At 41.0% G+C, this 281,967-nt stretch overlaps 4 protein-coding genes and 1 long non-coding RNA gene across 23 annotated transcripts; all 5 read right to left on the reverse strand.

The window, feature by feature from the left end:
- Positions 1-72,697: 72,697 nt before the first annotated feature.
- On the reverse strand, positions 72,698-89,623 carry LOC114017851 (uncharacterized). Its single transcript, XR_003563137.2, has 3 exons — positions 89,289-89,623; positions 77,926-78,031; positions 72,698-74,446 (listed from the first exon to the last, which is right to left on the reverse strand). It is a non-coding gene; the product is annotated as an uncharacterized LOC114017851 (long non-coding RNA).
- Positions 89,624-92,323: 2,700 nt separating this feature from the next.
- On the reverse strand, positions 92,324-97,400 carry DUSP6 (dual specificity phosphatase 6). The gene is made up of 3 exons (XM_055712378.1): positions 96,381-97,400; positions 95,306-95,743; positions 92,324-93,857 (listed from the first exon to the last, which is right to left on the reverse strand). The coding sequence occupies exons 1-3, from the start codon at positions 96,781-96,783 to the stop codon at positions 93,550-93,552; spliced, it is 1,149 nt and encodes a 382-aa protein (XP_055568353.1). The 5' UTR covers positions 96,784-97,400; the 3' UTR covers positions 92,324-93,549.
- A 20,281-nt stretch (positions 97,401-117,681) lies between these two features.
- POC1B (POC1 centriolar protein B) lies at positions 117,682-189,950 on the reverse strand. 13 transcript variants are annotated; one of them, XR_008732331.1, is made up of 14 exons: positions 189,403-189,948; positions 189,020-189,104; positions 180,011-180,182; positions 179,072-179,251; positions 177,729-177,836; positions 176,706-176,821; positions 176,187-176,320; positions 175,363-175,431; positions 173,068-173,220; positions 164,407-164,493; positions 126,841-126,998; positions 124,359-124,788; positions 124,205-124,265; positions 118,087-121,559 (listed from the first exon to the last, which is right to left on the reverse strand). XR_008732331.1 is itself a non-coding variant. In XM_055710935.1 (12 exons), exons 1-11 carry the CDS (start codon positions 189,415-189,417, stop codon positions 126,843-126,845), a joined length of 1,275 nt encoding a protein of 424 aa, XP_055566910.1. In that variant the 5' UTR covers positions 189,418-189,948; the 3' UTR covers positions 118,087-124,788; positions 126,841-126,842. The 13 variants fall into 13 exon arrangements, 8 of the variants coding, with proteins under 8 accessions (XP_055566913.1, XP_055566910.1, XP_055566912.1 ...); XR_008732328.1 differs by adding an exon at positions 117,682-118,077 and having other exon boundaries at positions 121,419-124,788; XR_008732327.1 differs by having other exon boundaries at positions 118,087-124,265.
- Positions 183,798-189,013, reverse strand: GALNT4 (polypeptide N-acetylgalactosaminyltransferase 4). The gene has a single exon (XM_005446293.4). The coding sequence runs from the start codon at positions 188,530-188,532 to the stop codon at positions 186,781-186,783; it is 1,752 nt and encodes a 583-aa protein (XP_005446350.1). The 5' UTR covers positions 188,533-189,013; the 3' UTR covers positions 183,798-186,780.
- A 20,038-nt stretch (positions 189,951-209,988) lies between the features above and the next one.
- ATP2B1 (ATPase plasma membrane Ca2+ transporting 1) lies at positions 209,989-275,902 on the reverse strand. 7 transcript variants are annotated; one of them, XM_055711076.1, is made up of 22 exons: positions 275,773-275,902; positions 248,385-248,795; positions 243,318-243,515; positions 242,207-242,461; positions 242,004-242,129; positions 241,490-241,633; positions 237,900-237,938; positions 236,631-236,792; positions 234,789-235,003; positions 233,162-233,404; positions 230,504-230,745; positions 227,643-227,880; positions 224,298-224,477; positions 224,127-224,214; positions 223,734-223,840; positions 221,638-221,829; positions 221,219-221,432; positions 220,879-221,090; positions 218,152-218,259; positions 216,038-216,220; positions 215,596-215,709; positions 209,989-211,461 (listed from the first exon to the last, which is right to left on the reverse strand). In XM_055711076.1, the coding sequence occupies exons 2-22, from the start codon at positions 248,587-248,589 to the stop codon at positions 211,150-211,152; spliced, it is 3,777 nt and encodes a 1,258-aa protein (XP_055567051.1). In that variant the 5' UTR covers positions 248,590-248,795; positions 275,773-275,902; the 3' UTR covers positions 209,989-211,149. The 7 variants fall into 7 exon arrangements, with proteins under 7 accessions (XP_055567051.1, XP_055567047.1, XP_055567046.1 ...); XM_055711072.1 differs by lacking the exon at positions 215,596-215,709; XM_055711071.1 differs by lacking the exons at positions 215,596-215,709; positions 275,773-275,902 and adding an exon at positions 275,631-275,765.
- Between the last annotated feature and the right edge of the window lie 6,065 nt (positions 275,903-281,967).

Genomic DNA, 281,967 nt, shown 5'->3' on the forward strand with positions numbered 1-281,967 from the left:
ACATGGACTGTCTTAAAAGCTTAATTCACAGGTAGCATACGGGCTTGGACTAGTCAGTAGAATAGAGGAGCTGAAAGACCTTAAAATCTTGTTAACCAAAAGCTTGGAATTATTTTTCTATCAGTGGGGATCCCTTAATAACAAAATTCTTGACCCCTCCTTACTATGTATTCATTGGAAGAGATTTACTCTAACAAGCTTGTCCAATTTCGTTTAGCAACACATTATAACAATCACTTTCACAGAATCACAGAAAAGAGGTCTGCAATGGACTTTGAGGCTGTATCTTCAATGTTAAGTAACAGAGAGCCAGGGAAGATGATTGAACACTGGAGCTCTGATTGTCTACACTGTTTTATTGTTTGCTCTCTGCAGCTAGTTTTCTTCGAGACAAATCGGCTATAGAAGGGGCAGGACATGAGCCAGTCCATGTGACTTCATCTTAGGACCAGGAATCAGCCCTGAGGCAAATTAGACACAGACTGAAAGGTTAAAGAGCCATCTTTTCTTCTCAAAATAGAAAATATGATCGTGAAGTAATTTGTTCTGTTTCTACATGAACCAAATCTAGTCAATGAACTTTGTGGGCTGAACACTCTAGGGTTGTGCTCTGCCCAACAACTTTAACTATTTCTGAATTTTTCTGTGCTCCCACTGACATCAACAATTCCTCATTGTCAGAAACCGGCACAAGTAACTTGCTGGCACCCCTCCCAAGTCACAGTATTCCAGTAAATCCACAGTAAAATATTAATTTGCACCAACTACAAGATTCTAGTGAGTATAGTAGTGTTAGCCTGTATACAGTTTTTATCTGCTGAGAATAACAGATGCACCTCTCAAGCCGCTAGGATAGAGAACCAGTACTTACCTATCAAGACAACCTTAATTGTAAGGGTCTGTAATGTCAGCTCCCTGAACAGATGGCAATCCATGTATCTCCTCCACTGAAATGATAAGGAAAATCATTCAATAAAGTAATCTCAAAATTCTTCCTGGGCTGTGATCCTTGGAAACCTCTTGGAAATACAAGAGGTAACCCCTAGCAGGAATCCTTGCAACATGTTTGTAGCCTATGAAATATAGCAGAATAAGCCTGTCTTAGATGAAGATATGTGGAATTAGTACTGCAAGGCATCAGTGACACTAATTTCTCAGTCAGACCACGGTACCACTCAGCATATTCAGTCAGGCTTTATGAAATTAAATAAGGGCAGAACGTGGCCTTGTAATTCTATCCCCTAAACGGAAGAAGGTCCAATTACAACCAGTACTATTAATATGGCAACCCTCATTCAAGACATCCAGCCACTAAGGGACAAAGCAATTACAATTCATTGCTAAGGTAATAGAGATGCCTTCATATAACAACTTGCAAAGACAAATATTTTGAACTCTGCAATGATACAGTCTTTACTTTTTCCACTTGTTGACTGCTACTTGGTCAGAAGAAGACTCTGGAAAAGTCCAAAGCCTGGCAGTCACTGTTTTTATTTTCCTGAAAGCTATGGGGGATCTTACAGTACTTTGTAGGTTCTGGGCCTGACTTTCAGGTGATTGTAGCTCCTGTTCCACTTGGTGTAAGCCCTTGCTGCTCAGCTTATGTTGAAAGGAGGTCTTCAGGCAAATTTGTGCTCTATCAGGCTCCTGAAAACGTGGGCAGCCATTTTGTTATAAAGAAAAGGACATAAGAAATTTTGAGCATGTATATACATGTTTATGGATTTTTCATTTCAGATTTGCTGGCTTTTCTTCTTTACTATTTTATTTTATTTTTCCTAATGTGAATAATTTACAGGAATATAACAAGGGGATAAAGCACATGGAACAGGATAGCTTTTGGATTAGAATAAATGTGCCCAGTGAAATGAAGGAAAGTTTCATTTCTGTCTTCACAGCAGTCAAAAGTTCCCAGAGCAAGCAATATCCCTACACAGGAATAATACCTGAAGATCCAGCCTCAAGTCCTTTCTGTTTCCCAGGCCTGTGAGGCACTGGGAGGAAGAGCAGATGTAAAACCCAGAGGCAGAGACTAGTCCCCTGTTCCCAGCACTGTCATAGCATCAGTTCCCAGACTCCAGAAAATATTTTTATTTTCACCAGGTTAATAGTCTGAGCACGAAAAGCTACCTTTGTGTTGTGTCTGTAAGCCATGAGACAGTATTCAGCAGTTGCCTGCTCCTCTATATTTATCCACAGAAGTCTCATGGACATCCCAGGACACTTCTCAGCTGGTTGTGCAATGCTCAAAGCCTCTGTTGTTACAAAAGAGACTCTTTCAGTTCCTCTCAGCAGGCTGCTGTGCTATGGGCTTTCAAATCAAGAACAGACTTGTCTTGGGTTCCTCTTACTCTTTTTAATGTGCCTTTTCCCTAGAGATGCTTCCCCTCCTCACATTTAAGTTTTCTTTCCTCTTTTGCCAGTGTTAATGTTATGCATTAGATATTTGGCACAGCTGTGATACATATTTCCTCCCTCCTAACTTCAGCCTCTCTTTTGTTCCTAAATGGAAGCAGACTTCAGAGCACCCACCCCATGTGACCTATACTTTCTGTGCTACACCTGCTTTCACCTCATCCAGAACACAAGGAACCATAAACAAAACATCTCCAAAAATGCCAGTGTGTGATTTAGAATACCATTAATAAATTAACAAAGAAGGCATGGCACTGCTATGGGGTTCCTGCTCATGTAACAGCAAAATGTGTACCTGTCATGCAAGTATATAGGAATGGAGTGCTGGTATTCATAATGCATTTTTCTGTATCATATCTTTCTGTTTTGCAAACTATTCTCTAGACTATTCTGACATTTTAACTCTTTTTTTCTTTTTAGTTTGCAGAACATGGGCAACACGATGTCCTAATCTTCTTTTTCAATCCTCCCACCTCTAACAAGAGGCAAGCATCATATACAGAACACTTTGTTTAAGAAGTTATTCGCCCTCTTCTTTCTCTACCTGTGGGAGGCTGACGAAAAAAAGAGTAGGAGTTGTTGGAGGCAGAGGCTCAGACAAGAAGAGCTTGAGGCAATAGTGGCAGCCACTCTATCATATCTCACCATGATGTCATTGCCAGTCTGACACATACTACACCTCCACCACATTTACCATAACTGAACACATTAGGATCATTACAGACAGCTGCTGAAAATACTTCGTCAATACCTAAATTTCAAAATTTCTTACCCACAGCAAGTTTTTTTTCTGCTTCATTGGCTTGCAACAAACCAGACATGTAATACTTGGATTTGGTAGACTCTGCAAATGTGTTAACGTCTCTGCTGTGGTTATTATGGTGTTTTGCTTTGGAAATGCGATCTGTGTTATTTTTGACATTTAGTCTTGTCTTTTGAGTAGATTCCTGCTGCCCTCACCCGTGTGTAGCAGGGCACCACCATGTTGTCTGCTGGTAGTATATAAAAATTAAGCATTTATAACACAAATTTACAGATCAATGTATAAGAGGAAGAAACTAGGCCCTATTTTCCAGCTGGGGAGCTGAGGTGTATGAAAATTGACTCAGCCAAAGTGGAGTTGAAGCCTGACCATGATTTCCTTAAACAGTAAGATAAATGCAGTGGTTTCATTACAGTTGTACAAGTAGGGTAGGTTAGTTTGGCATATGCCTTGTGCTTTACTGAGGAGGTAGAAGGCGTAAAGGCACCTCTGGGTCTCTACCACCAAAATCCGAACTTCTGGAGGTTAGTACTGCAGCGCACTGATTTTATGGGGCCCCAGCAAGTGCACGTGTCCACTCATGCTGCTGGAGCCAGGGCTCGGGGGGACAGCTTAGTCACAACTCAGCGGGAAACCAGGGTCAGCAGGCAATGAGTCTGCAGCACTGCACAGGGATGTGGTTAAATGATCTGCAGCAGCTGCAAACTGGAAACTGGAGAAAAATAGTGTCAATAGTAGCTTTTCAGAGAAGTACTTTAAGGTGGAATTTTTTAAGAGGAGAAAATTAAGACTTTGGTTTCCAGCTTCTCATGTACCCTGTAGCACATAAGCAGCACAGACAGCTAGATGGCTTTTCTCAATGTTTGTAAGGTAATAAAAACTCATAGGGTGTGTTTGATCTTTCTTGTTAGTGTCTTGGTGTTTGTACTGGAGATATCCAAATCTCACAAGTCTGGAGCCAAATATTATCTGTATGAAATCTTTGTCTCAGTACTACATCCTCCCTTGCAACATCATTCACATGTACTTGTTCTGTTGCCAAATTCTTCAAAACCCTAAGTAATATACCTTTCACTGACTTTCAGCCAAATCGAGTAACTGAATGTTTGCTGTGTTTCTTGGATTCAGGTTATAAACTGCCATACAATGCTACTGATTAAATTTACTTCAGTTCTTCCACTTCCTCTCACCCTCCTACATGGGCCAAACTTCCCCCTTCTCTGCTGCCTTCCCTTTCTCTTCGAGGTGAATAACAGCATATGCCTCAGTGGAAAACACAAACCCACCTGTTTTTAAGCACTTTGTCACACCTCCTCCCCCAGAGTCAATGCCCCACAGTCCACATGCTCTATGTAAGAGTTGTAAGGTAAAATCTGGTATTGATTTTGAATGGCTAATCAAGGATCTAGGCTGGCTTTTTTCCAATGGGAGGGATGGAGATTTTTTATGGGTGAGCTGATTGGCATAAAAACAAATCCTTATCCTCCAAAGAAAGTCTGAAACTGACCAGCTCCAATAGTACGGGAGTTGAAGGAAAATAGAGAACAAATCAAAGGCCACTGCATTAAATGACAAGTTTTCCATCAACTAAAAAGCATGCAATCAAGCCTTAAGAGTAGAGAACAAGTTCTATTTTTAACAAAAAAAAAAGAAAAAAAAAATTAAGGCTGGTTTAATGAGACTCAAGATGTAGAAATTCTCCAGAGCTAGAAGAGAAATCAATCAGTCTGATTTTTTCCTGGGATGGGCACTAGAGCAGTGACATTGCAGAGCAGGGTTAGTTCAGAAGACAAGCTCGTCAGTGACCAGTACCATTCACTCAAGGTGGTTGGATCTTCTGTGGTCACTGTGTTAAAACTGACTCCAAAATATCATGAATCCCCGTGACAGCAGTATGTTCTAAGAAAGGTCCATTTCTAGAACCTTCTCATAGGAAATCACCAGTGATAGGGACCTCTACAAAAATATCCAGATAAGGAGAAAACTATCCCTGCTGCTAATCATTTAAGGGACAAGCAAGTACCAAAGGTGCAGATGAAGCAGTAAAGAGAGGGAGGAACCAGTCTTGGAGCATTACAGCAAAAATCTCTGTTGTAGAAAGGTATGTGCAGGTCCAGATGGGCAGTTTGTCTCAGCAGATACACCTGAAGTAATGACCAGCACTAGCACCATCACAGCTCCCTTCAGTTTTAAGTAGTATGAAATAAAACAGGGGTTTTTTTTCCTCCAGAAATACTGCTATTATAGATTTGCAAACCAATAGGGGAATTATACCACTGACAAAGGCAAAAAACAGATGCTTGTCAAATATTGGCTCCAGAAAAAGGAAAACACATTTTTAGAAATCTCTTCAATTAGAAGATAGAATTTTGGATTAGATATGTTAAAGCACAGACTGAATCTGCTAGGATTGTAAATGCCTCTGCACTTCAAGTTCCTGAAGACCCATGCATGCTTTATATGCAGAACACATCACTGAGATTAGGCCTATGAGCCCTCATTTCTGGAGCAGAGATAATATATAGAACTGTTAGGATATGATGGGATGATATTTCAATCATACTTTGCAGTGGTGCAAATGATTGTAAGAGGACTGAAGTGATGGCAAGCATGGCTGAGGTAAGATAAGCCTGAACAGATATATGAAAAAGCCACCTGTATAGGGAATTCACACTGAGCTTACCGTTAGCGAGCTGAATGTGTTATTATCCAAGCTCTAACCTTCATAAGTATGCATATATGGAACACAGCTTACAAATATACAGATTTTAATGGTGTCTATGGCTTTCTAGATAACTTTAAACACACCTTGAAAAATTCAACTTCAAACATGCTAAATCCGAACTCTTTTAAAATTCTGTTTGATCCGACCATACCCGTAGACTGCTGTGGAGCTGTTAGACCTGTATTAGCCTGATGACTTTCATGCTTCAGAAATGTAACTATTTTATGAGGAGTGTGTGCTAGGCTGGCTCACATCTAGAAAAAAACATGCAGATTAAAAAGCAAGAGATATCATATAATGTATCATGAATCATTTCCTCAATGACTATTAGCTGTTTTTTTCCTGTTTGCCAGTCATTCGGGAACACTCCCCGTCTGTCTGCAGTTGTGGGGGTTTACCACATGATTTAGATGGACACATCCCACTCTGCAGATAGTCCGCCAGGAGAGCACTTCAGCATTGTTCACTGTGTACTATCAGTGGTAAGCAACATGTCATTTAGGCTATATGGTTTTGTTTATACCAGCTGGTTGTGCAACAGCAATGCTGCAGTAATGAACGATGAACATACTTCCCAGATGAAATTTCAGATCAATGACTATTCATGGTAACTACCATAAGACTTTCATGATTTACTTATGTTTTCCATGAACATGCTTATCATCATCCAACAATACATTTAACAACAGAAGAACAAACTTGTTCTGCAGATTCCTAGAAACAGATTCAGGTCAAGAGTTCTCTGAGCTTTAAGCCCTTTTCAATATGCTGAAGTGAATTTCACCATTTTCAAAGCCTGATAAATGTATTCCTCCCTTTTTTCATCCCTGGCAAAAAAACCAAATCAAAACAACAACAAAAAAAGTTGATTAAAACTATTGTTTGGTTTTATGCAGTCCACACAGGAAAGGAAGTTTGTGAGCAAAGGGCTGGACACAGACCGGAGCTCCCGAGTTTTAAAGCCAGCTCCAACAAGTTTCTGTGACTGTTGGTCAACTATGTGTTGTGACTCAGTTTCTCTGTCAATATACTGACAGTGGTGTCTTGCTTCAAGCAAATAATGGGCAAAAAATAACTTCTCTGATAAAGCTAGTCTTTTGCTTGTGAAATATCTGTCATCTGTTTGCCGTTTACTCACACTATTAAACTTACGCCTGACTTTTTTCTGGATTGTTTTTTTTGTAACTGCGGAAGAAATACAACACAGCCTTTGGAAGGCTTTGTGGTCAAAGGTGTTGTATAACCACTAGTTATTTATTATGAAATGAATGCGCTCTTGTTCAAGTGAATTCCAGCATGAATATCTTATGACAGGGCTGAGAGGAAGCTTGTTTATTCTATAGACCAAGTAGTATTTGTCTTAATAAAATGATAACATTGTTCATTTATCTTTAGAGAACTGATCTGATATGTCTCTTGGTTAAGTTTTAGGGCCAGATTTTTCAACCCTAATTCACTTTGCCAACTACTTATTCATATGAACAGTCCTACATAAAGTTCAGGTCACATTGTGTGTGAAAGAAAAGAAGCAACAGCTTGCGTCTTAGCCTCTATTCTGGGCAGCCCTGAGTCTAGAAACGACATTGACTGGGAATATAACTGAAATAATCTAGGCAGTAATGTTCTTACATTGGAAATACAGTAACATTAGCCAAAAATAAAAACAGTTAGATTTAATTAAACTAAGATATGAGAAAGACTAAAGACAATGGGGGTTCTTCCTGTTGAAAATAAAATGTTTCAAGGTGACCCTAGAAGAAGTTTACATAGCAATATCTTGAAGCAAAGGATGGATAAATTATTAAAATAATCTTCTAAATAGCTAGAAAACTAGAGCAAATAAGAAAGTAGTAACACTGGAGTTGGTCTGCAGTGAGTGAGCTACAGCACCATCATTGCTCAAGCATCTTTTCTCTGTGGGACAAGAAGTGATCAGAAAGAAACTCACTAGGATGTGTATAGTAAAATGTGCTTTTCTTTAATAAAAGTGTTCTCTTATCTGCCAATATTGTTTGTGCAAGAAGAACATTGTGGAGTACTGTACCCATAGTGCTTAAATAGATGAGTTTCATTCAGCCAATATTGAACATGGTATGGGTCCAAGCCCTGTGACAATCACAACAACAGTTGAGAAATTACATTTCTCATGAAGTAACGGCACACATGTCACAAACACATGGCAGGTATGATATTCAGACTGTGTGTTTCCACCTTCCTCTGACAGGCCATGTCCAAGCCAGTGCTTGGGCCAAGACATGAGACTAGCTGGACCAGCAAAGTTTAGCTCATGTAGCAGATCCACGCTGGATCTAGACCTGAAGTGTTTTTCCACATACAACCTGCAAACAAGCTCATCAGCCTTAGTGCTGTTTGTTACTCAATTCACAGTAACAACCACAGCTGCCAGGTGCTGTTACCCTCAAAGCATCAAATTCAAATAAGATAGACAAGAAATATATCAAACCAAAAGCAAGACAATCAAGAAGAAAGCTTACATGATCTTCAGTAGGGCCATGTTTATTTTTGAATTTTAAAGTTTGGGACATGAAAGTCTTGACTTTTTCTGTCTCCTATGCACACATGCAACATAAAGCTCTACTTTCACATTATGAAAACACTACTCTCATAGCCTGCAGGCCAGTCCCCACATTATTTTTTTTTCAACTGAAAAAGCCCCCAAACAAAACAATTTTTTTTATTTGAAATGATTTTGCAATTATTCACCCTCACAGGAGCTCCACCAAAGCAGCCCTATTTTATTTAGCATTACAGATGTAGCCCAAATTTCTCTACTCCCTATTTTGACATGGAGTGCTTACCAAACAGTGACTACCACAGTAATAAAAGTTAAATCTGCATGATTTATAACATTATTGCAACTCATTCTTTGAGGAATATCTGCACACTACTGCAACCTCCTGCAGGAAACTTTTAGCCCACAGAGGCAAGATTCACTCTGAGTATTTACAGCACTACAGTTCAAACTGTGGCTTATGATTTTGGTTCTAGAGGTCCCAGCTTTGGTGCTCTGTGTTTTCGCTACCAGGTGACTGCTGTGTTGTAAATCCATCTGGAAAGTTATGACCATGCAGTGACACGGTCATGATGGCAACTATAATTCTAAGCCTGAATGCTGACAGCAAGCTTCCCTTGCTTCTGCATTTTTAATGCCTGAGCTAACTAAGATTATTCGAATTGCTTCAACCATTTAAAATATTTATGCTGTTACGGAAGTCTTAAGGTCATAATCAAATTGCTACTAATAGAAGCAATGTATTACTGGAGTCAGTGTTTGTGATTCTTAACTTTTTTCTGCTATGTGACTCACACTACTCAGTTATTTAGAAGTGAGTATTTTTAAAAGGACTGACTTTCTCACTGAAAGGACTCTTTGCTTAAGTACAGTCACAGTAAAACAGATCCAAGAAGTTAAATCGAAGGAGTAAAACAAAAAGGAAAGCATAAAAACTGATTCCTGCATTATTATTTTTAGGCATTCAGTATTGCACCATATGATCTGCCAGAGAAAGCTGGAGGAAAAGCAGCAAATTCAAGAATGTACATTCAAAATACATTTAAGACCTGACCTGGAAACTCAGTTTCTAAAATAGGCAAGGCCAGAAACATATCCACACTTGTAACTGCGAGCATCTGTGCAGAAGCTGCCGTTTACTCTGCTATGCTGGTTTGGAGGGGAAAGAAGGGGAGGTCTGCCTCCTGGTGCAGACCTGCATTTCCTAGTGCAACTCCAGCTTTTGAACTGGATCAAACCTAAATCCCGGACCCTAACAGGCAAGCAGAAACCTGGAGGTGTCCAGGCTCCAGATCTGGATCTCTTATTTGCATTTTGTACATGTTTCTAACGCCAGGGAAGAACAGGAGAGTGAGAGTAGCTTTAGATCTGCGTAACACTGCAGTTTAAATCATCGTAACAAATCTTTCTGAAGCATGTCAGGGTACTTAATCTCAGTTCCCTACCTCGGCTCACTTCCCCCAGCCCCCCAGCTCAGCAAGCAGGGGAGGGCACAGTCACCCTGCTCTGCACCCCACTGACAGACACCACGGTGCCAAGCAAACAGGGTGAGGAAATACATCTTGCCATCAGAGGAGACACTGTGCAGCAGAGTCCTAAAAGCTGCGTGTGAGCAGAAACAGCTGCTGTGTGGGGATGGCCAGGCAGCAAACTGCTGGGAAGCAGGAGCTGCTGGCAGGTCAGATGGTGCTGCAACAGGAGGTGCTGGAAGGGCAGCCAACCATCAAGTCATAGCCGTGCCTGCAGGTTTGCGAGGAGGAAGGGTTCATGCGTCAGGGTACCCCTTTACAAAGCTATCTTCGTGCACCTACACGAGATACTGTGTCTGGCTAAGACGTTACTTTTTATGTTTGCATTTCCACAGACCATTTATGGTAGTTTTGTTTTCATGAACTAGAAGGGATTTGGAAATCCTGTGCAGGCCTCTAGCCTCATGTCCAGAGGCAGGTAGAGCTGAACCTTGTGGGACAATCAGCTGCAGTAGGGAGGACTGTAATAGAGTGAGATTTCTAGATCTAGAGCTAACAGAGAAACAGAGAACACCCAGAAGTAACAGGGATCTCCACAGCTTGTAAACTGCATCTAAGTCTTTAATTGTTGCACCATGGCCCCTGTGGCGGGGCTGCACTGCATGACTGCCAGTGACATTGTACGGGTGCTGATGGCACCATGATTCCTCATCTGCAGGAGAAACTAATTATGAAGAGCTACTGAACCCAACATACTGAATGCAATGCATCCACAAAGGCATGTTGGGAAGCCACTGTCACCTACCATCTGTGAGCACTTCCCTGTCCTTTGGGTCTCTGAAATAAGCAGCATGTGGCTTGCAGCCCCCATGTTCTGCAAGAGCACTCATGCCTGATTACAAGAAGGAAATGTTAGGTGTCGTGTCCTTGGAAATGCCAATCTGCATTACCAATGAGATACTCAAAATCCATGCCAGATGCTAATAGCTGTGTACCCAGAGGAGCAGTGAGGAGCCATGGCCATGGCTGTGGTCATAGCAAATCACATGGTGAGCATCAGTGGTTTTAGCTGCTGAGCTCTCTGTCCCACAAGTAACCAGGATCACACAGAAAATGGTGTCCTACTATGCAAGTATCATACCTCTGGAACACAGGTTGAGCTGGTCAACAGAAAGCAGCGCTGCTGGTGGTAGCCAGAGTCAGTTATGGCAGAACTGACACTGAAGGAGAGGGACTTCTTTGCCAGGAATGCACCTCCCTCCAGCCTGCCTGGGTCAAGTTCCCAGCAACACTGGAGATTTTCTGCAAGTATCCGCAGGGCTGTGACCAAGTTGGTGTCTATCTGAGCGTCACTGGTGCATGACAACACTGCTCATGCTCTCAGCAGTGATCCCCAGCAAGGCTTGTCCACATATATTTACACGTTCCTGGGTTTGATATGTACAGCTGCATGTGAGCTATTGCTGATCCTGCTACAAAGCTCTTCAATGGCAGTTTATTCAAGCTGGTTATGTATTTACACAATAGGGTATGAATCCTAACTGCCTGCTTTCCTTGCTATCCATACATTCTTTTCACCTCACCTTAAGCTTCTATTCATTTCATTTGGAACAGCCTACTTCCATCTTAAACACTTCTGGGAAAAACAAGCAGAAAACTCTCTTCAAATTAGCGGGATCATTTCTGTAAATGTAACTTTTGATATTAGCCTTAAAATTTTACTTTAGATTTGTTTGCCACTACCTGCATGATGATTTTTCTGCAATTTATGTTATGTGCTCTACTCTGTCCCATCATTTAGTTTCAGGATGCCTTTTGTCTGTGACATCCACAAAACAGCTCTATTGTATCGAAATCTGGCTAGGCTTAAATCCCAAAGAACCACACTGTCTTTTAGTTAAAAATCATCTGGCTTACCAAGCAGAGATGTTTTTGCAGTCTCTTTGTAAAAAATTGCTCTTTATGTTTGTTTTTTTTAAGTGGTATCTTGAAATAAAATGTCATCATTTGTCTATACATCATAGCTCATCAGTACAAATCAATATTAATCGTAAAGTTTGAAATTGAACTCAAAGACCTAAAATATTTTTGAGCACTTAAAATATTCAAAGCATTTGAGTGGATTTCCAGCATCATCTGTTATTAGTGAAGGGTTTTTTTACTGGAGAAATAGACTTACTTCTGATTATCATGGTATAGCAAACCTTGCTAATTTCAAGAAGTAGAAAAACTATTTTTCAAGGTGAGGCTAAAGAACAAAGTATGGTGGTGTTCATTGTTTTTCAAAATAAAAATAAAATTGTGAAAATTTTGATTTTACAATATGTGAATTTCACTTGTGGAGTTAAACTAGTCATAGCACAGATGCTGTCCATCAGTGCAGACAATATTTCACCATTTCAAATCTGTTCCCTATGAAAGCTTCCAAAGCTCAAAAATGTGGTACATCAGCTGAAATTGTTGATATTGGTGACATTTTAGATAGTCTTACAGGAGGCATTTGCCACACTAGAAATACCTTATAAATGTTGGCCTGTTAGGGTCTGCCTAGTTTTATTTAATAATGGAAGCCACTATGGAAATATTTAAGTTACTAGAAAATATCCCTGGATTTTAAATGTCTGTAGTAGAAGACAGAGTTCATAGTACAATTTCTGCCCAATGGCACTGTTATTCTTAATGAATGCATATGCGATGCAGCCCGTCAGGTCAGTGAACCCTAGCCTGGCTTGAAATATTTGTACTGCTGGAACCAAAAGGACTGTATGCCCACAGGTGATCTAGGAGGGGTGACCACCACAGTGATCCAATGTACCCAGTCCTGGAAATAAAACACATTAACCAGGTCTGACTGTGCTTCCTTCCTTGCCTTATAGAATACACAATATTTATGATTAAGCTTTGTAAATGAAAATCAGAGCAGTTTCTCTGCTTGGTCGAGCTGCACAGTCTTATTCTGAGTGATTCATTCATTGAGTCAGGCAGCCATGCATGCAGTCATTCATAAGTAATGCCACACTTCCCTTCAGCATGCAACAATGATTTACCTCCCTGCTGCCTTTCAGTGTTTGTTCAGCAAACAACTAAGCTAGAGAGTTCCTATTTCAAGCTTTACCCTTATTTTTAAAGAAACAGTGCTACCTAGATGCATGCATACACAAAGCTGTACAGAGACCGAGTGCAGCTGTCGGTAAGAAATCGCTGCAACTCATGTTAACCCTCCCAAAATATTCTCAGCAACCATGAGAAGAGGTTTGTACTTACAAGCAAGATTTCAGCCCCTTTTACACTCATGCCTTGACACAAGTGGGCCTATGAAAACAGATACATCTCAACATTCACCAGGGCTCCTAGAAAAAGACTGACAACTCACCCTAGCCTCATGCAATGAAACTTGGAGCACCAGGATTTGATTTTCTGTTATCAACAATTTTTTGCTAATTTCAGCAGCTAACAGAAAATAAAAACATACAGAAGATCACTGACCAAGGAAGAGCTTTTGACCTTCGCATTTTTAAGGAGTTATGAAGAATGAAGATCTGGCCAGAGCTGCAGATTGGGCAATAACATGTGCCTGATTCTTGTAAAATTATAGCATAGAGCATTGGTCTCATTCAACTTTACACCAATAAAAGTGAAACACCAGTCTAATGTAATCATTTTAGTACTCTCCCCACTTTGAGAAGGGGAGCAAGAATAAGTTTACATGGAATGAAAGCACTGTGTGACACTGCCTATATGATCCCTGAGTCTTTTGGCGCCAGCTGTTTTCTGTTTATAGTGAAATTACAAGGTCAATGGAAGTAAATATTAGCAAATACATAGCTCATGGCAACCATCACAACTAACAAAAACAAGTGTACAGGCACGCTTTGGGTGAAGCAAAAAGGTGACGCAGCATGGGTACATCCTGCCCTTTTGGGGAGGGGAAGAGATTATTTTTCCTCATTTCTAAGTAGACTTCTGAACTGAACACGCTCTGGTTGAGAAAGCTGGCCTTTAACAATGTTTTATTTCAGGTAAATCCACAGGGGAAAAGTAACTGGAAAGTAAAAAGATTTCTGCATGTGACATGTTCATACATCCCAAACATCTGGGGTATCACATTTAGAAACGCTTTGTGGATGTGTTTTCATTAGTCATAAAAAAAGTCAACTCATTTTTTCCTGTTTTCTCAAGATTTCAAAGCTCTACACTGTATCCTTAAACATTAATCATTAAATTATGTTTCAAGCTTAAGGAATTTCATGCTTTTAAATTCTTTTGAAGTTAGCAGATGATTTTATTTTCCTGTTGTGTTTTTTTAATTTTGGTTCTTAAAAAAGGAACTTCAGTTTATCTTCTATTATTGTTCTCTTTTATAGCTCTTCAAAGGACACCCTTATGAAAAGGTACATATTAGTGTTAAAGAATAATGTTTTGAAACTCTCTGCTGTATTTTTAATTCCTTGGTAACAGCAGGCCTTTAAAAATACCTGTTTAATTTACTTTTCTTCTTTTTAATCAAATTTTCAACAAAATTAGAATTGTTTTCTTTGCATTTTTGCTTCTTCACTTTTTGATGTATCTAATATATTGCACCAGAAAAGCAGTTATGTTTCTCCCCATTTTTCTGCTGTCTTTTAAATTCTGAAGCATTTTAATTTTAAGAATTTACTGTATTCTGTACAGTGTATGACTATTGTTCCAGATAGCAGTCTATTACAGATATTAACAGTTTACAAAAAAGAAAAATGTATTTGCAGAGAATATGGGCATTGCCATGTTATGTATTTACTGAACTATCTGGATGAAAATAATTATAAAAGGAAAAATGAATTTTCCACTAAGCGATAAATTCTATAAAGTGGCTAGCTAATGCAGAAAACATTAATTGCTTGTCAAAAGAAACAAACACCCAAACATCTGAAATACTTTGGTGGTTGTACTTTATCTCTCTGTACTTCTGAGTTTTGAGTCAAATTTTGTCCAAGCAATTAGATGAAATATGCACGCTGGAGCTGTGAATGATTCATTTTCACTGTAAAGGATTTCAACCTGACTTTGTGTCAGGGAAGCAGCCCTCCATTGCAATGAATATAGGCATGCAACTCTCTGAGAGAGATCCCAAACTGATACACAATGAAACAAATCAAGGGACTTAGCAATACTAAAAGGCTATGGATGGGATACGAGAAAGACGAGCGTTGTAGGGTAGCCATGGACATGGGATTCTGCAAGACTAATTTGGACTCAAGATTTATAACCCCACATACCTTCCAAAAACTTCTCTGGGCTCTGATTGCTCATATGGACAAGCATTAAAATCCATTATACATGACCATAACCACTTCTCCAGGACACAGGGCGAAACCTTGGTGCACAGCAGGTATATTTTTAATTCAGGATTACTATTACATATTTTATGTGACATATGTAACATTCAGTAATGCTATTATGTAGTTAATGTAACAATTATCACTTTATATAAAAGTGATAAATGTTACAGTAAATGCAGTAGCTCCTTTTCTGGCCAATATTTTGCACCCAGCCTGGCCACTTCTCTACTTAGCTGGGTACAGACCTATGGTTAGAGCATGGAATGTAACCTCTTCCTGATTAAACAACATTTGCAAAATAAATATTAACCTGACAGGGTTTTGGTGTACTGATTTTACATACCTACCTGATCAAAGAAGTTAATGTTCCCTCTTCTGCTTGAGGCAGAAAAGTGGAAAGAGCAGTTGAAGCACAATCAACTACCAGTGTCTTTCCTGATATGACTTCATACTAACACAGCTATTATCGTTACTATAAAGCAGCAATAATCTGCTCTGCAGGTCAGTGTGGAACCTTAAGTGAGGCTGCGTTGTCCTGGCATAGGAACAACTGGGCAAAATTTAGGTCCTCCTAAGAAACCTCAGAGCTATAAATATTAAAGTATCAGAAATGTTATAATTTTCTGCATTATTCAGAGGAGAAAATAAGGCAAATGAACCTGAAGTCTGCATCAGCATTAGGAACTGAACCCAGAACCTGTGGTATCACTAAATTGCTGTTTGGCAAGTAGTCCTGCCACACAGTCACTTATGTAGGCCAGTGCAGCAACCCCTGCCATTACCATTTGCTTCTCTGGTCCATTTTTAATTGCCTTTGTTCACCTTTCTGAAACCTCAGCGGTGCCCCACTCCTGCTGTTCTGACCTTGTGCTCTTTGTAGTGTGGATGGCTGAGAAGAAGTTGTGGTTGGATTAGCTGAATGCGAATCTGTTGCTTTTTTACACAAGAGGGAAGGAGCCTGTGATGACTGAAACATACACACAGCCATTATTTCCTTCCTCACAAAGGACCTGCCCTTGTTCTTTCCGGGGCAACTTAGACTGTCTACACTAACCTCATATCTGAAAGAAAATCTCTGCTTTCCATATACTGCGTGATGGTGAGTCCTGGAAACACTAAACTCATCTACAAGATAAGAGTCTAGTGGGATTATATGCTGGTGAGGACCACTGACTATTGAAACTACTCTGACTTGTTAGTTTGTACTGCAGCAAGTGCCCCTTTATTAATTTGCTGCATGCTATCTAAATCTCAGGTTGCATGTCTTGTGGAGGAGGTGCTGTTTTAGGATTATTACTCTGGACAGCACAGGAGGTGTCATATCCTCTTTGGAAGCCCGACCACAACACAGAGAATGAATAATCACCAACATGAGTCTACAGAATGAGCACTTTTCATGTGCCAACCTCCCTATAGAAGCACAAACAGCTCAGTCATCAACGTGCTGTTCATCAAGTCAGTTCCAAATAACAACGCCTCTAAGAACCAGGATATTATGGGTTGAATGGCATTTCTGCTCTACTTTTCTCTTTCACTTTGAATCCAGGCAGGCACCTTGAAGCCACATGTAGAAGCTGCAGTGACACTTGCTAGAAGGCTGAGCTGATTACTTTCTGCTTCATGGGCTGCTGAGACTCCAGGCACCATGTTCTTTATGGTACTGATTACCCTTGCATTTTAGCCCATCAAACATTGCATATCTGCTGAGCTATCCAACTTTTATTCAGAAGGCTAAAAACCTGTACCATCATCCAGCACTCTCCAGATATTACAGCAGCACAATCACTCTACTGTTCAGAGTACTTTGTTCCTGTCTCTGTGAATTATGGGGTGTCACATCATGGCATGTGTTGCTAAAGTAGGAGGTAACTTAACATAACATGACATAATGGGATACAGCCTGTGGGTGCAGGGAGAGGGGTGGGAAGGGAAATACAACTAGACCTGTATCTGATGAAAAATCAGTGGCCAAAATTTTAGCCACACAGTTACTTGTGTCTTACCTACCAGGTTATTCAAGGAAAGAATCAAAATTTTGTTGCACAGTGACCTAAAAGAAAAGTAATTTGATTACATAGCTGTAAAAAATTAGACTCAATATCTTTATTTGTATTTCAAATAGCTCATAACCTCTGCTGATCCAAAAGATGCCCCATTTTGTCAGCATTAGCAGCCACTGTAAATTTAAATGTTCTGCAGAAGCCCTTCAGTTCCACCAGAGTTTGGAATAGACATGGGATGGGTTTCAAAGCCCATAGGTTTCTGTCAAACACATATGTATTATTTCCTGTCAAGCTCATCACTTCTCACTCCTCCTAGCCTTGCAGCTCCTTAGCAGCAAAGGATCCACCAGTATGCCCTGGGTTCGGAGCTCCTCTCACCTGCAGAGATAATTTTGGCACTTGTGGTTCTCATTCCATGGCAGATCAGAACCAAATGGCAAAGTGACGAAATCCTTTGTGGAATGGCTTTACCTTTCTCCACACAACTCTACTGAAATCTTGTAGAGAACCAAATTAACTGCAGAACCACTGTTGCAATGACACATAAAATCAATTCCTTGGGAGACATTTAGGGTTTAGTCACACACCAGGCTTCTGTTCCTCTTTTTCTCTTGTCACCTACACCTAAGTATGCTCAGCAGCAGGCAGCAAGGAGTCTCTCAAGAGAGGCATACATTAGCCTGCAGCCTTACTGTTCTTGAGGGAGAAGTACTTTCCCTGCACTAGAATAATTGTTTTTAATTGCAAAACATCCTCTGCCTCAATAAAAATAAGATTCCCTTTGGCAGATTCAGACAGGCCAATGATTATTTATTATTTGTAATACTATTACACATAGGAACTCAGTCATGAATCAGAATCCCAAAGGCCATCATGCTACATACAGATGAATCTAAATGTACTGTTTCATATCCTTCCATTTCTGACAAAGTTTTTCGATAAGTGGGTCATTGAATTAGAGAAATGGGCACAGACAGCAAAGAGCACTGGAAAGTTGTTCCCTGCAAAGTGCTTGTCTTCTATTAACGTGGTACTTGTCCCATGGAGTGTTTTTGAGCAATGCGTACAGGGTTAGTTTCTGAGAGCAGAAAAAGGGAATGGAAGAAACATTTCAAATGGCTGAGAAACTTTCAGAGAACAGAGAACAAACAAGACTCTTTTATCTGCTAATTAAGAAAATGTATTATATCCTGTAACCCTACTAGATGCAAAAGTTTATGTTCTTATTAAGTACAACCCTTCTTTCAGCTCTATTTTTAGTATTTTCTGATAAACTTTCAGAACAAAAATCAGGATTCTCTTCTGTGATTTACCAGATCACTGGTACCCACTTTTTTTGCAGCTGTTCAGTTGTTTCTGAAAGGTAACTCAGAACAGAAGAGCTATGTAGGCTTGTGTCTCTGCACATTTAATGAAGACCTCCCCCGCTCCAAACCTGCCAGTTCCATCAGGTGCACACCAGAAGGATTCGTTCTAGTTCCCTGTCTAACTGCATCTCTACAACACAAAACCAAACAAAAACAACAAAAAAAACTTCCCAAACGCTGGTTACCTCAGAAAAGAGTTTGCTCACAATATGCTTTCCCTGCAGTCTAAATGTTTATAAAATCAGTACAATAGGCCTCGAAAGTCTGTCTGTAAGGGCACTGTCTGATGAATCACACTCATGTTACAGATGCGAGCGAAGATGAAATGGAATCAGCAACTCACTGCATCTTTGCTGAGTTGGCAGAAAACTCAGACATCGTAGCTCTGGATATAAGAAAACATAAGCAAGAAAGTAAAGTAAATCTCCCTATTCCCTGCAGATAACTAACTCCACTCAACTTTGAGAAATTATTAATGGATGTCTTTCTAGACAAAAGTTAAAAATACATTTTAAAGAATAAGGAGTAAACTCAGTAGTATTTTATGTTTTCTGGGCTAACATCACCCTCCTTAACTCTACTTTTGTGTGAATGTTTATAGTAGACTGAAACTCAGTTTTCCTATATTTTTCCATCTATTTGCCAGTTGCTATGTGAAACTTTGCTGTGTTTTGAAAAGATGATTTAGCAGGATCAACCAGATGTTCCTTGTGGGTTGATGTTTCAGCCTGGGTAAGGAGAGGATGAATTTTCATTCTGTGGCTCTAAATACATTTCCATCCTTCCTTACACAAAGTCCCTCCAATGGTGGGGAAGGATTCTCTCCTCCCAACAAGGACACAGAAAGGGGATGGGAAAGAATTGATTTTCTCAGGTGCCCAGCCCGCATGTATTGATTACAGGCCCAGGGACATACATATAGCTCCCCAGATTTGCAATCAATGAAGGAATTTCTTCTTGCTTCAGGTTCTTTCAGAATTTGAGAGCCAGAGGGGAGTAAATAAATTTGCCAGCTGCTGTGATCTGGGCATGTCTAAAATTATACTTCTTTTTTCAGCAGTAGTGACGTTTTGTTGTCTTGTATCTTCAGACAACGGCAAATCTGGTGGGTTGGTTTGATCAGCTGAGTTTTGAGAACTGAGGCATTTGATCTGACAGATGCTTTCATAGTAATGGAAAGCGCTGTGTTAGATCAGGTGAAAGTGGTACTGGATGAAACCCTGGCAGCCAGTTTCCAGCAATGGCCCATCATGTATGCGTAGGTGAAAATATAAGAACAGGATAAGCATGTGTAGAGATATTACCCCACAATACTTTCCCAGCCTGCAGAAGTCTACCTTGCAGGGACTTCTTGAACCAGAAACACTATCTTCATGTTTAGGACCAAGCATCTCACTGGCTTTTTATTTAATGAACTGGATGTATGCGATCACTTCTTGAACATCCCCAACCTATCTGCAAGTGGCATGGAAGTTTTGTCAGTATCTATGGAGGTAAAATATAAAAGATAATCTTTAGTAGATTATTCAATTTAAAAATTTGGGGGCTTTTCCATATCACTGTTAATTGTCATCTTACATCATTAGTGCCAGCAAAATTTGTTATATTCTATTTTTGCTTTAATAAATAAAGATTTCTTCTGTATCTGTGTTTTCTCCGTAAAGCAGTAGAGAGAACCAAAAACTACAAGCCTTCTAAGCTTACACATATATTGTTATTGTTGCTTTTCACATTCTCATTACAGCATAATATAATCACATAATTCCACCACTCTTTTCTTTTGGTCACATGCAGACTCTGAATGGACTTTTCTTGGATTTCTTGGAGGAAATTCTTGTTAAACAGGATGTGCTTCTTCCTTAGGCTGACAGGGTATATACAGAGATTTTTTATCAAAATTAAAACTGCTTCATTTGCTGCCAACCATATGTAAAGCAGGAAGAAAAGTCTGGCCTTAGTGACTCCTAGGAGACTGAAAATGGAGAGTAAATGGAAAACACAAACATTATAAATGTTCTTTTTAGAACATAGTTTTATAAGACTCTGAAAACATAGGGAATTGAAAAATATGTTTGAACAACTAGGTAGTCTGGGATGCATGCATGTACAGCTTTGAAGATATTTTTGTGGTAGGTTGGTGGATTTAAGTCTAGAAGGGACAGTAGTGATCACTTATCTAATATTCTGCATACTACAGATGGACAGATGGGTGGGAGGAATCCACTCCTGCTTTAACTCCAAATTTATTCAGAGTGACAACAACTGGTCCTATGCATATGATGATCTGAAGCGTCAGCTGGTTTGGGAAAAAGTCTGTGAAATTTTACAGTTATTTTTAAATAGGTCTTTCCAGTGTCCAGAGTACCTAAAATAACTATTTTTTTCCAGAAGACCAACTTGATCTCAAATGTTCATGATAATGCTGGATCTCTAAAGCCTTCATTTGATACATTTATGTCCTGTCATTTTTAGTAATGTGTCCATTAGTGGTTTCAGGCTTTAATTTCTGAGTGTAGCTTCTTTGTTCGGTGGATCAGTATTAATTTTATTATATGGTAGCACTGATGGAAAAGACCTCTAATTATCTATCTTGGGATTTTTTATCTGGCATTTAAAGGCTTTCTATAAGCTTGCTATAAAAAAGAGAGTGTGCAAGAAACACATGGCAAAAGATAAAAAACAGATCACATTAGTGGGTTTGAGAGTGTTGTGTGATCTTCCCTCTTTTTATATTTTGACTGGTTATTTTTTGTTTGGTTTGATGTGAAGTGTGGCAAACATTAAAAAAAAATATTAAAACTTGCCTTGAGATTGGGAGAATGCTAAAGAGGCTTTTAGATCAAGCCATCAATTATACAGCAAGATTTTTTGTATATTTTTATATTCTCTGGAATATTCTTGTGTATACTGATAGTAGTTTTAAAATAAAAAGTAAAAATACACATACGATTTTGCAGATTCTGATGCAAAGTCAACAAGTGTCCTGCTTTAAGACTTTCCCTTTGGGAAAGGAAGTACTCTGGGCCAGCCTCATACAAACCTGAAAGATCTAATACTGACCACTACGGAATTTGGCTTAATGCAACTTGTTTCTTCAGATTGTGTAGTATTTTTGTCCTTGTTCCATACTGTACGTGTTCTGCAGTATTATTCAAGCTGTGCTCTTTGAATCTTTCACGATACTGATGCTGCCAAAGAGCTATTGCAATAACCCTGCCTATTGCAGTGACACTACACCTCGGACAAATGTCAGCAGGACTTGGGTTACAGAGGTAGGAAGTAAGGATTTCTGTCTACCAAGTCTACTTTCATCTATGGCTTAGCCTATGTCATCCTTTTGCATGTGAGGTCCTTGTCCCATATGGCAGGACGGCTGCTTCATCATACAAGGAAGGCTGGTCCAAGAGGACACAAGTGGTGGGATCCCTTTCATGTCCCTCATGATCCCTGTGCTGCCTTGTCTTTGACTCTCCCAAGCTCCACAAATTCCCACACACATCAGACATGCAACAACTTGGCTCTGCTCATGCACTTTGCTAGACAAAAAGTGAAAACTGGTTGAGTCAGGTGGTATCGTGGATGGCAGAATGCCATCTCCCCATCACTGAAAGAGATGCTGCACAACAGCAGGGACACAGCGGGGCTGGGCCACTGGTGCTGCCCAGGATCAGGCTAGGCAAAGCAGCACTAAGCAAAAGGCACTATCACAATACCAACCTTGCAACACTGGTATTTTTAGTAACACTTGTATTGTAACTCATGGAAGGATTAGCCTAACAAATTCTTGCCACATTGCCTGCCTCTGTTCTGCTTTGCAGTTTTGGCAAGTGAAATCACCTGTACTCCCTATACAAGAAGTTACACAAGTATGTTACAAGTTACCCTGCAAAACAAATATGTTTCCTTCTTTGCTCTAGTTTGGTACTTCTGTCATTAAGTCAAAATCTGTCTCTTTTTCTCACAGGCTCCAAATAAGCCACCAGGAGAAAGGTCCTACACAGCAAAGGAGGTAGATCCTGCCCCTAACTCTCAGCTTAGGGTAAAGTACTGCTGAACACGATGAGCATGTATGCAAGGGTATTTTCACGAGCAAGTGGACAAAGATCTCACTTTTCAGAGTAGCCCAGCAAGCAAGAGTAAAATGTTTCAGAGGCAAGTCACTAACCTGTTTCACTAAATTCACTGGGACCTGGCACTTGCCTGCATCTCAGAAAAAGCAGGGGTGAATTTGAACCTGAGATAGCAAGTGGTTTAATTTACCTCTGTTTATTTCACACTTACAGTACTATCTTCCTCTGATCTCTACCTAAGATGAAATGTTCTTCTGTGACCATGTTACTTATCTTAATAGTATTGCTCAAAAGAACTAAAGGTCAAGTTAAGAGACAATAAAATATATCAATTCAAATCACATTAACAGTTCAGTAAGTCAAAGATATGGACATCTGTGGGGTTATTGTGGGGGAACACAACATTTTAGGTTAACAAACCCAACCTTTGGCAGAATTATGTTCAAAATTCCTCTGTTGGCTCGTGCACTGGATCAGCAATCACAATTTAGGGAAAATCAAATAAAAGGTCAAAATGTTGAAAGTTATAGTGGCAATAACTCATACTCAATGGGAAGCTAACTAGCTGTTTTGAAAGCACCTTTTTTTCTGGTCCCTACCAATATGCAAATGTTAGACTTACAGTGCTGGGAAGCCATAATTCTTCACAGAGAGATTTTCCCAACATGAGAAATTGCCCGAATTATATTCCAAGAGCCCTATGAATAGGAACCACGAAAATTTTGCCATTGTGATCTACAGGCAGTCAACCACATTAACTTATTTTTATTTCTTTAACATAAGGCGCAAGCCCAGAGTATTTTATATTAGGTTGGTTGGGTGTTGGTTTTTGTTTTTTGGGGTTTTTATTTGGTGGGGGGAGATCAGTGCTATTGTGTCTTTATGTGCTGAAAGCACAAAAGTACAGAGAGCCACTGACCTACTAAAAGGCATAAGAATACCTGTTATAAAGTGCTTTGCACATTTTTTTAAAGCCAATTCCCAGACCTATCCTCAGGGAGATAGCCTAGTGAGTTGTCATTCCCCACTGCAGCAGTGGGAAGAATGATTCCTGGTAGCAGTTGGCCCAAAAAGTGAGACACACAGTCTTGGAAAGCCTTTCCCTTGGAATGCCATGGTAGCATCTATAGCACAACTTTGGTGGGTATCAGAGAAGGCCCATCTGAATAAGTCAAGCCACAACAGTAGAGCCCATGCACAAAATCCAGCTCAGTTGCCTGAATGACAAGGAATCAGGCAGGGACAGGTGCAGGATTGGTGAATTTCTCCCACAGAAAAGAGGACGTGAAATCACGGGCCTGGAGATGCATCACCCTCGTGCTGTGACTTGGCTCTTTGTCTAGCCCCTCTGCAGTAAGTGTGACAAACCCCAATGGGACAGACAAACTGAGACCAAGCAGTCCATCACCCTACCTGAGGAGCTCAGTGTCAAAGGAGGCAATGATGTCAGAGGAAGAAATATTTCTCAGAGGCAGCCCTGCATTCAGCATTTGGCAAGTGGAATGGGCACCCACTGCACACATCGGGATGGGAACATCAGTTTTGGACAACATGGCACGCAGCAGAGCAATTGTGCGTTTGAGGTCCAACACACACTGTGGCAGTGGCGGCTGTTCACATCTCTCAAGACTCAAACAGCTTGACCTAGTTTCATGTCTGGATGTGAAACCTCAGTCTTTGCCTTCAGTGCTAAGAAAATCCATGCTTGTAAGTAGGTGGCTACCACATGGTAGCAAGTGTTTAGCTATCTTGCAGCATGATCTGCGTGGAAACAAAGCACTGTAGTTTTCTACCCTGAAGTAAACTAGGCCCCACCAACCACAGACCCACTGGTAACAACCCTGTGGGGAAAAAAGGTTTATGTTATCATTAGTAACAAAGTTGGAGGCTTTGCTATTTGTGAAGAGAGACCAACCAAATGCTGTTTTGGGTAGATAAAAACAGATGTGCTAGCACATTCAGGCTTTTATTTTATTTTCAAGTCGTTGGGAAGAAAATTATTAGGAAGTAGTATTTCAATGCCACAATTTTCCAGGATGCTTTCTCCTAACTCATTCCTATGCCAGAGTTACTCTGGCTGCTGCTAGTAGAAATAACATCCACAGTTTCAGGAGCAAATTAGCAGTCTGTTTTTCATGGCTAGCAGCTGATTTCGGGCTCTATTACAAATGCAACAGGAGTTTTTTTCCCAGCTGAAGCCTCAGTGTACCCTCTTCTGCCACGGATATACCTCTGCAAAGCCGCATCCTGCTGTCTGGCCTGTATCTTATGCTAAAGACATTTTTTTACAAAATCAGTGTTTTCATAAAATGTACTGTGACAAGAATGGTCAAGCCAAACAAGACAAAGACATTCTGGCCTAAAAATATGTTTTACCTTGTAATCACGGTACTTGAATATTTCCTACAGTTTTCTATGGGAAATACTGGTCCTTAAGCATGAGGGAAGATAGCAATGGGTAAAATACTCTGTTTGTGAACAGAAAGAATATTTACACTACAAGACAGTGACAAAGTTATTTCAGGGACTGCATAAATAACCCAAGGTGTTTCCAGAATAACACCTCTCCAGTCATCCAAACTTTTCTGAAACTGTATGAGCACCATGCTGACAAAAGCTCACTATGTCCCTTTGAAAATCACCCATGAGTCAATGGGCTCCAATGAGTTGCAGACCAAACTGCTGTAGTAGCAACTGTGTATATAACACTCTCCACAGGATAGAAGTTTACAGATATTTTTCTCTTCTGTCTGCAAGTACTTTTGATTAAAATTTACTTGGGGTCTTTTGGTCATTTGATTTATAAATTATATAGCACTGTCCCTGCCACACAAGCTGATGTTTGATCATTGGCCCATGCATAAACAGAGGTGTTAACCTAAAGCCCTTGTGTTCTTTTCTCTTCACACATGATTCACAGAGAATTCTCACACAGATTGTTCACAGAGCTTCACGCAGAGGAGCTGAAAAGAGGATTTCCAGTGAAAAAAAACTTCCAGAGGCAAACAAACCTAGAGTCTTTAATACCAGAGCTGTCATTATAAAAGAATAAAACAAATGAACGTAGGAATATTTTACACAGTTTACAGTCCTAATGCTTCCACTGAGGCCATACAAATAGTTTTAAGAGACATGGTCCTTGCCTTTGCTGTTTCAGTTAATGTCCTATGAATTATTAGCTCATGTTGCTTATAATAGAGATACCCAAAAGGTCTTAATTTACATTACTTAGTTGTATCCTAAATCATGGCTAAATGCACACTGAATATCAGATTAAACTCTTAAGAGGCAATGTGATCTACCAGATAAGGCACAGGATCGGGATCCAGAAGAACTGGATTCTGCTCCTGGCTGACTCTGAGGTATCTAGCTCTCCCATCTGTGCCTCAGATAATTAGTAATGCAAGAGAACAACTTTCTCTGAACAACGCTCTTTAATGCATACCAAATCTCAGTGTTGCAACTTGCAAAAGATTTGGGGTGTACCTCCCTTTGCACATCAGAGAATGGCGATGGGATGTCTTTGTTTCAGAAGTGATTAGCGTTAAGTGCAAGTGTGTCTTTACTGGCCCCCTGGGCATGAATGACTAAGGCATCGAGGTACCAAGAGGTGTATATTGCAGTATAATTAGCCTCTTCTGCTGTCTATCAGCAATGCAACCTTTTCCTTGCCTGTCTGAGACCTGCCTCCTTCTTTCAGGAAAACCCTCTCTGCAGTGACTGTAAAGACTTCCTGCAGAAGCAGTAGGTGTTTCAGTGTTCAAGGTGTGGGGACCACAGAGAGGGAGAAAATACTTGGATACAGTCACCTAGATGAAAATACAAATACTGAGCCAAATGGGCAAACATTCTCTAACACATTTTTACCCATATCTCAAAAGCTAATGGCTGGGAACAGCTTGTTGCATTATGGTCCTGCTGCCAAAAAAACACTATGAACAAGGATTACTAGAGATCACTTTGTCACAACCTAAAGGTCATGACACACTTCTGCATCTCCTTCAACTAGTGATAATAGTCACAGAGTGTGCCTCCAGCGCTCTGTCACAGGTTGCCTGCAAATTACTTTAGCCTGGCTCTCCTCTGTACTGAGAAAAAAAAAGGAGCACTTTCAGCCTTGAGGGAAGGTGGGATCCAGTGCTCTGTTTTATGCATGGTGGAAGTTTGCTTCCAAAGATGTTGTTTCAACTGTATCACTCTTCTTGGTCCATCCCTCCATTTATTCCTCTCTTTATCACCTAAACTAATTTTGTTTTGGGTTTGTTGGTTTTTTTGGCACTACTTGGCCAATATGTCTTATTCATTTTAAAGAAGACTCCTGCCTTTAGTCAAACCGTGGTACCAGGGAATATCATCAACTTCCTACATTTTTTAATCAATACTCATTATTTTCCCCTTTGTCCACTTTGTTCCACAGGGTGGAGCTCCTTTAAAGCATCCTACAACCAAATTCATTATCCACCCTTGAACTTCCCTTTTCTGCCTATAAAAAATGTTACAACATTTACTGTGCCATTCATTTCAATACCAGCTTGACCCTGCCATAGAGAGCACTGCCACTAAAAAAGGCACTTCCCTCCACCCAGTACAGATCACTCCTTTTTGCCTCTTTCTGGTCCCCTGACATTTGTGAGCAGAAACAGTTGTGTGGCAGCGCAGTGAAGAGTCAGGAAGTTGACATGGGTAAAAATAACTGTATTTTGCTCAGATAGCTGTTTTCTGCATCAACGCTTGTGCTGGGCTAGAGCAGCTGATGAAGGGAAGGGGCACAGGGGATACAGAAGCCAGAATAAATCAGCTGGAGAAAAAGACAGGGCAGGACTGCCTCTTTTGCCAGTCCTGCTACTGGCAGTTTGCTACTGGTTTCTGCTGGCTTAAACTGCTTGTAAAGCCATAGTACCAGGCCACTGGCCCCATTGCGGGTCATGCAAAGATGTATCACCTCTCTGTTTCCTCTCACCCATCTCTGTCTCTCTGTCTCTGTCCTGACCACATTTGTTCTGACCTTTGGCACAGTGGAATTTTGGAACATGTTGGATTGTATATGGTGATTAAGGAAAAGTAATAAATTACAGTAATAGCAGCAAATAAATGTAGTAAGAGAAATGTTTTGACTAACCTAAAATTATTTTTTACTCTTTTTAAAAAAATCTAGTATTTCCTCAAAAAGCAAGATTTCTGGTTCATGTAGTTCTTTTAGGCATAAATATGTCTTGCTGCAAACTGAAAAATATCCCCAGAAGTCAGATGTGCTTGCACCAAAAAAAAGTTCCTGACAGTTTGCATGTCTCTGCTCAAGGCCATTGCTCACATCTTTCGCAGAATTTTTTTCTAAAATTTTTTAAGCACTACCAGCAGTTATTCTTTTGAGACAAAATGCTATCCTTCTGAGAGAGACAGGCAAGTCTTAATGCCTTGGAAAGTCATTCCCCACAGCCACAGAATCCACCTGTCTGAAATGTTCCTGAAAGTGCTTTAGCAAAGCAACTTCTTTTCTCGCTTCCCCTCAGCTGTTGTAACTGTCAGCCGCCTGCAGCTTTGAAGACACAGAAGGTGAAACAGTATCTAGAAGCACTTCTGTGTGGCAGTGGCAGGGGTGAAGGGACCCCTTCAGGCTGAAATAGCAGCAGAGGAAGCACACAGATCTGATGGAAATCCTGGGGAACTCGAAGCATCTCCAGTGTCTTTAGTACTCTTTACTCTCTTCCTTCCTGATGACAGGAACAGAGCCTCCTCAGGTCCTGCAGTCCCCTGGGAGGATTCCTGGGGTTGGAAAGTGACCTGTAAAATCTTCACAGGCAGGCTGTCAGCAGGACTTCCTCATTCCCTGGGAACAATGCTTGGAAAGCCACCCTCTCCTTGGCTTGTCTCCTCTCTTCTCTCACCTACCTACTGCCTTGCTTGTACAATCTCATTGCCAAACAACCACAGAAATTGTGACCATGCATGAGGCCCAGAAAAGATGGCTAGGAAGCTCTTAGAGGTGTGCAGGAACTTCTTTCCTCTCTGTCTTCAGGGAAGAGGTGAGCAAAGGACATTTTCTTTGGGTTTGTGAAGAGCCCATGGCATTGCAGCACCCTGGGTTTAGCATGCTGTACCAAGGCAAGGCTGGGCTCATATTAGCACATGTTGCTGTGCCTATATTGATGCTTTGGTTTGGGGTGTTAGCACCCTGTTGAAACAATTTCCCTGAGGGTCTGCACTTACTATAAACTGATTTGGACCCAAAGTATTTCTTGTGCACCTTGTATAGATTCCTCCTGGAGAAGGCTAAATACATGCCCTTCCATGTACTGCAAGCCATAAATCGGGCAAAAAATGTCCAAGCCAAAAGAGACTTCTTTGGGCAGCTTTGAATCATGTGTTCTGGGGATGTATGATCCAGGGGACAAGAAAAAATCCAGTCCCAGTTAAATCCCCTGAGCCCTTACATAAGCCCTTACTGAGGCTCTTACATGAAGGTGTAAGGGTCTCAGTGCCACCTGTTTCTATATAATAATCCACTTTTCTCATGCCAAATCACTTGCTGATGAAGACATAGCCAGTGCTGTTTGATTTTATCCTCACTAATTTTCATCATCCAGGCATGAGTTTCTTATATTTACCTCTGTTCTCCTTTCCAAAAGCCTTGACGGCAGAAAAGCATCATAAAGAAACCTGCTGTAATACTGCCAATTTGATGTGCACTTTGAACTGAATTTTGAAATATATTTGAAAACTTTCTATTAAAATGTTTAATGTTTGCGTTTCTGTCTTCCACTGATTGCTGACAGTCAGTAGAAATAAACCGTTCTCCCTTCTAATGTATTTTGATGATTTTAATAGCATTTTCTTGCTTTGTTAACAGCCACATGAAAACTTCACAGGGCAGATTTGAGCACAGGCTATGTACATCTGGCTCTGTAACCAGGCTTGCTAGGACCCTAGTGATAACTTCCCCTGGGGGTTTCCCCTTTTTTGTTTTGTTTTGTTTGGGATGTGGGGTGGTTTGGTTTTTTGTTTTGTTTTGTTTTGGGTTTGGTTTGTTTTTGGTTTAGGTTTGGGGTTTTTTTTCACAAAACGATCAAGTGATTTCTTACTCTGCTAGGTTTTATATCCATATCTGATCTATGTTAGAAAACTCTCACATTTCTGCTGTTGCCTGAATGTCAGACCACCTTCTTTCCTCCCCCAAGAACTGATCACAAGAAACAGGCAGAGTACCAAGAGTGCTAATAATATTTGTCTAATGACTCTCTCAGTTGCACCAGAGTGATAAACCAGCAAACAGAGCGAGCACTATGGCAAAAACCTTGTCTTTGAAGGTGTATGATATCACGTCAAAACCAGCTACAGAATATTTACTGATGGCTCAGAAATATTTCTCACCTCTGTCTAAATGTAGCACATTTGAAGCAAGAAAAGAGGGACTACATCACAGGCAGGAAACATTAAATATTTAATTACTTCTTTTTGGCACAAGTTGTACAGCCCCAAGCTTCTTATAATGTATAAAATAGAGTACACCTGTCATGTCTTGAATGAACATGAAACTAGGACTTGCAAAATTAAATACATCTGCAACAAATTGTCTCAGTTTCAGATTGGAAGTTATATTTGTAGTAAGCAGTCACGTCGTAGGGTAAGTAGTTTATGCATGTGTGTTTTTTCGTAGGTGGATTTCATTTATCTTCTGTCTCAGAAGCAGCAAAAGTGTTTTGGCATAAGGGCTTATACTTGAGGTAGGGGAATCAATATTTTTTAATTTAAAACATAACAGTGGTTCTAGTAGATTGATGCATAGGTATATTCTTTATATGACAGATAGAAACTATTTTTGTCCTAAAGGTCACAGGAATGAGGACCAGTGGTGCTGGGCTGCAATTCTAGGTTGCATATGCTGTAAAATCTTGGTCAAGCCGAAGTGAATATTTTTACAGTGTCTGAGTCTGGTTTTAGTTCCCAATCTTAACAAGGTACACTTTGAGTGACCTAAGCTTAGGTACCAGAAATTTGACTGGTATAAAATGGGCCTTTGCCTAGACTCATTTGCTGAGCTGAGAAGCCATGCATGGGCATTGCTTCCAGCACTCTTGTTAGGTTAACCAGAACTCACCTTTGTATCTTGGCACTACAGTGAGCTGCACCACGCATGCAGAGCAGTTCTGTCATGCACATGCCATAGAGCTGATCTGTACATGCCTTAAGGTAATTTGTTAGGGATTTTCTGATTTCCCACAGCCTAGTCAAAGCTGTAGCTTTGTCTGGGCTAGCAGACATGTAAAGAAGCATGGGCACTGTAGCTGATAACATGGGAAAGCAGAGAAAGAGGATAGAGAGATAGTAAAGAAGGAAAATAGATTTGGTGATGAGTGCTAGAAAAACCCTGGAGATGCTGTTTAAAAGAATGCTTTGAAAACCAACACAACCTAAAAATCCTTTACTTCCATTGGTCTTGTTTCCCTGGAAATGAAGCAGCAGGGTTCTTTTCTATCTGACTCTTTTTCTAAAGTATAAAAAAGTGTTATTAAGAAAAAAGAAGAATCTAGGCTGGAAGTGACTTCTGGAAACCTTCCAATGAAATCTTTTGTTGAAAACAGGGCTTCAAACTAGGTTATCTAGGGCCCTGCTAAACCAGATCTTGAGCATTTTCACCCCTTCTTATGGCAACCTATTCCAGTGTTTGTTTTTTCTCTTGGTGAAGAATATTTTCTTAATAAAAAGTGGAATTTCCCCTGAAACAACTCACTCCCGTTGCCCCCTGTCCACGATGAGTCTATGTGGTGAGACTACCTGTCTTCTCTGTAACTACCTTTTAGATTTTGGAAGACGGTGACTATGTGCCCCCAAGCCCTCCCTTCCCTAGTCTGAGAAATCCCAATTTGTTTAGTTTTTCTTCGCATGACTATTTCTTCAGTTCCTTAATCATCTTTTGCTGGACTGTCTACATTTTTTCAGTCTGTCTCTTGATCTGTAGGGACCAAACACAGACACACTATTCCAGGTGAGGCCTAGGAAGTGCTAAGTAGAGTGAAATAATTGTATTGTTTGACCCTAAAGACATTGATGTGAAAGTAAAAGACTTTTTCAGCTCTTTTCTAACATGTTCTAGTTTTGTCTTTTGTTTTTCCATGCTGTTCTCCTGGTTTCTCTATACTTCCATTCTGTTATATATATATATATATATATATTTATTTTTTTTTTCATCCCAAAGCTAATTCAGGCTGACAACACTCATTGTGAAATATGAATCCTTCCCAGGGAACACAATGAGATTCAGAGTGAAATAGCATAGAAAGATTTCAATATGTTCTCTTGACAAAACGGAAGGCAGCTTTATAGTTTTTTAAATAACACAATGGAGAAACCATTGCTCCTCCTTCCAGTCAGTAGGGTCTTGTGAGAAGGAGTACATATGTCAACAACCACAGGAATTAAATTTAACCAATTAACCTCCCTGGACCTCCCACAAAAATCAGTGGGAAGAAACGGGCTTCTCCAGACTTCGTAAAAATAAGAAGAAAAAAATAGAAATATTGATAAGCTGTTAATCTCTCTACAACAGTCTTGACATAGAAATGAGCAGTGTGTATGATGGAAAGGGTATCACCCTTTTTGTAGGGTTTCTTAATGCCAGCAAGTCCAGGGGGTTGGTACGTTCCTATTGCTGAAAGCTCTGGAACGGCTGCTTTGGCAGAGTTGTGGCCCCCTGGCTCCATGACTGTCTTGCAATTTGGCAGCAGTGTAAATTAAATAGGGAGAAGAGTCACTGGAAACCTGAGCACCTGCGGCAAGGCAGCAAGCCAGGGTGACTCGTGCCATCATCCAGTTCTGAAAGAGAACAAATGCATCAGGAAATGGGAAGGCTGGGGACCAAGAAATATCTATAGGGTGGGTTTTTTCTTAATTGTTATTATAGCTCAAAAAGTAAAGGATCACTGGTCTCTTAATTTATCAAATATGTCGATTAGTCTGTTTTGGCAGAAATGCTTATAGTTCAGACATTGCTCAGCATTTTCCTCTATTATATTTCTCAGATATGTTTTCATTCTTTGAAGGATCACAAGAATGACCTCCTAGGAAAAGGGAAGTCATGAGTGATAAAGCCACTGAAACAGTACCTGAGGTCAGCTTGGCAGCAAGAACAGCCAGTGAGCTAATAAAGTCAAGATTTCTTATGGATTCTTTTCAATGTGATCATGTGATGAATGTCATCCATACAACCTGCAGTTCTTCACAGGGGAAATAGAAGGTGTGAGTATTTTTTGAATATACTTCTATCAGAACGTGCTCACTCTCTAAAGCATCTTAAGCGAATGCTAATTTCAAAGCCTGTAACATATGACAAAGTGTATCTTGATTCTGTGGCAAGATTTGATGATTACAGGGGGCAAAAAACTGATCCTGATCCATTAGATCAACACAGAGCTGGAACACTATGGTACAGAGTACGTGGTATTTTATTACTTAGTTTTCATTAGAAAGGGTGTTAGGTCTTCAAAACTTTTCTGTTCAGAATAATGGCAGAGTGGTGGTTCAGTTTCTGTGACGTTGCTAGCATTGATTACACAGGGGGCTTGAGTTTTAAATAAACTGAAGAGTCTTTCAGATTCTCCTAGAAGTAGATCAAATAAGAATGGCTTGAAAGAGCAGGCTGCAACATCACAGGGCTTTGCATCAGCGTGTTTCCATGGTCACAATCAGTTAGTAGTGAGGAATGCTTTTGTAAGTGCATCTCAGTGTGCTGTGTTGACATCTCCCTTCTGGTGTCCTATGGCTTTCTTAACACTATTTGTGTATCATTCTGAATTGCTTTCCATCACACAAGTTTGGTTACAGATAGGGAAAAAACCATGAATGCATCTTGCCCAGGAGTTGACAGGACTTATATTTGGATAATGCTTGGCAGCCTTGGAGAAAGCAATGACTGTCTTTGGCGAAGGCTTGGGCTGCCAAAATTTGCTGGAATAGCCATGCATGGACTGATACCATCAAGTGACTTGACACTAACAGTGAGATCCAGTGCAGCTCTCTGTGTTGTCTATCACTCATCTAATCCAGGTTCTGGGTCTTCCTGTGCTGGAAATGTGGCTCTTTCTGTACAAGAGAGGGAGCCAGAATCTGTAGCAAATGGCAGAGGCTTTCACTTGCTATTTGTGTGTACACATGCCTTGGGCCCTTCCACCACCTGCAAGGAGAGCTTCTGTAATGCACGGAGCAACCTTTTAACATTCAAGAACAGCTAGCACTCCAGCAGTGGCCCCTTAAATACACACAACACAGAGTGCCCTATGCCCAGCTTTGCCTGCCTCCTAGAGGAGAGTGAATGGAGGTTTGAACCTGCTTTGTGCTTGCAAGGAAACTGTCCTAGTTTACTTATTCTGAAGAGAGTGATCCACCATACAGCCCTACCAGAGCTGAGAGCTTTGCAGGTAATGATGCTGAGTATAGACACTTTGTTTCCACCTAAGTCCTAGTCAAGATGTCCAAACCCTCATCTGATTTATTCCCCCCACCCTAACACCCCTTATAACATGAGGAACTTAAATAACAATGAGGAACAGAAATAACAAAAGGACAAGACTTGCCAGGCAGTGTTACACAGACATCTGTATTTATTTAAGTCTCTCAACAGCTGTCAACAAAACTCATCCAAAACTGTCCCATCTGAAGCCTGATCTCTGGACCAGAAGATAACTGCTGAGATAAAACCATCTTTAGGGAAGAACCAGCCACAGAATGTCTAATGTAAAGACTTTTCCCTCACCTGGAAATATGATAGTGAAGAATAGGACACCAGCGCCCATCTGGATATTAAGGTCACAGATCTCTCCCAGTGCTGTCCTGTACAGCTGGACAAAGTCAGCACCCAAGGTTCAGAAAATTATTGGTCCTTCAGTGTCACAGCACATTACAGTCTGGAACTAACCTAAGGAAGGCTTCCATGTGAATACTGAAAACAAGTGTGTTTGCTTGTTTGTTTTTAAAGGTCAATTACAAATATGGCATATAGATAATCTTTTTATTTTTTCCTCAAGAAACAAGAGTATGTTTCACCACTGCTGTTCTTTATCACTGCAGAAGAGTGAAGCTAGCCATGTTTGGACATGCTGTGCAATGAACTTCAGTGCAGAGACATCAGAGCTAGCACAGATCCAGCTGAACACATCAGCGCAGCCCAGTGCAAGCCAGTCAAAAAAGGCACAGCACTTTTCACATACCTCTGCTCTGCTATGGGTCAGAAACTAGATCTGGTGAGTTTCTGCTCTGCCTTATTTATATGATGAAAACAAACCTCCAACTATTTCAAATAAGTGACACATGACTAGTTCAGAGGTTTTCAGCATGGTAAGAAAAATATTTTTTCTGCCTAATGACATTGGGTCAAGTCTCACTGAAGAAAGAGGCTGACAAGAAAGTGGAGCTGGGGAAAAACCCTGGAAAATCAGCCTTGCTGATTCTTTTGGAAGAATAGGATCAGTGATTGCTGCCTCTGGGTATAGCTATACCCCTAGTGATATCTGCTGTCACATACTCCCATGCCGCAGCACATTCCTGGCTTTCCAGTGTTCTGGCATCTGTAGGACATGGGCTAGTCACAAGCACTATAGCCCATTTACTGGCCCCAGGGACCTGTTGCTCTAAACTCCTCATGACTAGATGCAATCGACCAGTCTGACACTGGTCAAGTTCTTCATTATGATGGACAGAATCTTTTAAAACTTGCTACGAGGATGTTTCAGGCCCTTTGCATTCTTTGTATGTGTGAGGGATTAGCAAAATTTCACAGGCAAAATACTTCTTGAAAAATGCATTTTCAAGTTTTAAGAAATAACCTGTAAACCCATGTGATGTTCTTCAAACCACTTTAGGCAGAGAGAACCAGAGGAAATATCCAACAATTCTACCCCTTTGGTTTGGGTATTTTCAGAATGAAACGTTGGAAATTTGTCCCAAACTGTAATTAATTTTGAAATTTCCTAAGATATAATGAAATATAAAGTAAGAAGGACTGAAAACCCTGTAAACAGAACTTTTTGTTTGATTGGAGTTGAGGGATTTTGGCTTTGGGCTGTGAACCAGAGAACCAGCTTTCTGCCCACATTTAGCAGGCACAGCTTCTATTCTTCCCAGATCAGAAGTTTATAAAAAATTGTTGTGCTCAGAGTAGCTATGAAAGTTCAATTCAGGAACTGCATAACACCTGACTGGGCTCAAGTATGGCTGTGGAAAGCAGCCACAAACAGGTTTTCAAGAAATGCTGGCCATGAGGGTTGAATGCAGTTGTGATCTGGACACCAAGTAGCCTAGAGGAGACTGGCAGCACAGAGAGCAGGAATGCACTTGCGGTAGCTGGAAAGGCTTTGAGATGAAGTACTGCTTTCTTATGTCCTTTAACCTGTGAAAATTAATGCTCTTTAGATTTTCATGCAACCTTTCTTTAGGCTTCCATTAAGGTATTTCAGTGAAGTAGTTAAACTTTCAAGAATGCCCAAACTCAAGCAACTCCTCCTGTTCTCAGCATCCTCAATGGGTTGGGTAGGTTGAAAAGTAAGGGTTTTTCTACAAATGTGGAATAGCTCTTGGGAGTGTTGTAACAATTTAGGTGTGTTAAACTTCATGTTCAGACTTCAGGATTTACATGAAAGGTCTAAAAAGTTTCCACTAAATGCAACAGGCTACAGGATAGTCTGTAGACCTATTAGATTCCATAACCTTGATATACTATGAGTGCTTAAAAATAAAGCAAGTGTACAATTTTTGTCTCTCACAAAGTATTTTTTCCCAAAAATGTTTTTTATTTTCCCTAAATCTTTCAAACTTTTTGGAAAAAGATTAAAATGGATATAAGACATTCATCCTTGTTGAACTAAACTCATTAGGAGCGCAACAAACCGGTGTTTCAAGGGAGCAGAAGGAAAGGGAAAAAATAGGTGGTTTTTTTCCTAAAGTAACAAAGCATACCAAACCCAAAGTCCATTGTGAACACTCCAGGTGGACAAATTTCTTTTTGCTATCCTGGATACAAACTGTATGATGTATTGATAATGATTGCTACTTTGTTATAGCATGCTTTACATCACTAACATGATGTAATTCTCTAATAAACTAAGAAAGTAACATATGTGCTCCCTCACCTGCTAAACAGATGGTAACGAGTGAAAATTCATTTATTTTACTTTCTTTTTTTTATAGCTTTGGGCATCTTAAATTTAAATAATCAGATTCAAAGCACTAGCTTCAATCTAAAACAGGCATGCTTTGGAGAAAGGAAAGATCCTTTTTCAAAGGAAAAAAAAAAGGCTCTGGTAAACAGTAAGCAATTAGCCACAACTTGCTACCAGGGATTGTTTAATTGAGGCTGCTATACTAAATTAACCAGATACATGCCCTTGGAAGGACTAGTAAAGCAGAATTACTTACACGTGTTTTCAATTATTCTGTATGAAACCATGTGCTGCTGCTTTGATTTTTTTATTTGTTTTTCCACTCCAAGGAAAATTAAAATGCAAAACTAACTAACCCAGTCCTTCTTTCTCCCTAAATGGTAGGACTTGAGTGATTGCATATTAGCTGCCAAAATCATTCAGGGCTTCTCTGCGTAGATGGATTCACGAGACACAAGTAACTTACAGTTCTCATCTGACCTTAATGCCCATCCTATCAAGTTAATCTGCCTTAGTTTCAGGCTTTAAAGAGCAATTATGACTGCTTAGCTTTACATGTCCCATAGATCATTTTCTGTGGAAAGCATGTGGAGAACTGTAAACCAATTCATAAAGTAGCAGGAAAAATGTCCTTGCTGCCACATCCAGATTGAGTGCTTCAAGTATAAAGAAGCTCTCTCCCAGCACGGAGCTAAAGGTTTTTTGATTTCTAGTTAGAACTGTTCTTCGAACAGCCTTGCAGTCTTGTCTCTGGGTTTTCTTACTTCAGCTTTTTTGGGTCTTGTTTTTTGATCTGTAGATATAATTCTCAGGAAGTTATCATCCTATGAGTTCCCAAATATCATATGAACTAAATTTGCAGGCAACAACAGTCTATTGTCCCCGAGGACAGTTTGCAATTAGGCAGTGTAGGTCTGCACTAAAGGATAGATTAAATGCACAAAGGTGACATGGTAAACAAAGAAAAAGGTCTTTCTTGAATAAGGCATCAATGAGATGAGCTCAAATCCCATTATCATTTATTTGGAAAGGAAAAAACCCTAGTTTTTAAATTCATTAGCATTGGTTTACCTGGCATCTAGAAAGGCTCCTACAGCTTTATGTGAAGTACTAAAGTCCCCAAGCTTACATCCCAAACTCTAGGAAGCCCAGTAGATGTTCTGGGTGTTCCTCTGGGGCACCAAACTATCTCCATGTACCACCATAACCTGTATAATTTAAAGCTAGGCACTGAAATCCAGATATTCCAACAGTGACATTTTCTTTTTAGTATACATCATTCCCAGCATAGTCCTTGAACACAGGACCATGTTCAGAGGGTCACTGGCTGAGAGCACTGTGTGTAGCACAGAATCTGAGGTACAGGAGGTCAGCACATGAGAGAAGCCAGATGGGATGTAACTCAGACACTGTGATATAAGCGTTCTGCAGGTGGATCCCAGACTTTTAGTCCATTCTCAGTCCAGTTCTGTACATTGTCTAATGGCTAGTAAATATAAAACAGTCAGGCTAAGCAAAGTCTAAAACTTTATATGAAAACAAGTGAAATCTTGCACTATTGTTGCTCAAATCAAGAAGCGATCATATGAACCTGGTAACATAAACAAGATACAGACTACTTAACTACAGGCACTTAACAGGAGTGTCAGATAAGGAATTATTTGCTGTCAGCTTCTCTTCCAGCCAGTGGTGAAAGACTGGTACTTCCAGCGTAGAGCAGGAATTCACCAAGAGCAGAGATCTGTGTAAACACAGGGCAGGCATGAGACAGGTCTGGGATGGGGCACAAGCTCAATCCTATACAGTCCATATTCAGAGTGCTGTGTAGACTCACCCAATATGACTCAGAGTACCAGACTGTTACAAGCTGTTAAATTTATTATTCAAAACCATTAATGAAGTCAGATCATTACAAGGTATCTATAAGAATGTAGCACATAGGGAAAAAACCCCACACGCTTTAATTATCTATTTAATATCTTGCTTCTATGACTCAAGAAATACATAGGCCAAATCTCTAGAATGAAAATACATACAGTACCCATTTTTAATTTACCCTTGCTCCAGAATCATGTGTCTCATACAGGTAAAGGATGTCGAACAGTGATGGTCAGTGATTTTTAATGTGAAGAATGATGATCAGTATATGAACTGTACCACAACAAGCACGTAAATATGAAGAGATCAGATTACTTCCCATAGAATAAAGGTAGTATGTCCCATTATTTAGCAATATCTTAACACTGTAGCTAGGCTTTCAGATGCCTTGCCACATAAATTCCTAACTTCTGTGGATTTAAGTTTATCTCTTATGTTATTTTAAAGTAGCTTTGTGGACCTTAGTCTATTTTAAGGATTTTATAGAAGTAAAATTATTACACAAATGCATTAAAAATAGTAGTATTTGCAGACTGTGGGGTTTTTCCTGCAGTTTGGAAACAACTCCCACAAGACAGGAAGCACATGAACTGCCATGAACATATATAAACGTGGAGATATTGCATGGGATACTTATAAGACATTTACTGATGGAGATAAGGGATTTGGAAGCTGGTTCTGGTTATGGATATACAGCAGCAGTATTATTTTCCTTAACATCACAAGACCTTATAAAAAAATTATGTGGAAAGAAATCTACACTTTAAGGAGAGTTGAGAAGATTTTCAGAACTTGCAGTTATAGAGAAGTGCACAAAAAAAGGGTGGCTCATATAAGTTATAAATGTTGGCAAGCTTAATTGCTTTTCCAATTCTGAAGATTCACAGCTAAGGCACGGTCTGTCCCTGGCTCCCCTGACCTTCACTTTTAGGAAAATAGACAACTTGATGTCGGTGAATGAAACAGTGGGGATGAAACACAAGCAGCCATTGATGAGACCTGGGAGATTTATGACTTGAAGGTGTCTAGAATTTAAAGGTGGCTAGAATTTAAACTGAAGGTGAGCTAGTCATTGCAATGTAACTAGTTTAAGAGTGTTAAAGACTCTTACTAATCTGCCCTACTCAAAACATTGGCATCTGCATCCACTGCACTAATTTAACCTTCCGAGCGGCAGGAAGGTTTAGTCCCTTATTTAGCACTTTCCACTGAGCTGTAACAGAAGCTATAAGATTGCTATTCACAACCCTTATCATATCATGGAAGATTACAGTTGGAGCAGTGGTCTACAAGCTTGCATTTGTGATCTGTTCCCTCACAAGGGATCCCTGAGTAAAGCCAGAAAGAAATAGAAATGCAAAGCCAGGCCCAATTTCAAAGAGGAAGAGAATGGCAAGCTTACAGCAAAAGAGAATTTAAAAAAAATGTGTCTGAAGTCAAAGAAAATCCAGAGAGAAAAGGGAAGCCTAAAGTCAAGCCAGAGAAAAGACCATGTAGAACAATGGAAAGAAATATAAGAGATTTATAGACAGCCAGATGATCACGGGGCAGCCCAGTCCTCCTGACAGATTCTGAGGTTGAGATAGCTTGCCTTTTCATTTGTTAAATTTCCATCAAGGCACTGTCAGCATCCGGAATATTAATAAGCATTTCTAAAGTTAAGAGAGTAAACACCAGAAAACACACATAACAGTCTCATGACCACTGGAAATTTAGTGCTTGTGACCTGAGCCTGTGAGCATCCAGTGTGCCCCTGTCTTGAAGGATGTTTGTGTTACTTGTTTGCACCAGATTTCTGTTGTGTTTAATGCCATGTTTCAGGAATCCTCTGGTAGTTTGGAAGGGCCAGAAAAGGAATTCCAGTTTTGCCTATACTTGGTGCCCATCTTGGCTGGGTGAAGAAGACAGCCTTCTTCTGAGCATTCTAGGCTTGCCACAGCTGGAGGTAGGATTTAGGCAAGGAGTGCTGAGGCACATGGTGGCATTCAGTTCCTACACTACTCATAAGACTATAATGTTCAGGATCTGACCTGTGAGCCTATCTGGAGTCAGAATGTAACTTTTTCCCAGTCAGGCAGGAGCCTTGCCCATTTGTAGCATGTTTGCCCCATAAATAATCTAATAGCATTATTTAATATATTTGCCGTTATTGCAAAAATGCAGGACATCAGATTCTTCTTACTGCCAGCAGCTAGACACAGTGACCTGAGAGGAAGCATCTTTCCTGGTCATGTACAGATTTCTAATTGCCTGAAGCTGAAGCACCGACCTTTGAGGCACCAAATGCCTTTTCTTGTCTCTACTCTTTCTCCTCACCTACCACTTAACAGTGGCTCTAAGTTCCCAGTGGTTTGCAAAAGGTATTTAAAATAATGCAGGACAAACCTGTGGCAAATCAGTCCTTGTAACACTCCCTCTTCCCAAATTTGGCTGCTTTTTAAGACTGACAAAATCCATTTTACGTATTGTCATTTGACTTGTTCAGTAGTTTCAGGAAAAAAATCAGCAAAAATTCTGTCTTCCAATGAACAAACTCCAGGTTTGCATACCCAAGGTGTGTGCAATCCATACCTTACAAAGTCAATAAAGATAAAAAATAAAATGTCTCTAGTGACTGATCCCAAGAAGGAAGGAGGAGTTGAGAGTAAGTAGCTGCTGCTCCCACTGACCCTTATTTTTGACACAGCAGAAGCACACATCAGGAAGCCGTTTCAACAGGGTGTAAAAGAAACAAGAGTATTCAAAATCAGCTTTCCTGTCCTTCCAAATATTCACAGAAGCTGATGGCAAAATATGTGCCTCCTCCCACAGTCCTCACCTCGCTGGTGAGAGAAAGACAACCTTCTCCAAGAGCTCAAGTGCTGTGTAGTTTTCTAAAGCACAGGGCAGAATTCACTTTCCACAATCACCCAGAGCAAAGCCTTACAGTGTATGAGACAGGAGGTTAACTGAAAATAGGAAGGAGACTGGAAAAGGCAAGCCACAAGGTCCCTTCCACTCCTGTGCTCCCTAAAGGAAAAAATTATAGCATCTAGAGAGTATTCCCCACATGAGTTTCTGTAGATTTTGTTGGCACAACTCCAGTGAAGGAAGGCAAAACTTTAGATTTGCCCTCCTTTAGTAAAAGCAAGGTTGTCCCCACTGCAAGTATATGTATATATGCTAAAATGAGACATGGAGACAAATGCAGGGTCGCAATTAAATCCCCAGCAAGTGTATAATGCATTTTGGGTTTGATTGATATTGCTCACCAAGGAATGTATTACCACCAAAGAACCCAGCTATTAAAATGTGAAGTGTTCCAGCTTCTTGCAAGTTCCACAATTACTTAATAATCCCAAGAATTTAGGGCATTTTTTCAGGTTATGTTAAGTCAACTAAAGTGTCACATGCTGTTAATTCATTTTAGATCTGGTCTTATATAATGCTACTGTAAAGCGTACCCTGGTAGCACACATCAGAAATAAGAACTAAAAGCACATGGCTCTGCATCCATAACTCAAAGAAAATTTGCCTATAGGCCAGTAACAGTGGGCAATCTCAGTCATACCTATGCTGAGTGGTTCCAAATCCAATTGCCCAGCAGTGGTTTAGCATCTCTGGTTTTGTAGGGTTACATGTGCACTATTAAAAAGTATGAATGACTCCATAAAAGCAGGGCTCAGTATTCCTGATTCTTAATTTATTTTCATTACTGCCTGAAATGTGACCGTTTTTTATAGTATAACTGGATATTCTGATTGTAGGAATGTACACGCAGAAATACTGTTCTTGAAGAACATAGTACTGCCGCCAATGTTCGTGCTTATACGATTTCTCAATGGTCACAATTCTACAGCATGAATCTTGACACCAAATGGCCTGTGTAAGCATCCAACACTGACTCTAGACCTTCTTAACCTTCACCATCATTTCAATTTCATGTACCCTGTTATAGCTGGGAAGAGCATAGAGACAGCCTCACCATACATGGACTGTGTACTTCATGTAACACACAGATCCCTGAGGTGGGTCCGGTAAGCCAGTGAGTACACATGACACAGCATGACACAGAGCAGGCTGATGCAGCCACTTTCATATGGGGAGACAGCCTGTGGATCCAAGCTGCCTTGGCTGGATGGGCAAACTGCCATTCTGCTTCTGTACTTGGAAGTCAGTTCAGGTATCTGCTAATAGATACTGTCACAGGGATTTTTACATTACTCTACATGTAATGTATCAGTGGTGGCAACAAATCCACGTCTATTAAAAAAACCCTTCACATCAGGTCAAAGAACAGAAAACAAAACCTTTGGTCCCAGCTTCTACTTGGACATGCAGAAGTAGACGATAAAACGGTAAGACAACCAAATGATCAACCAGCAGTATCTGTTGAGCAATATGACAAAACCGTTCACATTTTTCAACGTAATTTCCCCGGGAAGTCCAACTGCAATTGATTCATACACGCCTATTTCACTAGGGACTAACACACCGGCCAGGATAACAGCGATGAAGCACAGATTTCAATGTCTTCTGCAATGACCAACATCTTCCTTATCCTGTCCTCCTCTGCCACATCTTACATTCAAGGTGAAAAAAATTATCCTTGTGGAAATCAGCATGAGAATGGGTGCCCTCCATGTGCAAGCCACGTGGTGTTACTTTTTTGGGTATTAAAGAGACTGGAAACAAATCATTCACCTGCATGTGTGTCTGTTCCAAGGTGAACGCTTCTCTATGCCGACTCCAAAGAACGTGGCCATCCAATCTGTTATGTCATATGCTGATCTGATTGCTCTTTGGGAGAAACCAGAGTTACAACTCTGTGACAGCCTGGATATTGCTGGAGATGGACCACTGCTGATCTGAAATAACATTGCTGAGAAAGGGAAGATTAGGGGGGAAAAATAAACTCTGATACTTTGGAATGAAATAAGGTTTCTCTAACACTGATTGGACTGTGATATATTTCAGTTTGATTAACAGCTATCTTTCCTTGAGAACAACATTAGTGGTCTCAGTGTTGTGTCCATAGTCACGGGCTAATTGAAGGGCAGGGAGGTCATTTTTTATGTGTGTTATTCAGATTTACCCTTGTGCTTACAGAACAACTGATTGCACAGTTAGGTTAGGCTCTGTCCAGTTTGCTATCCTTTGTTTCTGTTTCTGTTGTTCCAAAGAAAGGACCATAGATGCTGGCAAGCTTTTCCATTCGGTGGGATGAGAACTCTTTTCAAAAAGAGAAACTTAGTTATGAGACAGATTTGAGGTGGTGTGGGGAGATTAGTCACTCTGCTGTCTGGAACACTTTTGTTAACTGAGATTTTGCAAATCTTGCTTTAGAGGGGATGGAGAATTTCTTGGTCTCTCCCAAGGGGTGACATAGCAGAAGAATAATGATGTTTGAGACAGTCTTCATGCAGACACCAAGAATGGGCCCTTTCCTTTTACTCACCTGCACACTGTCCAATTTCTCCTATTTTGTTCATTCATCTACAAGTCCACCCTTATCCCCTCTTCCACACAGTCTTGCGTGTGGCAATCTATTCTTATCCATATGTCTCCAATTTTGGTTCTGTATTTCTCTTTCCAGTCCCTCCAGATTTTTCCTTCCAGAAAGGATGTTCCCTGGGTGGTCTGTCAGATTGCTAACAACCCACAGAGCTGGAGCTTTGGGTAGGGCTAAGTACATGGCGTACTAGGATCAAGCCTGAATGTCAGAGGGAGAAGAAAGAGCTGTCCCCAAGCCACCACTGCCTCCCCCTCAACAGCTGGACTTCATGGTCTTAAAAGTCTTTTCCCACCCAACCTAAATGATTCTGGTTCTGTGAATCTATGAAGGTCTGCAGTGACAGGCAGGGATGATTGCTAAACATATTTATTCAGCCAGTTCAGAAAAAGCAATGCTTTTAATATCCAGTTCCACAGAGACAGATTGAAAAGCAGAGCCTTGGTCTCCATTTCTTCTATGTCAGAGTAGGTCCTCGCCACCCCTTTGGCATCCAGCTCCTTCTTTTTCCTTGAACATGCAGTTGCATCACTGAGGTTAGTACAGTATTGCATGATTTAATATGCTATATGTGGCTGAGCTAGTTGAACACCTGGAAGCATCTAACTGCGTAATACAAGACTCTGCCCAGGGAACGTTGTACAGCATCGCACAGACACACCATTACTGCCAAATCTCTGAATTTCCCTCATGCTGGCTTGCTTTTGCCTACTGTTTGTCTCATCCTTAAGCAGACATTTATACTGTATACATTATTGTCACATCTGAGTATCATCTCTCTTCTGGAAAGAGAGCAGGTTTCTTTTTTGAAAGCAGCCGTTCTTGTCTTTTCTAGTAATGCCCTTCAGATCATTTATCTGGCCTGAGGAAGCTCACAAATACTGTAAGAAAAAGTCATGTCTGTCTATTTTGCTTCAGGCATTCTCACCTGCCACGGCACCCTTATTTTATTTGATTTTGGTAATTGCTCTCTCCCTGCCACCATTGCTCACACATGTACTCCTTTTCTTGCTTTTACTGTTGATTGACAAGCTTACTGGAAAAGGTCATCACAAAAAGAGAAATTAATATCAGGCATTGGCATTCCAGTCCCCACATTTTCCCTTTGACTTTCTTTTTCTTTTTTGTTTGTTTCATGCAGCGCTTAGGTTACAAGTGTGAGGAATGAGTGCTTTGAAAAGCAGCAATAGATTGATGACACTCCGTGTTTCTCTATGTTTTTATCCTCTTGCATCCTCTGTGGGGATTACTTTTTTGCTCTTTTGTCAGCTTTAATCCCTAGGACCTTAACATGATTTGGTCAAAACCAGGTATCACCCAGTCGCAGAAGCACTGGTAAGAATACAGCAAAGCTTATGCTCAGTTCCTGTAAGTTCTGCATAGATCTGAGGGTTTGCCACCCAGTATATTACCCACACTGCAACTTGGCAATTTCTTTTTGTGGTCACTTGTGTTTGGTTTTGGTCAAATCAAATGCATTTTGCATTCAGGGGTCAATAGTTTCAGTTGCCCACCTTAAACAACACTTCTAGTTTGCCAAGGTACTCGATTGCTGTACTTAATTATGATTTCAGTATAACTCAGCTGTTCATTACAGCCAAGTGACATGATTCAATTTTCTTGCTGATATACTGAATTCTTGTTATAGCAGGAAACAAACATTTTCTTGGTAAGCTAAACTCATTTTTCATGGTGATGAATGACTCACTGAGAAATCATTCTTGACAGTGGCTGCAGCCATTTTTAAATACTATTTTTCTAAGAGAGCAAGACTGTGTTTAGTTGTTTTATTTTATGGTACAGTCTAGCACATCTATGAGTATTATTAACATTTTACATCCTCTAGAAGAGCACTGTGGCATCCATCCTAATATCACAGGATCTCATTTTATTTTCCGTGACAGCTAGCAGGACATTTTGATCTCTCACTAGGTAGAAAAAACACATTTCTTCCAAGGTATGTTTACCAGTTCACAAAAGAAAGAGTAACATCCACAATTCATTAAGTCAGTCATAATTATCTTGTACACACAACAGCCTTTTCCCTCTAAGGGGATATAGGTAAATCCTTACTGCTAACAATTGTGGTATGAATCACGAGAGTTGTCTTGAAGCTGAAACTTCTCTATGGTGTCTGCAATATCAATATTTCTCTTGACAGGCTACAAATTTGGAGGAGTGTTTAAATTTGCATCTTTTATACAGCAGTGCTTTCCACTCTGACATTTTATGTGTGAAGTCTTGGCTCTCAGATGAGTAGTCTATGCCTTAAAATGTAAAGCTAATAGCAAAGATGCTGATGAATCTTGGTTTTTCCTACTACTGTCCTTATACTGTTTCTTATGCATGTGCCAGTGTATGCTAGGCTTGCACAGAGGAAAAAAAAAAAGATTCTGCAGCCCTAAAAAGATTACACTTTAGAGGTCCTTTTCATGCAAACACATGCATCACTGTATAATCTACACCGTGAGTATTTCCATACCTGTTTGTAGGATCAGGGCTGTAAAGTCTGGCTATGACGTTTCACGAGTACCTATCAATCTGAAATTACTGAGTTTTTGATTGTCTCTCTCCTGGCCTCTTGAATAGAGGTGAGAGGAGCACAATCAGACATGACTTCAAGTGGCTGGTCTGAAATAGCTCAGAGGTGAAACTCTGAGACTCACCAGTTGCCACTGTGCACCTAACAGAAGTGTTGCACAGGTGAAATTTGCCATGTCTCCAAATTCAAAGAATGCTGAACACTTTCCCTTTTGATTGACAGTTTTCAAACACTTCACCAAATGTAAGTCACTGAAGGAAATGGCAAGAGGAAGGTGATCATGAGGACAAGGAGGCAGAAAGGGAAATTTGGACTCTGAGCATAGGACAGGAGAAGAATGGAGTCTGAGACTGGGTGAAAAGGAGGAAGTTTTAAAAAGGAGATACGAGTAAGAAGATGGAGTTATACATGTCATAGAGACATAAAAAGCAGAAAGGGGCAGAGGAACTGGGATTTCGACTGAAAAGCAGAGAACAGGAGGGGCTTTGCCAACAGGTTCATCCTCTGCTCCAAAGCCTAAAAAGGTACCTTTCCCCTGTTGTCAACAGAAACATAATTTTAAGGCACAGGTTTCCACCTTCCCAAAGCCAATTTGCAGAGAAGACTACCTATTTCATACCCTAACTGCCTGGTACCATTTATTCTATCAGCTCCAGAGGATGTCCATAGACATCTGCCACTGGAACTAATTTGTCTACCTTCCTGTTGTAGAAGCCAGTATCATATTAGATAACAGAATTTCACCTTGTCATTTTCTCAGAAACTATGAAATAATAATAAAAAAGCTATATTCCAAGAACATTAAGAAAGCAGAACAGCATACTCAGAGAGTTAAGAAGGTCCAGATGATTCCCTTAAGCAACAATACACATTATGATAGCCAGAAATTAGATGATTATGCATTACCATTACTTGCATGAGATGCCCTCTCTATCTTGTCTAAATTACCAATACCATTTAAACAGCAGGTCTTCAATATTTTGTTTTTCCTGTCATTATTTCTCCAAGCCTTATTTAATGCTTACTACTCACCGTCTCTGAAAGCAGAATAATTAACTGCCGCACAGGTTTTTTTGTGGCTGTCATCACTGTAGAAACAAGGTTTCTACAGCCTGACTTTTTAGCCTACTTAACAACTCATGTGAAGCCCAGCTTTCCTTGACTGTATCTGAAAGTTCTCAGCAGGCTCACATGGGTGCATAGAAGATGAGGAATGTAAGTTTGGAAGCATCTTGTCAAAGCTTGGCCTATCAACATGTATAAAGTCTCTGGTAGAGGCAGGAGTAGAGTTCCACTGTGCAATGAAAAGTTCAAATATCTCAACCATGGCCGTGTTGTAGGTACCTCAATTATTAAATAATCCTTGCTGTTTCTGATGTTCTCTGCTTCATTCACTGCACACTTAAATTTCTCCACCACTGAGGCAGGGATCCGGGAGAACAGATTGCTCACTTTACAGTCATGATCTGTTCTGAAAGAAGAGCTTAGTAGTGTACACTGTTTGGGGCAAGGCTCCTGAAAAGAAGAAATCATTGTGTAATTAAAAATTACATTAATCTATATACAACCTTAATTCTGTTGTGTCTTCTCTTACAAATACTCAGCTTTGCCATCCATCTGATCCTTTATTTTGTTCTCCATAGAACCATATGCAGAAGAATGAAAAACTGTTTCTGAGTGTTTATCTAAATTATGCACAACTCCTATAACTTTTTTAATTAAGCATGATTTCATTAAATCTTCAAGATTCTAAAATGTAATATTGGACTAATATATAACTTATCAGTGTCACTACACCATACGTACCTCTCATTTACAGTACCAAAACATCTGCAGCAGCTTCTCTTACTCCAGAGCATCCTAGCTCTCACATTGGGTGATCCACCCCATTTTATCTGTCCCACATAGTTCTTATATGTTCATGCACCTTTGGTGGCAAAGTTTTCTCTTGATCACACTGCCAGAGTGCTGAGCATATATTTCTCAAGTCACATAAATAGCAGTGTTCATTTACATCAAGCACTAGGGGATAATGGCATCTGAAGGGGTGCTGAGCAGGTTTGGAATGGGCTTTACAAATGCTTTATCTCATCACAGCCCAGTAGACCTCCACATCTTTGACTCCTGCTGTAACCACTACTATGTCAATGTGACTCTAGCTTTCTTGCTCTGTGTTCTGCTCAAGCTTGTCTCTGTTTCTTCTGTCATAGTTTCCAAATCTGAGAACAAGCAAAGTTCTCATTGTCAAGCTAGAGGAAAGACACAGACAGGTTGCAGGAGAAAGCCTGTGACTGTCATAGCAATATCAGACCTCTGTCTCCAAAGTAGCCAACAAATCCATTCTAACAACAGTGTGCAAGTCTTTGCCTTATTCAGAGTTTTCTTCTGTGTGATTGTATGTCTAAACTGGCAAGGACAATCTTTGTGTGGGAGTATTGTGAGGGTTTTGAATTAAATAATTTTTATTTTTTTTTTACATTATTTTAATTTTCCAGAAGAGTAAGCGGGGAGACAGTAAGCTGGATGGAAAAGGTGCTACTGACTCATAAGGATGAGAAATAGCGAGCCTTAAGAAGGCATTCTGGATTTATGCTTGCTGATTCATAACTTCCTACATACATGTGGGGAAAAAAGTGTGGATTCTGCCCTGAGCTATAATCTGCAGGAAACCCGCCCTCCCTTCACAAAGTGAGACAGTAGTTTCAAAACTGTAGGAGGACTTAACTTCAACTCCCAGAAGATGTTCCTATGAAAAATATTCAGAATAATGACCTGAAAACACTGTCCCCAACCACCAAGTCCTACTTTCTCTGCTTTGACAGAGAAGTCCAGAACTAGTTAAAGCTCAAATTTCCCAGTTAAATCATCAGGTAAAGCAAATGTACTAATCAAATAACAGAAGACAGATGAATAGGAAAGGGACTAAGGGTTTTGAAGAGAACTGCTTTTCCTTTTCCATGCAAGTGCTACTAGACCAGTTCTTTTCCTTCTGGCCCAATTAATTAAATAAGACAATATAAGAAGGACATGAATAAAGCCAAGAAGAACAACAATAAGAAGATAAATAAGCGCAACGAGTGTTCAGTTTCAAAGGGACTTAAATTTCTACTGCTATCCAAGCAAGTTACTGATTAATTGCATCTTCATATGGCTGCACGGAGTCTGAAGAGACATTTTTATGGGGGGGGAGAAAAGGATTTTGGAGAAAATTGAAAAGACACCTATTCTCACTGTTCAAAACTAAGTGTGTATTGCAGATCATGTGAAACACAAGTAGCTGCAAATCTCATCTTCTGTTACTTCTTGTTCCCTGAATATAGCTGCACAGATCCAGCCTAAGGCACTGTCTCACTAGTGTGCAAGATATTCCCGAGTTGGAAATAAAAGCAAGGTATTCCCAATTTCTAATACCATGGACCAGAAGTCAGATACTGTGCTGAATATGTTACAGGTATGGCTGCTCAGACTGAAGGCCTTTGTTAAAGTCAGCTTGTTCCTGAAAATATGTGTTCAGGGAAAGATGATAATCATACAGTTTGGTGTTCTAAAATCAGCTTCAACTGTATAATATACGCCCATGGGAGCAGGGACAACTACAGCTAGACAGACTTAAGTCAGTACTTTAAAATTACTATATCCTTTTCCAAGGCTCTTACATTCACAGGTTTGAGCTTTCTTGTATTTCTGATTCAGGCCAGAATGAGGATCAGAAAAGGAAAATAATGACAGCAATTAAAGAAAAAATCGTGTTGAAGTTGAGATGCTGAAGAGATTTTAGCTTGTACTGGCAAATTCAAGGCAATTATTACATAATTTAACTAGAATCACCCTCGACTGGGGAAAACTCTGTGAAGTAGTGATGTGAGCAAGGGAAAACATTGTACATTGGTGGAATTATAGGAATGAATGAAGCAGAATTTGGCTTCAACTGTTTAAACACAGTTCTGCCATAGCAAGTGACTACACAGGGCACAGTAGAGTCTACAGGCAAACTTACAGTCTTCTCATATCAGTTTATATTACTTAGAAAATACTGGTTTTCCAACTGTCCTTGGCAAGCTTTGCTGGTACCTAGAGACTAAACAGAGGAGGCTGTAGTCAGTGGAGGTCCTCTCACCCTGGGAGCCTTTGGTGGGCTGAGGCATGTCCTGATGCACCAGCTGGCTGTCACCCTGAAGAGAATTCACTATCAGCTGGGTGAAAATACTACAGTTGGAATTGTTATCCACTCACTCTGTAACACCTGCCCCTCCTCCTGGGGTGATGCTTGCCCTTGCACCATCCTTGGAGGTCCTAAGGCCTAAGGAACCCAATGGGTCATAGGCAGGCACTGCCCTCTGCCATCTTACAGGGACAAGCAGAGCAAAGACCACACACCTCACCGGGACATGGGTACCAAGCACTTCAGCAGGACATGGGCACCTACCAGGAACCTCATGGGGACATGGGCACCCTTCCAGGATGTGGCCCCCTCCTCCTGGGACATGGGCACCCAGCGGGCATCTCACAACCACGGATACCTGTTCTCTGCTGCCTCACTTCCCACCACTCATGGAGAGCAGCACACACTTGCATCACTCCTTTCATGTTGCCAATCCATGGGATGCACGCTGTAGCAGGAGTTGTACAGGGAGCCAGAGGAGGCTCTCCTTTTCTTGTCTTTTTCTCACACCTTCTTCTTGGAGTGCTGGTGCTGGAGCTTTTTCAGGTGGAGGCAGTAGACATGCCTCAGGTGTGCCTGACCAGCAGGGTGGTGTTGGCCTCCAGCCAGCAGACCATGTCATGATTGATGAAGGTGTCCTTTCCCCAGAGTCTGTTTCTGTTGAAGATGAGGCCATCCATCCTCTTCCTTGGAAATGTCAGGGCAAGGGGCACAATGAAGTGGGCGGGGGGTTCAGGGACCAAGAATGGATCCTGAGGGGCTTGGCTTCCTCTGGAAGAACTCCAGCCTTGCAGGACAACTCCAGACAGCATGTCGGGCTAAGGAAACCTCTAGTGAGCCCCATGTCATGCTGGGGGCTCCTGGAGAGTGTCAGCCCTGCGGCCTGGTTGTGTCCCTGGGGAAGAGGCAGAGGACCTCTCAGGGCCTGCTGAAGGTTTCATGCCCATGCTGGGTTTTGTTTTTTCATAGCAAGCCTTCTTGACCAAGACTATCGTGGTTCCCTGCTCCCCACAATCCGGTCATTTCCTGTATGACTGATCTCAATTGCTCACTTGCTCCTGTGGTCTCTTCACATTTCTCCAGAAGCAAAGTTCAATCCAAGCCATGCAGAGTAGCCACATGGTTTCCGAGGGCCTGTAAAGCAGCCAGGTCATGTCTACCTGAGCAAGGTAGTCCCAAAGCTGGCCCAGAGGGTGGGGCAGGTTGGAGGCCATACTTTTGCACTAGCGGGCAGTTGCTCCAGGGCCTGAGAAATGACATCCCTCCTGACCCTGACCCAGCCATGGGGGCTACAAAGGCCAATGCTGCTGGTCCCTTCTGAGGCCATGCTGTCTGTGACAATGGACACTTGCTTCAGGTCTTCAGGAAGGACTTCCATTCTGACCCTGACCCAGTCAAATACCAAGGCCACTGAGAAACAGAGAAACCATACAGAAAGCCATGGTCAGGGAGAGAACTGGGCTGAGCATCATCTTGGCCCCTCCTGAGGAAACAAATCTCAACGTGTGAGCTGGTTTGGGCTGTCACACTGAGCATAGATCAGGCAGTGACCATCGGGACTGAGTGGCCACCCCACGTGTCTGTGCTTGCAAGCATTGTCAATGTGACAGGCTACAGGCCGATGCTGTGCCTGGCCCTGTGATGCCAAAGGGCCTTTCTCCAGCCACCCAGCAGGTGATGAAGGCTGAGACAGAAATAGGGAGGACCTGTGTAAGTGGATTTTGAAGACTGCTTCTCCCACTGCTGTGCCCACTGGTGGACATTGAGCCCAACAGGGGAGCGGGACTGAGCCCTGTGTTTTCTGGGCTGTGCCCTGAACTTCCCAGTGAAAAGGAGCTATGCCCAGAGCTCCATCCAAGCTGCATCCAGCACTGTGCTCCAGCTGTGCAGCCATGACACAATTCTGCTCAATATTCTCTTGGAGGCAAGTGGCAGTCCGCGTTAAGAGGCAAGTTAAAAATTCACTCTTGGTTTGAAAAAGATCTTAACTACTGAGAATTAGGAGTGTGATTAGTCTAGAATTATTCCTGGAGGGACAAGACTCATGCGGTCCTGGGCATGCACTAGTCACTGTCACCTCAGTGGGACATGAGCATCCCCCAGGGATCCTCACTAGGACATGGGCATCTCCTTGGATGTGTTGGGATATGGGCTGCTCCTCTTGGGACACAGGCACCTGCAGTGCACCTCCAGCCATAACCCAGACGTGGTGGCTGTGAAGGACAGTGTTGGAAGCCTGGCACTCTGTGCCACTGGGCAATTGCATCAGGCCCAGTGAACTGTGCCCGCTACTGCTAACTCGTCCTGTGTCATATTCTGGGGCAGGTGGCCATCAGGTGTGGGCAAGCTTGTCATGTACCCACTTTTCCTTTAAAGGGGTCCTGGGTGCCTGGGAAGTTAGGCAGGACTTAGACCACAACTGCGGCTGCTGGATGGCAGGGCTGTGATCCCCCAGTAGTTGGTGTCACTGCCACCGCAGGCTGCTTCCTCCAAGGCCTGAGTGAGTCTTGGGTGTGTACTTTGAGCTCAAGTTATGTTTAATTTGTTAAAATGACATGATGTGCAGAGGATCTCTGATACTAGTTTTGTAAAAGGACCAAATCTGCAGGGGGTCCAGGTTAAAATAAAGTTTTGATTGTAACAACTTCTTGTGTCATTGTTCCACTGAGGATCCCCAGTAAATCTGCCTGTCCCCATGGTGTTGGGTGACAGAATTAGTTGGTGTCATCAGCAGAATCCTTGGGTTAGAGTGATGACTGATTCCCCTAATAAATGGTATCTATTGCAAAAGAGTTTTATAGAAAATGGATGGCAAGATCCTAAGTGGGATAAGGAGTGACTAAAAGCAATAAGCCATGATCTGAAAGCCATATGGAATTACTTCAGTAATTGGAAGGATGTGTGTAAAATAAAGACAGAGGGAAGGAAGGGATGTGCTGGCTGTGAGCTGCAATATGGAAAATTGAGAACTAATGGGCTGAGAAGTTAGAATAAGAAATTAGAAAGTGGAGGAGTGAATTTTTAACAAAGGATTGAGAATTAAAGCTAAATTAAAGGCTGAGAGCATGTCTGGGAAAAGGGCACATCTCAAAAAAACCCAAAACAATTAGTGCCACAGGGTATAAAGAAAGCAGGAAAACACCATGAAATGTTATTACAAAGTGGAGATCTAGACCCCATACAAATCTGCACAGCTATGTGTGATAGCAACTGAAATGGAGACATTTGGAGTAGGCCAAATGGGCCTGATGAGGCAGTAAGTGACTCAAGTTGCACCAAGGGAGGTTTAGATTGCATATTAGGAAAAAATTCTTCACTGAAAGAGTGGTCAAACATTGGAACAGGTTGCCCAGGGATGTGGTGGAATCATCATCCCTTGAAGTGTTCAAAAAACATGTAGATGTGGTACTTAGAGGCATGGTTTAGTGGCAGATTTGGCAGTCCTGTGTTAATAGTTGGACTTGATATCACAGGTCTTTCCCAACCTAAATGATTCTATGTACCAGCACACCCCCTGATTAAGCAAGAAATCACTACTGAGGACTCCCTTAGATACGCGCCATAGAGACAAGATACCACTAAATTTCATTATTTTAATACAGATGATCTGCAAAAAATTCAGATAATTTGTCAAGCTGGGGAATCAATAGTTAAATGGTTGTACCAACTTTGGTGTGATAGGACAGGAAGAGTGTCCATTTGCGAGAGAGGCGGAAGACTTATACCTAGGTCCTGGAATTTGTCTCACCCTCCAAGAAGGTTCTGCTCATACCTAATGGACTCTACCTATTAGAAGGGCAAGAGAAGTCCATTATCAAGACTGGAGCGATGAATCCATATTCTTTTGGCAGGGCACAGATGAATCGCATAGAGCGTTGTAACATGTAGCTGTTGTAATATTGCATTGAGCTGAATGAACCTAGTCCTCAGGATGCTCCTGATACATTCCCTGATTTGAGATCTGTTAGGAAGAGGGTCATAGGGACAGGAATATTAGGTATTATGCAGTTATATCAGGGGATATCTGTGGAAATCCCCTTTCTGCAAGTGCTCTGACAGACTGTTTTGCAAATGTAAGAACTAAACCCTGACAATTAAGATCCTGGTTGGCATCAGGGCTTAATCGTCTTGGCCTGACGCGGAAGTTGAACAAGTGCTCCATGAGACCAATGGACTAATCCAATCAAACGAGGCTGTTGGTGGATTTACCAACCAAACCAAGAGTGAGCGAGCCATGCAAAATGACTGGTGGCATGCCTGTCTAGATCAATGGTACACTCACAGGTTACTTCAGGTTTATAAACAGTAGGATGAGAGGAAAAGACCTCAGGTTGCACCAGGGGAGGTTTAGATTGGGTATTAGGAAAAATTGCTTCACCAAAAGGGTTGTCATGCACTGGAACAGGCTGTCCAGGGAAGTGATTGAGTCACCATCCCTGGAAGTATTGAAAAGATGGGTAGATGTGGAATTTAGGGACATGGTTTAGTGGTGGACTTGGTAGTGTTAGGTTAACGGTTGGGCTCAATGATCTTAAGGGTCTTTTCCAACCTAAATGATTCCATGACATGAATACAAGTACAGAGAGTCTTCAGGTCAAATTCTGGTTTTAATTTCATCTGTGTAAAACCGTTACTCACAAGCTTTGCCTGCAAGCTAACTGAATCAGAAGGTCATGTTTGGCCTGTGGGAACGGGAATTTACAGCCATGATCATTCCCCTGGAAGATCACTGTGAAGCCTGCTACAAGTTCTGCTGGTGCTTTTGCAGTCCCCAAGGGACTGCATTTTTTCTGGAGATTGATAGAGATTTGGCCTCTATCACCACTTTAATGAGCAGTCCTTTCCCATATGTAGTGACTCTCAGAACAGCTAGAACATAAATTCTGTTTGTTAACCACACACAAAAAAATTAAATAGCTTTATGAATTAACACAGCAAAAAGAATCTGTCATACCACTTCTATTCTGCACTTTCTCAGAATAGTGTTGCCCTTTACAAAGGGGGAAGGTCGGGGCAAAATACAAGGTACAGATCAGGTTTGCAAGTTGTCACAATTATCTGGAATTGTTCAAAGATGAGGTTTTCTTTCAGGCGCCTCTAGATAAGGAATTATCTTGTTTACTTTCATCACGCCAGATGTCACCAAAGTAATTTTGATGTTCAGTGGCTAACATGAAAGATTTATGGTGTAAAGCTGTGCCAACAAAACATTTGAAGAGCACAAGGGCTGCTTCAAAAATAGACACAGATCAATAGCAGCAGAGTTCATTAAGACAACAATTTCTTTATTATGTTAGGGAAAGGCATGATCGTTTCATTAGTGATGAAAGGAAGACTCCCTAAGAGTTTAAAGCTCAGTGTATTAATGTTTATATTACTCGTAAGGAATTGATATTTAGGCCTTTTTCTTGGCTTTATCCTAGTTGCTAGGTAACAGAGATGCCTGTGACATGCTAATCTTTCAGGATCGAGATGTAAGAAAATTATATCCAACAAAGATATGTGTGAATGATTGCTCTTTTTTCAACCCCACTCTAGGGAAAAAAGGGAGATGGGAGAATACACTTTTAACAGTCCTTGGAAGAACTTTGTCGAGGTTATAGAGAACTCCACCTGCTCTCCTCCGATGAAGTTTTACCATCACATGACTGGAATTATAAAGTTCTTTTCTCACATTCCCTGAAAGCAACTGAAACCAGCACAAAGGCAAATGACCACCCTGTTTGCTCCTCTGCAGTGGGCACTGGGCTCCTGGTATCCTGCCATTCTCCCTATTGCATTTCCAACTTGGAGCACCTTTTCCTGCCTGCCCACAGTGGTTCCAGCAGGCTCAGTCCCTCCACCCCCTTGACCATGGAGCAGAAAGGAGCACCAAGGTCAGGCAGCATCGCTGCAGTTTTGCTCCCTGGTACTTGGCTGCCAGAGTTCAGCTTTGAGAATTATAGGTGAGGCAGGCTGCAGTGGGTTTTTCTTTTCCCCCCATGCTCCAGTGGGCTGTCAGTCACCCGTCAAAGCAGACAAAACAGTGGCAGAAGCAGGTTTTAATGTCATCAAGCACAAGTCATTAGCCTTAACTAGACAAGAGGAACAGCCTTCAGGGATCCATTGTTATCTCTAAAGGAAACAGAGGAAATGAAAATGTGACATGTCTCTGTGGGGTCTGTAGAGCTCTGAGTTCATTTCTTTTAGCGCCTTAGGAAAGGCAAACAAAGATGGATTTCAGCTTTTAGTGCTTTCCTACTAAGATTAATGGTTTGTAGCGCTCATAACAACTATATTATTCTTGTAACAATAAGAATTATCATCTAATGGTTTTCGCATTGTGCTCCCCTTGTGCTCACAGCTTTGGTGTATCTGTCACACACCTGCTTGGTTGGAACAAGGATAATGAATATTTACTTCACAAATTCCAACTTTCTGCTGCCAAAGAGAAAATGCCTTTCTCAGGTAAACAGATCAGCACAGTATTTTGAGGGTTAGATCCTCTTTTGTTAATTGCTGGGACCTGATTCTGCCCCTTGTTCAAGTTGTTTACAAAGATTTCCACAAAGAAAGGCTGATTTCAGTGGACACCACTTAACCGGCAAAGAGACATCAACAAAGGCACCAGACTAAGGCTGTTTCTGAACAGTTTCTTGAAAATACTGAAATGTGAACTCCGTTGTGTCCTTGTAATTGGTTACAGAAGCCATGTGTATCATTTTGTTCCACAGACATAGCAGTGTAACTCTAAGAATTACACTGCAGTTACAAAGATTCTTCTAATTCACATAAAAATAATTTGATCATTGTTTTTTAGAACATACTGCATGTGAGGATTCATGCCCATTGGCAAGTAAACAAAAGAAATGGGGCAAGGCGTACTGAAGCCAGATCTTTTATATTTGTATTTTTATAAGAGCTGCAGAGAACCTTAGCTAAATACCTAGAGGATGTAACTCATAAAGTGCCAAGGCACATTAAGTCGGGTATTGCAATGCCTGTGTCTGGTTCCTGGAGGGAAATCCCAAACCCTGAGTTAGGCATTTACCTCTCCTAAACAGCTGACATTCATTAAGATGAACCCCAGCTCTGATGCGGCAGTGACATAAATACAACCAATTAGAAATTGCACAGACATGTGTCTCAACTCCCTCCCTTTTCAGAAGTTGAGTTCCCACTTCAGAGCTAACAGCAAACACCTCCAGCCCCTTGGGATCTGGAGCCCACATCTTTTCTCCTACAGTTCTCTTTTAAAGAGCTGTGGAAAAAATTACTCTTTTTGATTGTCTCCCTGCAGGAGTGTAAGATGAAGATCCCTCATCCCACAGGCTCTTGCCTAGGAAGTGGGAAGCTGGGACACAGACTCTACTACTCTGCCATGGCCAAAACCTCACCACTCAGCTTCTTTTTCCCCTCTATACCTCCAAAAAGTTCATTTAAAACACAGAAACAGCTGTGCTACTTTTGCTTTCAGGGAGACACAGACAGGGCATTGCTGGGGCCATATGTCCAAGGCTGGATGGCCCAGGTGCCTGGAGAAGACAGTGGGTATAGGGCTAGTCCTGCCAAGGCTGCTGGAGACAGCCCTGTGGGGACCAAAGGACCTTTGAAGTCACAAAATCAGGGCTTTGCCCTGTAATGTTAAGTGTTAATCCAGGTCACTTGACCTCCTGACAGCAGGATGGCAATCTGAGCTTTTAATTAACATCTTACTACACTGTAACCTGTCAAAGGATAATCACTGGATTTGGCTCTTTGTTTTGCATCTAATAGGTACTACTAGCAGGTTTGGGAGGATTTATTTGTGTTGTCATAAAACCTAAGGAGTGCAAGAAATTAGGAATACATTTTATTGCTTCCAGATTGGGCTAAAAATACACAAAATCTTCCCAGTTTATAAAAAATTATTGCAGGTTCTTCATTTCTTCCTACCTTAACATAAAAGGAAACTCACTATAAAATCTGTTATGCACATAATTTTATACTGCATCATTAGAAAAGACAGAGCAGATTCTGCTCTGTTTGAATTATACTATATTTTTATGCACATATGCACATACTGTCCAAGCAGATCGATGAATAAATATTCACAGAGTGAATCACACATGTACAAGCTACTACTTTTTTCTAGTCATAAATATATCTCTTTTCTTGGATTCTTATTTTCTTTTATATAAAGCTAGTCCCCAAAAATACACAAATTTTCTTTAGGTAATCAGAATGGCATAGAGTAAAATCGTGAATGATTTAACTGCATAGAGCCATTCAGTCTGATTCTCCATTGTACACTGCAAACGATGGAAATGAAGGTGAATGAAATCATAGCCTGAGTTCTTCACGCTTGGCTTGCAGAAAATGCATGTTCAAAGTGAATAGTCAAAGACATTGGGCTTTCGGCAGAATAAGGAACTGGAAAGGATTTTGCCCGTTATGCCCATTATGATATTGATAAATACAATTTCCATGTCTGCAGCTGCTGATTGGACAAAAGCTGCAATGAACAATAAAGATGTCATTTTGCATTATCTGGACCTGCAAGAAATTGCCCATTTAAGGGTCTGGGGTTTTTTTAAGTATAGAGTAGGAGAAGGAATACTCCTGTAACATGTTTCAAGAAATGACGTGATGCACTATATTTCTCTTGTTTCAATGATGATTTCCCATTTAGATCTACAATATGAGCAATACAGCCACTGTAATCCTTTAAATTTATAAATATGTACACTTAGCTATGTATCTGCCTAGTTATACAAATATGTTTGTCTATCTATCTATCAGGCAGATAGCCACAGCTTTTACAGGATGGCATGCACACATGTCTCTCACCAGGCAGGCCTGAACCACACACATCTTCTCAAACATTCAGAATAAACATCAGAAACCTTGTAGCCAGGAATCTGTGGGAATACTCATTATTTCAAGCTTACTATATCACCAAATCACTTTCCATTTTAAATTATTTTTATCACATAATATTTGCCACTTTCTAACAATAGATGTAATATGGTGGCTTTACTGTTATTAATAATTGTTCATACTGTCTGGTATGTATATGCAAATACACACAGTGATGCTAACCACAAATTGGCTTGCTTACATCTTACCTTCATCTTGCAGGAGACTGGACACTTTTTACCCTGATGAAGCTGTTATATAATTCTGTATTTCTCACAGATTTGTAGGAGTCCAGTAGTACCAGCTGATGGCATCATTCTAAGTAGTTCCTTCACTTCCATTCACAGTAGTTACTATCAAAAATGCAGTGATCCACCTTCTTTTTGTAATAATTAGGAAATTTTCTGCACTCTTTTTCCTGGGTCTGGATCTTGTTTTCCAGTTTTGCATTTTCATCAGCATTTTATATTTGTCCTCATTTTTCCTCCAGGCCAAAGAAAACAGTGATGAACTGGCTTTAAGTTTTGCTCTTAAAATCTTACATGTCCTTTTCCTGGGCCTAAGAGGGTCCTAGTGTAGTTAAGGCTGTCATAGAGGAGTTACAGTGGGGACCTGAGGGAAATAGTGTCATTTTTAGAAGGCAGTGGTTTTTGAAGCAGTGCAGCAGTTGGTTGGTGAATATCATGCTGACTGACATGCAGAGTGATGTTCATCACAGAGGGGCTCCCTTAGGCAGTTAGTTCCTGCATTGTAGATTGCTATGTAGATCATAGCAGGCATGGTAGGTGCTACACTCTAATTGCTGCTAATAATTTACCATTACCTGAAAGGACTAGATTCTTTCCTGAATTAATCAGGAAAGGCTTTTGTTTTGACTCGAAATGCTTTCATGTAACCATAAGCCACCTTCTTCATGACCTTGAAACAGCCTCTATCATACAGACTTTTCAGAAGATGAGGTCATTCACAATGTACTGTCAAAGGCACCAAGCCAGTCCTGAGTGGCCAGCTGCATGTCAAACATGAGCTGCACAGTGACTTGATTGTAACCTAGATTATGTTAATCATCATGGAGGTTCTTTGTTGATTACCACTGAAGAAACCTCAGTCACCTACTGCACCACACTCAGTTAAGCTGCTCTGTCAGCTCTCAGGTTGTCAGTTCAAATGGGAAAGGAAGGAGGGCAAAGGCAGTTAAACTTCATTCATGTAGCTGCAGCCAGAAGGACCAAAACCATTTTCATTTTACAGGCATCACTTGTAAGAGCATGCCTCCTTGCCCCTTTGGTCTCAGAAGACAGGGCTGGAGTGGAGAGACATCAGGTGACTGTGTACTGTTACACCAAGGGCTCAGGGGAAATACACAATTGCTATGCAACATCCTCACGCCACCCCACCCCAAAAAAAACCTCCCCAAAAAGACCTTTGCAAGCACAGAACTTAGAGCTGCAATAGACACCATCACAAGGAAAACCACACCCACCATTCACTGCCACTGAACCAAAGCCAGGTCTATGCCTGCCAGACCTCATCTTTACAGATCTTCTTTCTCTTTGTACAACGCTTCTGTCCATTGTGTCCCTTCTCTGTACCTCCCTACTGTCTCCTTTTCCCAGTCTGGTTCTTGAAGGTTTTCCACCAATCTCTCAATTTCAACTTCATTGCAATTTTCTCTAATACTTCAGTTCCTTTCTTGGGTCACCTGATAATAGCAAACACAGAGGCTCCAGACTTGTGAATCATTGTGGAGACGCGCAGAGTGCTATATACCTGCTCTGCTAATCTAGTTCTTTCTAAAAGCAGGCCGAGATAGTGATACTAATAAGGATTCAAACATCTGAATCATTTGAAGATTAGAAGCTCTACATAATTCAGTGTTCAGCTCTGAAGAAAGACAAAGGGAATTGCAGGGTTATGTCCTGACATGCAGATTCACATCCACACATCACACATTTCATTGGTCTAATTTCAGATTGAAGAGATTAAAAGGGCAGTCTTTAGCCTGAGACGTGCAAAATTGGCCTCCATTTCTAGTATCTGCAAAAGGTATTGCAAAAATGAGTAAGTGTAACTGGGATGGAGGAGATTTTCCTCTAAGAGAATATGCTTGTGTTGTTTTTCTATGATTAATGACGAATCTGTCAACTTGACTCCTTAAGCACCCAGTAATAACAAGTCAGCATTCATATGTGATACTGGACAAAATAAAATTCAGTAAGGAATCAGAGGGTTTTTCATGCTTCTAAGAGGAAACATTATTTTAAACATTCTGGAAAGTACATTTACCTTTTCCTTTTCATTTTCTTTGACTGATTTTGAGGCTTTCATTCCCTTAATGATGACCAGAGGCAAAAGCAGATGACAGAAGATTCTTCTGTCAGGCAGAGCAGGTTCTGCTGATTACAGAAGAGAGACTCAATTAAAGCCCATCACTAGAATGGTGTGGTTATTTGTCACACAGGAGAGATTCCTTGACACAGAAATATTTGTACAGTCCATTGGTGGAAGGAAGTACAGGCACAAACACCCAGCTCTGCATCTGGAGGTGGTTTTCACAGCAAAGTGTTGATGTCAATTCAATGTGAAATTTGAATGCAGCAATCAATGAAGTAACAAATTTAAGTCGGACTATTGTTCCCAGTGCAGAGAAATTTCTGGCTTGAAGGAACATATATATTATAAACCCAAGATAATATGATCCTGGAATTATTTTTATAACATGCCTGTGGATAAGTCAGGTTATCATTTTCTGATGAAGAATGAGATAGTTCCCACCATCTGAAATGTGCATTTTTAAATTTATTCTTGAAACTAAAAAATCCTGCAACTAGTTTTAACTCTTCTTTGGATTTAAAAAATTTATTCCCAGTAATGTATTTGACACCGGTTTTGAAAAGCCAGTTCGGAACCTGGAATAGTCAAAAGTTTCTGCCTTTGGAGCAGTGGAATACTACATTTATAAGAATTCATATGAAGCCTGTGTAATACATTGTTCTAGTTACCATGACTACCTCTAATAAATGTTTGTATACTTCAGCAGCGTCTACATCCAGTTAAAAACCCTTTATCGCCGTTCACTTCCTGCTGCATTTGGCACAATAAACTGAAGCCAGGAACAATTATGATTTTAAAGGAAACAGATATCGCATGTTCACACTTTCAGACCTGTTTTTTCAAAATCCCAGGTGGTTAGAGTAGCACATACACAATTAGAGCATGCACAGTGATTTCAGTCATTTATGGAGCAGCCAGTAGGACAGCTGATGCCTGATTTGTGCATACACACACATGCTCAGGCGAGCTTTAGTACCTGGCTCAGTAGTGTTAATTGTGTTAAAGTACAGAATCCTATGCAAGCTGGAGCACAAAAGTTTTTATAAGTCCTACTTCATGTCTAATTATGTTGGCTGAAAATATCACAGGCAATCGTTACAAGTTGAGATTGGACTTTAGGAAAACCTTCTTCACAAGAAGGGCAGAGCAGCACTGGAACAAGGTTGCCCAGAGGAACATGGCTTTACAAAGTCACAGCTAACATGATCTAGTGGTGGCAACACACAACCATTTTGTATGGGAGGCAGTACACATTGACCACCAAAGTCTCTCCCAAGCAACATTTTAACGACTTCTGTCTATTTTTTTAAACTTGAGACCATATTATATGAACTGGATGCTGTGAGTTTAATATTCCCATACATTCACATAGCTGTATGCATGCACATATACTTACACATACAGAAATTGCAAGTAGATATACAACTAGTACTGTTAAGAACATGAAAAATGCGTGCATTTTCATTCATACATCTGCAGACCAGTAGGTTCCAAAACAGGACTTCTAAATATCTGCTTGACATATGTGTGTGTATCATTTTTGCTCAGATTGTGGTTGTGGCCTCCACTGGGGTTTGCAAGATGGTTCAGGAAAGGGAGGGTTGCAAAACGTAGAGTGCAGCTATCAGCAGCAGCTCAGGTCCTTCAGGGTGGAGGTATGAGCGTAACCAGCTAGCTGCTGCAGACATTTTTACTGGTTCTTAATCTCCTGCCCAGGCCGAACTGAACATCTGCTGGTTTAGGAGATGGCCCAAAGATAAGATAAAATTGTGTCACATTTGCTAGGGGTTTGAAAGGTACTGATGTTATCTGCCTCTTGCAGTGCAAAACTTCTGAGTTTTAAGGTTAGATGCATTGAATAGGTTTATTAGCACTGGACTCCAAGCCTCCATAAGGGTAGGCTGGTTTTGACAACTAGACCAGGCTGTGTGTAAGGCGTGTCCAAAGACGAGCAGCAATTTTGAGCAATCTCAATAAATCTTTGGGTATCTGGAATGCAATGAGAAGGGGAGTACACCTCTGTGGAACAAGACCAATATTCCATTAAGTGAATTTTGCTGTGCTGGACTGATGCTAATTCACAGTGCACATTTTGATGGGAAGAAGCTATTATTTTAATTGAAGAGTTGGTTTTGTTCTAAGTCTCTCAGGCACTGCAATGTCACTTGCAGAAAAATTACTTTTGGGCCACAACTCCTTGTTCTTTTGTCAAAAGCAAATACTTCTAGAAGTTTAAAGTCTACTTTAAGGAGTAAATGGAACAGGCATTTTGCCTCATTTCAGAAATATTTACTAGTCTCAAAAGACACTTAAATTGTAGATTTAATCACCTGTGTATAAAATTTACAGAAAAAGAAACAAATCCTGCAGATCTGATATGTTTAACACACTACCCACAAGACTGGTGGCCAATGTGTCTCTTTAAGGATCTGGTTTACGGCTTTGTTATGTAGAAATCTTCCAGCAGCCAAGTAAGCAGCAGTGGCAATCCAGCATAAAAATTGTTCAAACACTGTCTAGCTTTTACTCTTATGACTGAACTGCAGCACTGGTTAGAAATAGACTGTTAATATACCTGTAAAATTCAAAATTTACTTAATATTAGTGTCATTGTTCTAAATAACATTTGCTTCCATCTCTAAATTCTTCCTCACAAATCCTTCTGTTTCCTGTCCTCTATTCTCAGCCAATACACCCCTTGCAGAAGTGAGCTTGGACTCTCTGGCGCACAGCAAATCACACACCTTTTCATTCACCTCTCACTGATCCCTGATATTCTGGCTTGGTGCAGTTCTTCCTCTTTCCCAGACCTCAGTTTTCCAATGCATTCCACCTACCTCAGCTGGTTTTTGGCAGAAGGGGAACAGTGGGAACTGGCAGCTGGCAGGCAGTAGCTCCCAGCAGATGGACAGTGCAGGAAAGGAAGGAAATTCTGCAGCAAATGGTGCAGATGGAGCCTGACCCTATTGTGTTCACTTGGCCCTGCCATTCAATGAACAAATCCTTTCCTTAGCCGTGAGTAGCTCTTTCTGTGGCTGCTGCAAACCCAAGGCTAGTCAACAAACTCATTACACAACTGGACAGTAAGAATTTTCTTTCTTAAATGTCAGACTTGCCACAGGTTTAGTCTGTCATGAGGAACAATAGTTTCTGCACATATGAAGGAGTAACCCTTAGAAACAGTAAAATAATGGGAATTGTTAAGAGGTACTTTAACAATTTAGGTAGGAGGCATTCCAGATGAAAATGCCTAAACACCTTTTTTTTTTTTTTTTTTTTTATAAACACAGCTATCTTATTGCCACAGTTTCCTAGCAAGCAAGACACACAAGCATATATTACACGTAATATGCAACAAGCTGTGCTAGCAAGCAAAAAAACAAATCAAAAAGTCTAAAATCTATCTTCAAAATACATCAGAAGAGAGCTTTTGTATTAAATTGTAGTGTTACAGCCTCATAAAATTCCCTCTAAGACAATTTATTAAATGCTGTTTTCTATTTAGCCTTAACCTACAACTTCCTGTTTACTTGGAATTTGTCCTATATTAATTTTTTTCAGTCTTGTGTTTCTTTTCTTTTCTTTTCCTTTTTTTTTACCAAACTATTTCAATGATTTGTAAAAGCTGATATGGAAGTTCATTCCAAGAAAGAAGTTAATAAAGGCAGCAGATCTTGATTCCTTACAGAATTAGAAAACTGTGTCTATGGAAACAAAAAAAGAAATAAAAACCTGAGATTCCCCTTTTCTTCTCTGCTGTATGGAGTGATGAGAAATAATCAGTATGGTGATATCTGAGGACAAATATTTTGTTGTAGCAACTCCCAAGACATGAAGTGCCAGGAAAGCAGCGTCAAACAAGCTCCAAATGATGACACATACTAAAAGGTAACACCTGCCATTACCCCAACTAGTGTGTCTTGGCATGCAGCTTTATGACAAGTATCCCTAACCTATCAGTCTGTAGGTTTGTGCTGGTTTTGTAGTTGTTGGTCCTGCGTAAAAACAGCAACTAGTGTTGGTACCAGCTCATAGAAATACATAACTATAGCTCTTTTGACCATGACTTAATGCATTGCCGTAAGTTAAATGTTGCTAATGTCCCAAACATGGTTTGGGACATTATCTCCCTCACACAGCTACTTACATTTTATTTGTTATTGTAATCTAGAGAGTTACAGAACATTTTGTGGTATGTCAGCAAGCTTGATCTGGGGTGGTGCTTTTCTTCAACTGTGTGTTTTGTCTTCCCAGATTTTTTCATTTTCTGTTGAGGGCTGTGTACACATAGTAGTTCTCTTTCTCCAGAGAACGCTATATTTATAGTACATATTTTTTAAATCTTTGTTTAAAGAAACACCATCTTAACAAGATAACTCCCCTCTCTTATTTCCCTCTGACATGACTCCCAACAGTCTTCTAACATCTTCCTTACTCTTCATTTAGAAACACTGGCCTTCCATCCTCTTACTTTTCCCAGAGAATACAAACTTTCTTTCTCTACCTTTTTTTAATAGGTTATTTCTTCTGTATCGCTTTCAGAGCAGTCTAGTGAATCTACTGAATTGCCACAGATATAAGTTAACCACCTCTACTTTAATAACTTGTGGTAGCCCTTTCACTTTAAATCTATGAAGGTTTATATCCATTGGGTAAATTTGGAGGAACGATTCAGCAAATATAGTCACAGTTATGAAACATGAGTCACACTGAGGTAAAATACACACACCCCACATACATACATACACATGCATGCTGGTCACTAACAGAGCAGTTTGATTTAATTTTAGTGACCGAAAGGTAAGTCTCGTCACTTACTCCAGGTAGGGTTTTGCCCTCAAAACTTTCAGTTCTTCCAAATTGGGACTGCAGGGGCAAAAGGCCCAACCTCTATTTTGACCAGTAGCAACAGACTAAATTCTCAGACTCCACAAGACTACTGCACAGCTACAGTTCTTCTCTTTACTTTTCCAGTCAGTCAATCCAGTCCAGCCATTCCTTTCTTCAACTGTCTTGGTAACTCCCATAACAGCAACCCCGCTTGTTTAAAATGCAGAGCCCATTTATCCAGCTCTACTCCCTGACTGCCACATTGGTAGTGATCTATCAATCAGAGCCTGACTCTGTCTCAGAATAATCTGGATAACTAGATGAAGTACAAATCCAGCAAATGGTCAGCACTAGAACATCAGCAAGATCCCTGATTTAAAAATCAGCCTTTTCTTACTCATCTGCCCAGCTGACTAGAACTGAGCGGGAGATACTGAGAAATAGCAAAAGTGATGGTAATTTTCCATTAAATTATGCTGGGTAGCTTGAGCTAACTTAGTTGGAAAAATGCCCTGTTACTTCGTCCTAGTCTGAAAAATTCCCTAAAGCTGAGTCTAGAATTGGCACGGCTTCAAAACTGTCTTCTAAGTGCACCAAAAAAAACCTGTCTACCCCACGGTAGTGATTAATTTCCTTTGCAAAGACTTCAACATACATCTTCTCCTGAAAGAAACAAATGAGACAGACACATATGCTGTAGCAAGAGCATATCTGGCTAAAAATGCTCCATAATCATACCTTTTTTCAGCTTTTAGCTACTTCATTTTTTACATCTTTGGAATATTTTCTACAGGAAGGCTGATATCTATCTAATGAGATTATCCAAACACTTCTTCACACTATTTGAAAGTATTTAATGTCTAACCTCAGAGGGTCATTGACTTCATTGCAGTGTCAGAGATATACAGAGTGGGTGCTTAACAACAGATCTCCCAATCTGGAAGCAGCATTATGCTGTTATGCTACTGTGATGCTCCCTTTGGGCTAATTAGCCCTGATACAGGGGCACAACGTTGTGCTAACAGCTGTGCTGCTGTCAGGATCCCATGATAACTCACATGCAGAGCTAGCTCATGTACCTGTGTTGTCTAGACAAATCTGTGATGTAATTTTTTTACTTGCGCTCCACAGAAAACTTTTTAGAAGTCCAGGATTATGAAGTCCTTGGCTTCCCTTTAAAATTCTTTCTGGCAATCTCCAATTACTCATGCATGACTTCATATTTAATAGCTATAATTAAGTTAGAATTTATCCAGTGCTTTAACTGCAATCTACATGAACAGCTTTGCTTTACCTAGATATGATAGTTACTCAAGTCAATAGTTTCCTGGCTGTTCCATAGAAGTGACTCACATGGTAAGAGCAATGTTAATTTCTGGAGAGTACTGAAACATCCCTCTTCCCAAAGGATGGTTGAAGTATTTGAACTCGTTTCTTTGCTGTGGGACAACAAGAAGTCTTCATGGCACAGGAGTTTTATTATTTCTCCTAGTTTCTTCTCTTTTCAACTTGCTTCTGGTAACATCACAATTTCTTTGAGTAATTCCACTTTCTATAGAGGAAAAAAACTTTCCTATATCTACTCCTTTACCTTATATGGCAAAAATTACTGTAAAGTTTTAGCAATGTCTTTACAAACAAATTGTCACCTTTTGGAAGTCTGATAGCCTATTTCAGATGTTTCCTGATTTTCCTATAATAAAAATGACTGATGTGTTACTGATTTCTGTGCAGTCTTGCTTTCTGTTAGTACCACCTGTTTTTACAGCTATGCCACCATGTCACTGCTAAAGTGACACTCTGCTTAGGCTGACAGGAGAAGCTGGAAGTAAAGACTGGTCCTGCCTCAAGAAGTGCAAACAGACCACACACATGGGGTACCAAAGGCCAAACACACTACAGACTTGACTGCGACTACTCAGGAAAGTCCACTCAAAGCATACCCAATACCTTAACACATAGACCGTGCTTTTGTTGTGCTATTGCTTTTCTTCCCATCTTTCTATCTTTAAGGTAATTCCACACAAGTTCCAATGTTTCCTTTTATCCTTCGACATTTGGGCCCTGAATCGTGATTACAACAATCTGAAAACCAGCTTTCAAATCTATCATTATTAATAATTGCAAAGGTAGCATACTCATAGAACATGGCGTAAAAACAAGAAAATATGAGTATTCTTGGGCTTTATTCTTGCTTCTTTTTTTTTCTTTTTTTTTTTCCCTTTTAAAATATTTATTTAATCTTGCTAGTTTTTTAAAATTCATCTCAAATTACTCATCCATTTCTCCCCTGGCTGCTGGAAATGTATCCTCTCCTAATTTTTTTCCCTTCCTGGTCAGTTTGGCTGCTTTTAGAATTCTGTTTCATTTTTGTTTTCCCACCCTTGAACAAAATAGTTAACACTATGAAGTTGGAGATTTTCTTAGGTGTAATTATCCACTGCAATCTCGGTTTACTGGGATACTCTTGATTAGGGTCCACATTTTAACTTTCCTGCTGACATCCCTAATTTCTCTTTATTTATCTAACTAGATAATTCAGCAACAATTCATCATGACATGAGTTCAAATGGCACTTATTTCCTAGTTTGTCATAAGTTACTTCTTTATTTTGAGACTGTACCTTTCACTTTTCAATCTATCATTTTTCTACATTTTCTTTGCTAGTTATAAAACTATTATCTGGTAGAAGTTGTTTCTTTAGCATACAAGGAGAAGAACATTAAAGTATGTGAACTGATGCACTTTCATTGATCAAAAGTCTATGCAGCCCTATCTACCAATCTTGATAAAGGCCAGCAAAAGTTGGTTAAGTAATAGCAGAAGCATATGAAATTAATTCAGTGATCTTTCACCGAGGTATCCAACCTGCTTTTGACAGTCAGCTTACAGACTTCCTGAGCTAGAGGTTCCATCCAAAATAGCTGGCAAGGGCTGCTCTTGTAATAATTTGTCTGATCCATTTTTGAACACATGCAAACTTTTGGCTTCCAGAATATCCTGTGGCAATAAGTTCCACTACGTATGTATGTGTTGTGTAAAAACAATTCCTTTTCTGTGTGTGTTTCAAACCCAGTCACTTAATTGGGTATGCTCTTGTTTCCAAAATGCTACAAATAGAGAATTACGGATCCAAATTTTAATTCTTTTCACCACATATGATATTTGAACTTCTTCCATAGGCCCCAGCTCCTTTATAAACACAAATCCTCAAGTATTTAATCTTTCTGTATCTGAAAGGAGATGAATAATCATTTCCAAAAGGCATCCAGGAACACCTCAAGCAGACCCACAGATCTGGGGACCAGTGCTCAAGTTCCAAGCAAAGCCTCTCAGTTGTAAGACAGGTAGAGGTGCTCTGCATCATTTACCAGCCATTTGTGTGGCTCAGTTTTGGACTTACTACAGTGTCTTTAAAGTCTGAAAAGTGTGGGGCTGCTTTGCAGCTTACCCTGTTAGAAACAGCTTACAGCTGTAAGCTGTGCACCAGAGTCATTTAGCAAAAATTTGTAAAGGGAGAGCACAGCACAGCACGGCAAGATCCTTCAGATCTAGCCCATCTGGAACTGAACTGAGCTTTTGGGACATGCAGGTAAGCAGCCAGGCAAGCACCTACTTAGTACTCAGCCATCTCTCTGTTACCACATTGCTTAAGAAAAATGTGTAATTACTCCAGCAAGCAGTTCTACATGATATGTAGGCAGACTGTCTGTGCTACACTTTAACAGCCTCTAGCTATAAATAACATTATTAGGAAAGCACATTGCCTTAGATGGAGAGAAGAGAGATAATCACCTTTCTGACTGTCTAGAAACATATTTAGATTTCATGCTTAAAGATTAAAAATAGACTCAACAAATGCATTCAGTTTTAGACATTGGGTTAAGCTTCTTACCCAAATGATACAATTGACACAGTAATGCCAACAGTTTATTAAAAGCCTTAAAACTCATTAAAATGCTGGTCAAAAATCTGAAACCCTAAAAGGCTTTTTAATTAAAAGGTGAAAATTAAGGCCACAACAGATTCATTCCAGGAGGTAAAACACAGGTGGCTGGCACAGTTAATCCCCAGCTGTGTACACATACCACCCTCCCAATGGACACCACTGCCCTAAACCTGGGACAGCTAAACTACCACAGGTTTCAGCCTGAGTTTCCATCCAGTATTAGGACTGGTTTATATAAAATGTCAGCCTGCAAATTCTGGCTGATTTTAAGGCAGACATTCTGTATGACTCCCTGCCATGTTAGGGATATTATGGGCTAAATCTATGTCCCTGCTGTCTCTGTCCCAGGGTCAAATTGTGGGGGCTACTTGGTGTGTCCTGAACTGTTCTTTTTCTGGAGCAAAATAGAAAAGCAGTGGCTGCAGCCTACTGCTCACATCTTTTTTGCTCTTCTACCTTCATTTCTTCTTTCTTTACATGGTGGAAGGAAAGGCCCTGCTTCTGGTTTTGTGCCACTGTGCCCTTTCCCCCCTTTCAAGCACCATTGGCCCATGGAAATGCTGGCCTGCTGAAAAGGCCAAGTATCCCACCTGGCAGAGCCTAACCTGGAAAACCTGAAAGCTGTTTGCTCAATGAGCGTCTCTCCAGGAAGCATGTGACTCCCTATGGGTGGGCACTTTAACATAATTTCTGACACAAGAAAGTTGATATAGCTTTGTGGTAAACTAAAAGAGCAAGTTTTCACTGAAGCCAGATTAACCCAATCATCTTGCCCTCTTGCAGTGCGTGGACGTTTGTGCCACAGCTTTCATGAACATTGTTAGGATGCACAGAAAGATCTGCACCCGGTCTCTGGGGTGTACACCATTGGGACCATTACAGCCTTTTATGTTGTTTCTTTCTGTTTGGTCCATTGAAGATCCAAGCAGTCCCACAAACAGCAGCATTGCTTCAAAGCAGGCCAGCCTCACCCACAGCCAGTGGTAACCAGCAGCGTGTGGTCAAGTGGAATTTTGCCAAGTGGATATGCATAGCTCTGTGAAAAAAATTAGGTGGCTAGGCTTATTGAACTAGTGAACTACCTATCAAACTAGGCCAGCTAGATTGGACTTCCACTTTCTGTTTGTAGAGATGCAAAATAACTACATGCATACACTGAACCACAATGCCTTAACAAACAACAAGCAGAGGATGTCACTGGCCTGAAGCCCATACAGGATATTCATTCACACAGGATACCTGCTGTGAACACTCCTTGCTATGAATTTTCTTTTGGTTGTTTTCTTGACACAAGGGCAACCCCACACCCAGGCACTCCCCGTATGTTCTCAGCAAAGTTGTAAAACAAGCTTTCTGAGTCAGGAGTTACACATTTCGGGTAAATACACCTGATAATGACCCACAACCTCCCCAGTCGCAGGTGTGGGACTTCATTGGCATGCGTGGTCTGGTGTAAGTGCCAAATAATCCATACGAGGTCTCCCATGTGGGATAAATTATTTTTATAGTTTATGAGAGTATAAAAGGCTAAAAAAATCTGTATTTTTGTCTTCATCATTTGGTTCATCTGAAATCAAATATTTGCACCTTTTGTTTGATTATCACATACTTGCCTCTGCTCATCATCTGCTCATCTAGCCAGAATGACTAGTCCTTAACATTCATGCCTTTCCAAACTTCATAGTAGCTGGCTTATTATCATTGTTCATCTCTATTTCTTGAGAAGGAGAGAAGTACCACAAATAGAGATGCGTCTAAACATAGAAACACTGAAGACATAGAAAACACCTTTATGTTAATGATTATAACACACATATACAATATTAACTGAGTAGCTGAGAACACAAGTAACATACAACAGCTTAAAAACAAACAGCTTCATTACAAGCCAGGCAGTAAACAGACAGCTGGCTTCTAAAAGATATACTACTTCCTGCTGCTTTCCACATACATCATGTTTATTTGAAATTTCAGTGGGCTTATGCAAACTGGACAGCCCTACAGAATTCTCATTAGGTCATTTAACTTTCTGGTGAATGAGTGGTACAAATTCCTCTTTGAGACAAAACCCAGAAGTAAACATGTTGCAGACTCTTGCCGTAGAGATTTGGCTTCTTAATTTGACCCGTAGCAGCTAGAGGTCCTGGTGTGATGGTGAGGAAAGAATCATCACCCTTGCTTCCACACAACATTCAGCCAGTGGATAATAGTTGATATATGCATTTTTTGCTTGTTTGATTCTCAAAACATCCACTTTGCAATTGCTAAACAGGAAAATTAGAAACTTCATAATAAGGTGTTTCTTTAGTTAAATCAATGTCTTCCTAGACAGCTGTTACCACACACTTTGATCAAACGCAGTGCCTCTAAAGCTAGATGAATTACAGAGTCTTTTTGCATGATCATCTTTATAGAATTTTTTAAATGTTAGTTTTAGTCCCTATTCATTCCGATGAATATTCCTGATCTAATCTCCTTTCGCACTAGTGGCATGACCCAGCTCTTGGCAAAATAGATGGGAACCTTTCCATTAATTTCAGTGGGCACTAAAGTGATCCCTGAAGATCAATTAGCAGATCATTGTTTAGTTATGTGCAAAGCTCTGCTAGGGATGGATTTTACACCTATTTTGTAAAGGAGCCATCCAGAAACTGGAAGTTTGTTTCCTGTAATTCATGGCCCCATTGGGTAATGCAGTAGAATACATTATGAGTGCTAATGTGAGCACCAGTATCTAGACAAATATTTTGTTTATTCACTGCCATCAGGGTTCTTGAAAAGAACATCCCATAAATTCTTAATGTTAAGTACCTAAAATAAGCATCACTGAGACACACTGAGTCAGAGCAGAAAACGAATAAGGTATCATATTCTGAGATCTTTTTAGTAGTGTTTAATTATTACACCTGAAAAGAGTACTGTTCTTCTTTTTGAAAGAAGTGTTTTTATAAAGGTGACATTTACATAGATCATAAAATAAAGTCTCCCAATTAGAGTACATGTGGGAAAGCCAATGCAGGAAAAAGCTTGCCTCACTGTTTTGTACTGCCTCCCAGCTTAGAGACTTAAAAAGAGATTCCAATTTCCAGATAATCCACCCTTTGTCCAGAACCAAATGCCAACACTTCTTGTGTTTTTTGTTAAATCAGTAATAGTATCTAAATAGCATTTTGAAGAAATATGAGTTAGAGATGTGGAAAAAATGAAAAAAATATCACAAAAAGTGCAATATGTTGTTTACCATGCCAGATATCCAGATATCTTTCATGATAACTGTCTTTCAGGACAAATGGAAGGTTGGTAAATCATTTGAGAAGTGTCACTGGGAAATTGTTAATTCAACAAAGAGACAATGGGTAGTGTTGAAAGGGGAACTTCTGGTTAGAGGAAGACTAGCAAAGGGATTTCTAAAAGATCAGTCAGGGCCCATCTTTTTCAGTACTGTCATAAGAGAATTTGGCACAGAAATAGAAATGAGAGAAAGAAAGCTGGTGACAATTCTTACCTGAAAGTATTTATCATCACAGTGAGGGAGCAGGCTTTTTTAAAGGAAGAACCGGAGAACTTTGAGGTCTAAAGTAATAGAAATGGCATAAAATGCAACATTATAATTGCAAAGTCTTCCAATTACTAATAAAATTTTTTTGCTACAACACGCTACTTTGAAATAAATGAGAGGGAGAAATAACCGAGAGCATCAGTTACTCACAGGATGATTATATTCCATCAGTGTGATCTGACTGTGAAGCAGGCAAGTGCAATCCCCATAAATCCCTTTTCCAGGAGAGGTAAGAAACTATTAGCATCATTGTACCTGTGGAACCTCCTCTTATATATTCTGATTGCTTGTGTTCAAGAAAGATGAATGCAAGCTAAAAGAAATATGGTGAACAAAATAATGATGAGCAACTGAAAGCACTTAACTTGTCTAGCAAAACAAGAACTGTGAGGTGGTATGTTTGCTGCACCTCAGGGGTAAAACAGAGGAGAGAGGAAAAAATAGTAGTGCTAGAGGACAATGTCAGGATAAGGCCAAGTATAAATGGTCCATGGGTGAACATAGCCTAGAATATACGAAAAGTTTTCTAACCATCAAAACATCATATGACCTGGAACAGTTTTCCTCCTGCAGGTGTGGGGCCATACTTTTGCAGTGGAGCTTCATGAATTTGTAAAGAGGAGAAAGAAAAAAGAGACAAAGATTTGCACGTCCATGCTGAAGTTTTATATACATTGATTTCAGTCTTCGCTTCTCTTAAAACCTCCTGGAGTGTTTTTGATGAGTAGATAGGTGAATCTGCGTCATTCAGGGGTTCAGCTGTAGGTTTGCCACCAGCCCTTGAGGCTGATGACTGGTTGCAGCAAGTTCAACAGATTAGCAATCGGACTGTGATCCAGAGGTGGGATGGATGTAATCTTTGCCAGAATATTTTCCCTTGCTGTGGCACCACACAGTATGAAGTGCATTGAAGAGAAGGAACAAATTCTTTTATCATTCCCTTCCCCTTTGCCCCATATTTACCTTCACAGATGTAGCCCATTACATTGACTGAAGTGTAAGTATTCCCAAAGGAGAGAAGCAGGGTAATTTGTGTTCCTGACTTATTCCTGCTAACAGTTGAACCTAGGATTATTTTCTGTGGACATTAAAAAAGCTTTCCACAGGTAGAAGCTACAGTGGTAACAGCATTTCTTCGATAAATACTTCTTGGTATTGCCAAGATTTCTCTTCAGATCTATAGCTCTGCTAGGCATCTGTGTGGCTGAATTGTAACAGCAAGAACTGTCATAGGTTGTTGGAAGGATTCATATACCAGCAGAAATGTCTGTATGTTTACTTCGATTAGCAGTCTTCCCTTTTGCCAAAGGAATGTCATGTGCTAACTTTGACGGTGTTGTGTGAAGCACTGTTACTTTTGTTTTACACATGGGAACCTGAGAGGCTATATATGACTTACTGAAAAAGAATTATAGAAATACTGTGAAGAGATCACAAGCAAGTTCTCCCAAGGCCTGGAGTAGCATTCCAGCCATTTGAATAACCCTTCTCTTTCATCCTAGAAAACTTCAGCTGAGGTTACCAAGGGTTCCTGCATGTGAAAGGCCAATGGGATTCATGCCTGGAATAGAAAGTACACAGTGAAGCCACATATATTTCTAGTCTGTGCAGCTGAAATGACAAACAAAAAGCCATCAGTACTTCCTACGACATAGAAGAGATGTGGCTACAGAAGGACTTTTGGCACTCAAGCCCGTTAATTTTGGCTCTCTGAATAAAGGGTTGTGCTGTCCTGCAAAAAAAAGGCATTCTGTTTCTGTTGTAAAAGGGGCCATGTAAGAACGGAGACAGGCAAATACACAAGAGAGCTTAAAGAAGGAAACCTCTGACGCACTATGTGTTTCAGATCTTTATCATTGATTTAACTTGTCCGTGGCAAGGAGCTGTTGTTTATAGACCTCATGTTCTTCTCTGATGAGTGATTTGGGCTGTGTTGATTTATAAAGTGAATGGTCTGACTATGGTTTTGAGTTTTCTGCTTTGCCTGCTTGCCCTGCAGAAGCCACCATGAAGTTTCTCTAGTGAGATATTCTCTGTGGCTTCTCAAATGTTGTCTTATGTCCTCTGTTCAGGCTTAAGCACTTATCAGAAATATGGGATAAAGTATTTCACATTGCTTTACTTTTATAGACATAAGTCTGTCAGACACCTGAACATCCAGTACCAGCTGTTAGAGTTACATACCCAGGTAATCTAAACAGCCTATTTACTGAGGCAGTCACTTAGAGTTACTCAATAAGAAACACCAAGATTCCGGTTGTGTTTGAAATCACTTTTTCATTGAGAGTTAAGGTCTCTGAGAGGCATTTGCAAGGAAAAGTCTTGCAATATCCTTGATGTCCAAACCCCCAGACTCTCATCTCTGGACAGGGCAAATCTGTGCTTTTTCCTTACATGGTATCCCTAAAGAAGGAGCCAGCCTTTTCTACTATGGCCTAGTGGTTGCAGTGTCTTTCTTTTCCTGCAGAGGATTATAGCCATATCTCCCCTGTAAAGTGGGATTACATGGATAGGCAGGTTATTGATTGGCCTGGAATGGAGGAGACTCTCCCTCTGCTAAAGTACAAAGCAAAGAGGTAAATATTGGTGAGAAAGAGAAGGAATGACTCCATGGTCCTAGTAGTCAGCCTGTCCCTTACAAGAGAGCTCTGCAAAGTGACTGCCACTAAGGCACTGCAGTTGTGGCCTCTTGCTGAACAGTGGCATCACCGTCAAAATAGATGGGTCTTTCTGCAAGTTGGGTTTGAAATCTTTCATGCTGAGAAGGGCTCCAGATCTTCTGGAGAAGAAATATAAGCCATTACAGAAAAGCTGGACTCCTAAATCTCTAACTTCCCAAAAGAAAGTGGCCAGCACTGCTTTTCTGGGAAGCTTTATGCTACCAGACTATATTAAGGATGCTCTGTACATGAGGTCTCACAAGAAACTTAAATGGTGGAACAGCTACTGCTGGTCTCAGCTGAGACCTGCATGTCCATTTGCTCAAAACAGATCTCTGTAACAAAGCACAGATGTATAACTCTAAGCATCAGAAAAAAAATTCAGGTTAAAGAGGTAAGCATATACTGAGATTAGCACCTTTTTCTACCAACAGGGTTTTCTAACATGATTTTCAGTTTAGGTTCCTCAGAAACATTTTGATCCTACTTCAGGATTAAAACCCTCTGTGGTATAAAGCCCTTTGTCCAGTCACATGCATTAGCTGTAAAGTCCAATATTAAAAATAAGCATGAATTATCAGTTTTGTCCACACAAAAATACTCCTCAAAAGTGCAAATACAAAAGGTCTCTGGAGGCTGTTACTTTGGGTAAGCATTGGCTCAGATTTTGGACCCTGCTGACTTCAGAGGCATGTGACTAAGAACAGATCTTCACCGTGTGCATCTAAATGGCTTTGGTTTATATGCATTATCATTTGTTAACTCACCTTAAGTACTGAGGTGTAAGTGAAGTTAAAGTGGTAAATAATGTGTAACACTGCATTGTTACATACCTAAAAAGCCTCTTGGCTTGTCTGAACTGTGCCTGTTGATATTGGCGATTCTGTGGTGTCAGTGTCTCCCAGACACTGCAGTGACATTCCTTGTGAATACACCAACCTGGACAGAAGACATAAAGAAACCACATTTAGAAGAACTTCTTCTTCACCCTGGTCACGCTATGTTTTGAGAAAAACTGGCAGAAACCAGCTTTGAGGAACAGCTTTGCCTTGCTTGGCAGCTGCGTTCTCTGTGTCGGCTGCCGGCAGAGCTCCAAGGTGATCTCACCATCACCTTCTCTTTAGCCTCATTTCCTGAGGAACTTGAGCTTCTTTCTCTATTCATGCTGTCTTTCCATTTGTATTTCAGTTTGTCATTTGCCTCCTACCCTGCTAGCTTTTAAATCTGACAGCTGCTGACAATCACGTCAGACAAGAACAGAATTTCCGATGGGAGATGAGTTCCTACAAGCCTTGTGAAAATCAACAGGTGGGTAGAGGAAAGCAACTAATGCAAATTAGAGAAAAGAAAAACAGAGAAAAGTTTCAATATGAGCTCCACAAGACCTTCTGGCTGGACAATCACCATGCATGTGTCTGCTTTCTGAGCAGCATGCATATGGGCCACAGCATCTGCAGTACTCGTGCTACCTCAGCCTGTAGTTACAGGACATGGGGGTAAAATGAGGTGAAGAAAAAATAGGGAAATAGAGGAAACAGGAGTAAATTAGGATTAATGTGAGGATGTGTAGCAGACATGAGGGGACTAGGGAAGTCTTACAGACTTTTGAGAGAAACTGTGATTATCATGGGAAGGTCAGATGAAAATCCATAGGAAGTTGGGCTTCCTTGTTCTGCTTCACATGAGACAGGATATGTGACATATTTAGAACTGAACCAGCTCAAAGTATAGTGGAAAAAATGCAGACCTTCAGAGTAGAGCCAAGCTACAATTTCATTAGATACTGTCTTCATTCCAGATTAGGCCAGATTTGACAACAGATGTAGCTGTGCCTATGCAGTAACCGTATTCAGAGCGAAAAGGGACTTGCAGCTAAGCTTTCAATAAAGGCCCTTGCTAAGTAGCTCCATTGCTGAAAACTGAGTGTCTGAGTTTAAACTAAGGAAACATTGGCTGCATCAAGTACTGAATGTGGGTTATTTTGAAGCATAAACTATACCCTTGCCATGGATGAAACAGGCCCCCATCAAAGATCAACAGACGTCTCCACTGTCAAATACTTCAGCTCCCTGTTTGCTGCCAGCATCTGATCCTCTCATCATTCATGCTGCATATATGCTCGCTCACTCCCAGGCTCCCTTCTGAAGTGAAATGACTAGTTTCCTTGGAGAGGAAGCCTGGATACAGTTGACAAAATAGTTTGCTCCAGGCTCGGCTCCAGACAGACAAAATGGACTTGGACTGTAGCAAGTTTAACTCCCTCAGCCTGTGATAGTTGTCTGATGTCATTCCAATAGGTCTTGTGTCCTCAAATCACCTATGTGCTGTCATGGCATACCACAAGCAGGCAATACATACTTTGAATTAGTAAATCATAAATACTTAATAATAATTTCTCAGGGCCATATGGGGCCAAAGAAGACCTGTGTCAAAGACTATCCAAAATCCAGCCATGCTGCCTAAAAAAGAGTAGTTACTCCTGAGCAACGTGGATGGGAGTCATCTTGCACCACTTGGCCTGGGGTCAGAGACTACCCTTTGAGCAGCTGCCCTGGTAGTGCAAATACGGCTCCAGAGAAGCCAGAGCAGACACCAGAGATCCCAACAGAAGGACTTTGCTTCCAGGCTTACAGCTGGAATTTGAACTATTCACACCGATAGGTGCCACCCCTCTCCATCAGCTTTTACTTGGGAGACTTGGGCAGCCGCACCAGCCCTTCTCCTCAGAGGCTGGGTAAAATATTCCCTCAAAATAGATAAAGAGGTAATAATTTTATTTTCCTAGTTGCTTAAGGAGAGTGTTAGAAGAGTTAATCCGGGATCAAAGGTCTTTGTTAGCACAGAGTCTTTTGAATCCCATGTGTGCTAGACACAAAAATAACACAGAAAGTGTACAGATCTGAAAATGACAGCCAGGATGGAAACCAAATCAGCCACTACCTTCTAATGTCATTTAATGTCTTTTGAATGTTTGGGTCAAGTTTGATTTTGGTGGTTTATGTAATTTGTTGTAGATTTAGCCAGCTGCTGGATCCTTTCAAGTAAAACTTTCCAAAAGGGCCTTAAACTCCAGCGACAAGTATAGTTATTTGTATGTCAACTGCTGCTTCTATTTATAGGATGATGAAAATATCCCCCAATCAGTAACTCTCTAAGAGACAAGTATTTCATAAAAATAGATTACAAAAAAAAAAAAAAAAAAAAAAAAAAAACCAAAACACACACACACAAAAAAAAACAACAAAGAAGCAGGCATGTTTTAGGTTAACAGAAACATTGACATTCCAAACTCCCCTCGTAACCCTTATATTTAAGATATCAGTAAATTGAGGTAGCAAAACCACTCAGACACAAACACACCAACTTCACATAGGAAAAGGAATATTAATATATCCTATGGTGAATGAACACAAAAATAAGTGGAAGTTTTTAATGACTCACATAAAATTAAATTAACCATTTTCTGTGATACCCAGTAGAGCTCACATGAAGGCATTTACCAGAGGTGTATGTGCTTTTAAAGGGTGTTGATTTAGGGCCTGATTTGTTTGAAGATTGACTTGAAAGAATTTCAAAGGATGTAGCTTAATTAAAAATATTCCAAACTTTGCATACCTTGCAAAACCTTTTGACCTTTCATGACATTTAATGCTTGAAGGTGAGGAGCTGACTGACTGCTTCTCACTTCACCAAAGGCACTTCTGATCCTTCCCCCCATGCAACAACAGTCATTAATTGTTGATAGGTGCTCATTACACCAACCTAAAACGGGTGTCTAGAGAAGTAGCAGGTTAGTATGTTGCAGGCATCTACTGCACTGGGGGTACTTTTTCCAGCTGTGCATCAGACGTGGCTCTTCCTTTCAAAGATCCCAAGGACAGAGCATGCACGCAAAGGTCTGCCTGTTGCAGCCATTGCAAAGCCTGGCATTCCCACCGATGGAGGAATCAAATGGAGCTATCCATTAACAGGCCAGCGAGGCGTCATTAGAGGGACTCCTCCGACCCCCGCTGCCTCCCATGATGGATGGCCTGCTGTCACCCCCTCTAAGAGGGCCTCTCACCACGCAGGCTGTTTGCATTCAGTCAACACTTTGCTTTTATAGGCCTGCGGAGCCAAAGATTGCCAGACTTTTGAACCCCAGGCTAACTTCTGTCTGGCTGCAGCCTCATTTTCTGGAGCCAAAATCTTTTTTAACAACTACACAATAACAAGTAATTAGGGTAAAGTCTGCTAATCTTCTCCTTTGGGCCTGGAGGTTGTGTATCCAGAATCCGTTGGGGTGAAGGTAGAATTACTGCCATCAAAGCCTGAGGTTACTTTGTAAAAGGGGTTGAACTCTAGGTCAAGGAAATGTTAACTGGACAAAGAGAGATTGGGGCAGATAGCGTTAAAATTAAAACTGAGATAATGCAGAATTGACTGCTTTTCCTCTGGAAACTAGCTGAATGCAAGACATGAAGGGAAAGCTACAGCATTTCTTTTGAAAATAAAAACACAGCAATAAAGGATCTATTGACTTACTTTCATTTGGGAATTTATTTTTAGTCTCTTTATTCCATAAGACAAAGCAAAATATCTTTCTTTTTTTTTCTTTTTTTTCTTTTTTTTTTTATGTCACCTTATATTTGGGCCACACTGTTTCCTAAAGCTGTTCATTGTACTAAATTAAATAAGCTATTTCTTAAACTCCTTCTCCCTCTCTCTCCCCTAAAAGCCCTAGCACAAAATTCATTAGAAATGGAGAGGTTTCTGCTCTTAAGAGTCCTGAGGACAAATGGGACTTTCTGGGTGGCCAGAAGGATAAACAAGCCCAGACTCACACATACGTGGAGGAAACGCGCTCCAGAAGAGAGCAGTTTTTGTGCAGTGTCCTGCACATAGCACAAGGCTGGGTTTTGTGACTCCACTGCTTGTACATAGCATAGGTCGAGGAGAGATTCCAGTTTTTCAAGGGATTAGAGCCCAACCACTGAAAATCTTTAAACATTCAAAATAAGATGACAGATTTTGCCTAGAAATCCATCACAGAGCAGGGCAGCCCTCATTCCACAGAATGGAGTCACTCCAAAATTAAATCCGCTTGCTGCCATCAAGGATAACAAATATGCTGCTACCCCCTTGCTGGTATCAAAGCTGACAGCTCCAACAGGATCGGCGGCACTTTGTTCTCCCCCGTTGCTGTGAGCAGGCCTTTGCCTGCTGCTGCCAGTGAATTTTGAGTCCCTATACGGGAGCGGAAGAGGGGAAATGTTGAGGCCAGCTATTTCCCATGCCAGGTCCTGCTGGGCTCTGTCACGGCACCCTGGCCACCTCTCTTGCTTTTGGAAAATGGGTGGAAATGCTTCAGCTGACACAGGCAAGGGGTATCTTTGGAAATCCTCAGTATGTGATGGCAATTAGCACAGCAGTGGAACTACCTCAGAGTTCAATTCTCAGGGCAAAGATGCATTTAATGGTGCTGCAATTGCCAGCTGGATTAAGCCAAGCACAGGAAAGCAGATACAGCTTTCCGCTTCCAAGTTGAGCTACCAGAATGATCCTCTTGTGGGTCCTCTGCAAAGCTGAAGGCTCCCAGAGTAGCTGGCACAGCTACCCTGTGCCACATCTACATTGTGTGCCACAGCTACATCGTGGCAGGAAAAGTGTTTTGTACAAGACCAATGGTAGCAAAAACAACTCTCAGCTCTGTGATGGGACACATGAGTCCACAGGGAAAGATGTATCCAGCCTCACATCTTCCTCCCAAGGAGGTGGCATCCTAGAGCTCTCCCCTGGGCAGTGGACAGAAGGACACTTTCCAGTCTTTCCAGTAAAAAAGGCAATAGCCAGTCTTCTTTCTTTCCCTGTCATTTTGTTGGCTTTTCCCAAGGGTTTTAGGAACCCCAGGCTGGTATTACCTTCATGAAAATGTAAATTTTCTCCATACATGAGCTAAATGAAACAGGTTTCATCAATAACAGCTTTCTTTTGTGATGGGTACGTTTTGCATATATTTTCTTTTAATTATATGAAAGTAAAAAAAATTAGTGGTGATGACTAATCATGGACACAAAGCACTTTTTTTTTTTTTCTTTTGAAGCGTTCTTCTGACATGGAGATAGAAAATGACAAGTGCATTTTTATGTTAATTATGGCCATGTGAATTACCCCAGATAGATGGCACAGCAATGCTAAAATGCACTGAAGTGGAGAGTGCCTTTTTTTCTGAAACCTAGCACAGGAGCAGTGTCCATGTTACCACAGACATTGTGATGTTTCTTTAAGATTCAGGTAAGAAGTAACTGCTCTCTGCTGCACTAGCAGCAACACCAAAACTAGTTAACTTTTGCCTGGTTTAAATGCCTCACAAATCAAATTAAACAGTATAACCGTGAAGCAATTCTGTATTTGTGTGAATATAACAAATTGGTCTTTAGTCAGACACCTTTCAGACTGAAATGCAAACCTGTCTCCTAATTCAAATGCCTCTGTCCATACGCTTTTCTGTGTTAACTATGTAAAATGGCATTTTGCAGCTACCAGTGAAAACTGCCCATCAAAATACTACACAATACTTCTTCAATTAGGACAGCTTTTAGTTTTAGAATACGATTTATAAGCACATTGTGGCTGTTACACAAAGTTCAGTTATAAATGGGAAGAAAAAGTAGACAGAAATTGATGCTGCAGAATAAAAAACTAGCCTTCTTCTGTGAGGAACCTGTAGTTTCACACGTGGGTGTTACCCTGTTGTGCAGCTAGCAACCCAGTTTGGGGGTGTTGCAGGCTTGTTTCCTTTAGGAAAGAAATCAAGCGTATGGGTCCGGCGTGCCCTCTGGTAGCATCCCATTTTAATTCTTCATTTTTTTTTCTATGAACCCAACAGAAGCAGACATTAGAAAGCACTTCCCTTGGCCAGAAGCCCTCCAGTTTGTCTTTCTAATTAATTCCATGCCCAGACACTGGGGCCATAGTTAGATTTTATAGCTAAACCAATCTCAGCTCAAGCTAACGTCAAAAGGTTCAGTTCTATCTGTCCCTCTATTGCCACTAATTGCATCCTCCTATTCCTGACATTGCACTGTCTGTTGTTTTTCTGACCTCATGGTGTGCTACATCAGGGCTGGATCACCAGAAAAAAATATTGGTAAGTTTTGCAGTGTTTTGCAGACAGGCAAGTGCTTATAACAGGAAAGGAAGAAACAAAAGGACACAACTGAAAACTGAGAAGGAGAAAGGGAATAGACTGTCTTTTCAGAGGCATCTGATCATCTGATTGCCTGGTCTAGCATCAGACTGTACCCTGCACCCTGACTGTCTGCTCCATCTCAGTGTGATGACCATGACTCTTTCCCTTATAATCTGGTGACTTTTTTCTTTTCTGTATAAACAACATCTTGCCCATCATATTCTTGTTCTTGCAGGCACAGACCAAGTATTTTAGTACTGCTCAACTTTGTCATCCGCTCCTTGCCTTGGGCTGTAACCCGTGTCTGCTTCCTACCATCGTTGTATAAAAGAGCATTTATTAAACTCTCTGGTACTGAGTCCAAAAGAAGCAAACCCACTGTCTTTAGCCAGGACTGTGATTACCAACAGATCAGACCTGCCTGACAAAAATTCTGACCTCCAGGCAGACAACCAAAAGACAAAAACAGCTAGAAACTTCTACAGGGAATGAATCAATCCTCATCATCACCATAGGTAGAAGGCGCAAGGAACAGAATCATCTGACATTCACTTTGGAACAATACAAGTTCCTTTCTGTGTTTCTTGAGTAACAGTAACTCACATTTACAAGAATACATTAGAAAATATATTTTTTCCTTTTTTTGCCCTAAGTAATGGCACTCACACGCACAGCTCCTGGGCCTGATTCATCACTGTATTACTTCAGCTTTATTTCAGAGACTCCATTTATAGTGCTGCAACAAGATGAACCATGAGTCCTGTTTGTGATGCTCTCAAAAGCAAAAGGGCAGGATGGACTTTTAAGTGGCTTGTCACTTAGGACTGAGTTGCTTAAGTTCCCTGTTTGATGCTCTTCTGTGGAACCAGCTCCCCAGGATGTGAGGGCTCTACACTTCCCAAACAAACTGCTTCTTCCTCCCTTATGCTCAGCAGCCAAAACACAACGGCATTTAGCTCGTTAGTTAATTCAAAAAATGCTAGTAACGTGAGAAATTGCCCTGCCCAAGAATTCTCAGATTCTTCAATCATTAGTCGATATTATCAATTATTATGTAGCCCGCAGCATGCCAAAAGGATGCCATAGTGTCTGATTTTGCCAATAGTTAAGCATGTGAATAACTTTACTGGCAGGAACAAGTTCATTGAACTCTGCAATAAGACTCAGCAATCCAAGGCTGTAGATAAGAATTATCATTCTGGAACATAGCAACAGGCACGTTATTTAAATCAAGCTACACACTGTAGCTGGCTGTGCAGGACTCAGGAAAAAGGGCAGTTTTCTTTTGACCTCACATGATTATTGTATTTATTATTTATATCACAATAATGTCTGATAGCTTTAACTAGCTCTCATTAGCCAAGGTACTGTATAAACATACCAGGTGAATAAATCCATGCCAAAGGAAACTTACATATACTTTGAAGCATAAAAAGTGAGAACCCTGTTAATTTTATTCCACCATAATCAACAGGGTCATTTAAAACCTAATACTGTAATAACAAACTGAGGGCTTGAGTGTGATCTCTGCTACTCTTGTGTAAAGCCATAGGAATGCCATTCATTTAGACCTCAACAGAGAGGTTGAAATACGTATCGCTGGCAGGAAGTAAAAACACTATATTATTAAGGTGGCAATGATGTCAAGCACTTTGAAGCTTACAGAAGAACTTCTGCATCTAGCTGCCACCTGAGACACCTCAAAACATACAAAGTTTAACTTTTAACCAGAAACAGCTACATTTCCTCATCTCTCACCTTTCCAGCAACATCATCAAGGTACCCTGCTTTCTGTCAGCTGACGTGCATTTTCTCCTCTGCCTAACACCAAAGCTCTTTGTATATGACTGATCTCATCCATATTTTGCCCAGGGAAAACAGGGATGTAAAGAGCATTTATACTGCATAGTGCAGAGACACTTGAGACAAGTGCAATCAGTACTGCTCAGGTATAGAAAACAGTATAGCCATGCAATCAAACTTACCAATTTTGTGGCAGACTTACTGCATGATCTTCTACCGCACTGACACAACATCACACGTGTCCCCCCCGCCTCCCAGCACACTGTGCCATCACTGCTCACCGGGGCTGGCAGCTCAATGCCAGCAGCCGGCTCAGCTAAATTTTAACACTGCTAACTTATAAAGACCGTTCAAGATGCAGTTGCTTGGCATGTGCAAATCACCATCTTACAACTGCTCAAATCTTCGGCAAACGGAGCTTTTCAGGGAAGCAATGCCAAGCACATATCCAACACACCCTGCCAGATTCCGTGTCCCTTGCTCCAGGCACAGAGCACTGAAGATGTTTGAGGAAACAGTAACAGATTTTGTTACACAGACAAAAACCAAGGCATTTTCTTCAGAAAAAAGGGCCAAGTCTTTTAGGATGACATTTTCAGAGGGATATTCATTTCTTTTCATCTTTGTAGATCAGCCTGAGGCATTTATATTCAAGTCCAAACAAAGTCTAGCAAAGCTGTAAACATCTAAAAAATCCTCTAAGAGGAAGCATTGGTCTACCTTAATAATAGGTATTGTCTACTGTCTGCTTTGACGGTAATTTGCAAATATAAAAAAGCTTCTGTTCACATACAGTAGCCTGCAAAATTTCACTTACAACAAAAAAAACTGGGTGAGGGATTGTAAAAGTGTGTGTGAAAGACTAATTTGTTGTTCCTGTTTGTATTCCCAGAAATCAAACACATTTTGTCTTTATTTATAACAAAAACATCCTGCACAGAATCAAAGCATTACTCAGTTCCTAATGCTTAAATTCATTATCAGCTCAGTGCTGGGCTTCAGCATGGGCTGAATTTCAGCCAAGATGAGAGGTGCTGTACCACATTTCTTCACAGAGAGCAGGGTTGGCCTAGAACCCCTCAAACAAATGAATGTGGTAGAAATACGGACAGAGAAAGTGCAATTTTGATCACTGATAGCCCAGGAAATCCTAATCAGTCGAGCAATAGGTGAAGTCTCACTGATCCTGAATATTTTTTTTATATGTTAGTAGGTCCCTAGGACACTAAAATTATAATTTTTTAAGGTGAGACATTTTGACTTTCTAGCTCTTCATCTCTTTCAGAATCCTATGATGTATGCAGGGAAAAAAGGATCTACAAAAATTACTAATGTCCCTAATGGTCTCTACATAGAGGCAGATGATGTCTTCAAGGGGCTCAAGACTGTTACGACCACCAGTCTGTGGCAGAGTCTCCACTGGTAGTCTCTACCACTATGCTGATTTACATCATTTGAGTGTCCAGCCTACTAACTGAACAGCTAATGTGTTTTCACAGATACTAAAAACTAGTGCTTCCAGTCTGTTTTTGTAAGGACATAATTTCATAGCAAAGGGAAAGACCTCCATCTTTAAACTATAAAGAACTTTTGCCCCGAGTAAACCAAGTGTCAGCAACCAATGTTTTTCAGATGGCTTCACTTGCAAATGGGAATTTATTTCCTACAGAGTTGAGGTCAGCAAGAAAAAAAGATGAAGACAGAGACTTCCGCAATGCCACAAAACATGGCTTTAACAGAAAAACAGAGAAGTTCATTAAAATAAAAATCTTGGAGTTAAGCAAGAACATCACCCATTTAGGAAGGTGGAAGATCTCGGTAGCAGGACCTTCCAAAACACTTGTGCCTTTGGCAAAATGACCGCAGTGCTTCACCATAGCCTTCACTACTCCCATGTAGTATCATTTTATGTCACTGGTATCTGCAGTGCTAGAACAGCCTAGGGATGGGAGAGCACCAGCATTTCTGCACGCTTCCTGCATCCTGGGGATTGCAGCTGTGAAGCAGAGCAGGGTGCACTTTCTATTGCATCTCTCAAATATAGTCTTGAATGCAACTTCTGTCATTAAGAAATATTTCCTAAACAGACTCCATACCCCCACTTTCCATCTGATAATCATCTCCTTGTGTTTGTGGTAAGTCAACATCCTTCATCTTTGCCTTATGAGGAAAAGCTATGGCTGTGAGCACTCAAAAATTCCCTCAGCGCTTGCAGATGCCTATGATAACAAACAACAGAAAGCATCTAACACGCTTTTTTCCTTTCCTTACAGAGACAAGCACTTCACTCAAAAGAGAGCGGGTCCCATACCAGCTTTCTGCCTGTGCTATTTACCAAGTTATAGCACATGCTTAGCTCTCAAATTTGGCAATGAAGAAAGGAGACACATGATGCAGCAGTATCCATTTCTGGCTGTTGGGGGCGGGGGGCAGGGGGCGGGGGGAAGGGCAGAGTTCATATACCCCAATGTCACCACACACCATGAGAAAACACTAGTGGGTAGCCTTTATTTCCCTTCAGCTATGAGGTGTTTGGAGCAAACTCAGCCACCTTGAATGCAGCATCTTGCTGGAGTCCCAGGAGTCACTCACATGCGCTGCTGTGTGATGGAGGGGTCTGGCCCCATACTTGTGTACCTGGGGTAACTGAGCAATGCTGAGCATGCACACACGATGTCTAGGGGGCCCACTGAACTGAGCTTAGCAATTTGTTCCACGATCTTCACTCAGGCAAAGCTTCTAGTGATTTATAGCGGTGTGGAGAGGGGGCCTAAGCTGTTGCCTTGTTTGAATGCTCACATGCAATTGTTTTTCCTGGAGCTCTGAATGAAGTGTCATCATGCTTTTCAACAGGGAAAGATTTTTGGATAAGCTTTTCAGAGAAGCTGAAGAAATGTTCTCCAGACATACGACTGTTAAGCCTTGCTTCAGTTTTTCTAGCAGAGCCACCTTTGGCAGCCACGTTTTTGGTCTCTCCCTGCTTTCCACACCAATCCCCACTCCTCAGAGGGGAGTCAGTGCCCCGTGATGCTGGGTGGGCCCGAGGAAAGGCTCCTTCCTCACGCCCGCCTTCCCTGTTAGCAGCAGCAGAGTGCTGGGTGCTATATACAGAGGACCCTGGGAAGCCATGTGGAGCCAAATCTACACAGCAACAGGGAATGGAGATGGGAAATAAAGTCATCTGCTACAAGTGGCAAGAGGACAGCAGTAGTATTTACTTACTTCTTGCTCATATACACCTTTCCTACAGCTCACGTACAACTGACCAAGTCCATGAGACTCATCCTGTTTTCCACTGTGAAAACAAAGAGAAGCAGGGAGGCTTAAGGCTGGGAGAAAATGGAGCTGATTTAGGAAACATGAGACAAACAGCAAGAGGGTAACAGGGGGAAAAGAGAGGGTAAGAAAATGAAAGAGAAGTAAGGAAGGACCATGGAGCTTAAGTAAAGATCTGTGGAACTACAGAAGGCACAGTGGGAAGAGCAGCATTAAAAAGGGTCAAGAAACAGGACAGGGAAAGAGAAAACAATGGCTACAACAACCACAAAAACCAGAAGGAGCTGGAAGACATTTTGAAGGTGGCCATAGAGTGGTTTGAAAGGGTGTGAGTGGGAAAGAGGAAATGCAAGAAGGGGAACAGCACAATGAACTACACGTTATTGCGCAGAAAATGGAAAGCAAAGTGCTAATGTGCACCCAAACACTGAGGGGAACCTTGGCCTTACCAGAGCAAAGGGGACATGGGTGTCCTGGGACACAATTACACCCTTTGTGTTAAAGGCACAGATGGGTCACATGAGAAAGCTCTGATCACTCCTGAGGGTACAGTTTTCCTTGCTAGTATCTCCATAGCTTCTGAAGGAATTCAGTGCCTCACACTCCTACATTATAATATGAAGCAGGTTCTGAACTTTTTAGCTGCAAAGGGGCGATATTCCCCACCCCACCCCCCTTTCCCCTGTACACATCAGGCCTGTCCCTACAGACACAAAGGATTTATTCTTCCCTTTACAAATTACTTTACCAGCTGAGGAACCGCAATAGCTGCCAAACCCCCCAGAAGCCCGAGACCTCTGCCCCATCACAGCAAGGACTGAAATGCGGGAGGAGAAAGAGGAAGCAAGTTATTTTGAAACAAGTGCTGGGGGGTGGAGGGGTGGGAGGGACAGAGAAAGGCTGCAGGAGCAAGCAGAGCCCGCTCAGAAAAGCTGGCAGGTTCTCATGTAGCATGAGCCGCTCCCTCCGCCATGCTGGGGCAGGGTTACCCAGGAGCCTGGGGCAGGGGGTGTGTATGGTGGGTGTGAACTTTGTTGGCAAGAGCTCTCGCTGCTTTTCCCTCCAAACCACTTGTAATTAAGAGCCGGCATGTGAGTGAGCGTGAGCACCCCCAGCAAAATCAGAGGTCAAACCAGGTTTTGGGTTGGCTCCAGCTCCGGTTTGGGTTTGCCTGTGACCAAAGTTGTTCTCACCCCAGTGCTGGTTCAAGTTCAGCCAAGGTTTCTGACTAACAGCCCTGGTTTGGGCCTTGCTTTGAGGAAAAAATCTGGGACAAGTTTTTTGCCCGACTTTGCCGTATGTGTGTGTTTATGTGAGCAAAGCTTGTCTTGCTTGCTTGTCCTGAAAAATGATGAATTGCAGAAATACCCACTTGGTGTTAGTCATTCAGTGAAGCAGGAAGGAAGCAGGAAGCCCTTGTAAGCACTAACTTTTCAAAGCAGCTCACAGAGAAAGCCAAGGCCCTCCTCCCCTAGGCTACATGGCTGCATGCTGCTCTTTACCTCCTCACCTTGACGGGCACCCAGTCACAATTAACATTTGCAATTCATTCAGCTGGAAATATTTGCCTGGTGCAAACAGCTGAGGCATTTGGCTCCAGCCCTTTCTCCGGGCAGGGCGTATTAAAAAAGGGGGAGGGAGGACGAGCCCTACACTTGCTGAACAGGAGAGGCCCAATTGCGCTCAACAGGTTCAGTTCACGCTGTGACCCTGCCCGGCTTCCTGCTATTCAGATGTGTTACTTCCCCTTTGTGGTAATGGCCTGTGGCAGCCGGCCAGAAAACACTATTAATTTCAGAAGTGGCCTGACAACAAACCCACAGCGAAATGAGAGGAAGTGGCGGGGAGGCCATCTGTTGACTTCAGCAGAACAGTAGGGACACAGCTACGTAGGTTCTACAAGGAAAGCAGATTAATAATCCACAAAGAGGAAACTGGCTAAAATTATCTGCAGACCACATAAAAAAAAAAAAAAAAAAAAAAGGAAAAAAACCAAGGGAGTCACTTGAGCTGCAGCTGGACAGGAAATTGCTAGAGCTGCTTGCAAATCTCCACTTTGAACAGAGCAGCACAGGGAATGCCAAGAGCGGAAACCGTTCAAAACTGGATTAGCACAAGCCAAGTTTAACTACAACCCACTTCTACTTTCACAGTTTATGCACTCAATCTAGGCCACTACTGCATGAGACACTGACTCACTTTTTTCCCATGTTTTTGTTTGCTTTTCATTTCACACACTTGCAGTTTCTAAAATTACTTGAAACGTGCTCTGGCTGCCAGGAGTTCTGCAGAACCCCAGCCGACAGCCCCAGCTGCAACATCAGCCCATCAGCCTGGTACTGCACGCGCATTCTGGCACCACCCTACCTTGGGCCACTTCTCATCGGGAAGGATGTTAATGAAAATAAGTTGCAGCAGGAAGTTTTGCAATCCCCCTTTTTCCTTCTACAGAAACAGGGCTACTTGAAGGGTCCAAAGAGGAAATGAGGTGACTAAGGATATATAGAAACTTTTCCTCCCTGCCTTCACCTGCAGCATGGCTGAAAAGCAAGTGGAAAGGAAAAAAAAAAAATTACAGGCTACAGAATGCTGATGGATCTCTGTAAAATGAATTCCTGCCAGACAGATAAGGAGAGTGTGAACCCATCTCCTGGCACCTGTAATAGAGTGGACAAAAAATCCTTATGCCCTAGGGTCAGGTGCTTCCCTGGGGTAGCAGAGGGATGCTGGAATATTTTGCAATTAACCTAAAGGCCTTCAAAAGCATTCCCTTCACCAAAGCAAGACAAGAATCCAGCACATACACTGTTTATTCATTTAGGCACCAGTGGACCAAAGGGGAAATCAAAGCTTTATTGTCTTAGGGGCTGTACAAAAACTATTGAAAGCAATCATTACTTTTAAACATAACCATATGTGTATGTGCAATTAACCACACCCACACAGAAGGGAAAGGGGGAATAAACCAGCCAGGTTCTCAATAGCCAAAAATAGTTATTTATTTATTAATAATTTAAGGTTTTACATTCTTATAATAAATTCCATCTTAAAACTTTTACACCGTGAATTAGACTCTCCCTTATTGGCAACCATGTGCAGGTTCCCTGTGCGTACACACAGGTACAAATGCTCGCACATACTTCCAGTTTTATACAAAAAAAAAAAAAAAAGGACGCAAAATATTGCATTTGAGGTGAAGCTCCCTGAAGAATTTGTACAGAGGTAATGCACTGTTTAGCACATCTGAAAGTTTTAAAAAGTGATCAAAAAATCTTTCGCATTCAAAGACAAACCTCCTCCCAGATGATCTATTTACAAAAGATAAGGCAAAAAATTAATTTAATTTAAAAAATATATATATATATCATGTGGAAACTACATCAAGAGAGTGAGAAAAAAAAAATCACCACAAGGAAGAGAAAGATATATGAAAAAAAAGACTGTACTTGCTCACAAAACATAATTTGCAAACTTCTCACCATTGCCATTTCTCCCTCACGGAAAGCTTGCTTCAGTTGAACAATAAAATTAAGCATGCTGCAAATATACTCTTTGCAATTTAAAAAACAAAACAAAAAAACCCCAAACAAATAAAGCAGAATTTATGAAGAGAACAAAAACACAAGCGTCCCTTGGATTGATTTCTTGAATACATGTGAATTCAAAAAAAATTGCAAATCAATTTAAGATTAAGTATTTACATTGATCAAGTAGAATACTACCAAGCTCCCGGCAAACAAGTACTCCAAATACACTAAGCTGAAATCTTTCTTTGGCTCCTCTAAATTAAAACAAACAATCAAACAAAAATAACCAGTCTTCACTGAAGACAAAGATGTGTGTCACAGATCTGAAAGCAGAGAAGGAAGCAGGACAGTTCCAGTCTAGAGAACACGTGCTCAGCCTGTCCAGCCTTCCCCTACCCCCCTGCAAGTCCTCGGACCCAAGCCACTGTGCAAGCAGGGATGAGCGTGTGCTGTCCACCTGCCGCCTGGTCACTGTGGTCCTTCCCAGAGAGCTCACCATGTTCCCTCCCTTCGCAATAGCTGATTCCATACTGTGTAACCTTTCCTAGCCTGCCCTGGCAGCTGCTTTTTGGTAGCAGAGGCCAGAAAAAGAGAAAGCTGCGTTTTCTGTATCACTGCCAAAGAGAAACCATTGAGGAGTGATCCCATGAAATGGACAGGAGAAGGGAGGTGGTGGGAGCTCACGTGGACTGCAGGGAATCCACCTGGAAGACGTTCTGGTTGGAAGGGGTGGTGAAGTACAGCTGCTGGTTCGGCACTCGATTGTCACAGGGGCTACTCAGCCCCAGAGTCCGCTCGAAGTCCAGCAGCTGACCCATGAAGTTGAAGTTGGGTGAAATGTTGGACTTCTTCATCTTTACAATATCATAGGCATCGTTCATAGACAAGTTGAGCTTCTGCATGAGGTAGGCCACTGTCACCGTGACCGAGCGGCTGATCCCTGCTAAGCAATGCACCAGGACACCGCAGTTCTTCCCCCGTGCTTCATCTGTACAAAGAGGCAGAGAAGGACACGTAAGACTGGGGGTTGGTAACTGATCTCTCAACACAAGTGAGGTTAGTGTAAAGCAGGAAGAAAGGACGATTCTGATCCCAGTGGCCAGCAGTGCAATGCAAGAGTTAACTTCACCAGCTTAAAACCAGGACAAGAGAAGAATCCACCCCCCTACATATATGTACCTGAGTTCAAGACCTGAGAAAACTAAGAACGAGACAAAGGGAGTAGGATATGCTGCATGACACTGGTTTAAAAGTCAGTTTTAAAGGACACGCTTTCGCCTGGAGATTTGCCTTAAATTCTTCCAGTCCCCTTGCCCCGGCATGGAAATCCTGCAATATGTCACTGAATGCCTTTTATACAGACCAGCAGACTGCAAAGGTCTATTAAATTATTCTCCAACTGTTGTGCAGCTAACAATGGAGGTATTCAGGCATTTTAAAAGAATGAGGGAAGTCACAGGGGACAGCCCATTAGGAGGAACAGGATGTCAACATTGGTTGAAAATGGGTTCCTTTGTAATAGGAAATGCATTACAATGCCTGGAGATTAGTTTCTTTGTGGCTTCCAGCCCACATTTCTTCCTGCTGGGCTCAGATTACCTACATTCTCCACTATTACCGGTATCACTCAACTGGATTACAGCACAGCTTCCCAACAGATAATGTGATGCCGACCCCACCGCACCCCGATGGGGCGATTTCAGTCCTCCCCGAAACGAAGGAGAGTGCAGATTTTAACCAGAACTCCTTGAGCCCAAGGGGACGCGTTTCCAAAGCTGACGGATAATGTCTAAGGGCTGGCTAACCGAGGCACGGAGCCCGAGAGGTATATCATTATTACCACGAGATTTAATTAAAGCTCTGACTATACATTTGCCAGGGATACTGCCTATGAATAACTTGTATTTAAAAGCTAAAGTTAGCTTCCCAGATAGTTTCTTTTTATTATACTGCTCTTCAGTAGCCTCAAGAAGCAAAAAAAAAAAAAAACAAAACAACAAAAAAAAAAACCCAAAAGCACACCAAACACTACCACCAAGAAAAGAACGAATAAGCCATCGACACGGGGCTCATCTGCTCATTTACCCCCCCCTCCCTGCCCCGCCGGGAAAAGATTTAAACAGATCCCCCACCCCGCGCATCGCTCACTCCCCAGCTCCAGCAAACGGCTCGGGGAGGAATCCCCCAGCCAGCCAACCCAGACAGGCGTTTGCAACCTGCAAACGTCGCTTACAATTCACCGGGCTCCTCAATAACCTCCCAACCAGCCCCCCCGCCCCCCGACTTAGGCCGGCTTTAAAACCAGAGAGCGGGGCATGCCCCAGAGACCGCCAGCAAATCTGCTGCCGCTGCTCGCCCGCCCGAAATCTGAATTCTGCGGCAGAAACTGAGTTCTGCCGCTTGACATACAGCTGTTAGCAAATACCCGAATCTCACCTATAAAGGAGATGGCCTCAGGAAAGAACTGAGACAGATTTTGGCTCCAGTGGTCAGAGATTGGGATCTGTTTGTACTTGAATTCGCCGGCGTTTTCAAAGAGATTAGGCAGGTTGGGGGTAACATTCAAGATGTATTTAATGCCAAACTCTTCTAAAACGTCCAGGTTAGTGGAGTCCTTGGCACAGCCTAAGTAGAGGTAGGGTAAAATCTCCACCGGGAAGGAAGGCTGGTTGTTGGAGAGAGGGCTGCCATCGGAGTCCGTGGCACTGTTGGGGTCTCTGTCAATGTCAGATTCAATGTCTGATGAGGAATCGGAACTGATTCGGAGGCCTCCCAAGCCCAGGACCGGCAAAGGAGGAGAGCTGCTGCTACACGAACTGTCTAGGTTAGTTTCGCAGTGCAGGGCAAACTCGGCCTGGAACTTGCTGAAACCACCTGGGAAGAAAAGCAAAGGAGGGAGGCGGGGGGAAGGCAACCTGATATAAGATGGCAAGCCGGCATACTTCCCTGGTACAGCCCTGTCTGCAAAGGGGCATCCGCTTCCCACCCCTCGAGCCCCGGGAAAAAGAAAAAAAAAAAATAATGTCACATCGCACTCTCATGCAGACGGACTAACCTAAAGGAGGTAAAATCCGCCCGCTGCGGCGGAGGGCTCAGCACAGTCAAGATTAAAGCTCTGTGCCGCGTCTCCCTGCGGGGACCTCCGAAGAGATGCCTCGGCGGCAGTGCCTCCTGCCCTCCCCGCCTCACGCCGGGATCCACATTAGCCCCGTGTTCCCCGCGCCGCTACAGCGATCCCAGCCCTCGAGGTCTCTTTAAACAAAGCGAGGACAGGGATGCTGCGGACGGAGAGGGCCGTGAGAAAAGCCCCCTGCCCAGGATGCTGTCCTCCCCGAGTGTCAGCGTGCAATGCCCGGGGGACGCTGCAGACACCCCCACCACCCGCCACCCCCCCCCTTCCCCGGGCACAGAGCCGCACCGCCGAGCCGCGGGGCTCGCCGCCCCGCCAGCCACAGCTCCGGCCCCCCCGGCAGGCAGGGACCTCTCCCCCAACCCCGGCAGCCCTTCTCACCTTCCAGATAAAACGCCTTGCAGCCTTCGTCTTTGAGGCGCTTGAGGAGCAGCCCCAGCACGGACTCGCCGCCCGTGTTCTCGTTCCAGTCGCGGCTGTGCTCGTCGTACAGCACCACCGTGTCGGTGCCGCACCGGCGGGCGAAGCGCTCCCGGTCCTCCTCGCTGCTGGCGACGAGGGACCGCAGGGGCAGGTTGCCCTTCTGCAGCCGCCGCAGCATGATGCCGGGGATGGCCACGTTGATGGCCGACTCGATGTGGGACGACTCGTACAACTCCTGCGGCCGACAGTCCATCAGCAGCAGCCGGTCGTTGCCCATCTCCAGCTGCTCGTTCAGCCACGCCACGGATTTACTAATCGCCATTTCCGACGCGAAAGGGACGGGTCTGAACGTATCTAGCATGAGGAAGGACGGGGGGAGCGGAGCGTGCTCTGGAAGCGCCCCTCTCTCTCACAGAGGCATGCGGCTGGCGCGGCGGCGGGCTGCACCCCTCCAACTCCGCACAACTTATCTCCCTCCGCCCCAGGAAAATGAATCACGCAGCCCCCCCGCGCCGCCTCCCCCACGCCGGGCGGCGGTGGAGTCACGGGGAGGGAGAAGCAGCCCCGGCCCCGGCGTGCGTGTGCGAGTGTGAGTGAGTGTGTGCGCGCGCGCGCGTGTGCCTGCTCGCGCCACGCGCGCGCAGCCAGCCTGCCCGGTCTCCTCTCTCCTTTTTTTTTTTTTTTTGTCAATGAATCCCTGAATGAACCTGCCTAATCGCCGCAGCAGCCCGAGCCCTGAGGCTTTTCCTCCACCGCGAGTGAATGAAATCCAATTAACGTGCCGCCGAGCGGGGCTGCCCCGCTCAGCGCGGAAACACCGCGGCAGCGGCGCTGCCGCTCGCCGCTCCCCGCCCGCCGCCACCCGCGCCCCGCGGCCGCGGCCCCGCGCAGCCCGCCGGCTCCTCAATGGGTACAACCGCGGGACGCCTCAATGGATACATGCTCCGGCGCAGCCAATGGGGGCGCGCGGAAGGGGCTGTTGCCGCGGCGACGGGCCGGCTGGAACAGGTTGTGTTGATGAATCGTTAATGAGTTTGTCATTCACAAAAACGGAAAGGAATTTCCGCTCCGGATAAGCCGAGTGCAAACAAGCGGCAGCCGCGGCGCGGCGGGCGGGGGCGGCGGGGGCAGGTGAGGGGGCGCGGCGCCGCCCTCCCCTCCCCTCCGCGGGCGCTGGCACCGGCGCCAGCCCCGGGACGGCCGCCGCCACCGGCGGAACAAAAGGCACCTTTCCTCTCCCTCCGCATTTCCTCTCCCTACATCCGACGCCCGCGGGGGCCCGGCTGCGTCGTACCCCCGCTAATTCCCCAGCGTTGCTCGCCGCCCGGCTTTTCATTAGGGCGTTCTAGGAATCCCATTTTTAAGGAGGCGGCAGCCTCTGTCCTCAGCTGATCTCTGCGCGGGTGAAGGGTAAACCCCGAGCTAATCTCTGCCTACGCGGCCCGGCTTTATTCGCTGCAGGCAGCGCAGCCGGCACCGCCTCGGGAGCAGCCTGCGGACACAGCCAGAGCCCGGGCGGGCCGCCCCAAAACGCGACCGGGAGGAGAGGAGCCCGCCTCGGCGCGGCCGGCCCCTGCCGGCAGCAGTCCCCGAGCACGGCTCACCGGGCTGGGGCGCGAGGCTGCCGCCAGCGCGGGGCTCGCAGCCACCCCTGGGGGCGCCCCGGCCCGGCCCGGCGGGGCCCCCCGCCCCTGGCAGCCCTCCCGCAGGCGGGCCCGGCCGCCGCACCGGCTCCTCCCGCCAGGCGGCCGGCGGGGGGTCCCGCCGCCGCCGTCCAGCGCCTTTCCCGGCCGGACGGAAGGACACCGCGGTCGCTCCCGCACCGGGGGGCGGGGGCTGCGGAGCGCGGCGCCGGGGGAGCGGGCGGAGGGGCGCCGGCGGGCCGGGGGCTGAGCCGGGCAGCGGTGTTCCAAGGTGCGGGGTAGCAAGCTGGTGAGCGTACTGCGGGAGCGAAAATAAATCGGCAGAAACCTGGCTGGCCTAAACGCTAATCCCGTCGCCAACATCTGTTTGGGAGTAAAATTGTTCTGGAGAGGCTAATCTCGTTCACACCGCTGCGTGTTTCGGGGCGCGTTGGTTTTAGCCCGGTTCCTTCGGTAGCGAGCGGCTGCAGAGCGTTGGCCCTGGGAACAGTGGCGTGGACAGTCCTGGGTGTTCTGCACAGAAAACACCTCTGATGTTAATTAAAGTTGGCACATCGGTTGCTGCGGTTTCAAGCAAGACTGACGCCCAGATGGCATGAACGACATCCTCCCCAGCAGGGATTTTGAGAGGATGCCTGCTTGCTACCTTTTTCAAGGGCTTGAAAGTGGGACTGAAGTAGCCCTAAGCAGGGCGGGCTTTGGCTACGCTGATGTGCCACCGGCTGGGCAACGCACCACATGCCTTGTCCCACCGCTCAGCGGAGGCAAATTGTCCAGTCCACCGTGCCCACTGGTCCTGCCCCCTCTCATTAGGGAGTTCCCAGGCTGTTCTTACCAGCTGCTCCACTTGCTGATCAGCTCTGTGTATTCAGGGTATGGCGTGTAACTGTTCAGAGAAGTGACAGATCAGAGCAGGAGCCTTTAACTTTTATTTATTTGTTCGTGTGTTTTAATTCCCTCCCTGTCTCTGTGTTATTTAAGTCTTCTGTTTTCACCCATGTCAGGGGTCAGGCAGGACAGCAAATTCTTTGAGGCTGGCACTGTTGGTCACTCTGCGTTAGTATGACAAATAGCACAGTCCTGGTAAAATGAATAATGAGGTCATAATTTAGGTACTACTTCCCCCTACACCCCGCATCCCCCCTTAAAATTGCCACCGTGTTTATTTTTTACCCTTCTTCTCAAGTGTATCAGATCAAGTTTTTGTTCAAATTTTACAAACTAATATAACCCGAACTTCAACCTTACGAACCATGGATTTCAGGCTCAAGAAATGGAAATTCTGCAAAGCACGAGCAACAGAAATAGAAATTCTCAAACCACCTCAGTTGTAGTTATGTCTTAAGGTGCAGTATAACGCAATACTTGTCTTACAATGATCTCAAATATTCCTTATTACTCATTTATTCTAATAATAAGCTGTGTTTTCTCTGACAACCTTCATCCCAACAGGAGCCACAGCCAGAAAAATCCTCAAATGATCAATTGTCACCTAAAGGGTCAACTCAGAAAACAAGCAGGAGTCATATTAAACTGTAGAGAATGTGACCTGAAAGTGAAAGACAGGGGCAATTTCACTATATCATGACAATTCCCAGCAAGTTTGACACAATGGTAAATACAATGTTTTCCTTGTAATCCATGTTATTATTAGCTAACATGGTTCTTTTGGGTTACATTGTACTTTGATTACGTTTTTAAAAATGAAGAGGCACAGAAAACCATCAGCACGTTGCAGAGTTAGGATTCATAGAAAACAGAGCAAGCCCCAAATTACTTCCACCAAACACTTCTATATTCATATAAGGTAAACTTGCCTCCCTGATGACTAAAATATTTTAGGAAGAAAATATGTTCTGATTATCATCTTCAGGGCATTTTCAGTGACGTTTTATGGCAGTGGTTTAAAATAAAAATCTTAGTCATTCAGCATTTTAACTGAAAGCTACATATTATGCAAGCAGTTTATCAAGCTTATTGAGATACCTGCCTAGTAGTAATGCAACAATAAATAATGGTAGTATTTAAATAGGTTTTTATCATTAATACTGTCAGATCTGATTGATATGTTATGAGCATTAAAATTAAGTGTATGAAGGCAATAAAATGTTAGACGAAGCATGCTCAAGAGAGGTGTATTTCTCAAGAGGAGCTGGGGGCAGAGGCTTGTAGTGATGATGATGGATATAGCCACTTTATTGCATGGCAGCAGTCTGAGGGTGGCATTTGGCGAGCTGGGAGCCAGGCAGGAGATTTTGCACTGCAGCAGATTTAAACAAGTAAAATACAAAAACACTCTTTGAATTTGTAGTAGTACCTCCTTCGTCCCACACCAGCTGAAGAACTCTAAAGGAGAATGAAAACTACATGGCACGTTGATAATCTTTGTGTTTACATGTATGTATGCGCTCACTTTTCCTCTCTCAGTCTGAACCATGCTGTCCTGCCAGTTGCTGAGGGATGCAGGAGCAGGTTCAGTTAAGCACACTACCATTTGATGCTTTGTCAGAGACCAGATCTACAACCCAAGCCTCACCAGAAGTCACTTACCCTTCAACTTCTAGAAGTTTTTATAATATGTAGGCCGTAAGAAGAGCCTATTCCTGTAAAGCATGATCCTCTCAGTCATCCAGTCACTGACAAAGTTAGATTTTGAACCCTGAAATGTTTATTTCTCATAGGGTTTGCTTTGTTTTGGTTTGGTTTTATACTTCCCTGGCTGCAAATGAAACTTCTTCAGCCCAGTTCAAAAATTATTCATCACAAAAAGGTTATTTTGCTGGGGTTTGGAGCATAAACTTTTTGCTCATTCTTAGCATGTGTAGGGGCCCGAATAGATCTTCATGGGTGCATATAACCTGAGCTTGTCTTGGCCAGAAATGCAGAGGGCAAGATCCTCACATGAATGATGGAGATAAGAGTTCAGTGTTGCTTTACCCAATTCCTTCATGTCTGTCCCTGTAATAGAAGCCCTGGCCCTGGATTAGGCAGACAGGCTATCTACATAGTGTAATGGGAGAGAGAAGTACCAAAAAGGCAGGTATCTGTGACATCTTGAAACCAGGCCAGCTGGGCCACTGTGAGATGCTTCACAGCCTGGGATACTGAAGCAGTGATGCAGAGGCATCCTTAGGAAGCTTGATGTACTGATGAAGTTTCTTCTTGCACTAGACATCAGTGATGGGAAAGTTTTTTTCCTTACAGAAGTGCTTTCTTCCTCTAAAGATACAGGTTCACACCTCTCTTCTACTTAATTTGGAGCAGAATTCGATAGGATCCGGTCTTTGTATGAGAAGATGGGGCCTAAAATACAAAAGGTTTTTCTGTTTCTTTAGTCAGACCTTTTCTATGTTGCATCAATAAATATTTGCGAAAGCAGGGACTCCAGCCTTCGTTTTCCATCTCCCGCTGATGACCTGAATGAAAGTGGCAGACACCTTCTGTCTCTGCACTGTTTAATGTTGGGTGAGTGAAGTATGCTTTGGGATTGCCTGCTGGAAAAGGCAGCATGAGACGTGCTGGCATCAAGATTTTTGTTGAGATGCCTACTCAACTCAACTCTGGAAATGCAAGAGCTTGGAAAATGTAGTGGAGACAGATTTTGCCAATGACAGGTCACACTTAGGCATGAATTTTGAGGATCTTTCTGTCAGCTTTGACTGAACCAGTAGATGCCTGTGGTTCAGCTAGGCAGGCATTTGGCTTTAGATATCAGAAGTTAGATGTTCACATTTTAGCTAGTTATTTCTCTTAATAATCACTTTCAGGGGGGGTCTTCAGAGAGGGTAAACTGCACTCTGGAACTGCTCAGTTCCTTTCACTGCCTCTATATGGTGTGTAGCGTAACCAGCCCTTACTTTTAGGTGCTTACCTTACAGGCGGTGATTCTCACCTCTAGGGTTATCTGTAAGTCCCTCTCACAGTTGCTTTTAATTTCAGTAAAAGTGAGAATAAATGGTCTGTCTGTGTTGGTTGGTGTGAATGATCTATTTGAAAATAGAAATACACAAATCATCCTAAACCAAACTGGCCATAAAGTACAGTGCATTTGGTGCAAAACTGGTTAGTGTAGGCAGCCTCAAAGGAAAAATGAAAGTGCCTTGTAAAGCACTTTATTTGTTTTATGTAAAGCACAAACAATTTATGGAAATTACATTTAGCTGATTATTCAATGTCCAATTATTCACATCTAAAATAATTCCTGAAGTTGGAGAAATAAAACACCGAATGGCTCCATTTAGGAAATCCTTTTGACTCAAGTGCTTTCCTTGAAACAGCAAATAGCTGGATGACCTCAAGCACATATTTAATTGTGCTTTGTAATAAAGTAATGTAATTAGCAAATACTTAGGAATGATGCTTTGAAATACTTAATAGCTACTACAGACATGCATTTATTTAAGAGGTTTTGTTTTCTTTTGACTTTTTGTACTATAAACTAAGTTCCGTTCTGAATGTAGCTCATAGGCGAGTTCTCCAAATGGGTCCTCAGGATGTGCAAAGGTGAGCAGTTTTGTTTGACAGCAGATCGCTAATGGCTGTAAGGTTCTTCTTCCTTAGAGGAAAGATTAAGCTTGCAGGAGGGCAGTGCAAGGCACACATTTAGCAAGGCTCACAGTGTATTGGCCAAGCACACAGGCCAGCCCTTTAATCTTGCCTCCCACCCCAGCCTTTTTTTTTTTTTTTTTCTACCAGGTACTACCATCGGTAGTGGCAGTTTTGGTGGCACTGACCTGTGCATGCCTTCACAGTGGTTTACATTCTGCTGGCAACAAAAACATAGTACAGGTGAGCAGCTCTGTCTTAAAAATAGTAGACATGAAGAGAACAGAAGGCTATGTGTGTGCGTATGTTTCCTATAATGCATGTTAATTTGAAAGCTTTCAAATAAAAAATGGACTACATAATAGAGGCAAAAAAGAGAAGCAGACTAAATTTTAAAAGTGGTACTGAGACTGTGATTGCATAAAAATACTGATATGCCCTTAAATTTGGTGGCAGTAATTAAATTAATAAATTAGCTTACTATTTGAAATCCAGATTCATATGGTTCTGTTACCTTAGCTGAGGAAAATACCAACTCCTATTCAAAAGTCCTGATCCATGGTGCAGGAATATCAAGCTATTTGTACAGGGACAACAAGGTCCTTATATTATTTCTTTGCCAATACCAAAGAGTTGAGTAGTGTCCAAAGTGTGTTCTTATGTTTTGCGTGCTGGTGTGTTTCTCTCAGCTGTTGCAGGCTCTTCAGGGACAGCCTGTATCATGCTATACTGGGCACATACATCACACTAGATGAGGCTGCTGAGGAAATGCTATAATCTCTTTAGTGCTGCCCATTTTGATGTGCTTAGAAGGGCTTACAAGGCACTAACATGTGGGCTTACCTGGGGAGGCATTAGTGCTATCTCTAGTTCCTTCAATAGCAGTGTCTGATTTTCATCCCTATGAGGAAGCAAACCTGCCAGCAGCAAGCAAGTGTGGAAAGCAGCTCTCTCTTCCTAATGCTCAAGATTTATTTCCCTCTGTGTTTATGAGGTCCCCTGCTCCCAAATCTCTGTCTCGTTCTGGCCATGGGAATAAAGCCTGCCCCTGGGGTGATTGAAGGCTTGCTCTAGATGTGAAAAGAGTAAACAAGGACTTCGTTTGCACAGGGCAGGGTGAATCAGCTGTGCAGAGAGAAGAGCAGGGACAGCAAATTATGTAAGATAAAGATCTTTATTCTGGGACAGGCAGATTCAGGAAAAGAAATGCCATGCAGCTATCATATATTCTGGTTCCAAGGAGATGCAATTAGGAGTCCAACCCAGGCATGAACAATTCGGTTTCCGCTGTCTGTTTTTATATGGCCACTGGAATGTGTCCTGGGGACCTCATGGAGCCAAGCACACAGTTTGGCTCCAGGATATCGCAGGGGGAGAGGCGTGAACAGACATATGCCCTGGCACCTGCAACTCCCATTTAGCACATCTGCTTTACTTTTCACAGATGAAAATTCCTACATGGGGACCTCTCCTGGGCCAGGCAGGACCTGTACTGAGTAGGGTAAATGCATTGACAGGGGCAAGAGTTTCCTTGTTATGGGGTCTGGGAGGTTCCCTGGTGACCTGCTGCTGTCAAACACAGTTTGGCAAAAGCTTATCGAGGGGGAAGCACCGAACTGGGAGCCTGATCTAGGTGCTGAAGTGTCCTACGCTGGAAAAAAAGGGCTCGAATCACATGCTGAATTTGAAGCACCAGCAGCATCGCTGGCTCCCAGGGGACAGCATGTGATGTAAGCCTTCGTCTCCTGCAGTGCGAGGGCCTACCTTTCTGGTTTAATTTGCTACATTTCACACACACACCACCCCCAAAAAAAGGACGTAAAAAGAAAGCTGCCAAACTACAGCGATCTCAAGGGATTGGTCACCACAACTCGGAAGTCCCACAGATCGGCCTATTAATTTCTTCCAATATGGAAGCTTGAGAGACTTCGGTTGGTGGGAGAGGGAAACCAGTGGAAAGAATTTGGTGTAAATAGAACAAATGGGGAAAGGATAATATCCTAACCATTGAGCAGTAACAAAAATGTCTGGGGCAGTATTGAGTTGTGCACGTTGCTAGGAAAGTATGTGTTTAAGGTGTAGAGTCCTTCTGAAAGGCATACATTTCAAGGTATAGCCACAAATGGGTATGGTAATTATTTCTTCATCTTTGATTCAGTATTCAAGAGCTTTGCAGTATACAACATCCCTTGAAGACTGGGTTTGTACAAGTGTAATCTCTGCAAGTGTTGACAAGAGAATTACTGCTGTTGTTTATCCTAGCTTTAGTATGCTTAATTTACGAGGACTTAATGGTAGAACTGTCCCATCCAAACAGCAGACTACCACTTGATATACCAGAGCACCATGGCATGATGATTACAGTACCGTTCATGGTCACAGTTCGACTCATTTGGTACATTGGTGCCACCAGCATACTGCAAAGGTAAATTATATTAAATTATTGCTTTCTCTGAGCAGTTTTGTAGTGTAAAGTATGAACCATTTTCAGAACGTTTTCTATTCTGGCTAAACTGTGCACATAAATCTCTGTCCAAGTGTTCACAAGAGGTTGTTGTAGAGATGGCTACACCCCCGTGCTTTCTAGTAATACATTGGAGCCTCCCTGCTCTTAGAGACTTTCTCTGGTAGTTGTTATAACAATGTTGGTTTGTTATTTTGCTTCTAGCCCCATTTTGTACCAATCTGCTTGATTTCATGTGGCAGTCCCATCAGATCAGGGAAATTAAGCAGTTCTGGATCACAATGGAATTTGAATGGGAATAAGACATCAGTGTGCAGGAAGCAAGGACCAGGATTAAGCAGTGCACTGCTCCCTTTCCAGTCTGCACCAGGTCAGTGTCTCGGCACGAGGTTAGGATGAGCTGCATGGAGGGGAATGCTGTCCTGCAGATAAGAGGGCTCACGGCCAGCTGTATTAACTGTGAACGTTACACAGCATGGAGGTCAAAACTTAGTAGGTTGTAGGTACTATTGCTTTGATATCTTGTTTCAGCAAGGAGAATCCAGAAGACCATGGACAGCCACATCTAATCCCAGCCCTGCCCTTGTATGGGGCTCAGGCAGATTTTTGGAGAGCAGATACTCTCTGCAGCACTGCGATTTTTGGCTGTTTCCTTCGTGATGGGTAGGCAGGATCCCAAAGATACAGATTATCCTTTTTTTTTCCCTGAGTGAAGTGTAACTTTATTGAATCAGGGAAATCACATTAGAATTACGCTATGGATGATGTATCCTACATGGTTAGGTCTTGAGATACATAGAGGAACGCTCAGTGAGTCAGCCCTGCAATTTTTGGTAGAGTAGGTCTATTCCGGCGTGTGGGTGTTCACAGAACAATTACGTAAGTGTCAGGGTAGCGAGGAACTTTTGACATTTCTGGCAGCTTAACTGAATGCTTTTCAGTCAAAAATACACTAATTGTTGTTCTCTTGCATTAAACACACATCATTGCCTTAACTGGATTTGGGGGGTATTTTTTTAAGCATCAGTTGTCAGGGCAAGATATTGGAGCAGTTTTATTCTTGAGAAAAGAGGAGATTTTTCACAGTTACAGTGAGACGAACATTTGTGAGAACCATTTTAAACCATATAAGAGGGTGTGAAAGTTGCTATGCCATATGCCTGGAATTTACTATGGTAAAACTAATTACTGCCACTGAATGCAAGGGCTCGTCAGCATTTTCATCATCACACCCACCCTCAACACCTTTTCTCTTTTTTTTTTTTTTTTTTTTTGAGTTTTAGTTTGCCTGAATTTTTTGCCTATGTAGTTTTTGGGCTGCAGAATGATAATGCAGTCTCCAAACTAACACTTGAAATGCCTTATGGCTTATATTCAAGGTGAGTAGGTTCAGTATCCCACTGAAGTATGGTGGACTAAATTATGAGGCAGCTGCTTTTCTACGTGTATTATAGAGGGGAAGAAGGAAAACCGGTTTGTCTCCCAAGAGCAAGCTGCCCAAATTAGTCAGACTAGGTCAGTGTCCAAATGGCATTTTCAGAGATTTCTCTCTAAAGGTTAAATATGAAAGAAACAAAAACTGGTAACTGCTTGCTTGCTTTCTTATTTGATCCAAGTGGTGCCTTGGTACTAAAACCCAGTAAAACTGGCTAATTGATTATTGTTTTTTGTTTAATCTGGATAAATAAGCAATATTTCAAGTGATCATGACCTTGGTATACTGCCTCTTTTTCTACATGGTACAGTTAATGAGCCAGGTCACAACTCTGAATGGTGCTGGGCATCCAGCTGACCTGCCTGAGTGATTGATCATCTTGCAAAACAACATTTGTCCATGGATCTTGGAGAGTCAACAAATGGCTGTAGGATGTTTTTCACCTAAAAGAGTATATTTTCTGAAGCCAGTCAGAGAGGAGGGCTCTGTTACTTGCTCTGTGGGTTCAGAGGGAGAACGGAACCTACCAGCTGTTTGGGTGCTTGTCCATGCACAGACCATTGGCTGTGTTAGCAAGTCCTTACCAAGACTGGAAATATGTAAGATGAAGACTCTACCAGTGACAGTATGTGGTGAGGTATCACTGGGATAACCTGTGTTTTTTGTGCTCCAAAACCCATATTTTTGGCCAGGAATTTTCCTAATTAGTGAGGACAAATTCAGCCTGGATGTTCTGTCTTAATGTATGTACACTATGCCAACTCAGACTTTTAGCATAAGGGGGTACATTTTATTACTTGTCTCCAGAAATAGAAGACTCGAAGTTTGAATCTGAAGTTGCTGCAATCATCCAATTACTTCTCCAAAACTCAGAAAGATCTGCAGGATGAACCCATGGCCTTGTATCACTGACAGCCTGGTGGACTGAAGGGATTCATTGTTCTGATGTGTGCAGGAGGAATTGCTTAAATCCAATGAGCAAAAACAAAGGGACTCTCAGTGCCTCATATTTCCTCCCCAGGATTTATGCAATATGCAAATAAAGGAACCAAGTCTTCTGCACTGAGTGCTCGGGGTGAGAGCACTCTTCACTCTAGCCCAGCGCTTTCAACAGCCACCCGTGTTGATTCGTGTGGATACTCAGAGAAAACTGGAGGCAAATAAGCATGAGTTCTTGCATACCAAGAGCTCTCTGTGCTCACTGATAAAATTAATCTCTCTTAGATTCAGACACTGACTAATTATTTAAAAACAATTGCTCCCACTCCTTTGAGACTCATTAACAGCCCACGTGATGCCTCTGCTATGTCAGGTGGACAAGAACTGTTACACACACGTAGGGAGAGGTCACCTTCCCACATCATTCAGCTTCAGGGCAACTCAGAAATGTGCAATGGGGTATTTTCTTTGAAGGATTTTGTTATCTGGACTTTTTTTTTTAAAAAAAACCAACTACAAAAGTAAATGTATGAATACTGCATTATAAGTTGGTAAAGCTAAGAGATATATTGCTATGGGAAAATAGTGATTACAATCTAATTGTCAGATGCATGCCTGTCCCTCTCTAATGAGGAGGTATCACTTGGTTCAATCACGTTGATACTATTATCTCATCTGAGTAAGATGATCAGTATTCTCAACCTAGAGACTGGACTGGAAACAAATAGAGCAGTAGGTATTTCTGGGTTTAGTGCTGAGGCAACTGTAGGTAAATTGACCTAATTCTCTTCATCAATATGTTCCATGACAAATAGCAACCGTGACATTAACATATTAGCAAGAAACAATAGGAAAATTCATAGCCATTGAGATAACAGCAGTCTGTGCTGTGCAAACCATTTCAGGTGTAGTGCCTCACCTCCCTGTGAGTGGCATTGCAGCAGTTTCTCAAGCTGGGTTAGCTGACATAGTAAGGCAAAAGCAGTGCCTGGAATAGGACCCGTGATGTTGATTGCCTTTTTGCTGTTATAAGCATAGCCCATATTGATTTTGCCACCGAGTCCCTGCAAAAATATATTGCATATTACTTTAGAAGGCAGATGAGGCCAAAATTGCAGAAAAATTAACCAAGGGCTTTTTATTCTCAGGGCTTGGAATTGATCAGTCACTTTGATGATCCATTAAGCTGGGTTCAGCACATTACCTTGAGAAAGAAGGGGTAAATGAACTTCTGACCACAAAGACAGTAGAGATGAGATGGGAGAAACATGCCAGAGGGATCAGGTCCAGCTGTGGCAAGGCAAGCTCCAGACAGGGATTTCAAGTAAGGTGAAGATGACCCCAAAACTTCCCCTATGCCAACAGCTTCCCTGCGGATCTGTGCAGCTCCAGCCCTACGCCCCTTGTCTCCTTTCCTCCCAGATTCCAACCTGACCTTCATATACAGGCCTCCAAAAAAGTGTCACCTGCCTCCCGTTACTATGGGTTGAAGAGTTTACCTGCAAGCGATTCCTGGGCACCTGACATGTGTCCTACATGCTGCTGAAAGTGTTACATGGACTGGAAAGGAGGGAACCAAGCATTGGCTGAGGTTGTTTTTGCCTAAGACCACGTGTTAGAGACTCTTGCTTGGCTTGGGGTGGGGTTATGAACTGTGACTGAGGCCAGGGAGGAAACGGCAAGTTCTAGACAAAATGGGGCTACTGAACCTGAGATAACAGCCTCCCATGGAGTGTGGTCTCTCCCTCTCGAGAACAGGCTGCCCACCTGCTCTGGTCTCTGTCTTAGCTCTTTTTACTGGCATGGGCAGAAAATGCTTAGCCAACATATACTTCGGTAAAGACTGTTTTCCTTAGTTCTTCACAATGTGCCCAGCAAGGGCATTTGTTGAAACTCAAGGTGTCTGTTTTAATTTCTGCTGCTGAGAGGCTGCCTCACACTTCTTTGTCAGCGTGGTCTAGTTCACTTTTGGAGGAAGTATGAAATGCTTCTTGAGAAGTGGCAGGGAGGGCTTTGTTTTCTGACTCCTTTCCTTCCCTCAGGTCCAAAGAAGGGTTTCTAGGAAGCAATTTTGTGGGTTTTTTTAGAAGACATAGCACTTCTAGGAAGCTACAGTCACTGTATATTTGGAAGAGAGAAGATGAGTGTATCATTTCAGAGGAATCAAAATGAATTCCTAACATCTATATGTCAAAGATTTCCTCCAAGGATTTTCTTAGCACAAGGTCCATATTTTTCTGAAATTTCCCATACGTTTTCAGGACTTTCATAAGAACATGTGGGCTATATTTGCTACAGAGTGGCCCTTGGACCAGGGTGAATTTTTCCTTCCAAGCATCGAATTCAGCTGAAGCAACCCAAAGATCAAGTAAAAAATTTTGTTTTGCCCCACTGTCAGTGACATGTATGAATGATGGAAAACCATCCATGTGGCTAAACAGACTATCTCCACTCCCCCACAAGTAGTAACTTAATGGATGAAAGTAATATTCATCCTGATCATCTGTTTTGTAACAGGATATTTATCTCAAGCTTTCAAGAATGTCATTATTACTGGGGGAGGAGGGGAATGGGCAGTAAGACAGGATCTCTAATAGATTATTGATGCTGGGAAGCAGGTATATTGGAGGGAAGGAAATCTGCCTGAAACGCTTCAGCTGTGCTGTTGCCCAGAAAGAGGGACTGTGGGCCCATGGTAATACGAGGAGGAGGAGGAGTAGGAAGAGGAGGAAGCATTCTCATCATGGTCATTTAGGAGTCCAAGGAGACTAAGTAGGGTTTAAAAAATGATAGGACCCTGAAAGGGAGGGGGACGATGACACATCTAACACATGTGAAGAGAGGGCTGGTTAGGACGGGGACTAGGGACAAGGCTGTAAAACTGTTTCTGTGAGCACATCCTTAAAAGCTAATTGCATTGCGCTGCAGGGAGGCCAGCAGTGCAGGAGGCTGAATCTCACCTCTGGGACTCTGGTCCCGTTAAGCAAATGGCATGATTCTGACTGACACTGGCCCAGAGTATGGCTCAGTTGTTGTGGCCACCTAAAAATGATCTAATTTAAACTCTATTTCTGAACTAAGGAGCGTGAAAATTTCAAAGCTTTTTGCTTCTAGTCTGGACTTCCCGGGGTGGTATTAATAGCTTTGGTGAACTGTACTCCATTGATTTAAAGCACCTGTGCTTCTGAAAGTCAGGATTTTATCAATTTTTTATCACTTACACAGGAAGCAGTGCTGGGCTTAATGCTATTTATCCAGCTGGACATATTGACTTTGACTTAGGAGATCAAAGCATTTGGGTGAGGGATTGTGTAACATCTTCCTATAAGAATTGTCAGGGGTAAATTTACCGAGGTCTGAAACTTTGATTGATGATCATTTTGCATGAGTGTTCAGCATCAGGAAGCATACAATAGACCCTTTTTCTTAATGGAACTGCAGGCTGTGGCACCTTTAAACATACATATTTTTAAACATGTTTCATCACCTTCTGGAACATAGCAGTACATGAAACCCTGGAGGCGCACTTGAAAGTGAGCTTTGCCTTGGCTCCAAGGAGGTGACTCAAGACCCTTGAAGATACAGCTTGCTGTAGTGCAAGTTGGGAGCCAGTAAGGAGAGTAAGTTATAATAAGTCATTTGTCTTTTGTTGTTTGTTTATTTTTTTCTTTGGGTTTTTCATTGTAATAACAGCATTTCCCAGTAGGTAAGAGGCTGGAAGGTATCTTAGGAGCCCAGAGATTCAGGCCTGTGCTCCCACGAGTCCTCCTTGCAGGACTGCAGGCAACAGCACAGCCTGGCAGATAGATCCAGCCCTTCCTCCGAGGCTAGATAAAAGAGACCTGACTTCTTGTCCCAGATTAAGATGGGAGATATTACCTGTGAATCAACTTTCCCCACTTATTTATATGTGAAGGGTACTAGATGCTTGTTGTTAAGCACTTTGGTGTCTTATATCATCATGTACTAAGGGTTTATTCACATTCTCTAACTTTTAAAAGGCAGGACACTGCCCCCCTTCACTAGTGTAATGAGGAGAGACTGCACAGAGCAGAGCTCAGCAGGGGACTCTAGTTTAGGGGCATTATCTGCCCCCTGACAGAGAATACCTTCTACTGTTGGCTATAGAGGGTATGTACCATGGAGAATAATCTCCTGCCTCTGTCTCAAATAAAGTCATACAAAATACCTTTCCCAGCCTCAGTGGAACTAAAATGATAGTGGTCTCCTCATCACAGGAGGTGTTGTCGGCATGGATGTTGTCGGTACTCTTTGGATGGTTGCCCTCACTGCAGTAGTAAGGGGCACATACAGAATTGAAATAGATGAAATATGATAGACGATTGTCTGAGTTCTTCTCTCAACAGAAAATTAAACCCCAATAAGCTCTATAGCATTATAATGGCCCTATTACTGTCCATCTCTGTGTTTGAAAGCCATGCAGAGCTTTGATCTGCTCCAAAAATTATTGCCATGTACAAGACAGTGTTACTTTTTTTTTTTCTTTTTTTTTTTTTTTTGGCTAGGTTCTTAACGTGCAGACCATGCCCAAAAGATGGACCAACACTACTCTGGCTTGTTCCATCCTCTAGCTGTGCCTTGTGGTTCGATCCCTAGGGCTGGCTGAGGCTGCAGGGAGCCGTGCTGGCCAGCACTTATCCAGCATTCAAGCGTGTGTGGCCAGCTTGCTGCTACCCAGGGCAGCACGGGCATTTTGAGTGGTGGTAAAGGGACCTGTTGCTGCTGCTGCTGTTTTGTCTGCAAGTTGTAGCCTTGGACCTGAGTGTGCAACATCCTGTGCACAGCTGGTCTGTTACTGCAGTGTGCAGAGGTCTCCTGTCCTGCAGAAGGGTGGCAGTTTGAAAATGTTCTGTGGGCTTTTCCTTTCTTTTCCTTTTATTTTTTCCTTTTTTTTTTTTTTTTTTTTAGCTACAAACAAACAAACAAAACCTAAATATTTGGAGTGCAGATTGCATGGCTCAAGGACTCAGGATGATTAAAAGCAGGAGCCACACAGAGACATCCAGAAATGATTGTTTTTAACAAGACAGGAACTTTGTCTGAAAACAGGATGACCTGCTGCAAAAGACGCCAACAAATCCCTGTAGAGCTTTAGAAAAAACAAGCAGGCGCCTGAGTGTGCTTAAAAAAAAAATAAAAAATTCCTGCCTTGTAATAAAAAGGGATGTGAGAGTAAACAGGAAAAGAGCACTCCACACTGCGAGCAGCCTGGAGGAGGAGAGGATGGGAAGAGCGCTGATCTGAAAACCTGATATGGAAACTGAAGGGAAAGATTTCTTAATGTTCCCCAGGACAAACTCCATGTGAAAACAGAGCCTCAACGCAGCTTTGAGTGGCAGTTGCCTTCTAGTTCCCGTGTGCCTTTCTACCAGTGGTGTGGACAGTTTGGGAGGGTAGCACAGGCTCCGCAGTTTTTGTTGGCTGGCTTCTGTGGCTGTAACGAAGTGTCATTTCTGACTTGTATGAAATACAGGCTTAAGAGATATTTCTGCTGCATAACTGTATTTCCTGGTGATGCAGTTACTGCAGTTCTGCACACCTGTACTGTAGTTATAGTGCAGTATGGCTCACTCTCCCAATTTTAGTTGTGAATCCCATGACATATGTTTTTTTCCGCTAAGCCCTAGCTCCTCAGGTCTTGCAATTTCATGACTGTCTTCGTTTTCATGTATCTGAAACAAGTCTTTCTAGCCTTCATGCCTGAGAAAGAAGATCTTGAAATTGTAAATGAAATGGCAGTTTACCATAATGTGTAGACCAAAATTCTATTATTGATTTATTTATTTTTTTTTGATGGTTAATATTAACATCAAATGCTATTTTAAGCAATTAGGATATTTGGGCTTGATCACATTGGCATTGGCAGAATTTTCAGGCTCAAATACTAAGCAGGTTTCCCATTGCAACCCATGTACCATCACTGAGACACCCGTAGCGATACATGTGGTGGGATATGTATGCAGCATCAGGCCCAGGCACAGCAGAAACTTTTAAAGCAGGTTTCTCCTCAGTGCTGCTCAAAAGTCTAACACTTCCTAGGAATTCACTTACTGCAGCTTGCGTTCACATGTGGCCAGAAACAGATTCAGCAAGCTGTAAAAACCACAGAGAGTAAAAGATTCAGCCTCTCAAATGTGGGGCCTGGTCCCCAGCAAAAGACAGGCGAGTGGTTTGGTTTGATGTCATTGGTTTGGCTTCGTGTCAGGGCTTTTGGCATGGAGGTTGCTCCCCGCTGGGCACCAGACAGCTCTGCACAGCCAGCCCCACCACGGCAGCGATGCTCCTGCTCTTGCCAAATGAGCACAGCTCTTCTGGTTTGGTGGCTCCTGTGGAAAATGCTGCAGTTCAGACAAACACCTATAGCCTTACAAGCATTGATGGGAGTTACAGAGAGGCTATTGGATCTTCTCCCCTGGATGCAGCCCTAAATCTCCAGTGATGCATGTGTCCTAGAGCTCCTTTAGCTCCCTGAGGGCGTTTACCAGCCCTGGCCTGGGAGTGTCTCCATGTCCCTCGGTACCAGGGCTGCCTTCCAGAGAGGCTCCAGCCTTTCTGAGTTGTACTGGGGGAGCAGGGAAGGAAGACTTGTTTGTGAGCTCTTCAGATAATGGAAAAGACATTTGTCTCCACCCTCTTCTGGGTATTGCTTTAAGGCTGACAAAGAACAGCTTCTCCTCGCCCAGGAGGAGGACGGGAGTGCTCAGTACAGGGGCTGCCCTGAAGCTGGGCATCTCAGACTGGGGGCCCAATTCTGCAGCTGTTCACAGGGGTGACAGCTACCCCTGCACGCCTTTTTGGCCCCTGCATTCTGTGCAAAATGCTTCCCACTCAAGAGCTGTTGTGTTTTGATCTGTGCTTAGTTCACCTGCACCATTCCATTTTGCACCTGCTTTCTCGGGCAGCCCAGTACCTTAGGCATGGGTTTTTATTCATGCACTTTTTTTTATTACATAATGGACATGGGTTTTTTAGTTTGCTTTAGTATAAATGAAAAGTGATTTGCTGCTGTTAATGTATGTGACTGCCCATAGGTCAAATACTTATCCATGGCCTGCAGCACCCTTCAGCACTGCACTACTTGAGGTGAAGAATTACATAGTAGACACTATAATCAGAAAAATTTCCAATTTCCAAGAAATTAAATTGAAAATGAAGTAATTCTTTACCTCACCAAGATGGATAGAAATACCAGCTGCTTAGTCTGCCAGTTACCTTACTACCTGATCCTCACATGCAGGCTCACAGGAACACAAACAACTGCAGCGGCATGCTTTGGTTTGCCTTCATTCCTTCCAAACTCACTATGAACACAGAACACAAAAACCTACTCACAGGGTGTAGATAAGCATGTCTGTTGAAGTATCTTGAGGATTTTTTTCTTACAAGATGTTCTTGTCCTCCTCAGACAAGCAAAGACATGATATCATTTATATTGGTCTAAGAAAAATTAATTCTAAGTAGACATGTCAAGGTGGTGACAGCTTGATTTATAAAAGCTTGTAAAATAAGTGTGCGAGGTACTTAAATACATCATTGGGGGGGAAAAAGTTAATTCCTTCTCCATAAGCAAGACATGCTTTAAAGTCTGCCTTAAAATGAATACAGATTGGGTGAGATGTCCCAGGTCCCAGATTCATCTCACAAATTACCAAAGGAGCACAGCAGAAGCAGCATCACTGGAGACCTGACACAGGAAAAAATGTTTCATTTACATTAAAAAATGGTGAGTTCAGGGCAGCTGCTTAGTTTTCTGCAAATATTTTTTTTCTCCATGACTCTGTCTTAAGTAAGACATTGTGGCTTCTGTTCATCACTTTTTATTTGAACAGTGGCTCTTGTGAACCCTTGCATTTACATTTGAAGACATTTTAACTCTTGCAAATGACTTGTTGATCTCAGCTTCTTGGAAGGGAGTCATGGAGTACTGATGCCATTAGTGCAGGATAACTTTTAGGCCATTCTCTTTTTAATGGGCTATGCAGTAATTGGCTATTTTGGCACTGCCTGGCGGGGTCTCCAGCTTGGCCCAGTTTTGCTCTCTCAGTGGCTGCCATGCCTGTGCCCCATGAACGCCTGGAAGCACAGACCTTCTTCCCTGAGAAAAAAGGCCATTCAAACCAACCATTTTGCTGCAAAAAGCTCCCTGCTTTGGGCAGTGAGAACACAACCTCTTCACACCACTGCCCTCCCTCCAGGGGGACACTGCCATTTGCAAGGGCTAGCCAGGCAGCACAGAGGTCATGCTGGGCGTGGAGAGGTGCAGCCCAACGCCAGCGTCCCCAGCAGGGGACAGTCATGGCCACTGCCGTCCCTGAGCTGGCTGTGGGGAGGTGGCTCCTGGAGAAGACAGCAGGGAAGAGAGCAAAGGGGAGGCAGGCTGTGGTTAAGGTGTGAGGAAAAGGGGCTATTTAAGCAAGGGGCCAAGGCTGGCAGGGACCTCTGGAGACCGAGCCCCCTGCCCGGAGCAGGGTCAGCCAGAGCAGATTGCCCAAGGTCAGATTCTGCACCTTTAGCTGTCAGCAGTGCAGAAGCAAGCCTTGAAGCCAGAGGTTTAGCATAGCACAGCTTATGCCAAACTCATGCGGAGAGGTTCCGAGCTGTGAGGGATGATGCTCTGAAAAAAAATTTCAACAAAGCTCTTTTTCTTTATATTCCAACTAGTCACAGATTATTTTTTCTTCTTGCTCCAGATATTATTTTGCATCATTCTGGCCATATGGAAGAAAGCAATGATGCCGTTCTGATCTGCTGCCTTAAAAATATGAAATGCTGTTTGTGTGATCTTCAGAGTAGATTAGATCTGGGAATTTCCACTTTGGGGAGGATTTTCAACACGTTGAAATTTGTTTTCAATCTAGACAAGCCACAGTAGTGTCAAGTTGTCCTACAAATCAGAAATCCTATCACAAATTGATTTTTAAAATATGTAAATGTTTTATTGATGTTTATAAACAGTGCTTCAAAGCAAGATGTTCCTTTTTTAACTTTTTATAAACTTTTTTCTTTTATAAACTTCCTTTTATTATTTTACATAATTTGATTTTTAAAAGATTTTTTTGATAAAAAGGTTAAAAAATATTCTTTTGGCCAACTAGAGTCTCAAAATATTCCATGAGGAAGGACTCTCAGAGACAGTCAGCAGTGGTATCGCTGCTCCCTCTGAAGTCATCACTGACTTCTGGGAATAGAACATGACAAAACCATGAGTGCTTTTAGCAAGCCCAATGTTGAAGAATGCTGTTCAGCACAAGGAGTTAAAAAAGAAATACTGTGAAGATGGGAGCTGTGGGTAAGCATCTCTCCAGTGGTACATGTCATCTATGATCAGTTATACCTAAGTTGTGAGGCTTGATGATAGACTGTGGTGTCTGTTTTCCTAATGTTATAAAATGACATAGGATTTCCCTTACTAGAGGTTGGCTACTCCTGGTAATGGAAATAATACAGCCAACGCAGGTACAACTGCTTCTAAGTCTCACAGAGGGTTTAGGTGTTGCTGCATTACCTTCCCAGCACTCTGGTTTCTGGAGAGATGCGAGCCGCTGGAGTGGCTGCGGTGGCAGTGAGCCAGTGCTCCCAAGGCAGGTTCTCCGCTCCAGCTAATAAATCCCCTGGGAGCTGGGCTGGTAGTGCAGTGCAGTGTGCTGGCGCTTCAGTGGCTTGAAGAAGAGCTGGCCCAGGTGCAATGTTCATGCTCCAGCAGTGCCCCACTGGAGACAGCCCGGGTCTCTGCCCCACATCCCAGCCACTTTTCCATGTTGGGAGGTGGTGCACTTGCATCCCAGCCAGCTCTGTGTAGAAATGATGGGTTTGGGTTTAGCGCAGTGGGGACACAGCCGTCCTGCTTCTTGCCTCATCTGCCCCTGGAAGCAGTATAGACATGCCTGCATGGTGCTTCCCCTGAGCCAGGAATCCTGGGTGGTTTCAGCCATCATCCTGATGGCACTGTTTGTCCCCCAGACAGCTCAGCCGCCCAGACACTGAGATAGAAACATACTTGGGGAGACCATCTGGCATCATTATACTTCTGTAAGAAGTAGGCGAGTTCATTACTCCTACAAGGGCACTTACAGTACAGGGGAGATTGGACTTCACATCGCTGAGTTTACATGGTGTGGCCTGGGTTGTGCCAGCTCAGCCCCACATGGGGATGGCTCCTTACCCTTCCCATCTTCATTCCTTAATCAGACATAAGTCATGCAATGCTGAAAGGTACAAAGCAAAATGTAAGAAGATTTATTAGGGTACATTATACCAGTACTCAAAAACAACACAGCAAAACAAAAAACAGCAACATAGAACTGTATCCACATGTACTTTGGATGAGTTTGCAGCAGCACAGAACCATTTTCTGAGGCATTTGACATGCAAAGTGCACCTATGGCCTTTCCTGGTATGAAATGCAGAACATTTTCAAAGTTTCTTGGCAGTGCAGACAGTGAGTTACTGTTGACTAGATGAAGTGATGCCACAAGTGGGAAGTGATAGATGAGGAGACAACGACAGCTCTTGGGGGCGCAGACAGATGTGTCTCCACTGCAGCACAGGGACAGATGTATCTTGTTCAGTCCAAAATTGCTTGTAAGTTGTCATTGTCCAGTGTCACTGCTGAGTGAAATAAAGCCAAACTTGATTACTAACACAGAGTCTCTAGTCCTTTTCTCGTAGTCTGAGTCTATACATCATAACTCCAGGTTAAATTGCATATATTGGGGATGAACATAAAATAGCTACAGAGCCCAGAAGTGCAGATGACTGGGGAATCATGTTCATGAGATAAAAATCGTATTTTTCCTTGCAAATGCCAAGGGGCTATTTAAAGAGGAGAATTTTCCTTGGGGGAAAGCATTTCTGAGGGTTTTTTCCCATTGTTTTTCAGCATCATTCCAGCTGAGCCAAATAAGCCAAGCTACCAGAAACAGGGCAGTATCACCCGTGCGTGTTGCAAGAGCAGCTGCGGAAGGGGAGGAAGACAGAGACAAGCTGCTGGGGGAGATATGTGGGGCTTTGGCAAGTTGTTGAGCTATCTCCTGAAGAAACCAAGCAGAGTCCACCAAGAGCAGTCTAGAGCTGCTGCATGAGGAGGAAGAGGAGGCGGGGGTGGATTCTCTTTCCCCAAAATGATCCCGTGGTAAAAAAGAACCGGTAACTATAAGCAGAAAAGAAAGATAAGGGACAAGTGGAGAAAATGCTTAGTAAGGGATAGAAGATGCCAGACCTTCTCATGGTCCACTGACTCCCTTGCCAAGCAGCTGTGTCCTACAGCTGGTGGATAGTCCCAGCTGGTGGATAATCCTAGACAGGGAACAGCCAGCCAGGGAAGGCATTTCACGAGTGGGGTGTATACAAGGCTGTACTTCATCTGCAGGCCTCAGTGGAGGAAAAGGAGCAGAGATAAAGCCCTGATGGGTAGTAGCAGGCATAGATGTGATGTTCTTTCATCATGCTTGTTTATGGTGTGGCAGCTGGGCTGAACATGCTCATTTATATTGCATTGCACAATGTGTGAGTGCTCAGCAGAGGCAGGTACCTGAAAACCAGGCATCAATGAAGGCTGCAGATCTACAGTGAACTAAACCTGACCACAAACAGGCTTTAATATTGCACTGCAGGACAGTAACTCCTGCACTAAAACAAAGAAGAGGTTTGAACATGTGGGTTGTTGGCTTCATGCACTCTGGCAAGGACCGCCATGCTGATGTTTATAAACCATCCTAGAGCGTGTCTGAGAACAGCGCAGGAACTCAGCAAGGGCAGCCAGTCTTCAACAACACACCGCAGTTGAATTTAGGGGGTGAGGTAACTGGACTGGGCTTGGGCCACCCAGCAGCAGTCCAAACCCGGCCAGTAGTGCCAGGCTATACACCTGTGTAGACATAGCTTGAGCAAAGTACTCCATGGGTGCTACCACAGCCTAGGCAGCTTTTGCTGGTGGGACTTTCTGAAGAGAGTAGAAGAAACCCAAGCTGGACAAACAGGGCAAGCAAGGAGGAGAGATTGCAGAATCTTTTGTAAAGAACCCAAACTATAGCAAAGCACATGGAAACGTACCACCTGAGAGCAAACTGTTGCATGTGAAATGCTATGCTGTGATAGGGAGTTGAAGAAAAAAAGATTAGTGACTTTGTAGATGAATGACCAAAGTGCTGGCATAAGAAAATGAGCTCTTGGTTTGCTGTAAAGGCGTTTGTTATGCTTTCAAGTGCTGAGCAACAGGAGTGTACAACCTGTTTCAATTTGGTGGGAAGAGGCAGCTGAGAAGTAGGGGTACTCCTCTGAATTAAAAACTGACTTTGCTAGAGTGGTGTTCCTGGCAGGTTACACCTGTTTCCCACCCCATGCCTTGCTGCCACTCTGTCTGGAGCAACGTGCTCTTAACAATAGCTGGTGGCTGGAAGGTACAGCGTGTGCTGCACTGCTCATTTCCCCTTCCTCCCAGCCTGATTGTTATTGCAGCAGTCAGGAGCAAGAAGGGCTCTTTAACTCCATTAAGCTGTGAGAAACTGCCGCTGTGACAGCGAGGGTCTGACTTCACGCAATACAAAGTTGAGGAAAAACATTTGAAGAGAGAAGATGCCTTCCTGTAAGTACTTAGTACTGTAAAGCATATACATATACACACACACTCACATGCCCATGCATCCGGGAGGAGGTGTGTGTCCATGGGGGAAATCCTGCCTGCACAAAAGTCAATAACAAAAATTCCCACCGACCTTGGCAGGGCAGGGCTTCAGCAACTGTCTGTGCATGTGGTGGGACATTGTACAAGCATTCAGGCACACTGTAAGCACTTTTACTCACTGTAAGGCTGGGGGATGGCAGTCTGAGCTGTGCTAGCAGGGCACTGGGATACGGCTGGGGAGTGAGAGCTCATCCTCAAGCCAAGCCCCATGTGCCAGCAGCGTCGCATCACCATGTTGTCATGGCTTCCTGCGTCATGTCTGAGCTGGAGCAGCTTTGCCTGCCTGTGAGTCGCAAGAGCAATCCCAGGCAGTGACCTTGCCTACCTCCAGGGACTGGCAAGGGTCTTTGGTTTCTTGTTTGGTTTTGGCTTGGGGACTTTTCCTTTGTTTGTTTGTCCCTTGTTTGTTTGTCTCTTTAACATTTGTTTGGATTAGTCTAAAAACTGGTAAACTGCCTTCATTTACTCTGCTCCAAGAACAGGTAGGATAGTTTTCAAGGGTCAATTGGAAGAGCCAGCAGGCACTTGGATAACTCTAATCCTACGTTCAGTGGTCTCATCCATCTTATTTCACCCTTGGCTCTGCCTTTGCTGAGGCAGAAATTCAAGAAGCCTACTGCTACAACTGACTTTAGTGGTTACTGTCTTGAATACAACTATTTTAAGTTTGATTGTAATTCTATTCCAGTGGGTTTTTTTCAACTGTTTTGAATTTGTGCAGCTCTAAGCATCTTTCAGTGATAATGTAGATAGAAATTTAAGATCCTAGCATAACAAATATAAATCTTGGATTTCCTTAGGTACCTTTTGGAGATCCATTAAAAGTAATGTAGGGGCCCAAGGTTTAAAGACCTGCTCTAGTATTTTCAGCTATAGTGTGCCAAAACTTAAGTGGCTATTTTCACATCAATCCCTGCATGCAGTGGGTCAGCCACCTGATTTTATTAGCATAAAATGCATATTGTATTTATGGATTCCTCCTGTTCATAACTATCATTTTGTAATAGCTGAATTGTCATTTTTTCTCTCCTTCTTTGGCACTGCAAGCATCACAAGCCAGCATCACCACGTGTGACAGACACTTACCTGCCACCTTCATCCTGACCACCCACCTCCCAGCCAGGACTCCTCTGTGGGGCACAGAATTGGGTGACTCCCAGAATCAGAGCTGCGATTCCTACAGGAAAGCAGTATGTATCTGTGCCTGGGACCAGACTTGGGGCAGTATGCCAAGTGCTTTTGAGAACTTGACCCCAACTGTAATTACCATAGCTGATGGCTGTCCGCTTCTGAAAGTCTGCTGCAATGTTATGGGTGCTGAACATTCAGAAAAATCAGATAAAGAACAGGCAGTCAGTGGGGTGCTGCCTCAGTTTGGGCGTGACACAACGCAGAACAGGGGCCAGAGCTGCTAGTAAAGGAAAACAGAAATGTGTTCACAGTCATAGACAGTGTCTGGTCAAGATTCCAAATACCTGATGAAACCAACCAAAACAGTATTACTAGCAAACATCAAGCATACCTATTTCTGCGTAAGTATAAAATGCTAAATCACTTCCAGAACAAACAGTCAGAATCTCCTTTGTAAAATACTAGCATGTCCTCAGCTCCTGTGGAAGAGCTCTGAACTAAGAACCTGAATCCAGGGCCTTTCAGTTGCTCTGGGCGAACACATCCTCACTTCCATGCAGAGCCATGGCCCCTTGGCATGCTCTGCATTTCACTGGAACAGACGGTAAAATTGCAAGCTGCTGCAGAAGTAAAAGTGCTGAACTGTTTTGGAGCTCTGTCTGGGTGGGTGAAATTCATTACAATTTAATGATTTTTTTTTTCCCATTCATTTTAAAGATGTGTGTGAACTACTTTCAGAATGTCATTTTCATCTGTGATTTCTTTTTCAGTGAATCTTTACACTGGCTATTTACATATTCTTTACACTCTTCCTTTGGCACATCTGTATGTGGAAGCCTGTGCGGGATAACACATACAGGATTGTGGTAACCACTCTATAAAGACGTAAAGTGCGGTCATTGCCAGAGTGCAAACCAGAGTCTATCAAATTTACCTTCAAACAGGGATCTCAGCTGCCCCCAAACATATCTGGATGACCCCCACATGTGTTTGCAATATGCTGCAATGACATACATGTGTTCCCACGCGGCCTATCGCCACACTGACAGCACAGGCTTCTTTGTTCAGAATCATATTATGCATGTGTTTGTTATTCATGTTTCTGCTTCCCCAACTTTCCTTTGATGTAAATTTAATAGAACTTTTTTCATCATTATTTGAAACAGAAACTCTGGGACAAAAGGAGCATCAAATATAGGACATACTGAATAACATTAGGCAATGTTTCATGCTTTTTCTGCAAGTCTAAGCCATAATAAAACATACACATTTCTCAGAAGAAAAAAAACCTCTCAACTTTTATTCAGGAGCTACAGACTTAGAGTTAGGGTAAGGCTGGGATGCCATGGTGCTGAGCTGACCGAAGTCTACCACAGAGGGCTTGTGTCGAGAGAGGCAAAAGACTGGCTTCAGCTGTGCTAGAGACATTTTATTTTAAGTGGGCATTAGCTTCTAAGTCTCCTGCAAGTCTTATAATGTGTCATATACACATTTGGAAAATAAATGGAAAGATGCTTATGTGAAGACCGGGAAAGATGTTTAATCTTAATCTTTGCATTCCTCTATAAATGTTTCTGAGCGACACCTTCACCTGTTGTTAGCTTGCACAGTGTGTGAAGATAATGCTACTCTGTGCTTAACCTTTAAACAAAACTTCTGTGATTACTGGCCCTGGTTCCCAAAGAGACTGTGAGAAATGCACAGGGCAGATGGGAGCAGGCTTTCCCAGTGGATGCTACAGAACATTTCTGTAATGATTTAAAGCCATGTTAAACAATAGCTTGTTCACATTCAAATGCAGAGCATCCCAAGATGCTGCATGAGGCAGGGGAGAGAACTGAAATTGCTTTTTGCGGAGATGCTAGGCATAATTAAAGGCTTATGTCTGAATCTTACAGCTTACAAACTGCTGTACAACAAGGGAAACAGCTCCCTAAGTAGCTTTTTACTAAACACTAAATATGCTATCATAACTATAAAAGATAGCTATCCAGCTGCTGGTGAATCGTGTGCTTGTGGTACTGTGGACATCACGTCCCTGCTCTCCCCTTGAATCCATCCCTTCCTGCTGCTGGAAAATAGCAAAGGTCCTCCAAGGAGCAGCTGAAAAGTTTAATAAAAATAAGTCAGAGCTGTTTAATCTGCTTTTGCAATCTGGCTGCACTTTTTCTAAAAATCATGATTGTTCCTTTGACAAAGTTCAGGGTGAAGTGAGAGCTTTTAGCATGGCCCCCAAAGAGGGAGGAGGAAAAAGCTGCTTGCTGTCTCCCCTTTTGACATGACAAATAAAGGCAAATGTGTGAAGGTATTAGAGCCCCACTACAGAGCAGGAAGAGGAAAACAAATGGCACCACACCATATGCCCGTAATCCCAATTAAAATGCATTCAAATTCATTTGTCTTCTCCTCAGGTTCCCTTTTCCACACCAGTGAACAAGCATGTTTGACAACAGAGTGTGGGAATTTCTAGTTCACTGAGCAGGTTTCCTTTTTCTTTGCCCCTGCATCTACCTGAGGCTGCTGCCCCAAACCCTCACCATATACTCCGAAGCAAGACTTGTCTCCTCTTGCCATACAGCCAGGCATTGTACACCATGCCAGGGACTTCAGGAGAAAGCAAACTGGGAAGCAGCAGACATGGCTTGAGGTAAAGCACTCTCAGTGGCAGAGCTGGGCTTTGTAGGAAATCAAATCTTTTAGGCTCCCTGATGACACTATGCTTAACTTGCTGCCTTTCCCAGGCACACAGCTTCCCTCACTTGAGGAATACATGTGGGGAAACATCTAGCAGGTGAGCGGCTCCTTCTCCCTTCAACAGGCACAGAGTTGCAGGCACGGCCGCCAAGGTGATACCTACTCAGTGCCACTGGCAAGTAGGAGACGGGGAAAATGCTGCAGGGTACTTGGGAGGCTGGAAAATACCTTGGAGTCAGCGAGGTCATGAACACATGAGAGGAAGACTGTGTGGGATGTTCGTTAGAGGCTGAACAGATCGAGAGAGGGAGAGAATGTTAGTGTGGCAAATCAATCTGCAAGCATCAAATTGATTTTAAAAAATGCAAAAGGATGCACTCACCATCATAAAATCGAATAGGAAGAGCAACAAATAAACATGGTCTATGGTTCATAAAACCATGGTCAGATAGATAGCAGAACACTTTTCTCAGGCAGGATATCAGGCAACCTCATTTGCAGCTTTTCACATTTCTACTTTTCACAGTTCTAATACAGAACTAATTACATCCCTCTAAAGGGCCTCCTCTCTCCATCTTCCTACTGACATTAAACTTATTGACTGGACATCTGATCACAGCATTGCTTTGCACTGTCTCTTCCTTCAGACTCTCTTGTTTTCTCGCTTGTACCATCTTTCAGTTCTCAACCAAGAATTCAAAACACTTGCTTGTAACTTCGCAGTCTCCAGGTTTTGGGTTTTACATCCTCCTCCTTGCCAGCCTTTTCAGATCTCCATCCCACTGCTTCCCACACAGAGTACAGCTGCCAGGCTGATGATACAGATGCAGAGATAAAATTCAGTTCTCAAGAGCTGCCTTAGTAAAATGATTTTAACATACAATACCAGACAGTTTTCTCTGCATGCATTTTCTTCATGCTTTTAGGTTCACACCTTGACCTTTGCCTCTTGAGCAGGTGGGGCAACCAATGGCAGGAGCAGGGTGTTATCTGCTGTGCTCACTCGTGCCACAGGAAGGTGCGCAGCTGAGGAAGACACCAAGCAAGTGGCTCAGTAGATGTTTAGTTAAGCAAAGGTCTGCTCTGCAGACTGGTAGGAAACGGGGTCTAATGGACCAGGGCCACTTCTTCCTGTTGCCCCAAGCCTGACTTCTGCCAACACTACAAATCTCCTTAGTCCTGCTTCAAACTCCTCAGTGTCTCATACTGTCCCCATCCACCCTTGCAGTTTTCGGATCTTCTGCCTCCTTTCCCCAGTCTTAGTCTTCATGCTGAGCTAGTCTTGGTCCCACTGTATCTACATTTTGTCTGGCCTGGGTCATTCTCTGTGACAGCTTCCAGTGAGCTGCCTGCCTGTGCCCTCAGAAGGAATGTCTCCTACACCAGTTTGCTCCCATCAGCTGTCCATATGCTTTCTGATGACAGAAGGCCTCCAGGGAAGATCCAAAGACAGGATCACATATTAACTCCTTCTTCAAAAAGGCTGAAAGTTTCTAGATAATTTAATCCTGAAAAGGATACCTAGCATGGAAAATCTCATTCAAACATTGGGAAATTTGTGGGAATGGCCTCTTACGAAGAGAAATGCAGTAAATGAGGGTTATTTGTGGCACTCCTGGTCTGTGGTTGAAATAATTATAAGGGCTCTTGCCCACCACTTTCCTAACCAGGAGTCAGGGCTCCCAAATCGGCTAAGTGAGTCTGTATGTCGAGCCATATTAGTGCTGTATGAACTGTAATATTTACTTCAAATCCTCTTGCAGACACTGTACTGATTCAAACTTGATCCCATAGCTGCTACAAACAATGTAATTATTATACAGCTCGTTATCCCCCAACAGCTGGCAGAAATGAGCTTAGTAATTCATGCACAAGCTTGAAAATATGTCTGCACTTCTGTGTTACCCATCACAACTTCTTAATGGCCACTTGGACAGGCATCTACTGAACAGTATTGGAACTGATGCTTCAGACTGCTCAGAAGAAACGAGCGAACAGGAGGCAGATTCCTCCTGGTGTATGCTGAGGTTATGCGCATGGTCACTTTTTCCTGTGTGACTGTGGAGGCCATGGAGTCTCTGTTGTGTGAGGTAAGCCACGACAGAAATCTGTGAGGAGGCACAGCATTCTGAGGTTGCCTCACACTGCTCAGGGTTTGGCAGGCCCATTGTTTATATATACAACATTAATACAAAATTGATGCTTTTGGGAAACTCCACCCATGTGTGATCTAGAATACTTCCTGATATGCCCAACAAGACTTCAGCCAAGTGCACTAATTGTAGGCTGCAAAATATTTTTTCAGAGGAAAAGGATGGGAGAGAAGTAAGGGTGAAAACATAGAGAGGAAGAGATAAGGAAAGAACTGATGGGCTACAGCAGGATGGACAATATAGGCGGGACAAACAATGAATGCAGAAGGAGTCAGAGATTGTGGGTACGTTTGGGAAAGCTGTTCAACCTAATTATCAGAGGCTGGACTTAGGCAGAATGGGGTTCATATTTGTCTGCTCCCTATCTCTCTCTCTCTGCCCGCATTCAGCTTCTGCTGGCATTGCCTTTTCCACTCACTCCCCTAAAACCTGAACCCCCCTTCTTATTCTTGGAGGTTTCAGGGTCTGGCAGGGCTTACAGCACTGCCTAGGAAATTATACTGGGGCACAACCCTTTCTTTCCCCATTCTTTCTATAGCTCCTGGCCATGCTGTGACAGCAATACAGTCTAATCCTGCTGGTTGCACGAGCCTCTTGGACAATCCACTTTCAGATGTAATGGTTTTCCTGATTGAGAAAATATTAAAACTGAGAGGTATGGAAAAACCAAGATACTCTAATGCTTAAAGAGAATATTAAGATGATGCTTACAGCTATTGTTTGGTAACACCAAGACCAAATAAAATCCAGAGTTTAAATCTCCAGGTCTTCTCAGTGTTGGCCAAATGCTTCTTCTCAGTCACATGCTTTTCAAAGCCAAGTTGACCCAAGTACACAGACACAATTAACATACTGATGAAACTGATGGGCTGAAGGAAAGAATCGTATATGAGAGCCTGGAGTACAGAGGCAGATAAAGCTGCTGCCCACAACATGAGCCCTGAGGTGAAAGAAGTTATCTGCCTTCCCGACCTTGCTTCATCTATTGAGCCTCCAGGACCCTGGGCACACGCCTGTACATGGTCCTGCCCTCAGATAACCCCACATTTAAAGAGAAAAAAACGAAACAACTGGCACCCCGCAGCTGATTCAGACTGACGTGCAGAGAAATATCTCTGGCACCAAGGGAAGATGGAGCAGATAAACCAGGAAGCAGCATTCAAGGCACAAGCAGCTGGCCACTGAGGCAGATTTTTTAAAGTGTATCTCTGTGCCTAAGGTCCCAGGAAGCCACCTCACTTCCATGATTCCAGCAGCTATGAGTGCCCAGAAGATGCTAGAGAGGTTGATGCAGCCTCTGTACCAGAAACTGGCCTGGGAGGAGTGAGTGAAAGAGACAGAGCTGAAGGGCACTGCTAGTACAGAGAAACCACAGTGCAATTAGGCACTTAGAAAATAGGGAGGAGGAGACCAATATTGGCACTAGGTTTCCTGAAAATGCTCAGAAATGAAGCTCAATGTGGTATGAAAATGCTTTAGCTTCCAGGCAGTTTAACCTGAGCAGCTTGTCTGGAAGAGAGGATCTAGAAGAGACCCAGGATGCTCTGGGTCTCCCATGTAACAAACGAACGGACTGGGCTGTGCAAGCTCCTTATTATCAAAGTACTTAATTCTGAACAACCAGAAAAAGCCAGGCAGAGTCAATGTGTATTTCTCCCAAGACCTTTTCCCTCTAATTAAAAGAAAGAAAAAAATATCAAGAAAAGAAGTCAGGAAGAATCACAGGTTCAGTCCAGAGCTGTCCGGGAGCTGTGGAGCCTGGAGATCTGCCAGGCAAGCTGGCAGGAAATCAGGCGGGCTTGTGATGGAAACCTGCCTGTGTTTCATCGGAAGTTCATCCAAACAGAGATGCTGCTGCGAAACATTCTGCTTACAACAAATCAGCATTCTCTGACAAAAACCTGTGCTGTTGGAAACCTCCCAGCCAGTGTTTCTTGTGGCATAATCGTTCCTCAGATAATAAAAAAAGGGAAGAGAGGAACTGGGTGTGTCATAGCTAACATTAATGGGCTACATCATATATAGTTTTTTAAGTGACTCCTTACATGGGCCAAATCTTAAAAATGAGACCTCAGGCATTTCAGTCTGGTTTTTTTCAGCAAGTGCTGAAGGTTCAGCTTTGTTACCTTACAATGTACACAAATGTAAAAGTACTGGTAAGATGCTGGGCGAGGACAGAACGATTTTATTGTATCCATCATTTTTTCATACTGAATAGCATTTTTCAGATATTACAGACTGTTAGTTTTGTATTCCTCCCTGTTCCTCCCAAATCCATTAGACAGAAAAATACGGATAATTCCCTCCCGATACTCAGATTATGTAACAAGAGCACAACTCTCTCACTTTGAAATTACTGACTCAAACATCTTAAGAGAGAAATGTGGAAAACACATACACAACTCAGAATAGCTAAGAACATTTTTCTTTACAAAAGAAAAACAGAAAAAAATGAGGGATATTTCCTCTTTAATGGTTTTGAAGGATACTGGAAACCTTTCTCATTCTAGCTTCTCTTCCAAAGGAGTACCCAAAAGGCTATAGGGTAACGTCTGTGTACAACCTGGGAACTTGGTCCCAAATACTCTTGATTTTCCTAAGTGCCAGAGCCAGAAGTGGGAGGTTCTAGTTCAGACATCTGTGAAATAAATAGCAAAGCACCCATTTAAACTAACCAGAAGCTCAAGTTATAATGGCTATATTTGTTTTCCAGGTACCTTTGAAAGAAAACAGCCATCAGCTGCTTTTAAAATTTTGTTTCTTTGCCCCCCGGTTATGTGAATACAGTGTGCAAGATAAGACATTTTCAGCATGTAACTTCAATCATGTGAGAAGTCCCACTGAGTTCAGGCAGCAACTTCCTATTGAGTCAGCAAGTACTTGTGCCTGTGTGTGATTTTAAGATGACTAATGTCCCTGGCTGTGTCTGCAGCGGTGGGTAGGTACCTTGGGCAGGATGTCCCGCGGCCCCAGCCCCCAGCACACGCCCTGGCTGCATCCTGGCTCTGGGCTGCGACAAGACTGGCGTGCCCACGAGCTTTTTTTTTTTTGAAATGAAATCCCTGTGCCCAGAGCCAGCAAGAAGTGCAGTGTACTTTGTGAGAGTATGCAGCTGGGGTTATCGAGGGGATGACTGCAGGGGCATCTACTCTGTCGCATGGCCAAAAGCCCAGCTTCATGTGCAGTGTTACCCACATGCTGAAAACTCCTTGGTAACTTGGAGTGGTACTATATCAGCCCTGGCTCGAATGAGGCTATCGCAACTTCTCTAATGAACCTCTCACAGTCTTTCAATAATGCAGCTATTTATAGGCTAGGTCTATACTGAATAAATTGCAGAAGCTGCACAAAAGCTCGCAGTGTTTCAGCAATGAAGCTGTAGAGAGACATCAGCACAGACCGAAACCACTCAGTATGGTTACGTACAATCAAATATTATAATCTACTATGCTTTGCCTGATTACACTCACTGCTTAACTGAAAAGTTAATGGCATCTTATTACATTTATAAAATTTCCTTGAAGTGAAAGCTGGTCTTGTGAAGTACAAGAATTTTCAAGTCTCATAATTTAAGAGCTAAGCTCTGCTTTTTCGCAAGATCAATTTTTCGGTGTAGCATCATGTAATTTTAACAGAACACCCCCAGTAATCAGTGCAGAACTTGGACATAGACAGAAACCATCGCCAACCATCTCATCTTTCTCTTTCAAGTTGCTCTTTTTAGGCTCTAGCAAACATCCTGGGTCCTGTGCTCCCATCATGTATCATAGGGTGAGAATATTAATAAAAAGAATGATTAAAAAATGTACGATGTGCTCTCATGAGGAAGAACTGCTGACAGGAGCATTTTGTCCTTCTCAGCACCCAAGCCCATTCATCTTATAGGTTTCTTTTTGACATGTGGAAGTAGCATGAAGCAGCAGGATCCTTTGTGCGTGGCTCACCTGAATCTTTCTTAAAAGAAATCAGAAAGGATTTTACTGCTTTCACCCTTCCAGACTTCTGTCTCTATGACACTTGTTCATAAAGTCCCAATAAACAGCAGACTGCTGCAAACATGCTTCACTTATGAATCTTGTAAATCTTCTGAACCTTATGAAAGAATTGACATTCAATACAGGGTTTGGAGTAAGCACTGTAAGCCTTTGACTTCCACCGCTGTGGCCAGAAAAGGCTTCAGCAACACACTCTAGCACAGAGAGTGTCAGTTCCTGCTACTTTCTCCTAAGATTTTATCTTTCTAAAAGGAGCAGGGATTTCCTCTGGGGATAGGAGGAAGAAAAAAACTTGAGACAGAGGTACTTTTTCATTACAATACAAAGCACAGAAGGATGAAAAAGAGAGCTAATGGCTGTCTTCTCTTACGGCAATTGCTTCCCCTTTAGCAGCTTTGAAGACAAATTGGATCCCTCTGTTTTATCCAGGTCTGTAAGGGCAGAGGCCATAAAGGGACTCACAAGCCTGACTGCTACTCTGAGCTGCAGAATCCTGTATTTAGATGGTACTGAGACCCTCAGCATTTCTTCTCAGCCCACTCCTGCCTCTGCAAGTGCACTGAGCCCACAGATGTCCGGGTCCCTGTTGCAGGTGTGGGGAAACCTCATGAGCCCAGTTGCCAGCAGCCTCAGTAACCCTGTTAATGCCAAAGCTCCTGGGGGATTCCTGAACTAGATGTTCCTGTGCTGGTCTAGACCATCGCTGCTTGCCAGCCGCCTGACTTTTAGATTCAGCCCTCCTCAGGTGAGGGAGTGACTTGAAGGATGAGGTTACGTTAGGCACATGGATCCAAACTGAAGTTCCTGCTCCAGCAGACTCATATGAGCAGCCTAGAAGTTTCCAGAGACCCTTGGATCAAACTACTAAACTATCAAACAGCAGCTCTTCTGACCCTAACACTCCCAGATATTTTTTTCCACTTGTTTTATTCATTTTTGCTTTTAAAGACAGGGAAAACAAAGCGAGGCAAAGTGAAGACCTCAATCTGATTGTGTAGCTTCATGGCAGGAAACATGTGAGTGAAAATAAGCAATTTTCCCACTTTAAGTTGCATTTACAAATACACTGGTGGTACCTTGTCTGGAACTGCTGCCTCTCTTACAGAAGTATTTTGAAAGGGATGACACATTTTGTCTCAGGTGAAGCTCATCAGTAAAGTTCTTTAATACCAATAAATAATCAGAGACCTTATTTTCACGTTATTAAGATGTTTAACTACAATACAAAGTTATAAATATGTTCTGTAACAGGTAATAAATGCAGCTTGTCAATCACTGACTAGTTTTAGAAACTCATTTTTTTCTGCTGGATTTAAAATTGCTGGTGAAATTGATGAGGAGTGTACTCAGCACATCCCTTCAGCTGAGTCAATTCAAATTGCACCTGTTCTTGGATGCAAGTCATAACAAGTGCAACCCATATACATTATAAAGAAAAGGACTTGTATGCATTTTTTCCAATTAACATCTGCCTTTTGGCAAGTCATTAACCTATTTTCTCACAAAGAAACGGCTTCAATTGTGTTACGCATCTGAAGCATGCAAAAGTCCCTGAGGGGGCATTCTGACAAAAACAGATCCTAGACCCAATGTGAACATACATATTCATTAATTGTTTGGGGCAAAGAGTACAGAATTTGATTTTTACAAGTCTTACAAGGTAAACAGGTTACATAAAGCTGTGTCCCTGGAAATACATACACATTGCAGCTACTGTTGCTCAGTAGAAAACTCAGGAGTGGTCTTGTACTGTGATACGGCAATGAAAATAATTCAGCAACACTGTAATGGCTTTGTGCTGGTTTTGGCTGGAATAGAGTTAATTGTCTTCACAGTAGCTACCAAGGGGCGATATTTTGGATTTGTGCTGAAAACAGTGTTGATAATACAGGGGTGTTTTTGTCACTGCTAAGCAGCGCTTATGCAGCATCACGGCCTCTCCTGCTTCTCCCACCGCCCCGCCAGCGAGTGGCTGGGGGTGCACCAGAAACTGGGAGGGGGCACAGCCGGGAAAGCTGGCCCCAGCTGACCAAAGAGATATTCCATAACATATGATGTTATGACACCACACTCAGCAATGAAGAGCTGGGGACAGAAGCAGGAAGGGGGGACACACAACACGTTTGGAGTGATGGCATTTGTCTTCCCAAGTAACCATTATGTGTGCTGGAGCCCTGAGCTCCCGGAGATGGCTGAACCTGCCTGCCCATGGGAAGTAGCAAGTGAATTCCTTCTGTTGCTTTGCTTGCATGCGTGGCTTTTGCTTTACCTGTTAAACTGCCTTTATCTCAGCCCACAGGTTTTCTCATTTTTCACCCGTCTCTCTCCCTCACTCCACCGGGGGGGGGGGGGGGCGGAGGGAGAGAGCAAGCAGCTGCATGGGTCTTAGTTGCTGGCTGGTGTTAAACCATGACAGACTTATAGGAAGAAAAAAACCCTGTTTCGCCTAAAAATAGTACAGCATATTTATTTATGGAAACAAATATAAATAAAGGCAGGAAGTTACATTTCTTGAATCCCTCATGCTACAGGGATCTGTTCAGCTCATCCTAAAATGGCGAGGAGAACCTATTCTACCACAATTTCTCCAATCAGATTAGTTTAATAAAAATTTTAAACTATGGTTTATATTTCTCACCATAAAGATAACCAAATAATGAATTATTATCTTACACATGCAAAAACAAGAAACAACAATCCCCCAAAGACAAGGGAGTTGTTCAGATACATTTGCCTCCAGGAACATTTTCCAAAACCGTAAGTTTATAAAAAATGTTTCAACAGTAGTAAAAAGCAAATACTGAAAATTTTTGGAGAATGTAATGAGTGTTTAAAAAAAAAAAACCAAAAAAAAACCCCCAAAACACACACCAAAAACACCCAGCCTCCAAAAAATAAAAAAGAGAAAACCCAGAACCGAGTTTAGGTTGTCAGGCTGGTCCATAGAGCATAATGGACTATTGGCATAAACTGTCCCTAGTATTTGAAAACCTCTATGTTCAGATCAAAAGAAAAAGTAAAATGCCTTAAGATCCAACATTGCAACATTTAGCCATTCGGTGTCTACAATTGGGTGATAATTAGGAACCTCTAAACATGCTCCCAAAGGAAGTGCGTATTGCCATCCAAAATGAAAAACTGAGAAAAATACCTTTATTGCCTCAACATTGTGCTTTATGTATTACCCAAGATAAAAATTCCATTGAAATTCCACTAAACTTTGATGAGAGTTACAAATAAAATTTAAGACACAGGAGTAACTGGCAGCATTTCTTTCAATTTGTAAGAGCATTTTTGTTTCAAAATGTCTGCAGAAGCACATAAAATGAATTGCTGAGCTACCGCGTAACACTTTGACACATCAGAAATTTGAAGTTGGGTTCCTCCAGAGACAGTCCCCCAGTGATACTGGCAGGAGAGGTTATTCCTGCTGCTGCCTTCTCCCTCTCCCCAACAAACCTCAGGGATCTATTGCACGTCATTGAGACATTAGAGTTATTTTTTTATTATTATTAACAAGTAATTGAGCCATTTTTGCAGTAGCTGGCCTGGATGCTGGAAGCAGCCTTTCTCCAGCAGGGTGGCCTATTTACATTTTGCTGTCAGAGGGATAACTTAGCTTGAAGAAAGCAGGACTGTATGAGGTACACGGTTCAGCTTGTTTAAAACAAGCATGGGTGATTTTCAGTATTTCACTGCCACCTGCAATACAGATATACTTTTCATAATAATTTAATAAGACCCATGCAATTATTTTTTCACGTGGTGCAGAAGCACAACTAAGGCTAAACAGCAGTCATTTTCCTCTAACTCTATAAGGTAATTCAAATTAGTCAAGTCACCATTTATTTACCAGAACACAAACCCTAAAGGCTTCAGATAGTTTAACCAGCCTCTTCACGTGCTTTTAAAGGAAGTTTTTCTATTCTATAGCTTTATTTGAAATTATACAGATGAAGAGAATGAGATAACTATCCCACATCAATGCTCCTTTAAAAGAAAGATCACATTATCTGGATATGTTTCAGGAGAGCCATAACAGCTTGAGGAAAATACCTCCATCATGTTCTCTAGTTATACAGGCATCCCAAGAGCCATGCATGTTGAGTTTTGATATCAACAGACCACCTGAAAGAGTGACAGGAACGTATCTTAATCTTGGAAATGTTACGTCACTTCACCAGATTCACAAACAGCAGAGGAATAAACTGGATTAAGTAGTAAATGCTCCAGATAATAGGTACTGAAAAGGAAGAAGGACTAGTGATAGAAACTAAGGCAGAAAGGAAAATTTCAACAGATTTTATTAAAAAATATGGAAAAGAAATTTCCAGATCTTGTTGATAAATACTCCTGAAAAGCTTAACAAAACCCCCAAAACAATATAGTTTTAGACCATACATATATTCCACTTAAAGAAAACAAGAAATAAGCAAAGGATTTTAATAACTACATGTTTTTGTGTCTTCCAATGGAGCCAAGAAAAGGCAAAAACCACAAGAATATTTGCAAATGCAGAAAGCAAAGTCCACCTGACCTAAAAGACAGTATTTACATAACTATGCATTATATAGCATTAAAACAGTTGCATAATCAAAGGTCAGGCTGTTTACATTGGAATATGTAAGAATCCTTTCACAAAAAAATCTGTGGCTAGGGTGTTGCATAGAAGTAGTTGCATCTAAAATTTTTATGGGACCACTTCTTTGTGATAAAAAGTACTACATAAGACTGAACTGAAATTACATTGAGGTTATTGGTAAAATTCAGAGTTTACCAAGCAAGCGTGGTGACATCTGGCTATCTGAAGGTGATTACTATGACAGAAAATGGAAAATTGTAAAAGAAAAACTGACTACTCATTGCTTTGGCTTGAACTGCAATAGTATTTGCACAGTGAGCTTCTGTACTTAAGCTGAACTCTATTGATGTTAATGAGGTTCAGCCTGGGAAATGGGCTTTAGCTATATACAGTCAGTTACAGAATTGGATTAAAATGCTCCCCCCATTTCAAGTGTCCTATTTTTCAACATACTAAGTGTGAAGTTGCAGAAATGGATGACTACCTAGTTTTGACTGTGGATTTACAACAGGTCTTCTGCAATTGCAATTAAAAAATAATAGGTAGACATAAAGAAGCATAGACATTTTCTATTAAAAGACAAGACCTACAATTGCCTGTCTAAAAATTACATTTTTATTAGAACTAAACCAAAAGCATCATACATTTCAAGGTCTTTCTTGATTTATGGCTTCATTCATTAACTGATGGGGGACATTCCTAGCATGCAAAGCTTGAGCACCTGTAGTCCTTGGAGGATGCAAATCTTTTGTATTTATGATACAGATTTTGCATAATTTTGTTTGGTTCAAATATATTCTTCAGAAGTATGAAGCTGACTTTTATTTTTCTAAATTTGAAAAATGAATTTTGATGGGGATGAGATCAGAAGAAGTGCTCAACTTCAGTCTTGCAGCTGAATTCACACAGGTGCAATCTTATTTTCAAAGTTTAAGTGACTTCATTTTCGTATTTATAACTAAAAGTTTTTACATTGTATCTTCCTGCAATCATCGCTAAAATGTTTAGAAGATAAAGAGTTACTGTTGCTACTTATTGGTAAAATATTTGAGGGTATGTAAGGGACAAAGAAAACCTCTGGCATTTTTAGAGTTAGGGCTAATTAGGTCTTATTTAATTTAGATGCTTGAGAAATGTTGCCTTAGCACAAAGACCATTATTTTCACAATCCTTACCTGAGTTAAGAAACCTCACAGTGCACTTCCATAATAACTGCTATTCACCTAAAATACGTAATTTGTTGCTTAGTCATATTCAAAAATCTTACATTGAAATAAGAATCCTGTAATGTTCAATGAGAATTATCCTACAAACTTAGTTTTGACTGGGCTATACATTATTAAACATATAACCAGAATACCTGTTTTCTACCAATGTTTAAAAACGTGGGGGTTTTTTCTTGTCTTCAGTTTTTATTACATTGCCTTGTTAAGAAAGGTGGATTTTTTATTATAGCAAAATTCAATGAAGTAACATTTATTTTTCCTCGTGAATATATGAAACATATTCATCAATACATATTGTTTTCATCTTTTATTCTTCCTGTCTTCCCTGAAGTAACATTTTTTGCTGATTTTCTAAGCATTCTTTCAATTTATCTTCAGTCAAAGTCAGACGTTGTTCCAGGATTGAAATAGTCTGTGTGAAAAGGACGGTAATTTCAATTTGGTTTTATATTACTCACACAGTATCATAAAAGTGTACAACACAGTAACATAAGAAAAATCACCTTAAATCAACAGGAAAAAATATCCTAAAGATGACTTTTCCTTAGCTATTCCACTATTTATAACTGTATTTAAAAATAGTGGCTTTGCATCTATGGAGATTGTCTAAAGGTTTAAAATTGTTTTCACAAAATATTTTCTCTGAGAGAGAAATACATCCTTGCATATATAAATTACTCTGAAACACTATTTGAAAGCTGCATCCATATTTCAGTAGAAAAACAGCCATCACTGGTGACCCTAAATGATGTATTCCAAAATCCTAAAAGAAACTTCTAAGGCATAAAAAAAAAAAAAAAGGAAGTGAGAAAAAACCCCACTATTAAAAGGCATTCTCCAAGAGATTACCTTAATCAGAAAAGGTAGGTTTCTGGACACAGACTGGCAGTTTCTTTTTAATCCAATTTACAACACAAGTAATTTTCAACTGATGGCTTCACTCCATATTTCCCAAAACTTGTTTGAGTTAACATATTTATTGCAAAAGAGTGCAGAATAAAAACCTTAGCCACTCCCTTTTGATTTGGTTTAATGCAGATGTATTACAGACAGAGTAGTTTCTTAAAACATAGATCGGCTAAATCTGGATTACTAAAAAAGAAGTATTGAGCGTTTGCAAACAAGTGACTCAGCCACTGACTGAGACTACTAGTTTGCAGTTTCATTGACACTGGGAATTATTCCACTACGTAGATTCCTATCTAAGCCAGCCAACACCTTGAACACTAAGTCTGAAAAGGGATTTAATGGTACACTGCCAATTGACTTTGCTCATCCCCTCCTAATGCGTGACTATTCAAGCTGGAATCTGACAATGTCTGCTAAACAACTGGTTTCTGGCAAATCTATGCTGGATCCCACTATTGAAAAATGTTGAATTTTCCTCCAGAGTTAAAAATCCAACAATAATCTTTACGATTCTGTAGCTGGAAGCTTTCACTTTAGCAAACACAATACACGTGATCAATATTTACTGAAAGAAAAAAGTTGTAGAGTCACGTGACTATACAACTATTCAAAATAACCCATAGATTTTAACATTCCGATTTATGAACACAGTTCCTCAGTTTTTTGCCCATTGACTGCATTATCATTTTCTACTGCAAGTGTTATCTGTTATTGTACACTTACTAGAGTTAAAACATCCAGCTGCTCCACAATGTGCTCCAAAGCATTACCCAGGGAGGAGGAGATGCCTGTTTGCTTGTCTGCATTATACACAGCTGATTCGCTCGCATTCTCTGACTTCCTTTTTGAACTTGTTGCCAAGACAGAAGCAGAGGGATACCGCAGATCTCCACTGCTGACATCATCCTTGAATACAGAAACAGCGTTTGAAGACTCAGTTGCCTTTGTCTTCATTTAATTAGAACCATACAAGACGACAGGTAGAAAAGTGTGGCTTTTAATTTTTAAAAGTATCTATTTACACATATATGCACATACACAAGGGCCTTCAGATTTGCTTCTCGTAGCGGGTCTGATTCATAACACTTCTGACCTAAGAGAGAATTTCAGCTGTGATGGATAAGGCAATAAGAAAAAGTTCAACAGTCTTTAGGTACATTTTAGGTACATATGATGGAGGAACTACATGCTGTACTACTAGAGCTTGAACTAAGGCTTGAATTAATACTATGGCTGACGGGAGTCTTCTTCAAAAAGATAGCTCTGGTTCACAAAGGAATTCATTCACAGCAGTCATATGGATGAAAAACCCATATGTGACTAGATGATCACAAGGGTTCCTTTCAGCTTCATAGCATGAAACCTTTGTTTAGCATGAATTAACATCTTCTTTCATAATAATAATAGAAAAGTAGGTTTTAGTTGTTTATTCAGTGGCATTACATTTTGAGAAACTGATTCCCTCAGAAAAATAGCAGAAGGAAACAACAGAAAAGACTCACATAATGCAAAGCTAAGGGAGAAATAACTTGGATATACAGACATTGCTCCAGGGTAAGCGAGAGAGCAAGATCTTCCCAGTCACTTCTGGTTTTGTCTGTGATGTTCTTAATGGCACTTTTGAGTCATGAAAGGTTAAATAATCACTAATTCATCAGAAGGTCCTTCACAACAACTTTACTTGACTTATTAATGAGTTTTTAAGATTTCTTTGAAAACCTCTTACACCTTCAGATAGTTTTAGTTTATTTTTACAATAAACTGTAGCAGTCAAGTTTTATGAGCTCTAACTATATTTCCAATATCCACAACATTTAAAAAATAAAACTTTTAAATGGTTACAGTTTAATGGTTTCTCTGAAATTTATTGATAGCTAATGAAAATATCTATCAGCAATGCAAAGGAGAAATTTCAGTCTTACCTGATGTGTTTAAAATACACAATGTTTGTACCCACAACATATTGATGTTGTAAAGCCAAACAGATTTTTAAAAGAAATAGTCTTAAAATCCTTGTCAGCCATTAAAAAACAAATCTCCTAAGTCTATAAAATAATCTTGTAGGATGTAAATTGCTAGGCAGTATTAGTGGCAAACCTTTACAGGATTACCTAGGCATGTTGATGAGTTTCCATCAAAAATTATTTGTGTAGCTGACCCTGCCTTTGCATCTGGTAGGATCAGAGCCTGATGGATGAAATACTACTACTACTATGATAATGTCATAATTTTAAATATAAGCAATACTAAATCATATCAATATTATCAGAAACTTATACTGCTGCATTATCCACAATACTGTTTCTGTGTCTTCAGTGCCATCCTGCACAGTCCTGACCAACTAACATGCTCTGTCTGTGGACTCACTGTTGCTGATTCTCCAAAACCTTTTCTTCCCTTAGTGCTGGCGTTGTGCTGTCTACATCAATGAGAGAACTAAACAAGAGACAGGTTGTGTTCACCATCTATCTGGAAGGGCTTTTCTTTTTACTAGCAAAGCACAAGAGCAAAACAGAAATGCCACACACAAAGTCAGTAGAAGGCTGTGGGTCTAGGCATGGGAACGGCCAAAAGCAGAGACTGTGGTGGGGTAAGAAGTTTTCGTACCTTAGGAAGAGGAGGGCAAAGAAGAAAGTCTCACCACCCTCTCTGGGTTAAAAGCTCCATCATACACTTAAGTTCTGCCAGGACATGTCTCAGCCCCTAAGCAAGAACCCATGAAGTGCAGAGCATGGGGCTGATAGGGATAGAGAGACATACCCATGCATATACATCAGACCTTAACTTACAACACTACTAAACCACATGGAACTCTCCTAAAGGTTTGATAGTAGCATCGTGTTTGGTGATATGTCACTTTCATTTATTTCATCATGATGAAAGAAACAGATAAATAAATTAGAAGGTACCTCTAGTTCTCTTTCAGCCCTCTTTTCCGTGCTTGGTAACTGATTTATGCAAATGAACTAAGCATGTCAAGTAATAAAGGACAGATGCAAGTAATGCCGAAATCCAGTGATCTGTATTGATACTGGGATGTGTCAAAAAATAAAAATATGCTAGACATCAAACTACAGATTTCGAACATTAAACATCCAAGACTATTCCATGGAATGTTCTAATGGTTACATTTGCGTTGGACTATAGAGAACTGGCCTTCTCTGTTTAAGGCTTAAACAGCCTTAAACTCATGGCTCATAGTGCAATGCTTTGTCAGCCAGGCTGTTCCCTTTTAAAGGTATGAAACTGGAAGAAAGGGTACTCTTCCCAGCCATGCTGTTCAAGTTTTGTCACTGATCAGCAGAAAACAACTTTAGTTCAGTGGTTAGGATGCTCAGTCAGGAGCAGGTAGGTCCTGTTCCCATGAGAGACTTTGTATTTGACATATAAGGGGATGGAATGAAAAAAAACTCCATAGAGGAAAGAACTGGAACCCAGAACTTCCCCACTGCTAACTAGATGGTTAAATTACATCTTCCTTTCCAACACCATGAATTTCAATTTCTTCTCAATATAAAAATTCTGTGATGTCAACTTCAAATTATTCTAAAGAAGCGTACATTGTGATGGAGTCATTTGTTAGCACAAAATGAGAGAGAATACAAAAGGTTTGATCTTTGGACAAGGTAGGCAGAAAATGAATTTCCCATTTAATTTTATTTTGCTTTAGCTCCTTGCTCTTAAGTGTTAGAATTCCTCAAAAGAAAGCGTTCCAAGTATCTCGGAATATTCTGGCTCACAATGTATCCCACGTACTTTTAGGTGAGCATGAAGTATACAGCATTACTGCACCTTAAGACTGCCCATATCTTCCCTTTGCAGATTTTGTTGTATGAGATACCAGTAACTCAGTCCTAGAAGAGCTCAGATTCACTGTGTTATTTCTGACTTACCAAGTTTTATCTGAGGTCCTTGGGAAACAGGATTAATGGAGGCTTTTTGGCACACTTACTAAATTACAAGATGGGGAGAGTCTCAAATGCTGATTAACTTGGAAAAGATTAGGTTCAATTTGGCATTCAAGCGTTAAAGAAAAAATATTGCCATACATTAAAGAATTCCTGCTATACAACCAGTCATGCTATGAAGAACATCCTTGTATTTAACTACAACAGGAGTGTCAGAATAGACTTCTTAGTGGGACTTCTACAGACAGTGAGATTACAGAAACCTTGCTTCTGTCTGTAAATCTTGCCTGCTTGCCCAGAACCTTCCAAACCTCAACCACGATTACCTAAATTTGATAGAGAGGTAGAGGGCTCACTGATTAAGTTGCAACGAATTTCAGGAAAACTGGAGGCAGGGTAAGTCAGACACATTGCAGGAAGGACAGGTAGAACTCGAGCATTATATATTCTTCATGGCAGCAGTAAACCTGCCTGGTTATCACATGCCCTATGAAACCTAGGCAGCTGATGAAGGAAAAGTGTCAGTGAAAAACAGCAAGATGGTGCAGGAACAATTTGTAAAGCTTACGCAAATATTCTTTGTAGACACATGTATGTTTCCTCTGAAAATTTTGGCACCTTTTGCTGATTTTAATCAAGCCTCGTGAAGAGGTAGGGGTCTTAGAAGTAACTAAGTTCCTGAAAGCTTCAGGAAACCATTTGCCAGAGCTTCCTACCTGAGGTTAATGCAGCTCTACAAGTTCACAGTCCTTAGTTCTGAAGGAGAATAAGGATGTGAATTCCAAAAAGTGTGAGAAAGACCCAGGCTGGAACCCATGTCGTCCCAGACACCAGTATCAATAAGCTCATTGGAAATAAACCTAGTGTGATTTGTCTAATGTTAACAAAGCTACTTGTACTAATGTTTTGAGAAGTACATTCATTTTCTTGCTGTTTGAATGATACAAGTGATTAAATAACACAGCCAAAACAGATGTAACTGTAAACTTCAGCTGATATTCTTGCTTAAAGTCATGCTTTGCATGTTCAGTGTCCTAAGGATAAACTATGATTTCTCAAGTACTTAAAAATAATAAAAAATAGAATTAATATTCAATAGCACTCAAATTAAAAAAAACAAAACAAAACTGTCTATGATTTGAAGTATTAGGATTTAAAATTCATTTAAATTAATGGAGCAGGAGAGAAAAACCATCTGAGGTTATTAGACATTGACAAGTTCTTCTACACCCAGTTCTCTGAGGTTGGTGTTTCTCAGTTTCTTTTCAAACAAGCCTACTGTACTTCAGACTGAAAATACGGATTTCAGTTTAAGTTCCCACAAAGTGATTACACATTTTGCTATTAAAGCCAAACTAAATAGATTCTTCTAACCCAAGGAGGAAAACTGTCAATCCAGGTAAACAGAGCAAATGTTAAGCTACTAAAAAGTCTCACCATTTTTTCCTTACAGTAAATTGATCCAAAACCCGATGTATCAGACAAATAGGCTGTGAAAAATGTTTTGTGGCTCAGTAAATTGCCACCAACATTGCCAAGTCAGAGTACTGGAAAAGTCTTCTTGTAAGTTAGTGGGTTAAGCAGGAAATTGAGATTCTTCTGTCATACCACAGGGATAATGAGACACAAAAGTGCTTATATAAATAAAGCAGGGGCCTTGATGGTTGTCAAATCTGAAAGGATTAAATACAGATAAGCAAATCATTGAACTTTCAAAATTAGTAAGAGAGAAATGAAACGAGACAGTTTCAAATTTTCAACATAAGTTGTGCCAAAATGGTTGTTATTTTTATCATGTTCTGGAAATTTGTAGCGATTTTTAAATGTTGGACAGCAAATATGCTGCTGTATCCTTAAGGTGCCTGCTTTATATTTTAACCTTTCCTGGTATCTAAATTTACAATCTCCTCCAGCTCAGTGAAGGCTCCAGAACTGTTTAAATCTAATGCAAAATTCAAATGCCAAAACCTTGTTATAAAGGAGTGAGACTAGTCTCAGTAGATTTCCTTTACTTTTTGATACCGATCAGTTCACGTCCACCACTTCCATTCTCCATAATCTTTTTAATAAAAGTTCTTTTTGAAGAAACTTGTTTTATTCAATAGCCTATTTTACATAGTGTTTCAAGAACTAGATGTTCCCTTTCCTTCAAATCAGCCCCTTTCTAAAGTTCTTTAAATACTACCAATTCGTAAACAATCCTACATGTTGCCAGCAATGTAGTAAAAGTGCCTCATAATTTAAAAAATCCCAAACTATTCTGAGAGACTTCAGAGCTATAGCTTATTCTGAGAAAATAAATTTGAATAAGCCAATCAATTTTAAATTGTTACTTCTGAGCAAAGCTAAAAAGAAAATTAAAATGTATACAGTGTTCACAGCCTGTTAGTAATAAAATGGACTTACATTTGCGCAACTTGATAGGAGTTACAAAGAAGGAGAAGGAACAGATTTAATAAATCAATAGGAAGCTATTACCATGACATTACCAAGCGGATGTTCAGTAGAAAATTAAATTTAGCTTATAAATGATGTCACAAACAGCAAACCATAATTGCTCATCTTAGTTTTCTGTCAAGCAAAATAACCAAAACTCTGTGGGTGGTACCTAACCAATTTGTGAAAAATCCTTACACATAACCTTATCACCTCTGCCTATTCCCAAATGTTTTCCCATTAAATATTCACAGATCAGATAGAAACAAACACTGTATCCCAGCGTCCCTTCGCTTCATGATGTATAAGGATAGAATCTGAGCAAAATGCATCCATATATAAAGATGCCCCAGTAGTTTTATTTATAGAGGAAAAAAAAATCCCTCAAGGAAAAAAATATGAAAACACACAAGTCTTTTTCACTTGATCATTAGCCTTCAATCTTCTAAGAGTTTCAAATTCAGAAAATATAGACAACAGCTTCCAAATGAATATCTTAATGATCTTATAATTAAGATGGGCTTATATGAAAAAGTGACATTGTTAAGCTTTCTAATGAGTCACAAAAATTGGCATGGTCTGCTTTTTAAAAATAATCCTTTAAATTTTGAACACATGGTACGTTTGCCTACTAATACTAAAACATTTCTGATACTGTGATTAAAACAACTACACACAATTAGTCATAAGTAGGGCATTAAGCTGAAGCAGACCAAAGAGCAAATGCATAACAGAGTAGTCTCCCACCTTACCAGACCTTGATTTCCTGTGTTTTTTGGTTATTCAAAATCATCGGAGGTTTCTCAGGAGAAGTAACAGTACTGTCATTATCAGTGCTTTTCCTTCCATCTTGTGAGCCTACCCTCGAATGGAAATGGTTCACTGCGCATATGCTAAATTGAACTGTTTGGGAGATGTTTTTTTCTGGTTTTTTGTTGTTTTTTTTAAGGCCATAATTATTCACAGATTACTTCTATTGCTTTGAGATAATTTTTTTTCAGTCAATAAGTGATCCACATAAAACAGAGCTCTCTGATCTATTAGGCCGACACTGAGTATGTTAAATTACAATCTGTTTTATCAGTTTCTACTGCAGAAAACTTCCCTGTAGTTTCAGCTGATGACAGCACTCTTCATTTCCTCTCCTCTCGCACGCATATGAATCAGGACAGAAAAAACCTGCCATGTGCCAAACTGCAGCTTTCTGCCCCTTGCTATCTGATGAGGTACTTCTGGTATAATTTATTTGCAAGCTTTAATCAAAGTTTTGCACTCAAGCAGCAAAATACAGATAAACTATGCAGCACACCTAAAAATAAAAGTTCTACTAAGCTTTTCTAGCTTGAACAGACTTCTTTCATAAAAAATCATAACAGAATTTCACACTTAATTCAAAGTCTTTCACGGCTTCTTACACATCTCAGTTGTCTTTAGCTCTTAAAAGAATGCCCAAGCTAAAACCCAAAATTGAAAGCACTTAATGTAAGTGCACTTCATCCAATCTGACAAGGAAACATTCAGTCTCCTCCTCTCTGACACAGGTATCATCACTGTAAGGTAGCACATCCTTCGGTACCGCCACAAGTAGTGGTATCAAGGCGCAAACACAGCTGACACACCAAGCCAGACTATGCGACTGTATTCCTTAGCAAAACAGGCATTTTCACCTAAAATGGAATAGCACTTTAAGTCCTGAAAACAACAAATTCAACCTGAAGCCAAGTTAATAGAAGTCACGAGGCCAGGATAGTACAATGAAAACTACTTGCTAATATAGTTTATTTTGTTTGTTTGTGGTTTTTTGTTGTTGTTGTTGTTTTTTTAATATCAGTACAAAATTAGCTGAAATCCTGATGCACTTACAGCTATCATCTGTTTAATCAATCAGGATTACAGCTACGATAAATTTAGCATTGCCGTGATAGCATGAAATAATAAACCCCTTCTGTTCACAGGCACATCTCAAGATATCCTGAATAGATAGTTTTACATAAAGAAATTATATCATAATTTAAAAGTGTTCTTTCACACACATAATGAGAAACTGGTTACATGGTTTTGTAATGTCAGCTTTTCCCCAGATTGCTGCTGCTGGTCTCAGAAAACACTGTAAAACAGTGCACATTCAATGCACTGTTTTGCAATTTGATTTGTACAGAATCTAATACAGAACCAAAAAATTTTGTCTATATTCCATTCATATCAAGAGAACACAGAAAAAGAATGAAAAATAAGCTTTGTTTTCTCCAAGAAATATAAAAATTAATTATATTTCCCCAATTAAAATCTCAGAGAGGTCCACAAATATTTAAGTGCATCCAGACAGAAACAAATAATATTTCTGAAATATGTTTCTAAACTCTTAGATCAGTAATACCTATGCTTTACTTAAAACCAGATAAAAATAAAAACCTGGGGGTTTTAATTTGCTCATTGATATTAATTCCTACCATCAATAGTTCTCTACACAGAGTCTGATTCAGTAAAGGGATCCGCAAACCCCAAATACCTATGCTGTGTCTCCACTGGATTTAGATAAACCTAACCCTTAAAATGAAAAACAGTACCTAAATACAGTAGTTATACAGCTTGTAAAGGAAGAAAAAACCCACAGCACCCTCAAACATTTCTAATCAAATCACTACATTTTAAGAATTTAGAGAAAACCGAGGATTTCCCGCCACAAAACAAGCAATACTGCTGAAAAGTTAATAAATAAAAAAATTAATGTCCTGAGCATGCAACATAAACTAGATAGAAATCAGCAGAGGTTCAATTTCCAAACATGAGAAATTCCTTCCCAGGAAGTCAATTCTAAATATAACACTTCAGAAAGACCACATTCAAACACTTTCATAAATTATAGAAATACTTGCACCACAGGCACTAAAAATAAAAATATGTACCGTATGGAAAAGGTAAAGGAAGGTAATAAATGATCTTCAGTATATCTTCAGCTTCAGCAAGAAGCTTTGTAAAGCTGAGGACAGATAAAGAGGAAAGCATAGAAACATCCCCACTATTTAAAATTACAGAATAAAGTAAGCAATTTTAATTTAGGCAAATTACTTTGGATTGCATGTGTGCACATCTATGGGAACATCTTATAGCTAAAATCAATGCTAAAGTTTCAAGTGATGACTTCTTTTTACCCATATAGAGGCCTAATAAAAATTGTACTACATACTCTGCTTGAGCTTCTTATCCATACTAGGGCAGAGAAAAGCTGAAGGCGGGCAGGAGGATTACTTGTAAGAGAAACTGGAAACGTAATGAAACAGACACAAGAAACAAAATAGTAACAACAAGTAAATAACCCTACATGGACAAGGCCTCCTTTCTAATACTATAAATAGAATATTCTGCTATATTTGATACTACAAATGCTAATGAATAAAACCAGAAGTAAACAAAGCCCTAGGAATTCCCTAGCATGTGGGCAAACACCCTAAACTCCAAGTAGTAGATTGTGGAGTTTCACAGAAGGCATCAAATACCTGGAGGGAAGGAGGCAGGTTTACCTCGGAGCATGACTGAGAGCACAGCATCCTCACCAGGAACACATCTACTCAGAGAAATGACAGCCATTGCCCTGGATTGCCTGCTCATGACTTCTGTCCTCTTTCTGCTACTTAAGAAACTGACTGAAAGTCTCTGTTTTAGACCTGCTAGCTAAGTAAGTGTAACTGAATTTTACAAAGAAACAATACAGTATGATGTATTGTGCAGAATCTTAAGAAAAATATTATATATATATATATATATATATAAAAAAGGGCTAGCACTTTCTTTATCTCATTCAAATGGCTGGCAAAGTCATTTAGTATGTTCATTGGTATTGTTCAAAATGAATTTACAAAGAAAAGAGATTGGTCGACAAACTCAAAAGAATTTCTCTTTCTTGAACGCATGTTTACCCCTAGGAAAACCAAACCAAAGCCATTTTTCCTAAGTTGAACTTTTAAAATTAAGCCATATACTTTACAATATGCAATTGATTTCTCTTAGATAAGTGTCACTTATACTTAACCCATTGTGGCAAAACTAATCTTGATCAAGTTATAGCATATGTAAATGAGAAGAGCTAAAGGAACACCTATCTTAAACCCCACCTCTCAATAAGAATGAACAAAAAATTACTGAAAACAAAATCCTGAAAAGACAGACTCTGCCAGGACAAGAAGGACCGAAGAATGTGATTAACCTCTTCCTAAACACTGCAGAAAGCTGAGAAGAGCTGCAGTCCCTGTGCTGCAGACTCCACAGAGCAGGGGTCTGGTGCTTCACAAGGGTGGGAGGTGACTGCGCAGGAGAACCAGTGCAGAGCTGACTACGCTGCAGAGCCTGCCTTCACACACATATACACACACTACCTTAGCAGAGACCCCTGATGTAGAATGAGCACGTAAGATCTGTCTGTCAGCCCAGATACACGTAAGTATATACTCATATACTCACACATCCACGCACAACCTTCTTTCAAAGTTACAGGCAGAATCATCATCGTCAGAAGCTCCTTTCTGTCGGCACAGCTGCACCTGTACCAATGGTTTTTGTCAGGGTAACAGTGTCAGTGCTGTGGTATGAGTTTGGGGTTTTTTGGTGGTTGGGTTTTTTTGGGGTTTTGGTGGGGTTTTTCTGGTACTTCGTACCAGCATAACTCATGTCAACAAAAGATTCTTGAATAAACAAACGTAGCTTGCCTCCTGTTAGGGAATGCTAGGAGGTACAGGATGTCCATACAAAGATTTCACACAGAAATCTTCTCTTGTTAGCTGAGACCTGGTAGCTTTGACTTCCCTTCCAAGCAGGGTTAAAACCAGGAGAGTATACCACTTGACCACCCAGTTATCAACAACACCACTGGGTTTTTACTCCTACTAAGTTAACAATCCAGCACAGCAGAGTGCAAAGTTAAATCCAACAGGGCCAGCACAAATGCTTGAAGGCTTTGCCAAAAAGCCAGATGCTAATATTGGGGGGGGGAAGAAAAAAAAAGTGCCCAGTATTCCACAGTTTGCAACTGAAATCCCGTGACTATAGCCAGGAAAAAAATATCTTGCTATGTAATAGAGGAACAGTGCTCCTCAGCATTTGACCAAGCCTTTTGTTAATAAAATGTTATACCTATAATGGATGATAAAGAAGTTTTGACAAGGACATTAAATACTTTAACAATAGGGTCACAGAAAACTCCCATAAGGATAAAATGAAGCCTCAAAATTTTCCTTGAAAAGCCGAACTTATATGCATTTGTTAGGTGTCATTTAATACCTGGAGAAAGAAGCAAAAGTCTACACTGAGCTGTTTCAGTGTTCAACGTTAGTAATAAGCTGAAGGTTTGGACAAGCTGTCCAATTTGTCCACATGAAAACAATACTCAGTGTTGCTGAGCTAAGTTCAGAGGTGGGATTTGCAAAAATTGCTTCAGCAGCACTAGCGTAACTTTGTATTTAAGTCAGTTGAGTTTTACAGTTTACTGTGATAGGAATCAAATTAGGGTACTGCAGAAACTGAGAAATTTGAGAATTGCATACAAATATCCAAGAAACATTTACTTTGGAGCGGTCTGACATGCCTGTTACACTCTTGAAAAATCATTTATTTTAATTAGTGTTCTATTACAAACTTCTGTCAAAATACACACATTATTCAGCACCAATTAAATGCTAAATGTGTTGGTACAGAAGACTGGTAGGTAGATAGGTTCTCCTTGGCTGTATTAAAAAAGGAATTCAACAACTATAAAAATTACAGTTAAAGCATTAAGGTTGCCAATAATAGGTTTATTTTGAAATGCTGCATAATTTTCTCCCACTGTTGGGTTGTGACAGTTGGAACTTTGAGGAAACTAAAATAAACACCTTACTGATTTAAGAATATGTTCTGCAGTTCTGCCAGTTCATTAAAATCAGAATTCAATTAAAAAAACCCCAAACCTCTCTGTGGTAAGCTGAGAGAGTGGGTTTCATTGCTCAAGCAATTCATTAGGTACCAGGCTTATCTTCTCCCTGTTTGACACTTGGTATTTGTATTTTAGCCAATTTCTTCCTACCTAAAGTCACAAAAATTAACAAACCATCTGAAGTGACTAACTGTCAGCACGGGATAAGCGGCAACACAACTCTGACTGAATCGGGGTGGTCATTACAGGGGGAAGGGTAGGAATGATGGCTGACTCCGTGAGTTACAATTCCAAGAACATTTGTTATTCTTACATTTCACAGGAACATACCACTAGAAAAGATCTTGACAACTGAATTCTGTCCTCAGGTACGAGGAGATTGCATCTACACTATTCTCATTAAATAATCCCTTACTTTGGAACTGACAACATCTCCTATGGTGAATTTCTTTTATGACTATTTATTTAATTTTAAAAAGCATAAATATGGACAATGCTTAGTTTATACAGATTATTTTCTAGTGAAGTAAAAGCACAAAACTATCCCACTTCTGCCTCAACAGATGCTCTTTGTATCACAATGGTCACATCCAAAATCCTGTTGACTTTTGTTAAAATATAGATAAATAAATTAAAAGAATAGCCAGCTAAAATGTAGGGGTTTGCTCTCCACTTCTGCAAATGATGCTGGGACAAAGCCCGCCTTTTCCTTAGTTCTTTGTGTGTGAATGTCTTACAGATTAAGATGCTGATTCACATTATTAGAGATGTGAGATGCCCATCTACATTGCAGTCAGCTTTTTCCTCCCGGCCAACCAAAAAGATGATGGGGGGAAAATAAAAATGTAGTACAAACTCCTGCCTCTCTCAGCAGCAAAATGCTGAGGCAACACCTTGAGAAAGCTCTCCCTCATGATTCTTAACAGGATTCCTTCACCACAAAGCTGCAGAGAGGCAGCTGGAGAACACAGCAGAAGGGAAGGAACATGGTCTAGTGTCCACAATTTACAGCTTCATGTTGCACATCCAGTTGCTGTCACACCTTATTACCCTTTCTAGGTACAAGAAAAAACCTCCACTTACAGTGTCCCCTGTAACAGTCCTCTGTTAGTGATGCTTACATGACCAGAAAAGCTGAGGTACAAGCCAATACACAACTCACAAGAAACAAAACCAGTGCTAACTCCTTCATTCAACAAGGTATAGCATCTTTTGCACAGAAGAGGTTCTGAAGAACAGGCTCACTGTGAATTGCCACCTCTTTCCATTTAATGTATGTAAGTAGAAAATTTTAATGTAATTTACGATTTTTTTAAAAAAATAGCATAACATCACATAGGCAGTAAAAAAAAATATAAAGAAATATCTCCTTAGAATATAAGGATATATACAAAAGACTATATATATATACACACACACACACACACACACACACACACTTCTGTATCTGTATTTTATATATACAATATATAACATTTTTCATGGATATTCTCCATGTATACATGTATATACACACACATGTAAAACACCTTACAAACTCTTACTACCTTTAGAACAAAAATAAACTAAAGCTCTGTCCCCTATAACATACAAAGTTTTAAAAATGTGTGTATATATCTATATTAGGAAAATACATGGAAAACACTAAATAAAGCGTTTACCATTTGATGATAAACATTAAATTCCACTGGTTGCAGTGTATTATTTTATTCATACATCCAACCAGGTTTAATTAATTTGTTAAACACCCATGAAATTCTTCTGCATACATTCCATATCCACTTATGTTTGCTGCTATATTATTAGCACTTGTATTAGTACTTACGGTGTCTTTGGGTTTTTTTTGGTTTTTGTTTCTTTGTTTTGAACAGCCAAACTTAAAACATTGATTAACATTAATATTCTCTACATGTTCAAAATGGGGAAAAAACATAACACAATTATATATACTAAGTCATCATTTAACTGGCTCACCTTCCTATTGCTCTAGCATACAAAGAAGTGTCTTGGGATTACATTTGTATTAGTGGCATCCAGATCAGAACCTTCACAGTCTAAAACAGTATTCAATAGATTGTTTTTACACTGTCTACACAATTTAGTATATTCTTGTATGATTGCTGTATCAAAGGCCTTACAAAAGAAAAAAATCTACATTATGAATTATTTCTTTTTGGTGTAAAGAAATATCCTTTTAATGTGACTAAACACACTGGCAGCCAAAACAGGAGCATCAGTATGTCCCACAAGCAGGATGGAAAGCCATTTGTACATGTACAAATGGAGTTGAAGCGCAGGGGTAGAGCACACTCATGTCAGTATATCTCACATCTGTTCTGGAAAACTGGTTCTCTGGTTAGATCAGGACAAAGAGAAACAGGAAATTTTTTTCTCTTCCAGCTTGCCATTTCTGTGGCGCTGAGGTCTGATGCTTTACCAAGCAACAGAACAGAAATTTTGTTAAGAATCACCATGGATTCAAATTAAAGCCCTCTTGCTCTGTAATGATGACTAAATTGCAGTCTCTCTACAACTTCACTAGTTTTAGAAAAAAACCTCCCTTATCTGTACTAGTGCTATGATCTTTTAAAACTTCTGAAAGGAAGATTACTTTGCTAGTTTATTATCACCAGCAGCAGCCTGGTGATTGCAAGAATTTACAGAGCTATGTGTCCCTGCAAGGTACAAAAGGATGTATTGTTTCCCATACTCAAATGAAAACACAGCATCACTGGTACTCCCTGTCATATATGTCCTTGAGTCTTAAGGAAAATAATTTCTAACAATAATAATGGACAATATTAACACAAATCTTTTCTAGAGATCAATCAAGTTAAGCACCTAACACATATAAAATACTTTTGCTAAGAACAGCAGCTCAGACTGAAATGTACTTGCGCTCACTTGTGCTCAAGGCCATGTAGCATTTTCTTTGAAAGCAAAGCACATTTCTCTAAACAGTTTTGTTGTTAGAGTTGTTTTGGGTTAGAGTTGGATTAGGGATGTAACTGAGTTGAAATAAAGATATATAAATAATATTTAAATACTTCACTAAATTAGCATTAATGAAAATCTGCATTAACTACTATCCACTGGGGTATAAATAAGAAAGATAAATACAACTATGCTAAAATGCACGTAAAACAGTATATCATACTGTTACATCCCCTTTATTAATTTCATTTAATTAAGGTTGACACTGTGCTTGCAACTGCATAGAAGAACTAAACAACACATACTCAACTGCACAAATTCAGTTACATCAGGCAGTGGTCTAGTCAAGATGTGGAGATGCCACACGCAGTGGGATATGGAAGAAGGCATGTCCCTACCCCGTGCCGCACTCCATACTTGATGTTAATATGACAATAAAAATGAAAGCAGTTGGCACTATAATCCCAGATCAACAGCTGGCATTCCAGTCCTAAATGCCAAATTCCTGTTGGGGATTTAGAGCCTTCACAGATAAAATATACTGTTGCTTTTTACAACTGTAAAAGGCAGAATAATACAAATGACCGCAAATTAGAAGTGATAAAACACACTTGATCAGGATAATTGAAGGCCTCAGCAAAAATTCTACAGCCATTAGAATCAGGAGCAATAAAAAGGGCATTTAAGCCCTCTTTCCTAAGGAAACAATGCTGAGACTATAATTTCTGTCTGCTTGTCCCTACACCTCACTTAATTTTTGAACTTGTTGCAGAAAGGTCTGATGGAGGAAGAGATATCCTAGAGGGAGCTGATTTCATATAGTTTCCTGACAATAGATTACCAGCTAAAGGAGTGAAATCAGTAAGTACTCCCACTGGGAGAAATGCTCTGGCATAAGTTTATATATTATTGGAGACCAGAGAATGCATATGAGAGAAACAGAACTTATAATTGCCTCAAAGCAAGGGAAAAGCTTCAAATAAAACCTTACAGTCAGCTATGAAACACAGATTTGTAGGAAGCTAGGCTACACAATTTCTGTCATTCAAGGATTATTTGTACTTCACAAATACCAGGAACAGAAGTCCTAGCAATGGTATACTTATTAGCTAGAGGTGTTAAAGAGTGATGCAGAATTTTTTTTTTTTTAAGTGGTTAATGACCTATTTTTGTCTTCCATTTTGGAAGATGATAAATGCTGTAATTGTATTTCTGGCAAAATACTTTCTATTCCAACCACAGCAAAAAAGACTATTAAATTACACTGTATGTAAGTATTTTTAAATCCTGGGTTACATAGTTTGAACTCAATGGTTTTGAAAAAACTTAGTAAGTAAGGTACAAATGTTGAATTTCAATATATCCTGGAATAATGGAGAAGTACCAGGGAAGCAAGGAAGCTGACATTCCATCAGCAGTTGGAAAGAATAAACAGGATAACTGTGTGGTCACAGGTCAAAGTCAACTTGAAAACTGTGTCAGGGAAAAACACCGAAAAGTTGATTTAGGACACACATAGCAAAGATTTAAGGCATAATGTCAAGCAAATCAATAGGGTTTGAGAAAGAAAAGAAATGATCTGTCAAACTGAAGACCTCTGTAGTGAAATATTTAGTCAAACTGTTCCTGATAAAATTACTTTCTTTTTTAAACCCATAATATGCACACTACAGTTTTAATTAACACATTTTAGGTTGTAACGCAGTATCAAGTCAATTATCTAGTGCTTCTTCAAAAACAGTTAAATCAGAAGGTTACTACAGAATTATGCTGGTTTCAGTGATTCCACTTAAAGCTGTTCTTGTTTCAGTCCCATGCAAAACGTACCAGCAATCTGGAAGATCAAGCTTACAGATGACACAAAAAGGTATACTGGAAACTGCTAAAATACCGAGGGTTACTTGGCAATCTCAGATTCATTCAGCTGTCCAAATGCAACCTTATGTACACATGTAAGATTTCAGAGATGAAGACACTCTAGAGTAATAAACTATAGAAAACAGAGGTGTTGAAAATAAATACAATGACATAATATATAATTGAGGGAAATGATAAAACTTTGATAACGTTATTGAGTGAAGAATTACAGTAGCTTCTTACATGTACTTATAACTAGCTGAAAGTACTGAGCAAGAGGTAGTATTGTGCTGTTATACTACAACAGCAAAAATTGGGAGTATGGACACAGAACTCCTGTCCTAAGACATGTGGAAGAAAAGAGGAAACGCCTATAAGAATGAATCATAGCTTGGAAGACTAAACTTTTCAGTGAGGAACATTTGATACTGGTTTATCTAAGAATAGGTTAAGGATAAAGTAATTGATTTTCTTAAATGTCTATGTCAAGAAATGGGTCTTACTCTACAATAAAAATACTGCAATAGTCAACCTTGAGTTGCATTGCAATGTCTGTGCTTCAGGTATCCGATGTGTGGTGTGGAATTGACATCTTAGCATTCAGGAATCTCTGCACAATTAGAACACGCCAAAGGACAGCATATGTCTGTCCCTCCCTCCCTCGCACCAACCTAAGCTGGTACAACCAGAGAACCATAGTGTGAGGGGATTAAAAATAAAATAAAATAAAAAAATTACAGCATTTCACAAGTGATGCCATGTACCTCCACTTATGCTATTAGTCACACAGGTCCTACATTTTAGCCACACCCCCCCCCCAACTTTATTGCAAAATGCATAAGGGCAGTGGAATCTAGTGTTTCACTTTCCGAACACCCTACTAACTAACCATGGAGTGGTTCTCACTTGCTTTCACCTGATGTCATACGCTTCCAGCTTTTACTATATAGTGCTTCAAATTCAAGCATGAAGGATGGAGCTGCCTCTGCTCAGCCTCTGTGTTGGTTACCTGCTGTTTAGGCTACAGCCATGCAGACAGAAGCAAGCAAGCTGAATCCTCTCAGGCTGAAAAAATAACTAAACCCACCACACCTACTGCCTGAACAAAAGGGAACCATAACTACCACCTCCTTTACTTTTATTTTTCCATTGCATCTTAAGAAAGGCGATGTTCAGATGTGTCACACATGTAACACACCTGTATATGTTACAGCACAACCACATTGGATACATGGCTCCATGGACGCCAGTCAACCTCAGTTAAGTTACAGCCAACAGTAATCTCCTACTCAATCCCAAACAATTTTTTTTTCATTATTTCCTTTGTGCTGGTATTAGTGTTTGGATAGCTGAGGTGATCAGGGAATTGACTTGTAGAGAATTAACCAGACAAAAAGCAGTTAAATTAAAATGACTGTGAAATCACCCTTTAGTGTTGTCCTAATTTCTGACCCCAAATACATTTTGGTGGAAGATACAAGCCAAGATTCTTTCAGAGTTTTTCTGTATCAAACATCTATCTGATGAAGAAAGATTTTTGCCCTTGGTGCTAAAATTTATTTGAAAAGTCTTGGCCACTCAGTCTCGTTTTAAGCAACCTATGTAACTTTTGGATCAGACTCAGTGTTTCCATTATCTCACATGAAGCAAGTAACTATATCTCTTACAGCAAACTAGATAGTAACACAGCATGGCTTGCAAGAAGAGACGTGTTGTATTAGAACAATTGATATATTTAGAAAACACTTAAACAAGCTTTTAGGCAGAAAGCAACCTCTGAGTTTAGATATCGCTGTAATTTAAGTGAAAAATAGAATCTGCTAGCACTTGTTCAAGCACTGTCATTTAGGAAAAATATGAAAAAATTTAAACAGCAGTAAGGTGTTCGCTTTTGTAACAAACTTGCATTAACCATTTTGAATAACATATGGGTTATACATATGTATCCATATTTCATTTTATATTCAAGGTTCCACCACACAGTTGCAAGCATGCAGTGCTAAACTTGACTCCAATTGTATTTAAGAACAAAGGGTAATCCAACAGTATTTAAGAACAAAGGGTAATTCAAGGGCAGTGTTTTAGCTTTAGTATCTTGTTTTCTGACATGCTTGATCTGTAGCTCAGCTTTATTATCCAACTTCAGGATAAACAAAACAAACAAAAAACTTGCAACCTTCTCTAAGAGAGTCACGTACTATGAAGGAATATAAAAATTTCCCTTGTTTCTCACTCACAAATTGTGTGATCTCAGAATTATTAAAGTTTCATGAATACTGAGAAGTTCAAGACTTAACTTGTGCTATTGCATGAAAATCAAAACAGGTGTTTACAGGGTAACAGAGCTACTGAATGCTAACTTCATTAACTGCCATTAAGCTAAATAGCTCACAAATGGCATTTAGATCAGTAGTAAATCATCATCTAGGTCAGCAGGAAGCTCATTACAGACTGACAATCCAAGTGACAGAAACACTTTTCTACAAGTGCTATAGTAGTAATTTCCTGTGTGAAAGGCTTGCTGCTGTTCCTGCATTCCCCAGGGGATGCTTCTTCTCAGAGGATGTTACTCTTCCCCAGGAAGAGGAAGGAACCAGTTGTTACTGGATGTGTGGGCTGATAGCTGTTGGGCATTTTCTGCATGCCACAGAATCAGCTGTGAGAACTGTGAATACAGCTTAGATTCCCAGCTGAAGTGGGGAAAAACACTGCTTGGGCAGACAAGGTCAGAGCATACACACACAGTATCTCAGGAAATTGAAAGAGAAATAATACCCCAAACTTCTATCCCAGAAATGTGCTGATTTGCTAAAGGAACAATATACAGACATGGATCAACTTGAAAAGCATTCCTGAAGCGTTGTACTGTTGCCATGAGTAAGACTGTATACAAAGTAAGATACTGCCAGTTCCAAGTCATGTACAGCAAGCCAGCTATCTTACAAAACACACCAATAGTCTAGCAATAGCATCTGTTAATAGTGTCACTATGGGCAAAGGCAACACAATTAAACAAACTGCCTTGTGAGGAAACTGAATATTGATGCTTGATCTTTTATATGACAGGTGCATGTGTGTAGATTTTTTTTTTTTTCCTGTTAGGTCCTCCTCCTGAGCTTCCTGTCCTACAGTAACTCAAGCTCCCTCCATATATGCTGTGACACTTGCAGGGCAAGGCACCAGTACCTAGTCCCTGCCTAGCTGAGTATCAGTGAATTCAGTGTCACACCCCGCTGGCTTTTTCTTTAGTGCTGCACTAACATGTTTCCTTTTTCTACTAACTGTTTTCTGCCAAACTTATTTAAAAAAAAAAACAACCCAACAACAAACCCAAAACCACAAACAACAAACCACCAACTATTTGATTCAAAAGTTATTAAGGAGCCTGGACGGAGACAGACAAATAAACAGTACAATCTCATAAGGTACATTTCCTTGGGAAAGCAGGCTAAAAATAGTAAGGGAAATATTACATTCTTGCACTCTCTAGTGCCCAAATTCAGAATTCTGTCTCCAGTGAAAACTTTACTTTCCCTCAAGCTTCAGCTCACTCACAGAATATAATGAAGCCTATTAAAGAACATCAAGACATATATTATTACCTAATTATGTAGCAGCACAACACATTTCCTGTTCTCTCCCTGTAAATCAGCAGTTACATGCTGTGTTAGAACAGCATCACTGCAAAACGCAAGGGCCATTCGGATCATACTCTTTTATTACAAATGCTGAGTTGACCTTCATGTATCTGATCTTTTAAGTGTTATTTCACGCTAGTGGTACCAAAGCATTTTGCTTAGATTAAGTACACAAATCTTTCTGAACATGCCTGCACCTCTACAGAGGCTCAAAATACAAGTTTAGAAATTCACTGTTCAATACACCAGGTGCCTCATCCTTTTGGCACTTGTGACAGAAAATGAATGATTTTGTTCATATACACCATACCTTCCATGGAAGGCCCCTAGCTGGGCAACAGAAAAGGCCGTCGCTATTGCCTCATGGTTGTTGCAGACAGCTTAGGTGTAACCTTTGGGAGGGATGGGAGACTTTCCTTCCCTGAGAGCAGCTGAACATGTTTAACTGCAGAGCAGTGGGGAGAAGGCAGCCTATCCTCTTCCCCCATCCCCACACACTGTACCTGCATAGTGCGCAAAGAGTGCAAAAGGTCTGTCTGGTGAGTGCTGTAAGACAAGATGACACTAAAAATTGCTTGTGTAACAGCAAGGCTGGACAGAAAAGAATTAATTTGCAAAGACAAGACCAGAGTTTACAATTTTTCATTCTGCTGCACTGAACATTTCTGAGTTCCTCTATATACAGCATTTATTCTATGTTTTTATAAGACCTAGCATCAGATTCAGAATCTGTTTGAGTGGTTTTGGTATGCTCATCTATGGAAAAGGTGCAGACAGTTTTACCACAAAACTCTGGAGAAACATGACCTCTTTAAGTTATTCCCTAATTTCATTCTGTGTTAGTGATTTGGAGCTCAGATTATAGAGTTGGCAGTTCATTCAAATATGCATTTACCAGTAAACAGAAGAATGGCAGTATATGAAAAAAAATCCATAGCTATTCATGGAGTGGCCTTTCTTATTTCTGTGTCTGGCAGCAAGGAAGATAAGGTGATGGGAGAGGCTGGGAACTGTCAATTACTATTAAAGCCCTTCTACTGGTGGGATCACTCCTCAATGCAGAGCTGAGTCTAATGGGCATCGGAGCTTTAGACAAGGAATACAAGCAGGACATTTTTCTCTCTTAAAGGACTCAGATGATTCCAGTCTTCCTTTCAAAGGGGCACCACCAGAAGCTTCCTTTGGTAATGAAAAACATATGAATATCATGCAATGCTCAGTTTAACTGAAAAGCTAAATGTCTGAGGTCCCAAGAAAACTTGGTACGCATGAAATACAGAAAGCTGTTGTGTTTTCTGATGAGATATATACAAGAAGTAAGAGCAACCGCTATGCACAGTGAAGTGCCATATAGATTTTGCCCTACTGGCAGCTCCCTTGCAAATTGGACTTGGGCCCCAGAGGAGATGATCTATGTACATAATTCCTACTCTTTCCTTTCTTCCTTTTTGCCTCCTTTTAACCTCACTGAAGACAGTTGGTGTTTATTTCCATGTAGGGCTGGAGCCAGGAAAGGATGTAAATCAGAATAAATTTGAAGTTGCATGGTAAGGAAAATATGCAGTGTTTTTAGCTTTCAAGAAAAAAATTTCTTTTGTCATCCTCTTCTACAAGATTCTGGAGTAGTGTTAAGCCATGCAAGGAAGAGATGTTACTCCAACATCTTTTCAAAATCAGTTCTTGTGAGGAAGAATAGTTGTGGAAGCCTTCATGTACACAGAGATGGAAGAATAGATACAAATTTTGCATTCATAATTGCTTATTTATAAAATATATGGGATTTTTTTAGGTTGGTTTTTTTTTGGGTTGTACTCAAAATAAAGGCAGAAAAAATTGTGTCAAAGGTACCTAAATCCTGAAATACATACTGGGGAAGTGATGTGTATAGAATAAATTGAGAGTACATATACTACTACTTTTTGCATCGAGACTCCTACTACAAATGCAGTACAAATACGCTAACAATGTCTTAGCTTGAGGAATAAAAGTTGAACATACTTTTATTTTACAAGTTACAGGGGGAAATTTGTTTGGTCACTTTCTATTTTAAAACTTATGTTCCTTTTCCCCTAAACAAGAACAATCCTTATCTTTCTTTCTTTCCCCTTCAATCTTATCTTTCCCCTTCCCATAATTAATCCAGTCTTAACTTTGTAGAAATTGTACTGTAAATGAACAATAAACATGTCTTGTTTTCAGCGTTAATTTGCACTGGAAGAGAAAGAACAGCAAACACCACCAAGCCAGCACAGACATTCTGACTTCCAGATTACAGTACATTGCTTTGCTTCCTCCAAATCCTGTTTACATGAGCAAGGTCAGGGGATGGAACATTTAGAGAGCTTCTACAGTGATTTCCTGCTGCTGTCAGTAAAAACTACCACAACATCATCAACTTTCCCTTGTTCCCAACAGCTTATCAGGGACCAGAGGTTACCAATGTATTGCCTTACAAACTTGAAAAAAACCAACCTCCCTCAAAACAAAAAGTAAAATTGGAGGATGAAACAGGAGGAAATAGTTCCAAAGGGAAAAAAAAGACTTCCAATTTTCCTTTTCAATAGTTCAGAAAACAAAGGCAATATTAAGCTGCTTGACACAGAGAAGAAGGGATGGGAAAGAGGCAGTAATGCTTTCAGAGCCTTCAGTGAGATAGGAAAAAGAAACACCACCCCCAGCCCCCAAACCTTGACACCAGCAAACATTTTCAGAGTAAAAGGCTAAAGCACGCCTCAATTTTAACAACTGCAACATATGAAAGCTCTTACCGTTGGAAGTCAGGGCATTACACAAACACCAGTTAGTTAGGCATAGCTTGGTTTTATACTGGTACACAGACAGGAATTCTTAATGTTTTTGTAATTATAGTCCAAAAGAAAGCAGCTTCATACTGAAGATTACACTGAAGTGTTTCTACCGACATGACCACATTCCCTTCGCTAACTTTACAAAGGAAGTTGCATCAGTGTGAGTCTTACATTAAAAACAGGTTTTTCACCATGTTCAAAAAGAAGTGGCCTTACAGCTTTAGTGTTAGAACACAAGCTGAAAAGATAAGGTGGTTAAAGTTCAGAGAGTTTAATAATTTAAGTGTTTTCTAGCAAAATCTCTATGAGAACATTCAGACTTGCATATCTTGGCTTAATCCTTGCAGCAAGAAAATACAAGTACATTTAAAGAACCCACATAAGTAGGCATTTTAAGTGTGGAAGTTATTATGGATTGTTGGCTTTGATGAAGCAACAAATTAGAATTCCTTGAAAAGAAGAGGAGGAGTGGGTGGAAGAGATACCAGTATTTCCTCATACAGATAAAGCTCAAAATATAAATGCATTGCTAAGAAAAAATCCTAAGACATATATTAAATTCACAATAAAATATAAAAAGTGTTATTTTTTTAAATATTTGGTTTTCAAATCTTCTCCAGGCAGACTGTTGTCAAGAATAGATGACAGTGATACTTAGCTGCACGTTAGTTATCTGTAGTTGTGTGTCCTGTTCTGGGCTTCTCAATACAAGACAGACACTGACACCCTGGAGCAAGCCCAGCAGAGGGTGAGCAAGATAGTGAGGGGGCTGGAACACACGATATACAAGAAAAGGCTGAGAACTAGGTTTGCTCAGCCTTAGGAAGGAAGGATGTAGGGGAATCTTACTGCCATTCCATATATTCAATGGGTAGATAGAGAAAAAACAAAGCCAGACACTTACTAGAGGACCGCTGTGCTAGAATTAGAAGCCACAGACACAGGGAATTCTAGCTACATATTGTGGAAAAAAATATTTTCACCAGTCAAACGCTAGAGCAAACTGCCCAGAGACATGGTGGCATCTCCATCCTTACACATATTAACAAATGGACTGGACAAGGCCTTTAGGAATCTGATCCAAGTTGGCCTTTAGGGGGTAGGTTTACATGAAATGACTCAACATCCTTCTCAACCTATACTGCTCTAATATTTTTATTAACAAATATTTACAGAAGGGAAGAAAAGGAATACCTTTTGCTCTGCCAAAAGTTGTCTTAGGGGCAATAACAGCATATTTCCTATGACCAGTAAGACAGGACAGAGTTCCACTAGCTGAAGAGGAGATTCTCAGTTGGGAGAACACTTTCTCCTATTTCCTGGAGTAGCCTGCATCTATGGGAGTTTGCCCACTTACCATTAGGAATTCTGATAGCCATTCAATAAAACATTAAGAGGTTTTGTATAGGATTACAGTCTTCCTGAAGATATTTCAGGGAGCTTACCACAGATCCTACAAAAGCTTCAATACTGTTATTTGTCCCAGAGAAGTCAGTCTTTAAATACTTGAGACAATGGATCCAAGAAAAGCTGTATCTCCCTTCTTCAGCAGAAAAACTGAAGTAATCATGTCAATTAGCTACTTCCCACAGTCCAGGGATTTGCCAAGGTGTTTTGTAAATAACCCTTAGGGCCCCGCTGTGCTGCCTATATGATAAAGACATTGAACAAGAACCCTTAAAGGTATGTAAGTGCAGAGTGCATTTTTCTCTCTGTACATTTCAGAAGGGCAGAAGAACTGCTTAAGCTAGAGCAAAACATGTCAAAAAGAGTAAGTAGGTATAGACAGGTCATTTGTAAATTAACCTGGTGAGCTGATAAAAGATTTTTAGTAACTTGAACAAAGTTCTTCCAGTAGAAGTAGGATCAAAAAGCCATACGCAGCCTTAAGATGGGTCTTGACAAGTTTACAGGGCAGGAGGGTTAAAGTGTACACTGATGTTTTCTTTCTAACCAGTAGAAAATGAGCAACTCAGGGCGGCTGGAATCAGGGAGAGGGACAGGGGAGGAGGATGAATTATACTAGAGGTTGTAACCTCTAGGTAAAAATAAATAAAACCACACAAAACGCATAAAGACAGTATCATTTCAGTGAGGACAAACACTATCAAGAGGAAATATGGCAGTGAAGGTGGCATGGGAAGAAATCCAGCATCTGCACTTGCCCCTTTGATTTTTTTGAAGAAAACATGAAGCCTCTATAGAAAGGGCCTCTATACATTAGGGAAGTTCAGCCAGCTTCAGATAAAAAGGTCCAAGTTGCTGAGATCCAGTACCCTTTGGAAACAAGACACAAAAAGACTGGATGGCTGGCCTGATTAAAAAACAGGTGATAATTCCACAAGCAACAGAAGCTGGTAATGCAGCAAACAGACACTGGACTGGATGATGACATGAAAAGATGAGTTGACATTAGAAAATAGGGAGGACCACACAGGCTGGCAAAGTTGGGGTGTTACTTACTATGGGTGAGGAAGGATACTAGTGCCAGAGAAAACATGCAAGTGGTTTCTGGATCTGTGTCAATAGTGTGTGTTGGACAGAGCAGTTGTTAAGGTTGTTAAGATGGAAAAAAAGATGCAGATGGTAAATGCCGAGATGCAGAAAGGTGAGAATCAATGGCAAACAGGAGATCAAGATAGCAGGAAAAAAGTAGTGATTACTACCACAGTGAAATGGCATGAATCTACAATGAAAAGGCATGAATTTTGAAGCAACATTTTTGTAATGAAGAACACTGTAAAGCTAGCCAGCCAGCCAGCCAGCAAAAGGACTCTCTCTAGTAGGTCAACTTATTCCTACTATGAGTTCTGGGCATAAAGTTTTGTAAACTGCTCTCATAACAGAAGAATGAATGAAGGAGATTAAATGACTGGCATATTTGTAGGTATGTAACAAAGAAGTAGAGTGTAACCATACATTTGAATTCTGCGATCAGTATTAAGATCGGGAAGTAATGAACACAGAGTATTTTGAAGTAAGAAGTAGACAATAATTTATATCCACCACAATCCACTGTCGAGCCTACTAAAGAGATTTCTCTAAGTCTCCAAATTACTTTTGACAGAAATGATCTTAAAAGAACCATATTTCCATTGTGAAAAGAGAACACAACTGCTAAACCTTAAAATATATGAAATTACTATCTCTCAAATAAAAATTATTATATAATTGTTTTGAAGAAAAGGTTTCTCTTAGACATCAACTGCTGTATCATGATCTTCAATAAATGATCTTAAAGAATTTCATGAAGTACCTTCACAACATACCTTTTCATAAAGCATTCATGACAAAATAGAACAGCAGAAACTTCCCCTGCTGCCTATTCATATATATTAACCCTTCAGCCACACGAACTCTTGTTATGGTAACTAAAATTGCTCAAGATACAATTTATGCCTTCACAGGAACAGAGCTAAAAGAGAAATTCTCTTTTTAACCTAATTCTAGAACAGTACATCTTTTAGATTTCATATCAGGAGAGCATATTTCTCCTCCTACGAAACTAGCGTTAAAACACTGCCTTCCTTTCCTCCCACATGCCATACCAATGTCATATGAAAAGCTAACACTAGAAGGATCTAATCCTGTGATTCTGTCTTAAAATGTGGTGGCTTTTTTTTTTTTTTTTTCCTCCTAGAGAGCTACCAGATGCCTTAAAAGTAGAAAAATTAAAACATCACTTCTGGAATTTTATCAATGGGGCAACTATTCTTCACGTTTCCCATTATTTGTAGATAAAGACAGTTAGAAAAAGTGGTTGAGAATAAGCCACAAATTTTAACAGTAATATTTAGAAATAATTAGCAGGGGCTTATAATTAGAATTTCTGGTTAGTATATTGGTAAAACTATTAGCCTAATGTGAAAGCTTTGCTATTACACCATCTTCTGGTTAGCCTTTGGAACTGTGAAAGAAAGCTAAAGTTGAGAATTTAGAATATTGAGCTCTGAGCAGAAAACAATTGTTAAAAAATATATTTTGTTCATACAGACAGAAAGAGCTCATTTCTGGTAACGTGTTAGTTTAAGCTACAACCTATCTCTCTTTTTTCCCCCACCCCCTGCAAAGGCAACTTACCGGAATAGTGAAAGATGAAGAGGAATTAATCTCTATGACAGGTGGGTCAAATGTTTGTGTATTAGTCACATCAAAGGTTGGGTTGACCTGTTGAAAATTAATTATAAAATTATTTCAGCACCAGCAGAGAAAGGGAAATAAGGCTGAAATAAAAAGGACCAGTTGCTACATTAAGGCACCATTATTCATTAAGGTCTGGAAACAAGCTTTAAAATTCATAGAAATAAAGGTAGGGTGTTACCCTTCAACCATGTAAAATTCAATCCTATAATACAGAAATAAAACCCAGATACACATTAATTACAGAAGTATGACTTATACTTCATAAATATCTATCACCCAAAACTAACTCAGGTGATTCGTACCACAAGAGGTGCAAGTATTAAGAAGTTCAGTTGTATGACAAGTCAATAAAAATGACTTGTTTGAAATGGGTTTACTAAGGCAGCTAACTCAAAACCTGCCCAAGGCTGAAGCTATGCAACTAACAGTGTGGCCAATGATACTGCTGAAATACCAAACAGCAGGAAGTATTCAAACAACTTCCTAACCCCGTAACTGTCAGCTTGCCTGTGAAAATTTTTGCATGTGCACAACTACAGGGGCTCCTAAAAGTCACTGAGTTTTACTTTGCAGCTCACTTGTGGGTGCAGTTGTAGGTTGTCATTCCTATCACTCCTTCCACCAGGAGAACTGTCCTTGCAGAAGTGGTGTAATGCCCTGGATAACTATGGACTTGTCAGCTGCTTTCTAGCAATGATGCTCAATTGGCTTGTTACAGTCCAAGGACTGCAGTAGCCCTCCACTTGTGGAGGTTTCTATATACAGCTATGCAGCACCCCATTTTTTTTATGTTACACTGCTCCCTTGCCTGTTGTAATTTACTTAGGATACATCCTCACTCACAGTCTCATACCACAGCTTATAAGTCCCACTACCACTAAGCCTGAGCTAGGATCACTGTGGCTGCAACCACTCTGGCTCAGCAATGCACAGGAAGATGTGTGCCAAGCCAGTCCCTAGGCCAGACCTGCCTTATTGATGTGGGTACATCATCAGCACCAAAGCTGCAAGTGAGCACACAGCCACCCAGATCGATCAGTTCTCAACTCACACTCAAGTTCAAGTCATCCATCACAACCAGTCACTTTTGACATGCTTGCTTCTTACATGCCAACTCTGATTGCCAAAATAACTTGAAAAACTGTTGTGGAAAACAGGCAGGAGCTAACACTGAAATCTGGTAAGTTAACCAGCCAAACACAAAACATGCTGTTCCTAAAACCACAGGAAAAACTGCTTTATACTGGGAATGTCAGAGGCTGATTGATCAGATATGTCATCACAACATCTGCGATTTTGATATCTTAATATCACAGATGGACTACTAACTTATTGTTGATTATAGCAGTTAATCTATAACTTTTGCAGTATTTTGCTAGTGCCCTTGCCTGAAAGTGAAGCATTAACAAATAACAAGAGAATATAAAGTCTGAGAAAGCTGCTGCTTTTATTTATCTTATGGTTTCACCTAAGGATCAGAATATTGTCCCTACAAAAATCTGTGTGCATGTTTTCTACACCACTGTGTTACCTAGGCATATCACAGCCTAATTCCTTTGCCCTCTCAGCATGAGGTATGGAAGTACTTACTATTTTATGAACTGACAAAATTCACAAAAAGACTAGATGGCTTTCAAATCCCCAAGAAGTCTGGTGTAGTAAAGAAATTAACTTTCCTCTTCAAATTTTATCAGTAATCCAATAGCAGCCTTATCAGAGACAGCATTAATTCCAACCATCTTACTTGTAAGTGGAAAAAGTGAAATAAAGACAAACTCTGAATCTCACACTTCACTAGTGACAGGGTTATATTTTAGTTGCAAAGTTTATTAGATATAAGACTTATTCTATTTTGCCTTTTCAAGAAGAGCCTACCATTTCACCCGAAGACTGTAAAAACTCTGGCTCAGCCAGAGCTGCTCACTCAGTAACAGCTTCAGTGCTATTTCCATGAGCCCAAATACTCTGATGATACTAGGGTCCATACATTGGCACATTGACTTTTAGGTCAGTCGACCCATTTGTTAAGTAGCTAGAATGAGATCTTAAAACTGGTATTAGTAGCCAGGGAAGGCAGGCAATAGCATCCTGTATTGCCTGAAGCCTTTTCATTCTGTTCATTTGGATTTTCCTTAACTTACATGCAGCAATCTAGGATAAAACTAACAGAACTAACATCTTCTTTTGTAAATGCTGGTAAAGGCAGAAGATGAACAAAGTTTACTAGCAAGCTAGAAGGTAAAAAGACATTTAAATACAAATGTTACCTGACTATTCAAGCTGAAAGCGATCCTTACACTTCACAGCACTTACAAATCAGAGATGACAAGCCTTCCTTAAAGCCAGATCTTAATTCTGGTTTTAAGCTAGTTCACCCTTCTGACTAGAAAGGCGACTAGCTCAGAAATCTTGGATTCAGTTGCAACAAGCCATTCTTCGCCCATGAGCTTTTTTCTGTAGACATTCTGTCTTTTAATTTAGACTACAGTTGCATCAATCGAGAATGAGTTACCCACAGACTATCAGGAAAACTCATCCTGCTACAGGGCTATCAGAGCTGATAACTTAAAATTCTCCACAATTTGTAGATATTAGGATCAAGTCTTGCTTTCTTCCAATTTTGTCAAATGGACTTGGAGGAAAGAAACAGAAAAAGGAGAACCAAAGCCAGGTAACATGGTCTAAGTAGTAACTTGCCATTTATCTGAAAGTTCTACCATTTTACCTGGACTTCTTTAGTTTCTTCTCTACAGACACATCATTAATGAAAGTCTCCCCTGCATACAGTATGGCTTACGACTTTAACAGAATTAAGGTGAGGAAGAGGGGAACAGCCAGTTTTACTTTTTTCCCCTTTATACATATGCCATCTATTTGGATTAATCAGACAACGGTCCTAAAGATCTTACATTTGTTTAGTGCTCAGCATAACCAGGGTCATTTGCTTCTGACCTTCAGTCAGTCCTGTAATAAATATAACTAACACATTATCTGAGTGTCAACCATCCTATGGGCAGCTAAGCCCAAAGTCTTTTTGTGACATGCATCATTTGGGCACTGAAAAGAAGAGAGGACAGAGCACCTGTAGGACTCTACAGAAGAGGGACAGCAGGTGCTTATCACCTATCAATACTCTAATGTAGAGAAGCTGCTGTAGTAGTATTACTAATAGCTCTTGAAACATCATCTTTGAGATAGCATCTCCTTGCTGTATACATCAGAGATATTGTAGAATGAGTTAAATGCTTTTCTTGATACAGGACTGTTAATTAAATACCTGGTATGATTAAGTTAAGAAAATGTGCTCTTTATGTGGAAGAGTCACATTCTGGAGCTGGAATGAAAGTCTCCTTTGCATATAGTTCTGCTTACTGCTTTGTCAAAAATAAGGGGAGGATGAGAGGCATTGCAAACACTGACTAGGGGTGCAGGAACTGTCATAAGCTATACTAAAAGATATATCTGTACATAAAGATATATAAAATTGTTAAGCAACAAGTCAGAAATAGTGAAGTGTCTAAAGAGAAGAGCACAAAAACATGAAGGCTGTAGCTAAACCCTTCTTACAAATATTTGTGTTTAATACTGAACTAAAAATTAATGAAGTAATGGAATGAAGCTAAAAGTTCCACATGACTTGACATTTCCTGACACAGCAATGCAGTTAGCTGGCAAATAATCTCACCAAACACATTTTTAAGAAAATCTTATCTTTAAAAAAAAAAAGAAAGAAAAAACAGAACACTAAAAAGCAAGGTAGACAGAACAGACATGTATCAAAGGTTTTCAAAAAACACTCTTCCAAAGTTTTCCTTTAGTTACCTGGTAAACTGATATAGAAGTATTTTCATTGTCTTCTTCCAATATGATGGAAGTTATCACATTATCACATTTTGATCCATAGCACAGTATATTTGAAGGAAGGTTTCTACACAGCCTCTTATGTAAGGAATTACAGATTTCTAAAGACTGAAGTTGAGTGAAACTGAAATATATTATTTAAAGAAAGAGAAAGCCAGGAATTAGGATCTCTGCTTAGGACAGAGAACTAAGGGAGGAACAAAAGAAGCAGGTCCAAACTAAGTCCATGATTCTCGGCTATATGCTTCAGTTAAATGGCTATGCCCCTACAGATATCCCTCTGTTGATTTTAATAAAGTATATCCAATCTCAGAGAAAAAACCCACCCTTCATTTTTATAATGCATTCATAAGACACTGGTGTTATATCAAAACCTTAAAGGTTAATAAAATTAAAAGAGAAAGTTTTAAATGACTCACACAAAGTATTCCCTAGGAAAGTGATGGAGCTAGCTGTGAAATAGTGTCTCCAAATATACCAATAGAAATTTGGCTTTCAATTTGATTAAGCACTGCTCTTTGTGCTAGACAGGATCCCTTAAGCCAAACAAGCCGGATATTCTTACTTCTACTGCCACCTAGCGTACATTTGGATTTCCTTCATCTAAGAAGGTATTTACAATTGAAATTAAGACTGAAACTAAACCAACAGTAGTTTTTCATGCTCAAGATATAAACTCTACACATCTTAATATTTTCAAGCCTCAGCGTTATGTTTCTTAAGGAAATTCTGATTTCTACCTTCCATCCACTATAAAGAAGTCTCTATGAAAGATTAATTGTGTACAAACACAGGAAATTTAGAAATACAACTGTCACCAAGTAGAATGCATTTCATTTACTATATTGCACTAAAATTGCATTACTGATTAAACATACTAATTTCAAATATCTCCAAAACCTCCTTATATCAAAAAGAGAAAGTGACTGGGATTTATCTCAGCTAAATTTAGACATACTGCATTTGAGCTGGTCACCGCAGTTTACCTCTACAGTCAATGGAAAATGTAGGTGCCTTCAGAGGACAAGTCATTTACTTACATTTCCAAATTGTCTGAATGATTGTAATGATTATAAGCTTTAAACCTCTACTTACTTGAATATTCAAGAATCACATTGCTTAGTGCAATTGGAGGACAGCTGTAAAGACTTATAAGACAAAAACATGAAACTCAACACTTAATATTCAGGCTACCGCTGGTCTGAAGAGGAGATACAAGTGAGGAATTTCTTGTGAAAGTTAATTATGCCTCAAAAAGCAGGCAGGGAAAGCGAAAAAACTAGAGGAAGTATCTTAAAATATTACTGGCTCTGTGTATCGCTTTGAAGAGTCAATAAGGAATAGTTCTGAGAAAAGACGATAGTACACTCAAGCTTCATGTTTCAGTCACTGTCCTGGAGGCAAAATACCAGGTGATACTTGCAATCGTTATGTCCTTGGGCAAGCTGTTTTGTTCAATCTGGAACAGAAGAGACCTTACCACATTCAGGCAAGCAGGCACAGAGAAGCAACAACTATCCAAAAGCAATAAGAAACCTGGAGAGGCATGAAAAATTAGGAATTAAAAAAACATGGACAGAATTACTTCCCTCTTGAGTTCTACCTATCTGTTGAACTTCTGTTCTACCACTCTGAATTTTACCCTAAGGCAATCCATCTTCATCTGTGCTATAGAGGCAACTAAGCTTAACCCCCTCAGCATAACTCAGGATGATGTATTTAACACATCTCAAGAGTTTAGATGACATTGTAGCAGCTTGTAGCAAACCTTAAAAGGTCACCTATACTTTTAAATACCACATATCTGAAATGCCTCCTCTGCCTGCAACTCCTGCATGTTACCAAGTCTCTTAAAATATTGGTACTTCAATTTAGTTAAGATCAATCATCTTCACCTGTTCCTCATGAAAGAAAATAAACAAAGCAAATAGTTCTGTATTCTATCTGAGGCACAGATGAGATACTAGGAAAAACTGTGCCACTACAGTTGCTGAACTGTAGTGGAATAGATCACCCAGAGAGACGGGGGAATCTCCATCCCTCTTCGAGATCCCCTAACTAGACACAGCCATGGCTGACTTGATGTACCATTGGTAACAAGACCAGATGACCTCCAAAAGCTCCCTCTGACACGTCTGCAATTCAATTCCTCTTTTCCCTGATACGCTAGACACGTGATAAGCCACAGAAAGATGAGGGTGGTGGTGTAGTGGAACTGCCTACTACTAGTTTTCTCTATTGTCTCTTGCTTAGAAAGAGATGAAGAAGTTAAAAAAGAAAAGTATGTGTTTTAACTGAAGAGGGACAGAAATATTTTTATTCTTTTTTATTTCTCCAGAGCACATAGCACAGCACAGTGAGGCTAGAAATGCTGCTATTTTTCCAGTTACAGGAGGAAATATTTAAGAAGATGCAACACTGAAAAAATGCAAGCATAGTTAGTACCACTAAAGCATGTTACTGCTGGTAGTAACCTGATACTAGTTTTGTGTGGATATATTAAGTCTCTCTCCAGATGGTCAGGTCCATTCCTTCTTGCCACAACAGAAAATTTTTTGTTGAGACAGACAGGAGGGGCAGTAAAAAAAAGGAAAAGACATACGGAGCAACAAAACTTGATAACTTCACTTTAACGCTGTCTAAACTATTATATTATTACATTGATTTTAAAAATAAGCTGCAAAAGAGATCCTAATAATTATTACTATATTGTATAATTTATAAATATAAAAACATAGTACATTACAGTAGTATCAGATATATAGAAACTACCAGACACTGTTCTGTCTCCAGGGATATAATATTTCATGTTTATTTGAAAGCAAGATATTCTACAGATAATGTGATGCTAATAGAAAACTGAACACAGCAACACTTTTCTTAAAATCCTAAAATCAGGCCAGGAAATATACCACAAGAGTCTAGAACTTTGCTACAACAAATGACAAAAGCCACAGAACGCTTTCACTCTGCAGAACAGCTAACCCAGAAGCCTATGAGCTGCTACAAATGTTATAGCCATGAAGAAATGCAGACACTAAGTGAAATCTGTCAAAGCTAACTGAGGAATAAATTCTCGACATTCAACTATCAAATTTCCTCTATGTGCCCTTTCAGTATTGGTAATGAGGTGCTTCCTAGCCTTAGTTGAACTTTAGCTTGAACTCATTAATGCTTTTCCAGAGCTTCTCAATTACCTGGGACCAAGGACAAAAAAAAAAAAAATAGATCTGGAAAGTTGCTTTAAAGAATATTCATATCTTTGCCAGACACCTGATCAGCAGAGGTCTGGAAAAGCTGACCAGAAAAGAAAGCAACTGAAGCCTGCCGCTATAAGCTACTGTGGATTTTTTAGCATGTATTATAACTGGGTGCAATTGGAATGGGTCTTGAAGCAACCTGTTGATGCAGCAAGAGTGGCTAAATCTGGTGGCAAATGTTGTCACTGAGTTTGTTCCAGCACTGACCACCTGTACTGAAGGATGCTACCAGTAAACTTAACTTCATTCATTGACCTTAAAATGAATATGACAATCTGGCACAGAAGTTTGCCTATGAAGCTTGTCCTACATGCGGTTGTCCTGCTCTTGTTCTGACCAAAATGCTAAGCCTCAGAAAGCTTCACATCTAACTTGACAACAGAAGCAGACACATGAGAATACTTAGAGATGGATTCTACCAGGGTTTTCCTCCTCCACCAAAATATTTTCAATCTTTAACCTCCTCATATTACATAGATTTATATTGCATACACGCACATACAAGAAGCCCAGTATTGTCAAATTCAAATGTTTTAAAAATCTGAGCAGGAAACAAATGCCATAGCAGCAGTATCTGCACCGTACATGAACAAAAACAGGTAATGGTGAATTTCTATATTCCATTAGTATATGACAGCAGCCAAGACATTTCTAGATTTCTAGCAGATACAGCTCTTGGACACCAGAGGCACATGGAGAATATCAAAGTGATAAAAGTATAGGTAACCACCATGTGGAAGCTAGCCAGATCTACCAAGGACAGTCACAAATCCCTGGGGTTTTAGCATAAACAAGGGTCTTGTCTAAGGCATAGTATTGTTTACCTATTTATCACAGCTCTCACACAACCTGAAAAACAGAGAATTTTCCAAATACTAACAAGGAATATTTGACATTTCACTTTGGTTCCCTAATTCCCAATATGTCCGGGGGTTGCTGGTAGAAGTTCTGACAGTAAAGTAGCTGAAGAATGAAATTATCAGGAAATCAGACTACATAGTGACATAAACCACACTGCTAGTCTAGAAAGGCTTTCTAAACTTTTAGACAGATATAGAGATCTTCTCACAATACCTAAAGGTCTTGGAAAGAGGGACAACTTGTGGAAAACAAGTATTTGCCTCTCAGTAATAATGCCACCTTGTCCTGCTTATCATGATATATTTTGAGTAGTATCCTAAAGCTCACTGAAAATTCTTCTGCAACAGCTGCCATGCTACTTCAGAAACCAGACTATAACCTCTGTTTTGCTTACATCAGGCATACAGTACAGACTTACACAAGAAGCGCAAAAGGAACTCACCAGGATAAAACTGACAGCATCAGCTAGCCTAGTAAACTTAATGTGGATTCATAAGTTATGGTTGCTTCCAAAGCACTAGACATTAAAACCAAAACAGATTTAACTATAAATGCTAGACAGACAGTGTTTACAGAAGCTTCTGGTTTCCTATATCAGAGTACCTGATGCACTCACCTCAACTGACTGAAGTTTTTCATCATGGAGATGAGGTGACCTTGGGTAAATATCAAGAAGATGAGGAGGCTCATCAATATGTGTTCTTCTAATGTGGTGTTCAAGAACTTCTTTATAATCAAATGAATCAAAGTTGGTTTTCCACAGTAATACCTGTAAGAAGCCATCATATCACCGACTACTTGAAGCCTATTCAGTGCCGAAAACAACTGTTCAGTGAAGTCTGTTATTACAAATAGATCATGACATCAGAATGAGCTTGCTGTCATCACTTAGCCTGATCTCCACTACAACACAGGCACTTCCCCAGAGTATCTTGTACTTCAAGTCTAATAGATGCGGTTCAATCTATTTACAAAAAACCAAAACCAACCTCTTAAAAGATGTCTCAATAATCATAAAAGAAAGCAAACTCCATCCCACTGGACTGTACTGTTATTTTTCTGCCAAATCAAGGGGTCATATACTATCAAATTTCTGTCCCCTATGAAGGCTTGCAGGTCAAATGAGAAAGTTTGAGGGGATAAGAGAAATTACAGAGCTCCACAGAACTCTAAAGCACCTGTTCCAGTGTTTGAGCAACAGGAATCTGTTTTCTTTGTCCTTGTCCAATTACATTCATGGTAGAAACAATACACAACCATCACACAATGATCAAATGCAGAAGTAAGGTAGCAGAATGCAGAAGTAAGACAGCAGAAAGTAGTCTATCCAGCCTTATGGATAGACCAGAAAACCAAATTATAAGAGACAAGGTTTCTCTCTCGTGTCACAGAGCAATTGTACATTTAAGTAATTTAATTAAAGGCAACACATCATCTAAATTTACGCAAACTTGTTATTTTAAGCACTAAGGGAAAAAAGAAAATAAAAAAAGAAGTTCAAAACACTTAGAGGACGGCAGTTTCCGAAAGTCCTATGTTGATTTTTAGCTGCTCCTTAAATTAGATGCAACAAAGATGGAGACCATGATCTGAGTTAATATTACCTGCTTGTCCAGCCAAAATTATTTCTGACAAGTGTTAGAAGTATTTTTCAGAAATTTATATACTATACAGAAGCAGCACAAATCAGATTTGATCACAGAAATTCCAAGCAGACTGAGTAATATTTTTAATATATTCCTAAACAGCTGCATTATTACAACTTCATTTCAGGTTCAACATCTTCTGTGACTCTGTTGAATGGAAGACCCTAAATATGCACCGGGACACACAGTGCACCAATAAAGACAGACCCCAAACCAACTCAGACATTAGTAACAGTGAAAGTGGGATGCATGGATCTCAGTACAAACTATATAAACCTGCCTCAGAACCCGGCACTTGTGGGACAATTAGATGTTAGATTAATTGATTCACAGCAGCCCACTGTGTTGTAAGAGGGAGTTCCTGCTTTCTCTCCCTCCTCTTTTCAGCTGTGTAGTTCCATTACCGCCATCATCCAATCCAGCAAAAAGTTATTCACATTTTTCATGTGGCTTTTCCCCATGTGTTCAGGCTAATTTTCTGTTGGTTTAGCAATTCAGATTGGCTCAGCAGAGTGTAAACAAGGGTAGCAGGAGGCAGCAGAAGTAGGACTTGTCAACAGTGGTGAGCATTTGAGCTGCTTGAGCTCTAAATATGTTTTATTTTGCTTTAAAGTAGAAGGCCATGCCACTGCAGCTTCATCATTACAGACAACAAAGTTAATAAGAGTAAAACCAACATGGAAACATCCACACATGCCTTGAGTATCTCAACTGCAATGCAAACTGTGTAAAAGCAACTATGCGCTACCCAAGAAAAACAGTTATTTCCTAAGGAAGTATTTCCTTTTACATCAAGGCAGTCACCAGACACAACGTCTAATTTAAAATAACATTTTTGTTTTAAATGCTCAAACAACTCTTCCCTATATGAAGTCTAGTACTTTGCTGTTTCACCAATGTAAATTAGCGAAGTACAGTAGTAGTACAACTTAATTCTTACAATAATGAAGTAGTGACTTTAGAACAAGTGAAAACCTAATGGAGAGTGTAGGCATTAATACTAGTTGCGACACAACTACTTTGTTGACACCGAATTGACAATTAAAATATTTCTATTTAAAAGCATTCCTTTATTTTAATTCCTAACACAGAAGTGGCTAGTACTGTGGTCTTCATATCATGACATCCGATTGAAATTCTGTATAACACACAACTAGATAGAATGCATGTCAGCATACCGTAAGTGGTATGTAACAGTAATATGCTATATTTAACTCACATCCACTGTAACAAACATTAAGACATGTAGTTCAAAAAGACAATACCTGAGCATCTGCTCCACCTGAGGCAAATTTTTCACCACCTTTTGAAAAAGCTACAGAAAGTACAGGTCCCTGAAAGAAAAAAAATTAGCATACAGTAAAATTACACTACTACTGTAATAATGGTATTTTAATGCAAAGATAAACACACTTATGTTATCTAATATGAATAGATTTTTCAATTTTAATAAAATAAAGATCTTAACTGTATTTAAATTTTTGCAAAACAACTTGATTGAAAAGCTTGTATTGCACATCTTCGTAAAATGCTGCATTACAATTACTACAATCAATACTAGGAAAATAATGGCATTTTCCTTAGAATTTATGCTTCAACTCTGCAATGAAAAATTATCAAATATCTATTACATTACTCAAGACAATGTGTTTGAGTGATTCATTATCAAAAGTAGGGTTTGTTTTGCATTAAGAGGAAAGGCAGTAAATGTCTGCTAATCTTCATGAAAGTTACCTTCTATAAGCTTCTCCCTCCTTCGAAAGCACTATTTTTCAATAGACAAAAAACCCTAATGTGCCAAATAATCGATTTTTACAATCAAGAGAGTGGAATTATTAATTAATTCATAGCTATCTATTACATTAAGCATGCCTACAATATTGACAGGTAACTGCATGGTCATAGGTAAAACTGATGCATTTCCTTATGCACTTGCGACAAGATGTATTAACAGAACACTTTGCTGTCCACTCAAGTTTATCTGCAAGTTGCAAGACACAAGACACAGTGGCATAAATGTTACTTTCCATTTGAAAAGACACTGAATAATCTATGAAGGTTTTCATTTAAATAGGATTATTGTGTATACCTTATGTCCATGAAGAGTGTAAATAAGTCTTCCTTCTAAGAGATCCAAAATCTTAAGAGTACCATCAGTAGAAGCAGTGATGAGATAGTTACCAGAAGGATGGAATGATACGCAATTAACGCCTGCTCTGTGAACTAAATTTACAGAAGACAATATCAAAAGACTGTAGATATCTACTAACAGAAGACGTACACTTTATGTCTTCACTCTTTCCTACTTCCCAAATAACAACCTACTTCGTTTAAGGCAAAAACAACCAAGGTACTGGAGCATAGCAGACTCTCCAAAGTATTTGCTTAGTTCTATTCTAAAAATTAAGAGAAGCATTGCAAAGAAATAAGCAGGAATCAAATTAGATTTTTAGGGCTGTTAGACTACAAAAAGATTACTTCCTAATTGCCAATATGACCTATTTGTCCGCTTTCCCCAGTAAAGAATGAAATCATATAATCTAAATAAATCACATTTTGTTGCAAAGAGCTCTGTTCTAAAGAAAATACAACTACTTTTTTTTTTTACCTTTGTAATGCTGCAGTAGCTTGTTCATTCGAATATCCCACAGTTTCACTGTATGATTGGAACCTGCAGAAGCTATACACGTACCACTTGGATTGAAATCCACAAAATTTGCAAATCTAAATATAATTAATGAAAATAGATTGATTATGTGTTTCCATAGAAATATTTGGGTATACATGTGTATACATAGATATATATATATATAAAGCCCACAATACTAATACTGAGTTGCCACAAACTTGTCTGGAATCCACAATTATGTATGCACTCAAATAAGGTATTTGAAACAACTGAAATAAGCATAAGAAAAGAAGATGTGCATGACAAAACAGACTGTATAATCCGGCTGTTGTTAAAAAGATACTATAATTGTCCTGACTCAAACCTTCAGTTAGTGTTGGAGGAAAAGTTCCTAGAAAGAAGTGTTGCAAAGAGTTTGAAAGCAGCAAGTAAAATAATTTTCTCTAAGAACATAGTATCTAGCTGTAACAACCTTTTAGCTTGGAAAAAGGACAGAGAAGGCAGCCATGAAATTAGCAAAGCACATATACAAGATTAATATTCCATTGCATTTGTTAATTAAAACTCTGGTTTCAAGATGTTTAATAAAACTGCAGATAAGTAAAAGCAAGTCTTTTCTAAACCTAAACAAGGCAGGTCACTGAAGCTAACAGACCATTGTTTTCATCAACAAGTAGAGAATTCTTAAACTTCTCTTCTTGTTGAAGCATCCAATATCAGATAGCATTGTCAAAACGGAGGGGAAACATGAAAATTATCAAAAATCCAAGAACAATCTCACTTTCCTCCGGCTTATTTCTTGACTGGTGAAAAACAGTTGGATAACTGCAGCCAGTTAACCTCTTTAGAAAAACATGATATGGATTATTTTCATTTACATAGGTGGTAGAAGTTTGATCTATTTTCAGATACAACATATATAGATGTTAATACCACAAAACATGAATATAATCTCATTAAAATTACAAATTTACATTTCTCCTTTTTTCTAGTAACACTTACCCTCCATAATCTAAGAAGCTATCAATACAAGTTTTATTTCTTGTATCCCAGATCTTAACAGATTTATCCTCACTGCAAGATGCTATTAGTCTTCCATCAGGTGAAAATCTGGAACATGCAAGTGTATATATTACCAAATAACTGATACTACGTAGCTTAGCATTAAAGACAGAAGTACCAAAACAACAGAACTGAGAAAGCCTGTTTCAAATTAAAATGTTTAACATTCAAAGGACATTTGAATTTATCATATTTTTTAGTGAATAATAAAATTGAAAAGATTTTCCCCTCACTCCTCCCCCTTCCATTTCACAATCAACTACAATTAAAAACAGAGCCATAAGCAAGGTGGGAGGGGGAGTAACAGCAGCCTAAGGCTGCCACTTCAGATGTCAAAGAGATTATTATAGAAAACTATAGGCAAAAAGACAAAGAGGGCACAGTAGAACTTTGTGTTCAATTTAACCTACATATATATTCTCCTGCGAATTCTCTCTAGACTTACCAACTGTCAGCAAAACATTCATGATTATTCCTAGACTTGCAGACTATGTTTTTAAACAGGAAAATTGATTTGTCTTTAGTATCACCAATCATTACTATTTCTCACATTGACCAACTTCACAAGGACATTAAAACACTGTTCAAGAACTATCACATACAATTTTCTAAAGCTTTTATTTTCCTTTTCAGCGATCAGATACTTTGGAACTTTATAGGGCTCTACATTTCACCAGTGTTAAATTTCTTTCTCAGGAGGTTTAAACCAGGCCTCTCTTAGCTGCAGATTTTCCATTAATGTGGAGGGGAAAAAAAAAAAAAAAAGTCAGCAAAGAACAATCTTTTCTTGTCTTTGAAGAGCTGCCCTGCCTTTATAGAGTGCAAATCTTAACTTGCAGTACAAAGGCCGTTTCTTTTACCTTTTCCAATTACATAAGCCTAATTAATTTTGACTCATGACCATTATTTTCTGTCACTGTTGTTCCAAAAAAGGTTGAGAAACCCCCTACCATGTATAATAAATGTAGAAACAAGTGAATGCTGTGAAATATGTTAATACAGCACAACAACATACAAGACTGGGGAGAGACAGGATACTGACTGAAAATAAATATAAAGACCTTATTTGTCCTTCAAAGTAAAAAAATTAACTCCCAGCAACAGATTTAATATGTACACATATTGACACAGAGCAAGCTTTTCTATTAAAATTTAGTGATAGATCATCATTTATCCTTCACAGATTTTTCTTCTCTTAGTTCTGCCCTGGGAAATAAATAAAAAAACCCCAAACTTTGTTAGGCATTCTGCTTCTTTACAAAGAAAACAAAAGGAACACTTACTTGGCACAGCGAACCCAATGAGTATGCTGGAATAGGGAAAACAAAAGGCGCGGACGGTGAACACTCCATATTTTTATTGATTTATCATTGGATGCTGAAACTAGAAAGTGGCCATCATGCGAGAAGTTCACGCTACGAACAGATGCTGTATGACCTTTCAGTATCGATGATTCTCCATGACTGAGGGCAGAGAAGGAACCAAACCCAAAAACCAAGATACAAAACATATTTATATTAATCAAAGTTTAAAACCCCATAAAACTCAAAGTTACCATATTTGGAATCTTATCCAAATGAAAAACCAAGGTATACAGGCTAAATCTCAGTGCTGCCAACATTTTTTGTCTTATTTGAATTATTAGAATAATAAACTTTAAAGCAACTGTATTTAATATGACCAAATTTACAGAACAGTGCAATTAACTAGCAGCATTAGCTTCCATACAGTATTTGAAAGAGGATTTATTCTAATTTTTGATACAGTAATCTACAAAATCTTCAAAAGTTAAAGTAAAACCAGTCTTTCTAAGATCATTTGGAATAGCTCATGATCACCACTACTTAAGAACAATCTAAAAAGGCAAGTCAATTAATTTTTTTTTTAAAAAAAAAAAGCTATTTTTTTGTTTCCTTCAGCACTGGTTTCATTAAAATGAAGTGCAGCCATGCAATCCTTATTAAAAGAAATATATCCTTTAAGCCACAGAAACACTACCAAGCTATAAAGTCCTACACACATGAAATTATGACCTTGAAATAGCTATATTTTTCTTTTGAAACTACAGAATATTCAGTAAAGAACAAAGTAACACAATAAAGAACCATGTTGTTTGTGCTCCCCAATCTCTGTTTCTATCAAAGCCCAGGGATATGGGAAGAAAAGAGAAAATTTCTCTTTTCCAATATTCACATTGCCAAACATCATCCAGTTGTACTCACATGCAAGGAATCCATAGTCTGACAGTACGATCTTGAGAAGCTGAAGCGAGTAGCTGCCCATCTGGAGAGAACTGTACACTGGTCACAGCTTCCACATGGCCTATAAATTTGTAAGCTCTGCACTGTGTCTTCAGCTTCCACACCATAAGAAACCTATCCAAAGAAGAGGTAGCTGGCAAGAAATAAAAGATATTATGAGTCTGCTGGCTGTTACTAGAAAAATCAGAGCCAATGACTATGGATTTGGATTCACCAGTGAACTTACTGGGTATTAGTGGGAGGGAGCAGTTATTGGGTTTTAATGGATACTCAGCCTGAGCACAACGTCTGGCAGCCAGCAATGCCAACACCAGGCTTTTGGAAGGACATCAGAAGACTGGGAGGAGTAAAGGATAATTCTTAACAGGTAGCTCTCCTACATATTAATCAAACTGGATTGCAAGAACTTTAAAGATATAGAATAAAAAATCCAAAGCCGAACATCATGCACATATCATTAAGTATGAATTCAGAATTGGCATTACCAAATACTACGAACAAGAGACAAACTCTTCAGTGATCTCACTTTGACCTCCAAGATGGAATTTGTTTCAAGCATCAAATGCTTAGCTCTGAAAAGACAAGCCAACTTAAACTAAAGATATCAGTTGTACCATTTCAGATATATATGCTAAAGTGAATAACCAAATATGATAGTTCTACAATCCTGAGTACCAATTTTTTAATACTAACATTTGTGTAGTTCAAAACACAACGTAAAGTTGCCAGCCTGATAACAGAAAGAGCATGGTTGGGTGTGGGTTTTTTGTTTGTTGTTTTTTTGTTTTGGTTTGGTTTTTTAGTTTTTGGGTTTTTTACAGTCACTTTACAGGTGGACTATCTACATTTGAGAAGGCAAACATAGCTTTTACAAGAGCTTGATCATTTTCAGGAAGCTATAACCAGCAAAAGCAATGAGCAGTTGAATTAAACTGACAAGTGTGATATTCCTGTGCCCCTATTATCTTCATCTCTGTTAAGTGCTAGCATGCAGGACATAAATAAAAACAAGGGATTCACACTCCCACCTCTCAGTTATAAAATTCCAAGCCCTAGCACAGAAAGGGAGGAAGAGTTAAAACAGGGGCCTCCTGCAAGTTGAAGAGAGCATAAAAAGGATAGCTCTTTTCCCAACCTCTTTAAGGCACCAACATAGAACAAAGGAATGGTGTTTGTTCATTGGCATATGGGTCAAGACAAGCCTCCAACAAAACGTTAGATATTTAACTCTCCTTAGGGATTTGGCCAGAGATATCATTTTTACTCCCAGAAGTGTAGCTTCTGGTAAAAGATGTGGGACCAGACTACCCCTAAGCCTGTATCAATAGACCTAAATTTGACACAGAAGTACAGGCTGCTTTCCCCCCACCAGCTTTTCAGAACTCTATTTTACAGCAGGCTTTTTCTAATGGTACTTGAATGATTTCTTTTTCCCCTTTGATTCAGAAAAACATGACCTAGAGCAGCATAAAACAGCAAGGAAAAAGTGAAATGTAAGCTAAAGTAGAATTTGAAGGCATCAGGCTGGAAATGTGGAACAGACAAGATTGATGGCTTCTGAAACAAATAATGCAGGAACTACCGAAGTACCTGTAGTACTTTATGAACTGCACAAAGGCTGTGTAATACCAGCCCTCTTGGCTTTCAGTTTTAAAACCTGAAGGAAATATTTTAAAAGATGACAGTACAATGAATTCAAAGCCTGGTTTCTTGTAGCTTGCTCTCTCACAGACGGGTTATCCCAAGGTTAATGAGACGCAAGCAGTGACCTGAAGTTCTCTTTCCCCTGGGACACCCACAAGCACCCCCTCTGGACTCCCTGTTGCCTATGCTCACACACCATTTTCTCTCCAACCTTAGGTAGTTTTCTCCCTTGAAGTCACCTGCTCATTACCATGACACTCAAAGGCTATTATTATCTCCAACACTGGAGCTCCAGCCCAGCTGACACCATCCCAGGGGTGACAGAGAGAACTTCAGGACCTGCACAGCAAAGGGTGAGTAATGACAGACCTACTGCAGAACCGTTTTCCCAAGGCACACAGGCTGATGTGACTCTATATTTGAACAGCACAAGACAGGCCTAGACAAAGGAACTCGAAGCCAAACCTCCAAATCTATATTCAACTTTAGAGTCTATCCTGCCAAGGAAACCAGGTCCCTTTACCATTGGCAAGCCTCAGTCAAGCCAAGCTATTCCCTGCTCAAGCAGGCTCAAATAAATTTTAGTGCATATGGCTAACACACAAGCATTTTGCTGTAACACTAAATATTTTATCTCGGCTAACCACAGGCACTAAATAGAAGAGTCTATAGGGTAACAAGGTTGCCAGTAATAATTTCCATTATCAATACTAATCTTAAAAATAGTTTTATACATTAAAAACATACTATTAATATTATCAAATAAACTTCTCTATTTCTCCTTTTATTCCATTTTAAGGGATTTTGCCTACTTTATAACATTGCTTCTCGAATTTACTCAAGTACACTATCTTAAGGATTGCTTCTTAATCCTTTATGCATTTTTCTCCCCTCAAGGTCATGTTATCCACACATTTAAGTGTTCAAAAGGAGGGGAGCAAGAACCTTGCAGGACAGATTACACATGAGGTCCTACAGCAACGCAGACCAGACCCAGCTGATGCATTCTGTCAGCACTTGCTAAGTATTGCCAGCATCCTACAGTCTGACTTTCAACTACCAAACCACCAGTAAATGGCCCACAACAGATCTCCAAAGTATTGGAACTGAAACAAAAGAAACACAGAAGGTTCAGAAGAAGTCTTAAGGATGGGCTGTACCACAAATAGGTCTGTTGCATATGCTCCTCAGAGAAAACACAACATAACCAGAAGCATGTGTAGAGGTGAAGAACAAAATCTGTCCTTGCTGTAGTAATGAAATTGTTTGATCAACTGCAAAATATAACTAGAAAGAAGCTGAAAATTCACTCAGAGCTGATTCCAATATTTAATTTAGTCCAGTTTGTAAACTCAGTGCCTTTTTTTTTAAGCTTCACTGCTTTCTGTACACACCCAAGTACAACTGACCCATTACAAGGTAATTTGTTTTTCTAGTGATGAATCGTATCAGAATTAAACACTCAAGAATAAAGGCCTTACACAAAGGCCAGATTTACAAACCACACTGCTACAGTTCCCTAAACCAGTATTTGGGTTTTACATATGCCACAAAAATTTTGTTATGGTATCTGCAATGGGAAAAAGTTCAATTTATATGCTGTGAATGTTGACGGTATTAATTTTCACATATACACACATATATATGAAGACACAAGTTGCCACAACATGGAAATACCATTACACTCCCGTTTCCCACAATACCACAGGCACCACTCTAAGAAAGCTGTGCCAAGATTAGAAGAGACATGCTCAGCCAGACTTCGACAACTAGATGCACCTCGTGGTCATCCTTTTCCCCTCCCAAAATACCAAAGCATCCCTAGCATTCACCTCAGTGCAAGAATTACAGGTCAGATGGGGTACAAGGCTGTGCGCATGATGTGCGTGAATATTCAACCACCACCACCAAACACACACACTTTACAGGAACCCTGCAAATCTCACTGAGATAAGGTGAACGTCACCATACAAACACATTTAACAGTGATTTGCAGGATCTCCTGCTTGAGCGAAAACAATTATTAATTGAACCTCTGTCAAGAGAGCCAATCTGGAATTCTAAGAACAATGGATAAATTACAAGGAACTTCTAACAACTCCTGTAAGTTCAAGCTCATGGCAGTTTTTATTGTATACTGTATGTACTTAAACAACAGGAAGAGAATTGGAAAGAGTCAGCACACTAGCCCACATTTAATTAACATTCTGGATTTTATTTTTTCAAAGAAACCCCGAAGCCCTCCCACATTTATTCAGTGTTAAGTTTACATTCAATTTCTTTTAAGTCACTTAAAATCAGTAGTTTAAAATATATATAGAAGTGTTCCCCAAATTTTCAAAGTCTAACAGGATAGAAAAATCATTCCAAATTTCAGATTTTCCAAAAATCTGTACACACTGAAAAACAACCAGATTGGAGTATTTCTGTAGAATTGCTGCAACTTACATCAAAACTAGTGGAACTTTAAATGGCAAGGGTTTTTTGTTTTCGTTTCTTTCTCCTTCTCTAGTCCCTCCTCTTTCCTTCGCCTCCCCCCATTTTTTATTGCCATTGGGAAGAAATGTAAATATATTTTTTTAATGCCAGGTTACTCACATTTGCTTCCCCCCCCCCCCCCCTTTTAATTTTTAAATAATCACAAAAATAGAATGGGAGGTGGTGGGGAGGAGGAAGGGTTGAAATACATACATACAGAATAACTTTTCCAACTTTAAGAGGCAGATTCACTTCGACTTATTGCTGAAGTAGATAAGGAACACTGTGAATGTCAGTTTTAACATGAAGGTAGTTCTTTATATGAAAGGCAGTTTTTGCCAAGTGTTAAAAAAGTTAATTGTATAAAAGTTGCATAGTCTATATTCACACCATTAAATTACTTTCATCTGAGGAAACATGCATTGCACACACAACTTATGCTCCTGCTTATGTAGGAGAACACAGGCCTTTTTCCTGTCATTTCTATTGAACGCAACAGTCTACAGCAAGCTTTTCAAAAAAGCACATATTTTATGTAATTTATTGCTCCAGCACATAATGACTGGCTATCTTTTAAAATTTGATAAATGGTTCATAACTTGTAGGTCCACAAAACAATTCCTTGCTGCAGAGTGGAATGGAATTTTTCAGGAATGTCTCCCTTATATAGTAAAGAAGTTCCCTTTGTTAAAAAAGATAAAGATTAAAAAATAGCCTAGGGAACATTAAAAAAAAAAAAAAAAAGAAAAAAGAAAAAATTCAAATTGCAAGTAACCTCCTAAAAATAAGTTAGACTTAAAACAACCCACGCCACACAGTGGCAAGCACTTTTAGCATGATTCAACACTACAACCCCAGCTCCAAATTTTTTTTTTCTGTTCCCCTTCTCTCTTAGCCTGCTTCCACCCAAACCTCTCAACGCTTTAAAATCACCAGGATTCAAGAATATACCTTAATTTACTTTTGCTTTATTTTTGGCAAATCTTCAGTTATTTCAGGGTCTCACTTGCTCCCTTTTAACCCTTCTACCTACTGCAGCAAATGCACACCTACCACATTCCTCAAGTGTCCAGATTCTTATTCCTCACTCACTAGCTCCAGTTCCTACCTACCAGCCCCACGTCAAGAATTACTACACTGTGGTTAATGAAGAACATTTATCACTTCAGTGAAAGTAATCAAAAAAGCTGGAATGCCTGAAACATTAAGATAAGTGTTCAACCTAAACCATATAAAGCTAAAAAACACAGATACTAAACACAAGATTTTTTTCAAGTACGCTACACATATCACATCTATTGTCTATAATCACGCTCAAAGCAGATTAATGACACACGTCAAGAATCAATACTCTTCAAAACTCAGCATAACAGGATACAGAAAACATTCTAAATTTGTCTGTGAACCACTTAACCAACAAATCTTGTTCTCCTCCAAACTGCCTTTTCAACTCACCTCACTTCAGGAACTGCAGCTTCACAGCCTTACCCGAGGTCTCCTGTGGTACTGTTGTGACTAGACAGAGGCAGAATACACTGCATTATTTAAACTCTGCCTAGGGCTGATGCATGCCAACCATTGCCAAAATGCAGAATGCAAAACAAAACAACCCAAGTTTGCCTCTGTGTCTCCTTCCTCTACCCTGCTGACAGACCCCCTCCAAAAATAGATACATGGTATAGTCACATAAGGTATGTGTCCCTAGGATGCCAGGCTCAACATGGAAAAGCAACATAATATTAAATATATACCTAAGAAACAGCAGCAGATAATGCAGCTTTGTGCTTTCTTTCCTTCTTCATTATCTTTAAATAGAATTCTTACTTGTAGCCATCCCTATTTCTCCCCACTTGTGGCACCACCAGCATGTCCACTGCTACCATATTCTTCTCCAAACCCATGAAAGCTCCTGACTCAGCCTCATGAGGTAAGTTTTTCCAGAACAGGCACAAAAGTGCAAAGCAGTGCCAAAGCCTATCTACTAAAAAACCTTCCTTTTCTTCAATGTAAGAGAGCTGGCTGTCACCCTGAAACCTTTAAGAGCATGTAAATTCCAAAAAACCTGCAGAATATTACAAGGCTTAAGATTCAGCTTTCCCCATCAATGTTGACTCAATCACAAGTTACTGTAGCATTACTGAAAGGTGTTAGATACATATGTTATAATATAGCCGCAACATAGGTCAGTTAATTCTACTGAAAGAACCTTAACTTTCACTTCTGTAAGGAAAGACTCTTCACTTTCACGTAACATTAACCCTGGAAGATAATGTGTATAATTTTTCTTTTAAAGAAAAAACAAAAAAAATCCCTCCTCAGTCCACTCAAAAGCCTTTGCTTTACCATAATCAAGACAGACCAAAGTCAGAAAACAATGGATCAAAATGTTACAAAAGTAAAAGGCATTAGATCTGTACTGAACATTTTAGAAACTAAACCCCATTATTTACTTTTGCTTTCCATACAGTTCACCACAGCAGATACAGTTTCTCCACCACTACAGACACATCAGAAGACATCCCAAGGTATACAATCCAACATTGCTATCTGCTCACACATTTAAAAACCTTGGAGATTACAGTCCATTCAATTTGTACTACCAGCAGTGATTATTTCTCAAATTTCCAAATCTGATTTTTATCTGCAGCATTACAAGTTCTCATTTGCACATCAGCACGCCCCTCAGTTGTACGATAAGCAGTAAGGCACTTTCCTGAATGAGGATGATAAATAGTCCCATCTTCTTTGAAATGCCATATAATAATTTCAGGGGTAGGAGATCCATCTTTTGGGCATCTCCTCATACCTATGAAGTCTTCATGCTCAGGGACTTCAGCACACAGCTCAGTCACTGAGTTAAATCTAATCTCTTTATTTGATGTGTATTCAAAAAATTGATTGCCTCCCTGACCATGACATCCAAAGAGAGAAAGGTGAGCCCCAGTAGGATGATGTTCTGGTAAGACATAGTCGAGGCATTCTGAAGCTATTCCTGCACTGCGGATAGCACCATGCCAGCCAGGACGATCTTCTGGTACATGCAACTCAGCAAATACGTTTTTTAAATACCAGTTAAAACTCTTGCATTTCAAACGCTCTCTTAGTATCTTCCTTTCAGAAATATCTCCATAGTTTTCTTTCCTTGCTGAAGGATTTCTGTTGTAAAAGTGCTCCTTGTACTCATCCATCCACACCTCAGCAGCACGTGCTGTGTTCTGAAGGAAATTTGGTCTGGCATAGGGTGCACGCTTTGGAAACACATGGCCTACATGGGAGCACGGATGAATTTCCAACATGCCTCCACACTGCCAAACCCTAAATGATAATTCTAAGTTCTCCCCTCCCCAAACATCCATTCCTGTATCGTAGGTGCCCAGGTACTCAAAATACTTCTTGCTGACAGCAAACAAGCCACCAGCCATAGTTGGGGATCTGATTGGGTCAGTTTCAGATTTGCGCCTGAGACGTTCATGTTTAGGCACCGAGTGCCACTGGAATGTCAGCCGCCAGTCAAACCCCCCAATCATGGGCTCTGCTGTTTGCATGTAGTATTCAAATGTTTTCCAGTCAATGGTGTCAATGACAGGACAAACAATAACAGTCTCATTCTCAGCAATCCTCTCGAGCAGTGGTTCCAGCCAGCCAGAAACACATTCACAGTGACAGTCTAGAAACGTGAGGACATCACCAGTAGCAAAGGTAGCGCCAATTAAGCGTGCACGGACCAATCCTTCTCGTTTGTTGGTTCTTATCAAACGAACTCTTTTCAGACTGCTTATGTATTTTTCAAGTTCAGCCTTCAAATACACTTTATCACTCAAGTCATCCACCAGTATAATTTCTTTTAGAAGTACTGAGGGTGATGTTTCAAGAACGCTATGTATCGTCCGCAGCAATGTCGACCAGGCTTCATTGTAAAAAGCAATTACAACAGACGTCGTGGGCAGCCTTCTGTAGTCATAAGATTTAGTTTTACAGCCACTCAGTCGATTATCTTCAATGTGCCGATGGAGAGAGATTTTATCACTCAAATAAATATTAATTGCATACTTCTCAATCAGCTCTTCTTCCTGTTTCTTTTCCTCAGGGCCCAGCTGCAGGCGAGAAGCCTTACCCCATTCTCCTGGGGCATAGGGATCAGGCGGGGATTTGTCATAAACTGGACGAGCCAAATCCACAGCTTCTTCTGCACCGTCAGAAAAGCGCCTCTCCCATTTCCCTTTGCTGATGCTCTCCCCGGCGAGGGAGGCACCGAAGGAAGAAACCGACAGCTCGACCGCAAAGTAAGCGATCATCAAGAAGCCGAGAAACACACAGCTTTTGCGGACCCACGTCCATCTTCTCGCCAGACGGATCCTCATCGCAGCCGACTAAAAGCAGCTACTGGCAGAGAGGAGCTCCGCGAGCCGCTACCGGCCGCCCGCCGCGCCGCCGGGACGGAGCGGGCTGCGGGCGCTGCCAGCTGCGGGCTCGGGAAGCGGCGGAGTTGCAGCCAGACCCTCCGTGGCGGGCCCGGCGGCTTCCCGGGGGCCGCGGGGGCAGCGGGGCGGCGGCGGCGGCACGGAGCAGCCCCCCGCCCCTCCGGCCTCGGCGCTCCCCTCACTTACTTCCTCCTCCTCCTCCTCCCCGCTCGCCGCGGGACAAACCCCTCCTCCCGCCTTGTGGTTTGCTCAAAAAGTTGTCGCTTAAGGAAGGGGCAGAGACTCCTCGGCCCGCCCGGCCGGCGCGGGGTCCCGCCCCGCCTCCGCGCCCGGACGCGCCCGGCGGCTCCGCCGGCTGCCGGGGGAGCGGGGCGGGGAGCAGCCGCCCCGCCCGGAAAGCAAACGGCGCCCGGCCCCCCGCACTCACCCAGCCCAGCGGCGTCCGCGTTGAAGGCGACGCCCGTGACGGCCGCTCTGTGGCCTCGGAAAGGCCGGATCAGGACGGGGTCCTCCTGGGGGAGAGGGTGCGCACCGTCAGGGTCCGCCCGGGGCCCCCCACCCGCCCGCCCCCTCGGGAGCCGCTGACGTCCCGCACGCGGCGGGGTAACGGGGGCCGGAGGGCCCCGCACCCCCAGCGCTCCCACCGGCGGCTGCGGCAGCCGCACCGGCTGCAGCCGCGCAGCCCTTGGAGCCGGGCGACATCCGCCGGCCGCGGCACCCGCTCGCCGGCCGGCAGCCGCAGCTCGCCTTCCCGCCAGAGTGCCGCCCTGGCTGCCTGGGGTCGGGGCCAGGGCCGGGGCCGGCCCTTACCAGCGCGGAGGCCATGGGCGGAGCGGGGCGCCGCGGCAACGGCGGCTGCCGGAGCGGCGCGGCGGCCCGTCAAACCCCCCGCGCTCCAGGCGCGGCCGGCCGAGCCCCGAGCCCATCCGCGGCGCCAACGTTGCGTGTTTCAATCGGCCCATTCGCCGGCTGCCCCGCGGGGGCGGGGCCGCAGAGCGGCCCATTGATCGTGTAGGTGCTCGACTCCCTCTTAAAGGCGCAGCGCCGCCCACGCCACCCGGCCAGCGATCCGGCGGGCCGCGCCTTCCCCGCCCTGTGCGGGTGTTCCGTGGCGGGATCCGGGTCCGGGTTCAGCGGCCGGGGAGCGAAGCGCCCTGCCCCGTCCTGCTCGGTCGGGCCCGGCCCGGCCCGTTAAAGCTGCTGCCCGGTGTTTCCCAGTCCGCCCGTTGGCTGGGACGCGGCGGCTCGTGCTCGGAAGGGGCTGAGCTGCCGCGGGGGTCCGGCCCGGTGGGCCTGGTGCGGGCCGGGCGCTGCGGCCGGAGGCGGGAAACTCGACCTGGGGTTTATTCGTTAAAACAACCCCCAAACCATGGTCTCCCCCTGTCGGCCTGTGCGGGGCCCCCCGGTGCTGGGCTGGTGCCCCTGCCCGCTGCCAGCGCGGCGCTCTGCCCCTCAGGGCCGCCGGGGGCCGCGGGGGCGTGAGGCGCTGCCCGGCCGCGCCGCGCAGGGCGGGTGCCCGGAGCCGCCTCTAGCCGGGGCGCGTTCTTCCGGGTCGGCGGGCGCTGCCTGCTGACGGGTGTTCCAGGCCAGCCGACAGCAAAGCTGAGAAAGCAAAATCTTCAAAGCTAGCGGAAGGTCGGGCCCATGCTACCTCGAATCTGTGACCCATGAACTGGCGCAGGATAACTCTGTTTAGCGCCTCAGGCCGATTTTGTGTTAAGCTATCTTGGGCAGTTTGGCTTCTTTTTTCCCCAGTTGTTTCTTAGGCTGTTAATCTTTCTAGATTTCCAGGTCAATGGTTGTGTTTGTATGTTACAGAGTTGGCTTTAAACAGTCCCTTAATGCTCTAAAAAAGTACAGCTACTTTCTTTTTATTTTATTTTTTTATTTTTTAAGAAAAAGTTTACAAAAGCCCTACACAGAAATGTTGATGTTAGTGCTGTGAATGTTCGTGCAGCTTCATGGTGAGCTAGGCAAGGGAACCTATCTCCCTGGGAAAACACTGCTGCAATAGCCATGCTGGTAACAAGAGGATTGGCATCAATTAGAAAAAGCGAGGGCTGCGACAGCAAAACTGTCATTCAATATGCAAGTCTTCATGAAGAAGTAACTTACACTGCAATTACCCTTCTTTAAAAATCCAGTCTGCATTTTACAGAGTTTCATCTGATACTGAACTTTTACATCTACAGAATCAGGTTAATAATTAGGCCAACTTGTAAGATTTGTCAGTTTTAGAATAGTTCCTAATCAATTGTGTTTAACCATGAAATGCACATTTAAAATAATAATTCAAAAATCCTGAAAAAAGCAGGATTATCACATGCATGTGGGGTTTCCATGAAAAGCTGCGAGCCACTCCTTAACACTGATGTTATACAGGCTGATAACTTGCCTTTACAGCTTCACATAAAAGTTTTTAAAAAGAAGTGGTGGGACAGGACATGCTGACTTTAACTTCGACCTAATGAAAGCTGCAGTTTTATGTCATTATTTGTTCTTGCCTTGATTTAGGTTTTTGGGTTTGGTTTGGGTTGCGTTTGTTTTCTAAACAGCTGACTCACCCGTCCCTTTGTGTTACCTTCCATGGTTTAGTTATCACAAAGTGAAATGTAACATTAAAAGAAGTTGGTAATGGTAAAGACTTAAATGTCCCACATTCTACCACTGTGCGGGAACAGTGAGTTAATTGGTTAAATTTACTTGGCCTCTGACACTATTGAAGGCTTCCAGCTGTTTCTCAACTGCTTTTCCAGCTATCCTCTTTCTCCTAGGGTTTATCAGCTGTGAATGATGCCTCCCAGCAGGAGACAGCCAAACTACGTTTAGGTCCTATCCCTCTGGGAAGCAGGTTTAGTACCAAACTTTGAGTGATCTGAAGTTATGCCGTGCTCTCTTTCCTTTTCTTTTGAATGAGAAACTACCCTCTGTGCTGCTGTAGTTGTGTATTATGATATCTCAGTGTTTCTGGTACCTTGTGTTCTCAGGTTCAAATGTATTCTGGAGGGTCCTTAAATCCCAGTGGACCAAAGCACATGTTATTTTATTTACAGGCTGAGCTAAATGACAATACCCAGTTATACCGAATCCTTTTCCTTTTGCCTTCTTCACAGCTGCTACACATCCAGCAGCTTGCTATCCTTTAGTCATTTTGGGGTGCTAGCAACGTACTGGAATCTGTACCTGCCTGAAAAATTCCTGAATTATAAAGTTCCAGGTGAGAGGCATAAAGCGAAGGAAGGCCTACGGTTACTGAGAGAAAGAGGGTGGCATCCCTCTTTCTAGAAATCGCTAGAGAAGTGTTTCTCAGATTGTAGGGCTTACAAAGTTAGTCTATTCCTTGCTGCTTCTCCTCACCTGAGGCCGTTTTGAAGACTCCCAAATGCTTACAGGAAGCAAAGTATTCCCTTGCCACAGACATATAATTAACTGTAATGACTGTAGTTATAAAGCTGGCAGGTAACAGTTTTTGTGCTGATTATTTTTTATCGTTAGCATGCATAGATTTTATTTTTAGAATTAGATTCTTGTAACTCCTAATAATTTAGTACAATTATGAGCTGGCATTGTTTTTTTAAGGTTGAGAATAACTGTTCTGCGATATAAAAGTGCAATCTACTGTATTAAGTTGTTGTGCACTGTGATGACAATGATAAATAGTGCATCAGAAAATATCTTCAATGTCATGTCTCACCAGGCTGTTGTTTCAGCAGCTGTTAATTTTTTATCAGGCACTGAGTTAAGGTAGTATATGTCCAAACAGAAATTGTGTATATGGAGGAACACTTTGAGATTGTAACTCAAGGTTCATGGCAGGCTGCATGGTCACTGTAGGAAAGGACCTAGTAAAAGTATCTGTAGAATTCAAGGACTCATAGACATACTTGGTACCCTTTGTGCATGTGTTGCAATGTACGTCTAAATTAAACTGATCACATATGGTTTCATAATAATTGAGGTAATAAAATGCATGTGCAGAACGGGCAAATATAATATACTAGCCCACCTAAAATTCTGTCATATCTAAAATGAGAACTTTCAACTGAATGTTAATCCTACTTTAAAATAAAACGGAGAACCCTGACTTTAATTACACGGGATCATATTGGGAGCAGCTGTGTTAGAGGCAAAGCTGTTCAGACCCCCATAGAGGCCTTTGGCCCTCGGGCTCCTGGCAGAAGGGGGACATAAGCAGGCAGTGGTGTGCTGTGGGAGCTAAAGGGGGGCGTGAGGTACGCCTTGCCAACGTGGTGTCTGTTATTCGTCCACCTACATGCAGGAGAAGAATGTAGTCTCAGGGCACAGAGACTTAATTATAGACTGTCTTACAGTTGTAGAACCATTATGCCTTATGTTCCCAGCCTCTTTCGAACCTCTGATCCTACCTTTTTTTCTCCTACATCAAAACGGTTATGAAAATAAATATTAAGACTGTAAAGTAACTTGCGGAGTACTGTTGGGTTTTTTTTGGCTCTGCTGAAATTTTCTTATCAAAATCCCATTAAATTCTGTTTGTGAACAGCAATAAGAAAATGGAAAAGAAAAGGATATCAAGTAGGTACATACAGATTTGAAAAGCAAGGATGGTTTGGAATATATATGATGTTACGTTTAGTCTAAGAAACATCCTGGGATCCTGAGAGAATTGGCAGGTGTAGTTGCTAAGCCATTCTCCGTCGTATTTGAAAAGTCACAGCAGTCAGGCGATGTCCCCAGTGACTGGAGAAAAGGGAATATCACACCCAGAACTTGGGAACTACTGAGCAGTCAGCCTCACCTCTGTGCCTGGTAAGATCATGGAACAGATCCTCCTGGAAGCTGAGTTGAAGCTTATGGAAGATGAGGAGGTGATTAGAGAAAGCCAGCATGGCTTTACTGAGGGCAAATCATGCCTGACTAATCTAGTGGCCGCCTCTGATGGAGTGACAGCATCAGTAGACAAGGGAAGTATAACTGATGTCATCTACCTGGACTTCTGTAAAGTCTTTAATACAGTCCCCCACAACATTCTTGCCTCTAAATTGGAGTGATATGGATTTGAAGGACAGACTATTAGATGGATGAGGAATTGGATGGATGGCCACATCCAGAGTTATAGTCAATGGTTCAGTGTCTAAATAGAAACCAGTAATGAGAGGTATCCTGCAAGGGTCTGTTTTGGAACCAATACTATTTAACATCTTCATTAATGACATAGAAAGTGGGATTGAATGCACCTTCAGCAAGTTTGTGGGTGACACCAAACTGAGTGGTGCAGTTGATACAATGGAGGGAAGCGATGCCATCCAGGGGACCTTGACAGGCTTGAGAAATGGGCCTGTGCAAACCTCAAGGTTCAGCAAGGCCAAATGCAAGGTCTTGCACCTGGCTTTGGGCAATCCCCAGTACCAATATAGTGTGGGGGATGAATGATTTGGAAGCAGCCCTGTGGAGAACTTGGGACTACTGGTGAATGAAAAGCTGGACATAGGACAAGAGAAAACAGCTTCAAGTTGAACCAGGGGAGATTTAGGCTGGATATTAGGAAACATTTCTTCGCTGAAAGGGGTGTCAACCATTGGAACAGGCTGCCCAGGGAAGTGATTGAGTCACCAGCCCTGGAGGTATTTAAAAGATGTGTAGATGCAGTGCTTAGGGACATGGCTTAGCAGTAGAATTGTCAGTGCCAGTTTAACAACTGGATTCAATGGTCTTAAGGGTCTTTTCCAACCTAAATTATTCTACAATTTGATGATACTAGGAGACAGCAATGTGCACTTGCAGCCCAGAAAGCCAACCATACCTGGGCTGCATAAAAAGTAACATGGCCAGCAGGCAAGGGAGGTGAATCTCCTCCTCTACTTTGCTCTCATGAGACCCCACATGGAGTACTGCGTCCAGCTCTGGGGTCTCCAGTAGAAGAAAGTCATGGACCTGCTGGAGTGGATCCAGAGGAGGGCCACGAAAATGTTCAGAGGGCTGTTGTAGCTGACAGATATTTGAGATTTTTCCTTGTTCAGTGTATAGATTGCATTTGTACTGAAGGATAAATAAGAGAATTTAAAGTGCCCAAAGGGAAACATGTAAAGGAAAACTGCATAATTTAAAACCAGCACTTTAAACCAAACAACCATCTCGGTTAGAAGCTGAGTGACAATTACTCTCCCAAAAGACTTGTCTTAAAGTCATCAGAATTTGTATAAAAGTGGGTGTGTTATCCAAAGGGGTTTTTTTTCTGTTTGTTCCTTTTAATTAGATGGTTTTGTATAAAAGATACATATCTTTCTAATGACTACAGGTTATTAAATTCTTTAATGTTTCTCCCTAAGTACTCAAACAACACAGTAAAACTACTGATGCAGTAATATGCAGCTGGAGCATGCACTGAGCTGCATGCAGACCTCTCTTAGTCTTACTTTCAATGTCAGACTATAACTCGCACTCTATAATGCATGTGCATTATTTGAATCTGAGAGTGTTTGCAGCCACTGATTGTTCTGATAAAGGGACTGGTTTGACTATGACATTTTCTGGGATAATCCTATTATGGTGTTTTGTAGCAGTGGCATCACTACTGGCTGGATACCTACATGCAATTCCAAATTTAAAGAACATCTTTCTCTCTCTCTCTCTTTTTTTCTTTTTTTTTTCTTTTTTTTTTCCTTGCTAATGTTGTTATGGATGATCAATAGCGATAATGTTTGTTGTGTTACCAGCAACAAGGGTATGTTGGTAAATATACTTTCATTTCAATGTATTTGCATCTAGCTTTTCTAAAAATATTTAAAGCAGTGGTTTTCTAAATAGATATGTAGTACGATGGCTCTTTGCCGTTGTGTAAAATACCTGAGAAAATGTCATGCTGCAAAATTCAATGTGTTGAAATAAAGTTACTTGAGCAAATTGTTTGGTAATGTGTGTTTAAAATCAAGAACAATTTGTGTGTCTTACCCAAGTCATGAGGGTTAGAACAGGTTTGGAAGAATTTAGTACAATGTAGCAAAGGTTATAACAAATATATTAATACTTCAGCAGATGCCGTATAGAATGGTGTTTATAAAATATCTTCCATTTAGCACTGCTTCACAACAGCATCACCTAGTATAATGTGGATATTAACTGCAAGAGTTCATGACAGTTGATGAACAGTGAACTGTTGTATGAAGATGCCTAGCTTGCTGAAGTATCTGCTTCTGTATGTATCACAAGGTATGTATCACTTCACCTGAAGAATCTGGTAAGAAGAATGAACTAAAGAATGGAATAAACAGGACCAAGAGAAACAAAAATAAGAAATTCAGCTAGAAAAATGACCTCTTGATACCGGAGCTTACTTAATTTTAGAAAAAAGTGTATCTTTTATTGAAGTCCAAACTCCATGAAACCAAATTATGGCTTGGCTGACAAATTTATGAATAAAAGGTGGCAGTAAATTTATTTGCTGAGTGTTAATGAGGAACTTGGTATTTGCACATAGCAGAATTCATATTAGTAGGTATTTTATAAATTCATATGGTTTGTTTTAAACCAGATTACATTAAAACTATGGGTAAGGTTTTCAACCATTAAACTGAAGATATAGAGAATATAAGGCATGATAAAAAAGTAATACATCGTGCTTGACTGTTTTCAAAAGGAAAACTACTACACGCTTAACAGGCAGTCCAGTATCAGCAAGGTGTGTCAAGGTTTGTGCATTGACAGTATGTCCAAGTATGCTAGTTTAAGACTATCTTATTTCAGGTGCTTCTAATTGTGTTAATTTTGAATTTTCTTGCATTTCTGTACCATATTCATACTTAGTTGTAGTACCAAAACAGACGTAAATAAATGTGGTGGTTAGCTGCCGCCAAAAGGGGCATCATCAGTCCTTCTTTTCGTGGTGGCATTAGTGGTTGTCTAACCTAGGAGTGAAGTGGTTTAGAAAGCTAAATCAACATGAATAGTAGTGTAGTGTAGTGATTGCTTATTTATAGTTGGTTTAGTGTTCTGCCAGTTTAGTGCATTCAACTGGTTCTTCTCAGGGTCAGATCAATGGTAACTGGCACACATTAAGCTGTTGGAGCTTGCTCTTGCTGCTGAGTATGGAACTGCTTCTTTTGACAATATTTAGCCAACACATTATCTTAAAAGAAGTTGTCAAGCTATATACATACCCTTAGACAATTTTCCCAGTGTCATCAGCATACAGGTGCTACCTCATGCTCAACCAGTAACAACAATCTTCATGATTCCTGTGCTAATTTGCTTTTTCTGCTGCTGATAGGAGGGGGAAATGGAAATTACCTCACTTTCTGTCTTTCATAAACTTGCTTGTCTGCACTTATCCAAGGAGGACTAGGTGAAAAAACACCTAAAGATATCAAAAACAATGAACAGTGAAGGAACAACAGAAAAGCTAAAGCAAGCACTTGAAACAGATGACCAGAACTGCCACGTACAAAGTATGCAAAATGGTAACAAATGTTATTTCAGAAACAAGTGAGGAAAAACAATATGCCACTATTACTGGAAAACAAGGAACATAATGGTGCCTGACCCCCTGCAGCTACAAGTGGAGGAAAGGAGTATGTAGCTGTTAAAAAAATCACAGGGGGAGGTCAGTGGGCCAAATTGATCTTCTGGGTCCTCCACATGACTGCCAGTTTAACAAGCCTGTTTACAGTGGCAAAGAAGGGGGAACATGATATCCAGAGAGATGGAAAAGGAGGCAGAAGAGCACGTGCAGTGGAGCAGGGATGGTCTTCCACTCCACATCCTGGTGCACATAACCACGTTTTATCTGTGGCGTTAGTTTCTTCTGCTAAATGCTTGGTAGGGCCAGGGTCTGAGCCATCAGAGACTTCAGGGGCTTAGCACAGAGCGTGCTCTATGAATTCGCTTAGCAGTGTCACGGTGCTAGTCTTCCAGGTCCACGCACCCATGTATCTTCTAAAAGGGATCCTTGACTCTGTATCTCATGGCCGTTTCAGAGATGACTTGGGCACTGAATTAGAAATGTCATTGCTCTCTCCTCTGCTGCCCCTTTGTGGCATGTATCTAAGGTCTGAACCACCAGTTTATTTTACCAGGCCTGAACTAGATTTTTGTTAGTACAATTAAAAAACCTAAGAGAACGTGATTCCACGTTTCCCTTAGGTCGGTGTCCAGAGGCACAGGAATAAGGCAAGGTGATTCTGACCAGCAGTGGCAGCTGCTTCATTTTCGGGATTGTTGCAGAGAAGACTGGGTTACACACGAGAGAGAAAACCTTACAAACCTTACAGATCACATTTTTGCCACTTTACAGGCAACCCTAAATTCTGATTATTCTGTGTTCATCATTGCTACACCAGGGCAGGGACTTCTTTGTCTGGAGAAGGAAAGCAGACATCTGTACTTTTTTTTTTTTTTTTTTTTTTTCCCCCCTCCTCTTGCAGCACTGGCTGCTCGGGCAGGAAAAGCTTTCCAACATGACAGCTGGCAAACCCACGATATGACAAACTACCACAGATGCTTCCTGCTGCTACCATATAGATTTTCTCTTGAACATTACTTGTTTGGCAGATGCACACAGAAAGATAAAGGGGGTACTAGCAGTTTCAGACTCTCAGAAGGTTTTTCTTTTAAATTATTTTTTTAATTAATTAATTAATAATGAATAGATACACTGTTCCATCTGCATGCCTGCATCAAGTATAAAAGCTGCCACCATAAATGAGACACCTAGACACTGGCCTGATTCAAAGAGTAAGCAGTGTAACTATATCGTCTGAAATGTTGCTCATGAAATGATAAAAATCTAACCAATGAGCTCTGTTCCACTGACAAGGCACATACATACAGTGGGTCATTTTGGGGGTAGAAAGTCCAAACTGCAAATATCTTGCCCGCTCCACACCTCCTTTTTTTAAACTCCCTTTCCTCTGCTGCAGGAAGGCTGTATGCATGCCTAGCTGGACATGTGTCCACTTGCTGTAAGAATTCTTGCAGGGGCTCTAATATTATGAAACTTTATGCTCATCTCACATAATGACTGATTTTGTTTCAAAGAGAGATGACTTCTGAATGGCTGAACAATGCATGTACTGTACAGCGGAAAGAAGCAGAAGGTGGTATCTGTTTAATATCATGAAATGGAGCAAGGAAGAATGCCCCCAATTTTTTTGTTAAAACAAGTTTGCGAGAGCAGTGCTCAGGCTCCTTGTAACATTCTCCCATGTCAAAAAATACTTGTTTTTATCATTTTGCACACTTCTAATCACAAGGCTGCTGCGTATGGGCACATTATACCCAGAATCTCCACCACAATCCAGTTGGAATTCCACAGGGCATCTTACAGTTAGCATAAGGGTATCACAGAGACTGGTCCCAGCTGTGGGGACGGTCAATAGGGCCTCATAGCAAAGATCTGCAGCACAGCAGTAACACTGCAATCTGCGAGCCCTATAGAAGAGAAAACAGAAGTCAAAGCGCCTTCCCTTTTAAAGCAAGAAGGGACATCTGGGTGGCACAGCTTTTGCAGATGCAGCAGCAGGAGTCACACAGGAAGCATGCCCTGATGGCTTCTGCCTGGTCAGAACTAACCCGGCCCTGCTTCAGCACGCTGTGAGGCTGCCACCTAAGAAGTATTTTCACACCACAAATGATCACAAGGCAGCCTGTTAGAGATGATAGCACCTAACTTACTCTGTGATCTGCTTGCATCTTTTTGCACAAATTCTTACTTTTAAATTGTTTGCTGGCTTCTTTCACTGTAGTTTAAGAGAATTCATCCTTAACTAGAATTTGTTTTGAAAAACGCAGCCTGCTGTTAGATAAACCCCTTGTTCTTGCACCTAAAGAACAGACAGGGTGTGCTTTGAATTTCCCGGTTATCAGCAAAGAATGCTATGTGCTTGCTACAGCTGTCTTCAAGATCACTTCCGCTGCAAGGAAGTTTTCCTGCCATAGTATTGAATACAATCATGAAACACGTCTTCACCAAAAGCATATGAACACTTGCAGATAGGCATGTTTTACTGTGACACACCACTTAATTGTTAGGCACATTTAATTTTGGTATTTTAAATAGAAAGCACTAATTAAGTTTTATACATCAGCTTACTGTTGGTGTTCTAGTCTCGTTACACTCCCTCCAACCTATCATCAGTTATGTGCAATCATATAATGATCCATAACGGTTATTAAATTTTGGTATTCAGATTCACAGCACAGATCATAGTAGGTTCTCCCCCAAAACAAAACACGAGGTAAAGATGACCGAAATGCTCAAGCAAAAGTATGAGCTGTAGCACTCCTGACATTCGTGCCTCAGGCTGGAGGAGGCTGCTTTAAGATACGGCCTTTTCAACTTATATATTCATTTTGCTTGCTGTTGTCACTCCTATCCTGCTTTGCTTCTGAAGCTTTCAGCAACTTCCTGCTGGTTGTGCTTTTCTTTCCACTCTCCCCCTTCAACTCCACTTAACTTCCTTCATTCACAGTGTTTTAGCTATTGCTTCCTCCATCTCCAGTTCCTGGGGTACTAGGAGCTGCAGAGGGGAATGCAATTCTGCTTGAGTTTTGCTGACCAGAGGACAGCCCATGCAGCCGTAGCATCCAATAAGCACGAGCCTGCAGCAGCAGTTTATCCAGAAGCAGCTCCAGTGTGGTTCACCACGATGTCACAGAAGCTGTTGAAATGGTACAGCTGAGGGGACACTGCAGGAAAACAGGGGCAGAGCAGAGGTAACCTAAGCCAGCATCATGGACTACAGTCCTGCTGTGTGGAAGGCTCAGTTGCAACGCAATTGCAACCCCCTGCAACCAGGCAGAGCAGTTTGCTCAAAACAGGTACAGCTTTGCTGAGCAATGGACAAGGCTGACTGTAAGATATTTAACAGGATGCAACTTGTCCATACTTTCCACTGGGATAGCAAAAGACATCTCCACCACCAGATCCTCCTTGACAAGCTTCAAAGCTTGTTCAAAATCTTGGACATGGTAGACTATCAGCAGCAACAAGCATTAACAGAAAAATAAGACTTCCCCCTCAAATTCCATTCTTTGAAATGGCTAAGCCCTTTTATTTCATAACATTACTCTCCCCCTACCCCCAAAAGCAAACCCCTTGAGCTGTATAAATTTATTAGTGGTTAAATGTATTTCTCCATGAAGTTTCCTCAAAAGGCTGATTTCCAAATTACAGTACAACCATTGAGCCTTGCAAGACTGAAACAAGGCAAGAAAGCCACAGAAGCACTTGTCTTACATTTGGCAATACCCCAAATGTAGTCAGTTTGGAAATAACCATGTATGGCTTAACTGTGGAACGTGGACTGATCCTAAATGCAATGTTTCAAACTGGGTTTACGCTAGCATGCAGGTGTATGTTTCAACATTTCAGTCTCTTTGACAGTGATTGTCAGAGATCAAGTGTGACTTCGGAAAACACACACAGAGGGGTCTATTGATTGTGCTGATTGCCTTTGTGGACAATAATGATGACAGTTGGTGTAAAGTAGCATTCTCAAGTGGCATTTTAATCAGCTCACACTCCTCACCCAGTGATCAAAAAGCCTGTAGCACTTCTTCATTCAAAAATATAAAATGCTGATTGTGTTGATCCGTATCAAGCTGACACATGATCAATTTAGTTGATATTCAGACTTGGATTGTTTGTGAACCTTTTGAAAAAGAATGAAGTCAGTAAGATTTAAAGCTGTAATAGTTATATTCAAGTACCGACATACCTGCAGAATGGCTGAGGACCCCTGCTATCCCAAACTCTTTAAAAATGGCAGTTCAGAATACTTTGAACTGAACTGTACAGCAGGAGGTTAATCTTTTATTGGAACATTAATACCTTTGAAATTAAATACGCTGCAATATACTGACCCTACAGAAGAAAATTCAAATGATTTCTGCACCTTTAAGGCAGAGAGCCAACTGTAGCATATTAACATTTAGTGGCGTAGGCACTCTGCCACATCTTCTAAACATACTTATTTTAAATCTGGTTTAGTTTCGAAAGCAATGTGTTATTTATAACAAGAAAAGTCTATGACAACTGTTTTGCAGACACACAGCTATTTTTTCCAATAGTTAGAATGTCAAATTTCTATTTGAATCATCGCACATTACTTTAACATTTGGTCAGCCAGCCAGCTAGTTTTACTATAGAGCTTACATGTGGAATTTTGACAGAAGCTTTTCCTATTACATCCTTTCTAAGACCAGAATGGCAGTTTTGTAATGTCAGGCTTCCTACATTAGCATTTAAAATTTTATATGCAATTATGTGAAAACCAGTAAAAAGACTTCAAATCTGATATAACACTAAGTTCTCCAAGTGTAACAAAGTATTTCTGTAACTCAAGGCAAAAGAGGAAGCATTTGTATGTAACGGTAGAATTGATACTGCATTTAATTTAATTTCACTGATAATTTTCTCAGTTAGATAAAAGCCTGTAACACCACCACTCTATGAACTAAGGTTAAGGATAAAAGTTAGCTTCTCAATTCCATTTAAATTATAGGCTTCTATGTCTGAAAATATATTTTTCAGTGCTCTTTATTCTTGATGAGTTAGAACAATGACATAGATTTCAATAACTTTATATGCCTGCAAGTGAACTTTCTGTTTCAGAAACTGATCTTAAACACATAAAACCAGAAAGAAACCCACAACCAACCACAACAGCTTTGAGAAAAAGGAGCAGGTTCTTGCAAGAGAGCCTTTACAGAGCAGGGCAGTGAAACCACACAAATCTGCAAGTAAGTCAGCTTTTCGTTTTCCTTAGAAATAGCTACAATTTTTATTCTTTATACACCTGAAATATTTGAAAGAGCCAAATAACAAAGTGAGAAATCCTCTTCTTCCTCAAGGAGTAGCTGCTTTCCACAGGTGTGCAGCTTAACCTTCTGGAGATCACTTTAAAACCTTTGGGCTTTGCTATGAATTACAGGCTGTTACTTTGAAGCAGCTAAGCACGTCTGGCTTGTATTATGAAACACAAATATTAGAAGGCATAAGCAAAGTTTAACAGTCACCCATTGAAGACAGTTTAAAAATAGGATCACAGAATAATTCAGGTTGGAAGGGGCTTTGAGAAGTCATCTAATGCAAACTCCTGCTCAAGGCAGTAGAACTTCATGAAATTTCATTCAGATTATTTCATGAAGTATCATTCCTTCAGTGCTTGCAAAGACAAAAAGGCTGTGAATTTTCCTCACTAAAGAGTTATTTTCTGCTGAACAGTTTCCCATCTCCACACAAAAAAAACCCCAAACAACGACCAAACAAAACAAAACACCAAAACCCACTGAATAACCTGTAATTTTGAACATTTGAATACTGATTGAACCCAGGATCCCTCTTCACAGCTCAGAATATCTTCCCAGACAGCTGTCTACAGAACTGCTTTGCACTGTGATGGGATAAGCTCAGGAAGGAGGGGAAGGGGTGGGGATTAGAAGCCACACAGAATCCATGCAGTTCAGCACCAAACAATAACAGCTAAGCTCTGTATTACTTCTGCAACTTTCTCTCCTAAAACGAGGTGAGAAAAGCTCAAGTCCAGTTTAAGCTTCACCAACCTCCACTAAGATATGCTGCGAGTAAAAAAAAACAACAAACAAGCTAAGGTATCTCAAGCTTCCTACAAGGAGCTTTTAATTCATGACCAGTAACTTAATTCCTGACCATCTCTGAAATTTAAAAACATCACCATTGAAGACTTTAAGGTAGATGTTAGCTTAAGTTCAGCTCACTAGAGAACTGTAAGAGCTGTAAAAACACTTAAGTAACATTATTTGTACCAGCTTCATGTTACTGACATTAGCCATAGGAAAAACTTATAATTCTTTTTATTCCTTTTTCAGCTTTTAAGATGATGATAATAAAGAGCTGCTAGGAAGAAAGAAGAGAAAAATGCATGCTTCTGTTTACTAACAGATGCTTCTACAGAGAAATGGGAACTGCAAATTGTCTTCAGCACACATGCAATCCCTTTTCTTCTGCATCTAATGGCCCCATCTGTCCAAAAAAGATCAAAGCCACTGGAGACATTTTAGACAACCCGAGTGCCTCTCTTCTAAGAAGTCCTCTGGTAACAGGCCAGCAAGCATAGGTTATCATCTTGCACGCATAACTTAAAGCCTGAAAGTAGTAGCAATTTAGATAAAAACCAAGCAAGGTAAAGTTTTTATGCTTAACCACATCATTTTGGGAGTACTTCTTAAATGGTAGCATCTTTCAGTGCTGTCATCTAGAGCAGCTCATGGAAGAGGTCTTTTGACAAGACGTGTGGAAAGAATTAGCTTTGAAAAGTACACATTTTCAAGACAGAGGGACAGATTTTTTTTCCCATTAGAAAAACAATAATATGAGTTTCACTTCAAAATTTCAAAGCCCAAAAGAGCTTAGCACCAGAATCGCTTTGCTGGTTACTTAGATCATCAGTATTCCAGAACGCCAATCGTGTCTTTACAGAACATAGCTAAAGTTGGTGCCATTTTAAGACAATGATTTTTTACTTTCCCAGTCACTCATCATTCAGAAAGGTTCACTACAGCAGAAGTGATCCAAGCTCTGCTACCACAGTAAGCGTTACAGAAGGCAAATATCAGCAAGCCCATTGGTCAGGTCAGTTTAAGATAGACGAGTGCAAGTTCCTTTCTCACTTTGGCTCAGGTTTGATCACTCCAGTGATTGATTTCTTTGTTGAGTACCGTCTATGTGTACGAATAATATCCATGAGGCTAATGGGGAAACACTATAGAGTTACACCTCCTCCTCAAGAATTTCAAGATCACAGAATAGCTGAGGTTGGCAGGGACCTCTGCAGATCATCTAGTCCAACACCCTGCTCAAAGCAGGGTCAGTTACAGCAGGCTTCTCAGGGGTGTCTAGTTGGGGTTTGAGTGTCTCCAAGAATGGAGACTCCGTAACCTCTCTGGGCAACCTGGTCCAGCATTTGACCACCAACACACACACACAAAAGTTTTCTTATGTTCTAGTAAAATTTCACATTTAACTTATTGCCTCTTGCCTGTCAGTGGGCACCACTGAAAAGACTCCTTTGATTCCACCCACCACACCTGCATAATTGTGGCAAATTAGACCCCTATACAGCTGAAGAACTTAACACTTGTTTTGGGGGTTGGGTGGTAGGAAGAAGAGGGGCTGTTAAGCAGGTCTTTGCTACCTGCAGCCAAGGGATCCGTACAGCACAGCACAGCCTGTGCCCGCTCACATCAATTGTGTCACGGATCAATCGCTCCTCCATCTACAAGGGTCTGCAAGTCAGGATCACTACACTTTATCTTTTACCTACAGGTAAGTAGGTAGTTTATTTTATAGCTACCTTACAGTAGCTTTGCATGTATTTTCCCTGTTAAAGTCCTCATAGGTCTTTTATGCATGTCTTCAAAGCCCTGCCCTTCAGACTCACTACTAGAAGTGGATCTTCAAGATATACCTGACAGAAGTCTACTGTGAGGCATAATGCTTTTGAAGTTTCCTGCCCACGGCTTAAATTTAAAAGTGTTACCCTAATTCTCAACACCTGTGTATCTGCAAGCATAACCAAAGTCCTGCTGTGCACAGAGCTAGAACCTTGTCTATATACCAAGCTGCTTTCACAAGGCACAAATGAACATCAAGGGATCAGCTAGGTGAGGAGATTTTATGAACAACCTGGGAGAAACGTTTTGTCTTAAATATTCATTTCTCCACTGCTCGTTCTTATATCCATTCACTGTTCATTCTTAGTCTAAAACTCAATTTGTCAAGCCTTCACACTGATTAAAAGTGGAAGGAGCACATTAAGGACTATTCCCTGGCAACACCAACAGCCACACTGCACAGCAGTTTTCCAGTATGTTTACTGACACTGGGTGAGATCTTGCAGATGAAGGCAGAAGAAAAGATCACAAGGCAGGGTAGAAGGATGATGAAGGAGACAAATCCACAATTGCGCCTCTCACTCCATCTGTCCTTCGCTGATTCCCTACAGTGGTCCTTGACAGACTGGAAGGGAGAAGAGGAGAAAGGGAGAAGATACCAAGTTTTAGATCACATCCATACTACTGCTAGATTTATTAGAACAAATCCTAGTTGATTTGGTAAAATGAAAAAAGCAAGGAATGACTCATATTTTTGGCAATTAAAATACAACAGAAAGTACCTTTTCCAGAGCATTTTTTTTATTTAAAAACACTAGTTTAAGAGTGCTTTTTGGAATATGGTCCTTAATTAATTTGACTGTTACACTGATCAGAATATTAATGACTAATACATGGCAAACGACTAAAGATACACCTATCCATCTTTAAAAGCAGTGTTGTCAGAAAGCAAATCCTAGCACTTCCTACAAAAATATTAATTCCAAGAGCTCCCTATTACATGTAATTGGTGCCTGACCCATGTATCCTTTGACAGGTGCTATGACAAGGATTTGAATATTCTGAATTGATAGTTTTGCAGATTCTCTCCTAAAACACATAGCAGTAGCTGCCAGCCCAGTACTCAAAATAACCTATGTATTTCCCCACAAACATCAGCCTAACAGAGGCTTACCTTCAGGAGTTCTGGAGACTAGCTTAGGTCATAACTGAGTATGTTTTGTACCTGCAGCTATCAGAGCAACCAATTTGTGGAAGAGGGAAAACGCCAACTTAAATCCTGTATTTGTAAAACTGAAATTGTCAAAGGTAACAGGTGCATCTTCTAGGCTTTATTTGCAGTATGGGTTTGTTTTCTGTCTATTGTAGTATCTTAAATCAGAATTTTTGGGAAGTTATTCACACAAAGTTTAGAAGCATTTGAACTATACGCTCTGATTCTCTACAAGAGACTGAAAGCTTTTAAACAGGAAAATACAGTATTCACTTTGTGCCTTAGTAGTTATCATACAGCAATGCTAAGATTGTGCCTTTGCTAAGGAGGAAACCATAGAATGTTTTCTGTACGATTGTACTTACAGTCTTCCAGCACACTTCAGCTTCATGCCCTGTAAAGATAAGCAGCCTAGGAAAGCAGATGAAGACGTTCAGAATACTGTTAGATACTGCTAGCTTTGCAACGAATCAAAGGGATACAGAATGCATATCTGCATTTCAGTGAGCAACCACTGCTTCTTTGCTTCATTGACACTTCACCAGTATTTAAGATGCCATGTGATGTTCCAGTATTTCATAGCGTATATTTCATCAACCGAAAAACTGTTAATTCCCAGAAATTCCCTTGCTAGTCATTTTTTCCAAACTTGATTTCCCACTGCCTTCCAGCAGGGGCAAGCCAAGGAACCTTTTCAGCCTAGCAATTTCATAGATTTTTTTTTTTAGAAAACTAGGTGGTGTCAGGTGCATGTAACAGTAGTAAAGAGTGACAGAGAAATTCACTAGATCTTGAAGATCACATATAGCTAAAGCAAGCTACTGCCCATCTTCTGCAAAGCTAGGCACCCTTATCTATCTTTTAATGGAATACATGCAGAACACTAATGAGATCTAAAGCGGTCATAAAGTTGTATGTGAACACAGAACTAAGTCCTCTCCTGCTCCATATAGGGCAGGGGAAACCCACCTGCTTCCTTGCAGCTGTTCACATTTTGGACATCTCTTCTCCTTTTACGTATAATCTCCCATTAATGCTGCGTAGTTACTATGACAGCATAAGAGCCACGTCCAACGTGTTTCCCCTGCTGAGGGCTACTCCTTGCTTTGTCAGATTGGCAGTGTAAGCACCAACTCTAGCCTCATGCTTTGCAACTAGAATGGTGCTGCCATTGTTTAGCGGGCTCCCTTTTTCACAGTCTTCTTTCAGGTGTTTAAGCCCATCCCATGGGTTTCTAAGCAAATCCTTGTCCTAGACCTTACTTTGAGCAAAACAGGACAAGTAGTACCTGCAGGAGGCGCTTTTGGTTTAGACACCATCTAAGCCATATCTCCTTGCTGGATGCTGCAGTTTCTTGAAGAAGGTGGTATACAGTCCAGGGAAGAAGATAAGCAGAAACAGCTTAAGATTCTTGATTCTGGCCCAGAATTTCTCATGACATGGCCCTGAACAAGCAAGCCAGTTCAGTCTGGAGATATGTTGGAGCTGTACCTCCATGCTGGCCAGGCTCATCCAACAAAGTTAAGGTATTTCAGTGAGGACTTGAAACCTGTAAGATCAGAAGATATGCACTACCTGGGGAGAGGGTGGAGGTGGAAAGAAGCAGGAGCTCTTTAGAACCAAGTATTTGCACCAGAAAAGCAGTATGGACATTAAGACATTCTACTTTGATTTATGCAATGTTTAATATAATCTAGATTCTTCTAGGGCTCTGCTGAGGCTGGCACTACTACAAGTAAAAACCGAACTTATCAGGCCTTTGGAGTAACTTCCCAATACAGTCAGCCATATAGGAGTTTATCATTCCATGAATATTACATTTGCTTACTACTTTGAAACATGTTGGAAAACTTCCTGTTATTCTAAGGAAGTCCCTGAGAATGTTAGTTCACATTTTTTGACTGCTTACACTTTCTACAGACCCCTGCTGCATTTACCCATTGATTTGGCATTAAGGTATTTGTTTCCATTATTCTCTCCAGACTACTCCGTGATGCACCATTTTCCTCTTCCTGTTAAGACCAATACAGAAAAAAAAAAAAAAATTATGAGTCCTTTTATATAACAAGTTTCAACCCTCCCTCTCAAAGCCAAGATTAGATGTCCCAGCATTTCTTTTATATACAAGTATAGTAGACATCCTAGCCACAATACTGAATTTGAAGCAACTTCAAACAGTAATCAGTCTAGAACTGCATTTGTGTTAGAAGTTACTATTGCTTGATCACAATACCATGTACACTATGACCTCTGAAAGGGAATAAGCTTAAAGTCATAGCAAAAGCTATTTTATAGAATTGGCATGCATTTCAAGTTTAAATCAGTACTGTACTGACATTCAAGAATTTCAGTCCCCATACAGACTGAGATGAACAGCACTTTTATTTATTTCAGTTACAAGGAGAAAGACAAGTAAACCTTACAACCAGAAAGGCAATGAAGGCCTCATGAGCTTAGTGATAACCATTTCATAATCTAGGCAACATGTTATGACGTCTTGAGATCACAAAGAAAGCATGCCCCCCTCTTGAACAACTTTTCCTTTTTTCTGTAAGGAAATTTCCTGTCAGAACAGCACACTGATGTTAACAGAACTGAGAGGGACCACCAATGTACAAAGCCTACATTCACCCTCCCACCCCGCCTCAAAAGGCTTAAATGTAGACTTTATTTCAAAAAAGACAACACACAGTCATGATCACAACTAGCAAAGAGGGAAAAATTAGTGTTTTCAAATGAAGTCAAATTATGATGCATTAATGAAGTTAAATGAAGATACTTTCTCACATGGCAGCGTACTTAATGAGTAAAGAAACTCTCCTCATTTTAAATCAATGCTTATCTGACTATCGTAGTAGGGAGAAAGCAGCTTACATAAAAACTGATCCCCCTACCAAGCGATCTAGGCAAGAACTATGACGTAAGGGAAGTGCTAGAAACATGTGGGAGAAATTACTATACAAAGTGTCAAGTGCAAACCCCCCTTGCCTAGAATTCAGTGCATTTACTTAAGTACAATAGAAAAGACTGAATTCAGGAGTGGTTGACAGTGGGATACAGTGCTACTGGTTGAACAATAACCATTAAAGGACAAACCCAAGCATGTGTGTATCCCACCACAAGGGAAAGATACGCTTGAGGTTCCTATCCTACTAATTTCTGCAGTTTGCTCTAGTATTACCTCCTTCCTCATTACCAACTTAATTCTGCACTCCTTTGAAGGGACCCCTTTAAACCACTCCAAAATACGGGATTATTTGGCAAAAAAACATTCACTTGCTGTTTTAAAGAACACAAGAGCTAGAAAAAGAAAGGAAAAAAATAAGTTTACAACTCATCTCTTCGGTTGCTCTTCTAAGCAGTATTGGACCTAGAAAACATGAAGTACCAGATCAAGTACTGTTCCATCATCCTTCACTGTTTAAACACTACAGCTGAGGCAGACCATAACTTCTTCAGTCAATTGCTGGTAGGTCAGTTTTGGTGCATAACATATTAATCAACTGAAAAATTTATTTTCACCCATGCTATATATATCAGTTCTCAGTTTTTCCTCACTTAAATGGACAGGGATACATCTATTACGCAGTACTCACAGTAAGTCTTGGAATTTCAGGCAGACCTATTCATTCCCAAGGAGTATCCTTTTTGGCTCACTGAAGACTTTTGAGTACCTTAGCTTACATTCATTATGGATGCAGCCACCATGATTCCATTTACCCAAAGCACTATTTTTAGTGGGGCTGTTACCATCTTGAAATTGCAGTTTAAAGTTAACCAGTAATACAAAAGAGTACTTTTAAGTGTTTCCAGTGAAGGAGCTGAGAAAAAAAATCTGTAAGAAACCATCGCTGCAATTTTATTTTAACAAAAGGGCAGATTTATTCATGTTTACAAACAAGTTCCAAAAACAAAAAGGAGAACATGTATGCTACCCACTAACAACCTTTCAAAATGCCAACAGCCCTCATGCTGCATGAAGGATTCTATAGATTAGAAAAAAAAAAATCACAGTTCCACTCACAGTTCACCAAGACAGCACTAAACTAACATGTTTAGACAAAAACAAAGGACTAAGATTCTGATGTATTTTGATTTAATCCATTTTGCCCGGATAACAGAAATATTTCAAGCAAGTTCCATCACATATTGATGTCCTGCATTAAACAATCCTACTAAGTTCTGAACAAAAGTTATTCAGTAAGTTTCTCAAAATTTTTAAAAATTAAACAGTTGTTTCAAAACCATTAAGTAGTAAATGTATTTAAGAAACTAATTAGGACAGAGGCCATAACTTCATTAGAACACCACTGCTCATGTTTTTACAAAGCATTAGTGTTATCTATTTGGCTATTAGTATTAGCAATTTATCTACAATATTTAACAAGGTAAATTGCAGGCAAAATTTAGTACAGTTTCAATAGAAACACCCTTTTCCTGAAAATACAGCAGTATTTGAAGGACTAGTTTTTTTGTTGTTGGTTTTTTTTTTTTTTCTCTGCATCATTTATAAGGAAGCTTCCCATCTATGAACAGGAACAAAAAAAGTATCTACAAACCTTGTAAACAGATCGGTATCATTTATAAACATAAATAATCCAAATTATTAACAGCCAACAGCAGAAATTAAAGTATCAATTCAACGATCCAGGGCTTCCTTGCCCTTCCCAGCCTTCCCCTCAGAAAAGGATCATGATAATCTAAAGCTCTGCTAACACACTGTTCAGGACCATTCTTAAGTACAATAGATGATCCACAGGTCACTTATGCTGAGTTACTGTTTTTCTGTCAGAGTCCATTATTACTCCCACCCCCAGAAAAGCACCCTCCAGTCTGGCAGAAAGCTTTTTTTTTTAAAAAAATAAATCTACATTCGTACAAGTGTGTCTTCTGTTGAAGTCCAAGACAAGAGTATCATCTTGTCCATCATAATGTGTGAGGAGACCCAGTTTCAATTTCTTTACAATGCAGCTAGTGTGTTAACATTCAGCTTACAATCAGAGTGATGTTTCCAAACTATGTAGCGGGCTCCCTGGGGATGAAGAGGTAGCAGACTTATTCATGTCTGTTGTAAGGTGAATTCCACTGTCAACCGCATTGTTATTTTTATTGGGAGAGGGTGGGGGAGTAGAGTTGCGTTTTGTTGGAGCATCATCTTCAGCATCAGTATCATCAATAAGGGGAATATGAGGCTCAGAGTCTTCTATTCTAAACTCAGGATGCGTCATAAAATTGTGAATCGAACTTCGTGTCTCAGGTTTCTCTAGCCCCTCATACAAGGAGCTACGAAATGCATTCACCACTCGGATCTGTAAACAAAGAAAAAAGGTTGTTAAAATACTGCAGATTTGCTGGTAATGGCATGGTTCTTATGAGTTTGAATCCACAAACAGCTAGACATGAGTGAATCGAATTTGTATATGATGCAGTGGAACTTGCAATAAACTGTAAAAAAAAATGAAAAGCATTTCAGTAGAGCACTGCCAGTCTACACAGTAGGAATAAAAAAAAAAATTGTAAAAGTACTGCAAAAAGCTGAAGGGCCTAAAAATTCAGACATGGCACTAGAATTGTTCCGTTATTTAACACGGGCTAAGCATTTTTTCAGAAGTGAGGCCAACAATTACTTATTTATTCACAACTAAATAAACCTCATTGAGTATTTTATTGAATACTTGGGGCAGGGGGTGGGGTGGAAGGAGGGGAGAGGCTGAAAATAAGTTAGAGGATAAAACGGTTACTAATTCTCATGCTAGGAATTAGGATGTCAACTGACTATGAAAAAGCCAAGCAAGTGTAAGCCAATGTCACAATGACCGGACACTTACAAAGAATCATGCAGAAAAGGATACCACAGTAACAGCTGTAAATATTCGAGTATATACCCATTTACCACACTAGAGAAACTTCCTTACCGAATAGCGCTTTGGAACCTTAAGATCAGAACTAGGAAATTGAATACTGTATTGTACAATTAAGTACTCACGACAGGTGGTAAATTTGAAGAGACTATTCAAGTAGCACAAAGTATCAGAGAAGCCTTTCCTCGAGTCTTCACTTTACACTGAATTCATGGACAACATTCCAAGGCTGACTATTATTTCAAGTCTTTTCATTGTTCAACATTTTTCAAATCAGAAAGCTAGGTTTACAGAATTCATAAATATTTCAGAGGGAAGTTAGATAAAATACAGCTCAATTTTGCAAATTTTGCATGTTCTAGTTGACTTGAATTTAAGCTTTCCTAATTATAATTTGAATGATGAAACCACCTGCCCGCACACACCCCACCCGCCACATTTTCCCACCAGCTGCAGGAATTCAGGATAGATTTTTGAACTGATAAAACAAAGTTAGGCAGAAGTCTGTGACCTCTTTTTCCAACATTTCAACAAGTTAGTTTCCCCCTACTTTTAGCTCCCTATTCAATTCTCAGCAACTCTACTCTGAGCTTCAATCCTAAAGCTCCTCTGTTGCATAGCAAGCAGCAGAGCAACTCTGTAGTAAGAAGAACTTACTGTTACAAACAGTAAGTCCAATTTAAAGACTTTTTTTTTTAGCACATCCAAGATGACTTGTTTCAAGCTGAGAAACACGTCATGACTAGTGCTTCCAGAGTTCCTTAACACTAAACAAAGTGACTTCCAGGTGATGAAATGAAGCTAGACGGTCAAGCAGATCAAAAGCAGACTTCAAACCAGCTAAGATATACCAAACAACCTCACTGTAAACACAGAGAAGGCCTCCCCAAAATCAATGCATTATCATATTTGTTACCACAGAAAAACTGCAGATGATACAGTCTTTGGTTCTGACTGTGTTCTTTGACCTCTAGACACAGCATTGTTCCCCCACCCCTACCCCCTTCAGAGCACTTGCACAAAGACTTTTACTCAAAAGCTATTATGTCCCCATTTTTGTACTACAGGTACATGGCTGAGCCCCATTAAGCATGAAAACCAGGTCGGAGGTGGGGAGCCACGCACAGGAGAGGACATAACTACCTATAAAAGGAGGACAGGGAACAGCATGAGTGTGTTTGAAAGGTAAAATATTACAACAGCTAGCACTTTACTGTTCATTACATGAAAAAACTGAGCAGACTGTTAAGGGGTTGGAATGCTACATAAGCTTTAAACAAGTCCAGCAAGCTGCATAAACTGTCTTGGCACTTACCAAGAAAACCAGCGGTGACAGTGCCAGACTAAAAGTTTGCATTGCCTTCATTTGGCATGTTGCATCCCACTGTGCCACTGATTTATGTGGCAAAATGAAATATGACTGCCTCATGGGGCTGGTTTTTTATTGCTTACAGATGGTAACTTAGAACATAAGCAGTAATGGAAAACAAATTTTGGCTTAACAGGAAAGCTGTAATTATCATCGGAATATAAGCATACCCACAATAAAGGCTCGATTCCCATGCAGAACGGGTACTAAAACAAGTGGTCTAGACAGTCCTGTGAACCCAGGACCCTCAAAGAGCCCAGGCATGAAGGCAGAAACCAGACTGTCAGCATCTTAAATTTTATTTAAGTATAAATTTAGTGTTTTGAACACTTCATTTTCAACTACTCAAGACAGACGAGAGGTGTGACTATAAATAAAGTGAGGAGCAAACAAGACAATTTGTTATGTGTAATTTATACTGTCATCAGGCCTTCCTCATATTAGTACCAGAATAGCAAGGAATGCAGTAAGCACTCCACATCCTCCCAGCCAGATGGCTGCTGAAGACTTGTTCATAGAAACAGCTGAACTATTTTTCCAAAGAGCTCCAAAAGAGAAACACAATGAAATAACACATCTGCTTCCCATTAACAGGTATTAGTTATCAGAAGTTGTTCTCCTGGAGGGCATAGCAGAAGGCCGTACTAAGGGAGGATCAAAAACTAGTTCTCTGCTATTCTAGCTCCATATCTGCACTGGCCATTTGATGCAACGAGGTGCTGCAGTGCCCATTAGATTCTGCTCAAATGGCAGCATGGCATGAAGTTGCTTCTCTAGAGAATTCTGAATGTCTAATTAATGTTCTTGACTGTAGTTAGGGATACAGGTTACTAATTAGCATTTTAACTAGGAGATGCCATCCTGTGCACCCTGAATTGTTAAATCTACTTTTCATTTCATGTTCTTGAGGCACACAAATTTGTAAGCTGAGCTGCTCAATACTACTGCAAGGCAGGGAAGTACCTGTCTCACCAATAGAGAACAAGTACAGAGGCAAATACTTGCACAAGCTCACACAGGAATTCTGGCCAAGCCAAGAGAAAAAACAAAACCAGAAGAGAACATTTCATTTAAGACAGCTCCCGAAATTAAGGGTCTTCATCCATCTGGCAATCTGAAAGTTTAAAAAAGCCGGGGGTGGGGGGGGAACAGGAACAACAAGCCCTCTTGGAGTTATTTTAAAAAACAATTATTTAACCAGTCTTTAGGAAGTTAGAGATGGAAGTTAAACATGTAATATATAATTAAGATTAAAAACTCTTTTAACAATAGATATTACTGTAAGTATTCAACTGCAACTGTTACGGATCTTCAGACTCCAGAATTTAAGCCTACATACGCAATAATTAAATCTCTAGCCTCTACAAAGAGGAAGGCTGAAACTGAAATGCCACTTAGAGCACAATATAAAGAGGGCAGAATTAAGGTGAGACAAACTTTTTACTTTCACTGATGGCTTATGCACTGCTGCCAGAAGAACCTAGAGGAGAAAAAAAGCCTTCAGATTTAAATGTAAGTTTCACCATTCAGTGCTTAACACCTTTTTCCTTTTTATATTAGCTAATTAAGTGTTTCTTCTGACACATTTTAGAAGCCTTGTCTCGCCACCTGATTCCTGATGTTGAGAAAGTTGTGTTATTCAGTTAAAAAGGTCCAACAACAGCAGAGCAGAGATTCAGAAGTTCCTTACAGGCTACAAAGAAAATGCATTTAGTGTTCCATGTTCTAACTACATTCATATTTTTTAACATACCATCTGTTTTCCCCATCAGCTTGTTTACCTTAAATATGATTTGTGCTGCAGCGCAAGACATCTATTTTTGACCTGGGTCCATGATTATGCAGTTAATTCACTTATTCAATGCAAGTCACCCTAAGAGGCATATACTCGAAAATTTACAACAGTTTTCCCATTTATCTTAAACATCCCTCTGTACATGAATGGATGAAGGCACGGATGTGCAGGCTCACAGCTTTCACATTAAAGTCTTTTGTTGAAACTGTTCCACCTGTTCTCAGCCCTCTAAGAAAAAAAAGTCTTGAGGACTCCACTTTGTGGAAGAGCTCTATAAAAGCCTGAACGATTATTTTAAGTACTAAGGAGAAAATGAGAAACGTTAGGTACGTGAATTAGGAAATGTTAATTTCATGCACTTTAGGAACACACACTCACACCCCACAGTAGTAGAAGCAGTAGTAGAGGAAAACACTACATGTGTAGGGGTAGAAATATTTGTTACATCATGATGCTGGCTGGCGATGGAGGGTTGCCGCCTTAGAGCCCCCTGAATGGTACTTCCACTCTGGAAAGCATTCACTACATCCATCTGCAAGGAATCAAGAGATTGTGACAGCTTGCTCAGCAAGAGAGAGAGAGAGAAAGAACAAGAGAAAGGACCATCCCATCTATAACATACAAAAAGTAAAGAAAAAAGGCACTTTTTTTTTTTTTTTCCATAGAGCAGATACACAGGCCAAGAGTTAACACTTAGAGCTGAAGAAAACAGAGGACCCTGAGGGATTACACATCCATCCATACCCACTTTTGACAGTCTGTCACACCAGTTAGAACTGCCGCCTTAGTCAAAGGACTGCAGATGGAGAGGTGATATTTCCCTCAACACTCACTGCATCCTACCTTTTTCAAGACCATACCTGAGTTTGTATCCTGTTTAGGCCCCTAAACCACAAGATCTGACCACGACGTAGTTCTCTCTCAGCATGATCAATCTCCTCTACATCTTCTGCTAGTTCTTCTTCAGGAATCTCTTCCTTTTGTGTTCCATGACCAGCTTCCTTAAGGAATTTCAGACGGCTGGTTGGAATTGTTGAAATCAACTAACGGTGAATGAAAAATATGAATCAGGATTATCCTTTTTTTTAAAAAAAAACAAAAAACAAACAACCATATATAAGTAATACCAGACCTTAAGGCTTAACACAATATCCTACATACAATTAGCAAAGTTGAAAAACAAATTATGTAAATGGGATGAGTGGATCAGTGTAGGGCGATCACTCCAGCTGAATAGCTGCAAAGCTGTGAATAACCTTACCACCTCAACTGAGGTGTGAAATTAAACTTGGACTACAAACCTAGAAAACAAAAAGTCCTTGCCAGGGACAAAGAATTCCACTTTAACATTAATTGACTATGCCAGGAAGGAGCAGTACTGAAGCTACAAGAGCAATTAATTCTGTAGATTAGATGTGTGCTGGCATCTAGAGTTTTCAGAGCTCCAGGAGTTTGACAAGCATGATGAACACGTTACCTCATGTGAGAACTACATCATTTAATTAAAGCAGCCACAGTTAATTCAGAAATACAAAACAGACATGCATTCTCTTGTGACCTGGAAGGTATCAATCCATTTGCAAGGTGAGTGATGTTTCCAAAACCCTTATCCCAAATCGTTACTTTGCTACTTGGTGTACACTCATTTATCTATCTTAAACTAAACAAAAGCTATATACGGCTGTTCCAGCTCTCCTTTTCATCCCCACCTTCAGGGCTATTCTGATGAACTATGTAGTTAAGGGGAGTCATCTTTTGATATGTCCCATCTAGCAGATCCAGATCAGTTCCAAAACTGCTTTCCTTGATCATCACAAACCTAGAAGACCACTTCAGCAGCTGCAGAGGAAAAAGACTGCTCCAAAAGCAAGATAAACAGCCCTTCATGCTGAAATTGCTACTGTGAATGCTCCCATATCACACTTCAGTTTCTACTATTCTCAGAAAGTCAAAAGCTCTTTGACTTTAATGAGATGCTAGAGCAGCATGAACCGCAGCAGGGAAGCTTTGCCCTTCAAGACACTTTGGGTCAAAGGTATTTGAAGCCATCTTGATTCTCTTCTAGGCTACTTTTAAACCTTAGAGTGACACTATTTGATTTTTTTTTTTTTTTAAATAATTAATTTTCCAGAGAACCTTATAAACAAGGCTTATACTCGCTTTTAGAATATGCATCTATGTATTTACAACTAAAATTCACCCTACCAATTTTATACTGAAACCTGAAGTGCCCTTTACAAAATGGAAGGAAAGAAACCGTAATGGAAAACTCTTCATGTGGTATGAAAAGTTTAGACAACTATGTTATTTAATAATGGAAAACTCTGTAGCTCTAAAGTTTCATGTAAATAAGCTTGCTGCTTACAAGCACTGCTGTGCATGCAATACCAATGAAACTTTAAGGGGAAGTGGAGGAGGGGAAGAATAAAAATGCAAATGCAATAGTTTAATAGGTGAAAGAACTTTCCAATTATTTCATAATTATGCAAATGAAGAGAAAGCTGTTATGAGGTTTGCTGCATTTCTTGCTACTCCAGAAAGTTTTTAAATCAAGAAAATACTAGCAAGTTTAACAATTCTGATTTTAAGAAAACCATTCAACATTGTTAAATCTATTTCAAGATTAATACGTTCATTGCATCTGTATTCTTACAGGACTTGCAGTACTTATCTGGCAAAAGATGTAATTTCATTTAAGAGGTAACTACAGCTATTTCTAGTTAAAAGTTACTAAACACAAACCAACCATAGCATCTAGTGATGAAATGTAACTAATTGACAAAGTCAGAGTAAGGAATATCCAACTAAGGACTTCCTAGCTATTGAACTAGTCAACTTTAATCAGTATTTACTGTTAATCTCCAGATATTCATATAGTCCACTTGAAAGATCTAAATGCTAAAGACAGTGTATTTGTATTTTCCGTGTATTCTAATGCAGGTAAATATTTGGCATTTTGAAAAAGCTATTTTACCTGGCCCCACAGTAGTGTTCCCATGCCCAGGAAAATGGACCACAGCCACTGTTCAATCGAGAGTTCTGAGCAACTGAAAGGCTTCCCACCAAACTGCACAATGATTATCTGTGAAGAGCAACATCATTAAACAACATGTATGAGTGACCAGTTACTAGAAAATTCCGTAATGCTTTAAGATCACTACAGACAACTCTGCAGTAGAAAATAGGACAGCCCATCTTTTTAAACATATACTTTCACCATCTCAGCAGTTTCAGCAAGTTTCCAAACTAAGGCATCATCTACTGATTTTAAGTATTTCAAGAACTACCCATTTATTCTTCAAATACCACTCACAAAAACCTGTTAACTACTTAGTTTTGCTTGCAGTTCTTTCCCTTCATCTCACAATTACAGCATGTATTTGATGCTACAATTTTATGGTGATTATTTATCATATGAACACCCATCTCAGCACTGAGTTGATTGATAAACTTGCATTAATAGAATTTGTAGATCCACAATACACAAAACATTTCAGAAATAATTCAACAGAATATTACTATATATCCCATCAGTGTTAAGTGTCAAAGTAAGTCATCGCAGTGTGACATCTGTGTATTAAGTCCTGGGGGCAAGGGGTAGAGATCTCAAAAGCCAAATTAAATGAGCTCCTGCTGACTTACCTATTGCAACAAGCTGTACGGGCCCTAACAAGCAAGGCATCCCTCTGCACAGGAATTACATGCATTAAAGTCTGCCCTGAGGAATCAACAATTCAAGTAGCAGGGTAGGTGTGAAAAGGAGACAGTATTGACCCTTAAGTAGGACACCTGACAGCTGAAAAGCCCAAGAGTATAGTCTTTTACTAACAGAGTAAAACACTGAGATGACAACTCAGGCATTACTTATTTGGGAAGGCATTCAGTTTGCCAAGTTTATAAAGGGAACACAGTTGCAATCAGAATGAATTTCTACGTATTTGGCTTTGTTGCACAACAACAGTCTACTGCATATGCAACCCTAAAAACGGAAACGCTTCTGAAGAACTGTCATCTAAAAAATCCTAAACTTGGGTGAATAAGTGAACTAACTTATGTGAAGCAGAGGTGCATACATTTGCACTGCTTGAACCACTATGAATCTGGTCAGCTTCATGGAATCCCTAGTCTAAGGAAAAGCTCAAGACGTAGGTTATATCTTAAGTCCAAAATTACTCAAATTAAAATGAAAGATGGTTCTGAAAAAAAGTAGTATACTGATTTGCTGATTATTTCTTCTGATAAATCAAAAATTAAGGCCATTTAGAAGGTGAAACTATTTCTTGTAAACTATTTTCTTTAGATTCAATTTTGACTTGGTGTTTCTCAATGCCGGTGTGTCAACTCAATTTCAGATTCATTTGTTAGCATATAAAGAGTTAAATAACTAGCTTTTACAAATCTACCTAGATGCACCAGCAGAAGGTCCCTAGACCTTCAGTGTTTTCCACCTAAACCAGCAGCATCTACGCAGATAACTAAAATATATACCAATAAAGATAACAATTTTTATCTTCCTGATGCAGAAATTCAACACTTAAGTTTCTAAAGCTTATTCCTGTCCTAATCTCGTTAAGATGATATGAGAAGTTGTAACTTTTCTATAATTGTTTAAATGGGCTCCCATTCAGACACTGTGGAGAAAATTTATTAAATTGATTACTGCTTATGGAGAAGCCTTTGTCTTTAATTAGGGATCGCTTAACTTGTGGACAGGGAGCTCAGGGAGCTCAAGGACAACTTTAATAAGCAGGTGGTGTTTGTCTTGAGCTCCCGAACAAGCCAGATGTGGGCAGGACCATCCAGACAATAAATACCGTGTGCAGCTCTGTCATGACAGTAACTCCACCATGCTCAGGCATCTGGCCAACGTCCCTGATGTGTGTGAACCTTACGAACCATGAGATAGCGCACGACTGCAACTTAGCATAAACTTAAAAGTTTGTATACACTAGGTGTGTAAACTATTTTTGTTTTTCATCGAGTATAAAGGTGGGCAAGCTCTGGGACTGGGTCAGAAGCCTCACCTACAGGTTGATGCACCATATAGAAATTTTCCCAGTTACCAAGAGACTCCTGGTGCCAGCTGCAATGGGGTTTCCCAGCCAAAGTACGGGCCTGGATGATGTTAAGGTGATAATTGGTGATGTATCTTTTTCTTAGTCTCTGTAATGCTTTGCAGGAATGATTTGATGCTTTGCTGCTATTGCTCTTTTATCATAACTAGTACTGTTTCCTTTTATCATACTGCATGCCATTTTCCCCCTTATAGTGTAATATAATAATCTGCATTTACTCTTATATTTGATTTGGAATTAATTTTTTCTTGGTATCCAGTCAATCAGCAAAATAGATACACAGGCAGATAGTATGAGGAAGAGTTCTGATGGGGGTGGCAGCATGGGACATACAGCTTCATATTTTGTCAAGAGACTAGAACATGAAGATCAATCTAAAGGACTTGAAAATTCAAAAGGTAAATACAAATACTTCTACATTCCAATTTTACCAATTTCAAAGAGGTTGTACCTGAAAGTCCTATCAAGCAGCATTTTCAAGTGATTTATAGTGTGTTTGACACTGAAGGTTTTCATGTTGCAGAAATGAAATGCCTGGCACTACTTGATTAGCATTTCCAAGGTAAGCAACTCCAAGGTAATCAGTGTACTAAATGCATTCCCCCCCTCTCCAAGAATTTACTTACCTGCACAACAAACGTCCCCAGAACAATGGAACAGAAGATAGCATTGTTAAAGATTCCTTCAAAAACGTTTCTTTCACCATGAATTTTTCGGGCATTGATTTCATTAAAAAGCTGCATCATCACAAATGTATTAAATACAATCGTATAATGCTCTGAAGGAGGAGCGTGCAGAGGTGCATTTCTTCCACTATCGATATCAAAAATTCTCTCACCTGTGTATGAAAGGCATTTATCAGCAGCTTAACTGGTGTCTTTACATGCACAGTACAACAAAACCCCCTCATTTTAATCATGTCTGTACAATTTTTAGAATAACTTTGTAAAGCCTCAGTATTCTTACCAGCAAACAGGAGTGTGAAGACCACTACAAGTTGGTAGAATGCATGACCCAAAATGTTCTTCATCATTGTACGAGAAATCAAAGGTTTGTTTCTACCATAAGGCTTTCGTAACAGAAGAGCTTCAGTGGGTGGTTCTGTTGCCAGGGCAAGAGAAGCTAACGTGTCCATTATGAGATTTACCCACAGCATCTGCACAGCTTTAAGTGGAGAATCCTATGAAGACAGATACATAAACCCTCCAATATAAGTAAACAACTTGCAGCTATTAGAAGTATTCATTATACAACATGGGCATGCTCTGAAAAGCATTATGTTCTTTGGACTAGTATTTAACTGAAAGTTTGATTTCAAGAGTTAATCAATCAGTCATGACCTTTTCAACCTTTATTAGCTGAAACAATCCACCACCAGTACGTACTTGTGTTATGCATGCTCCTGTAAAAGCTACAATAACTGCTACTACATTGACAGTAAGCTGGAACTGAAGAAATTTGGAGATGCTGTCGTATACGTTTCGTCCCCACATAACTGCTTTAACAATACTTGTGAAGTTGTCGTCTGTAAGGATAATATCAGAAGCTTCTTTAGCTACATCTGTTCCAGCAATACCCTGGTAGAAAAAGAAAAACACTATGAAATATAATAGCATGCACTGACTTATGTAATAGGAACTACTACTGTGATATCCTTGGTCAGCATTCACTTTGATGCACTGGGTCTGAAGGACTATTTTAATGTTAGCATATAAAGTTCTATTGAATCAAGTTCTACTTGCAAGTTCTACTCAAGCATAGAAGAATGTAAACAAAAAAGGTACTGTTGTCTTTAAAATAAAAACCTTAATAAAAATCCTCAAGTCAATAATAAAGACACCAAGTAAGTTCTGAAGAAATGTTACTGAACCCTGTTCAAGTCAAAGGCCACCAGATGGTGCAGTACTACAGTTTGGTCCATCTCCTAATGAGTTTGCTATATGGATTCTAGCAGCAGAGCAATGCATATATTCCCAACACAATAGAAAGACACACATTACCGAAAGCCTTTTGCAGGAGAGCACTGGCATTAAACAGTAGAACATGCAATGTCACTGCATATGATGTTGCAATGCAATACGACATTAAGTTTTAAGCACCTGTAGTCTCCTACAGTATCCAAACAGTTGAGTAATAGGATATTTATTTTGCTGTTGGCATTTCAAAAACACTAACTCAATAGCAAATTTAATGATCGTTATTTGTGATACATTATTTTCCCAAGGAAATGAGTCACCTGCACAGCTATCTGTACATCTTACAAAGGTACCGTTAAATACCACATACTAGATGGTGTATTTTAAATGCTATTTAGATAAGCAGTTAGAGAAATTAGTTTCTTACACAGATGAACACAGACAGCAACTGCAGAAAACATTTAAATTCTGGAAGATGAAAATAAATCTGCCCCTGACAGTGCCAACTACAGTAACTATACAATAGTAGAAAAAAGATACTCGTTAAAACAAGACCATTAGTCTAGAGAACATTTCATATGTAGCTGTCAAATTTGTGAGGTACACTTTGAAAAATCTCCTTGAAAATGACAGAAAACTCTTCCTGTTTTTCCCTTAGCATCTTAGTGCATCTGCATGTGGTGTAGGAGGAGTATGGTGGGGTTTTTTCCCCTTTCGACTGCTTATTAAAAGTTTTTAAAGACTTAAAGGACCTACTAGCACCAAACTGTACCTTTCCAGCTTAAGACTATGGAAGAATCTTGAGGCAAGAGGAAGCTTGAGGAATCTGTCTTGCAGCATTTTGAAAGAGACAGAAGAAAGCTGAAGTCTACATACTTAAGGCATGATTATCTAGTACTAGCACTTAAAAGCCAAGACTTGGTTTGGCTACCATTTGAAAGGGTAGTTGAGAACTTAAACTGAGAAAACCAAGTAATTTAACAAACCATTTTAGACACATGAAGATCCTAGATTGTTACTAAATGATGTTACTTCAGTTGTACTAAGAGATGTACCTTAGTATAGCCTCCAAAGCCATTGGTAAACATCAGCTGGCACTCTCTCATTATAGTCTCTCTGTTCCTATGCATAATTTCATGGAAAACAGATTAATGAGCTCATTCCATATTGCATATAAGCTTTATTCAAAGTCACCACAGTATGCTATCTGCCACCTAAAGTAATTTTCCCTTGTGTTGAACAGATCTCATTTCAGAAATCTTCAGTATCAGCAATTCTGTTCCTACATTTTTCAACAAACCTTTGTGTAAAAAATTTTTTATTCTCAAGTGACTGGGGATCTGTGTTTTTTAAGGACATTTTCCATAAAATAAAAACATGGTTAAGTTGGAAAACTGAGGAAGGAGGAAAAAGTATTAAGTGTGAGAGATGTTGACTCCATTAACTTAGTTGTATATTAGGCTCATGAAACAAGCAAGGTTGTATAATCTTAAGTGATTTGGTAAGTTATTTTATCAAAACAGGTTCTCCAAAATACTGAAGATTTTAATAAAATAAAATCATACCATAGCAAAACCAACATCTGCCTTCTTCAGAGCTGGACCATCATTGGTACCATCACCAGTTACTGCTACAACTTGCCTCTGCTCAAAGACAGTGCTGTCAATTATACCTAAAATAAAATGACATCTCGGTGTTACAGTTCAAAATTGATAACACAGCAGATCAAATCTGAAAAGAGAAACCCAGGTTTTGTCTCTCAGAGTCATCATTAAAAAAAAATCATAACAGATAGTTCTAGCTGGTGGCTCCATTTCTCAAGCGATACAAAAAAAAAAAATCAGCTGGCAAATGAAGACACGCTTACAGACATTTCACACTGCTAGGTCCTAGATATTTTTCTAGAAGCAGAAAATAAAATCTAGCTTTACTTAAAAGCACAGATAGTTTTTATTTACCTTTTACTAGAGTGTGTTTGTCAGTGGGAGAAGACCTTGCAAGAACACGAAGCTTTGGCCAAATTTTATCTATTCGCTCTTGCTCTATCTGCAAAAACAGCATTGGTTACGTTTTACAGTTAGGCGACGGAGAATATCTGTTTATGTACTGTACTTAGTCAGCATGCTTACCTCTCCTTTTTCATTGCGTATTCTCCTGTTAAAGTCTTTGCCCTCTAAACACAGGAAGTCTTCACCAGGATTCAGAATACCACATTTTAAAGCAATAGCACGAGCTGTGTTAATGTTATCACCAGTGACCATACGTACAGTTATGCCTGCACGTTGACACTTCTTTATTGCATCAGGTACCTGTAAGCAAAAAAAACCCAAACACAAGAAACCCACAGACTCAGAGACTGTATGTTATTTGAATAAATCCAGAAATGTGAATGAAAAGATTGGTTTTGGCTCAATCCAGCGTAACTGCTACTTTAAAATCAAGACTGTTGTAATGGCACATTGTAAAAATTTATGTAGTTTACCACAATTCTTTTCCTGAAACACACACACACACACACACCAGTTCTGGCAAAGAGGCTTTGTTGTTATGTCATGCCATGTATCATTCCCCCCTCCATTTTTCACATACTGCAGTATTTAAAAATACTGTAAAAATCCTCATGACATATTAGGCTGTAATAATCAAAGGTACTGAGTACTGGCTTTGCATAGAATCACTTAGGTTGGAAAAGACCTTTGAGATCTTGAAGTCCAACCATTAACCCAGGACTGGCAAGTCCACCACTAAACTAAGTCCCTAAGCACCGCATCCACACATTTTTCAAATACCTCCAGGGATGGAGATTCCATCACCACCCTGGGTAACCTGTTCAATGCTTCACCACTCTTTCCGTGAAATTTTGTTTCCCAATAACCTAATCATCCCCTGGTGTAACTTGAGGCAACTTCCTCTTGTTACCTGGGACAGAAAACCTACCTCTGCCTGCCTACAATCTCCTTTCAGGCAACTGTAGAGAGCAGTAAGGTCCCCTCGAGCCTCCTCCTCTCAAGACTGAACAACCCCAGTTCCCAAAGCCACTCCTCATGAGACTTGCACTCTAGACCCCCCACCAGCTTCGCTGCCCTTCTCTGAACACGCTCCAGCACCTCTACATCCCTCTTGAACAGAGGGGCCCAAAACTGAACACAGTATTTGAGGTGCCACCTCACCAGTGCCCTGTACAGGGGGGACAATCACTTCCCTGGTCCTGCTGGCCACACTGTGTCTGATACAAGCCAGGATGCTGTTGGCCTTCTCGGCCACCTGGGCACACTGCTGGCTCACGTTCACCCAGCTGTCAGCCAGCACCCCCAGGTCCTTTCCCCCAGGCAGCTTTCCAGCTAGTCTGCCCCAAGCCTGTAGCATTGCGTGGGGTTGTCGTGGCCCAAGCACAGGACATAGCACTTCTTGTTGAACCTCATACAACTGGCCTTGGCCCATGAGCCCAGCCTGTGCAGAGCCTTCTTGCCCTCAAGCAGTTCCACACTCTTGCCCAATTTGGTGTCGTCCACAAACGTACTGAGGTTGGACCCAAGCCCCTCATCCAGATCACTGATAAAGATATTAAATAGAACTGGCCCCAATACTAAGCCCTGGGGAACACCACTCGTGAGAGGTCGCCAGCCAGATATAACTATTTAGTGCGACTCTTTGGGCTCAGCCATCCAGCCAGCTTTTAACCCAGCGTAGAGTACACCCCTCCAAGCCATGAGCAGCCAGTTTCTCCAGGGGAATTCTGTGGGAGATTGTGTCAAAGGCTTTACTAAGGTCCAGGTAGACAACATGCACAGCCTTTCCCTCATCTACTAGGTGGGTCATCTTGCTGCAGAAAAGAGATCAGTTTCATAAGTAGGACCTGCTTTTCACAAACCTATGCTGGCTGGGCATGATCCCCCAGTTGTCCTGCACGTGCCGTGTGATGGCACTCAGGATGATCTGCTCCATAACCTTCCCTGGCACTGAGGTCAGGCTGACAGGTCTGTAGTTTCCTGGATCTTCCTTCCTGCCCTTCTTGTAGACAGGTGTCACACTGGCTAACCTCCAGTCTTCTGCGACCTCCCCAATACTGTTGATAAATGATGGAGAGTGGCTTGGCAAGATCCTCTGCCAGGCTCCCTCAGTACCCTTGGGTAGATCCCATCCAGCCCCATAGACTTGCACACATCTAAGTGGAGCGGCAGGTCACTATTTCCTTCTGGACTGCAAGGGTTTAATTCAGCTCCTCCTCATCCCTGTCTTCCTGCTCAGGGAGCGGAGTACCCCGAGGGTAACTGGTCTTGCTAATTAAAGAGTGAGGCAAAGAAAGTATTAAGGACCTCAGCCTTTTCCTCATTCTTTGTAGCAATCCCATGCCACAGCCAATAAAGGATGAAGATTATCCTTGACCCTCCTTTTGTTTCCAAAGTATTTGTAAAAACATTTTTTTTATCTTTTATGGCAGTGGCCAGTCTAAGTTCTATTGCACTTTTGCCTCTCTAATCTTTGCCCTTCATAACCTCACAACATCTTTATAATCCTCCAGAGTTGCCTGGCCCTTCTTCCAAAGGTGGTACACTCTCCTTTTTTACCTGCTGAGTTCCAGCCAAAGCTCTCTGTTCAGCCAGGCCGGTCTTACCCAGCAGCTTGTCTTTTGGCACATGGGGATGGCCTGCTCCTGTGCCTTTAAGACTGCCTTCTTAAAGAATATCCAGCCTTGTTGGACCCCTTAGCCCTTCAGAACTATCTCCCAAGGGACTCTGTCAACCAGGCTCTGACCCAGGCTAAAGTTGGTCCTCCAGAAGCCCAAGGTAGCAGTTCAACTGACCCCTGCTTCTTACTTCTCCAAGAATTGAAAACTTTATCATCTCATGATCGCTATGTCTAAGATGTCCTCCAACCACCACGTTTTTGTTTATATTATAGTTTCATTTATGTTTACGTGAAAGAAACTACAGCTCATACTCCCCTGCTTCACCCATGACACAGTGTGAAGTTACAATAGCGCCGATTAGACTGGAGTTCCACTTACGTGTAGCATAAAAGCTTTCACTATTGAAAAATACTGCCCTCCATAGACCTCAACCACAAGCTGGACCCCTTACCTCAGTTCTCAGGTGACAAACCCTTCTGTACATCATTCCCCATGAGAAGCTGGCAACAAGCACAACGGCTAATATTATTCTAAACAATATTCCTAATATCCTAAGTTGTAAAAATCATGACAAGTTGCTCCATCTACTGAGACCCTGTACAGTAAGTGCCTTAAGTCAATAGTTTGTACATACCTCCCCTAACAGCAAAAGTGACATTAAGGAGTTTTAATCTGCATTTTTAACTCCATTAAATATTCCCTCCCTAGAAAACAGGGTTTCATTTATCAACTATGCTTAAGGCCTAAAATAGAAATTCAGTTTCTTCTTGTTCATCATGCAGAGAGTATAACAAGAATCAAGATCTGTTGTAACAGAATCACCACAGTTTATCAGTGACCCTACCTCAGGTCTCACAGGATCTTCAATCCCAACAACAGCAATGCACGTCAGACCAGTAACAATATCATTTTCATTGTCCCATTCTGGCTCAGGTTCCCCTGCTGGGAAGTCTCTGAATGCCAGGCAGATTGTTCTGAGCCCTTCAGAAGCCATCGGCTCAATTACAGTTTTCACAATATCATCACGGTCCCTAGGTCTAAATACTTTGGGTTCTCCATTAGCACTCAGTATTTTGAAGCACCTGAAAAGGAAGGTTTAAAGAGTTAACTAGAACAGAAGTTAAACTCATTCAACAGCTTATTAGTCAACTCCAGTAAGTTTCCACAAACTTTGTTTTTACTAGACTCACATATACACACAAAAGCCAGTAGCAGCACCTCTAAGGTAATCCTCTCCATATGCACTTAATCTCTTCCCAATTGCAAAACATACTAGCTGTAGAAAGTTAACCAAGTCAGTCATCCTAGGCTGAAAATAATGCCCAATGAATTTAGGATACAAACATTAGTTACCTCCCAGAAGTATCAATTTCCTCCAGCGTTTGTAAACATACTGGTGTCTGCACTGGTTGAGTCAGGCAAACCCATTTCAAGTTCAACAAAATAATCCCACCTTGTTAACAGTTATACAAGTCTCAGAAGTACAGTGTGCTTCCAGAACATGCATCTGGTGCTTAAACAGCTGTAAGCACTAAAATTACAGCACTGAAGGCAAACTCTGGCACTGCTATCCTTAAAAGTAGTAAGGTTTGCACCCTTCAATCTAGAGTGCAAAGAATTCAAAGAGCATCTGTCAAAATTCTTGTAGATGTGAAGAATTAAATTAAAAATGAATACTTAAATCTGATTTAAATGTTTGTATAGAGACTGGATTCAACACTAAGTACTCTAGCATTACAACACAAGCTCTTTTAGTTGCCAAAGATGCCACTGCTTTCATAGGCAGCATACATACTTTACCAGTATTGATGCCATAACACTAGCAAATACTTTGAACACTAAGTTTAGTCTTGTTCACCTGCATCCTTAGCAAAGTTTTGTCATAAAGCAATGCCACAAGCATTTGTTTTACAAATTAGTACTGATGTGACACTGAAAAACACACAAGAGCTTATGACTTTAAAAAAAATGTTAAATTCAGACCTGGCAGATCTGCTAAAGTGACTACTGTTAGATTTAAGTATTTAGTCCAAGGGTTTAGGGAATTCCGGGGTGCAATACACAGATAAAAATTTCTACCTCAGCCAGGAAATGAAAACAAAGCAGTCCCTTAAAGCTTCATAGTATTCATAACTGAAATGTGAAGTCTATCTGAATTTTCTAATTTTGGTTATCTGTTCAAGTGTCAGCTGTGGCTAAGGATATCTTGTGTTACTTGCAATCAAAGGGCTTTTAAAAAATTCAAAGCATTCCAAGATGACTAAATGGAAGCCAATAAGCTTTGTATAAAGATTTAATTGAAACTCACTTCAAATATTCAGCTTGACCATAAAGGAAAGATGAATACAACTGCTCTGCTTGAAAAAAAAGTTTACTAGATTTCTTCTACACTTATTAGTGACTAATTTGTGTCTTATAAATATTCACGTATGACTGTTTTTAGGCACTGAAAGCTTAAACATGTTATAATAAAGAATGAGCCGCACAATAGACAAACCAGGTTACAAGCTCCGAGATTAATTTCTGGCACTGCATAGGTAGTGGATAAAGTCATGATGATAAGACTTTTTCCCTAGTTGGTGCATATTCTGAAATAGTTCTGGAGTTGCAATTGTTCCAATAGTATCCAAATCAGTCTAGGTTTTCTTGTTGTTTGCCAAATTATTTATTTTCTTATCTCAGTTATGAAGCCAAGTGGACTGACTGCATGAGTCTGGGCTGCAGGAGTTCTAGCAACTTCTACAGTTCAATTGCTCAATAAGATAATAAGGTACAAAATATTTCTAAAGGTAGAAGTCATGCAAGTATAGGCATACTTATTCACTGATGAGACTTGGCTTTAAAATCTAGTGATGAAAAAATTCACATCTAAATCTAAGATCCATATCAAAAGGAACAAGAGCCCTTTAAAGACTGACCTTTTGTTGTCAGCATTAAGTAGAGAAGATGTGCATTTAGTACATTAGTACTTTTCTAGCTCATGATCTGGGGGGCTAGTAGCAAGCAAATGGGTAAATTGAACTGATTAACAGAATTTATACGCTACTCAGACTAGAAATAGTCTGACATTAGAACCAAAACCAGACTGGCTACAAGTGCTGTTCCTAGAAAACATAATGCTTGACTTCTTTCCTCACCTAGTCAGGAGCTACCGCAGCCTTCCTCATACCTAAAGGTTTGTCCCAGTGGTGACTTATTCTCTCACTAATAGTCTAATCCTATTCTAATAAATCCTCTATAGATGGGCAGATGGTTAAGGAAGCAATTTGCTTTGTTCATATTAAAACCCCTTAAGTTTCTCCATTGGCCAAGTTCAACCTCCTGTTAAAATGATCAACTTGCACACCAACTTACAGAGTCTTTTGAAGTTAAAAGTAATCACTTTTCAAAGGTACAAATCTTTGCTGGAATTTTAGACATTTGGGGGGGGGGGGGGGGGGGAGTAGGGGGAAGGAGGGCATGGCTGGGGTGTGAGAATCAGTGACCGAAATGCGAAGTTTTACCCATGTTAGTGTAGAAAGTCAAACAATGGAAGGAGACAAGCTAGGAAGCTGGCTGCAATCACATGGGACTGCTGCACTTGTTTGTGAACAACAGAAATATTTAACTGGCTATGCCACAGTGCTGTTTAGCACTTTAGTCTCCTCATCTATCACAACATTTAGCCAAATTTAAGTGCTGAATTACAATAGTAGTTTTTCTTACTTTTTAAGAACTATCTCAGAGGCACCTTTACTGAATATCCGGAAACTGCCATCAGAGTTTTTTAACACAGTACTCATAGACTTTCTAACAGAGTTGAAGGTGTACACTTTGTATAAATCCTCTTCTGGTATCTCATTTCTTACGTCCTGATAATCACGTTTTAAATCCAAGAGTAATCCCAGCAAGGCACATTCAGTTTTATTTCCAACATGACGTGGTAGGCCACCTTCTTTTTCAGGAGGCTGCAAGAAGAACAAGAACCTTCACTGATCAGGTTAAATTATGAACTACTGAAACAGCATTTAGAAAACAAGGAAGTGAAGACCAAGCTTAGCTCTGGGATGGGGGAAGTTTCACTTTTGCGATGATTACTCTATAAATTCCTGAGTCGTGAGCCAAAGTCATAGTGCTGGCTTTTGTGAGTAACTTCTTCTGTACCTGTTTCAGGATCTTTCCATCCCTTTGTCAGACCCCAAAATCACCTGTTAAGTTTGTATCCAACCCCAACATGACCTTTCTAAAAGGCATTTTCCATTACTTGAAATATCTATCTGATCAATTGAGCACAGTCCCTGAAGAATTATTTCACATTAAAAAATACAGACAGGTTTACTTAAAACTGATTTAAGCAAGCTAAATAACATTATTTCTCCTAAATTATCTGCTCCTGTAATAACTCTTCCTCAATGACTTACACTGTGATCACATCACCTGTTAGCCTTCTACTAACAAACTAAGTCTTTAAGCTTCTTAAGCCTCACCACAAGTTCTGTTTTCCAGGCCACGGCCTATTTATCTGGAAGGAGTTCAGAAACAAGTTTCCAACCCTTTAATACCAGAACAAATTCTTATCTCAGCGATGTGGAATATGCATGTACTAGTGCTTTAAGTCAAGGAGTATTTCTCTCAAGGTATTTCTCATCTTATATAGCTATAACATTGCAGCGTGGTTTGTAGTAAAAAGGCAGAAGCTGCACTTACTCAGCCTGACATGCCTCAAGCAGCTAGAGCTGAACTGTATTAATCACAAGTCAGTAATCCATTTTCATCATTCAGAGCTGCAAGATCTTGGGTTTAGCTGTACTGAATGCTCACACTTTCAAAATGTCCACTTTAATCTGCAGTTTAACATGTCCAGTTCTGGACTCCGCAGTACAGGAAACATGGATATCCACGAGCAAGTCCAGCCATGGGCCACACAGATGATATAGGGACTGGAGCAGCACCTAACATACGCGGAGAGGCTGAGAGCTGGGACTGTTCAGCCTGGAGAAGAGAAGCCTCTGGGGGAGAAACTTATCCATATATATTAAATACCTGAATGGGGCAGGTAGGTGGGGCAACAGTAAAGACTGCTAAGCCAGACTTCTTAGTGGTGCCCGGTGAGAGGACAACAGTCAATGGGTACAAACTGAAACCCTTGAAATTCTACTTCAACACAAGGAAACATCTTTTAATCTAAGGGTGGTCAAATAATTGACCAGGTTGCCCAGAGGTTGCAGAGTCTCCATCCTTTGACATTCTTAAAATCTGACTGGACATAGCCCTGAGCAATGTCCTCTTGCTGACCCTGCTTTGAGCAGGGGGGGATAGACCAGAGGATCTCAAGAGGTCCCTTTCAGCCCTCTGATTCTGTAGAACAGACTCACTCTGACTGCAATGGATGTGATTTGACTAAAATTGTAGGAGTGAGGGACCTGGTCAGTTTGCATGCAGCTACTTTTAAAAGAAGCATCTTTAGAAAACAGACTGTGAAACTCCTCACATGCTGTACCTCATTAGGAGCATTTCAGTCTTGTTTCAGAGAAATCGGTGTTGGTGATCTCCATGCGCTACCTCAAGTACTGCTATTGAGGAACTTCTTGCAGAGATACCATCTTTATTGGCTGAAAAGTAGCTTTTGGACTGAGGTTTTACTGCTATTCCTGTACAAAGCATTCATAATGGAGGTTTCTACTGAATCTGGAAGTGGTAGTTTATTTTCTAAAGCTAAATCCTAATGATTATTTTAACTGCTTTAAAGAATATAAGTTATGCAACACATCGGAATAACTGCAGCAAGGAAACTATGTTTGGAGTTGCAGCAAACAGCATACAAGTGCTAAATAGTTCACTATTTAAAATATCTTAAGTCCATTACTCTTTTTATTTCAAATTATTTTGGAAGTCTCAAACAAGTTATCATCAAAGGTGTCACAATTCTAAATCCTACAAACTCATAAACAGTATCTGGAATAAAAATCCATGAAAATCCTCATCTGTACTTGCATTTTCTCATTACATGCTAATGTTATGCTACTCTTACATGTTTACTTTGTAGTAGCACTCAAATCAAGCCAAGATGCTCTTCAAGGAAGGTAAACCGCTCAACTTATAAAAACAAATCTAGACAAAACTGAACTTAAAGGAAGTTATCTTCCTGAGAGTGCATCTTTGATTTATCAGTTCAAAACCTAAGTTAAGTTGTAACTGAAATAAACTATTTTTGAAGTTTAGTCTCAAATGAACGGTTGAGCAATTTACAGCAGGTACAAAATACCTTACACTACATTTTGCCATGTGTTAACACTTAACTGCCTACCATGTGGCCACCAGACGATTTGCATCTTTTGAGGAAGTTTTTTAGTTATCTTGATTTGAAAGAAGAAGTCCACTTACCAGTATTTTGGAAGTATAAGCACAATTAACAGAAATTCCTGTCACAAGGTAAGCCATAGTTTTCTCTGGAATAGCTTCTGGTTCTGGAATTTTCTTATAATGTTTTTCATTGATGTAGGCTTGGACCACTGTCATTCTGTTCATGGTCAATGTTCCCGTTTTATCTGAGCAAATAGCTGTCGCATTGCCCATCGTTTCACACGCATCCAGGTGTCTCACCAAGTTATTATCTTTCATCATTTTCTAGGAAACAAAAGCAGTCAACAGCTATCCATAACCATTACTTTACATTTCAGAAATTCTCATTTAGGGTGTCCAGTCTTACTTACACAGCAGTTTCAGAAGTTACTCAGCCTTTAAGTTATCTAACATCTTAGAGCAGGGGTCCTCAAACTATGGCCCGCAGGCCGGATACGGCCCCCCAGGGTCCTCAATCTGGCCCCCGGTATTTACAGAACCCCCCTGCACCCCCCACCCCCCCACCCCCCCCCCCCCCCCCCGGGGGTTGGGGCGGGGAAACCAAGCAGCCGCAGGTGACTGCCTGCCACTGCATCCGCGTGCCGGCCCCCTGGTTAAAAAGTTTGAGGACCCCTGTCTTAGAGGAAGAATTTGTAGATGTCACATACTGTAAGGATTCCTTTAAGTCTATTATGTCACAGTAAACTTCATTTTGAACAATGTTCATAAATACAGCCTTAAGTCTCCTGTATCTGCATGTCACACTGACTACTGATAATATTCAGGCCATTAGGAGCAAATAATTTATGATATTTAGAAATAGAGGACAGGTACAGACCGAGCTTTACCAGATACAAAATTTAAACAGTCTTCCTGCTTACAAGCTCAAATAAGCTGTGTTACAGACTTACTCTTGCATCTCATATGATGTTTGGGTAAGACTTCAAGTCAAACACAAACTAGGAGCAGACTGATGTTTCAGCTAAGACAGCAAGGACTACACAAGTCTCATAGGTTAAGTATCACTTTAAATTCTTTACTTCACAAGTTTGTGCATTTCAACTTTAGAGAGCTAGAGTAACTTCAAATGATACAATACCAAGGCCACTACTGGTTAGTGCTTTAAATTAATAAGTTTTAGAACACAGCCTAAACAGCCATTGTCTTTACAATTAGATTTTCAGATCAATAACTAGTCCCAGCATGCTGAAGTAGTAAAAAAATAAAGAGAACAAATACAGCATGTTTTTTAACTCATGCTCCAATAAATAGAAAGCTGTATCTTTACAATATTCAACACTCAAGGAAAACCAGTCTGGGAACTTTTGTAGTAGTTGCTTAACACATCTGTTAGGGTAGAAGTTCAGGTTTACAGAAGAGAGTGTTATCTACGAACTCAGCCATTTATTATAAGCAAATGCTACAATGTTATGAGCTAAATCCATTCATCCTTAGTTGGTGGTAACAGGCTGTCACTGCTCACTGTTCACGTTAGTGTGTATTCAGAGATTAAGAAAAATACTGCTGTGGATTTCTTATGCAGTTCAGGACAAGAAGAAAAGGCTCCTCCCCAGTCTGCTGCACATATGTGATGCAGTGTATCTCAACTGAGATTTTACAGCTGATGAATACACCCACCTTAAAATCTGTTCCCCATCCCTTCACTTACCTTAACAGAGTAAGCAAGAGATATAGTAACTGCAAGTGGAAGACCTTCTGGTACTGCCACCACCAAGACTGTAACTCCAATAATGAAGAACTTCACAAAATACTGAATATAAATTGGTGTACATTCAGCAAGCCACGGTCTCTTCTGAACCCAGAAGGTATCAATTACAAAATATAATACAAGGATAATGACTGTGATTGCAGACATCAACAAACCTTGTTAAAAAGAGAATAAACAGGTTTCAGAAATTATCTCAAATGTTTGGCAGTACAGATTCTGGATAAGTAGTGCAAATACTTCTGCCTTTATAGAAGTTAGTTTATAACTAAGATTTTAAGCAGGCAAGTCAGGATACATTGAGGTAGTTCTCAAAGGTGTTCCAGCTTCCAATGCAAGTCTTTCCTCATGCATTTCACATAGAAACTTCTAAAAATCTTTTTCTTTCTTTCTCTTTCACTGAAAAGTGTAGATCTACTTATGAACGGGAGAGACCAATATGTAAAGTGGATTGACTAAGCAGCATAAGAACTGAAATAATTCAGCAGGTCCTTCAGCAATTGTACTGCTGACTTAGTAGAGAAAGCTGCTGACAGCCTGTAACCTGCTTCCTGCTGCAGGTGGGATTAAATATGGCAGCTCAGCATATATGATCAATGAACTGGGATTAACTGGGAAGACAAACTAGAACTGCTGTTAGCAAGCTGAACAGCACACTTCAGACACTGCATGGAAACAATGAAGGAAAATGAACCTGGCTGAAATAAAAAAATAAAGCCACTGAAGTGCCAGCTTGTTATAGAAAGATGCTTCAATGTGAGCACCATCGCAAAGCAGCAGGCCAGAAAAATGCATGTGTGAAGTACATGAGCATTAATTAAGGGTGCATGGAGAATTACAATAGATCAAAATATGCATAAAGGAGAACAAAAACTTTAAATTTTTTTCACATCTTTCACAAGCGTTTTCTCATAACACTATTTTACACTAAACATACTATGGAAGCTTTATTCAACATTTGTTAGTACAGGTTTCTCTGAAAAATTAACATTGCTATACATAACTATGGAGTGCTAAAGCTAAAAGTTTAATTGGTTGTCCTCACAGCATAACTGTCTTATGACACAGATGCTGAAGTCAGCCCTTTTTGAGCTGTGGGCTGGTCTAGAAGACTGCTAGAAGCTCCTTCTAGCCTAAATCTTTCAGCAATTCTAAAATGGATCAAAATAAAACCTGAAATAATTGAAATAAATCTCTCTCTACATACTACATAATATAGCCCAAAATTTACACTGCACTTCATTGTTGTTTTAGTCTAAAGAAGCAAGAGTTTATGAAAGATTTTAACATGACAGCTGAATATTAGCTCACAGAAGAGTGACAGAAGCTAAAGAATAGCAGAAAGTCAATAAAAATGTTACATAGCAGCAAGGCAAGTGGAAATTCCTACTCCTCTGGAAGTAGCAGAGATAACCTGGTCAACCCTACCACATTTTCCAAGCTTCGCTCAATTTATAGTTCTCTACATACATCACTAAATGCCATATCTTATATAAGAACATCTTTCATATTGTTCAGTGTTATGAAGTTAGAATTTGCTCACCCAGAAGCTGACACACTAAAGCCTGAATCTATTTCAATCAAGGAAAAATAAAAGCCATCCACATGATACAGTGTGAGAAGCTATCAGCACACTCAGGCACGATGGCATACATTGAAATTTTGCACTTAAAGAATCAAACTACTCGAGGCTAGCTACTTAAGTTATCTACTCACAAACCATGCATGTTCTAACTTTATACAAACATGTCACATCAACATAACAAAGTTATTGATATACCATACCTGCTTTGCCAATCTGAACTGCAAGCTTTGTAAGTTTGCCTTGAAGAACTGACTTTTCTTTCTTTGGCAAATTTGCTCTCTTCTTGTCTTTCTCGTCTCCATCGCCACCATCCTCACTCTTCAGTGGTTGCATTTCCATGGCTGCACCATCCTGAGCTTTAGCTAGAAGTTCAAATCAAATAAAGTTTAAATATTGGGGAGTCCCCAGAATCAACGATACTTAAAAAGCCTAATAACACTGGGCTCCAGTAAACAGCAGGACTGCATTAGTACCTTGTATCCAGAGATGCCATACTACATGAGAATGTTGAAACAGGTGTATTGGGATGCAGGTGCCCAGGTGCTGGCAGCAGGGGAGCTGCAGCCCATGGATAGATAAGGCAGGCTGTCCCCTTGCAGCCCAGAGGACCCCAGTGGAGTAGATATCCACCTGCAGCCTGTGGAGGACCCCATTGTCACAGCAGGCAGCTGTGCTCTGAAAGAAGCTGCAGCATGTGAAGGGCCCATGCCAGAGCATGATCCTGGCAGAAGCTGTGGCCCGGGGAGACCCATGCTTCTGCAGTCTGTTCCTGAAGGACCGTACCCTGTGGGAAGAGCCCACATTGGAGAAGTTCATGAAGGACTGTATACTGCGGGAGGGACACTGTGGTGGAGCAAGGGAAGAGTATGAGGACAAAGGAGCAGAGACAAACATTATGAACTGACCAAAGAGCCCTATTCTCTATCTTCCTGAGCTCCTCAGAGGGAGGAAGCAGAGGAGTCAGGAGTGAAGCTGAGCCTGGAAGGAAGGGGGACTGGGAGGAAGGTGGTTTTAGTTGTTTTTGTTTCACCTTCCTACTCTAATTGGCAATAAATTAATTTTCCCCAAATTGAGTCTGGTTTGCCCATGGGGATAATTAGCAATACCTCCCCATCCTTTTCTCAAATCACAAGCTTTTAATTCTATTTTCAGCCCCACACCCCTGAGGAAGGGGAGTGAGAGAGCAGCTAGCTGGGCATCTGGAAGCCAGCCAGCCAAGGTTAACTCACCTCTACAGGATAGCTGAAAAAAATAATTGGTGAAGTTTAATTTTGTAGTATCTAGCTATGTTGAGACTACAGAGTTCATTTAAGCATTTGTTTTGGGCAGAGTCACTTACGCCATCTTTAGCATAAGCACTTTGGATCCAAGTATTCAATATGTACTTTCAAAGGAAAGTACGTACCCATTACATACACTCTCAGAAAATAGGTACTTGTGTGAGAAAGGATCAGAGAACATGCGTTTACCTTTGTTACGGTTTTCAACAGCTCCATCTTGCTTTTTACCTGGAGAGAGGAACAAGTTGTGTTTTAAACTGGCTGTGCAGAGTTAATTTCAGTGCAGTGCTTATGTTCATATAAAAAATGCACACATTACCATATGCTTAAGCGAGTAACTGAATTTTTAGAAAGTATAGAACAAACTGGAGACAAGGGTTCATGTAACTGAGGCTTCAAAAGTATAGGTCAACTCACAGAAGCAGCTCGTATTAGGGTTTTTGTACTTTATTTTTCCCATACAAAACTGCTACAGTGTTATCCTGCCATAGTTAAGTTTGCACAAATTACTGATACAGATATTTAATACTTGTGAGGAAAGCCTTTAAAAGGCTTGCCTAAACATTTTTCTAGGAAAGAAATTTGTGACGTGAAGTGATTCTGGTGGCCTCAGTCTTGCTCTCTGTTCTTCCAATACTTTGCAGCTATTATCTGACTACTACTGTAAATGAACTGTAGGATCTCACTTCCAGAATGCATGCTTTCATACAACACTGCAGAAACTATTGTAGTATAAAATATTTATAAATCCGCACCAAAGCTTAATGGAGGTACAGTGCTGGATTACTGGATCTATGCTAACCCTATTTATGCAAGCATGAACATAATCTGTTGGCAACATACCAATATTACATCACTAGGAGGATAGTTCAAGTTCATAATAAAATATCACTCCTATCTCTGTTCAGAAATGGAGTTCAACAAGAGATCATAAAAAACAGTGAAATAACAAAATAAATTAATGAGTGAAACATTAAAGGTAACTAGAAGGCCAAACACATCATGTGTACCTTTTGGGGGCGGGGGGGGGCATGCCACACTATCTTTTTTTGTTTGTATTTTCAGGTAGAAAGGTTTAGATACTACTTTGCCAAGTGAAAAACTTTTCTCCTAAGTAATGAAAGCAAGGGTTATAGTTACTATTTGCAATAACCTGAAATAAAAGCAAAATTGAGGAACTTAAGAACGAAACGCAAAGTCTCTCAGTATCACTATTTATTTATTCAGTACCAGTATTAAGTTTTTGGACTTAGGTTACGTAGACTGAAATGTATAAGAGTACTCAGGCAGAAGAAAAATCAAATTATCAGGCAGCCTCTCTGACATTTATACTTCCACTACATTATTACTGTAGACATAGTCTATATGTATCTTCTGTACATAGGATTTTCCTCCAAGCATCCTCAGAACAGCTGGGGTGGGGGAGGAAGAGGGAAGAAAGCATGTTCACCTTCTCCAGAAGATGTCACTTCAGACCTCTTCAGAACTCATAATTGTCTCCTAATTCAGTATTTTTTCTTTCCTAGTTCTTCTCTCATTACAAGAGGAAAGTTCTACACTTGAGGTACTTCTAACTCCTTGTATATACATTTGCTTTCACTCTGAACCAAGCCATATACAGCTGACTAAAAATAGCCACTTTAATCTCCTTAACATCCACAGAGAAGCTAAATTAGTTTAACCTGAGTTTTACCAAGGAGAATCTTATCAGGCACCTAACTTAAGAGAAAGAGGAAGTCGCCTATCTTGGGAGACAAAAGACCCCACAAGTGCTCAGGCCCTAGGACATAAACAAAACACTACTTGTCAAAACAACTTCTGCTTATAGAATAATAAACACTGGCTCAGTATTAATAAAAGCTATAGTCTTCTCCACATCTCCTGCAGCAGCTGGTACTGTTACTTCTCTCCTTCTCTTTCCTCTGCAAGGGAAAGAGCAAAGGATGGAAACTGTTCCACACCAATCCCTGGAAGTGCTGTAGGTCAACTTTTACTCTTCAGTACCACACTTGAGCTTGAAACTGATTTTGAACTTTAAAGTCGTTTTGTAACAATTCTTGTAACTTACTTCTAAAGAAATTTACTACTCTAAGTATCAAGAACAGTGAGAATTGCAAAGTATTTGTGGATCAGGACAACGACAAAAAGCACAGTTTGATCCTAATTCCTGCAAAGAGCACACATTCCAACAATCATCTCTTTAGTTTGAAGGCCACTGAAATTCCCAAGCACATTTCTGTATGAACTTTTCATTACTGTTTCATATTCCTCTGATGAAAAAGTATAGTCTTCTGCCAAGAATCTTCAGGCTTAGTCCCATCCAGTGGGCCTCACAACCATTTCTAGAAAAATTACTGCTGTGGTGAATGAAGCTCAGTCCTGAACATGCCTTGTGAAGAGCTAGGATCAAAACATTACTGGTTAACATTTCCAAGCCCTGATTCTCAGGATAAAGGCTGTGGCTTAGATAAGTGACCTTATAGTTCCAGCTGCTGAGCAAGTCTTTCAGAATAAGGAAGACCGCCCATTTCACACATCACAGAAGAGCTCCAAAATGCTCTAGGTTACAAGCCCCTCATCCCTCCACAAACAGTTTACAGGAAAGTGCTAGAAGGGATTTGCCTTATGTCTGTCTCTGAACACTCAAAGGTTCAGCTCTGCAAGAAAAGGAATAGCAGGAGCAGCTGTCTGCTCACCTGTATAAAAATCAGTCTTACATATGCTTAAGATACCCACAAACTCAGCAATATCAATGACGCAAGCTTTTTCCCTCCAAGTGTCACAGAACTCCTTGCCACAGGACATTTTCTACCTGTCAAAAGCAGAACTAGATACTTACTAAGTTGAGTTATTGGTAATAACCTGTTTGCCATAAAAGAAATATTTGCTGTTAGACATGAACATACTTTGTAATTACACAAGGGGACAGTTCAAAAATTTATACATAGTATGGCTGGTTAGAAGTTGTAAACTTCCAAACCTCTAATTGATCAATGAGATCTGAAGTTTAATTAAAAATCTATGCAAGGAGAATTAGTTGTGGTGTAGTCTTGCATGATTGGACCTGTCCCAGTTTCAGCTGGGACGGAGTTAATTCTCTTCCTGGGAGGTAGTACGGTGCTGTGTTTTGGCTTTGACGCGAGACTTCTTAGTTTCTCAAGCCTTGTTAGTGCAAAGGCTTACGGGGCACAAGGAATGGGAAGGGGACACAGCCAGGTCAGCTGACCCAAACTAGCTTGAGATATTCCACACCATGGGACACCATGGTTGGTATATACACCTGGGGTTGGCCAGGGCAGGCAGACTGTTGCCTGGGGACTGGCTGGGCATCGGTCAGCGGGTGACGAGAAGCTGCATTGTGCACCACACGTTTCTTCCTCTACCTCTGGATTTTATTCTTTCCCTCCCCATTTTCATTATAATTGTTATTGTCATCATTATTACTATTGTTCTTTCATTATTATTCTGCTTCAATTATTACATTGTTCTCATCTCAACCCTTGAGTTTTACATTCCTTTCCAACCCTCCTCCCCATTCCTCTGAGTGAGGGGGGAGTGAGCAAGTGGCTGCGTGGTACTTAATTACCAGCCAGGGTTAAACCACGACAGGACCTGATTTCGGTTTTGCCCTTGTGATACTTACTGAAAGCATGAGTTGGGTTTTCAAAAAAATAATAGAAAAAAAGATTTCTGGCTCCAGACAACAAGAACATGGTTTTATTAGTAACATTCAGGAGTCCACACCTCCCTCCCCAGGGACTTAAGACTATTGTGCCTACTTTTTTTGTCCTTCTTCTCTTTTTCCTTCTCCTTCTCTTCTTCATCTCCTCCAGCCCCAAGTAAGGTAAAGATGATTCCAGTCTGAGAGTTCACACCTACAGCAGTAACAACCATTCTTCCAGAGCCTTCCATCACATGTGTACCTGAAAGATTGAATCAGGTTTTCCACTGAGACTTGACCAGTTATACGGCAGAGCACAAAGGAAATGAATTTTCAAACTTCACACTGATGAAACCTTAGGATATGTGTATATACCACCGTGTTCCCCTAGAGTTTTAATTGCCAAAACTATCTGGAAGATAAGACCATAAGCAGCTACACAAAATGTTTATCAGTTTTAAGAGTCTGCCTGCTTTGACAAAGTTTTGTACTAGCTGCACTGGTTTTGGTTACTTTAAGAAGCTGCCCTAGGTAAAGGTCCAGTTTGCCAGATTTTAACCTCAAAATTTTAAAAAACCAGTTTACCCCCAGAAACAAACCACTTTCTTCAAGAATTGTCCGATGTTACACACCTGACAGCAGCATAGGATCTCTGTCCAGAGATTTCTTAACATGATCAGATTCTCCAGTCAGTGAACTTTCATCAATTTTGAGGTCGTTTCCTTGAATGAGTACACCATCAGCTGGTAAAAGATCACCTACAAGAGATCACTGGGTATGTGGACTGTAGTTCCTTTTTTAAAATAAAAGAAATTTCAACTTTAAAAATGTTTACCATATTTCACTTGTGCAATATCTCCAACAATTATGTCAGCTACTGGTATTTGGATGACTTGGCCACCTCTGATGACTGTGAATTTCTGTTCTTGTTCAATACGGCTCTGCAAGCCCCGAAACTGTTTCTCTTTACTCCAGTCATTGAAAGCTGTTACTAATACCACACAAACTACAGATAGGAGGATTGCTGCTCCTTCAATCCAACCTGCTTCAGATTCGTCCTCTTCTTCACCAACATTTACTGATCCACATACTGTAAAAACAGGTTTTAGATTTAAGAAAGATCAGGCAAATCGTTATTTCAACAAAAAAGTTTTGCCAAACAGAAGAAACTAATAGTTGCTACATTTTCTGTGCTAGCCTTTACAATTTTATCTTTTTTTTCAGTAAGGATAGCACACAAAGCAGCTAAAGAACCTGGAAGCTAGAACAGCTCAATGAAGTTAAACCACCTAGAATTTACATCCCTGCTTATCAGAACGTAAGAAAAGGTGATATAAGAAGTTACCTGTCCTAATTATCTTGTTAAATGAATAATAATAAGAATGCCAAACTAGACAAATTAGTTCACCACCTTCTACTTTCTCAATGTTTCCCACTTTACTTTTATCTTAACAAGCCAGATATCCTTGCAAAATTCAGTTCAATGAAGACCAGATCCCTTCATTTTCTGTTTAGAAGTATAAACATAGCTTCATTTCTTAAATTAGAAAGTTACCAGTGTCATATTGCAAATCAAGAGAAATTTAAGACTTGCTGACTCCCCAAAGAAAGCACATGACTGCAAATTATAAATTGCTTAAATATTTGAGGCAAAGCTAAAAAAACCACTTGCGCAGAAACATGACTGGATCTACGACAAGTCCTTGCTCCTGCTGCTTGCACTTTACATTTGGCATTATTTTGGTCAGAATGATACCGGATCGTGACCAGGGAAATCTCATGTTGCCCTTTTAAGGCAAACTAGAGTTTTGGGAATTTTCTGTCAATTAGCTGCTTTTCCACCGACTTACTGTTTCCCATCAGATTCACAGTAAAGGCATGTCGGACCAGGAAAGTCAGTTGGATAATATAGGTAGATACCTACTTTTTAAAAAAACTTTACTTACGTGATTCATTTCCTCCTGGAGGCTGGTAAAAAGAAAGGCCCAAGGATACTACGGCTGCAATTTCTAATATGATTAGTGTAACATCCTGTAGTGCTTCCCATACTAACTGAAGAAATGTTTTTGGCTTTTTAGGAGGTATAAAGTTCTTCCCAAAAACTGCTTCTCTCCTTTCTATATCTGCTGGATTTCCACTTAAACCTATTTAATAATAAGACAAAGTTAGTGACACTTATATGCATTTCACCCTCACATTATAAGCGATTGAGGTTTCCCATTCACAGAGTCAAGCCTCACTCCGTATTTCAGTAACAATACTGAAAAGCTGTATCTCAGATATAACTACTTAAGTATTATCCTTTAAAATTAAGAGTTGCAACAGAAAACCAGCTATATTTTATAATTCACACTTTGCCAATATAAAGTAAGCTGATAGTCTGCCTGCTCGCACTTATATGACACAGCAGCAGAGGAACAGTAACAGACATACCTTCATACAAAGTCAACAAGTTTGCAAGACAAGACCATTAGTAGAGTTACTACTATTGGAACTGAGTAGCACCATGCAGCTTCAGCAAGATCACAGCCTGTGAAGCCAGCTCTGGTTTCCCCTGTAGGGATTCTGTATTCAGTGATAATGCCCTAGGATCCTACAATTAATGTAACACCTATATAATATTTAATATGATTACTGTATTAAATATTATATTTGTATATTATTGAATTATTATATAAAATACTACAAAAGGCTAGTGAAGCTCTCCAGGCATCATGTGGAAAGAAGCAGCCACTTAATAATGTTGCTTCTGCCTGGACAGCCACTGTTTGCTTTTCTAAAGCTTCACTTTCCATCTCATCTCACAGGGAGTCCATATTTAGCACTGTGCAGGGTCTGTCACCCTCAGTTTTGTACCTATCTTCTTTTTTATAGGTCGTATTTCTTTTGAGTCCTCTTCTGTGTCTCAGCTGTGGTACTATCCTTAAGGGACACTAGAGCAGGCCAGAGCTAAAAGGCACTTCATGCTTCAAGAGCTAGCCAAGCCTTTAAAAATAAAGGAATACCAAGTATATTCAGTGCAAGGTCATGCACTCAAGGTCTTCCATAACTACACCTCCTGTTAACTCCTTCAATAGTTTCCAGCTACCTAACCCACCATTCAGAATTTAAGCCACAAGCTCATTTTTCAAAGCAAAATGGCAAAGATCCAGTGATGTTCAGACCAAAGGTCTGGACATGTCAACTATGTTGCCCCCAAGGTTATGATTAGCACCTGCTTAAAGACAACAATTTGTTTCATAGCATTTTTTTTAGTAGTTCACCCAACTGTTTAGCGATAAAGGTACTGCAAACATGCTAGGTAATCAATAAGAACAGGCAACTACCGCAACTGGATTTCGTAACTGGGGTATTTAACATACCTAATAGACATTTCCTAGCACCATCATGCTATTGCAAGACACTTTGCAAAGACTAATGAACTGCAGACCTCAGTTTTAACACTTCTATGTAATCACTTAACTGAAAAGCAAAATGCATGTGCAGATCTTTACAAAAGTGAAATGAATTAAATGTACTCTTAGTGTACATGATTTATTCCAGCACTTTTAGATTCACCTTCAATGCATGGCTTTAGAGGTTTAACACAAAGGAGCAATTTTACGGGTTAGCCCTAACACTACGCTTCTCAAAGTTCAAGCTTTCAGGTGCTTAATTTAACTCTCAACTCAGAGCACTGCAAGGCCGTTTTCATAATCAAGCTATATGCGAGAAATTAGAGAAACTCAGGACAGCTTGGCCATTCTAAAAGGCTCAGCCATACTGCTGTTTTGCAACAGATACCATTTCTGTCTTCCTTTTAGCATAGCAGAGTTTGGAAGATTATTTACATAGTGGCAGCAGCACCACTCTCCTCCTCCCTTCACAGAGCACCAGGATGCAGAGTATCAGAAGTATACAGCAATGGTCTTTGAAGAATGAAAAGCATTTTCCGAAAAGGCTACATAAAGTTAAGCTACTATCAGAACCACTTAGTGAAGATTAGTAAATACACCTAGCAAAGACACAAAGCTTTATATTTTTAGTATTTGCCATAATACACCAAGCACCATTACCAAACTTGCTACACTTACCACATGGCTGGCAATGTCATAGTTCACTATCTACCATCCTGAGGTTGAAACTACTGCCATTATATTTTTTGTTGTATTTCTTAACTAGGGTAAATTATGTTATCTGGGGTTAAGCTTGAAAAGTATTATGCAAGGGGCTAGTTAAAACTTCATATACTGATTGTATTAGAATCTAGAAGTTACTAGACAATCAAAATTATGTAGACCCGTGGAAATATTGATAGTGGTCCGTCTCTCCAGAATATAAGAAGAACTTTTGCTACTATGGATATGTCAAACATTCATTTATTCACATTTATATACATTGGTACACATGTAAAGGACATAATAAACATTAAATACTAAGCTGTAAAGTCTGCTCACTGTCTTTTTTTTGCAATACTGGTAAAGGACAGCTCCCATTTCTCATTTCAAATCAGGTAGGTCTGGCCCACATTTCACCTGAAAACAGACATTGCCTTACACTGTCAACAACTGCAAAGCAAGAAACTGTACAAATTGAACTCATCCACTGTATAGCATTTTGGAACTACCTGTGCTTTTGCTGTGAAGCCACTAGAAATTGCGCAAGTCAGCATTTCGCATTATAAAGAAAACTTCTGAATAGGAAGAAGTGTCACAGAGCCTTGCAGGTATACACATGGTATCTTAGAGAGCTAGAACTAGTGTAACACATAGCAGTTTTCTTCTTAGATCTTGCCTAGGTTTTCTCCATTAGAAATGTCTGCATTTCTATACTTACAACTTTAACAAAAGAAAAGAGACCTAGTTCTACTTTTGTAAGAGCTCCCCAGTACTACCTCCAAGAAATTTATAGCATCTTACCTGACAGACAGGATGGTTCTCTAAAGCTTCATGCAGTGATTCAGAGCCAAAATGACACCTTTGTAGAGGACACTGCTCTAACTCATCTTACTTAACCTTTTCTGAGCTAATTATCATGATTGACTGTTGAGGCCTTGCCATGTTGATGAGCTGCTCTCACACTTAGGAAAAAAAAGAGATGGTGCCCTTTTATCAAGTTAGTGATTGTATTTAACTGATTGCAGTACACCTAAATGTCAAATGCTTTTGAATGGGGAAAGGCCTTGATCACAAGTACAGCAGGATCAATCTGCAGGAAAGGGCATCTAACCCTTTCTCATTTAAGTATGCTGACACTCACCATTGCCATGTGTTAACCTGCTTGTTACATTAAGGGGCATGAAGAAAACTCTGCAGTATCCCAGGTATTTGGTGCTTAGTGCATCATGTCCATCTACAATTGTATGCCTACCTAGCTTGCAGTAATAATGGGCCTTAAACCTTGCAGACTACTGTAAAACAGTATTCAACTCTCAGTTCAGTTCCTGATTGTAGAAAACTGCAGCCCTTTTCACTGAGAAAGGAAACTGCCTTTCAGTACTGTGCAACAGGTCAACAGGGTAACGAGGCTGCTGTTCCTAAGAGCTGCGTACAAGCAATATAACACCAGTGCTTCACACACATGCACTAAACTTTACAACTCCGTTGATGCCAAGGAACAGAAGTTTGCACTCCTCGTGTTTTACAGATTCCTTCTTCAGCCTGAAACTGGTCTAATCCCTTTCACTGGCAGGTCAGGCACAAGAGCTGGCTACTTTCAGTTTGGTAAGAACAACCCAGTTCATGTACTGAAATAATTTCAGGAGTCTGGCTTCAAAAGCAGATCAAGCCAAAACATGCTAAATGCAGATGTACCCAAAGATACCTTATAGCATTAGTAGGCTGTTCTTGATCCAAGGAGACAAAACCTTCCATAGCATTTCTGAAGAACAGAAAGCAACAGCTCTCCAGGATTAAGACAGCAGGTACTTCACTGACACCAACATACCACATTGGTTAAAAGCCACGTAATTGTTTAAATGCCGAGACACCACCATTTGCCAAAGTCTTGATTTTGGTCCTTCTCAAGCACCACCAACAGCAGGACTTCACATAAGTTTGAGTTAATATTAGATAAAAATACATAAAAACATTTGTACAGGACACTACAGTTTAGACATCTTAAGCGATATGACTTCCATCTTTCTTGTAGAAATTGAAGTGTATAGCTTTCATTTCCATTGGAAGAGTAGTAAAAAAGGGTGAGATCTTAAGAAAAACTTCTGGAAAGCTCTCAGGAAGGAGACTTGATACATTTACTTTCTTCACATCTGTACAGTCTATCTTGGGAGTAATAACTCTAGTGAGCAAAAACATCAGGTACCACATTTCACAGAATGTCATCAAGTCCAACATGGCAAAATGTCCTTTAAAGATGCTTATTTCTAGAGAATAATATTGTATGATCACTTTGCAAACTTTCTACTAATAGTGACAGTACCTCTTAGGACCTAAAGCTGTATTAATAGTTACTTTGTTTAGATCAAATGAAATCTAAAGTAATATTACAGATTTAGAAACTAGATCCTGCCACTAAGAATTCAATGTAGTACAAATAGAAAACAGATTTTACCAGTTTTAAAAATAGTTGTATAGGGGAATACAAGAACTAAGTAGCAACACAGAAGCATTAATAAGCCCTGCATTAGACTATTAAAACCTTGTGTTCTACAACAGCATGATTTGAATTGCGAACTATAGGTCATATGAGCTATTCACTAAACTTAACGCTTTCAAAGTTAAACATCAGCTAAGTTGCATTGCTATTTCATATGTGGATGCCTACATCAATGAAATTCATTCCAAAGTGCAACTTCACCACCAGTCCAACATCTCACATGCAGTTAGACCAACTGAAAAAACCCCACTTGCTTATTTATAGCCATTGAGTACCTCTGCCTTATAAGAGTAAGAAGCAATACTAAGGTAACCGAAATACTTTTACATACTTTGTTACATTAAGAAAAAATGTTGTTGGCTTGACCAAGGTTTTTCCTAAATGATGTTTCCTCAATAATAGTGTTAAAATTCACTTACCTTCATTTGGTGAAGTTTTCAATTTTGCACAGATGCCATGTACATCTCCATAGCATTCCTGTATTTTATGCAGTGCATCTGTAGCTCGAAGTTCCATAAGAGAACGGAGCTCTGCAAGAGTAACTCCAAAATCTCCATGATTAGCTTCTTTTACAGCATTTTTTACGCCACTATATGCAACCGAGTTGTTTGCCATATCACCCATGATGCGTGCAGTCTTTCGTGTAGACAGTTTCCAGTAAGGAAAAAGATTTCAACTTAAAATATTTCCAAAACGAAAATAAATCCTTTGGGTATGGAGACAGTCAGGAGAGCAGACACATCACCCAAGTAAAAGACCCCGTCTGAAGAGATATCTTTGAGCTTGTCCCATGGCGTGTTCTGTTCCCCAAGCCAAATGGCATGTACAGTCTAGGGAAAGAATAAATACACATTCAGTTACATAACAGCTATATCGCAGTACATTGTAAGACAACCCTACCCTTTGTATTGAGGTTATAGAACCAATTTCTGCTTAAGGACAATTTCTTCACATTTCCTAAAATATTTCAGCTGGAAAGAATGACGAGGCACAAAATGGATGTTTTGCATACCAAAATAACCAGGCATTATTATACTTTCTTAAATCATTAACTACTTAGAACAGTTATTGCCTTTAAGTCTTGCGTTTTGCTTGGTATATCCATACGGTTCATCATCAAGAGGAAACCTTTTAAAATGCCAGGAAATAAATCTATTTCCAGGGAACTGGAGTTTGGATCATCCACCACTGACGTCACATGGGGTAAGAACGTGCTCAAGCTAAAAATCCCAACTTTTCACCTCAAAGTTTGGGATCAGCAAGCTTTTGTGTGTTCCCATGAACTCATTTGTGGAAATCTCAAGAAAAACATGTTCAACACAAAGTTAGCCCATGCATGAAGCACTTCTGTAGTGTAAGTAGGTGTGTATCTTCAGGCAGACCTTAATGCAGTTTCATGTGCAAACAGTTTTAGCCCCCTTCCAGCCCATGTCATCACAAATCAAGCCTCCCACAGTACCTGCATTTAATTTTGAACAGAGGGGAAAACTGCACAATACCACCTTCCTACAGAACGGATAGGCAGACTAAGAGTAGCTCTTCCATCTGACTATCAGAGCACTGTAGCTTAATAACATTTACTAACCAGATTCTTAACCTGCACAGGTGTTCTATATTTAATTCCCACACAGCTGACATTTTGCACGCACACATGTATCCCCACAACAGTATAGTGAACACACACAGACACTTCATGCCTACATAAAGACCTGATGTCTGATCATATAAGTCAGCTTTATTGACATAAAGGAGGCACAGCCAGCACAACTAACAATATACTCCTCATGAAACATAATGTCTGCCAGGCTCAGACAAACGGTAACTTGGACAATTCCAGGTCAAGACGACCCTCAGGTGTCATATGCCTAGCAGAAGCAAAAAGTTACCACTGACTGCATTGCTTTACAAAGGCAAAGAGTCAAATAGCAAAGAAAAGATTTCTGTCTATTGCCCTCCAGGTTAGAGGACTGTTCAGCTGAACCACCCCATCTATGTTAAGATCCAGGTATAAGCACCTAATTGCCAGACATTTAAGGTAAGGAGAGGAAAGTCTCAGTTCTCTGCTCTGGAAACAATCAGCTTCAGCTCTAGTCAATCAAACATTTCAAGCGCTGTGCCACAGTACTGCATTTACACTGAAGGCAACCACTGATGCTGAAAAACTCTAAAGTGCTGTCACCCAGCCACAAGCGACAGTCCCATTTCCAGCAGAACTACAACCGCTCTTCTCTTCCTATCACTAGGAGATTCTGAGAAAAGCACTGTCTGTGGCTGTTTCCTGGAGAGCAGCAAAAAGCACAAAGCAAACAATATTCATATGCATAAAACTTCAACATCCTATAACTAACATCAACAAGGTACCTAATTTAAAAATTCATTTTTATATCTCAATTGTCTTCTGTTACTTGCAAAAAAAAAATTACAACAGTTGAAAAGTCCACGATGATGGTGTTAACCTGCATACTATGATGCAGTTTTGATTAACGCACATTCTTCAGCTGACTGTAACATGTTCTGCTAGAGTATCCTGTAAGTGAAGAAATTCATGCAAATCATATATGAAAGAGTGCTCTTTAAAGCCACACCACACCACTTCTTTATCTCATCTATGCCCAAAAGCTGGAGGCTGTTGGCCAACTACTAGTCTAGGAAGATTTATCAATTGGCATCCGATCATAAGCTATGACAGTATAACAAGAAACAGATCAGGCAAATGAGTTTGTATAGCTATGCAGAAGGTTCTGCAGCTGCTAATTAGGCAAAAATAGACCAAGCAGAATACCCCACAACTAATGATGTCAAACTTGATTCAACTTTAATTAAGAAAAGCTCTGTTCAATCTAGCAGGAGCCCTGCACTTGAGGCCCAAATACACCCAAATCCAAGTGCAGACATGAAGTTAGGAAAAGCTGCAGCTCTAGTCACTGCTCACTTAGCATCGAAAAGCTTTAGGAGCGAATTCTGGGCCAGGGCAAGACCTTAAGAGCAGTAACAGTGCTTAATCATAGCTCACACTGTGCTTTGCACTCTGGTTCTATCACCTCTGTGCACCTAGATGCATTTTTGTTAAGCCATAATAGTCCATTGATTAGCTACTACTAACAGTTTATACTGAAAGAAAGGGGTTATCTGATGTTCTGAAGTACCTCAGTGGTGTCCTAACTTACCAAAAGACACTTAGCATTCACAGACAAGTTCAGTAAGCTTACATTAACACTACAAAAGCCGTGTGGTTCTGCTGATCAGCTCTAGTAGAGTTACAGACTATATGGCACATCCATGTTAGGAAATAGCTGTGGCAAATAGAGAGAAACAATATGAATACTCCTCCAATTTTAAATACCAAGCAAGAGCAGTTTCCCTCAAAATCATAAAAACTTTGTTAAACATTTGCAATCTTACACCAAATCAGACCAGAAAATCTGCTCTGGTAACCCATTTTTACCAGGCATTTCAATGGACAGTACAAAAGCCTCTTTACACACCGGTACAGAACCAACTTACCTTAACATAGTTTCTCTGTTGATTCCTACAGAAAAATCTCGCTAGAAATGCCTTTAAGAAACATCCTAATGCAGTTTTTATGTCAAAACTTGCAACATTCAATTGCTTCCTGTTACAGCATGTTCCAACAGTCCACTTTTGTAACAAAGTGGTAATGCATAATGCAACTATAAACAGTGAAATCCAAGTATCAAAAGAAAGCATATCTTTAAGCTACATAGATCCTCTAATAATATTTATCTCCCACTAGTGGAATATTTTGATTTGACCAGCGTTCCACTTCTTAATTCTTGCAGCAGCCATTTCAGATGTTGTTGGAGTAGCAGAAGCTCTGAAGCACTATAGTTCAAAGCAACTCCAATATGCTAACCTCAAATTTTAAATTCAAGAAACAGTTAGACTGTCTATTATTCACTTATGCACCACTGCTGAAGTTCCATCTTATTTAAAGTTTAATTCCGTTGAAGTTATGTTGGTATCCACCTTAAAGATGCTGCACAGAACATGATGAAGAGAAGTCTGTCTTTCATTAGGCACATCAACTTTTGGATAATCCTTTGTTTACACATACCACTGAGACTATGAGCAACTTTGAAGCTACTGTCTGTCACACTCAAGTGACTAGAAATGCTGTACTGTAGAAGTACCTTACAGTAGCAGCACATACTATCACAGGCAGGATTCAGATACCTGTGCAAATCTCTCTGAAAAGACCTTGCTGCTCTATGACTAACAGCTTCACTGACATGTCACATCATTGCAGCTGCCTATGAGGAGTACTGCACCCCAAATTTCTTACCTAAATCAAATTAGTATTTTTTATCACTGAGTGTGTTTTGTTACCCAAGACAATAATTCAAAACCATAACCCAAGAAACAAAGGTTAGATAATTTTACCAGTGTTAGAAGTTCAACAATCTCATAATCCTCTCTAGCTGGACTGCAAAAAAGACAAGCTCTAAACTGAAGTCCATGTTTACCAAAGAGATGTTTACCAAAGCATGATGAGACTATGTAACAACACTTTAAATATAAACCCATGTTAATACCCCATACCACCCCAAAAATGCTACTATTGAGGCATCCCTGAACATTAAATACGCCTCAGAAAGGACTCCAGGAAGTCCTTCACAGGTGGAGTCACTTAGTAACTAATAATTCCCTCTATTTGGACAAAAGCTAATCTGTGCTCCACATTCATCAAAATTAAGGCTACCTTGAAGTGATAGTTCACAGTGGCCACACACTGACAACCAAATATGAACAGCTGGATTTAAGAGTAGCATAATTACTATTACCCAGATGCACAGGACCTAGCATACCTTAGACCCCTATCCAAACCTTTCCTGTTATTGAATCTGCATTTAATACTTGCTTCACCAACCTACAAGAAATACATTTTAATATTAAGGAAATTAAATCTTAAAACATTTAAGCAAACTCAAATCTCAAGAGTCAAAGGTCCAGCAATTATATATCCTGTAGCACTCAATTTAATTTATACATCTGCTTGAACACTGTGCATTCAGATATTAAACATGAGCTGGTACTAGCATTTGACTTTCAAAAACACACTAAAGCTAGTTGCTGTAATATAGGAAAAGGCCTGCAAAGTGATTATCTCAGGAAAGCCTTTGTTTAATCTAATTAGTTCAATGAAGACTGGACAGATGTGTACACCAAGAGGTTACAGTAATAAAAACTGTCCCCATGTATTTCAGTAGTCATGCCATTTTAATCAGTTTCATAAAACAGCTTCTGAGATACTCAAAAACGTAATATGCCTTTGCATACTTTAGACTGAAAACCGCAGCACTGGGTATGTTCCACAGTTTTCAAGCCATCACATGACATTTTTCTGGGGTGGAGGGGGTGGAATTTGCCTGTAATAATATTATAATGGAAAGTAACTGTAACTGAGAAAGTGACCTGGAAATCAAACTGCAAAAGTCTGAGGTCTTCTGCTGTGGAGGGTCAGTTTTCTTTAAGAGACAGACCCTCATACCAACTTGAAAGCCTACAGAAACTCACCAGCTTTTTCACAAGAGAACAAATGAACACTAATAAACCGATACGTTCATACAGAACAGAATGCATTTACAGGTCACAATCACACATGTTAACGTGTGCCAAACTGAGCAACTAGGAGTTAAATCGTTTCAGTCGCATGCTGTTGCTTTAGTGCAAGCATCTCAGAGAGCCTGGCTTATGAAGAGACAATTACAAGTAGACTGAAGAGCTAAGAGGGAGAGGGCACAATCATGGAAGACTCTACAAATAAGTTTTTAATACATCACCTTCAACCTTAAATATGCCCAGTGACAAGTCTCCCTCATTACAACTCCTGTGTTATAAACAGTAAATTCAAAGGTCATGAGTTTTGCTGAGTTTTCAAACAGAAATCTGACTTCTTCCTGAAGCTTATTATTCTCTTGGGAGGTGTACTCGCCTGACTGAAATAAAAACTGGCTGCTGCTCCTAGACTGCAGCAGATGTAAACAGTGGCATTTATCACACTTAAAGGATTGCTGCTGCCTACCGTGATTGACACTTCTTAGTAGCAGTTTCATCCAGTGGTAGTTTCTTTGCTTTAAGACCCCAAATTATTTCTTACTGAAATGACAGCTAACAAATTAGGACTTCAGTAGTGTGAAGTCAATTTGGCAGTACAAGTTAGCAACGTTCAGGCAAAGGATTCCCACATCGATTCCCTCCTATTTTGGCAGCAGCAAGGGAAAATGTAAGTTGAGGGGGAATTATTACAGCATGAAAAGCATGACCTTCTCTTATAAAGCAGCTCACTCCACAGCCTCTGCAAGGAGCCTGGCAAGCAAGCACACATTGTCCTATACCATCAAGGCACGACGCTGGCCTGTGCTGCCCTGCCTTCTCCAAGCCGTGGCCCTTCACTCACAAGGCAAATCCACTCCAACTGAAGCGACAGCTACATTAAGAAACAAGATCGGAAAGTGCTGCATAGATGTCTAAGCAAAAAAAATATTTTTATCAAAAGCTTAAACTGATCATTAGCTTTCTGAATTTAAAGTACTTTAACTTGAATATGTGAGAACTAAATAGGTAAAAAAGACTGACCCAGCAAGTAGAGCTTCAGAAAAATCTAAGAACACTTCCAAGAAACATCAAACTGAGACATACTGCAGAGCCCCAGGGAATAAAACCAACGTGATCACCATTACAGAAAGCATCAAGTGTCCCATGTATTTAAAATACAAGGCTTTCAGTGTCTCCCATTTCATGTTACAATACTGAGTTGACCACAAGAAGCCAAACACTTCAAGTCACAAACCCATGCAGAAGAGTTGAGTTTAACTACTTAAAATACTCTCTTGGAAGCTGGAGTTAATCATTCCAGATATCCACTATCAGAGCAATATCTTGAAGGGTCTCCCACTGTCCACAGCTCTGACCAACACACAAGACAGCTTTTCCCTTCTCCACCTGCAGGCCCTGAAGCTTCCTTCTCAGTGCTTCCTTTTACTAGGCTCACACATTTTTTGCTCTGGAATGCCATCGTAAGCAAAAGCAAAAAGGCTAAATTTGACAGAACTGCTTGTAAGAACAGGTAATTCCAAGATAAGACTATAATCCTGGAGAAAAAAATTGTAACCTCTAGATATGACTGTCCGATTTGGCATTGTTTCTAGTGCATTCGAGTACCTAAGGTGAATTTATGGTGTGAGCCTGCTTCCTCAGATAACTTGAAATGAACAGAGTTGCCAAAATTTGGACTAAGGTAGCTAATGGCTGAAAACAATCATGGGATACCACAAAGCTCCACCTACTAGTGTTTAAAATGCAATAAAAAAGTGTGCCCAATGCCTATCAATATTTTCCTTTACTTCACATCCATTGAGTCATAAATAAGATGACTGAAGATTTAAAGTCTCTTAATCCTGCACAGTTCTGAATAAAAATGTTTATTTGGTGTAATAATGCTGTAAAGTAAGTACTATTAACAGGTCTGTTGCATTAATAACAACATATAACCCTAAAAGTAGATATTACTATGCAGTGAAATCATCCACTGACAAACACTCATTAAGTTTGGGGACAAGTTACCAATTTTCTCACCAGTATTCATCAAAAACATATTGGCAAAAATAATACTACGAGAAGCTGAACTTCTAAAAAAACAAAGATGGTAGCATGGTATCCTACTTATTAAAATCACGCATCATAAGACTACAACAGAGTTTACCTGCATTCCCAAATCACAAAATGCATTCCAGTCACAAAATCTAACAGGCATGTGTTAAGTGAGGCATATGACATCATTCTATGCAGCCAAGTTTCAAGTACAGGGAAAGTGAGATTGCATCAAATTTTGTCCAGAGCTGGAATTGGATTCCTGGATTTCAGTCACTTGTTGCATTTTAAGCTTAGTGCATGTCTGTAAGCAATGCATCCGCCTGGTCAGCTCTGACAGTAATTTTGACTGAGCAAAACAGCAGCTGACTTCCTCATAATAGTTATTCCTACAGGTATATTACTTGTCTTGAGAAAAAAGGTAAACCCTCTAATTTTTTGCTGCTTCCCCTTAACTGTGTTTCTGATACATTTTGAGCTAAACACATATCTCAGATGTTATCTCTTTATTTCCATCTTTCAATTCCCACAACACCATACATGCATACCATTGAAATGGCTTTAGTCAGTTTGAACAATGATCTTCTTCCCTTCCCATGTTATTAGACAGTAAGTAGCATTAGCGGAAATTTTTTTGTTCTGAAGCTCCAAGTCAACTTCAGGAGTTCTTAATACCAGAAACCTTGTTTCAGGACATCACACCCATTTAAATTAAAACATGTTCAAGTTAAATTGCATATAACGCTTCAGCCAGAATCAGACATTTACCATCTCATCCTGATTTGAACACTCCCCCTTTTTTCTTCTAGAACGTATTCCTTCATATTAATATCCATTTAGGCTGAGCGGTATGCTTTTGACTGTAACCATGCTTCCTGATATCAAAGAGGTGCCAGAGGCTCTTTAGAGCTCTGAGCCTTCAGGCAGAGGGCAAAAGTCCATCCCTACCCGATTTTATTTGTATTCAGGAAACTGGGACAAATTTAAGATTAGCCTTAAAACTGCTAGATGTATTTGCGTCTAGTGAGAGTACACTTAGTTACTTCCATGAAGTCACTCTGCATATGACTGACTCCTTTCCATTGGGGCAGTACAATTAACTTAGCAGGGTAAGTTTTAAGGGTTTTCTTGCTACCTTGGCCTAGCTTACTGCTATATAGAAACAGTATGATGAAATATTCTATATGCTTATTGAACTGTAAACACATAATATATAAATAAATATAATGGTGATTAATCCCTCCTGCCAGAAATATACCAAGTAAACAGACTAAAGAGTCATTCTGAAAAAAATCCTTTCAAAAACTGCAATTACATTTGACATCTTCTATTCGTAAGGCACCAAATTTTTTTACTTCAGATATCTTAGTCTACACTTCCGTAACTTTTTCAGAACTACTGCAAAGTTTGCTGCTCCTGCTGGTGGCGACAAGAGGAGGTTGGGGGGTGGGGTGGGGGGTGTTGTTTGTTTTTTAACCTCAACATTTGAATTTGAGAATCCACTGTATGGCTTTATAAGAAACACTGATGTGGAATCTCTTGCAAACTTCTTCATTATGATTACATTGATCATCCCTTTAGCTCTTTTTGGTAAGTTTTGAGAGCTTAGCTCACTAATTCATTCCAGTGGGCCTCCTCTTTCTGGTACAGTATAAGAAGTGTCTGCAGTAAATTGCGCTTCATGGTATTATCTGATACATTTTACCATTTCATGAGGCTACATATTGCTTCATCCTCAGCCACATCTCCAGTTTCAAAACTAGTCCTTCCTCGTGATTTTACTTTTTTTTCTTTGATCTTTCTGAAGTTGACACCCACTTAAAGGCTAAATTCCCGTGTTGCCTGCACTGTCATGCTCTTGTAGCTACTCCTATTAAAGAACTTTGTCATTTATGCAGGCTTGGTTGCTGGTCTGGAGTTTTTTGCATACATTTAAGTATTACTGCAATACAGCTACTGGTACTTGTCCATAAAATGACAAATTAAATGCTGTGTGATCAGTACGAGTTACATGACAATCCCTGGTCCACCATTCAATTTAAGGTAATAAATTATTCTCTTGGCAGTTTCTGTTTCTTTAACATAGACAGGGAGCGTGTAAGAGCTGTTAGTAGACAGGATGTACAAAGCTGAGATTCCCATCTCTTCATAAGACTAGCAACGCAAGCAGCAAGTCTGTCACATCCTTATGTGACCAAAGGCATGGCTGTGCTACAGTGTCAAGGCGTAAGACTTCCACCCACAGAGGTCCTGAAGTCGCTCTCATTATTTGACACCAACAACACTGCAGCTAACACCTGCCACCCTTATTCTTTTGCACTGGGAAAAGCCACCTACATTAATTAGCAACTGCATTAACAAAGTAATAGGCTATGCAAAAGACTGCTGTTGCAACAGTCACACAGGCAACTCCGGGCTCAGAACAGTAACTTCGTGTGTGCCTTTTCACTCTTTTTCACAGCACCTCAGCCACTGAGAGACAGCATTTCATTTTGGGTCCTGCTCTAAGTCCGTCTCTCATGGGACGCACAGCTCTCCAACCAGTTTTCAGCACCCCCTTCCTTTACTAATCCTTTTTCCACTGCTGTTGCCTCCTTCCTGCACTTCCATGACCTTTAAAAATGGACAAATTCCTTGACAGCAATGCAATCTGTCTCCTCCAGATCCAAGCAGATAGAAACCACCATGCACAGTACCAAGCCTCCACCCTCCCACTAGCTAGCTGTGATCATAGCCACGCATTTCGCTTCTCTGCGGTCCAAGAGGAAGCTACTTGCAGCAGCCAGGCACAGAAAGCAGTCACTGAGAAAGGATTTTTCCATCCTGCCAAACACAAAATAAAGCTAGAAGATTTATATATCAGGGTTTCTACTGGCTGAACAAGTTATCAAAGCAGATTCACCCGAGAAGTTTTCCCACAAAATGCAAGAACAGTTGATTTATTTGTAAAAGTCATAAACACAGTGTGGATATGCCAACTTAAGGGATACATGTTCAGCTAATGCTGGGAGCATCTTCAACATGGAACTACACCGCTGCCACCTTTAAGATAACATTAATCTCCACTCAAGGAAAGCTTCATTTTCCCTGTTATTTCAGGTAAAGTGACAGGCCACCAAAATCACGATACATCACTTTATTGCCAAGGCCAGACACAGTCTGAACCAAACAGCAAATTCACCAGACCGTCAAATCACAGCTCAAGCAGATTTAGTAAGCTTAATTAATTCTCAGTTTTGGTAGGCTATTTAATAATTGCTGTACAAACCGGCTATGCACAATTAACAATTGCAGCTTCATTTCTAAACTTGTCAGGTGTGAAGATCTGTACTGTGCATAACTTTCGTTTCTGAGAGCGCAAAGGTATCAGTTTCATGATTAATTCATTAGAATAAAGTGACTGGGGAAAAGAATGCAAATGGAGCCACATATTTAAAAGTCCTATTCCATCCAATAAAGGAAATCCCTCCCCCCCCCCCAGTTTCCCCTGAACCAAAGGTCTTAACTCTTCACCAGTATCAGTGGATGCTAAAGCAATTTGTAGACAGTTGTGCTTCCAGTCTTAACAGTAAGCATTCAAATCTGGAGGTGAACTAGCGGTGTCTGGCTTTGGCACAATGCTTATTCCTCTAGGTAGGGAAATATGCCTTGAAAACTTTGTAGCAACCAGCTAGACCTGTTCAGTACTGACAATCTGATATTTGTTTCCCTCACTCCCCTGCCCAATCAAAGCACAAAGCTATCAGAAATAATGTGGTAAACCACCAGGCACTTGGACGCCTAAAACATAACTACCATTGGCATACACAGTGAGGTATTGGTCTCCTGCTAAAGCAGCTCTGAACCCTCAGCAGTAATTTCTAGTGGCTACTTCAATAAGGGCAATATTCCTTCTTCCAAAAGACAGCATCTGAATTGGGAGCCCACTGCCATTTGTTCAGCTGTGGCTGACCCTCAGGGCCAAGAGCCTACCCAACCAGAATGACAGCTGAGTCAGAATTATTATTTAAGTCAGACCCATTTTCTTCCGTCCACATAAAGCTATTTCTCACAAGTGTTTGTTTATTTTACAGTGGCACATAGCAACGTTCCGCAACTTCTGCAATCAGGTTGTTTTTAGCAATAGCACACAGTATCTCTGAAGAAAGGGAATAGGGAAGGGCAGTGTCAGCTCCTCAAGTGACAAACTTCAAACAACCTGCCAAACTGTTGGATTTGTGCATGTTAGACTAATTCCAACCAGCCACTGCTGAAGGCACAATTTCTTCTTAAGAAAAAAGATCTGTATGTCCAGCTGAAGGTTTCAAATGAACTTCCTCAAAGGGCCATTGCAATTACACATCTGACAAGCACACCTCAGCTCGGTGTGAGTTTCTTTCCCCATGCAGCCAAGTAGGGGCTCAGATCATCCCCAATATCAGAAGCTAATCACATTTTTAATTTAAGCCCTACAGCCCACAAGTTTCCCTTACCACAGCAAACAGGTAGAGCAGGGTAGAGAAGTGGAAAACTTCATCTAGCCTGAGATTTGCAGGACTGAGGGAAATGACTGTTTCCCCATTGGGGGGAAGTGACTGAAAAAAGCATCAGAGTATCATGAAACAAGAGTGACACAGCACCATGAAACAAAAGATAACATGACTTAACCAAAACTCCCACAGTTCTGGCCTCAGTCTTTCTAGAGATAATTTTGGAAGATGCATGGAAGTTTTCCTTCTCTGCCTCCCAGTGCTCCACAGTTCTAAGCAGCCTCTTGTATCCCTGCTTTCCTCCCAGAATAGTCACCTGCTTTCTCAGCACCTTCAAAAGACTCTTTAGCTTGAAGGACACAGAGCAGCCTGCCTCCATTTCTAATGGAGAAGAAAAAGTAGACTGCTAGAAAGCAGCTGAGCTAGGAGTGGTCTCCCAAAAGCCTGCTTATTATTTCAGTCTCATTAAGAATTACTTATTTCAATTAGTTTGTCAAGTACAGGAATGAGCCATCTGAACACCTTTATAATTAAGTATGACTTCAGCAGTGTTTCCAAAAAACCTACCTGAGGTAGGTAAGACCTTGAATGAAACTGTGCAAGCATGAGGTCTGCTAGTAACAAGTAGCAGACCTGTTTTTCCACACTTTCAGACTTCAAAAGTTCTCTCTACGCAGGGTACCAAACACTGGCTAGGAAGAAGTAGGACTCCTCAGTAAAAAGTCTCACGTGTTAAAAAACTATACACCTAATTTCAAAGTTACATTATGAATTTGGCTCATTTAAGTTACGTATATATTCAAGTTTGTACACAGTGTCAGGCAGGTTGACATCCAAGTTCTACCATTGCCTTTAATCCATGTTTGAATTCTTAGTTTGAGTCTACTTCCATTATTTTTACAACATTGCTTTCTCCTTCTCTGGAGGGAAGGGATGCTTTAAAGTAAGACAAATTTATACTAACACCATGATGAATATCCTTCATATGTTTACGATTCACAGGTATAGCAGCATAGCTTATAAACACAGTTCACTTTCAAAACATGCATTTACACTAAACATTTTTGCATATTTTTGTATTCTGCACTTGTAGACTCCATATGAGAAACTAGTCACTTTCTCTAGACTATTAGTAACAAGTTAATTCTTGGTGTGCTACACTCCTGCTACAGGAGTTAGCTTTTTACACATGTATCCAGGTGTAATTGAAGTATTTCCCTCTAACCAAAACAGCAGGAAACTGGGGTGGTAGTTAGGGGTTTGGGGTTTTGTTTGTTTGGGTTTTGTTTCGGTGCTGAGTACCTTATTTTGTTGGTATTTGAACACAGTTTAGGATGGTTATCTAATTAAAGGGATTGAGCAAAGCGATCAAGTATGATACAGTCAAAATCTACAACAAAAGTAAGTGTGAAGGAACAAACAATTTCAGACAATTACACAGCTGTCTGTCAAAACCACAATCTAGTTTAAGGCATAGTGCTTTAGGCACATAATTAAGACTAAACAGCTTTTGAGACTGCTTTCTTCCTTAAAACTCAAAAAGTAGGTACTTACTAAATAAAACATTACCTTGTTGAGCAATTATTACTAAAATAAGCCATTAGCTGTCAAAAAATTTTTCACCGAGCAAGTACTTTCAAGTATTTAAACAATTGCCTCACAGCAAAATTGCTCAAAGAAAGCCTAAGCCAAGCTATTTTAAGCTACTTTATTATTTTAAGCTACTTTAAGATTAGCAATCTCTGACTCCTTAACTTGGAGGTTTCTAAAATACAGTAGGCTTTCCTAGAAAATAGAAGCATTTCCCTGTGCACTGAAAATCCTCAGCTGTTCTTGCTTGAGAAGATTAGGGTTCAAGGCAGGCATTGCTAAGCTAAATTTTATCGCCTATATTATGCAGGTCAGCAAGTTTTGGTTTACTTGTCAAGTAACATGAAAACGATTTAAATACAACACTGGACGTTAAAACAAAAGATTACTGAGCATGGCAGTAAAACTCTAAATTCTGAACATAAAAGTGGGCAATTATCCAAGTCATAGGGCTTAGCTTCAAGACCTTAATCCACAACAGCATGCCCAAAGGGAAAAACTGGAAGAACAGGATATTTGGTAGGAGGAATACACTCACTGTGAGAGAAAGACCTGTTCTAACTCTTGTGGGCAACTGCCTGTTTCTACACAGCCAAGCAGTCCCTTCACAGTCCAGCAATGCCTAAAGACACCTGCAGACAGCCACAGGTATACCCAAAGAGAAATCTAACAGGAAGAACCACAGGGTGTTTGGCTTCACTGAATTCTTAAAATTGGGTTTGCACAATAGTTTTACCATTCTGAAATATTTGACATTCATGAATTACGCAAGCGAACATCTAGACAAAAGACTGCACTTTCCAGGAAATGCAAAATGTACCTTGCATGCGTGAAAAGCCAGAAAACCTCCTCAGACTTAACAACCAGAAGCCAGGCACTCTCTCTCATCACAAGGTTCAGGGGTTCTTGTTCAGAGATACCCTGAACTAAAGCAAATTCTAAAAAGGCAGTTTGGCTTGTTATTCCACTTGCCCAGGTTCAGACCAGTTACTGACCGGTGTAGCAGGGTAGGTTATTCGCTCAGTCCTCTGAAACTGTTAAACCATCCCTAAACTACAGAAAACCAAAATAACTAGAATAGTAGTATTATAGACTAATGATATGAGAAAACAAGAGAATAAAATGAACTGCACTGGCATTTAAAGACATCTGTTGACTTCCAAGAGCAATTGTTTTGATTATAGACATAACGCCTATCTATACCAAGGCCTTGTTCAAGGCCTGAACTTCTTCCACTCTGGTTGAGAATTTTTATATCCATTATCTCTTCACCTAGGAAGAAAGCAGTAGTCTCAGAATAAGCAAATAAGTGTCCAGAGCACTGTAATTTATGGAAGGCTACAAGTTCTCTCCCCCACCCCACCACCCCCAGAGGCTTCCAAATATCAGACCTCTATGTACATATAGCACACACAACCTATAAAAATAGGGCTCAGATGTTTGACTAGATGTACTACAAGTATTCGGTATCTTTATTTGTATAGCCCCATCCAATCGTTGATACACAAAAACAGACCAGACTACAATTACAAAGGTATATACAACACCAGTGTTTACCATTACATCAGGAGATAGCATCTGAGACACCTGATTAGCTTTCAGTAACTATTTGTTGACCTATTTTTCAGGAAAATCCCTCTTCCATACATTAAACTGTTCTTAACTCAGAATTCCACACAGGCACATTTGAAAAGAGGTGACACGTGATTATTTAAGCTCATGAAAGCTGTTTTTGCAGAGCCAGCAGAGGGAGTACAGACATCATTTTACTTAGCAGCTTCGGAAAAGATACCTTGTAAGAAAGCACTAAAAGAGCTCTGCCGGCAAACCTAATGCGGTTAAAGCATGCCAAGAACTTCCCCAGGTTTTCACAGACATGGATGTCAATGGCCAGTAGAGTTGGTGTTTTGTTTCTGATCCCAACCAGCAGTAACATCTTACAGTGACATCTGACAAAAATGGCAGGATCAACTCTAACAGCACTAAGAAATACCACAAGCCTGATGTTTCATGCCAAAAAACCCCAAAACATTATATAGCTACAATTAGAGCTAGTCAACACTTTTTATTCCTATGGATTCTGCTGCTCCTCAGTTTCAGAAAAGCTAAACCCTTTTGGTTGTTCATTTTTTAAAAAGCAGCTTCACCTGGAAGAAAAGTTGAGGAAAATCTAAGTTCAAGATGACCCGCTAACAAAGAAGCCAGGAAGATAACAAAGAGCTAACCTTTCTGCTGGTGTTCAGTGGCATGCACCTGCTAGCAAATCTGGTTTTATGCACCCTCTGAGGTGAGAGGTCTGCTGCTTTATTTAGCATTTCCATTGATCAGCCTGCTTTGGAGTTGGCAATTACAACTGAGCAGTGTTGACACCATGGTGGCTGTGGAAACAGTTTGAAAGAACAGGCTTCAAGCAGACAGACTGATAGTTTTTTGCCATCTCGTAGAGGTGAATGCTAAGCTCTAGGCCAACACAACATCTTCCTGGCAAAAACTCTACACTCACTCTTTGCTCGTTTAGACTGCAAAATTCACAAGATTTTCCTTTTTTTTTTAAATAAAGTCAGTATTTCTCAACTTGTTGGCAAGAGCCTAAGCTAATACAAAATTCTTGCCAATCTTCAGCATTTATCAAATTATTTTACTGGGTGGCTATTTCTAAGTTCCACTGTTTAAAAGTGTGTATATGAAGAGCTCACGTGCAATTAGCTCCTTAGTCTCAAAAGTTTCTTCCAAAAGAGCTCCTCCTCCCAAAGAAAAGGTAAGCTTCCATCATCTTAAAACTTCACATGAATTTTAAAAAGCTTTGACAGCTTGAATCATTATATTTTGATAACTACCTACCCAAGAAAAATGTGCCTGTAGCTGTGGAACTTAGCCTTCACTTGTTTCAAGTTTTGAAACTAGAAGAACCACCTGTAAGCAAGTTAAGATGGCTGCTTCTGCTCCCCACTTCCTACAGGAAAGCGGTATTCACTTTTCAGCTTCACTTCCATGTAGCAGATTCACCAAATGAGTAAGTCAAAGTGGGCCAAACTGGTTCCCGTCTTACAGAGTTTACAGTTGCATATTGTATAGCTGACTAAAATTTCACTCCTAGCATGGAATGAGACCACCTCACAGTTTGGCTGTTGAAATTCAGTGCTCCAGCAGCATTCCCTACTTGTGTGCTGTGCCTGGTTGGTTCCCAGGACTCTGGCTAGGCTGCTAGTATGCTTTATGTGGGGTAACCACTGCAGGAAAACCCCTACCTCTTCCATCACAGACATGGTGATGGCCAAGTATCAGGATGCATACCAATCGCTCTGATCATCCTGCCCTTCCCCAAGATATTGCTGTCTCTTGTGACAACAGTGAAGTTTCTGCAGATAACATGAGAAGCTGATCCTGCTGTTTTTCAGGCAGACTGGTTATCTAACCAGATTCACCACACAGATAATCCAGTATCACTGCCTACTCAAAACGGGGCACAGAACTACAATGAATCTGCTTGAGTCAAGCAAATGTAAAACCATACTCACAGGAAAGATGCATTTTTCAAAACACATGACTGAATTTATGACTACAAAGTCATAAACAGGTGTATAAGCAAGGTGAACACCAAAAATTCACATAGCAATTTATTGGTTGGGTACAATACCACAACTCCAATTCATCTTGCAACTGGAGCCTTGTTAAGATCCTAAATAATTATGTTTACAATAGCCTTTACATTTGAGAGACTGACATTAGGCTTCTAATTAGCAAGTTAAAACATGTGATCCATTTACATGGAACAGTTAAGGTGGGGGGGAAACATTAAAAAGCCCCTTAAAACATGAGTATATTTGGAGCGCTTCTCTTTGATAAGCTTTTACAGCAAATTCTACAAAATTTTACACTTTAAAAATTATTACAGCCGCTTTTAAGGATCTATGGAGGTTTGTTATTATCTCAGCTTTTAACCGGAAAAGCTGAAGACCTTACAGTTTAGCACACAGCTGAACAACTACTGATTCCAGTATTAATCACTCCCTGAGATTTAGTACTTCAATAATTAGACAGCATGCAGCAGATACAAGAGCTTTTTTTAGAAGACAGTGCTGAAGTTGTGCTCTTCCCCATCCTTGTCTCGCCACCTGGAGGTGCCATCTGAAGTTCTGAAGTGTTTTGCATTCCACAGGTTAGAAGTTTACATTCCTCCCATCACATGCGAGATTCACCTGACCAAATGATAACACCTAAATCTAAGGTAGGCACTTCAGGCTTTTGGTTTTTTTTATAAATAGGCAACGGATAAATTAAAACTTCTCTGCTGAAAGATTAAATTTAGCCACCTAGCATGTGATCTAAAATAGTCACATGAATCTCATCTTAGACACGCTCGTGTCTCTTCAACAAAAGAGGCGCAGAGTAACCAGTTTCAGTTTAAGATGCCTATGTGAGTGGCCAGGATTGCTCTGCTGAAGTTAAGTGTAGTCAGTCAGCTGGGCTGATGAACTCACATATCCAGCAGCTGTGCTACCGTGTCAGAGCAGGTACACACCAGAGGAAGGATGTGGTTTCACAGTTCGTTTATGAATATCCCAGCCTGTGCTACTGCCAGAGGGTATAGTCCTGTACCTTGGCCCATGCCAGCACTGATGCACACCTGACCTCAAGGTCAGAGGAGAGCCCCCTTGATGAGAACTGATGACAAGGGAGACAGCAGCAATACTGGCAGATCCTCCTGAAGGTCACACAGATGACAGGGAGTGCCCCTTTCCAGTGCAGCACATGTCTCACAAGCTCAAGTCAGTCATGGAAGTTCTTCTTCTCACCCCCATGCTCATCCCAGGAAAAAGAAGAGCCCAGCTGCATCTTCTCTGTGAGGCCCCAATGAAAACTATCACCACAGTCCCTCCAGGTCAAGAAAATCCACCTTGCTCAACCTGTCACCACACACTACATGGCAGACCCCAAGTGGCTTACTGACCCTCTGCCAGCCTCTTTGTCTGAAGAGATGTAAAATAGGACACCACTTCTGATGCAGCCTCACGAGCACAACAGAGGGCAATATCCCACTTGCCACGCTCTTGCTAACGCAGCCGGCATGAAGTAGTCATCATTGGCACAGGAGACCTCTGTTGCTGACTCTGGGTCCCCTGTCAGGCAAGCAGCCTGGCGAGGAACTTTCCTACAGCCTTCCTCCTCCAGCCCCACTGCAGGGGGACAGGTGCCAGGGCAGCCCCCAGCTTTCCTGCTCACCCTCACCACCAGGGACCCAGGCCACCCAGCAGCTCTACCACTGCAATCCTGCACCGCACACATGTTGCCATCCCCAGCTACTCCCAACTGTCGCAGCAGGAAAACCTTTCAGTGGTGTTTTTACTTTGCTGGCTCAGTAATGGCCAGGAGAGGCCTCTGGCAACTTCCATCAGGAGCTTGAAACAGGCCTGGCTTATGATCACTGCCTCAAAGTAACACGTATTTATTTTGTCCAGTTCACAGCATTACCCCCATAGTTATACATATAGCTTTCTTCTCTATAATAATTTTGCCAGCGTTAGATTCGACAATAGAATGAGAACATAAAGCTTCAAGCCTATGCAAATTCAGTGTTTCAGTTTTGGAATGAGTAGTCTGCTTTGCAAAAACGTTACTACAGCATCTTCCCAGAAAACAGAGTACTCCCCTTCAAACATCCACACCCTGTATTTTCCATCTGGTAAACTGATTTACTGTGCTTTGCTTTGAGGTAGCTTACGTTTGCACTGCAGCTTGAGAGTGTCAGACCTCGTACAACCAAGACAACCTTTTCTGAGTGGTTTTGGTAATACAGTTTGAGGTGCTGCTGTCCAGTGCCCAGCAATGCCAGGATCAACAAGGAAAAAAAGAAAGCCACATGTGAATTGTTCACTTAAAACAAGATGTTAACCTTAGCACGTACCACTGCTTTATATGCTGGTATTTCATTTTTGAAAGTGCCTGTTTGTACTAAAGCTCTTTCAAAAGTTTCCTGTAACCTGGTATGCAACGTGAGCAGCCATCTCCATCTGAAGGATAGCTCCAGTATGAGTGCTTCCACTAACAAAAACCAACATGCACACACAAAAAATAAATAACCAAAACAAAGATGAAGGGCAAAAGACCATGCTTTTCTCAAAACTTAGATAATTCAGTACTTCATTACCAGATCTCTTTCAACTCACTTTAGAAATACAGCTCCAGTTTAGAAACAAACCCCTAGATCTGCACTCACTACAGCCAGATCTACCCGTTACCTAAACACACGTCTGAAATTACTTCGTGAAGACGTTAAGACATTTCACATTGCAGAATGTAAAAGAAAGTTGTTGTCACTGTCAACTACACAGATTTCAGAGCCAAAGTACCTGAACACAAACAGAATTGAGTTGTTAATAAACAGAATTTGTACTAGCAGTGGTAGAGCACCTTCCCTACCCTCCTCAGCTGTCAGTCTCAACTATGTATGTTTGAAAGTCACTTGGCACAGATCCTGCCAGCCAGTTTAAAATCATTTCAAGTTTCATACAACCTCACCAGAGCGAGACTGCTACATGTTGCTCTAATTATGTATTGATTTGCATTGTATTCCATAGGTTTCATGAAGTTGTGTACTAGCTTCATTCAAGTGAAGAAAAACTGGCAGACTCATGCAACACAAGGAAATTTAAAGTGCAGTATCAACAGTGATAGCAGTAGCACCTAGAAGGAAATGAAAAAACTCCTGCTCAATATGCACATAAGATCCTGCTTTAGTGTCTACTATATCCAAATAGGCAAAAGAGGTTAAAAAATAGCACCCTTTCTCAGCTTAACGGCTAACCATACCTGTCATTTTCTACCCATTTCTTGTTACTACCTCCTCAATCTAAGCAAAAACCTCAGAAAGCAAGTCTGGATGCACAATGTGATCACAAAATTCCTCCACTACAGTATCAGAAACAACGTAGGCATATAGCTAATGTGTTAAAATATTTTTAATATTTTACTTAGTACAAAGATCTTTATGCATAGATGCAAATACTATTTTCTGGAAAGCTATTAGTTGAAGGCTGGCACTCAAACTACTCTCTGACTTACTGTCAGAACAATAATTTCAAGTTCTTCATCATGAAAAGGTTAATACTCTCCAGGGAATGGTTTCACGTGATGACCACACATTCCCACACCACCTATCTGAAGACTTCTGCCGCCTTCCTTATGCGAGCCTTGCCTCTTGACTTGGAGAGCTTGGAGTCTGTGCACCAGGATTGTGTAATACAATCTACTGGTGCAGCGAGTAAATGCAAAGGAGCAGAGATGGCACGAAAGAGGAGGGAGTTACTGAGCAGTCCAGGACAGGGTGGAAATTAAAGTAGCTGCCAGGCCACCTCAGCCACGCCATAAAACTTCCCGCTCATGATGACAAGCCAAATACGTGAGTACAAATGAAGCTGTCTCACTGTCCTCTCAGTCTCTTGGATTATGCGTATCAACACAGCAGCTTCAGAAAGCCACGATAAAAGTGTGCGATAACTTCAGAATATTAAAAAAGCAATCAACCATCTTCTATTAACAGAAGGGACTAGCAAGTCTTTTGATCAGGACTTAAAAGACTCCCAGCTCTTGAAATACCTACCAAACGAAACCAAATGTTTTCCAAGCTTTTGGAGAGTCATGGTGCCCATCCTCAGAACTTTCTATAATATTACATAAAGTATTCCTAAAGTAAGTTTGCAGTAGCAAGAAGACTTCTTTACTGCTAGTGGCTAAGCTCCTTATTTTAACAAGGGGCACAGTACTATGGCTATTTCTTTCTGTGGTAGAAAAACTCCACCAAACACAGCTAATGTCTATTCTTCTTCCTGTCCACCTATGGAACTATCAGTTGTTCTTGATTTATTTTAAATCCAGGTATATATTCTGATCTGATTTGCAGATGAAGTTTATTCTGCCATACCGCACTTTTTTTTTTTTACTTTTTTTTGTTAAAAAATATGTTATCACATAAGACCCACGAAGTCTTGATTTCATTACAAACACAGTAGTTCAGGAAGCCAAAGTACACACAAGCAATACATCGTGGTATTGCATAGACATAGACACAGAAGCAATCCTGAAAGAGCCATGTGGACAAGCTGCCAGTCACTTGCTGAAAAACAAGTGCAGAAAGGTTGTGTGATTCCTATGTAAGGGCACATCTGTAACGCTCCAGCAAAAAGAGCACATGGATTTTCTTCCACTGGTGCGTGTGATTTAAGGTCATTTCAAATTCAAAATCTAAAAATTAATACTGAAGTTTGTGTTTCAATGATACATAAGACAAGCAGAAAAAAAGCACACCCTTGACCCTTGGGCTGCATCCCAGGAAGTCAGACAGTTGCTTAAAGCAAGAGCAGCTGAATCATCTTTTTTGCCTTGAGATGGGGTTTGTCGCCATTGACTATGCAGAGCACGGTACATCCCAGGCCTCCTCTTCATAGACCAGACACTGTACACCAAGTGGTCAGAACCCAATAGTGTTGTATTCCTTGCTGCCACCTTATCTTTCTGCGAATATAAGGGCACAAGTAAGGGTAGCAGATTACAAGTGATAGGCTCTGCAGAAGTGTGCTTTAAGAACACGGTGTTTCCTGTGCTCACTGGGAATTAAGGAAGCATCCAGCTCGTAAGCAATATTAAAAAAAACTGAGACATGCAGACCACCAAAGTTCACTGTAAGTAGGAGGCCATGCAGGAACTTACCTAACTCTCTCCTCCAAAGCAGCATCAGAAAATAGCCAGCAATAAACCAACACTGCCCAGACTGCTGAGACTGGTCACATTTTAAGTAGTTAAACCTGACAGATGTAGTGGCCAGCACCAATGCTTGTCAACTCTGTCATCCTCAAAATGCACAGCACAGTTGCAAACAGCAGTAAGGGGAGGGAGAGTATACCCTCCCCCTCAGTCCATTCCCCTTCAAAGGCAAGGCAGATATTACTTCTGTGTCTTGTAATAGCATGCTACATCTTATCTCTTACAGGACAAAAATAATTTGGACTTATTTTCAGAGCTATTTCTGGCTTTAAAAAAACAAAACAAACAATAAAACACCTCCTACATTTTCTTTACATTTCTTCTCCCATCAGACCTTTGAAATACCAACTGAGAAAGCCTCGTGCCTACTTTGCTGTTCACCAAAATTAAACTTATAACACCTCCTGCTGTCATCTGTCAGAATAAGATTTATAACTGGCAGCAGAAATCACTTTCATAATGTTTACTGGAATATGAATACCCTGAATAGGCAGATCCCTCAAATTTACTGTTCATATCAAGTGAAGCCTGTCATGAAAACTAGAAACTGATATTCAAAAGCCTGATAATTTAGAAATAAAAGAAACTGGACAATACCATATACTTGCATTGAAATTACATTTGGTGCGAGAAGGTGCAACTGTTCCAAGATGGGTTAGTCTAATATTTTGCCCGGTACATGTTACTTCCCAGAAATCCTCCTTCCATACTGCTTATCATTGGCTTTGCTTCCATGTTCTGTATGCAGCTGCCCTGTTTCAGAGATATTGAGCACATTTTCACTTTTTACATGCAGATACAAACATTTGGGTAGCTTCACGAACAAAAAAATCCTTCCTTGTTTTTTATCACTCTGCTGTGCGATTAGTGAATGTGGTCTTTTCAACTATTTGAAGCCAAAGCTAGGGGAAAACTAACATTAGTGAGTTATTTAAAAGTGAATAAATCCAAATATAAAGACAAGCCATTTTGAATTAGATTAGTAATTCTTAATGCTTGTAAGGAATACCCATCCTCTACATAAGTCATCACAGGTTCACTTTTCTTTTTCAAACAGGCAACAGTATCACCTCATGTCCACTACCCTCCTTGTTCTTCAATCAGTTAAATTTGTAAGGAGGAATAAAAATTATGCTTTCAAGTGAAAACTCAACAGGTTTAAATAAATAAACCTACTTAAGACTGTTGCACACACTATAGCAAGCCAGGCTAATCTTAGCTTTTTAGACACAACACTGTAACACCTAGATTTTATCTGATTTTTAATTAAAATACTCTACAGAGAAAGATCATTATCTCCTGAACAGCAGCTTTAAACAAGTTGTTTTATTATTATTATTCATTTTAAGACAAGTTGAGAATACTGAAGAGTACAAATTTTAAAATATTTTTGCAAAGTTATTGATCCTTTTGGAGGAAAGTAAGCATGCATTTCTGTAACAAAATCTGCCACAGATTCAAGTAGTCTTCCTTATTTCTCAAAAGATACTTACATTTAAATGCCCCGGGCTAATCATGGCTGTTCATTATTCTGCATTAGATTAAATTGCCCTGACTGAAACCCCACCTCAACTCTGGGCAAAATGTGTGTCCTTGTTGCACTAGTGTTAATTTTCCCTTTAAAAAAAGGAAGAAAACATATATTAAAATAAACAGTTCAAACACTGAAAGACATCACTGAGGTCACATTTCAGTGGTAAAGAATGCTCAGTGCCATTAATATTTAGTCTACCTTAATGGAAGAAATTTGAGTTAGAAGATACTTTAGGTTATCTTGTCCACCCTTATGTCAAGGGAGACTTGCTTGCTATGGCATGTTATTGATTGCTTTGCCAGGTCCATTTTGAACTTGTTGGTTAACACTGAGTTCCTAGCTCTAAAATCTTAAATGTCTTAAATGTTGGCAAAGTTAATTCTTCCAAAGGATCAGTTTCTGAGATGGCTTCAGCAGATTCAACTTGTTTCTTCCTTCTTAGTATCTTCACCTTATGACTGTCTCCAGTTTATCATATTCTTCTTTTCCAAATAGATCCAAACAGTAAAAAAAGCCAAAACGTAATTACTTCATGACTGAGCTGCAAGACATTTACAAGCCTCTCAGCTTCCTGTTAAGCTTCCACAACATGGTTTAGTGGTTCTCGATTTTAACAGCTGACTGTTCTCTATATTGTGGGCCATGAAAGAATCACTTTCTAAATGAGATTCTAACGTCAGACTGCAGAGCATTTTAATTGGTAGGATCACCCACCAATTACTAACTGATTATATATTACCCGAATGAGGATTTGCTTATACCATTACCTATATGTAACATAACTTTGTAAGAAACCCATACACAGTTTACCCAATGCTAATGTGACACTAGTCTCTTTTCTGCTTCAAGTTGCCAAACACAATTCCCTTTAAAATTAGGTTTTATCACTAGATTTTGGTTCCCCACATGGTGAACAGCGTTTTCCTTTGGATGAATTGAAGTAATAATGTTGCAATCAGCACCAAGATAACAACATTGATCAGGAGAACCTGCAAGTGTCTGTGCACAACACAGGATCCCTGTTTTCTTCAGATAACCCACCCAGGTTGGGTTACCATAACAAACAGGAAAAGCAGCAATACACTAGACCACCCAATGTTGTTTGATGCTATTACAGACGACAATTTCACATTGAAGTGTACGAGGTTTTTTTCCCCTCACTGAATTCAGTGACCACTTTTTCCACTGACACCGAGAGAGTTTCCATTCATTATGCCATAAGTATTAAAGTCCTAGTACATTGGAAGCTATTCCTGCCAAAAGAGCCAATAGTTTAAAGATACGCAAGTTTACTTCTGTTGGAATTCACGATTTGTGGTGTTTGGAACAAATTCTTGAAAAGCTCCAAACGGGGGTGAAAGGGGGGGGGGGGGGGGGGGGGTGGAGGCACTGGAAATAGCTACAGCTACGACCTTCTGAACACACACTGCCTGATGAACCAAGGAGTTGGCAACTTATCTAGCCACAGTCTTTCTGAGCACTTAAAAACACTATTTCAACTCAAATTCATTAGGAGCCACCAGTGTTTTAAAGATGCAACAACTCTTCAACAGGTGGTGGCTCTCCAAAGGCACACTACTCCCTTCTCCCCCCTCCACATCAGGTTTGTCAGTCGCCAATGATGCAATACATGTTTCACAGACATTCAGCTTGGGACTTCACTTCCAAAAAAGAGACACGTTAAGGGACACGATCTGAATATTCACCTGGCTTGTCACCCCCCAAACACTGTTAAGCCAGATACCATCGCAAACACGTTCTCAGAATGGCGGTTTGAGACAAGGCACAAGGAATTATCACCAGTTCCTTTCGAACAGACCTTGAGAAGAAAGCCTCAGCACCTGAAGCTGCAAATTTAAGAAAACTGTAGGTAATAGATCCTCAAGTATTTCTGTAATGGAGATTGTAAAACCCCAAGAGGCCCCGAAATTTTGTTACTGTGCATCTTTCCTCCCCTGCCCCGCCATGCAGTTTAAAAAGTGAAACGTAAAAAAAACATTTCGATATTATTAAGAATTTATGTCGAGCGTGAAACACGCACAGCGCTGCACACTCCCGTTACGTGCAAATCGGTTGCCAGACCTGAGACAGACTCGTCCACAGCTACCGATGTCCAAACACCTCTGGGGGCTCAGCCGACACCCCCAGCGCCCCGCAGCCTCCACTCGCACGGCTGCACCCCGCGCTCAAAGAAACGCTCCCGAAGGCGAGGCGGCCACCTCCACCCGGCAGCCGTCCATGAGACCTCTCCTGCCGAGAGCCCGAACCCGTCCGACCTCAGCCTTGTCCGACAGCCGACGGGGCTCGGCGGTGCGGCCACCCGCCCTCCCGCTCCGCTCCACCGTGAGCGACTAGCGCTCCCTCCCGCGCCGGGCAGCGGCCAGCCATCTCTCGGCGGAGGCTCCGGCCCGCTCCCGGACTCACGTGGTGCTACATCCAAAGGTTACACGCACCGCCGGGACGAGGATGACACCGCCGTCAGAGGCGCTCCCCGCCGCGGAGCGGCCCCGCGCTCACCCGCGGCGCGACGCCCGCCAGAGCTTCGCCCCCTCGACTCCCGAAGGGGCGCCGCATCCCCCCCCCCCCGCCCGCGCCGGTCGATGAGCAGCCGGGCCGGGCATCGACAAATCAAAGCAGCCCGCCCGCCCCGACGGAGAGCGGCGTACGACCCAGCTGCGGCCAAAAACACCGCCCCGGGGGCGCGGCGGGCGGGCGAGCGAGGGAAGGAGGAGGCGGCGGGGGCGGCTGCGGGACTGCCGGCCCCCGCGGGGCGGCGGAGAGGCGCCCAGGATGTCGGTGTCGTGCAGCCGCAGCGGGCTAATCCCGGCTACTTAACCCGGCGGGCGGGCAGGCGGCGGCTGAGCACCACCTTAATCCGCGGCGTGTGCGCGCCCGCCCGCCCGGCGGGGGCTGCGGCGTGCCGGCCCTGCCCGGCCGCGGGGTCCGCGGCGGTGTGGAGGCGCCGTGCCGGGCGGCTGCGCTCCCGCGGAGGCTCAGCCCCGCATCCGCTGCCCTCAAGGTCACGCCGCGCCCCGGCTGCACGGCGGCGGGGCCAGGTGCGCGCTTCGGTTACCTGCGGGGAAAAAGCGGCGAAAGCCTGGGAGCGCGGCACCCAGGACCACCGGCGGCCCCGCTGCCGCCGCCACCCCCGCCGTGCCGCACGCCGCCTCCCCGGGCGAGCCCACCCCGGCCCGCAGCGGGAGCGGAGCAACGCTGCACCTGCCGCCGCGCGGCTGCCCGCCCCGGCCAGCCGGGAGGACAGCCGCCCGGAGCCGCCGCACTTACCTCGGCGCCGCGGGGCCGACCCCGCCACCAGCCAGCCGCCAGCCGGGGGCCGGGACGAGGCGCCCGTGAACCTGCCGCCGCCCGCTCGCCGAGCGCACAAGGTCCCCGCGCTCCCCGCCCTGCCCACGGCCGGCCGGCCCCACCGCCCCCGCCCTGCGGCCGCGGGAGGAGGGCGGGAGAGGGGGCGGGGGGGAAGCGGCGACCGAATTGGGGAGGGAAGGCGAGAGGGAGGGGGCACCGGCGCGGGGAGAGCCGGGGGAGGAGGAGGAGGAGGAGGAGAAGGAAGGGGGGGGGCGCGGACCGACCGCCCCGCCCCCGTCGCCTCACCGGCAGGAACCAGCGATTCGCCCTCCCGGCGGCCGCTCCCGCCGCCGCCGCTCCCCAGGGCCCGCCCGCCTCCTTTCCCCCACACGCACCGGGCAGCGCCGAGCGCTCCGCCGAGCCCCAGCACCGCAGAGCAGCCGCTACGGGAGCCGGGCGCCACCGGGCAGGGCGGGGCGGGGCGCAGCGGTCCGCCCGCCTCCCTCCTCCGCCCGCCCGCCCGCCGCGGTCACTCACTTGTCCGCTCCCGCCGCCCCCTCCCCTCCCAGCGCCGCAGCCGCCGGTCCCCGCCGCCCCCCTCGCCGCCTGCGGAGCGCCGGCCACGTGACGGGGCCCCTCGCGCGGCCGGGGAAGGGGGGTCCCGACGTGCTGCGTCTTCAATGGGGGAGGCGGAGGAGGGGCGCCGATAGGCACGGCGCCTGCGGGGGCGGGGCCCCGCACCTCTCCCCGCCCCCCGCTCCCGCCACTGGCGGGCGGGAGGCTGACGCGCTTCTTTCCATGACGTCGGCGGGCGGGGCCGCGGCGTTTGATGGAGCCCGGCGGGCTTCGGGGGTCGGTGACTTTGCCACGAGCGGCTCCCGCGGGGCGGGGCGGGGGCGGGCCGCGGCGGCGTGTCCTCCCCGCCCGTGGGTCGCGGGCCGCCGCCAGCGGGGCTGGGAACTGCCTCGGGAGGGCGGGGATCCCCCGGCGGCGGGAGAGGCCGTGGTTCCGCCAGGGAGGGCGGGCCGGGCGGCAGCCGGGCCGCGGGGCCGAGGTGCGGCGGTTGCCCCGGTGGGCGGGGGCCAGGGCCGGGGCCGTCCCGGGGGCGGTGGCGCCGCCGTGAGGGGAGGCGTGACCGCGCGGGGCCGCCCTAACGGTCCGGCGGCGCGCCCGGGGCGCGGTCCTCCCCTGCCCCAGGGGGCGCGGGGCCGCCGCGCAATGCCGTGCCGTGCCGGCCGGGGCCCGAGGCGGCGTCGCTTCACGGCCTCCCCCTGCCTGAGGGCAGCTGGGCGCTGCTGAGCGCCGCGCCGGGGCCTGAGGGGGCCGCGAGGGCCTCACCGGCGGCTTCGCGGCTCCTCAGCGGCGGGCACGGGGAGCCCGGCGGAGCCCGGGTGAGGCTCAGCTGCGGCCGCAGGGGTGAGCTGGGCGCCTGGAGCGCGCCGCGCCGGGAGCTGCCCAGTCCCCGGTTGCGCGGCGCCGCTGAGGTCCGAGCGGCGGGAGCTAGCTTGTCGCTCGCTGCCGGCGACGGGGACCGGGGGACACCGGGTCCAGCTTCCCATCGGGCGTGTCCGCCGCTCCCGCAGGAGGAGGAGGAAGGGGTGGGGGCCGCAGGTGTTCAGCACCTCCCTTTCTCCAGCCGAGGGCTCCTTGATCGGTGAAGGAAAAATAAACGGGGTTAGAAACGTTTGAGCCCTGAAGCGTTGTCCGGGCTGACGCTGTGAGTGAATAACAGGGTTGGGAATTAAATTGGAAATCGGAGACCCTGATTTGAGTTCTCCTCTCCCACCCAATGCAGTAGATCTTCCGCGTCCCCGCCGCAATGAAAAATCCCCATCCATAACCCATACGTAATTCTACAACCCCTTTGTGTGTTTTTTCGAGCCTTGTTTTGACATCCTACCCGCCCTTCTGTTAGGCATCTCACTGGAATGACTGGCCAGCAGTGGCACAGGCTGTCAGGTTCATTGGGTCTGCCATTAATACCCGGCTTCTCCTTTGTTACCGTTCAAATCCCACTGTTGCCAGAGCCAACGCTGCAAGAGAAATGAAACGGAGAAGCTCACTTATCACTACTGTTGCAGACCGAGATGGTGCAGAGCCTAGAGGGTTAAAGCAACAGGATGAAGTCAGCACAAAACATCCCACAAGAACTGGCAAATAAATAAATCATCCTAACTACGTTATTATCATGGCTTGCCTGAGCTTCATTGTCTCTTTCTTTCTTACCTGAATGGCTGTTACATTTTTCTCCTTGTTCAAGAGAGGCAATCAAAAGAGACTGTGAGCAGTAAATGGCTCCTGCCCATTTTGGATGTTGCTAAAAATACTACCTTACCTCTCCATATCTAGAGGTCAATTGGAAAATCAAAATACTGAGGTAAGCAATCCTGCAGACTGTTCAGCTGAGGAGGTTTCTCACATTTATTCCCAGAAGGAGAATATAAAACTATCTGAATGCATATAAAATTCTCTTACATTCGGTTCTGCAGTTCAGCACCCTCTGCACTGATCACTGTAGCTGAGCAAGGCTTCCCCAGGCACTTGGAAATTGCATTTCTCGATACAGCTTTATAAGATTGGCAGATGTGTTCTGCACTGTTCTGTCATATCTCCTAGCTCTCAGGCAGACAAAATTAGCTTTGGAACAGCTAAGAAGGAGATGATGTGTTTAACGCATTGCAGTTTGGGTACATGTCTGTACTGGCTTACTTTTGTCTTGCAGGAAAGTAGGTAGGCTGTGCTTCAGTTCTTTGTCTATGAAATGGCAATAATATCCTATTTTCTTCACAGGAAGGAAGCAAAGGTGGGAGGGGTATGTAACGTTAATTTTTTGCTGCACTGTTATGGCAGATTTCTCTAAGTGGATACATTTTTCAAGGCACAAAATAGTTATTATTTAATGTTCCTCTTGCACTGATATATGAAGATAGCATAAAAACACGCAACACATTGACTGAGAGTAAGAGGGAATTTCTTCTAGGTCTACAGAGCCCTCTCCCTGAGGATTTAAAATTGTTTTCCAAATTAATCCTTGAGTACAACACTCTTCATAATTTTTGTGAGAAAATAGGTACTCCTCCTATTTCTAAAGGTTAGGACATGTAATTGACTAACAGAAAGCATTCCATGTAATGTAGGTCACCAATTTTATAAAGCAAGTAAAACCAAGATGCACAAAGGAATATTTCTGGAGATCTTTCATTTAAATTTTGAGGAAACATTACCATTTCTGGAAGATTCAGCGTCATTTGCAGACAATTTGGAAAGGCCAGACTTGACAAATGAGTGACAATAGCTCAACTCATCCCATGACCGACTCTAACAACAGAAGCATCACACATTTTAACAGTTGCAGAAAATGTATCACAGAGAATTTAAGTGGGTTGCCTGATTTTGATCTACTTACTATGAGACATTTACCGTAAAGAGTATGAACTGGAGTATTTTGATCATGACAATATTCGGTCAAAAATTAATAAGGTGGCCAAGGTCTGAGTGGACCACCTCACTGTCCAGTGTCAACTAGGGGTCTTTTGGCAAAATTGCATGATGGGCTTGACCTGAGAAGAGAAAATAGAAAACAGACTTTTTGTAGTTTTGTGCATATATCTTAACTTTATTTAATTTTGAAACTTATTTTTTTACTATCCTGCTAGTACTGATCCTGTTCACACTCAGACAGTGAATTAAATTTGATGAAACTGAAGAGCATGGAGAAAGCGTGAAAAGTTGGGAGAATATTTGTGTTCTGAGTGCGGACAGATGAGTGTCCAAAGCTTCCATGGGGTTTGCAGAGCCAAACATTTTCCATACCAACTACATTTCTTCCCAGTCGGCTTTCTCAGGCCAGTACTACTGCTTGACCACTCTCCGCAGACCACCTTGGAAAAGATTGCTGTTCTCTGTGCTCCAGGCTGGGTCCCTGCCCCTGTTGCCGAAGGGCCATGGAGGCTGCATCTTGTGATGGTTCCAGTACCCTGCATCCTAACAGATCAGTCTGTTGCCTAAAAGACCAGACATCCATCTAAATAAGCAAACAAATGACCTTTAGCTCATCTTGTAGGTGTCACAATGACCGAATTGCTCCATCATCCACCCCTGCAGCCAAGCAATGACCTCGTGAAACAAAACAATATAATGCAATTCATCCTGAAATCGTCTACCCCTCCCTTAGGAAAGAGGCCTATCTATAAACATTTGCATTTTTATCAGCTCCAAATTCTTCCTCTTGACTGTTCAGGAGCTCTGGATTAGTGCATAATGTGTTTCCTGTTGTGAATGGGTATGATAATTTAAAGTAGTTAAAATATTTTTTGCTCTATTTAATTTTCCTCACAACATTTTTTGTTTCATTTTTTTCTTTTAGTTTCTTGTTCTTTTACTGCAATACTGCAGGATCAAGAGGGTGAAAGTTAAAAAAGAAATAAAGGAATGTGAGAGGCAAGAGTTATTGCAAATCACTTTTTCATATGCACTGTATTTGAAATGTATCAGAAAAAATACACTGGACTTCATATGTTAACTGTTTCTTCTTTACATGTTCCTTTCAGGTGCCACCACAGCACCACAGCGTTACAGCCTCAAACCAGATGAAAGAGTAGAAAAATGTTTCGTGAACAAAGGCATGACGTCTACATGCAGAGAAAAAAAAAAAAAAGCATAAAATCCTAGAACTGATGGAGAATCTGGCCAGTTAAAGGACTTTGATCAAACATGAGAAAGGAGGAGAAAAAAAAAAAGAGAGCAGGGTAGGAGAACCGTAGTTTACACTGCTATAAAAAGCAGGAAAAAAACGTTTGGGAAGCATTTTATGATAAAACATAAAAAAAAAAAAAATAAAACCAAGTATTGATGGGATGAGACAGTATGACCGTGGCTGCCTCTTAGAAAGTGAGAAATGACTAGTGAATGGATTTGTGCTATTACTCTGCAAGTACCGTACTAGCAGAGCTCAAAAACAGCCAGCAACCAGCTACCTGCACTGCAGTGGCTTTTCCTACATAGCACTTCCCCAGTTTGGAGCCGATACTTTCTCCCCCATGGCCAGACCATTGCTGCTTCATTGTTGTGTTCCTAAAGGACAGCCAGTCTCAGGCAAGGCTGTCCTGGAAGCAATTCAGTCCAGTTCACCATTAGGATTTGTTAAAAATTACACTGCTGTTGCTGTCTCCCTGGAACTGCTATTAGCCATCGTCTCAGCGCCTGCCCTTGGTATGGATATATATTGGTCAGGCAGCTCACCTACCACCCCAAGACTCAAAATGTGGGAGTACCCATTATGCTTACCAAGCTGCAAAAGCACTTTTGGGGGTTCATGGTACATACAATTCTGGATTGAAATAAAATGTTAGTTCATTTGATGTATGCTACTGGGGGTGCTTTTAGATGTGTTGGTTTTTAAGGTTTCTCTGCTGAACTTGTCTGATGAAGTTGTGGTCTTTGAGAGCCTCTTGTCAGCTGATGTTAGTTTGTGAAGCTTCATTGATTTCACTCTTCTTGTGGATCTGTTCCAATTCATATCTGGTTCATAAATTGTAATGCTGTGATTCTTTCCTCTGCGATCAAATGGCAAGAGTTTTGTCTATTTTTCCTCCCCTCCCCAAGATAGGAAGTAACATGCATAATGAAGCTATCTCTTTCTGAGGCTAACATCAACATCACTGACCAGGCTGAGTCACGCTCCTGATTCACAAAAATTAGTTTTAGGAAGAGTAAGTGTAGCCCCTCCTCTCTCTCATCAGTGCTGGGTAATTGTCTTGAGGAGAACAATAAACTGTCTCTTAGCAATGCTACTTTAACGTCCTTTGGATAAGAAAATAGATAAAATTCATTTAAGCCTTCCTTTCCTTCAGCAAACATTAGCATTTCTGCCCCTTGGCGATTGTTCAAGATGGTTTTGAAACATTGAAGAGTCATTAGAACTAATAGGTCCCATTCTGCATTTCCTTGAAGGAGGAGTATCAGAAAAAAATGCAGTACCTTATTCCTACTACCTTAATCAAGGATTAATAATTCAAATTATAAACGATGACCAGAACATACTTGAATAAATTATCTGTTTTCTTTGTTGATCAGATATAGCTCCAAATCATCTTGGCTGTTTTTAAGAAAAATATCCCACCGACCAAAAGTTGCATTTAAAAATATTAATAATGACCTATTTCACATGCATATTTTAAAACTCTGGGCTCAGTCTTGCAAGCCTTATTCAGGAATAATAGGTTCCAGACTACAAATAACAGATCCGAAGACTAGCAAGATTAAAATTTGGCTATCCATGAAAAGGTGTGGGTATAGAATATCTAGTATCAAAGTCTCAAAATAAATAATTTTTCATAGTAGTATAAATTATAGTTAAAGTATTATGTAAAGCCTTTATACAAGTATATATAAAATCAAGTGTGCTTAGAGTGCTTAAGCATAGATTATGGGCAGTCAAAAGAGGAAGGTCTTGACTAGGATATTGTCTCTATTTTCAGGGAATAATACAACTGTAAATATTAAGGTGAGTCGGAAAAACTTTTAAAAAGAATTTAGAATGTTGCTTGTTAGCTCATAAAATCAAGGAAAGTTAACCAAGTTCTTTTGATATCAACTGTATTTCAATAATTTACTCATAGAAAAGATCAATAGGACTTTCCTCGGCCTAAATTCCCTTTTGTCAGTTGGGTAACATGGCAGCCTTGTACTGAACCAGCAGAGTTTAAATATATCATGTTATGGGCACATCTA

The sequence above is a fragment of the Falco cherrug genome, chromosome 5 (genome assembly GCF_023634085.1).
Source record: "Falco cherrug isolate bFalChe1 chromosome 5, bFalChe1.pri, whole genome shotgun sequence".
In the NCBI taxonomy this organism is placed as follows: Eukaryota; Metazoa; Chordata; class Aves; order Falconiformes; family Falconidae; genus Falco; species Falco cherrug.

What these genes read in the sequence shown, in the direction of transcription:
- POC1B (XM_055710931.1), bottom strand. An exon ending in CGCGGACGCCGCTGGGCTGG is followed by an intron (nt 180,183 to 189,019) that starts GTGAGTGCGGGG and finishes ATTTCTTGCCAG; the next exon opens with CTACCTCTTCTTTGGATAGG. An exon ending in CAGGTGGAGCAGATGCTCAG is followed by an intron (nt 173,221 to 175,362) that starts GTATTGTCTTTT and finishes GGCTTCTTACAG; the next exon opens with GTATTACTGTGGAAAACCAA.
- ATP2B1 (XM_055711076.1), bottom strand. Translation starts at nt 248,589, where the DNA reads ATGGGTGATATGGCAAACAACTCGGTTGCATATAGTGGCGTAAAAAAT. An exon ending in TATTGCACAAGTGAAATATG is followed by an intron (nt 242,130 to 242,206) that starts GTAAACATTTTT and finishes GATCTCTTGTAG; the next exon opens with GTGATCTTTTACCAGCTGAT. An exon ending in AGTTCAGATTGGCAAAGCAG is followed by an intron (nt 235,004 to 236,630) that starts GTATGGTATATC and finishes CTTTTTAACAAG; the next exon opens with GTTTGTTGATGTCTGCAATC.
- DUSP6 (XM_055712378.1), bottom strand. Translation starts at nt 96,783, where the DNA reads ATGCTAGATACGTTCAGACCCGTCCCTTTCGCGTCGGAAATGGCGATT. An exon ending in CAAGGCGTTTTATCTGGAAG is followed by an intron (nt 95,744 to 96,380) that starts GTGAGAAGGGCT and finishes TTTTCTTCCCAG; the next exon opens with GTGGTTTCAGCAAGTTCCAG. An exon ending in TGAGGCCATCTCCTTTATAG is followed by an intron (nt 93,858 to 95,305) that starts GTGAGATTCGGG and finishes CTCTTTGTACAG; the next exon opens with ATGAAGCACGGGGGAAGAAC.
- GALNT4 (XM_005446293.4), bottom strand. Translation starts at nt 188,532, where the DNA reads ATGAGGATCCGTCTGGCGAGAAGATGGACGTGGGTCCGCAAAAGCTGT.